The 250,784-nt window shown below is 41.1% G+C and overlaps 7 protein-coding genes, 2 long non-coding RNA genes and 2 pseudogenes across 33 annotated transcripts; 8 read left to right on the top strand and 3 right to left on the bottom strand.

Annotated features, from left to right (window-relative positions):
• Positions 1-11,479: 11,479 nt before the first annotated feature.
• On the bottom strand, positions 11,480-59,978 carry LOC120093141 (uncharacterized). 3 transcript variants are annotated; one of them, XR_005499579.2, is made up of 5 exons: positions 57,854-59,978; positions 42,974-43,091; positions 41,109-41,240; positions 37,920-38,063; positions 11,480-11,970 (listed from the first exon to the last, which is right to left on the bottom strand). It is a non-coding gene; the product is annotated as an uncharacterized LOC120093141 (long non-coding RNA). The 3 variants fall into 3 exon arrangements; XR_005499580.2 differs by lacking the exon at positions 11,480-11,970 and adding an exon at positions 36,036-36,125; XR_010061204.1 differs by lacking the exons at positions 11,480-11,970; positions 42,974-43,091; positions 57,854-59,978 and having other exon boundaries at positions 37,911-38,063; positions 41,109-42,785.
• On the top strand, positions 11,547-19,396 carry Ms4a5 (membrane spanning 4-domains A5). Of its 2 annotated transcripts, none has more exons than XM_039101345.2 (5): positions 11,547-11,840; positions 13,370-13,498; positions 14,828-14,884; positions 17,000-17,067; positions 19,256-19,396. In XM_039101345.2, the coding sequence occupies exons 1-5, from the start codon at positions 11,688-11,690 to the stop codon at positions 19,263-19,265; spliced, it is 417 nt and encodes a 138-aa protein (XP_038957273.1). In that variant the 5' UTR covers positions 11,547-11,687; the 3' UTR covers positions 19,266-19,396. The 2 variants fall into 2 exon arrangements, with proteins under 2 accessions (XP_038957273.1, NP_001395710.1); NM_001408781.1 differs by having other exon boundaries at positions 11,612-11,840; positions 16,915-17,067; positions 19,256-19,391.
• On the top strand, positions 19,416-40,076 carry Ms4a1 (membrane spanning 4-domains A1). Of its 2 annotated transcripts, none has more exons than XM_039079860.2 (7): positions 19,416-19,815; positions 32,777-32,950; positions 33,339-33,458; positions 34,969-35,028; positions 36,655-36,891; positions 37,947-38,048; positions 39,304-40,076. In XM_039079860.2, exons 2-7 carry the CDS (start codon positions 32,792-32,794, stop codon positions 39,520-39,522), a joined length of 897 nt encoding a protein of 298 aa, XP_038935788.1. In that variant the 5' UTR covers positions 19,416-19,815; positions 32,777-32,791; the 3' UTR covers positions 39,523-40,076. The 2 variants fall into 2 exon arrangements, with proteins under 2 accessions (XP_038935788.1, NP_001386381.1); NM_001399452.1 differs by lacking the exon at positions 19,416-19,815 and adding an exon at positions 27,903-27,996.
• Ms4a12 (membrane spanning 4-domains A12) lies at positions 52,565-64,112 on the top strand. Its single transcript, NM_001427651.1, has 7 exons — positions 52,565-52,655; positions 56,438-56,709; positions 59,973-60,110; positions 60,637-60,693; positions 62,596-62,712; positions 63,428-63,538; positions 63,720-64,112. The coding sequence occupies exons 1-7, from the start codon at positions 52,652-52,654 to the stop codon at positions 63,825-63,827; spliced, it is 807 nt and encodes a 268-aa protein (NP_001414580.1). The 5' UTR covers positions 52,565-52,651; the 3' UTR covers positions 63,828-64,112.
• Positions 52,650-56,444, bottom strand: LOC103691292 (60S ribosomal protein L6 pseudogene; annotated as a pseudogene).
• A 10,191-nt stretch (positions 64,113-74,303) lies between the features above and the next one.
• On the top strand, positions 74,304-102,995 carry Ms4a13-ps1 (membrane spanning 4-domains A13, pseudogene 1). 11 transcript variants are annotated; one of them, XM_063280085.1, is made up of 8 exons: positions 74,306-74,564; positions 77,240-77,355; positions 79,462-79,602; positions 86,131-86,187; positions 87,539-87,658; positions 97,043-97,138; positions 102,412-102,514; positions 102,645-102,995. In XM_063280085.1, exons 2-7 carry the CDS (start codon positions 77,305-77,307, stop codon positions 102,469-102,471), a joined length of 525 nt encoding a protein of 174 aa, XP_063136155.1. In that variant the 5' UTR covers positions 74,306-74,564; positions 77,240-77,304; the 3' UTR covers positions 102,472-102,514; positions 102,645-102,995. The 11 variants fall into 11 exon arrangements, with proteins under 11 accessions (XP_006231166.1, XP_063136177.1, XP_063136155.1 ...); XM_039101340.2 differs by having other exon boundaries at positions 74,307-74,504; XM_006231104.5 differs by having other exon boundaries at positions 74,304-74,504; positions 102,412-102,995.
• Positions 102,996-106,641: 3,646 nt separating this feature from the next.
• Ms4a19 (membrane-spanning 4-domains, subfamily A, member 19) lies at positions 106,642-139,069 on the top strand. 5 transcript variants are annotated; one of them, XM_006231098.5, is made up of 7 exons: positions 106,642-107,591; positions 108,665-108,756; positions 111,631-111,780; positions 121,229-121,285; positions 133,685-133,801; positions 137,349-137,456; positions 138,893-139,069. In XM_006231098.5, exons 2-6 carry the CDS (start codon positions 108,703-108,705, stop codon positions 137,454-137,456), a joined length of 486 nt encoding a protein of 161 aa, XP_006231160.1. In that variant the 5' UTR covers positions 106,642-107,591; positions 108,665-108,702; the 3' UTR covers positions 138,893-139,069. The 5 variants fall into 5 exon arrangements, with proteins under 5 accessions (XP_006231160.1, XP_063136194.1, XP_008758491.1 ...); XM_017590307.3 differs by having other exon boundaries at positions 107,140-107,288; XM_063280124.1 differs by lacking the exon at positions 137,349-137,456 and having other exon boundaries at positions 106,729-107,288.
• An 8,399-nt stretch (positions 139,070-147,468) lies between these two features.
• Ms4a20 (membrane-spanning 4-domains, subfamily A, member 20) lies at positions 147,469-194,860 on the top strand. 6 transcript variants are annotated; one of them, XM_017590305.3, is made up of 7 exons: positions 147,481-147,869; positions 152,759-152,868; positions 156,115-156,258; positions 158,130-158,183; positions 161,882-162,001; positions 189,404-189,524; positions 194,674-194,860. In XM_017590305.3, exons 2-7 carry the CDS (start codon positions 152,809-152,811, stop codon positions 194,742-194,744), a joined length of 570 nt encoding a protein of 189 aa, XP_017445794.1. In that variant the 5' UTR covers positions 147,481-147,869; positions 152,759-152,808; the 3' UTR covers positions 194,745-194,860. The 6 variants fall into 6 exon arrangements, with proteins under 6 accessions (XP_038957265.1, XP_038957266.1, XP_017445794.1 ...); XM_017590306.3 differs by having other exon boundaries at positions 147,485-147,696; XM_039101337.2 differs by lacking the exon at positions 161,882-162,001 and having other exon boundaries at positions 147,469-147,869.
• Positions 194,861-202,198: 7,338 nt separating this feature from the next.
• Ms4a8 (membrane spanning 4-domains A8) lies at positions 202,199-215,793 on the top strand. The gene is made up of 7 exons (NM_001108519.1): positions 202,199-202,248; positions 203,536-203,755; positions 206,844-206,966; positions 211,262-211,321; positions 212,124-212,258; positions 214,622-214,735; positions 215,315-215,793. The coding sequence occupies exons 2-7, from the start codon at positions 203,537-203,539 to the stop codon at positions 215,417-215,419; spliced, it is 756 nt and encodes a 251-aa protein (NP_001101989.1). The 5' UTR covers positions 202,199-202,248; position 203,536; the 3' UTR covers positions 215,420-215,793.
• Positions 215,794-231,700: 15,907 nt separating this feature from the next.
• Snx5-ps1 (sorting nexin 5, pseudogene 1) lies at positions 231,701-235,921 on the bottom strand (annotated as a pseudogene).
• A 2,181-nt stretch (positions 235,922-238,102) lies between these two features.
• Positions 238,103-241,011, top strand: LOC100910973 (uncharacterized). Of its 2 annotated transcripts, none has more exons than NR_102352.1 (3): positions 238,103-238,146; positions 240,107-240,214; positions 240,385-241,011. It is a non-coding gene; the product is annotated as an uncharacterized LOC100910973 (long non-coding RNA). The 2 variants fall into 2 exon arrangements; NR_102351.1 differs by lacking the exon at positions 238,103-238,146 and adding an exon at positions 239,465-239,679.
• Positions 241,012-250,784: the final 9,773 nt, after the last annotated feature.

Here is a 250,784-nt window from a genome sequence, read left to right as displayed (position 1 = left end):
GTAGAAGCCTACAGAGAGGAATCGCAAAAATCCCTGAAAGAATTCCAGGAAAACACAATCAAACAGTTGAAGGAATTAAAAATGGAAATAGAAGCAATCAAGAAAGAACACGTGGAAACAACCCTGGATATAGAAAACCAAAAGAAGAGACAAGGAGCTGTAGATACAAGCTTCACCAACAGAATACAAGAGATGGAAGAGAGAATCTCAGGAGCAGAAGATTCCATAGAAATCATTGACTCAACTGTCAAAGATAATGTAAAGCGGAAAAAGCTACTGGTCCAAAACATACAGGAAATCCAGGACTCAATGAGAAGATCAAACCTAAGGATAATAGGTATAGAAGAGAGTGAAGACTCCCAGCTCAAAGGACCAGTAAATATCTTCAACAAAATCATAGAAGAAAACTTCCCTAACCTAAAAAAAGAGATACCCATAGACATACAAGAAGCCTACAGAACTCCAAATAGATTGGACCAGAAAAGAAACACCTCCCGTCACATAATTGTCAAAACACCAAACGCACAAAATAAAGAAAGAATATTAAAAGCAGTAAGGGAAAAAGGTCAAGTAACATATAAAGGGAGACCTATCAGAATCACACCAGACTTCTCGCCAGAAACTATGAAGGCCAGAAGATCCTGGACTGATGTCATACAGACCCTAAGAGAACACAAATGCCAGCCCAGGTTACTGTATCCAGCAAAACTCTCAATTAACATTGATGGAGAAACCAAGATATTCCATGACAAAACCAAATTTACACAATATCTTTCTACAAATCCAGCACTACAAAGGATAATAAATGGTAAAGCCCAACATAAGGAGGCAAGCTATACCCTAGAAGAAGCAAGAAACTAATCGTCTTGGCAACAAAACAAAGAGAATGAAAGCACACAAACATAACCTCACATCCAAATATGAATATAACAGGAAGCAATAATCACTATTCCTTAATATCTCTCAATATCAATGGCCTCAACTCCCCAATAAAAAGACATAGATTAACAAACCGGATACGCAACGAGGACCCTGCATTCTGCTGCCTACAGGAAACACACCTCAGACACAAAGACAGACACTACCTCAGAGTGAAAGGCTGGAAAACAACTTTCCAAGCAAATGGTCAGAAGAAGCAAGCTGGAGTAGCCATTCTAATATCAAATAAAATCAATTTCCAACTAAAAGTCATCAAAAAAGATAAGGAAGGACACTTCATATTCATCAAAGGAAAAATCCACCAAGATGAACTCTCAATCCTAAATATCTATGCCCCAAATACAAGGGCACCTATATACGTAAAAAAAACCTTACTAAAGCTCAAAACACACATTGCACCTCACACAATAATAGTGGGAGATTTCAACACCCCACTCTCATCAATGGACAGATCATGGAAACAGAAATTAAACAGTGATGTCGACAGACTAAGAGAAGTCATGAGCCAAATGGACTTAACGGATATTTATAGAACATTCTATCCTAAAGCAAAAGGATATACCTTCTTCTCAGCTCCTCATGGTACTTTCTCCAAAATTGACCATATAATTGGTCAAAAAACGGGCCTCAACAGGTACAGAAAGATAGAAATAATCCCATGCGTGCTATCAGACCACCACGGCCTAAAACTGGTCTTCAATAACAATAAGGGAAGAATGCCCACATATACGTGGAAATTGAACAATGCTCTACTCAATGATAACCTGGTCAAGGAAGAAATAAAGAAAGAAATTAAAAACTTTTTAGAATTTAATGAAAATGAAGATACAACATACCCAAACTTATGGGACACAATGAAAGCTGTGCTAAGAGGAAAACTCATAGTGCTGAGTGCCTGCAGAAAGAAACAGGAAAGAGCATATGTCAGCAGCTTGACAGCACACCTAAAAGCTCTAGAACAAAAAGAAGCAAATACACCCAGGAGGAGTAGAAGGCAGGAAATAATCAAACTCAGAGCTGAAATCAACCAAGTAGAAACAAAAAGGACCATAGAAAGAATCAACAGAACCAAAAGTTGGTTCTTTGAGAAAATCAACAAGATAGATAAACCCTTAGCCAGACTAACGAGAGGACACAGAGAGTGCGTCCAAATTAACAAAATCAGAAATGAAAAGGGAGACATAACTACAGATTCAGAGGAAATTCAAAAAATCATCAGATCTTAGTATAAAAACCTATATTCAACAAAACTTGAAAATCTTCAGGAAATGGACAATTTCCTAGACAGATACCAGGTATCGAAGTTAAATCAGGAACAGATAAACCAGTTAAACAACCCCATAACTCCTAAGGAAATAGAAGCAGTCATTAAAGGTCTCCCAACCAAAAAGAGCCCAGGTCCAGACGGGTTTAGTGCAGAATTCTATCAAACCTTCATAGAAGACCTCATACCAATATTATCCAAACTATTCCACAAAATTGAAACAGATGGAGCACTACCGAATTCCTTCTACGAAGCCACAATTACTCTTATACCTAAACCACACAAAGACACAACAAAGAAAGAGAACTTCAGACCAATTTCCCTTATGAATATCGATGCAAAAATACTCAATAAAATTCTGGCAAACCGAATTCAAGAGCACATCAAAACAATCATCCACCATGATCAAGTAGGCTTCATCCCAGGCATGCAGGGATGGTTTAATATACGGAAAACCATCAACGTGATCCATTATATAAACAAACTGAAAGAACAGAACCACATGATTATTTCATTAGATGCTGAGAAAGCATTTGACAAAATTCAACACCCCTTCATGATAAAAGTCCTGGAAAGAATAGGAATTCAAGGCCCATACCTAAACATAGTAAAAGCCATATACAGCAAACCAGTTGCTAACATTAAACTAAATGGAGAGAAACTTGAAGCAATCCCACTAAGATCAGGGACTAGACAAGGCTGCCCACTCTCTCCCTACTTATTCAATATAGTTCTTGAAGTTCTAGCCAGAGCAATCAGACAACAAAAGGAGATCAAGGGGATACAGATCGAAAAGAAGAGGTCAAAATATCACTATTTGCAGATGACATGATAGTATATTTAAGTGATCCCAAAAGTTCCACCAGAGAACTACTAAAGCTGATAAACAGCTTCAGCAAAGTGGCTGGGTATAAAATTAACTCAAATAAATCAGTTGCCTTCCTCTATACAAAAGAGAAACAAGCCGAGAAAGAAATTAGGGAAACGACACCCTTCATAATAGACCCAAATAATATAAAGTACCTCGGTGTGACTTTAACCAAGCAAGTAAAAGATCTGTACAATAAGAACTTCAAGACACTGAGGAAAGAAATTGAAGAAGACCTCAGAAGATGGAAAGATCTCCCATGCTCATGGATTGGCAGGATTAATTTAGTAAAAATGGCCATTTTACCAAAAGCAATCTACAGATTCAATGCAATCCCCATCAAAATACCAATCCAATTCTTCAAAGACTGAGACAGAACAATTTGCAAATTCATCTGGAATAACAAAAAACCCAGGATAGCTAAAGCTATCCTCAACAATAAAAGGACTTCAGGGGGGAATCACTATCCCTGAACTCAAGCAGTATTACAGAGCAATAGTGATAAAAACTGCATGGTATTGGTACAGAGACAGACAGATAGACCAATGGAATAGAATTGAAGACCCAGAAATGAACCCACACACCTATGGTCACTTGATTTTTGACAAAGGAGCCAAAATCATCCAATGGAAAAAAGATAGCATTTTCAGCAAATGGTGCTGGTTCAACTGGAGGGCAACATGTAGAAGAATGCAGATCGATCCATCCTTATCACCCTGTACAAAGCTTAAGTCCAAGTGGATCAAGGACCTCCACATCAATCCAGACACACTCAAACTAATAGAAGAAAAACTAGGGAAGCATCTGGAACACATGGGCACTGGAAAAAAATTCCTGAACAAAACACCAATGGCTTATGCTCTAAGATCAAGAATCGACAAATGGGATCTCATAAAACTGCAAAGCTTCTGTAAGGCAAAGGACACTGTGGTTAGGACAAAACGGCAACCAACAGATTGGGAAAAGATCTTTACCAATCCTACAACAGATAGAGGCCTTATATCCAAAATATACAAAGAACTCAAGAAGTTAGACCGCAGGGAAACAAATAACCCTATTAAAAAATGGGGTTCAGAGCTAAACAAAGAATTCACAGCTGAGGAATGCCGAATGGCTGAGAAACACCTAAAGAAATGTTCAACATCTTTAGTCATAAGGGAAATGCAAATCAAAACAACCCTGAGATTTCACCTCACACCAGTGAGAATGGCTAAGATCAAAAACTCAGGTGACAGCAGATGCTGGCGAGGATGTGGAGAAAGAGGAACACTCCTCCATTGTTGGTGGGATTGCAGACTGGTAAAACCATTCTGGAAATCAGTCTGGAGGTTCCTCAGAAAATTGGACATTGAACTGCCTGAGGATCCAGCTATACCTCTCTTGGGCATATACCCAAAAGATGCCTCAACATATAAAAGAGACACGTGCTCCACTATGTTCATCGCAGCCTTATTTATAATAGCCAGAAACTGGAAAGAACCCAGATGCCCTTCAACAGAGGAATGGATACAGAAAATGTGGTACATCTACACAATGGAATATTACTCAGCTATCAAAAACAATGACTTTATGAAATTCGTAGGCAAATGGTTGGAACTGGAAAATATCATCCTGAGTGAGCTAACCCAATCACAGAAAGACATACATGGTATGCACTCATTGATAAGTGGCTATTAGCCCAAATGCTTGAATTACCCTAGATCCCTAGAACAAACGAAACTCAAGACGGATGATCAAAATGTGAATGCTTCACTCCTTCTTTAAATGAGGAAAAAGAATACCCTTGGCAGGGAAGGGAGAGGTAAAGATTAAAACAGAGACTGCAGGAACACCCATTCAGAGCCTGCCCCACATGTGGCCCATACATATACAGCCACCCAATTAGACAAGATGGATGAAGCAAAGAAGTGCAGACCGACAGGAGCCGGATGTAGATCGCTCCTGAGAGACACAGCCAGAATACAGCAAATACAGAGGCGAATGCCAGCAGCAAACCACTGAACTGAGAATAGGACCCCCGTTGAAGGAATCAGAGAAAGAACTGGAAGAGCTTGAAGGGGCTCGAGACCCCATATGTACAACAATGTCAAGCAACCAGAGCTTCCAGGGACTAAGCCACTACCTAAATACTATACATGGACTGACCCTGGACTCTGACCCCATAGGTAGCAATGAATATCCTAGTAAGAGCACCAGTGGAAGGGGAAGCCCTGGCTCCTGCTAAGACTGAACCCCCAGTGAACTAGACTATGGGGGGAGGGCGGCAATGGGGGGAGGGTTGGGAAGGGAACACCCATAAGGAAGGGGAGGGGGGAGGGGGATGTTTGCCCGGAAACCGGGAAAGGGAATAACACTTGAAATGTATATAAGAAATACTCAAGTTAATAAAAAAATATTAAAAACATAAAAAAAGAAAAACGTATCCTTAGAAAAGAAAACATTAAAAGAAGATAATATTATAGAGTATTATCTTTCATGAGAAGAAATGTGGTATCCTTTAAAGAATAAAAGTCAGCAATATATAAAATGAACAACGTGGCACGTCTAAGTAAATTGATGCAAGATTAGTTTAACACAAAACAAACAAAAACAAATAAAAAAAAGAAGAGTGGATAGATGATAGGTAGATAAATTAGATAGATAGATAGATAGATAGATGATAGATAGATAGATAGATAGATGATAGATAGATAGATAGATAGATAGATAGATAGATAGATAGATAGATAGATAGATAGAGAGATAGAGATAGGTGATAGATTTAAGAGAGATGGTAGATATTGCATCATAGCATTCATCAAGTTAATTATCTCATTGCTTTGGACTAAAATATCCCACCTCTAAATTTTAATGCAGAAGTCCTAACTCCTAATGTTATAACACTGAAAATAGAGCTTTGAAGATACTAGGTTCAGATGAAAATACAAGAGTGGGGCCCTCACTGTGGCAGTAGTGTCCTCCTACAGTGACACATGCCTATAATCCCAATACTCTAGAATCTGAAGAATTGTGAGTTCAAAGGCAGCATGAACCAGTAAGCTTTCAGTTAACTTGGACTACACTTTGTCATACGCACACACACATACACAGAGAGAGGGGAAGTGGAAGGAGAGGAGGGAAGGAGAGGAGAGGGGAGGGGAGAAGGCAGGGGACAAGAGGAGAGGAGGGGAGGGGAGGGGAAGGGAGGGGAGGGGAGAGGAGAGGAGAGGAGAGGAGAGGAGAGGAGAGGAGAGGAGAGGAGAGGAGAGGAGAGGAGAGGAGAGGGACTATGCATAAAAACACCAGAGAGCTGAGGAAATGTCATATAAAGGGATCAGAAATTGGCCAAAAAGAGAACTACCATGAAAACCTACGTTTGCATGTATAAGAACAATTATTTATAGATTGTTGTTAAGGATTATGCTAGTTTAGTAAATTAGAGGTTGTACATTATCTCCCAGTCTTCAGTCTGAAAACTTGATTTCTAGTACCAAGAGTGTTTTCCCTCTTGCTGAATTGGTCTTATATATAATTAGCTTTTAGCTTTTGGTTTCCACCAAGATTTGTGTACTACTACTGTACTTTTAGGATTACTGTGTCACACTGATTGTTGATGTGGTTCATTGGCATCATAGCTTGCTAGGACTGTTGATTGCTTGCCTCATTTGGAAATTTACACGGTACCTTCTGGCACCATGAAAGCTAGTCCTCAGGGAAGGGCTATTCAAGTCAGTTCCAGCTTACAGACAAGTATAGTCTTCACATCAAGGAAACATCTTTTTATAGCAGACAGGCTCTACAGAAAACAACAATGGCTCAAAATGCAGATTTAGGAAGCAGAGTCACAGGGGAAACATACACAACACAAAACCATACAAGGCTCGGAGAATACTGTGGGAGAGTATGTAGAAAGGTTGTAAAAAGCCACATAGTCAAGGAGTTTGCTGTGAGCTTGTGTCATGTAGTAACATCAGAAGTCATATTCACAAAGTCTTACTAATAGAATTGCCCAAACATGAACTGAATGAGGTAAAGTTATGATTCCTCAACCTTAAACAAAGAACTATAGGCAATTGAAGGAAGCTGGGAATAGAGAAAGGTCTTTCCCAGAGAAAGGGCACACCAAATGGTTGTCCAGTGTGAATGGTCAGCCCTGAAAACATACATACAAGTAACATTATACAGAATGAACAGGTTATATTTAGAAATATACTCACAATTAGTGAAAAAGAGGCCATGAATTTGAAGGAGAGCAAGGACAGATATAAAGGAGAGACTGCAGGGAGCAAAGAGGAGGGGGGCATGTTGTAATTGTATTATCTAAAAAAATTAAAAATATAAGTTTGCTGGCACCCATATGTTGTATTTTCCATTGTCTAAAATTACAAATAAAATTGTGTTGTTTAAATCACCCAATCTCAGGTATTTAGTTATGGTGGCCCAAACATACTAACACAAATACTTTTTTGGATAGTAGAAAGCTCAAGGGCTTAAAAAACATACTAATCTGTCCTCATAAATCAAATACCAAGTTGTCTTTGATGGCAAAATCCCAGGTAGTCACAAAAGGAGTACTATACAGAGAGCACTTATATGGATATACTGACCAATCAGTGACTAGGGATTAGAAAGTGCTTGTCAGAAGACACAGCCAGTGGGGAATCCCTAGTGCTTGCTCTTTGAGGTTCTATAAAATACATTGCCATTTTTATATTTAAAATACTCTATACGGCATGAAATGCTGCAGCATTACATTGAAGGTGGTAAGGCTTCAGTGCAGTGAGCAGCAGAATGGCACACTGTGAAGAGGTAGTCCCAGGATAAACAGAAATCCCAGCCACTTTCTTCGTCTCACGTCTCCTTGCAGTTCTCCCGACGTAGCTGAACACATTGGGAGAATGAATGCATTTTTCACAGTCCTTTGTACAATAAGATCTAGACTCAGTTTGCGATTTAAAGGAACAATGACACCCAGAGGATCTGGAGACCTCCAGGCACAGGACACTTGCCACTGTCCTATTCTCTAGGGATTGGATATAGGTTTTTGGAAGGAGTGCATTCTTGGTAGAAAGACAGGAAATGTAAAAACAAAGAAAAGTAAGCTTCATCTATAGTATGACCTAAATGAAAGAACATGGGAATCTTTCTTAGAACAACCCAGTAAGGAAATCAGAGATGAAGTCTTGCACCCAGTCTGACTACTTGGATTATTATAACTTCCCAAGACAAGCTAAAGATTTGATTTAGGAACATTAAGACCTAAAAAATAGTATCAATCATTCATAAACCACTTTAAGATTAGAGGGCCTCTTGTGAAAGGAGATTTTGTGATGTTAGAAAAGAAGATCCATAAAGGTATATGAAGCTTTCTAAAGTTGAGCTCAGACACACCATCCATGTGTGAACACACCTGAGACACCTATCAGCAAGCAGCTACCTGCAATAGAGAACCACAGGACAGTAACATTTGCAGTAACTCATTGTGAGACGGCCTAGTTCATATGATATATATATATATCTTAAGCTGATAAAGAAATAGCTTATATGAACTAGGTAAATAAATCGAGATAAAATAGTTGACCAAAATATAACAGAAATATTACAAGAAGTAATGCTGACTAATATAGCATTTTCTATTGTTACTAACATTGACTTACAGACCAAGAGCATTATAAGCCACTTTAAATGTCCATATGTCAACCGTACAAAGAAGGCATGACATGTTTCAATAAATATATGAACTAACATGAACAGAGAAGTTAATAGACAACTTTATCTTAAAGCTAGAACTACTAAATACACAAATTTGAGAATGAGACATAGAAATGGTCATTGGATACATGTATGAAATTCTCAAAGAATGAGTTTATTAACATTACAAAATCGGTTTAGAATTAATTCTGGATTTTCATGCTCCAAGGATCATGAGAAGTAGCTTGAATGAACTATAACATAAACAATTAAGTTATTTCTCCATTTATCAGATAGTCTTGAGAATGTTACCATGCTTGGGGAAAAAATAAAATTGAAAAGGCCCTCGACAAAGTTAAAACATGGGTAATAAAGGTCATTCGGGGCCTTACAAAATACATTGGCCCAAATATTACTTAAATCAAAGGAAATGAAACAAACACCCAATGATTACATTTTTTTCCTTTTTTTCTTTATTAACTTGAGTATTTCTTATTTACATTTTGAATGTTATTCCCTTTCCCGGTTTCCGGGCCAACATCCCCCAAACTCCTCCCCCTCCCGTTCTACCTGGGATTCCCCTCCCCATCCTCCCCTCATTACCACCCTCCCCCCAACAGTCACGTTCACTGGCGTTTCAGTCTTAGCAGGACCAAGGGCTTCCCCTTCCACTGGTGCTCTTACTAGGCTATTCATTGCTACCTATGAAGTTAGAGTCCAGGGTCAGTCCATGTATAGTCTTTGGGTAGTGGCTTTGTCCCTGGAAGCTCTGGTTTGTTGGCATTGTTGTTCATATCTGGTCTCGAACCCCTTCAAGCTCTTCCAGTCCTTTCTCTGATTCCTTCAACGGGGGTCCCGTTCTCAGTTCAGTGGTTTGCTGCTGGCATTCGCCTCTGTATTTGCTGTATTCTGGCTATGTCTCTCAGGAGAGATCTACATCCGGTTCCTGTGGGCCTGCACTTCTTTGCTTCATCCATCTTGTCTAATTGGATGGCTGTATATGTATGGGCCACATGTGGGGGGCAGGCTCTGAATGGGTGTTCCTTCTGCCTCTGTTTTAATCTTTGCCTCCCTATTCCCTGCCAAGGGTATTCTTGCTCCCCTTTTAAAGGAGTGAAACATTCGCATTTTGACCATCCGTATTGAGCTTCATGTGTTCTAGGGATCTAGGGTAATTCAAACATTTGGGCTAATAGCCACTTATCAATGAGTGCATACCATGTGTGTTTTTCTGTGATTGGGTTAGCTCACTCAGGATGATATTTTCCAGTTCCAACCATTTGCCTACGAATTTCATAAAGTCATTGTTTTTGATAGCTGAGTAATATTCCATTGTGTAGATGTACCACATTTTCTGTATCCATTCCTCTATTGAAGGGCATCTGGGTTCTTTCCAGCTTCTAGCTATTATAAATAAGGCTGCTATGAACATAGTGGAGCATGTGTCTTTTTGATATGTTGGGGCATCTTTTGGGTATATGCCCAAGAGAGGTATAGCTGGATCCTCAGGTAGTTCAATGTCCAATTTTCTGAGGAAACTCCAGACTGATTTCCAGAATGGTTGTAACAGTCTGCAATCCCACCAACAATGGAGGAGTGTTCCTCTTTCTCCACATCCTTGCCAGAATTTGCTGTCACCTGAGTTTTTGATCTTAGCCATTCTCACTGGTGTGAGGTGAAATCTCAGGGTTGTTTTGATTTGCATTTCCCTTATGACTAAAGATGTTGAACATTTCTTTAGGTGTTTCTCAGCCATTCGGCATTCCTCAGCTGAGAATGTTTTGTTTAGCTCTGAGCCCCATTTTTAATAGGATTATTTGTCTCCCTGCGGTCTAACTCCTTGAGTTCTTTGTATATTTTGGATATAAGCCCTCTATCTGTTGTAGGATTGGTAAAGATCTTTTCCCAATCTGTTGGTTGCCGTTTTGTCCTAACCACAGTGTCCTTTGCCTTACAGAAGCTTTGTAATTTTATGAGATCCCATTTGTCGATTCTTGATCTTAGAGCATAAGCCACTGGTGTTTTGTTCAGGAAATTTTCTCCAGTGCCCATGTGTTCGAGATGCTTTCCCACTTTTTCTTCTATTAGTTTGAGTGTATCTGGTTTGATGTGGAGGTTCTTGATCCACTTGGACTTAAGCTTTGTACAGACACCCAATGATTTCAATGAAAACAAAAACATCGGCATGCATGCGTGCGCACACACACACTTAAAAATAATAATAAACAAATTCTTTCTTCTGCTCATCTGTGTCCTTGCAATTTGGCAGATCCACTGATGAAGATGCATGACTGAGGCTATCCTCATCTATCTAATTCTGCACCATTCACTAGTGGACCACAGTGTGTGAGAAAACTTGGCAGGGGCTAATAGAACAGTACTAGTCAGAAAAACTAACAGTGTAACTGGCAGAGTGCCCACCAAAACAAAATTGTAGTTCTTTGAAGCCACTCTGCTTTAGGGTGATATATAACATAAATCTGCTAAAATGAGGTTGACAACAAAAGAACAAAAAAACCTTTGAAGTGACAGGCAACACAAATAATATGACTGATTAGTTCTAAAGCCTGAGAGGTTTTTTCTTCTCTACATCTGAAATGGAAAAATTAAAAACTTGGGAATGTGTGTGTGTGTGTGTGTGTGTGTGTGTGTGTGTGTGTGTGTGTGTGTGTGTGTGGTAGTTGTAAGAACAGAGGAATATGTGAGAGAGGACACAGTATTTTCTGATCAAACCAATACACAGGGATGGGCACTTTAATTCTTATCTTTAGGCTCTTGGCCATTCCTAAAATTCTATGACTCTGTGACTTTATGGTTCTATAATTCTAAGCCAGAGTACAACAATGCCAGTGCTCTAGACAGCTTCAGTACAGGAAACGAAGATGATTTAAATGGGAGTACCAGCTACATCCTTTTCTTCCACTTGAAAAAACCAACTATACCATCATGGATTCAAAAAATGTGCATAGTCCCGTTTTCCTGGTGTTTCCTCCAGAGATCATCACTTCAGAGTACCGAACAGCAGAATTTACAGCCACAGCCTACGATTCCCAAAACCAAGTGCAGAAAATCCTTATCAGAAAATTGAAGATCTTAGGGGTAAGTAAAATGTGTCCCTGTGTATAATATGTGGTGGCACACAATACCCAATAGGAATCAATTCCAGATGTCATCGCCAATCAAGTCAAGAAGTATGGACTGTGCTTCTACATAAATTACGAACAAGATTCTGTGAATAGAAAAATACAAAATGAATAAATTCAATGCTCCTGAACTTTTAAAAACCACAGCCCCCAAACTAATTATCTTTAAGGATTTTCTAGTCAAACTCTGAGAGCAAAAGGAAAAGGACAACCAAGTAGAAGTTAGGACAGATTCCTTCTCTTAGCAAACTACAACATACACTTTTACATCTTCCCAAGCAAAACTCAGGACTCAGAGTTTTACATAGTATTCAGATATATGTGTTTATTTATACATATAAATATAAAGACTTGCCACCAAATGTTAGTACAGTAACAAAAGAGCTCACCAAGTAAGTGTACTGAAAAGGACGTAACCCCCGGCTATAAGTCTTCTGCTCTTTTTGTCATTCTCGCCAGGCTTCCCTAGTGCCCATCAACCTTCTGCCTAGCCTCAAGAGCCTGTGGAGAATGGGCCTCACAAGCATAGCACAGGGAGAATAAAAAACAGCCCACGTGCCTGGCAATGAAGCACTGCTTCCAAAGGCTCAGAGGACCATTCACAGTCAAGAGTGTTGCGTGTAATTTTAAAAACACGCTACCTTCTTGCCAGGGGCTGCAGTGCACGCTCTGACCTCTCCTGGTTCCCCTTACTCCGACTCCATCACAACCATCCCCCAACCCGGGAAATCCAGGAGCTGCTGTCCACACTCTACAGGCCCCTCTCAGTTAGCTTCTCCAAACCGTCAGCAATCCCCTTATGTTCTCTCTTTTCGCTGCCCACCTTACCTCAGCAGAAGAAAAACACTAGACAGTTTTATTATTCTAAAACAAGGCAGATAACACAATTGCTAGGCTCTTAAAAACTAACTTATTTATAACAGGTGGCAGGGGCCGGTTCTGGTTGCCCTAAGACCTTACATGGCTACTATGTCCATCTCAGCCAAAGCCTCCTTCCCTGTGTATCTTCTCTTCCTCTCAGGATCCAGAAATCCCACCTTTCTCCCCAGTAATTGTCTTCTGCCTTCTTTATTGACACAATCAAGAACCAATTAAGGAATCAGATTTTGGTTATCAGCTCCTCCTCCTATACGAGAGGATTCCCCTGGGTGTCCAGTTGAGGCCAGGCTGATTTAGAAACTTAAAAGTCAGCATTCACACATATGAGCTGATGACTGGTGATTTTACTGAGACAAGAATAGGAGCTGGCAGCTTCCACTCATGGCACAGCTGACCCTGAGGTTAGGAGCACTGGGTGAGATTCAATTTTCCTCTTAGTAATTAGCAGACAGAAGTGGGAGTAAGAAACCATCAAGGGCTATCGTAAAGGAACATTCATTATCTTTCTTTTGGCTATAATGAGGGTAACTGCCAAATCTTTGAACTAACGACTTAAGTAGACTTAGCCCCGCCCCCACGAGTGCTGACTTTCCTCTCTATTTGCAGACCACCCAGATCCTGTTTGGAATCATGAACTTCTCATTTGGAGTTGTTTTCCTTTTCACCTTGGTAAACCCATACCCAAGGTTCCCTTTTATATTTCTCTCAGGATATCCTTTCTGGGGCTCTGCTTTGGTGAGTATAGAGTCTTTAGTCCAATTAACAGTATGTCAACCAGGCAAGGTGTTAGTGAATGAGCTCATAGTTATGAAACAAGACAGATTTGGGGTATGTGAATCTGCAGTAAATGCCACTAAGACATTAATGTCACGGCTATTAAAGCAAGCTCTCTGCTCTATTGAATCACCAGAGTCTATGATAGCCCATCTTTGGGTCTTGAAATTTGGAAGCAATAGCCCTCTGGGTTTTATGGTGGTTTCATAGTCCATTAATTTATACAAAATTACTTGCAGCATATGATAGGCTGTGTTCACAGAGCAAAACAATGAAGATCCAAATTTTAGTACGGTGATTGTCCTCCAATAGGCATTAGTCTAATAAGAAAGAAATCATGCAAGGAGATTAGCATACTCCTTACATCTGTGTGGTGCTGCTTCTGATGCTGGTAAGCACTTTACTCTGCAGAAAGTGGAGGAGCAGGGACAGAGCCCAAGTGTCTGAGCACAAAGAGATGCTTATTTACTTGTATGCAATCTCTATTAGTTTAGTCCCTACTCAGCATCAGAGAATGGGCAGGGTGTGAGGATTCAGTAGAAGCCACTCCCCAGTGGCAGTTCCTCATAGGGTGTGACAGAGGACGCAGATGCTGCTTCCAGAGTCATTTGCAGATGGACCATGTCTTAAAGAATGAGTTGTCTAATGAGGTGAAAAGCATCTGTAAAGGATGGGAACAGGGGGTGTTTGGGTAAAAATTGTCTGTCAGAAGGTCTGGGAGAGTATTCTCTACTAATGGGTCTGGGGGAAGGGGCAGGAAATTTAAACACAGTTGGGCTGAACTCAGATTTTTAAGCTTCTACTACACAATGAGGCTGCCATATCTGACCCACCTCCATGAACATTAGTGTGTGTGGTTTCTGTCTTCTTTCTTTTCTTCCAATTATCAGTCTGCTGGCTGCAACTGTGCCTTACGTTTCCACCCAACCGAATAAAGTGGTTGGGCTATGAGAACTATATGGCCTCAATGCTCATAAACTGATGACACTGAGCGTTTGAAGGCTGAGTCATGATACCATAGCAGATCACCAACAGGAAAGTGGCTACGGAATGAAAGCCCGGTAAGGCAGAAACACCCTTTTGTTCAAAGAAGTGGCTTAGACTAAAGGTCCAGACTTTTGTCCTCTGCTCTGTGGGGTGGTTCACCCTCCTCATTTCCCTGGAGTTTCTGTGAGCCTAGAAGGAAGGCACAGGAAGGAAGTGGTCGGAGGCCTGATCTGAGAAGCCCTCAGCATCATCTTATCATGCCCATCATTAGGACATTTATTCTTTACTTTTCTTTTTTTGTAGTTCATTAACTCTGGGGCCTTTCTGATTGCTCTGAAAAGAAAAACTACAGACACTCTGGTGAGTTCTATGTCTGCCTTATTAAAATTGTAATTGTTGAATAATTTTCCTGGCTTTGAAAATCATCACAGAATCAGAAGCCTTTTCATATTGGGACACTTTTCCAGATTCTCCTGTCAGAGTTTCATGTTGTACAGGAAATACTGAGGCACAGAAATGTTGAGTGACTCCGTCCTCGGTCCCTTGTTGTTAATGCAGAGTAGGTCTCAGTAATCTAGTCATTCATTCATTTGTTCTTTCGATGAGTAGTTTTGGTACTTACTGGGTGCCAAGTGCTTTAACAAGCTATTGTTTGACTCACAGGAAAAGCACAGGATACATAACCTAATTAAGTCACAAGCAGAAAAGTTTACAGCAGCGACTGAAGGAGCCATTCAGAGCCTGCCCCACATGTGGCCCATATATATACAGCCACCAAAACTAGATAAGATTGATGAAGTTAAAAACTGCATGCTGAAAGGGACCAGATATAGATCTCTCCTGAGAGACACATCCAGACCATGTCAAATACATAGGTCAATGCTAGCAGCAAACTACTGAACTGAGAACAGGACCCCCTTGGGGGGAATTAGAGGAAGTATTGAAAGAGTTGAAGGAGCTTGCAACCCCATAAGAACAACAATGCCAACCAGACAGAGTTTCCAGGGACTAAACCACTACCGAAAGACTATACATGGAATGACCCAGGACTCCAACTGCAAATGTAGCAGAGAAGAGCCTTGTTGGGGCACCAGTGGAAGGGGAAACCCTTGATCCTACCAAGGTTGGACGCCCCCCAGTGCAGAGGAATATGGGGGGCAGTAAGGTGGATGGATGGGGGGAACACCCGTATGGGGGAGGAGGAGGGGATGGGGACTTATGAACAGGAAACTGAGAAAGGGAATAACATTTGAAATGTAAGTAAAGAAATATATCTAATAAAAAAGTAAAATAAAAATAAAAAATATGCATTACAGGCAGGCAGAAGATGGCAAAAATAAATAAATAAATAAATAAATAAATAAATGAATAAATGAATGAATGAATAAATAATCACAAGCCTATTCCAGAGCTAAAGAATACATTGCTGATCTATGTATATTTGTAAGAGTAGAGCATTCTCAGAGAAAGGACTGGAAGAGCTTGAAGGGGCTCAAGACCCCATATGAACAACAATGCCAACCAACCAGAGCTTCCAGGGACAAAGCCACTACCCAAAGACTATACATGGACTGACCCAAGGCTCCAACTGCATAGGTAGCAATGAATAGCCTAGTAAGAGCACCAGTGGAAGGGGAAGCCCTTGGTCCTGCCAAGACTGAATCCCCAGTGAATGAGATTGTTGCGGGGAGGGTGGTAATGAAGGGAGGATGGGGAGGGGAAGCCTATATAGAAGGGGAGGGAGGAAGGATTAGGGGGATGTTGACCCGGAATGTAAATAAGAAATACTCAAGTTAATAAAGATAAAAACAAAAAAGAGTAGAGCATTCTATCTTGCTCAAAGAAATAAAGACATTAGATAGTAATACGTCAGTAAGTTATTTGCATCAAAAATCATAAAATTTTGTAATTTTAAAATGTGTTTGCCTTTATTTATTAGATATGTGTATGTTGGGGTAGGAATACGTTTCCATGCACAGTGTACCTGTGGAGATAAGAAGATAACTTTTAGGACTTGGTTCTCTCCTACCATGTGGATCCTAAGGCTAAAACACAGATTGTCAGGTGGTAGATGTCTTTATCTCTGAGCCACCTCACCAGCCCTAAAAGTTTATAATTTTTAGGGAGATGTAAAAGTGATGGAGAAATGCAGTGTTTAGTTAAACACAGTCTTTAAATGAACATTTAAATAAGTCATAGCTACCTCTAGTTGAATGGAAGTTAACCCAGGCACAGAATGAGTTGTATATATGGTAAATATATATGGTATATGTGTGTATATATGGTTTCTTGGCATTCTGAAAATCCAACTCCTCAGTCCTCCACCCCCACTGCTCTGTCTGTGAAACAAGGCAGGCCTAAGTTTTTTGTATTTTCTGGTTCTGTTGCAGATAAAAATGAGCCAGGCGATGAATTTACTTAGTGCCCTGGGAGCAGCAGCTGGAATCATTCTCCTCATATTTGCTTTCCTTCTAGATGGAGAATTCATCTGTGGCTATTCTCCAGATGGTATTCAGTGTGGTGCTATTACCACTCTATTTGTTGTAAGTATCTTGTGTCATTTCTAGAGAAGCAGATGATTTAAACAAAAAGGTTATCACCCAGTCAGTACCATCCAGATAGTATTATAGACACAAGTGTATTTCCTTTTGCTCATTCAGGAGCCCATTGTATTAGACCAGCATTATACCACACATTGTGGAATAGAACAATAAATGCTCAAAACTTAAAAAAGCTATAAAACATGCAAGTAACTAAGGATAATATAAATATAAAATGATTCTAAAAGACAGAGGCTAAGAAGTATCCTCATGGTTTATAATTCCCAGTATACATTATAATTGTCTATAGTTTTTATTTGGTTTTAATATTTAGGCTAGACTTCTGATAAAGTATGGTAGATTTGAAATAGACACTTCTGCTTGTCCAAAGTACTATAATTGGTGCAAAATAATGTAAACGGTGTGAATAAATCAATATATAAAAATGATAGTCAAATAGGCATATTAAAGTTTGATAACCTACAGATGCAGACTTTTACATCCAAGCATTGGACTGAAGTCAGGGACCCCTATGTAAGAGTTAAGGGAAAGATTTAAGGAGCTGAAGAGGATGGTAACCCTATAGGAAGACCAACAGTGTCAACTAACCTGGACTCTTGGGAACTCCCAGAGACTAAGCCATCAACCAAAGAGCATACATGGGCTGGTTTAAGGTCCCTGGAACATATGTAGCACAGGACTGCGTTGTCTGGCCTCAGTGGAAGAGGGTGTACCTAATCCTGTAGAGGCTTGATGCCCCAGAGAAGGGGAATGCCTGGGGTGGGGGCACCCTCTCAGAGGCAAATGGGTGAGGGGAGAGGGTAAGAATTCTGGGGACATTATTTGGGAATATAAATAAATTAATTAACTTTTAAAATGAGCTCATCATCCATTTAAAAAAAAAGCTTCAACTTGCTTTCTCTCTATCAAGAGTCTGGGAATTTAATAATCAATGAGACCAGCATCCACTAAGATTCAATCAGAAGCTTCCAGGCTACATTCAAGGATTAATGAGGAAGTTAGATGGCAGGCAGGGGCATGATGAAAATACATCATTACCTGAAAGGGCACAGCAATGAGACAACATCCACACACATAAAAGGCACACAGAGCTCTCAGCCTAGTATTTATCTCCAGTGCACTTAAGTCACCTGTAAACACATGTACTATGAGAACACTCCTGCAGTATTATTCAAAGCAAAACAAAAACAACAAGAAAGAAAACCACAGAAAAATGAAGGAAAGAAATCAGCTCCTGTGACAGAAGTGCAAAGTATCAAAATGCTTTACACCATGGCCATATCACTTTAACAGGTAATCTTGAATAGTTATTCCTATCATTAACACACAATAAGCAAATATAGCATAGAACAGACTTAACAACACGAACTTTTGCAATGGCAATAGAAGGATCTGTTCTTGGAAGAGGCCAGCTTTGACTGGCCAGGTGTGTACGGCTGGCTATGTGTGCTCTTAGCTACCATGGTGCAACCTGCTTTGAAAGTCTTCTGCACCAATTAGAAAGAAACAAGTGGTGCCTTTAGCCTCAGCTTCTCTCATGCCTCTTGTTCTCTGTGTGACTCTCTCTGGAGTAGCAATTTTCTCTCTTCCCTGCTTTTAGTTTCCTCTCCTACTTTTCTCTTTGCCATTTTCCTCTCTTGACTTTCTTCTTTGTCCTTCAAGAGAACACTTTCCTGGTATGCACTCCTACGTGCAGGCTATACCTGTGAAACGGAGAACTTCTTGCATATAACTTAGCAAATATGCTGTTTGACTTCCCTTAAACAGTTTGCTATGCTGTGCTGTGCTGTGCTGTGCTGTGCTGTGCTGTGCTGTGCTGTGCTGTGCTGTGCTGTGCTGTGCTATCCTATGCCATGCTATGCCATGTTATGCTGTGCGGTACTGTGCTGTGCTGTGCCATACTATGCTGTACTGTGCTGTGCTATGACATACTATCCTATGCTATGCTATGTTACCCTATGATATGATGTGCTATGCCATGCTGGTACTCCTTATATTCCCATTACCCTTCACTAATAGGAGAGGAAGGTTTATTGTGTGGTAATGGTGTGATGACTTTATGTGGTAATGGTGTGATGACTTTATGTGGTAATGGTGCGATGACTTCGTGGTGATCAGAGAACCCATCACTGTCCTAATAAAGTGACCCTGTTGTCTCTCTCTGTTGCAGGGGATTTTGATTATGTTGATGATCTTCAGCGTTGCTGAACTGTTCATTTCCCTCTTTTCCTCGATTTTGGGGTGCTACTCAGAAGAAAGTGGGGGATGCTGTTGAATAGCACTGTACAAGTAAAACTGCAAAATGATACAACTCAGAGGCCAGTCTTGATTGTGAGAAAGAGTCAACACATGTACACACTTAAAGTTCACAATTACTTGAAGCAAAATGGGTTGGGAGTCACTCATAGGGGACCATTTTGGCTGGTGAAACCCACTCTGCTACCTGATAATGGCATTTCCTCTTTCGATAGAATGATTACCTGGGTGTATTGGCATGGCCACTTTATAGGCAAAGATATGAACTGAAGCTCAGACTCAGGGGTGACCAAGTCATTTGTCTTTGCTACTTGTGACAATCTCTCAATGACTCCCCTAAGAGACTCCACACAGGGGCTCCTGCTCCATGACGTAGGAAGATGAATTGGAAAGAAGAACGGGTTGGTCAGCAAATTGTGCCTTGAAGTCACAAGATCATCAAATGTTTCGAGCCAGACATCTACAAAAGTACTGGTTAGTTTTTTTTTTAACTTGATACTAACTAGAGTTACCTGGGAAGAGGAAATGCCCATATAAAATGACCTGTGATCATGTTTGTGTGACACTGTGATCTTGATGTGGGTGGGCCCATGTAGCTAGCTGGTTATATGGATGACTCAGTTTGTGTTTCTATTGCTGTGTAGAGACACCATGACCAGGGCAACTCTTGTAAAGGAAAACATTTCATTGGGGCTGGTTTACGGTTATAGGGGTTAAATAGTCCATTATTGTGTGGGAAGCATGGCAGAATGAACCGAGAGTTTTACTTTTGGATCCATAGGCAGCAAGCAGGAGGATTGAGACACACTTCCTTCAAAAAGGCTACACATACTCCAACAAGGTCCCACCTCCTAACAGTGCCACTCCTTATGGGCCTATGGGGGCCATTTCAATTCAAATTACCACAGTGGGTAACAGACCAGAGTAAGCAGTATTCCTTCATGGTTTCTGCTCTAGATTCTTGCTTTGAGTCTCTGACCCGACCTCCCTTAGAGATGAACTGTTATCTGAAAGTATAAGCCAAATAACCCCTTTTGTCCCCTAAATTTCTTTGGGCTGTAGTATTTTTCCATAGCAACAGAGAACCAAACTAAATACTCAAATCAGTAATCAATGATGGCAAATATTGGTGGAGTGACTATGTCTCAGACTTTGTGCCAATTAATACAGCTGCTGCTTATTTGACCTCACAAAAGTCCTGAGGCTAATTTTATTCTTATATCCAAACAAGGAAGCTGATGTGCAAAAAGGATAAGATTTGGTCAGGGTCACAAGGCTTATAGTGATAGGTCCACAGCAACAGGTCATCTGGTTCCACAGCCTGAGAGGTCTCACTCCTTATCTAACAATGTCTACTTCCCAAGTCTTTGAACTAAGCCCTTTATACCCTTCAAAATTAAGAGTCATTACATGTTGACAGACTGTTTTCCCCAAAAACAACCTTTAAATTAATCATTCCATTTGTTTACATCTCAAATGATATCCCATTTCCTGGTTACTCCCTCCACCAACCCCATCACACATCTGCGCCCCCCTACCTTTTGCCTGTATGAGAGTGCTCCCCCACCCACCCACACTCCCCCACCCCACCACTCCAGCATCCCCTTATGCTGGGGTATCAAGCTTTCCCGGAACCAAGGGTCTCCCCTCCCACTGCTGTTAGGCAAGGCCATCCTCTGCTATGTATGTATAGTAGCATGGAGAACGGCACTGGTTTTATTTCCAAGACCACTTAATGAAATGGGTCACAGACTTGATTGCACACTCACTTCATCTGAGGAACTTCCAGAATCCCCAGTGCACAATGGGCACACATCAGTTACATCAGAGTGTGGTGGGAGCTGTGCACTTGATCAGTTTTCAAAGAGAGATTCATGGGCGGATTCCATTGCATAGGATGTCTGGGAGACATTGCTTTAAGACAGCATCGTGGGAAACGGGGGCAACTAGATACTTTGGAGGACTCTTGGCTGTAGTTGGTCTGTCACGTCTCATTCTCTGTATCCTGTGGAATGCACCAGTATGATCTAGGGAAAGAACTAAATAAGATTTTAATGTGGGAGCTGGCAAGATGGCTCAAGTTAAGATTGGTTCCCATTTTTCCATACTTTGGTTCCCAGCATTCACATTGGACAGAATACAACTACCTCTGACTTCAGTTTCAGAGTCTCTAACACCATCTTCAGGCTCCCATGAGCACCTGCATGGTTGTGGTGCACATATGCCCATGCAGACACACACACACACACACACACACACACACACACACACACACACACAGAGGGAGGGAGAGAGAGAGAGAGAGAGAGAGAGAGAGAGAGAGAGAATAACACTTAGGGTCCTTGTGTTGTACTGAAAACATTTCTGCACTCATGGATCCCAAAAGGGGTCTTGAGGACTTCAGAAGCTTGCCAGCCCTCACTCTGAGAACCACTACACTGTATGCATTGCGCTGGTTATTGCTAAGCACTGAGACACTTCCCGTGTCATTTCAATTGATATGGCTGCCCTAAGGGAAGTGTGCCTTTGGTCATAGACATGAAAGTGAAACTCAAGTCAGCCAACTTTTCTAAGAGCACAAAGGGTATCTCATTTAAAAACAGGATTTGAATTAAAATCACCACATGCAAGTCTCATAGTTTTCCGCTGCTTTGGATATATGGAGAAACATACCTTGTTCAAATGAATAAACTAACAGCTTTCTTAGATTTCTTCTCTAAACTGGAAGGAGCTGATGCACGCTCTAAGCTGAAGGTGTATGTATACGGGTGAAGGGCAAGAGAGGTAAGTTTTTATTTCCCATGGAGAGAGGTTCTGGTGGAAGAATATTTGGTACCTGAGCGAGCGATGTCCAGATATATGAGGCTTTAGATGTATTTAAAGTTGAAAACCTGACCCATGACAGTAAGGACTGGTAATTTAGACCGAATATTAAATGACATTTTATCATGCACAGTCACATGATTTGACCATATTTCAACACTACAGGCTTTAAATGCCTAGGCTAAAATTCAGCAACACCTACCTAGTTCTGTGAGCATTCAGCTCTTAGAATTTAAAGTCACTAGATAAATGGCATACGGGATTATAATCAGGATTTTCTTGCTTTTAAAACATTATTTTCTTGATTTCTAACAGTGCATTTGTGGACCAGTTTCTCCATTTCCAAAGCGTTGGTTTCTCTAATCATAAAACAATCAGTGCATACTGTGTATGTGTTATCAAACTTTCTACACAGGCAGTACTTGGCATATGAGTGGGCATTTGATGAATGTTATTTTCCTGTTAAAAATGTGAAGTATCCCCTCAGAGCACAAAGAACTAAAAAAACATTAAATGTTTAAACTTATATTATAGGTGCAACATTGTATCTTTAGGCCTGTAGCCAGATTCTATTATACTTTGAAACTGAGCTTCAGTTCTCCCTTGCCAATGCACTGAAACAAAATCCCTCTGGAAGCAGAGCGTCCTGGGTGTCAGAGCTTTGCTGAGGAATTGGGGACATGCCTTCACTTTACTTCCAAATTGTGGGCTGCCTGCTAGTGATCATCTTTATGGGAGAAAGAGCCAAGTGGAACATTTAGGTCCCATAACATTGCAAAAGCACAAGACCCAGAAAAGCCTAGCCCTGCTTTTCAAGAGCCTGGAGACCAAAGGCTGAGTAAAGGCAGACACAAATAATCATGATGTAGAATGTATTCTTCAGAAGCGGGAAACACGGTACTGAGAGATGGGGTGGGTGGGCATATGTGGATCTGCAAATGCTAAGTGGATAAAAGGACACTGTCAGACAACATCTTTTCAAAATTGGAGCCACAGAATAATGATGAATATACTTCAAAGGAAAACTGTTAAGTGTGTTATAGAATCAATAAAATGTCAAACATAAAACAGGAAAAAGTATAGAACCAAAGGCAGTGACAAGTCCTAATTGTGGTGGACATTTAAGCACACTCAGTCCAAATCAGCAAAGACAACTTAAGTTGGCCATATAAACTGAATTCAAGATAGTTTGAGAGGCATTTGTACTGAGCCAAAGTCAGCCCACTGGCTTGAAAGGCTGGAAGAACAAACAGCCTAAGACTGGAGGGAAATGGGACTTGGCTATGAAGATCAGGTTATGTAGCTCTGGGTCAGGACTCTCAAAGACCGTACATTTGCCAGACCTTACCCTGCTCCCACACGGAGTGCACCAAAAGGTACATCTCCAGCCCACCTGCCATGCCTGGATACGAGTCTCATCCACACTCTGGCTGGAGAGCTCTGGTTTGAATACATTCTTTTTTTTTTAATCTTTATTAAACTGGGTATTTCTTATTTACATTTCAAATGTTATTCCCTTTCCCGGTTTCCATGCCAACATCCTCCTAACCCCTCCCCCTCCCATTCTATATGAGTGTTCCCCTCTCAATCCTCCTCCCATTACCACCCTCCCCACAAGAATCCCGTTCACTGGGGGTCCAGCCTTGGCAGGACCCAGGGCTTCCCCTTCCACTGGTGCCCTTACTAGGCTATTCATTGCTACCTATGCAGTTGGATACATTCTTAAAGAGCTTAGATTAGAAAAGTTAATTCCCAGTGTGACAGTGCTGAAAAGTGGGTCTTAAGTGGTGATTGGTCATAAGACTCTGCCCTTAAAATGCTAACACTGTTACCATGACAACTAGATAACACCCATCCCCAATCCTGTCCATGGGTGTGTGTTCTCTTGCTCGTCTGCCTGAGATATTGGAACATGAAAACCCTGGACATTCCAAACTCCTAAACCTTACTTAATAAATAAGTCTCTGCTAGTTCTAAATTTATAAAAGTCCTAAGATATTCTACTGAGGAGCCAAAACAGACTCTGACATTATGTCACTATATCCAACACATTGCAATAGATACAAAGAGAATCACAACTAGGACGTTGAATGGATGGTGGACCTGCCCTTTTCACTCCCCTCCTCACTACAACATTCCTACAGGTGACCCTTAAGTCTGACCTGAGTTTTCTGAATGGCAGGAAGTTCTCTAACTAACTAGCAGCTTGTTCCACAGATAACTTCAGTAACTTGAGCATCTTTGTATATGTTCCACCAAAACCACCCTCCCCAGGAATACTACTGCTCAGTGGTCCTAATCATATGGCTCTGAACCATCTTAAATGATAGAGAGGAGAAAAGAGAGGAGGGAGAGGGGTGAAATAGCCTCATATTAGTATTGTTACTGTGTTTCAACATTTAGGTAAAATGGAGAAAGTGTCCATTTGAGTGAGGTACCTTAGACCCAAAAAGGACATGCATGGTATATACTCACTAATAAGTGGACATTAGCTAAAAACACACAGAATACCCAGGATACAATCCACAGAACTCAAGAAGGTTAACACGCCGAAGGGATGCTTGAATCCCACTTGGGAGAAGAAAGCAATCATGGGGGCTTGGGGGGGGTAGAGGGAGGGAGGGATCTGGGTGGGAGGAAGAGGGGAAAAAGGGAACATGATCAGGTATTGGGGGAGGAGGAAGAGAAGCCCTGAAGGCCAGTAGAATGAATGGAAATATGTAACCGAGGGGGAGAGGGACCCTCTAGAATGTACCAGAAATATGGGAGGTAAGAGACTCTCAGGATTCAAAGAGAGGGACCTTAGACAAAAGGGCCAAGAGTTGCATGAAGTCATTGTTTTAATAGCTGAGTAGTACTCCACTGTGTAAATGTACCACATTTTCTGCATCCATTCCTCTGTTGAAGGGTATCTGGGTTTTTTCCAGCTTCTGGCTATTATAAAGAAGGCTGCTATGAACACAGTGGAGCACGTGTCCTTGTTATATGTTGGAGCATCTTTTGGGTATATGCCCAGGAGTAGTATAGCTGAGCCCTTACGTAGCACTATGTCCAACTTTCTAAGAAACTGCCAGACTGCTTTCCAGAGTGGTGGTACCAGCTTGCAAACCCACCAACAGTGGAGGAGTGTTCCTCTTTCTCCACATCCTCCTCACCATTGGCTGTCACCTGAGCGGTTTTTTTCCGCTTTTTAAATTTTTTTAAATTTTACTTTTCTTGGATATTTTATATATTTACATTTCAAATGTTATTCCTCCCCCACTTCTCCCTTAACTCCTTTCCCTCCCCCTGCTTCTATGAGGATGCTCCCACTCCCACCCAAGGGTATCTCCTGAGAGGCCCTACCAGAGCCTACTGATACAGATGGGGATGCTTGCAGCCAACCATCAGATAACATGGTGACCCCAGTGAAGGAGTTAGAGAAAGGACTGTAGAAGCTGAAGAGGTTTGCAACCCCATAGGAAGAAGAACAATGTCAACCAACCAGACACCCCAGGAACTAAACCCACCAACCAAAGAGTACACATGAAGGGACCCATGGCTCCAGCTGTATATGCAGCAGAGGATGGCTTGTCTGGCATCAATAGAAGGAGAAGCCCTTGATCCTGTGAAGGCTCTTTTCCTCAGTGTAGGGGAATGCCAGGGTGTTGAGGTGGGTGTGGGTGGGTGGAAGGGGGAGCATCATCATAGAAGCAGGGAGGGGGAGCATGGGAAAAGGGGAAACTGGGAAAGGGGATAACATTTGAAATGTAAATACATAAAATATCCAATTAAAAAAAAACAAAAGGCCCAACAGTGGGTAGACGGAACTTGTAGAGTCCACTTCTAGTAGAAAGACAGGGCATCAAGTGGAGGGATAGGGTTGCCAACCCACAGGCAAAACTCTGATCCAGAATTGATCCTGTCTAAAAGAACTGCAGGGACAAATGTAGTTAGAGAAAGGACTGAAGGAGCTGAGGGGTTTGCAACCTCATAGGAAGAACAACAATATCAACCAACCGGACACCCCAGAGCTCCCAGGGACTAAACCACCAACCAACGAGTACACATGGACAGACCCATGGCTCCAGCTGCATATGTAGCAGAGGATGGCCTTGTCAGGCATCAATGGGAGGAGAGGCCCTTGGTCCTGTGAAAGCTCAATGCCCAAGTGTAGGGGAATGCCAGGGTGGGGAGGCCGGGGGAAATGGGTGGGTGGTTGGAAAATCACCCTCATAGAGGAAGGGGGTAGGGTGATGGGATAAGAGGTTTCCAGAGGGGAAACTGGGAAGGCGGATAACATTTGAAATGTAAATAAATAAAATATCCAATAAAAAATATTAAAAAAATAGAGAAGAGACTGAGGGAAAGGAGGTCCAGTGACAGGCCCAACTTAGCATACATCTCAAGGGAGGCTCCAAGGCCTGACACTATTATTGATGCTGCGGTGTGCATACAGACAGGCGCCTAGCTTGGCTGTCCTCCGAGAGGCCCAACAAGTAGCTGGATAAGACAGAAGCAGATACTTATATCTAACCAATGTACTGAAGTTGTGGCCCCTGTGGTTGAATTAAGGAAAGGCTGGAAGAAGCTGAGGAGGAGCGTGACCCCATAGGAAAACCAGCAGTCTCAAGTAACCCAGACCTCTGAGATCTCTCAGACACTGAACCACCAACCAGGCTGCATACACTAGCTAGTCCAAGGCCCCTGACGCATATACAGCAGAGGACTGCCTGGTCTGGCCTCAGCGAGAGAGAACTCACCTAGCCCTCCAGAGACTCAGGGTGCCTGGGAGTAGGGAGGCCTGGTGGGGGTGAGGCGTGGGATGGGGGAAACATACTCTTGGAGACAGGGAGTAGGAGGAATGGGATGTTGAACTGTGGGCGGGTGAAGAAGGAGGAGGTAATGACTGGAGTGTAAAAAAAAATAAAAACAAAAACAGCTTAAACCAAAATAAAATTAATTTTAAAAAGTCTAACATGAGGTTAAATAGGGAAGAGAGAATAATAGTCTTGAGAAAAATCTAATTTTTGCCTCCCAAATGTTTATAGACTTTCCCCATGTCACCAACTTCTGCCACTTCGCTACTTGACCTATCACTGAAGTCAGTCACAGAGCTCCAAGCAATACTGCAAAGGGAGGGGAGCAGGAAGGGGGAAGGGGGGCTCATATGTAAATGTGCTGTTTCAGGGCCTAGCACCCGAAATGGGAGCTGAGTCTTGCCTCACGCTTCTGAGTGCATGTTCTACAGAGACAAATTTGATTGCAGGCCATTTCTGCTAAATTTGACATAAGATTTACATGGCCCGCTAGAGCTTTGAGCATGAGCAAATTAGGGTATTGTTTAAAAACCAACAAATACTCCCAAGAGTACCTGATTACAGATTCTGAATCTTTGCCTGGGTGCCCCACACACACACCTACTCAGCCCCAAAAGTGAAGCATGAAGGTAAGGCCAGTCCCTACCAGCCCATCTCTGGAGAATTTCTAGCCCTCTTCCAGCCCTTGGGGACCCACCATCCACACCTGCTTACAGGGTGGAGGCTGCAGAAGTTCTTCTAATTAAGGTAGCATGAAGTGCTCCAGGCAGTCCCCAGGGTAATTTTTAAGAAGTGAAACCTCCTGGTAAGGCAGAAACTTTTTTGTATATCCTTTGTATCAAAGCAAAGTGATTGGAGCAAATCTCAAGGTAACAGAAGCTGCTAATTTCCTGTCACCTGGTGTCAATCAGAGGTACCACTCGGGGCCTGGTCTATCTCACTCATCTTCAAGAACTTGAGATAGAAGAGGCCAGCTGATCTCAGCAGTGAACAGCTAAATTGGTCCTTGAGCCTTCAAGCCTCGGAGACCCAGGTAAGGATTGAATTTGCTCTGTTTCAATAACTCTAATAGAAAGAAAGTCTGGATGAAAAGAGTGGTTTTAGAGAATAGAAAGTCAGCTTTCAGCCTGGGGTATCGCTGGTGAGACTTTCAAATGGCAGCATGATTTAGTGTGGCGATTTCAAGGCTGGATGTGCCACCCCTCTCCTAATGGCTTTCCCTCTCAAAAATGACTCTGGGCAGTAGCTGTCGAGCGGATTCAAACATGGAGACAAGGTCTCTAGAATGTTGTGCTCCACCTGGGGCTCTACCACATAGAAGCTGCATAACCTTGGGTGAGTTACTAAACTTCTCCATGCCTCAATTTCCTCATCCATGAAATGGGATCAATAACACGAGGTCCTCTGCATCATGAAGATAAAACCTAGAATACAGAATTGTTTTAGGACTACCTGAGACCAAATTAGAAAATAATACTGGCCATAAAAATCTAACTCCATTCCTCTCTGCTCAGCTGAGTTTGTCTCCAAAGAGAAAACTTCAGTGTAAGCATATGCAGATGATGTAAAACCTTACCATCTGGCATTGGAATACTGAGCACAAATCCTGTTTTCTGTCTATAATCTAAGAAGCCAAGGGTGCGAGTGGGCGCTAGAGACGGGGTAGAGAGATTGACTTTAAGCAGATTCTAATGCGCTCCCGAAAGTAAACAGTAAAGTAAGTGTGTCGGGGGTGGATGAGGTGGGCAAGGTGGGTGGAGAGACAGACAGAGACAGAGAGACTTTCCCTGTTTTCCTCATAATGGTTTTGTTTCACTGATGGTCAGGTGAAGTGGAGGTTATCACTTTGTGAATAGAAAGCATCCTGAGCATTTACCTGCCCAGAGAGGAAGCCAAGCTTGGTGGTCTGTTTAAGCCTGAACTCACAGAATCACAAGAGGCCGGTTTGGCATATAACCCCACACAGTTCCCTTGCTGGGTTGGCACCGTGTGCAGGAGTCACACTAAAATAAAGTAGCTGTAGAAAAGGAATAAACATGAACTGCTGTTGACTCTGAGGAAGTTCTTACCATCAGCCAAGAAGTAGCCTGAGGTAACATGATGGTCCTTCTTGGGGGGGGGGGGGGTATTGTCAGGACGTGGAGAGAGACCAGGAAGGACTAGCTTGAAGGTTTTGCAGATTCAGCAAAGAAGCAGGAGACAGGACAGGCATGACCTGGACACAGGCTCTGAAAGTCATCCAGAGCTGGACTGCAATGAGGAGTCAGAAGGATGTCTCAAGAAAGCCAACGAGAGTTAGAGACAGTGAGGTGGGTTGGTGAGAGCCCAGGAAGAGCACGACTTAGAGATTTAAGGTGATGTATGTGTCTTGGCTGCTTTGTGGGGCATATAGTAGAAAACATATTGAAGGAAAACGGTATCCAGAGCACTTCTAGCAACTCTTACATTTATTTGCTTATTTATTATTTAGTATGTTTGCACACATGTGTACCTATGTGGAAGTCAGAGGACAATCTGCAGAAGTCAGTTGTCTCCTATCATGTGAGTTCTGGGAATGGAGTGCTAAGCCATCTGGCTGGCCTGATCCGCAAGATTTTTTTTCTTATGCTATACCAGGAAAGTAAGTCAGAATCAATATGTAGATGACACTAGGTGTAGGGAAAAGGTCCATGTGTAAGAGGTATTACAGAGGAAATGGCATGATTTTGCTATTGCCTGAATATAAGGGAGCTGAAGGAGCAGGGGTAAAATCTCCCTCCAAGCCTCTGTTTGTGTGCATACACACACACACACACACACACACACACACACACACACACACACACACATGCAAACACATGTGGAAGATAGGTTAATATTAGAAATCTTCTTCAGTCACAAAACAGGTCTCTCACCCAACTTGAAACTTAAAAATTTGGCTAGACAGGCTGGCCAGCAAACCCAAGGGATCTATCCACCTATACTTCCTTCATTGAAGTTACAAGTGCATGCTACCACAGCCAGCATTTTATATAGAAGCTGAAATCCATACTCCAGTCTTCATGCTTGTAAGACTTGACCTGAACCATCTCATAAACCCCCTGGTTCCAATGTCTTAAGTCTGAGCAATTAGCAAAATAAAGTGACCTGAGGCACTGTACCCAGAAAAGGCCACAGGCTACAGCACAACCTTTGTACAGAGTTTCGGTTGAATGGCAGAATCTAGTTGAAGAGTATCAGGGACTGTGTCCGTGAGGAGGAAGTTAGGGGAAAAGGTAGAAAGCAAAAATTTTAAAAGCTGAAGGGAGGAAAGGGAAAACAGAGTGGTAATGGGGGACGTTGCCATATTTTAAAATGAGAGTTTGGGTTGGGAAACAAGGTAGCATAATAAAGGTCAGTAGTAATAATTATTCTTTGGATATGTATTATCATATCGATCACAGGACAACTATAACTTATCCTAATTTCACAGAGATCACAAATGTAGATGGCTCTTTCTACTACATACTGCCACACACAAGGAGTGAGAGTAGGTCCCAGGAAGAAGGGATTTCCGGAAGAAGTGAACACCTTGGTGGAAGCAAATGGACTGAAGGAAAGAATGTCAGATTCAACCGCAGCTCAAAGCATGGGACAGGAAGAATAAATGCAAAGCTACTTTGAGGGGCAAAGGGGGAAGTTAAGGTTGGGGGCGTGGCTCAAGTGTCTCAGAAGATGATGGAATTATTAGTCTTAAGAGTCATTCTTTAAGCCCAAACCAGAGAAGATACTGTGAGATCTTCCCGGGATACAGGGAAAAAAACGGCCATGCTTTTAGAAGTCAAAAGGGTTTGTGGGAGCTGCAGTGGGTGATAAAATAGAACAGTGTGTGAGCAAATTAAGTCATCATTTCAGTGTCAGTATTGATTTTAATATTTGTGAAATATGAAATGATTTCCTATTGTCATATTTGACCAATGTGACCAGTAACCCTACTAATATACCAATCTTTGCTATGAACTGAAGTCTATTGAAACAATTTGTATGATTTTTTTAATAAGGCAATGATGCAAAAACCTACATTTGTAGGAGTATGTGGACCAGCTCTAGCTTCATCTGTTTCCATTAAATGTAATTTTATTGCACCAACCTGTAGTGCCCTCATGTGTGTGAGAAAGGGAGGGAGGACAGGGAGATCATTAGCATAAGATGGCATATAAAAGTAATTATTTTGGCTATAAGATATTTTGTAATAATAGTTATTCAACACTTTGTAGAAATGTAGTTATTACAAAGATATTATTCTAACAGAAAGATGTTCTTCTCTCCATATTATTACTGCCAATAGGCCATACAGACACTCCCACTAGACTCTGCCTAAATAAAAAGTTCATCTCAGTAACAATACAAAGCCAATACTTAGTAAGCAGTTGGGAACTCTGGCAGAATTATAATAATGGTAGTCCAATCATTTCCTTCAACCTGAACAATTAATGAGCTTGCATTTGTTAAGTCACCATCACTAAAATTCGTTCCCTAGAATGGAGTGAAGTGACTTCTAACTCATTCTCTAGTTGCCAAATGATCTTGGGAAAATAACTGATGTGAACCTCTATTGACGTATCTACTAAAGGTGATACAATGGCTCCTAAGAGGGAGGTCTGAGAAAAACTGGAACTAGCACACTAATATCCCTGGGACATAGTGCATGCTCAAGTAAACAACTGTGGCACTGCAGTCCAACCTGCGGGTACACAGAATGAGGTATAAGGTCTTTGCCAAAGGATGCCCCATATCCAGGGGAAGCATCCTTACTTGTGACATGAGCAAACTGGCTTCTCAGATTTTTCTAGCTCCAGAGCAATATTCATTTGCATACTCTTAGGTGGGCTATGTAAATAATTTTTATGGTTAATGGTCTCGTGGGATGGTTTGTGGCATGAAACAGACTCCCCTGGGCCATGTGACAGCTGCTAATTTAGAACAGGAGGGAAATCAAGTAAGAAATGCTTCCCTAAAACCCATGTTGCAGAAAAGTCAAATTCTGTGTTGCTTTAAGTCATTAAGAGTGTGCATATTTTTGAAGGGAAAGGAAGAGAAATGAAACTGTTCCCCACAGGAGTCAGAGCAGTGAGACTGCACTGCAGTTGACAAGTTAGGGGCTTCTTTTCAGGTAATTAGTAATTATAGTTACCTAACATGTCTGTCCTGGTCCCCTCTTCTGTAAAACAGAGGCAGTGATTCATCCCTTGTCTCCTCTGCTGGGCTCAGAAAAGATCTCCCAAGAGGAATTTCTTTGTACTTATAAAACAGGACAAAGTGTAAGAGATTCACTTGCCCAGCCCCCCATGTACTTAATAAGATTCAGCAACCTGGGTAGACAGTCTTAATTCCACAGCTTACAATTAGCCAGATGTGTGGTCCTACAGAGGGATGTCCAGGGTACAGAAAATAGCAATGAAATTCAAGTACATGGTTGATGTAACCAATGGATGGATACTCCCAACACAAGACACATGAAGAAAGCTAAATAGTCAGAGCTGGAAGGAATGTGACTCATTGTCTCATCACTTTGCTACCCTCTTTCCTTGTCCTCGGCTCATATGTCCACTCACTTAATGATAATTCTATGGAAGGGCACTGTTCTGTTCTCATTTTATAGATGCATAAAGTAAAAACTACAAGATTCTTTCCTATAACATAGTAGTCGACCTTGTCTTACATCTGAAGATACTAGGAAGAGGACAGTCTCAGTGGCACCATCAAGGGAATACTAAAAGAAGTATTAGATGGTGTCAGAAGGTAAGATTGCCAAAGACTTTGTCTTTGATCTCACCTCACTGTTTTCTTTTCAGGGGTTTGAAAATAGAATGACAACACCCAGAAATTCAGTGAGTGGACCTTTCCCAACAGAGCCTACAAAAGGACCCCTCGCCATGCAACCTGCTCAAAAAGTAATCCCCAGAAGACCATCTTCACTGGTGGGCCCCACACAAAGCTTCTTCATGAGGGAATCAAAGGCTTTGGGGGTAAGACTGTTTTCCTCCATTCCACACTCTGGAGATACTCTGGCTGGCAAATATTGATGCTTCAGGCTGTAAATGGAATTCAGTTTGCCTCACACAGACAGGTTTAAGTGACCATGTTCTCAAAGTGGGCGATGCCAGAGGACACCAGTTAACACCTGGATCACTGCAGAATAATCTTACATCATTGCTTTTTTAGACATATCTGTTCCTTGAAAATGCGCTGTGTGGTGAGAGAGGTCGATATGAACAAGGAGGCAAAATTCTGGACAGCGCTACCACTCCTTTTAGGACCAATGCATGGTGTCTACTCAGGTCTCAGGTCTCCCATGTTGCCTTTGACCCCTACCAGTGAGTTCAATCCTCACCAGTGCCTTTCTTCTCTCCTCAGGCTGTCCAGATCATGAATGGCCTCTTCCACATTTCCCTGGGGGGACTGCTGATGATCCCCACAGGAGTTTTTGCACCCATCTGTTTGAGTGTATGGTACCCTCTGTGGGGAGGCATTATGGTAAGTTACAATAAACAGCAACAACTTTTGAGATGTTGAAGGAGGAAAAAAGCCAAAAAGGATCTAGGTTGTTTCTATGTTGAGGAAAGTAATATGGGCAGCAGAATCTTACGGGGTTGGCATAATTAAGTAGGAAGGAGGGTAGACTACACTACGAGGCTCCTGCGGTTGAAGGGGTCATATTCCATGTGGATTCACAGAAAGGAGCTGTGTCAGCTCTTCTCAGGCGATGAAGACTGTACAAAGCAGGGTCTCTGCATAGCTGGCTAGTGCAGGGTATGAGACACTGGATGTTTGGCACTTTGGAAGGAAAGGAGAAATGGAAACAACCCTAAGTCCTCCCATGTCTCTACAAGTCTATTAGTTACTATGGAACCTGATGAAATTATTTTCATCTCAAATAATCTTTTATACTTACAAGTTCAGCAACGCTCTTCTGGGCTACTTAATGTACATGTTTCCCAGCCTTATAAATTCTGTGGATGACATGAGGCTAGGTAGTGTTTATTTTGCCTGGACACTTTTCATGACTATGTCCCTCTAAGAGTGAGTCCAGAATTGAAGCTTCCACGAACCAAGGTAGATTAGTCGTAAGATTTCTGCACTTCATTGTTTGAACTTGGGAGAAATATTCACTCTTACTTCCTGTAGCAACCAATGATGTGATAAAGTGTATCATATTCAAGTCCTGCCTTCTACACATCAAGGCTATTAAGTCACTGTGAACACACACACACACACACACACACACACACACACACACACGAACATTTTCACTAATTTACAATGAGAGAGATGGGCTGGGGAGATGCCTCAGTGGTGAACACTAGCTGCTCTCCCAGAAGACCCAGGTTCAATCCTCAGCACCCACATGGCAGCTCACAGCCATCTGTAATGCCAGTTCCAGAGGAATTCAACATTTTCTCTTCTGGCCTCCTTGGCCAGGCATGCTCTTGGGGCACAAACATGCAGACGAAACAGCCACACACATAAAAAATATCATATTTTTATTGAAAAGAGGGAAAATGTTTTAATTCACACTTTCTCTCCCACCTGTGCTTGCCAGTCACCCACCGTAATTGTGTTTTTAAAGCTAGAGACAAAGTGTAATCGTAGCCTGTGTAGATAAGGAATAAATCATGTTACTAGAGGGGATTCCTTATGTCTCTATTTGATGGTATGGGCCCAGGGGGTTCTCATTGACAAGGAAAGGTGTGAATTCTCTCTCTCTTTTCTTATTCTATTCCTAGTTAGAGGTCCCAAAGGTTGAACAGCACAGCCTGCATGTATGAACCCGAATAACAAAGAAAGATGGCTTCCAAGAAATAATTTAATGTGATGAAATTTAATATACAGCTTAATGAAAGACACACAAAAGAATGTAGATGGTTCCTTCCCAAGCAGTTATCAGTGGCTAACAGTCACCTTTTGTCTCTCCCCTTCTGCTCCTCCGTCTTCCTGCTCCTCCCCCTTCTGCCCCTCCCCCCTTCCCACCCCTCTCTCTTTGTAGTACATCATTTCAGGATCACTCCTGGCAGCTGCAGCAGAGAAAACCTCCAGGAAGAGTTTGGCAAGTAATCATATGCCCTGTCCCACACACGAAATACACAGCTACTTTCTCAGTAGAAAACAAGCCCAGGGACCCTAAAAAGAGCATTGTAGTTACAGACTCTTCTCTGAGCAATGGAACCTATCCTGGTTGCGATGTGATTTTTTTTTCACAAGACACTCAAAAATGACATCTGCCTAAGTCTGTCGATGGTGAGGAATCAAAGGCAGGGTCAGAAGACCAGACTTGATAATTTTTCAATGCTAAGTTCCCTGTGGAGGTGACAGACCTAGAATATCTTGAAAGAATGTTACTTAGGAAATGATGCACCATTTAGGAAAATGATACTTGAGTTGGGTCCCAGCTTGATCATAGCCTTACAATGAGACTCAGAACCCCAAGCAAGTACAGGAGTGCCATGGAGTCCCCCAAAGCCCCTATGAACAGAAGTGCTAGTCTTGACACAGAAAATCAATATAAAGATGAGATGGGGCGATAAGGCCTACAAGAGCTTGTCCATAAAGATTTATTTATATCCTTTTAAAATAAGTAACCTATAGAATTCCTGAATCTGGGTGGCTGATCAGAGCTCACCACCAAATTTCACTCTAAAAAAATCCTCTAATAATACTTATACTTACTAAGTACATGTCACTTTTGGATTGAGGTGGTTCTTACTTATAGTCTATCTGAAAAATATCAATTTAAGGGAATTTACAAATATCAAATACAACCCAAACTACCAAATTGCCATTAATAAGTCACATAGCCAGGAGTGAAATATGTTAGTGAAACATATCAATAATGCCTCACCATATGGCATATGATATAGCAAGCTTTTATCACCCGCACAGGTCAGAGTAGTCAGAGCCATGTCCTCTAGACTGTGCTACCAAGAGAAATTTGCCCTAATGGATAACATCAGTAGGGAGCAGTGTTGTTATTATTATGGGTGATACATTTTATTTGATGGTTGTCTTAGTCAGGGTTTCTATTGCTGTGACAAAATGCCATGACCAAAAAGCAAGTTGGGGAGGAAAGGGTTTATTCAGCTTACACTTCCACATTGCTGTCTATCACCAAAGAAGTCGGAATAGGAGCTCAAACAGGGTAGAAACCTAGAGGCAGGAGATACAGAGGCCAAGGAGGAGTGCTGGTTACTGTCTTGCTTCACATGGCTTGCTTAGTCTGCTTTTTATAAAACCTAGTACTACTAGTCCAGGAATGGCATCACCCACAATGGGCTGGGCCCTCTCCCATCAATCAGTAATTAAGAAAATGCCTTATAGCCAGATCTTATGGAGGCATCTTCTCAATACCATTAATCCTCACTTGCTCATTCAGTGCATGTCTGGGAAGTCGGCAGCAATGAAAAAGTCCAGAGATGTGAGTAGATGTGAGTGAAGGATCATTGGAATTTTGGTAAATTGAATAGATGGTGATGGCTTAAGACAAGGAGACTGGAAAAGGGGGGGAGAAGGAGGCTAAACACAATAACAAAGAGGCTAAACCCCATAGCAAGCACTGATCTAGAACTCAGGTGTGGTGTCCTCATGAGTCAGGGGAATGATGGCTGAAATCCTATATCCTGCTTTATGTTTTCCAAACAGAAATCAAATCTAATGAACAAACCTGCCTCTGTTTCAGGTCAAAGCGAAAGTGATAATGAGCTCTCTAAGCCTCTTTGCTGCCATTTCTGGAATAATTCTTTCAATCATGGACATACTTAACATTACAGTTTCTCATTTTTTAAAAATGGAGAGACTGGAACTGATTAAAACTCCCAAGCTATATGTTGATATCTACAACTGTGAGCCATCCAATTCCTCAGAGAAAAACTCCCCATCTACACAGTACTGTAACAGCGTGCAGTCTGTGTTCTTGGTAAGTCTGAGAGCAGTGACTCCAGGGAGGGAATGCGCTATGCTCCATATGAACATCAACTCCACATCCAGGTACTCTGTGTCTGCTATTTTTTTTTGTATGTAGCTTTGGACCAGAACCCTCCTCATATACTGCCTCTGTTGACTTGAGAAACAAATTGGTTGCCATAGGCAACACACTTAGAACAGTGTCATTTGTAAAAGAGATTCTATCTGTAACTTTATCATTTCTTCTGAGGGATGCTCTTGTTGTGTGGTACTGGGTGGTCTAATACTGTCTATTTAGCCTAGACTAGCTTCACATTCACAACAATCCCGCTCCTATTTCCTGAATGCTGGACTTACTGGCACAGGCCACTACACCAAGCGTTATGAGTTCATCATTCTTAATATCATTGATGATATTAATAATTACCATTATTAATAAAACATAGAGGAAATTCCTAAAATGTTATTGACATATTAGTCATCATTGAAGTTTGAATGCAGAGTTTAAAGGGGAAAAGAAGTGTATCTCTCAAATGTTGTGGAGTTTCCTCAATATGATATCACATCCCCCTAAAGATGATACTATTTCTTTGGAGACAGGGTCTCATGTAGTCCAGTCTGGTCTTCACTATACTGTAACTATTCTATACTAAACTTCTGATCTTCCTAACTCTACATCTCCTAGTGCTGAGATTTTACAGGGATGTGCCGATATGCCTAGTTTACATAGTGGGACTAGAACCTAAGACTTCAAGTATGCTAGCGGTGTATCCTACCAATTGAGCTATGGTATCAGGCCAAACTAAAAGAATTTTATATGAGTCTTTCTTTAGAAGAATTTTTTTAAAAAAGAGTTGATCTTTCAGTTTCCTATTCCCACCTTACCTTCTCGTGCCTGCCTAAAAGATGCTATCTCTTAGCAACTGCTTCCCATAGCAATTCGGCTTACTCGCCTAAAGAACTGAGCTCAATTTTTGCGCCTTGAGCTCCAGTCATTTGTCACTCCTGTGCACTGTGCATGTCCAGCTGCTGTTCTCTCACCTGTGCCTCCATGCTGTTGATTTCCAGGGCATTCTGTCGGTGATGCTGATCTCTGCCTTCTTCCAGAAGCTCGTGACAGCCGGTGTTGTAGAGAATGAGTGGAAAAGAGTGTGCTCCAGGCCCAAATCTGTAAGTTGGAGTTACCTGTCCACAACAAGCTAGAAAATTAATATCTACAAAGAATTGTTTACATAGAATATGATCTGGTGAAATTTTGGAATTGGGAGTTTCATTGGGAAAAAATAAAGTTTTGTTGTAATTTTTGGAACCCAGAAAACACCAGTAGTGACAGCCAATATTTTGAAGAGTAACGGAGTCTACAGTTAGACAGATGCTACACAGTTCCACAGGTACACAAGTGTGCCTGCCACCCAGCCTTTCCCTCTACTTGACTTCAGACTCCCACTCCCACTTTGTCTTACTGTTCTACTGAAATGCAGTAATGAGATGGCCTGGTCAACGTGACTTATAAAAGAAAGCACTTATTTGGGGTTCACAATCCCAGAGGATAAGTTAGAGTCCATGACCATCATGGGGAGGATCGTGGCAGTGGGCAGTCAACCATGGCTCTGGAGAAGTAGCTGAGAGCTGACTTCTGATCCACAAGCATGAGACAGGGAGAACTAACTAGAAATGGCTTTGACTTTTATAACCCCAAAGCCTACCACTGGTGATATATCTCCTCCCACAAGGCCACACTTCTGATCACTCCCAGTTCTGCCAACCGCAGAACAAGTATTGAAAAGTTTAAGCCTGTGGTGGACATTGGTATTCACACCTGGATGGCGTGCCCTCTCCCATTGTAGTGTGGTGAAGGCTAAAGGCTGATGAAGTCACTGGTTCGTGGATTTTTTCAGTGTTCCCTTCCACTCCCTTCACCTCATTCCACTTCCAAAACAATAGTATTTCAAAGAGTCTCCAAAACTAGGAAATATGAATGTTTCAATAGTACCTCTATTATAAACTATTTCAAAGTGGCAGACTATAAGATTTAGCTTATAACCTAATAGTCGTTACTGATTCCTTCATTACAAATATGGGAGGAAGGCAGGATGAGAATAACTTCCCCAGGTTATAATCACTAAAAGCAAATCAGTTCTAGAATCTAAACTCCTCTATTTTTGATATTTTTCTTTTTTTCATGTTGTATGATTATTCCAGGCAAAATGGCAAATGCCTGGAGCACTTAACAATTTACTCAGAATTGGGGTTTAATAAGTAGATGATTTGACAAGAATATGAGCATCCATGCAGCCAATCCTTGTATCTATAGTATAAGGTTAACTAAACAAAAAACCTGAGAATAATTTGGCATTTGGATATACATAGATTGTTGGAAGGTGTGTCGAGGATAAAAGTCAAGAGGCATTTGTTTATTTTCTAGAATGTGGTTCTGCTGTCAGCTGGAGAAAAAAAAGAGCAGACAATTAAAATGAAAGAAGAAATCATTGAGCTAAGTGGAGTATCTTCCCAACCAAAGAATGAAGAGGAAATTGAAATTATTCCAGTGCAGGAGGAAGAAGAAGAAGAAGCAGAAATAAACTTCCCAGCACCTCCCCAAGAGCAGGAATCCTTGCCAGTGGAAAATGAGATCTCTCCTTAAGCTCTTTTTTAATAAGCATTATTGTTTAGAGAGCTTCCAAGACACATAGTTACACTCATCTCTTGTGGCCTTCCACAATCTGTTCTCCATATTTCCACAGCTTACCCTTGCATAGAGAAGCCACATCTAGCTCTCGTTCACATTTGAAGAATGCAGTGATTATAAAGGACTGCCTTGTTTCTTGCTTAGGGAACTTTACATTGGCAGAAATGCTGAAGAATTCTCATTCACCTTTTCCTTGGATGGGTGTCTCAGTAGTGGTAATGCTTTTTCTCCATTTCCTCCATCAGCAGTTACAGCAGAGGGAAAAGACACACGACTCTTCCGTTCATCTCTGAACTCTCTGACTCCTTCTAAATTTTTAGTGGAGTCCCTTTTGCATTATTGTTTTAAGGAAAATAACAATAATAATAATGAGAGGAAATGAGCTGCCTATATGCCTGTGGGGAAGGCACAAAATGTGACCTGTTCTTCAAGCTTCTGTATCCCACTTGGGAAGCTGCAAAAGGCTTATTCCTAAGCCTGTCTGTACAAAAAGCATAGCTTACACATAAGCAAGTCTCTGTGTCTTAACTTTGTCCAGCTCCAGTTTCTTGGCCTCTGGTCACACAGTTTATGTACTTGTATTCTTTAGTCAGGAGAAGAAAGAAGGGTGGGACAGAAATGTCATCAATGGGTACCCAGATGTCAAATCATAAGCAATAGCTGTGCTTACATGTGCTTTCCACGTGACAGAGTAGTTTATGGAATAGTTTCATTTGGTCTTTCATGACCACAAAAGAATCCCTATCACTATTTTGCAATTAAGTTGAAAGTAAGAAGCAAGCCAAGGTATTCTATGACAGTTGTAGGGACTTGAGTCAGAGCTTGACCCAGCTCTTCAAATTCTAGTGATGTTTGAAATAACCAAATTATCTATGCTCATATGTCTGCATAAGCTATGTCAAAGAACATACTCTATGAGCAATGCACTGAGTCACAAAAGTTAGAATTGGATTTGACACCATATGAATAAAGACACCTAGAATCTTACAACATTTGGAAAACTAGTCATGGCATTAATGTGCAATTAGCTGGTAAGTTATTAAGACTCACTATAAATGCATCTTATATGCACTATAAATGACCACAAAAAGAAGATCACACTTAGAAACAACACAATTAAAAATACCAAATCTCGGGCCACCATACTTTCCCACCCCTGTTTGTGTGCGGAGATGCTAGCTAGCACCTGACCTAGAAATACTGTTAGCCTAAGATCTCGCCATAACCTATCATCCAGATACCATGACCAGTCTAGGCATGAACAACTTGAGTCACACTCCTTGGAATATTTCTACTTTATTGGAGGCTACTGGTGGGAAATATTTCTTGTAATTACAAAGAAAATGGAAGTAAAATTTTTACCCTTGTGGTCTTCAAAACAAGCTCTAAGTAAACAAAACTTTGTGTCTGTGCCTGCACTGGATAACTCCACCTTGGGTGTTTCTTCTTCGTAACATCAAACAAGGGAATGCTTCTGAGGCTAACACTAATCTATGTTTGAACAGTGGCACATCCAGTCATATTGAGGTATTCCTACATACCTGACACGGGCTCCCAAGGAAATTATTCATCCAGTAGGTCATCACTCATTACTGCTCACTCTTGCAAGCCATAACTTGATTCACCATATCCAGCACATGGAAGATACCCTACACTAAAGATCATGGCAGTGCCTGGAGAAGGTGAGAAGGTAGGAAGGGGAGTGTCGAACTGAAAATTTTTTGAATGCAGTATTCAATCTGAAAATATTCCCCTCTCTGAAACTCATTTCCTTAAGGATTTTACTTTAGCCATTATTAGATTCTCAAATAATTAATCTTTGCCAATTTCTTGTAACTCTGCATTAGATAACTTCAGTGTCTATTTAAAAAGAATAAAAATTCTCATGAGCCTCCCCCGCCAAACCTCCATTGATGTAGAATGAAATTGCATTACCCAATGGCAGATATGTTTATCAAAGCAGAAGGCATTTCTCTAGCTTTAAGTTAGATTTTCCTCACAATTTTTATTTTTATAGAAACAATTTTGTAATCATAAAGAACAAAAGCTTTGAAAAAATAAGACCAGTTGCACCCATGGGCTAGACATCCATGTAGCATGTGGTGGCACAAAGCTACCCACGTGTGACAGCTCGGGAGCAAAAGACAGCTACAAAGGTTTGGGTCCCAACAGCTCTTCAAAAAACTAACTCAAAATGGATCAAAAGCATAAATGTACAAGGTACCATTAAAAAATACCTAAACGAAAAATACAGACTTCAAATTTGTGACCCTAAATTAGACAATAGTTTCTTAAATATAGCAAATGATAAGCAACTAATGAAGATTAAATGCTATCAAAATTTTAAAATTTTATGATATTTTAAAGATTTTAAAAACTGTTTTGTTTATGTGTGCTTATATGAGTCTGTGTGAGTTTATTTGTACCACATGTGTGCTGGGACCTGCAGAGGCCAGAGGGAGGGGTGCTAAATCCCCTGGAACTAGAGATAAAAGTGGCTTTTGAGCTGCTATGTGGTGCTAGGAAATGAACCCAGGTTCTCTGCAAGAACAGCAAACAGTCTTAACTATTGAGCCATCTCTTTAGGCCCTGAAAATTTATGACTTAAAGGACACAAATTTTAAAAATGTAAATACAACTCACATAAGAGGGAAACATTTACAAATCCTGAATCTGACAAAGGGGCTGTCCCCAGAATTCAGAGAGAAAGCTTAAATTAATTTTTTGGGGGGAAGGTAGTATAGACTTTTAAGTTAGCAAATGATTTGAACATATACTTCTCCCAGCCACAAAGAGCCAATAAGCAAATAAACTGTTCACAGTCATTATACACTGGGAAAATATGGATAAAAACTTCAGTGTGAGACAGCTTCACATTCATGAGCTTGGCTACGAACAGCAAGAAACAAGAAAGTGTTACTAAGGATCTGTGGAATCAAAGTGCTCATTATTAAAATGTTAAATGTAAAGTTTCCGTTTGACCCATGAAGTTCACTAGCAGGCAGACCCCAAGGAGGATAGAAATGTTAACATACAAACTTGAGAACGATAGTCCATAGACAAATAACTAAAAATTGGAAAGAACTCAAATAGCTACCAACTAATGGGTAAACAGGGAAAACTATGAAAAACTACTCATCTACCAAAGGAAAAGAAGGCACATCTCATTAACTTAAAAAACATCATGCTAAGGAACAAGTAGCCAGTTTTATTTTTCTTCTTATTATTATTTTTTTATTATTAACTTGAGTATTTCTTATATACATTTCGAGTATTATTCCCTTTCCCGGTTTCCGGGCAAACATCCCCCTCTCCCCTCCCCTTCTTTATGGGTGTTCCCCTCCCCATCCTTCCCCCCTTGCCGCCCTCCCCCCAACAATCTAGTTCACTGGGGGTTCAGTCTTACCAGGACCCAGGGCTTCCCCTTCCACTGGTGCTCTTACTAGGATATTCATTGAAGTAGCCAGTTTTAAAAGTTCACATGTTGTTTGATTCCATTTACGTGACATGCCCACAGTGGTTTCCTGAGACCAAAGGTAGAGGAAAATCATGAATTGATACTAATTGTTTGAGGAATTATAGAGTGCTGATGTTTCCCTCAATCTCTTGAATCAGTTTTGGTGTTTGTTTGGGGTGTTTTTTGTTTGTTTGTTTTGTTTGTTTGTTTGTTTTGTTTGTTTGTTTGTTTGTTTTGGTACTAGATTCCAAGATTGGATTCTATATATTTTATTCTTTTTTTGACATTTTTCTACTGGATTTTTTAATTTACATTTCAAATGTTATCCCCTTTCCCAGTTTCTAGTCCATAAACCCATCCCATCCCCCCTGCCCCTTCATCTTTGAGGATGTTCCCCCTCCCCATGCATCCACTCCTTCCTGCCCCCCACCATCACATTCCCCTACACTAGGGGGGTCCAGCTTTGGCAGGATCAAGGGCTTCTCCCATTAATGCCCAACAAGGCCATCCTCTGCTACACATGGAGCTAGAGCCATGGGTCTGTCCATGTGTACTCTTTGGATGGTGGGATCTAGCTGGGAGCTCTGGTTGATTGGTGTTGTTGTTCTTATGGGGTTGCAAATGCCTTCAGCTCCTTCAATCCTTTCTCTAACTCCTCCAAGGTGGACCCCATTCTCAGTTCAATGGTTTGCTGCGAGCATCTGCCTCTGTATTTATCATGCTCTGGCTGAGCCTCTCAGGAGACAGTTGTATCAGGCTCCTGTCAGCATACACTTCTTGGCATCAGCAATATTGTCTGGGTTTGGTGGCTGTATGTCTATGGGCTGGATCCTCAGGTGGGGAAGTCTCTGAATGTCCATTCCTTCAGTTTCTGCTCCAAACTTTGTCTCCATATCTCCTCCTATGAATATTTTTGTTCCCCCTTCTAAGGAGGACTTTATCACACAGTGTGGCTTTGTCCTTAGGCCCAACCTAGAATGAATGTTTTTCCTTGATTACAAATTTGTCCCAAGCCTAGTCTTCTGTTTAGTGTAATTTATGAAAGTTCATTGTATTCCTTATTATGCAGCATTTACCTAATGTTCTATCAGGAGGGGTCACATTCTATTCTTGATTCTAACTTTATTAGGTCTTTCTGGCAAAACATCTAAAACAATCTCCTTAAACTTTTTTCCTAAAATTATTGGAATCAAATCAAGGATGCTATAAAGTCATCAATTCATCTAAACATCATTTCATGAAAGTTCATCTTCATGTTGACCTTCAGGATATTTGCCCAATAGAGTGGGTTGACACCCAAGAATCAGTAGGCTATGTATTAATAGCAGAAAAGGCAGATCATCAATGAGAAGCAGTCCTGGGATGAAGTCTCTAGGGCTATGCCTCTCCAGGGTGTATCCATCGCAGTGAAAAATGGTGGGCTATCTCCAGGAGACTCACATGCTTGCCATAGCCTTTCATACACTGCTTCCATTCAGTTCAAATGTGAATTGAGTCTTAGCAAATAGGTGCAAATACATGGAAAGAGAAAAACAGAAAAGACTCTCATATATAAAAGGGAAATGAAAGTGCATGAAATAGTCACTTGATATGATGGGATGGATGAGAGTCCCCCAAGGTACAGTGACACTTCATTAGGAACACCTACATTTACCTGTCAACAAAAGGGCAACTTATGAAGGCACAGCTGAGGCCACCTAAGAAAGTAAGGCAAGGACTTGGAAGTGTCTTAGTCATTTTTCTCTTTATGATGGTGAACTGAAGGTAGGGCAGCAGGAAGTTAGAGCACCAGCTGATAGTTCACACCTCATCTACAAGCAGGAGGTGGAGAGCACATTGGGAGTGGCTAGGGTCTTTTGACACTTCCAAGTCTGATTCCAGTGAGGCCACCAAAGCCATGCCTCCTAATTCTTCCCAAAGAATTCCACTAACTTTGTTGCCAGTATTCAAAGATATGAGCCTATGGTAGCCATTCTATTCAAACCAGCACAAGAAGCTGAGGGAAAAAAGCCTCAAGGGGCAAGGAAAAATCAGAATACTGCTGCAGAGAGACTGTCAAGAATGAGATCTGAGCAGAGGCCATTGGATCCAGGGTTAGGGGAAGCAAGTTTGAGAAAACATTAATAAAAAAAGACAAAGTACAGTTTGTGGAAAGTAATGTGCTATGGAAAATTCACACCAAGAGCTGACTCTGCCTTTGAGATATCTTTACTCTAAAGGAGTGATGGGCAAGAAATTGGAATGGATAGGTACAAGGCCACCTCTTCTAGCAAAATCAATAAAATATATTGCCTGCTACTATGTGGTATCATTCTGAGGGCAGAGACCAGATGTGAATAGTGCCAACAGATTCCATTGGGTCTACAGAATTCAGATGTGTTAGTCTGCATCTTCCTCACAGTGGTTCAAGCAAGGAATGTCATGCATTCCTGGCTCTAAAGATCAGTCATGTCACTCCTGATTTATTGATCATCCCAGAAGCATGCTGACAGTAGCGTGTGGCATTCACCATGTGCTTGATCCTCAGCTTTGATAGGAATAACCACTATGGCTAGACAGTCAGCAAGGACACAGCTCCAGGGAGCAGCTGAGAGGTGAATGAATGCAAAAGGTTCAAAAGCTTTGGTCACGGAACAGCTCTGACACGGAACAGCTCTGACACGGAACAGCTCAGACACGGAACAGCTCTGACACGGAACAGCTCAGACACGGAACAGCTCTGACACGGAACAGCTCAGACACGGAACAGCTCTGACACGGAACAGCTCAGACACGGAACAGCTCTGACACGGAACAGCTCAGACACGGAACAGCTCAGACACGGAACAGCTCAGACACGGAACAGCTCAGACATGACTCCTCGTTAGCTCCCACAATAAGGGCCCACCCACAGCTGGAGCCAGCACAGCTCTGCCCTCATCTTTGGAGGAAATGAAACTTGTTAAAAGTTGGGTTTTGCATCTTACAGGAAACAGCTGCAGTGAATCTCAGCATGACAGGAAGAGTGTGTGTGCTGCAATATGTTACAAGACTTTATTAAAACTTCTTAAACCAGCCAACACAGAAGTTTCTTTTAAATAAATCCGATTCTGGTGCTTGTAGAAAACAGTAATTAAACTCGCTCTAGGATATATTTGTAGGCCCTTCACTACAAAGAATTGAAAGAGTAATTTGAACATCTTTTTCCTAGATGCACTATATTGCATTAATTCCTTATTTTTCTCACATTGTAACATGTTTAAAATTCTATTATATCGTAGATGAAATTTTTCTATCTTAGAGTTAAGCAAAATAATGGCATGTCTTAACAAACCTATTTTAAAGATTCAATGAAGTATTTAGGTACATGATTAACACTTGGGAAAAGGTGCTAGAAAAGATATTTAAATGATGTTCTTAATGATAATAATAATAACTTAGAGATAGATATTAACTTTGCTGAAAGGCCATAACGGAAAATGTTCCAAAGAGGGGACTGAACCATCTTCACCTCTTCGGCAGAGAACAATGCATTGTAGGGGGAAGTGAAAAGGGTATTTGATGAAGCAGGTCAAGGATGCCCTGAGTCTAATCCCTCACTTCTATTCTCTGACAGAAAGATAGGATAGGGCTCCATTCCTTTCCTGCCAATCCCAAAGATGAATAAGAAAAATGACTACCAAGACTCTGGGCTCTCATTCTTTTTAATAAGTGGGGCTCAGAACTGGAGAAGAATCAATGAGTATGGAGGTTCGAATGAGAAGGATCCCCAATGGTTTATATACTTGAATGCTTGGTTAACAGTTGGTAGAACTGTTTGGAAAAGATTAGGAGATATGGCCTTCTTGGAAGATTCTGGAAATTTTGAACAGTTTCTATGGGAGAAGGCTAAAGTCAATGGAAAACTGGAAATCTTGGGAATGTTGTCCACATTGAACACCTGAAGAATAAAACCACAGTTGTTTCTGAGAAACAGTTCTCAAAAAGGTATTTGAAGTATCTTACCAAGAAATACCTTAAGAAGAATAATCTCCGTGATTGACTTCATGTGTGGTTGAATCTGACAAGGAGACTTACGAACTTCGTTATTTCCAGAATAGTCAAGATGAAGATGGTTCAGACTCTGAGGACTAATTGGTCTTTGCTTTTCATAAAATGGAACTATTCTAAAGAAACCTAAAATCAGACTTTATGAGCAAATAAAAGTCATTTTACTCTAAAAAAAAAAAACCCACTATTTTTAATCCTCCCATGTATGACCTCACATCTGTCTAGATTTTCCATTATTTTATTTATTTTATTTTATGGAAATAAATTTAGAGTCATGCATTGCAGTTTTAAAACACTATAAGAAGTTCCTGGACACCCTTCTGCTTTCCCCAGGTTCAGGGAAGCAGTGTTGATAGGAACAGAGTTAGAGTTTAGCGTAGGTGTTCATCAGCAGATAAATGGGATCCAGAAAGATAAACATTGTCTTTTTCTCATTTGTAAACCCTATATTTTACATAGGTACACAAAATCATTCATACACACACATATGCAGAGAGAGAGCGAGAGCGAGAGCGAGAGCGAGAGCGAGAGCGAGAGCGAGAGCGAGAGCGAGAGCGAGAGAGAGAGAGAGAGAGAGAGAGTCTAGTAGGAAGTAGTGGTGGAGGGAAAAAGAATTAGGAATAGGGGTGTATATGGTCTAAGTAAGTGATTTGCTTAAAGGAAATTATCCTTAGGAAACCCAATACTATGTACAATGAGGACGCAGAAGTGTATGACTAACATGCATTACTCTTTGTTATTTCAGTAGCTCTATTGAATAGCTCTGGAATTTGCCTTGATGCTACTCACTGAGTTCTACTCTCCTGTGCTTCATCTGTCAGAGTAATCTAGTGATTCTGAAGATGCAAGATGCTTTTCTTCAACTAGCAGTGAAATGTAAAACTCATAATTCTGGATCTCGTTTTGTATCCACTTACTCTGAACACATACATGAAGATTGGTGCTGAGAATGTTTGCGATCGAAGTGCTTAAATGTACACAGTGCTGATGCTAAATACTTTCTGACCAGCTGCCATCGTGATCAGGAATGGAGATGGGGAAACAATTGGTACTGAGCAGTATCAGACGCCTTTGTACTTAAAATAATAGCTGTCGGACTTTTTTTTGAAACTCAACCATATTGCAAGTAAAATGAAAGTTATTTCCGTGTTAGAAATATTCCCTATCCTAATATAAACACAACACACACAAAAGCATATGTCACTGTTACCCTTCCATACAGATCACCAGTGAAGTGGAAGGACTCTGATGATGAGATCCTAAGGCTGAAGATGTAGGTTTTATGGACAGACAGAAAAGAGGGGGAGGGGAAGGACCTAAAGAAATCAGCCTTGAAGGGTAGCAGGCAAGTCCTCCAATGTTCATTCAATTACCATACTTTGACCTCCATAAAGCTGGGCCTCAGCATTTAGTGAGTGTGCAAATATGCTCTGCTCTTTAATATCTCCCCAGTGCTAGACACATGAGCAACTAATCCTTAATTGTTGGGAATTTATGCTCTTCAGCAGGCTCATACTTTAAGGCCAAAATTTTTGTCCTAAAGAGACACACTAGACAAGTATTAATATGGAGTTCTCAACTGCCTGTCACATTCTGAAGTTACATGGTTTCAGAGAGGAGACATTTCCTTGTGTTGCAAATATTAAAAAAGGTACACCATCTCATGCCAGTGCCGTCACCATCAGGCCACGTGGCATCTGTGGGATATTTTCATCTCAATCAACAAAGCATCTCAACCACTAAGCTCGCAATCTCCATCCCAGGCTGCTTCCAGCTCCTCTCTGAGCCCAGCAGCAGCTGCCCTCTTGCAACTCTCTTCCTGCGGACTCTTCTCACATTCCCAGCATCTGGGCCTGTGGTTATAGTCGCAACTCCCAGTAATCTATTAAAATAAAAACTCAGTAAGCTTGTAATTTAGCAATGAGATTTACATCAGTAAATCCTCACCCCACAAAACGCCCACACAATAAATTCTAAACCAATTAATATTAGTGTAAACTGCCCACCTAGGTAAGACAAATTGTCCTATAAAAGTCCATCCCTGAGGAAATATTCATAACTACGTGTGGCCCTTTCAGGCCACACAGATCTGGGTCATCTTTCTTCTTCCTCCATCTTGGTTCTCCCTTTTCCTTTCTCCTCTCTCCTGCCTTAAGAAAACTCTGTCCCCGCCTTCCTTTTTCACTGCCCAATCACAAGCCTTGCCTTATCTTGTGCCTGTCCTCGCCTGCATATAGACATCAACCACATCCCTGCCTCTCCACAGTTCCAAGTTATCTTTCCTGGATGCAAAAGGAAAGAAATCAATCTCAGTATAACTATCCAAAGCAAGTGGGGTTGGGTGGAAGGAGGGACAGAGATTACGCATGAAGAGCAATATCTGGTGGCAGAATCGCCAGTAGAACATTGTTTCTGCGCATGGCAGGGTCTTGGCACAGAAGGCCCTCACAGCGGCTGTGACGACCTGCATATGTGTGCAAGAACAAGCCAGCTAAAAGGGTTCCATGATGGACTGGGAGGACTCACAAGCCCCCACCCCTAGCTAAGGAGTTATTGGTAACTGCAGAAAAGGAAGAGTCAGGTTTCTTCAGGTCTGCAGCCCCTGAGAGGCTGCCCCCACGCCAACAGATTAGTACTGGCTATACTAAGTGGGCTCAGTGGGTTTTGAAAAAGAGTTCATGGACTTGGGAAGGGACAGCTGTAGGAGAAAGGGCAGGAGGAAACAGAGTAGATTTAATCAAAACACATTATTTGCATGTATGAATCAGGAAATTGTATTAGTTTCCTTATTTAACTCAGTAAGTTATGAGCCTCATTAAGAGATGGCCATCCGTATGTTATTTTATTGCTGTAATAAAACACTAACCGAACAAGCTAGCAGAGGAAGGTTTGTAGGTTACAGTCCACTACTGAGGGATAGTGCTTCCCATTGTGGGCTGAGCCCTTGTATATCAATTAGCAAATCAAAAAACGCACCACAGGTTAAGAGCACTGGCTGTTCTTACAGAGGACATGGCTTCAATTCCCAGCACCCACAATACAACTCAAAACCATCTGTAACTCAAACCCTAGGTGATATGATGCCCTCTTCTGACCCCTGCAAGCACTCACACACACATAATGCGCAAGCACATGCATGCAAAACACCCATACAGCTAAAATTAAAAATTAAGAAATAAAATAAAGGAATTGCCCATAGACATGGCTATAGGCCAATGTGATCAAGGCGATTCTCCAGCTGAGATTCTCTCTTCCCAGGTTACTACAGGTGTGTGTCAAAATACCAAAAGTGTATGCATGCTTACGGGCTAGCGTCTTGCTTTTCCACAAAAATCACTCCAGTCAGAAAGCAGCCCACGTAAGGAATGCAAGTTCTCACCACATATGCGGAGGAAGTATCCTGAGATCTCATTCCTCAGCACTTACTAGCTATAGTCCCTGAGAAAGTTAACTTCCTGTAACTCGATTCTCAAAAGTAAACCTGTAATAGTCTCCCATTACATCTTGTCTGCTCCTCTGCTCCTACTGATATTAGCCAGGGGCAGCATTCGTGCATGCTAATAGCAACAGGACACTGACCGCCACCAGTGTAACTTTTCTAAGCTAGTTAGTGATACTATTTTAATGTAGAAAAAACATTTCCTAGAACCCCGATTGACCTAAGGTCTGTCCTTCCAGAATTCTGTATGGTGAGCTATGCCACAGTTTGCCAAAAAAAAAAAAAAAAAAAAGCTTCCTCTGTGTGTTTTTACAGAAAGGAAATACACATTTTATGTCAAAACTTGATGTTTATTGACACCAGTCACTTTAATGCTTCACTCTGTTATACACAGATGTTCCTACACCTGGCCGCTGAGTCTTATGCTGAGACTCTGGCTAGAGGTAAGTCTATGAGACCAGCAGAGGGGGACAGGAGACTTAAACGCACTGCCCATTGTCTGCTTCACTCCCTTACTGCCAAGCTGACATGAATCAAGCTGACCACAGGGTCCTTCTCAGACAGCCACCACGAGTCCTTTGTCTTTCTAAAACAATTCTGATCTCTTGTTCCTTTAACGACGCCCATCCTTTGAGCAAGACCATTGACTCAACCTATCTCGTTCTAAGGTCCATAACATCACAAACGCTCCAGCATCCTGTTGTCTACTTTAGAAAAATACAAATACAAATCCACAGAGAAAGGAAACTACCATGAATACACACAGATAATTTAAAAGCAAACACTTTAAAAAGTCCGACTCCTAGCAAGGAAGCTACCCATGATTGATGCTGCTGGGAGAAGGGAAATACGCTTTCCTCAACAGAGTGGCCCTGGGTACATCAACCACACTCCAGGGCAGGCCCCCATGCTCGGAGTAGTTGACCTGCTCAGGCTCCACAGTTGGTTGGTTGGTTGTCCATTTTTAGGGAGAGAAAGAACATGAAGTCAAGTGGTTGGGGAGGTGATGGGGATCTGGAAGGAGTTGAGAAAAGAACAAGAATAAAATATTCTTTTCCATATATATTGTGTGAGCATATATTTTATGACATTCTCAAAGAATAAATAAAAACATTATTTTCAAAAACCATTCTTTTCTAAGAAAAATGGTGGTGGTGGTGGTGGTGGTGGTGGTGGTGGTGGTGGTGTGTGCACACGGTGGTGGTGGTGGTGGTGGTGGTGGTGGTGGTGGTGGTGGTGGTGGTGGTGGTGGTGGTGGTGGCGGCGGTGTGCACACAGTGGTGGTGTGTCCATGCACAAGTGAGCAAGCATATGTGGGGGTGGGGTGGGGTGTAAGTGAAAAGAATTGACACTGACCCCACTTGCTTATTCGAAAAACACTCAGTGGCTCTCACCATATGTGAAACTTGCCAGCCATGGGGCTTTTGGAGGCAAGAGCACACACTGGATCTCTGATCTTAGGATACTTGTTTGCACCTCTGAGACACAACTGGACATTAATAGTTAGAATGCCTCCAAAATTATAACATGCCTATATTGAGAATTATAAGGGTTGATTGACATGTAAAGGTGTTAATGAAACGGTAAGTTAAAAGGGTTTATTATAGAAAATCTACTCAATCTGACCTTGATTTAGTGAGTTTTTATAAAACCATATGCATCTGTATGTAAAATGAAACCCGATGAATTATCCTCAGTAGCAGCATCCAGGTGTCTGGAGCGTGGGCACTTTTGCTCCTCTTCTTTCTGCTCTTCACTGTTTGAGATTTGCAGTTGTGCTTGTCTGATTTAAAAGGCACGAGAATGTGGGGTGGCACTGCTTTGGCGAGGGTGAGAACGCAAAGGGGCTGGAGAAAGGAAGAGGAAGTGACTGGAAGCATCAGAACTCACGTCCCAGCACGAATGAGTCAGAACACATTTCCCAGCACGAAATGCAAACAGCACATTCTCAGATTTACAAATGGGGTGAAAGTGAGCAGCGAAAGGACTTTGGAACTATGTAGAGATGGGATAGGCTCATTTGAAGCAAGGAAGTAAAGGTGCTTAAAATCTCCAGGTAAATGTCCAAGAGCAGATCAGAAACTGTAGCTGAGAGAGAGAGAGAGCCCTGCGGTGTTGGGAAGCTGCGTAAGTCCACCGAGACCACCCCGCCTTTCTCAATGGGTATGAAGCCGGGCTGATGTGTCTGGGTGGGTTTGCTGACATTCTTCTCTCTGGGTTGGACAAGTGAAGCCAATTCTTGAATCTGTATTGAGACGGTTGGTGAAGGAGAGAGAAACCCAGAGAGAAAGAATACAATTACTACACTTGTTATCAAAGGCACTTCAAGTGTGTCTATAGACAAACACCCATATCTGTAAATCTGGTGCTAAGAATAATGGATGCAGATGTGTGAAATTCCATGCGTAGTAACCGCCATCAGGAACCCTTGCTGATAATGTGGTGACCAAGGATCCACACATAACAGAGACATTGAAACACTTGGTTTCTGAATATGACTCACTAAAGAGGCCTCTTTGTGGAAAATAAGGGCGGGAAATCACCCTGCACTAGGTCACCTTTTTAAATATTTTCTGAAAGATGATGTTTTTAGGCATGTGTCCTGCATGATTCTGTTGGAAGTGTCTATGAGTCACTGTGAGGTTTCATTATATTCTACATAATACATTCTAAACAACAGTACCGTGTTTGTTCTGTTCTGACGAAGGAGGAAAGGGAGTAGAAAGAAATTACAGTCGTATTTTTCCCCATCTTTATTTGAGATTAGCTCACCGGCTGGTTCTTCTATTGCGAAGGTCCCTGTGCTTTATAATTCATCAGAACTTTGGTGTTTTTAGGTGTTCATGCACTTTAAAATAGTTGTGGTAGTTCTTATTTTTTAGAAAAATAAAAACAACTGGTTGCAAGTAGCTTATTAATTGCTAAGAGGAAAAAATGTGCTAACTCCTTTTTAAAAAAGAAACTATGAAAATAGACTCAGCACTGAGCTGACTGTCTTCCTTTCTATGGATCCTCATTTTGATTGGAGGATCAATTAAGCCTGTTTCCCTGGCATCACTCCCACATCTACATACTACTAGGTCATTTTGATAGGAACCAAAAAATGTTGAACTGGGTCATTTCCTAATCATTTTCTAAAATTTCAGCAAATTGGACACAATCCATCCTAAGGTGGATTTATAGAGTCAGGTGTTAGTAGTCCGTGTTCGGTGTTCAAAGATGGATAGCAGATAAGAAATCACAAATCGAAAAGTCTTAAAATTTCCTAACAAAATGATCAGAGGCAAAAAAAAAAAAAAATACAGTGTGTGTACGCATGCATGTGTGCGTGCATATGTATCCCTTCCTCTCCTTCCCCTCTTATAGGACAATCATTTAATTCTATACTTTCTTTTTAAACTTATGAGGCTGTTTAATTAGGTTGTTAACAATTAGAACACCAGGTTGTGAGGATACATGCCGTTTGTCAGGGAGAACTGAGACCGCAGGAACTGAGCTGAGGAACAGCATTGATTTTTGGCAAAATCTGCGAGTCCAAAGCTTTCTGATCAGCCTTTTGCTGCTCTGAAATTTCTTATTTCTCCTTCTCCGCATCGAAGATCTTGCCCTCTTGATGCCTGGGCTTGTGAAGTGGCTTCTTCTTGAAGTAAGCATCAGTCAGGTGTTTGGGGATTTTAACCTCGCTGATATCAACTTGTGTAGAGGTGGTGATGACAAACTTCTGGCGTGTCCTGCGCAGAGGAACTCTGTTGAGGGCAAGAGGTCCAGTCACAAGTAGCAAGCCACTGCCCAGCTGCTTCAGGAAAACCACTCTCTTGCCTCTGTGTCGCGCCAGTGAGGATGATCAGGGCAGTCCCGGAAGTGATGCTGGAGCGCAGCCTCCTCAGGTGCTGACTGAAGGGCTTCTGGCCATGGCTCAGCAGCTTTCAAGGCACATCTCAGTAGGATAATACCAGGTGCCTCCGTTCTTGGCCCCACCAATTGTTTTTGTGACAGTAGCAAGGACCTTCTCCTTTTTCTTCTTCTTCTCAACCTTTGTCTTGGCAGCTGAGTATTTCCTTTTGTAAAGGCCTTTCTGGAATACGTGGCAGATCGGGAGTACCTGCCAATTCCTCTAACCAGGACAGGATTTCGGCTGCAATGGGGCTGGCCCTTCTTGGGCTTTTTTTTTTTTTTTTTTTTTTTTTTGGTTCTTTTTTTTTTCGGAGCTGGGGACCGAACCCAGGGCCTTGCGCTTCCTAGGTAAGCGCTCTACCACTGAGCTAAATCCCCAGCCCTTCTTGGGCTTTTTAACCTTCGGGCTACCCCTTTTGACTGCACCATCGGGCCGGGCACGAGAGGCAGCAGCATCACCGCCAGCCTTCTTGGCCGCAGGTTTCTTCCTCCTCTGTATCAGGCTTCTCCGCCTTTTCGCCCGCCATCTTGCAAGACAGGAAAGAGCAATTCTGTACTTTTTAAAGCCCAGGAAAATCCTTGTTCTGACTTATTACTCTACACCCATCTTCTGTCTCCTTGCTCTTGGCATTGACCTTTTGAAGTTCAACCCATTTTACCAAATGGACACACATCCTCTACTTGAAATACGATAGATGGTTTTGGGTTCTAATAATGCAATAGTCACGCCATTCACAGGGCTCTTGACCTGTGCTGGGAACTCTTACAATGGCTTTATGAAAATCGTCATCATTCAACCTTTATTCGGGCCATTTAAATGGCAACCTCTGTCCTTTTACAGCTTAGATACAGGAACTAACGGAAATTTGATTGAGAAAGCTGCTCAAGGTACCACAGTTGGTGAAGTACCAGGTTGGAGACTAAAAAGAGCTGGAATAAAATTTAGTCTCAGAAACGGGGTCTACAGAATGCATGGCTCCTGTTTCAGCAGTTCTTTGCATGTCACGGGATCGCCCCTCATAGCTCTGGGGGAAAGCTACTCTTTTATCGTTTTTAACACTGTGTTGCAAACACAATAGCAAAGAAAGTTCAACAAACTTGCTAAACACACAGCTGGTATCAGAACCAGAATTCTAAGCCCAAATTGATATTTGCAATTAAACACAGTACACAGCCCCTGTGCTATTTAACGACTGTTATTCTAAAGAGCTCACTTGAAGCTGAGGAAAGGCATTACAATCTCACTCTTAGTCTGTTGCCGAGGAACAGAAAACTATACTGGTGTCTGTCAGGCAATAAGATGGCAAGGAATGTGGTCCAAGATTAAAATTATTTATTAGGGAAAGTTGCTAACTCACACATGGTCATTCATGTTAGGTCTCCCTACTTCTATTTAAAATAAATCACTCTTGAGGATTCTTATTCGATCAGCATCTCAGGTCCAATGTGGCCAAGGGAATTTTGTTGGAAGTAAATCTCCATGATTAAATATGGACAAAAATCATTAGTAATCCTTTAAGAAGGAAGGCAAAAACTCCTCACCAAAGCCTACTGTGTTCAGTACCCTTAGATTCACTTTTGACATCTTCCCTGCAAACCATCTTCTTGTACTTCACAGGGGTCATAAGAGCCCAGGAGCAGGGATGTCTTCACCCTTTGTCTAAAGCATGAATTAAATAAACAGCCTACTGGTGCATCAAACCATTGGCATTTTAATGGCGGCACTCACTCAGACCACGCATTCATAGACTCCTGACATTTCAGTCACCATCTGCCTCCTGCTGCCTTTCAGAAGCAATGAACTCAGGAAACACACACACACACACACACACACACACACACACACACACACACACACACTTGTGCAAAACTAAATATGAAAAACTGAGAACTAAATGCCTTCCCATCGTTTCCTCCTTTACTTTTGAACCTCGGGATATATAAGATTACAATATATAGGTCAATCGAGAATCATATTCCTACGGATGACAAGATGTCCTTTAATTTCTCTTCCTGATAATTGCGTTACTTCTGTTTGTTTTACTGCTTAGGGGACATAAGGACATCTTTCCAGACTACCTACCCTGGAATGCGTGGCACCATTCCGAATCCTTACCCACCAACAAGTTCCATGGGTCTTCATCCTCAACAACCTCTGGGTTTTTCAAATGTAGGAAACCAAGTACGGACTGGGCAAGTTTCCTTCATTACATCTCCAGGAATCTTCCCTAACAATCAGCTGGGTCGAGAAAATGTGCCAAGGGTAAATCCAGCTCCAGGAGCAGCAACCAGCAATGTTAAAGATGCTGCGGTAGCACTTGGGGTGAGTGGATTTGCCACTAGAATTTTAATGTTGCATTTGCAAGGCTTGTATTCATCTGCCGGTTATAAATAGTATATCATCCAATGAGCAAACACATGTAAGGACTATTCTGCTAACTGTGTCTCTCTCAGAAAGAAATGATCAATATGTGTATGAATCACCCTGGGTTCATTTATTTTATATTCAGACACAAGTCTAAGAGTTGACAGAAGGCTCTCCCTAGCAGGAAGATCCAGGAATGGTGACATGACAGGAGCCCAATATACTTCTTGCTTGATTTCACTGTCTCTGAAAGTCTTTTTAGACAACCTTACTTTTGTCTTTGGATTGGTTATTAACCTATACTTCTATAAAGATGAATTAACTTTAGAGTGATCATTGATAACTGTTTTAAAGAGAATTGAGATACTGGCAAACAGTCTGAGGGAAGCAACGTTTTTGGTTTTTTTTTTTTTTAAACTCTTGGAAATTCTGTCTTTGTTGCTTTGCTTACAAAAGTTGATTTGACTGGACACACACAGTCTTTTTTCTCTAAGCACACATGACTTAAAGACTCAACATGCTTAGACAGAACTGACCGTCATTTGTTAAGCTTTCCCCATGCCTTCACACACTCCCACCAAATCGTGCCATGCCTCTTCCTGTATCCAGCTCCAAAATCTTGGCTACAAGAGTCAGTAGACAATAGATGCCCATCTTAGCAGCTACTGCTTTGGGTAGTCTAGTTAAGTCACAGTGTTTCAGGCAAATAAAAATGAACAGTACCCAACGCTCCACTCAAGCAGCCAATCTACGCTGGAAAGGTGGCTCCTTGGATCTTCCCCTTCCAAGTGAAGTACAATTCCTGTAAACTCACAGCTCACAAAGCCAACCCCATACAATTGCTGGAAATATCTTGAAGCCCAAGCCAGGCACACTCTCTGCCTGCAGGTAGTCTATGACCCAGCTATGTACACATAATAAGGATGCAAACTAGAGAATATGTTGCAAGGTGATACTGAGTGAGGAGACCCAGACTTAGAAAGGTCTTCAGATGAAATGTGTATGGTATACTTGATGAACAGGAGAAGGTCAATAAAGGGCAACAGAATGCTTAAAGCAAGGACCAGTGGGAAGGTGGCCAGAGGGGAGGAGGAAAGCATACCTGGAGTAGACAGCTTTGGATTTTACTGTATGGAACAGGATCCAATTGGAGCATTCTGCCTTATAGAAAAGACATAAACAATCAAAATATATTTAAAGAAAATATAATGTTCTGCTTTAAAAAAACATGATTAGACCATTCTGGGTCCTTTCTATGAAGATTGTGAAGCTACACCCCTAGTTGTCACAATACTCCAGGGACCACGGCTGGTTAGGGTAAAATATCTGTCCCCTCCACTCGAAGTCACTGGAATGGTCAGTTTTAATTGTCAATCTGGCACAACCTAGAATCGCCTGAGAAGAGAGACTCAATGAAGGACTGTCTGCATCATGTTTCCCTTTGAGGGATTATCTTAATTAAGTTAATTGATATGGGGGGATCCAACCCACCATGGGTAACACCATTCCCTAGGCAGGGAGTTCTGGGCAGTATGAGAGTGGATAAATCAAGCTGAGCATGAGTAAGTGAGTAGGTTGGCATACACCCCTATCTCATGTGATATGAATAGTTCTTGGAAGTTTCTGCCTTGACTTCTCTACAGTGATGGACTATAAACTGAGATTGTGAGCCAAAAATAAACACTCCACCCCCAAGGTTGCTTTTACAAGGTTCAGTGTATTTCAACAATACATTATTGTTTTAGAGTATTTATGAAATTGTTATTTTTCCTTTAATTCAATTTAATTTTACGTGGTACCTATCCACTGAGGAAATAAACACAGAAGTTTCTGTGACTACAGTCTTCCTGGATAAATAAGATATAATCATAAACTTGGGACAAAATGAACTATGGATATGTTTCTGAGCTTTGGACCAATATAGCAACTGTTGCTTCTCAGAAATTCATGTGTACTCTACAACGAAAGTTGTGATAAGAGTTACAAAGTAAAAGATTTATCCCTTAGCACTGGTAAAATATCTCTTACTTGGTATGAGAACGGTTGTATACCAGCATTTAAAAAAAGCAAGCAACACAAGGACTGGAGAGACCGTGTTGTGGTTGAGAGCATTCACTGCTCTTGCAGAGGACATTACCATTCTCAGCACCCACATGGTGTCTCATAATTGCTTGTAACTTCAGTTTCAGGGTATCTGACCCCAAACCCCTTTGGACATCCTTGAACACCACCAGGCACACTTGTGATGCACAGACATTCATATAGGCAAAATACCCAGGTGCAGAAAATAAAATAATAGTTTTTGAAATAAAAAAAAATATGAGATATAAAAGCAAGTAATGCCATGGATTTTACATCTTAAAATGTGAGAGGAATTCACAGAGGAAAAAGCAAATCCATTTGACAAGTATAACAGTCAGAGCAACTCAGAATGGATGGAACCAAGCTGAGCCAGAAAGGACAGGTTGTAAATGAGTTTTGGAGTCAGTCCCGGGTCATGCATTCTGGGCGTGCCTTGGGCACTTGATTTCTTATGGCTTTGTGTCTCCATGTAGTTGTTGGCACAGTGACATGTTGAAATAATACGTGCAGGATGTTTAAAGTGTTATCCGGCATGTGCTTAATATTCTAGGAGTGACTTGGTTTCTACTGATTCCTTTTCTCATGACTAGCATTGCCTGGACAGAGAACTGCTTTACTTATACAAGACAGTCGCTGTCACTCAGGTCACAGCAGTCTATGAACAAATATACTCATCAAGGATACTAGGAGGTACTTAAGTAGTCACACTTCCTAAAGACCTCTTTGTAGGTCATGCAGAAATCAAACAAAATTTATTAAAAACGTTTATTACATACGTGCGTGTATGTGTACAAGTGCGGGTGTGCATGCATGCACATATACATAGAGGTCAGAGGGTAATTTGAAAGACTCAGTTCTCTCCACTACACGGGGTCTGAGTATCACACATTGGTCATCAGACAAGACAACAAATGTCCTTACCCACTGAACCAGCTCACTGGCCCCTCAAACAAAGGTTTTACCTGAAGCCCTTCCTCCCCTGATGTTTCAGTATACATCAAAATATTAACTGTTTAGGTGAATTCTCATGGATCCTGGTTACATGGACAGTGAATAAAAAGGAATGACTTTGGTTGTAACATTTCACAGGCTACTAATAAAAAGGTTATTTTAAAATGTCTCTCTGGTTTCTTTTTCAGGGAGTGCAAATCACAATTGGATTGATGCACATTGGCTTCGGAGTTGTTCTTGGGTTACTGAGCACCTCTTACTCTATGACTTGGGCATTTTACTCTACTGCTTTTATTGGTGGATATCCATTTTGGGGTGGAGTCTTTGTGAGTAGATTGCTAGGACAACTCTCCCTGTGCAGGAGTAGGTGTCCCCAGCCTGTTCAAAGCAAGTTCTTGGAAAGTTCTGTGTCTAATGGCTAGAGAGTTTTTAGAAATAACAGCTCTGATTGATCAGAAAGGGGGGGCTGCCACTCCCCACTTCAGACTTAACTCTACTGCAGCTTAAACTCATTCCTAATACAAAGCCAAGGTATAGGATGGAGGGTCTTGAAAGGGGATGATCCAAAACATGTGGAAGGTAGAGCGTTCACAAGATGAGACTGAGAATGAGATGAAGTTGAGTAGGAGGCTGTCATGCACAGTCGAGTCATCTGTTATCAAGTCCTTTACATGCAAGAAAATGAGGGTGGGGAATTAGAGTGTATCCCCAAGAGTTAATCTAAAGAAAAAAAGTATGCTGTGTGTGAGGGAAACAAGCAAACAAACATAACTGGACCAATCTCTAGTACAAAGAGACATTCCCAGGTGCAAGCAGAGAACCTACGATTCACGGATTTCTCTATGTCTACAGTTCATTGTTTCTGGCTCACTCTCCGTATCAGCATTCAAGAAGTTCTCTGACTGTCTGGTAAGTTAGAAAACTTATTTCAATTTCTCAAATTCCTTTAAAGATTGGTTTGATTTACTTTCAAGGAAAACCTGAGATGATAGATTAGAAGAGTATGGATGAAAAGAAGTTCTTTCTCAAAATATCTGCCAGCCGCTGGGCAGTGCCTGTGCTGGAGCAGGGGAACAGAGCACTCAGTTTGCTACTGGGAAAGGCAGAGCACCATATTCATGCTCTTGAAAGCACAAGAGAGGGAATCAGTAAAGGCAAGTGTTATTTAAGCTTTCACGTGCTGGCACACTGGTTCTGTTGGGTCACATGGCATTCAGGGAAAACCAAGGAAGAATCTAGGAGCCAAAACCAACCACCTATAAGCCACTTGAACAACAAAGTTCTGGTGTTCACTGCCATTCCTCAGCTCCATCTTGTATTTTCACTTTTCACTGGTGTGTAACTCCTATTGTTACTCAGACTGTCTCTGTTGTCAGTTCTTTAAATCGCCACGAGAGCAACCAGTTCAGAGGAAAGGAAGAGCACATAGAAATGACCACAGAGACTGGACTTCGGTTCTCCCAGCCTCAGCATGCCCCATGTTATAATTTCCTACTTTAGTAGCAAACCAGGAGAAAGATATCTTTTGCATAAACCTAGACCAGAAATGGTCTCAATATTATATGAGATCATGCACAAGAACAAAGGAGGGAGATAGGAACATGGAATCATATTTTTCATGCTCTCAAGATAAAACAGTGAGTTATGCTAGAATTAAAATCAGCCTAGTCTGATTAGTTGCATCTATTGTAATCCAAAACAAAACAGAGCATCCTTCTCTATATAGGTCACATCCCTCACAGGCTGTGTAGAAAGAGACTCTACCTCTTGGGATTGTACAACTAGATAGGAATGTATAAAGTCAGATACTAGGACCATCCCATGTGTAGTGGCTGTAAGAGTTAAAAATTACATCATTTTAAATATTTAACAAAATATCTATCACAGAATGCCAATTAAAAGTTTGTTCTTGCAGCTGTAGATCATTAGTTAAGAGCAGACTTAAGTTCTCTTCTAGAGGACCAGGGTTTCATTCCCAGCACTCACACAGTGACTTGTATTCTGTATAATTCATAGGGGAGAGGATTCGATCTCTCTCCTGGCTTCCGTGAGCACAGCATGCTCATGCTACAAAGATATGCATGCAGGCAAAACACCCAGATAAAAAATAAAATTAAATCAATTTTTAAAAAAAGCCCTTAAGTTTGTTTTTTTTAAAGTAGAGTTTTTTTTCAGTTCTTTACAGTTTTCATAAAATATATTTTGAATATTTTCTCTTCATTCTGCCAACTCCTCCCAGATCTTCCCAACCTCCCTACCCACCCAACTTTGTGTTCTTTCTGTCTTGAGAGAGAGAAGGGTGGATAACAAGATCTTCCCCATAGACCCTGAGCCTTAAGAGGTTGATGAAGATGTTCCATGCAGAAATGAGTGCTCCCAAGTCTTTCACTCCCTACACATTTTCCAGTTATGTCATGGAGATGTTATTGTAAACAAATGCCATTACATAAATGTGTTGGACGGCATTCTACTTCAAATTACATTTATATTGTCTCATATTTCTGTTACTTAAAATATTTACAGCTTCTTGGGGGGTGGGGACTGATAGCTGGAATACAGTGTAATTTTCACAACTATTCAGAAGGGCAGAAGAAAGATGTTATATCAATTTCGAATATTGTTTCATGGTAAGGATATAGGTCGGTGGTAAAGGACTTGCCTAGGATGCATCAAACCTTGAGTTCAATCCTCAGTACAGTCAAAACTAAAACAAGATGCCAACAATTAAGAAACATTAACTTGGAAAGACTCCCACTCCCTTTACATTCATTTGCCTTTTGCATGGATTACTGTTCTTGTTACCTCTATTAGGTGAAGAGTACCCTGATAATAAACATTTTTAGCATCATTTCTGCCTTTGTTGGAGTGGTTCTGTTTCTGTGTGATCTGAACAATAATGGCCACTATTATCAAGACTACTGGATGGTGGTAAGTGTCCTTCCATTGGCCACATGACGGTTCCTTTTTCACTACTAGAGTATATCCATTGCTGTCTCCTATTCATTAAACAGTGGTTCTGTTGAGAAAGTTCCATTTCTAACCCTACTCCTAGGGATGTGATTGTTAATACAAAGTGAAAAATTATATTTGCAGATAGATGAAGTCAGAACAACCACCCCATCACCATCACAGGCTCAATAGATACAGAGAAGAATTTCTTTTTTCTGCATTTGAAATTCTGCATAAATACAATAGCCATGTCTTACGTGGCTTTTTTACCATGAAAACAGGAAGACTGTCTGCGTGTGCAATCACCCCCTGATTATTTCTCTATTGTCATCAAATGCTTATTTAGGAGAGATACAAATGTCTTTTGATTTTTTAAATAGCAGAAGACTTTTTCTTTCAGCAAATAAACTACTTAGGAATAATGGAATATAAATGATTTTTTTTTCTCGGGAACAGTCTCACTGCTGTTATAAAAAAAAAGAAAGTTGGGTTGGGGATTTAGCTCAGTGGTAGAGCACTTGCCTAGCAAGCACAAAGCCCTGGGTTCGGTCCCCAGCTCCAAAAAAAAAAAAAAAAAAAAAGAAAGTCACTCACAGAGTGAGTTGAACATTAGCAAGATAGCACTTTCGATGAATCAGGGTGTTTCTGAAGAGCCTCCTGTTCAGCCTAACAGTCTATTTGTTTATGATTTCAGCTTTCTGGGAGAGGAATTGCAGGTGTGCTGGCAATATTTTCCTTGTTGGAATTCAGCATAGCGTGGGCCACGGCCTACTTTGCATACCAAACTATCCTCCATGGCAACAGAGTGAGTTGATTCTCTTCTTTGTAAAAAGAATCTGAATACTTGCTGGAGAAGTGTGGACTTGAGTGTCTGCCAAGCCCCACTGGGAGCTGACTACCGAGCTCTCTGTTCTCCACTCTGCTGGAACAGAGGAGAGTGATTGAACTGTGTAACGACTCTGCTTGTTTTCTCTTACCCTTTCTAGTCTGTCCTGGTTGCTCCAACTGTGTATGCGGCCAACCACTTGATGCAAGAGTCGTCCCCAGCTTCTCCTATATATGACAACGTTCCAGATTATGCTGTTAGGCAGTAACAGGCATGAAGAATCACTGGTACAATTTCATGTAGTAAACCTTCTCTGAAAATAAGCTGTTATTTTGCTGCCCATGGTGCAAATCTAATTAGTGCCTGTATTTGGAATTTGTTCCTAGGCTCATGGCTAACAGTCACTGGGTTTTTAATCAGTGCCTCTTTCTGCTTACCATTACCCCACCACAGAGGAAAGACAAGAGGGCCGAAACCTAACTGCAGTGTTCTCAGCATCACAAACATTCTTTTCTCGTTATCTTTTTCACAATAAAATGTCATGGGGAACACAGCCTCTGGGTATCTTTCTGCATGTGCTATGCTCTGATAAAGTAAATCTGACAGAACTGGCAAGGTTGATATTTCTTAAAGATTTTTACAGTGTCCAATCACTGGAATTCGGGGTCATCTTCCCCCATGTTCTGTTCAGAAACCACAGATCCAATCATGCTTGTTTGGACCCATATTATTTTATACATCAATATTGTTACCAACCAGTTGACTAATTTATTATTTATTATTAATTTTTTAATTTTATAAATTACCATATACAGTATTAAGTATCTTAAAAGTAACTTCTATTCACCCATTATACTTGTCGTCTCAGAGGCCTACTACTGAATAAGCTCACCCTTTCTAGTTCTTTCTAAACTTTAGCTGATTGGTTCAACTCAGCTAGTTGTTCTGGCCCAAACTCCTCTCCAAGCTGACCATTCAAACTGGTTTCTCACAACTTCTCACTCAATTGCTGTGTTTGGCCTCAAACTAACTCTGGGAATCTATTCTAATCTTCTGGCTTCTGTTTTCGCCTACAACCTGTCTCTGTAAAACTGTTTCAGTAAAACTGCCTCTGCTGATCTTCATGGACTGCACAAACTCACAAAGGAGCAGATCTCCACTGCACTGACTGAATGGAACTCAACTAGTCTCTTCTCTGAACTGTACCATACCTAACCCATACCTAACCACATTCAACTGAACTGCCGCTCTCCCTCTCTCTAGGAAGTTCTCTTAAGTCACCTCTCCTTCCTATGCTGCTCTCATGAGAGCTGGGTATAGCCTATCTCTGACTAACTGAGTCAAATCTTCCTCTGATTTGTCACTTTGTCTTTCCCTCAATTAGATGTCACTTTCAAACCAAACTGGCTGCTTCCTTCTATAAACTAACCTTACTTTCATTGTTTAGGATTAAAGGTGTGTATTAAGCGCATATCTGTATTCCAGCCAGATCATATTGTAATCCGTGGTATGCCTGCATTCTAGCCAGACTATACAGACCTAGAAGGTATTTTGGATGAAATCCCTGACAGAGCAGCCATGTTGCTGGATTAAACTTCTTCTACAAATATCACTATGGAATTAAGAGAATTGCTTTTAATACATCTTTAAAATATAATTACATCTCTTTCCCTTTCCTTACTACAGCCCGTCCTAGGTCCCCTCCATCTAACTTTTCCCATGTCCCCTCCGACTCTCAAATAGATAGCCTTTTTTCTATTACTGTTGTTACATATATGATGTATATGAATTTGTGTGTACAAATACATAACAATAACCTGCTTAGTCGTATTTGGGTTTTTGTGTGTATGTGTGTGTGTATATATATTTATGGTTTCAGGACTGATCACTTTGTATGGCTAATCAATCATGAGGTCCATCCATGAGAAAAGCTAATTCTTTGTCTAGGAATAGGACCTCAAGAGAGTTCCCCACTTCCATATTAACATGTCCATTAATCCTTCTACTGTTCCCATCTTGTTTATGTAACCATGGTATCAGAAATCACTGCATAAGGTGCTAAAAGAGGGAAGCATTTAACAGTCCTACCCAACTGTGACAATTATGAACCATAACAATGGCATGATACCCATACAGGTGAAGCAAATGGCACTGACTCTTGGTCGTAACCCACAGCTGCCTAACTGGATTTCATCCCACTCAACATAGGAGAAATCATGCTTCGTATTAGAAACCCAGTCAACTTCCCAGGAATGTTAAGGTCATGGATCTTAGAAGAGAATTGACTACTATCACTTTACAAGGCTAGCATAATTCCTTAACATATTCTGAATCATATGCTTATACTCACCAAGTAGCTACCATCCCTCATCAAAGAAAATTATCTTGACAGCAAGTGGAGACCATAGTAAAGAACCACACCTGAGCACAATGCAGAGAGCAATGGATCCTGGGTATTCTCAAGCCCAGTAGGTACACCTTTATCACAGCGTGACTCGGGGAACAAGATAGAAGAGGGGGTAATTAGATTGTTAAGAGTCACAATACCAAGAAGTCTGCTGTGAAACAGTCTCTCAATGTGGTAATAGAGTCACCTTCTCCCTCTCCTTCTCCTCCCATTACCCTTGACTCCTTGTGAGTGATTCAGTCTCTTTGCCTCTTTGTGTCTGTCCCATGTGCCCCTTTGCCTACATCCATCCTGCCTCATCTCTTTTCTCTCCCCTATTTTGGTCTCTACTGGTCTGCCCAAATCCTGAGCTTCCCTTACCCTATGCAGCCATGGAAAAGCAAAGGGTGGCTTCTTCAGCACAGGAAATTCTGGGTCTTTGAATGCCAAGAGGCGATGAACTGGACGAATTGATCCAGAGACTTATCTCTTTTAGTCCCAAAAAATAGAGGAATATGGATCCAAGGGAATGGACTTATAGTATAGGTACCCATACCAGGGGCTTATGGCTCTGGGTCTCCATTGTCAGTAACCCCATACTAAGTGACCAGCAATCAATAGCTCTCAGCAGCCACTAATATTGACACTAATGGGCAAAGAACCAGCGTCTTGGCTTTCAGATACTGAGGCTCCTAATAGCATCTATCATTATATCTCTTGGGCCTTGGAGATCAGAACCTTGGCCCTTTATGGCTTGCTACCTCCCTGGACCTCTTCCAGCAACTGGGGCCCACAGTCTCTCATAATCTTTAACTTTTCACAGCCTTCCATAGTCTTGGTTGCTGAGTACTTTTTGCTTTCTTCCACCATCCTATATCATCTCAGCTGCCTCAGTTCCCTCCTGATTCTGTCTCTGGTTATTTCCTGTAGCTCTTTAACTGTGTTCTCTACTATGGCCCCTCCTCTTTGTGTTAAGAACTTAGCATGCTCACCCATAATAAAGATCACAAGTGGATAAGAAAAGATCATTCTAACAGAAACTGAAATGAGGTTTACTGTTTCAAAACAAGGGTATGGCACAAGCGGGTACCCTTGGGCTGACTTGAAAAGTGAACCAAATATCTTAGTATTACATCCAGAAAAGTAGTGTGGCATGCAAATGAAGCAATGTAATTTCCACCAATCACCGCTCAGCTTCCATTTTCATGAGTCACAAGACTGGAGGCATCAATTAAACCCTCCCATCATGCCTAGGGAAGAACAGCTGCTGGGAGTGCAGAATGATCAGGGCTACCAAAAGGGTCCTCTTGTCTTTTCTTGAGTGATGTTTGCTTCATGACTGGAGCCAGAAAAACAAGGGTTGTGGCTTCAATACAATGTTCCTTGCAGATGGAGTAGTGTGTCCTCAACATGTTATTAGAGCATTCAAGTGCAAGAGGAGTCCCTCACATTTAGGGCACTCATCATCAGAAGAGAGGCTGTTGATTGACAGCTCTCTGCCAGGGGTAGCTGAACACAAGAGAAGAGTCTGACAAAGGTCAGACCCTTAGTCAATTCCAGACCAGCTGGAACCAGTGACTTCACTCCTTTAAAGAAAAATGTGTGCCAGCAGCTGTTTAAAAGGACCTGTATTTTAACTTAATTCTTTGAGAGTATAGTATGCTTTGACCATATTCATTGTCCCTCCCCCATACCTCCTTCCCTTCTCACCCTACTTCACACCCTACTTGGTGCACTTTTGTTCCTATCCAGGCCAACTTGTGCTGCCCAAATATTCCTGGATGTGGGGTCATCCACTGGAGCACCAGGGCCTACACTCTTACAGAAAACTGACTCTTCCTCTCCCACCAGCTAGGAATTGCCGGTTGCTCATAGATTAAGACATCTCTTCAGAGAAGCTTCTGTTTGCAGTAAATGGTGACCTACAACTAGCTAAGGTGCATGGAATAAGAGATTGCAGAATGTTCAGCCGTAAGTGGAACATGTATGCTACACCCTCTCCAAAGGTTCAGTAATCACGATGGAAGGGAAGGCAGAAAGAGTGTAGAGCCAGAGGTGGTGAATGACTACAAAGGTAGGTTCTCAATACCTCAGAATGAAAGGTTGATGCAGTTGCTTCAGAGAGTCATATGGTGGCAGTAGGGAGGCTTCCAATATGATGGCTTCTGTCATCCTTGTCAGAAAAATAAAGTCATCCCCAAGATGGACAGCATCAAGATGGAGGACGTGGATAGAACCAGAATGTTGAACTGTTTTTGCTTTCCACTGAGATGAGGTAAGGTTTAAAAGCCATGAAAGTGAAAAATAAATTGGTATATATACCAAGGGAGAATTGTTAGTTCCACTGAGGGCATATTTGAGGGGAAAGGATGAGTGTACAGTTTCACAGTTCAAACAGCTGGGCTTCGGTGCTAAGGTGAGGGTACTGAGAACATCTCTATTTGATGTCATCTAATAATGTCTACTAATAAGAGCTTGTCTATATAGTATGATAAAATAGCAGAGAACTCAGTGGGAAGCAAAACATTTATACACCCCCTTCTGTAAGAATAAGCCTATCAAAAGCCAACCATGGATGGGAGAGGGGCTCAGTGGTCCCTGCCCTCCCTCCTCTCACTGAACTAGTGACCACTTATGAATATTTGGAAATGGGGAGTCTCTGCCACCAGTCAAGTAAATACTGGTAAGCATACCAGGCTCTACTGGAGAGTTCCAAACCCACAATCACACAGGGGGGCCCAGTTAAAAGACTTCCTGGTTAAAAGACTCTCAAAACAAAACAAAGACACATAGAAGATATGGAAACTGACTTGTGGGAAGGATATAGGGTTGATGGAGGTGGAAAAGAGGCAAGAGAGTAAGGGGGTGGAGTAGTCTGAATACTGTTGTATACGTGTATGACTATGTCAAATAACAACTTTAATAATAAATAAATACAATAACCAAGGACCAAGAAAGCTGAAGGGAATGTCAAAAATTATTTGAATAATGGAATCTGGGATCTGAGCTGTATAAGGATTGAGGGGTGAATTCTGTGAAGAGCAAATAATTGTTTGTTGAAAACAGCCAAGAGTTGCTCATATTTGAAGTATAAAATTTTTTAAAGTCACATGAGGAAAAACACACATATACTATGAAAATATATGTGTGAGGAAAGAACAGACAGAAAAAATTATATTGTGAAGAAGTAGATAAGAAGAGGAATTAATATCACAAAAAGATGCATTGCATCAGGTAAGACTTGCATGATTCCAAGGCTGGTAGCCTGCCTGGGTGCCAGCCATTTAACAACACAGGTAATCAGGAATACTGTGCCCATTATGAAGACATTCATCAACCCAGCAAAAGGGAAAATGTGTGTAAAAGCTTGATGATCTAGTAATTAAATGGGTGGACTTCACGTATCTAGAGAATGATATATGTCTAGATATATAAAATAACTACAAAAGTAGCACTTCCCTCAAAGAACAAAATTTTCAGCATGACTGACTTTCAAAACAAGCATGTGATATATTTTATTTTCATGTTTCTTTAATAGTTGTAACAATAGTAATAGCAAATATTTAGCTCTCTGTATATACTGGTCACATTCTGAACACATATCTATGTCAGTTTGCTTGGTACAGCAACACAGCAATGTGGGTCCTATGATTAACATGTCTTTAAGATGACAGAACTCTGGTGAAGAGGTTTGTGACCTTCTCCTAACACATGTAGCAAACAAAAGTTGAAGAGCAAATGAAATAATGTTAGATGGAAATAGTTTGAATAAACATGAGGCTTACCTGTTTGGGAAGTTTTAAAATGTAAAACATCAGGAAATAGACCTGAATAGATATAAATGTAGTTATATAGATTTATATAGGTAAAACTAGGTTAGATTAGAGAGATATAAATACAGATACATGATGGATGGACAGACAGACAATCAGAGTAGAGAAATAAAAGTGATGGAAGAAGCAGATGAGAAATTTTGCACCTGAGAAGTAAGATGCATTATTTCAAGGGAGAATTACTTTGTACCCAATAGGATTTGAACACAAGCAGTCTGGCACCCACATACATCCATTTCTCCAGACCTTTAATTTTTTATTTAGAAATAATCAGTTTTACAGCTAGGAAACAAGTAAGTGGGCAAAGACTGTTTCCCTGGAGCAGACTTGTAGTAGCTATGGAAGGTCTCGCTCCCACTCCTTTGGGGCAGTTATATTGAGTAACATGTTACTACTTCCACATTTGTTTTCTGAAAGCTACCATCACCTGTGAATCACTCCTGAGCATCTCCAGCCTAAATACCTTAAGCAGTGGTTCTCAACCTGTGAGTTATGACCCCTTGAGGATTGAATTACCCTTTCATAGAGGTCACCTAAGACCATCAGAAAACACAGATATTTACATTATGATTCCTAACAATACAAAAATTACAGTTATGAAGTAGCAGCAAAAATAAGTTTATGGTTAGAGGTCACCACCACATGAGGAACTGTATTGCAGCATTAGGAAGGTTGAGAATTACTGCCTTAGAATGTCGAATGACCTCTCAGTCCTCAACTTACCAACTTCTCTTTGTTCTGGATCATCAAAAGATGCTAATAAAGTTGGGTCTCAAACACCTAAGATTTGCATTTGCTATTTTTCAGATAAACAAGGCTACCTAGTCTAGCAAATTAAACCATGGTGGAGGATAAAGCGCTTAGACAGCCTTCCATCCACTCTGAGTAGTTATTGAGCCCCTACTCCAGAGGGAAGTGTTTCTTGTGCTTGAGAAAAACACTTTCCTATCATCGGAAGCTTATATCATGCAAATGTTATGCTAGAAGTGGAAAAGTAAAGGCAGGAAAATCTAAATATACAAACAATCTTTTAAAATAAATAACCACATGTAAAATTTCATGTAATATTATATAAAGCAATATTAAACAAGTAGTGTATAAACTTATAAGCAATAAGACCAGGTTAAACATGCAAAGGTGTTTAAGTCTTCTAAACTTTTGCCTTCTGATACCTGAGAAGTTGACTGGAAAAGAAATATCTCCCAACATAGAGGTTATGTAATTGCTGCTACTTTCATTCTGTCATATTTTAAGAAAGCATTCTTAAATTCACATAAGTGCCTATATAGATGCATACAATAATTTGAGTTTTCTTGTCATATCTACATCATTTAAATACATCACTTAAATACTATTCTGTAATGAAATACTAACTACTTGCTTACATTTTTTCCTCCTTTTTGGCATCTACAATGTTAGGGAAATATGTTGAGTACTGCGAGCTGTTTATATTTCTGCTTTTTGGTATCCTTGTGATGCACACATCATTCACTTTTTTCTATGTTTGAAGGTGAGAGATTTGAGAGAATTAAGGGTCTTTCCCACCCTCATCCAGTTTATCGTTAGTGGAGTTGAGAATCTTACTCCAGCAATCTTAATGGAGCTCCAGAATTCACACTCTCACCCCCTATATCCCCCACGCTATCCCTAGGAAAGGCTCTGGCTCATGACAGTCCTGGGATTGTGTAAAGAATGCTATGGAGAAATCACAAGGTCCAGGGATGGTTCTCTGCACCAGTTTTGGCTGTGTCTATTCCACTGGGCTACTCTCCAGCCTAGCTTTCTCGTCTGTGAAAATGGGACTTTAACCTAGATGTGGGAGCACGGAGCACTGACTAACTACGAACTAACACTCAGCTTAGAAGTCCACATCAGATGCTGAAGTGCTGCTGAATGCTTGGAGGAGCCAAAGGAATATGAGAAACTATAGGTGTGGTGATCACCTCAGAACACGTATTGTAGCGAAAGAGTTTACGTGGAGCACGGCTGAGCTGGTAGAGTTCAATAAAAAGAAAGTGAGGAATGAAACCACGTGGGGTGCAGAGATACAGCTCCGCAGTTCGTACAGAGTATCCTGGTTGGATTCCGAGCACCTACACGGTGGTTCACAACCTTCGACAACTGGTTTCCGGGAATCAGAGACCCTCTTCCGGTTTATGCAAGCACAGCACACATATGGCACAATACCCAGTCTAGACAGGCTAATTTCTGCTTTCTTAAGGAGAGATTCCCAGTTTTTACACAGACAAAATATATGGCTTGTCTCTTGTGTATCTGTGAGACAAAATTCCTCATAGCAACTTGGACAGGTTTTATTTTATCAGGGCTGACATTCAACAGGATCCTGATGGTAGACACCTACACACAATGATAGAAAGGACACTACAGAGGGCATGGTGATTCCAACACATTCTTGCTTATGTATCCTGGGAACCAATTCAAGATAAGTTAAAATGAAGAAATCCTTAAAATCACAAAGGTTAAAGGTAAGTCGGGCTGCTGGGCAGACTAGGCTGCTTGGCTCCTTTGCGTTAAAGAAGGGAAACCCAAAGGATAACAATTACAAAGACGTGAGCTACAAACTTCCAAACTGGTGCCAGGCAGAGACAAATCGAGGTTCTTTTACCGACCTGGATCATGACCACATGGATTTAGAAGTACTGATGTATACTTAGTGTTTCTGTTGCTTTAGTTCCTTTCTTCTTGCCAACACCCATATCGAATACCCATTTGGGCCCATGTAACAAAATGATCAAATCCAAGGTAATTTCCAAATAGTATTGGCTACACTTTAGAGGAAAAGAAAAGAGACACCAATCTTGGCAGTGTGCGACAAGAAAGGTGCATCTTTTTCAGAACTGACTATTTGAGAGTCCTACTAAGTCCATAACTCTCAAGTTGAAGATGCACTCAATTTTGTTGCTTTCTCTGGAGCACAGAGTGTACCTAACACTGTTCATTCTCACCCATAAGATATAGAGGAGCACTAATGCTCCTGTGAAAATGCTCATGTACTATATTACTCAAGGTACATCCAAACCAGGGCCTGTGAGATGACTCAGCAGGGAAAGACACCTGCCCCCAAGCCTGAGTTGGCTCCTCCATGGTAAAAGGAGAAAACTAACTAGCAAGTGGTCCTCTAAACTCAACACACACCTATGGCACACACACTGAAGCAAAAATGATAAAACTAATAGCTCTTAAATGACATACCAACCAATACATAAATCAAACAGTAAGAGAACCTTGGCATTTTGTTTTCTCTTACTTGAAAGGTCTTCAGAATTTCAAGGTAAAGAAGTTAGCTATGAAGTTAAAAAACGAAGCTATTCAATTTCTAGTCCATTCTTTTAATGCTATAAAAAGCATGGAAAATGTCTCAGTAACTTTAACCCTCATTGACTCTTTTGAGTAATTAAGTTTTAGGAGTGTTAGAAATACTTAGGAAAAAAACCTTTATAAAAGGATTATCCTTTTATATTTTTATATATAATACATTATATGCTATTACATTATACAATGCTATATAGTATATTAATTTTTAAAGCTCCATATAAATATAATATACATATACTTATATATTATATATATTTATAATATAATATATATTTATATACATATAAATACATATATAATATATATAAACATACATTATAATTAAATATATTTATTATATATTTATAATTTATATGATTCATATAATTTTATAATTTATGTTTATAACTTATAATAAATATGAATAGATATAAATAAATAATTTTAAATATCTTCATGTATACCTATCTATCTATTTTACGTATACGATGTAAGTATATAATGTAATATAAATAATATAAAAATATATTATAAAAAGATTATCCTTTATAAAAGGATTAGCATTCACTAAATATTTGCAATGTAAGTCAGAATTTTAAATCTTCCAGGAAATGAAAGCTCACAGCACGCTATGGTTGAAGGAGCCTCTACAGCCCAGTGTCTTTAAGCTCTCAGGAAGTCCTCAGTGCTCGGCAGGTAGCCTGTGCTCACCACAGAAGACTAGTTTTCCTCGGTCTCCCCATTTGCCCTCCAGGATCAGAGTCTTCCTTATCTTCTCACAGCTAACTATGCTTCTATACACTTCTCTTCACAACGTTGAACTACTGCCCCATGTCAAATACAAAGCCAATACAGTGCACACCATGCAAAGTAAAACGTTCCCAACGAGTGGGTCAAAGCAGTCATTTTGGTTGTTTCCCAAACACTCTTTTCGTTAATTTCTTTAGCCATTTATATTTGGAGGAGAGTGGAGAAGGAGTGAACTATTAACTCAGATACTTGCCTTTTTACAGCTTGAAACCTTCTGAAGCGTGTGGTAAACGATCAGGTATCTGCAACCATTCTATCTTGGGAGAAACATCCCTGAAGAGGCAGCGTTTGAGCCATGTCCAGGGAAGCCATTACTAGAAATTCAAGATTGAGGTGTTGGACCAGGGCGTGGCCCGCAGGCCCCAGTGAGTCTGCGCACTGGTTCTCATCCCCCTACTCTGAGGGAGGGCTGTTGCCCTTGACAACCCGGAAGGCTTGAGGAGCTTGACAACCACCTGGGAGCTAGACTGGGTGCTGCTGCCTCTGATGGCAATGCAGCCAGGTCTAGCGCTGAGAACACCATCCACCGTGATCCTTCTCTTCAGCCTAGACCTGGGCCTGATAGGGTGAACCTGGATCCTTGGGACTGGTGAAATGCGAGGTGACAGCGTGCCTCTTTACTTTTGCTAAGCAAAGAAATGGACACTCTTTGGAGAAAGGGGTATGAGGAGAGAGAGGGTGGGCACATCTCCATCTCCATCGTTTATACCCTCTTGTTTGATCTAAAAAAAAAAAAAACAACTTTATTTTTATTTACTTTTAGAGATGTGAGTGGGGTCTCACTATGTTGCCAAGATTGCTCTTGAATTCCTGGGCTGAGCAATCCCCCTGCCTTGACCTCACAAGTAGTTGCTAGCAGCTATTCATTCTTACCTGCTCCTTCTAGATTTCATCTAGTACTGACTGCTGGTTTATGGGTGTATCATGAAGTAAGGTGGAAAGTAAAGCATTTAACATGACTATAGTCATGCTATAACAGCAAGGTTCCCCAGCAGTCGCCTTAAGTAAAGTATTCACTTAAAATATCAGTCAGAAAGGGGGGAGGAGAGAGGGGAATAGCTGAATGCGTATGGCCAGGGAATTAAGCAGGACTGGCCACAAACACGTGGAAATGAACATTTTAGTTTCTGGGGACTCAAAGTGATTTGAAGTCAGTCGTGAAAATCAAAAGTTGGAACACACTGTGGCAGGAATTATGGGCAAAATGCTAAGATAAACATCTGAGTATTTCATATATATGCATATATATACATATATATATATATATATGGTTGGTGATATGGTTCAGTGGTCATGAGTCTTGCTGCTTTTGCAGAGAACCAGAGTTTAATTCCAGGCATCTTAGGACCACCTTTAACTCTAGGGGATGTGACATCCTTTTTCATAGGTATCCAAACACACATTCAGAAACACAATTATTTTAAAGTAAAATTTAAGATGGTTTAAATTATTTTTCTGGGACACACATACATGCACGCGCGCACACACACACACACACACACACACACACACACACACACACACCAAAGCTCAGGGAACATTATAGAAGAGAGGATAGGAAGATTTAAAGTCAGAAGTTGTAGAAAGGGCTGTGCAACATTGTCCTCTGAATGTAACATGGGTGATGCACTCATGAACTCACTACAGATGTGGTCACCTACCCAAGACTAGAGTCATCAACTTCTTCATCAGAGAGGGGAAGGGCTCTGGAGGGTTCACCCCACCCTGAGGGATTATTAACAGTTAATAGTGTCTGAGGGAAGAGATATCACTTTCTTCAATGGTATAACCTAGGACTCAGGAAATAACATACCCCCCATGTTCATAAGGGCAACCCTATTAAGAGACAGGAAAACAATGAAGGGACTTGTAAAGAAAAAGAGTTTTAGCAAAAGAAGGTGAGCAGATAAAACAGAATAATAGAGGAAGATAACTGAAATTCATTATACATATAAAAGAAACTACCGGGGTTGGGGATTTAGCTCAGTGGTAGAGCGCTTACCTAGGAAGCGCAAGGCCCTGGGTTCGGTCCCCAGCTCCAAAAAAAAAGAACCAAAAAAAAAAAAAAAACTACCTAAAATTAAAAATTAATTACGCTTTAAAAATCATTTTTCAATTACTTTACCTTTATATGATGGGTTTTTATCTCTGCTAAAGATGCTCAGGATAAATAATAGACATTATTCCAGAATATCTGTGCAAGTTTTAGCATGTGACAGTTGGGCTAGGTATAATAACTAAGTGACTTGTCTTTCACCCACTTCTAGATTAACAATGGGATCACTAGAAAATAAAAACAAGTAATGGTTATTTATTTATTTATACAAAATTAGGATCCTTAATTAGATTGTTGAGTAGTCAAATATAGTTTTTTTAAGGAAAGAATTCTAACTAGTTATTTCTTTATTTTTTCTTCCAGCAATTAAACTGAGCATCTTAAGCAATTAAGCAATGCACACATACTTTTTATGATTAGCATTTTTATGAATTTTTCATTTGGATGACTTTACTATGGACCTCAGAGAGATTGCAGAGATTACAGAGACATTAAATATTTTACTCCCCAAATTAGTAGTGCTTCTACTGGTATGCTACCAATGTGAATAAATCTATCCATAAACACAACATGACTTATGTTTCTGTCTTCTGAAAGAGGAATGTTCTTAATATAGCATTTCAGCATTTCTCTATACAATTTCTATGATTCTGTGGATATCTGATCATGGCAGAGAAATTAAACTTAGCTGCCTTTACGTCTCAACTCTTGATTGCTTCTTAGAGATGGTGTCTGAAAGCACAACATTTACTTTAGGAGCATATGTGTATGTATATATATGCATATATACATACCACCATTAAGAATAGAAGAAGAGGTCATGAATTCAAGAGGGTATGAGGACACAAGAGGAGTGGAAGGGAAAAAGAGATAGAAATTATAAAATATATTTTACCCATATGTGAAATTCTCAAATTTTAAAAGGAAATGCAAAGTATGATTAGCATTAAGTTGATTGTGAATTTAAATAAATCATTGAAACTTTACTGAAATTCTCTAATACTATTCTCTAGTTGACCTTTATTCCTTATCATCTAGAAACAGTTAAGTAGGAAGAGATGACATGTACAATATATCAGTACTTCCTAGTCATTGAAAGAGACATTTTTTTAATTCTGGAGGTTTAGACATGCAGCACTTAAGACAGCGATAAGTAAATGTATACTTTTTAAAAATGCTGTGGCCTCTGAGTTTGTGAAGGTTGTTGTCAAACACCAAGAATCAAATTATGAGTTTTCCCTGAAAAAGAGCATGCATGTGTGTTTTGTGTTCTTTTGTAGAAGTTTGGTAATAAAGATATCACCGAAGATTAGAAACAAAATCAACCAGAGGAAATTCTGAAAGTATGGGATGTAGAAATTCAAAAATATCTTCAGCAAACACCGCTGTTTTAGGGGTGAGTGTTGTGCTCTCTTGTTACTGAGATAAAGTTCCTTCAAAGTAACTGAGCGGAAGGGGGTTTGTTTTGGCAGATCATCCTTGAAGGAATTTAGTCCATTGTGGTGGAGAGGATATGACAGTGGTCAGGGGAAGCATGGGCAGTGGGGAAAGGAGGCTTTGGACTTGCTGGTTACATTGCATCTGCATTCAGAAATCAGAGCATAAACAGGAAGTAGGGGCTGGGCTACAAAGCCTCAATGCCCACCTCCAACAGTTAACTTGCTCCAGTGAGTCTCCACCTCTTAAAGATTCAACAGTCTTCTCAAACAGCACCACCAGCTAGGGCAAGCAAACATGGGATCAATCCTGTGGAAGGTTCCACTCTCAAATCATAGCAGTGAAATTCCTGCTCTGATCGACTAAAATTCAATGTTTCAATGATGTCAGTTTCTTAAAGGGTGATCTTATATCTAGAAAGGGGTGGATCTGAATAGCTAAGAGGCAAAATGTTTTTTGTTTTGTTTTGTTTTTTGCTTTTAAATCATGCTGATTGTGTTGTGTAGTTTTTGCCTGGTCTCCCAACCCTTCACAAAGAAGCATGTGACAAGATATGAGCATATCAACTGAATTGCCACACCCAAGGAAATCCAGCAATCTGAATGAATTGTCAAATTTAAAAGCATCCATGTATTTGTTAGTTTAAAAGAGGTCTATCAGCAATCTCTCTTAATCCCTGTACTAATGAGTAGGATGAACACACAGTTCTGTTTAGTTATGAATCTGAGATTAAAGCTTTCCTAGTGCTATTAACAAACACCAAGAAGTTAGGAAAACCACAGGATTTCATAGCTAGCAGGGAAAAAAACCATTTCAAGGATCCCAACTTTTCCTTTGAATTTTTAGGCCATGCAGACCAGCTGTTCAAGCTGCTGCACAGGAACTCTTAGCTCTATAGTGACAAACTACTCTGGAAACAGAATGAAATATCTTAATCTGCTCTCCCCGAACACATGCATACCCCATCCTTTGCAATCTGGTTGGTTGGTTGGTTGGTTGGTAGTTGGTTGGTGAGCAGGAGGGTATGAGTGAGACTTTCTAGAATCCAGTGACAAGCTCTGGATTAAGAATTGCTTTTCTCAGTGCCCATGTGTTCGAGACTCTTCCCCACTTTTTCTTCTATTAGTTTTGAGTGTATCTGGTTTGATGTGGAGGTCCTTGATCCACTTGGACTTCAGCTTTGTACAGGGTGATAAGAATGGATCAATTTGCATTCTTCTACATGCTGACTGCCAGTTGAACCAGCACCATTTATTGAAAATGTTATCTTTCTTCCATTGGGTGGTTTTAGCTCCTTTGTCAAAGATAAATGGCTATGGGTGTATGGGTTCATTTCTGGGTCTTCAGTTCTGTTTCACTTCTCTCCTGTGAGACACATTCAGAGCATGTCCAATACAGAGGTCAATGATAGCAGCAAACCTCCCAACTGAGAATATGACCCCCTTGGAGGGAATTAGAGGAAGTATTGAAAGAGTTGAAGGAGCTTGCAACCCCATAAAAACAACAATGCCAACCAACCAGAGCTTCCAGGGACTAAACCACTACTCAAAGACTATACATGGACTGACCCAGGTCTCCAAATGCATATGTAGCAGAGAATAGCCTTGTTAGGGCACCAGTGGAAGGGGAAGCCCTTGGTCCTGCCAAGGTTGGACCCCCGATGCAGGGGTATATGGGGGGCAATAAGGGAGATGTATAGGGGGAATACCCGTATGGGGGAGTGAGAGAGGAGGGAATGGGGGCTTATGGACAGGAAACCAGGAAGGGGAATAACCTTTGAAATGTAAGTAAAGAAATATATCTAATAAAAAATTATAAAACAAAAACAAAAACAAAAAAAACAAGAATTGCTTTTCCATAAGAAAACTTGAGCTTGTCCCTCATACACCAGAAAACTTCTTCACAAACCTTGACTTAATCCTGTTTGGTACAACCAATGAGAACTCCATAGTTAATGCATGACCAGTTCACGTCCACCTTTTATAAACATGTGCTTCTTATGTTTATTGAAGCTGTGTTTTCCATTACATCATTTCAATACTAACGGCTCTCTCTCTTCTCACAGGTTATCCAGATTATGATTGGTATCTATCATGTACTCATGTGGTATTTCCTATTGCTGTTGTATATGGGACAAATTAAAGGAGTATTTGGAACTTACGAACCTTTAACTTACAAAATGGGAACTTCTTTATGGGGACTTACTGTGAGTAGAATACATTTGCGTTGGTTTTATTAATTCAGTAAACAATATTGATTCATATAGTGGATGGTAGGGGCTCATTTCTAAACAAGGTTTTCAGAAGAATCACATAGCTAAATGCCATTTGCTGACTTATTCAAAATCCAGTTTCTTCTTTCAACAAATATGTATGAAGAACCCTTCATCTACAAGTATTATCTAAAAAATGTAGATGAGAGAATAAATGGCAACCACAATGTAGACTATATCCCTAGATGTGTCAAAGACAAAGACTTTTAGCCACCATGTCTATTAGCATGGTTAGTTTCCAGGTTTCCGTTGTCTATACTCCAGTGTAGTGACTAGGCAGCAACTGGGCAGAAGGAAAATTTGGAATGTGGGATCCCTCTAGGGGTCAAGGGAAGAATGTATCACAAGACATAAAGATCAGCTCTATTGTCTTCTGTTTATTTGCCAATAAGAAAAAGTTTGAAAAGGTTATAAATGTGACAACTTATTTTAGTAAAATGATGATGTGAAACCTAAATGGACTTAAGGAACATGGAATGAGAGCTGATGAAATTTTTCTATTTATTTTTTCACTTGCTTTATGATAATTCCAAACATATGTACAGTATATTTTGATCATTTCTACCTGACTCCCTCCCTCCAACTCCTTTTGGATCTCCTAACACATCTCCCTTCCAACTTCATGTCCTTTTTTTATATCATCTCTTTTGCTGGTGTGTGTGTCGGGGCAGGGGTACCAGAATTAAAAGCAATAAATGACATGAGATAATAATAAGGGAAATGTTGCAATCATGTATTTATGTTGGCAGAAAATAGCAAATTTTAGTGAACAAATAGCTATTATCATGTTGTCCCGTGATAGTTCTCAATCAGTATTAATTTTGCTCCCTTGGAAAACATGTCATAGTATCTGGAGATGTTCTTCATTTTTTTATCTAGTGAGCAAAAGCTGAGGATGCTATGAAGCACCTTATGATGCATAGAACATCAATTGCAAAGAATTATAACCACTAATATAAACAGTGCTGAGGCAAGGCAACAAGGAGAGAACAACTCACTGGACTTTGGAAGCTTGTGGAAGATTTTCTACAAATGCTTCAAGTATCTCAATGTATAAGGAAGATGTGGGCTGAAAGTGAGGGTAGTCATGTGGACCAGCTAGTAGAGGAGAAGAGAGAGTGTGAAGTGACCATCTAGGAAAAGGGAGAGGGTATGTGGCTTATGGAAAAGCAATTTGATTCTTACACAGCATTAAGGACACAAGGTTAAAGAACATGACTTCTTAGTGAGAGAAGTCTTTACTCAAGCCCTGTTCATCTGCATGGATACGTGCATGAAGCAGGAGTAAAACTACATTTCACTAAGGTTGTGGTTAAAAGATTCTATTTTATACGAGTTTGCAGTCCTGTCACCAGTGGAGGGTTGGTCCCCTTGATCCACGTCCTCACCAGTGTGTGCTGTCCCTTGATCTTAGCCTTCTAATGGAATCTCAGGGTCATTTTGACTTGCATTTCTCTTATGACTAAGGACATTGAACATTTCTTTCAGTACTTCTCAGCCACTCAAGAATTCCACTGTTAAAAATTCTCTGTTTAGGAAATAAAGTGTGGAGCAGAGACTGAAGGAAAAGCCATCCAGAAACTGCCACATCTTAACGTCCATCCCACATACAGTCACCAAACCCAGACACCATTGTGGATGCCAAGAAGTGCTTGCTGATAGGAGCCTGATATAGATGTCTCCTGAGAGGCTCTGTCAGAGCCTAGCAAATACAGAGGAGGATGTTCGCAGCCAACCATTGAACTTAGAACGGGGTCCTCAATGGAGGAGTTAGAGAAAGGACTGAAGTAGCTGAAGGGATTTTCAACCCCATAGGAAGAACAACAATATCAACCAACCAGACATCCCAGAGTTCCCAAGGACTAAACCACCAACCAAAGAGTCCATGTGGAGTGACCCAGGGCTCTAGCCACATATGTAGCAGAGGATGGCCTTGTAGGGCATCAATGGGAGGAGAGGCCCTTGGTCCTGTGAAGGCTTGATGACCCAGTGTAGGGGAATGCTAGGGTGGGGAGGCAGTAGGGAGCAGGTGAATGGGGGAGCACCCTTATAGAACCAGGGGGAGGGGGATGAGATAGGGGGTTTCTGGAGTAGAAACCAGGAAAGGGAATAACATTTGAAGTGTAAATAAGAAATATCCAATAAAAAAATCTGTGAATTAAAAAACTGATTCTTTGTGGCCTCAAGAGTGGGGATTGCAGGTTTGCAAATGGCAGAATTAGAAACACTTGTCTCAAATCTAGGGAAAAAATATTGGTGGAAACAGATAATTGGAGGAAGATACTTTCCTTGAACAAAGATGGTCTGCTGTCTGTCACAGACGGGATGGAGAGGTCACTGGAAGAAATATCAACCTCTAAGACATCTATCTGCCTTTATCTGTATGCTAACCCAGAGTGTCTGCGAGCAAAAATCTAAGAAGGCCACGCTGATAAACGGTCCATTGCCTCATCAGTAAGAAACGGTGCATTTAGCTCATAAATCAAAAGCACATGGAAGAAAGAAGAAAATAAAAGGATAAGAGAAAAAAAACAATTTCAGAGAAACGAGTTGTGCCTCTTTGTGTTTTAGTTCATGCTAAAAAAATAAATTCAGGGGGAAACTTGAGAGGCAGCTTGGTCAGCAGAGTGTTTACTGCACAAGCATGAAAACCTGGGTTCCACCCACCGTACCCTTAAAAAAACAAGCATGATGTACACTTGCCATCTCAGCTCCAGGGAGGCAGAGACAGGAGAACACTGGCATTCGCTGATCAGCCAGTCAAGTCTAACCAACAATCCTAGATCCCAGGAAGGAAGGAAGGGAGGGAGGAAGGGACTGCTCCTGAGGAATGACACCCAAGTTAACCTCTGCCCCCCCACACACACACACACATTCACGTACACAGCACAACTAACATTTTCAGTAAAATACCTAAATTTTTAAAATGTCATCCAATGCAGAAATTGTCATTTAGATGATAACCTTTGAAAGACATTTTCTAAAGCTAATATTTGCTAATAAGTTGGAAAACACTCTAATAAAAATATCCTACAATGGGGTTGGGGATTTGGCTCAGTGGGCCCTGGGTTCGATCCCCAGCTCCGAAAAAAAAAAATCCTACAAGATACATTCAATTTGTGTATTAACTTTTCAAAGAATAAATAAAACACTTTAAAAATAATAATATAAATTTTCATCTTTTCCACATATTTTCTGTATATTTGAGTTTTGCCTGCATGTCTGTGAATCTTATACACGCAAGGCCTGAAGAAGCCAGAAGAAGGCATTGGATTGCCCGGAACGGGAGTCGGCGATGGTTGTGAACTTTCATGTGGGTGCTGGGAATCAGGCCCAGGTCTTCTAGGAGAGCAGTCAGTGCTCCTAACCACTGAATCATCTCTCTAGCCTCCAGTTCAAGATTTTAAATAAAAGTCAATGTCTAACTTTGGATCTGAGATGATAGGAAGATACCTTCACACTGTGGTCCTGAGACGATTCTTATCCTCCGTGTACACATCCTTAGCAGTCCTATCTCTTCTGTCAAGAAAGAGAGCAAACTGTACAGGATCAACTTCCTGGTAGAACTGTGCGAGCCTCAAAGTTTGGCCTTCCCGGATCAAGTGTGGAGCAGGAGAGGAATCTCTGCAGAAGAGGCGGTAGAAGGAACGGAAGAGCCGGAAGTGGTTGGCGACTCCAAGGAAACAGCACCCCTAGACACAACAAAGATACTGTACATGCGAACCCACAGAGACTGTGGCAGCATGCACAAGATCTGCACAAGCTCAAGCCAGACTTGTCATTCTTGATCCCAGCATCGAGAAGGGGAAGTAAACACCATGCCCTACCCTCGCCAAGAAGCTGTTTGTGATCAAGGCCTGCCGAGAAAAATCAATTTTCTTCAACAGAGTATATCAGTTACTAAGTATATCAAACACACTCCTAGACGAGCCTCATACTTGGGAACAGCAGGACAACGCAGAACAGACTCCATGCTTTTATTGTGGTGCTTTGGTTTGTTGCTCTCTTTTGTTTGCCTTTTTGTTTTACGGTGGTATTTTCATTTGTTTGTTTGCTTTCTTGCTTGCTTGCTTGCTTGATTGATTGAGGAAGAAATAACATCAAATTGGATGGAGAACTTGGGGAGGGAGAAGAATATGATCAATATATTATATGAAAAATTAATGTTAATTTTTAAAAGTATGGAACATGTCTGCTACTTTTCAAAAAAAAAAAAAAGTAACCTTTGCCAAAATCACTAAAACAGAAAAGCTTGAGAGACGGTTCTGTGATTTAGGGTACTTTGAGCTCTTGCTGAGGACCAAGGTCTGGTTCCCAACACCCATTCCATGGAATTCAAAACTTCTTACAACTTCAGTTCCAGGGGATCTGATGCCCACTTCTGACCTCTGCACCGATTGATGACTTCAGGGACTGATGCCCGCACACACATAGATGCACTTCAACAAAATTAAAACTTTAAAAAGACAAAGAATATTTCAGGGAAATTGTGTAGCCTGCTTTTTTTTTTTAAGAAAACATGACAGGGGTTGGGGATTTAGCTCAGCGATAGAGCGCTTGCCTAGCAGCTGCAAGGCCCTGGGTTCGATCCCCAGCTCCGAAAAAAAAAAGAAAAAAGAAGAAAAAGAAAAAGAAAAAAAAGAAAACATGACAAAATTTGATTACATGTTTTTATTAGAAAACAAATCTTTAAATACAGAGAAAGAGCAGGATTGGGGGACGACTGAGGGAGAGGGCACACAGAATACAAAGATGTACTCAGCCATGGCAGCCTGAATTGAGGAGTTACGAATACCTCTTAAATTGGATGTCATGTACAGATTTTAACTTTCCAATTACATGTATGAACATATGTTTATAATTTAAAAAGAATTATTTTAAAATTCTAATGTGTTTACGCATTTCTGTCCCATGGATAAGTGCCTCCTGAAAACCCAAGTGGTGATGGCATGGTTGACCACTAGCCTGGTGCTTTCAAATACTCTATAGCCTTTAAGAATGAGGATCCAATGAGAGGCATTAGGGGGGGGTGGATGTCCTTTAGAGGAGGCAGTGAAACCTTGGTCCCCTTTTTCATCCTTTTGCTTTTAGACCATGGAATGTTTTTATTTTCACTCCCACTGTGGGCTGCTGCCTTTTCTCAGAGAAGGGGAAGCAGGGGAGGGGTGACACACACACACAGACACACACACACACACACACACACACACACACACACACACAATGGGTTAAATGTCCCAAATTGTGAGCTAAAATAAATATTCTCTCTTTATAAATCGAGTATCTCAGGATTTTAAAAAAGTCATAAAAACTAGAGGCAGGAGTGAATAGTTGGCATTTCTGGTCAGTTGTGTATTTAAATAATTTTCCTCATATTAGAAGACAAAGGTTTCAGTGGGTTCCATTTTGTAAAAACTAAAATGTGAAAGAAATCAAGGTTTATTCTTCATTAGAGATAACATCAATATTATTCGTGTAGCCTGCTTTTAAATAACATAGCAGTGTTTTGTACTTCTTGAAAAATAGAAATCCCGAAAGGAAATAATGGAATATCTTTTAAAATAATTTTCATAAAAGGCAAGGTGGCTGGGAAGATGACTCAGTGAATAAGAGTACTTACTTGGTGTGCAATCATGACGACCTGAGTTCAAATCCCCAGCACCCACATAAAAAGCCAGGCATGACTGCACATACCAGTAACAGCAGCAGCGTGGGGCGGAGACAGGCAAATCCCAAGCGCTCAGTGGTCAGCCAGCCCAGCTGCAGCAGCAACCTTCCAGTTCCCTGAGAAACCCTGTCTCAAGGCAAAAGGTGAGGGGCAAGAAAGACAATCCACTCTGCCTTATACCGTGTATGATCAAAGGCATGAGCCTGCACACCCATGTGCATAAACTACACACAGACACACACACACACACACACACACACACACACACGACACGCGTGCATGCACAAATGGATAAATAAATAAAGCAAAAATGGGCACCCTGTGGCCTTCATGATGACTATAGACTCTCAATGAAGAGGCTATTTGTACAGTCATGGTGTCCAATGGGTTTATGGGCCACCTTTCCCACATCTCGATGTGTACACAGTCATTGCTTGGAGTAGAAATTGGAAGAGCACCTAAATGAGTTATACAAGAGGAATCATATAACCAAACTTGACCGTGGGTCCCGGGGGGCTTAAAGACCCATTGCCATATACGGCAACCTAAATCCTGCCCTCTGTCCCCTGTTTACACCTGTTGTGACCCTCCTGTTTCTTTCAATACCTGTCACCTTTTGAAAACATCATTACCTTATAATGGATGCTCATCCCAACCCCTTCTACTTAAACTTCTCTCTTTGTTACTATTAGAATTCTGAAAATCATTGACCTGGAATATAGAGTTGTTTCAAAGTATGCTTAAACTGCTGAACACCATCAATGAGTATTGACCAATATATGTTTTGTGTCTAGTTTGTCCTTTCAGGAGCCTTCACAATAAAAGCAGCAAAATATCGAAGTAGATTTATGGTAAGTTGAAATTTTGGGGGTTATCTCTAGTATGTACTTTTACAAAACAGAACAAGAGATTTGAGTGAAAAGATAGTGTTGGGGCCAGAGAGACAGCTCAGCAGCTAAGAGTACTTGCTACTCTTACAAAATACCTGAGTTCAGTTCCCAGTACCCATGTTGGCTCAGAACTTCCAGTAACTCCAAATCCAAAGGATGTCGGATGTCTCTCTCTAAAGGTAGCTGCTCCCACATGTACATACAAACACACACAAACACACACACACACACACACACACACACACACACACACATCTTTACAATAAAGAAAAATAGTCTCAACAATAAAGGAATCTACAATCTCTACAAAAACTAATGAGGGAAACAAAAACCTGAGATCAGATTACTTAATGTACAATGGATCCCCTAGTTAACAATCACACTGACCTGCAAAAACATCTAAATTTAAGTAATAATTATGTTTGAATTTCTACCCTTAAACATTGCCTGAGCAGTGTTATTAAATTTGTTTACAGGATCTAAAGCCTTTCTTCTATGTGGACATTACTATGTTTTAATAGTTCATTTTCTGGTTTATCCACTTTGGGTATAGGATTTTACTTTGTATCAAAGTAAGGAATTTTCCAAAAAAAAAAAATCTGTCCATGGTGTAAGTAGGAAATGTTTAGAAATAAAAATATTAGAATTTTAGGCCTGAAAGATACCTTAGAAATCAATTGGTCTTAAATTTTTGCACATTAAGAACTCTGGGAATGGATAGATGGCTCAGGAGTTAGAAGCAATGACTGCTCCTACAGAAGACTTGGGTTTATCCCCCAGCACCAACATGGTGGCTCATAGCCATCTGTAACTCAGCTCCAAGGGGATCTGATGTCCTCTTCTATTCTCCATGAGCACTTCATGTATGTGATACACTGAGAAGCATCCAGGCAAAACATCCATAAACATAGATAAGTAAAATCTCAAATCTTAAAAATAAAGAGTTCTGGTGTCTGTCATATTGACAGATGATCCCAGATAATAAAAACCAAGGATTCAAACATATTAACTCCTGTTTGACTTTATTTCTACAAGCAGTCTTACAGCTGACTCACATGATTATAAAATACAAAGGTCTTTTTAGAACTGATGGAATTCAAAAATTGGCAGTCTGATAATAGATTCATGATACATGTAAGACTTCATGCAAGCCAGAAAAACCATGGCAAGCATAGGCACATTTTGAAAGCTTCACATACTACAAGTCTGAACTGGATTTTTCAAAGTAAAACAAACACAGATAAACAAAAATGAAAACGTATCCAAAGTGCTTCATCTGAATGTTGTATGTTTACTCCATGTCTCCTTTCAGCTTCTCTGTACTATGTCCCTGAACATTCTCTGCATAATTGTTACGATCATTGCAGCCAGCCTAACAATAGTGGAATTGTCTCATTTCCGTTCTGTGTCATATAGAAATTATGGACAAGCAGTAAGTAACCAATTCTACAGAAAAATCTTTTTTACATTTGTAATGATACTTTATCCTTTGAAAGCTTCATACAATATAGTTTGATCATATTTACCACCCACTTTTCCCCAACTCCATTCAGATACACCCCCATCTCCCTATTCCAACTTCATTTTTGTGTTCTGTTTATTTCAAAAACCCGTGGAGACTATTCTGTGCTGCCCTCATGCTTACAGGTGTAAGGCCACCCCCTGGAGTTGATCGACCTCCCTAGGGCTATGCTCTTAAAGCAAACAGATTCTCCTTGCCCTGAGGCAGTCAGCTGTCAACAGACTCTCAGTTCGGGATAGAGACTCCTGAGCTGCCTCTCCCCAACCTCTTCCATGCTAGAATATTGATCGGTTTGCTCTTGTGTGCATCTTGTTCAGGAAAACACAGATGCTGGGAGTTTAGCATCCCCAGCATATCCAGAAGACCCAAAGATGTTGGTCCTCTGTGATCGCTACCTCTTAACAAGCTGTTTGTCTCCTCTTCCAAGATAGTCCCTGAGTGTGTGTGTGTGTGTGTCTCTCTCTCATGTGTGTTCTCTCTCTCTCTCTCCTCTCTCTCTCTCTCTCTCTCTCTCTCTCTCTCTCTCTCTCTCTGTGTGTGTGTGTGTGTGTGTGTGTGTGTGTGTGTGTGTGTGTGTGTGTGCGCGCATGCGCACGTGTCATTTCTCAGGCACTGTCCATTTTTGATTTTTGAGATAGGGCCATTAGCCTCAAACTCCCCAAATAGGCAAGTCTATCTGACTAAGTAAGCCACAGGCACTAACCTGTCTCTGTCTCCTCAACATAGAGTATGCACTCTCACTACCCCTACACACACACACACACACACACACACACACACACACACACCACCTGTCTCTCTCTCTCCTCTCTCTCTCTCTCTCTCTCTCTCTCTCTCTGTGTATGTGTGTGTGTGTGTGTGTGTGTGTGCGCGCGCACACGTGTCATTTCTCAGGCACTGTCTATTTTTGATTTTTGAGATAGGGCCATTAGCCTCAAACTCCCCAAATAGGCAAGTCTATCTGACTAAGTAAGCCACAGGCACTAACCTGTCTCTGTCTCCTCAACATAGAGTATGCACTCTCACTACCCCTACACACACACACACACACACACACACACACACACACACACACACCACCTCTCTCTCTCTCTTCTCTCTCTCTCTCTCTCTCTCTCTCTCTCTCTCTCTCTCTCTCTCTCTCTCTCTCAATCCTCTCTTCTCTGTCTAGCCTGCAAGGCAAGTACCTTACTGAGTGAAACTCTCAGTCTCTCAATGCAAAAAACATACATTTCTGGACCACTAAGCCATTCAGCAAACCAGGAAGAGAGCTCTACTGTTAGCACATGTGTATAAACCCTGATTGCGTAGGCATCTCTAATGACCTGCGTTTGCATGTTATGTGGATTTAGTACCTCACTACTAAATGTATATCAGTCTTATTTTTTTGTACTCCAGTCATAACTATATAGAAATGTAATGTATCACACTATGGTCAATGTGAATAGTCTTGTTGACAACACAAGAGATTTACTTGAGTTATATTGGCTTAGAATTCAGAATTATCCAAAAATGCAAAGATCTCTCGTGCTTATTGATCAGTAGGATTAACATAGTAAAAGTGTTCATCCTACACAACGCCATCTATAAATACAGTTCCATCCCTGTCAAAATTCCAACACAATTCTTTGCAGACCTTGAAAGGATAATTCTCAACTTCATATAGGAAGATAACACACCTGGGAGAGCTAAAGTAATCCCTGATCTCAAGCTCCATTACAAATCTACAGTAATAAAAACACAAAGTACTCACATAAATAAACATGTCGACCAAGGGAATCAAACTGAAGAAGACACAGACATAAATCTACACAACTATGAGCACCTGATTTTTGATAAAGAAACCAGAAACATACATTGGAAAAAAGAAAGCATTTTTAACAAATGGTGCTGGTCAAACAGGTGCATGTAGAAGAATACAAATAGACCCATATTTATGACCCTGTACAAAACTCAAGTCCAAGTAAACTTAAGACCTCAACATAAAACTAGATACACAGAATCTGATAGAAAAGAAAGTGGAGACTAGCTTCGAATGCTTTGGCACAGGAGACAATTATCTGAACAAAATGCTGGTCGCAGATCACTAAGTTTAACTGTAGGAACTTAGGAAACTTCAAAGCTTTTATATAGCAAAAGACAACATCAATATGACGAAGAGGCAGCCTGCTGAATGGGAAAAGATTTTTACCAACTCCACATCTGATAGATGTCTAGTATCCAAAATAAAGAACTCCAGAAACTAAACATCAACAAATCAAATAATCCAATGAAAAACTACAGTACAGATCTAAAAAGAGAATTCTCAGTAGAAGAAACTCAAATGGCTGAGAAACACTTAAAGAATTATTCAATATTCTTAACCATTAGGAAATAAAAATCAAAACAACTCTGAGATTTCCTCGTTAACTGTCAAAAATAGATAAGATCAATGACATAAGTGACAGATCATGCTGACAAGGATGTAGAGCAAGGGGAACACTCCTTCATTGCTGGTGGGGGGGTCAAACTTGTACAGCCATACATAGTGGCTACTATGGAAATTAATATGGGAATTGATCCACCTCAATACCACTCTTGGGCATATACCTAACATTCTACCCTATCACAAGGACACTTACTCAAGTACTGTGGTTTTATTCATAATAGCCAGAAACTGGAAACAACTTAGATGCTTCTCAGCTGAGGGATAAATAAAGAAAACGTAGCACATTCACAAAATGGAGTATTACTCAGCTGTTAAAAGAATATCATGAAACTTGCAAGCAAATGGATACAACTCGAAAAAAACCATCGTGAGGTGACCCAGACCCAGAAAAACAATGTGGTAGGTGTTCACTTATAAGTAGATATTAGGAGTTAAATAAATAGTAATCAAGCTATAATCCAGAGAGATTAGATAAAGAGAAGAGATCTAGTGAGGGGTTGGAGGGTGCATGGATCTCCCTGGGAAGGGGGATAAAATAGGTTTGTGGTCCAGAAATGTATGTTTTTTGCATTGAGAGACTGAGAGGTTCACTCAGTAAAGTACTTGCCTTGCAGGCAAGACAGAGAAGAGAGGAGAGAGAGAGAGAGAGAGAGAGAGAGAGAGAGAGAGAGAGAGAGAGAGAGAGGGAGAGGTGGTGTGTGTGTGTGTGTGTGTGTGTGTGTGTGTGTGTGTGTGTGTGTAGGGGTAGTGAGAGTGCATACTCTATGTTGAGGAGACAGAGACAGGTTAGTGCCTGTGGCTTACTTAGTCAGATAGACTTGCCTATTTGGGGAGTTTGAGGCTAATGGCCCTATCTCAAAAATCAAAAATGGACAGTGCCTGAGGGTGACCATAGTGAGGACTCCTAGGAACAGAGATATGGAGTCTGAGCTGGACATCGTTTCGTAGCCAGTCAAGGCTTCCGGTGTTGGGACTGGGTTGTATTTGGTTGAGTTGTTGGCAGAGGTGGTCCCATCGAGATTCCTAAACAACCTAGACTGATGCTAGGACAAAGGGTCACTACATAAACTGACAGTGGGGAGCTATTGCCAAGGACAACATCCACAAAGCTCATTGAACATAGAGAGGTAGAGCTGGTATCTTCCCGGAGCCCGCATCCCTACACTATAGTCTGTTTGGTAGAGGAAGCTAGGTATTCTGAAGATTATGAAAAGAGAAACAATAGACATCAACCCAGTCACAAAACCACTGATCTACAGTCTAATATGCCTGCAAGATGTGCTGGGACAATGAAGGCACAAATCTTGTCTCTTGGGGGCATGTTCTTTTTTAAATGGATATAGAAGGGGAGTGGATCTGGGAGAGAGGGGAATTAGAGAGGAGTTGGAAGGAGTGGAGGGAGGGGAAACTGTGGCCAGAATGTATTATATGAGAGAAGAATCTATTTCAATAAAAAAAAACTATTAACACCTAGAAAAATAATTAATATATGCTAATAAAAACATTGTTTTATAGTAAAAAGAAAAAGAGACAACACCAAATTTAATTGCACCCAATGATCACTACATTTGTCACAAAATTACCATAGCAACCTCTTTTCTCTGGGCTCCTAGTTTCTTTCTCCTAACTGACCGATTTGCTTTCTCACACTTATATTAAATAGAAAAATTAAAGTCTAAAAACTAATTTTTCATAATGTCCCAGTCCATTTGTGTAGAGTCTCTAAAATTCACTTTCTCCCAAGCTTCCAGGGAGCTAATCATTCTTCCACTCAGCAACTTCTAAGGCACTTCTGGTCCTATGTTTAAAACAGAAACTGACTCCATTTGATAAGGAAGAGAAAGAGTTGCCACAACTTTCCTGAGATAACATGAAAACATTTATCTATGCAAAAGAACTGTGCAATTCAGTCTTTGCAAATCCCCCCAGATCCTGAAATAATGTGTACTGGAGCATAGGCACATGGTCACTCTGTGTGCCTATCTAATTCCCAAGTTTCTCATTTAGGAATCAATGTCGACACATTGCAGATATGCAAATTCAATTACTTTTGAGCCACAGAATGATAGTGATGCCTTGGGGTGTATGAGTATACCCTCATGGAGCGGACTTCTCCCCTGGGTCGCCTTGCCACCTGTTGAACTAATTTGCCCTCATCCCTAGATATCCTCCATGGTCCACCCATGACAGGGGCAGAATGACTTAACCTGTTGAGAATAAATCGTGAAGTCACAAGATAGAGTCGGATCTGAGGAGAATACCACAGAGAAAAGGCAAGAGCTAAGAGCTAGAATAAATGTTTAGCCAGACAATCACTAGATATCCTACAACAGCACACCTTGGCAAACAAGGACCATTTAAATGAAACATTTCATTTCTGGGCCCTGGTGGATCTGTACAACACAGAAACAGCTCTTAAGTGCATGGTGCTTACTGTGGTAGACCGCAGGATGTCAATTCTTTGCTATTCTTTTTAAATATTTCTGAAGCACAAGTTAGTCCTGTTGTTATGGTTCCAAAAGAAAAAAATCCATTTGTTCTTCATTTAATTTTAAACTATTCACAGAGAAAAACAAATTGTGCCGCACTTCCTCATTCCTTCAACTTACTCAGAATCTAACTTATAAATATTAACTCTGAATGAGGTTAATATTTATAAGTATAGATGGTAGCTACATAATATATAGATGATGACAAATAGTATAAAGATACACATAGCATGTATTCACATACAGGATAAATATATATGTATACATATATATATAGAGAGAGATAAATTTATATGCATATTAAAACAAGTAAAAGTGAAAGAAAAGTAAGTAGGTATGAAAATAAACACTATATTAGATAGATAGATAGATAGATAGATAGATAGATAGATAGATAGATAGATAATAGTAAACCGAAATATGATTGCTAGATAATAGAACATAGATATATAAAGCATATATATTAATGAATAGATGATAGATACATAGAGAAATGATAAAAGATGGATATATAAAAATCTGATAGGTAGAAGATACATAGATAATATATAGACATAATGTTTACATACAATACTAGTGCTTTACACACTGAACCATCTCCTCATCAGGAGATAAGCTACCTAAAGCTACCTTTTAATTGTCCTGAGCCTTTTTTGAAGCTATACTTTACTCATAGAGAAGACAGTGCACATGTTAACCTATGTATCCATTAAAGCAAAGTTTTTATATGCCCTTGATATCTCTCATGTGCACTCCTTAACAATGATGATACCTGGTGGAAGCCCAATGGTGGAAATAGAGGCAGAAGTTAGGAGGTTTAGCTACTTGGAAAGAAATAGAAAAAAATTAAGTGATGAAAATAGACAATGCAAAAGAGCAGTCCAGTACTAAAGAGACTGGTATAACTGCCTAATTGAAAAACACTAAAGGAGCTGTGCCCGGAGCTGAACCTGTGCCACAGCTCTCTGGACCCAGAACCCATGAAGGGAGAGCTGGATTCCCAGAAGTGCAAAAAATCCTGAGATAAAAGGGGAAACCACCACTTCTGCTCACATTCCTGACCCAAGAGAAAACCCAGAGCCCTCTGGACACAGGAACTGAGGAGCAGTCCAGGACAGGATCCTTCCAGTTTCTGCCTGCACCCAGAGCTGACACAGGGCCACAGCTCTCCTTCCCCAGATCCCGCTGGGAAAAGGCTGGTCTCCAGGAGTGCTGACACACAGGCTTACATGAGGGTCAGGCCACTGTCAGAGACAGCAAGACCAGCTAACACCAGAGACTAGATGGCGAGAGGCAAAAGTAAGAACCTAAGCAACAGAAATCAAGCACTTGGCATCATCAGAACCCAGTTCCCCCAACACAGCAAGCCCTGGAAACCCAAACACACAGGAAAAGAAGATTTTTATTTAAAATCACAACATATGATGAGGTTAGAGGAATTTAAGAAGGATAGAAATAACACCCTTAAAGAAATACAAAACAATACAGGTAAACACATGGAACCACTTAAAGAGAAAAGACAAAAATCCCTTAAAGAATTACAAAAAAACACAACCAAACAGGTGAAGCAATTGAGAAAAACCATCCAGGATCAAAAAATGGAAATACAAACAATAAAGAAATCACAATCCACCCAGGAGTGCAGACATCTTGAGACCACAGGACAGACTGGCACCTATGCACCCCTCAGCCCACATCCCTGATCCAAGGGGAAACTTCATAGTGCCTCTGGACACAGGGATATAGGAACAGACAGCCACCAGTACCCACAGTTCTGGTCTGTGCCCAGGACCAAACTGAACCAGCCAAACAGCTCCCTGCAGCCAAATCCCATGGGGAAGAGAGCTGGACCCTCAGAAGTGTGGATACTCCTGAGAAGTCAGAGGAGACTACCCTCTGCCCACAGTCCAGACCCAAGAGGGAATCACATAGTGCCAACTGTGACCGCTGGGTGCAAGGACCTACACGAGCAATCAGGGGCAGGACCGTTTGATCCCTACCCGCTCCTAGAGCTGGAAGACAGTCTCAAGGAGCGCCACCACAGCTGAGAGCAGAGCACCTGTTCTCAGGAAAGGCTGAAAGAAAACAGGAAAACAGTTCTACAGGAGTGCTGACACAGAGGCCAACAGCAGGGTCAAGTCACTCTCAGAAACAGCAAAACAAGCAAACACCAGAGACAACTTGATGGCGAGAGGCAAGCGCAGGAACCTAAGGAACAGAAACCAAGACTACTTGACATCATCAGAGCCCAGTTCTCCCACCAAAGAAAATAATGGATATCCAAACACATCAGAAAAGCAAGATTTAGATTTAAAATCACATTTTTTGATAAGGATGGAGGACTTTAAGAAGGACATAAAGAACTCCCTTAGAGAAATGCAGGAAAACACAAGTAAACAAGTAGAAGCCCTTAGAGAGGAAACACAAAAATCCCTGAAAGAATTACAGGAAAACACAACCAAACAAGTGAAGGAATTGAAAATGGAAATAGGAACAATAAAGAAAGCACAAAGGGAGACAACCCTTGATATAGAAAAGCAGAGGAAGAGACAAGGAGCCGTAGATACAAGCATCACCAACAGAATACAAGAGATAGAAGAGAGAATCTCAGGAGCAGAAGATTCCATAGAAATCATCGACTCAACTATCAAAGATAATGTAAAACGCAAAAAGCGAAACCAGGAAAGGGAATAACACTCGAAATGTAAATAAGAAATACTCAAGTTAATAAAAAAGAAAAAGAAAAAGAAAAAAAAAACGCAAAAAGCTCCTAGCCCAAAACTTACAGGAAATCCAGGACTCAATGAGAAGATCAAACCTAAGGATAATAGGTATAGAAGAGAGAGAAGACTCCCAGCTCAAAGGACCAGTAAATATATTCAACAAAATTATAGAAGAAAATTTCTCTAACCTAAAGAAAGAGATACCCATAAACATACAAGAAGCCTACAGAACTCCAAATAGATTGGACCAGAAAAGAAACTCCTCCCCCCATCACATAATAGTTAAAACACCAAATGCACAAAACAAAGAAAGAATATTAAAAGCAGTAAGGGAAAAAGGTCAAGTGACATATAAAGGCAGACCTATCAGAATCACACCGGACTTCTCACCAGTAACTATGAAAGCCAGAAAATCCTGAACAGATGTCATACAGACCCTAAGAGAACACAAATGCCAGCCCAAGTTACTTCTGGGGGAATCACCATCCCTGACCTCAAACTCTATTACAGAGCAATAGTGATTTAAAAAAAAAAGAAACTATGGTATTGGTACAGAGACAGGCAGGTAGATAAATGAAATAGAATTGAAGACCCAGAAATGAACCCACACACCTGTGGTCACTTGATCTTTGAGAAAGGAGATAAAACTCAATTTCAGCCTTCAAAGGCAGAGACAAGGAATCTTAAGAGCAAACCGGCTAGCAAGATCAGCCTCATCAGAAAGTTCTGGGTTTGATTGAGAGGCCCTACCTCACTTAATAAGGTGGAAACGATTATAATCGAGGATGACTCCTAACATCATTCTTGGAGGGGATTCTATAAGCACACACATCCATGTACACATACAACCACACATTTGCACAGTTACATACATACAAACATGCATAAAATACACACACAAGAAAATGAAACAAAAATTAGCAATAACTTTTTAAACTGGGCCAACTAGGTGGCTCAGCAGGTGAAAACACTTGCCTTTCCTCACAAACCTGACGGCCTAAGTTCAGTTCTGGAACCCACAGTGGAAGGGAGGAAAACAACTCCTGGTAGTTGCCCTTAGACCTCCAGATGAGCACGAGGACACAGATGTACACAGACACCACCACCACCATCATCACCTTCTTCTTCTTCTTCTTCTTCTTCTTCTTCTTCTTCTTCTTCTTCTTCTTCTTCTTCTTCTTCTTCTTCTTCTTCTTCTTCTTCTTCTTCTTCCTCCTCCTCCTCCTCCTCCTCCTCCTCTTCTTCCTCCTCCTCCTCTTCTTCTTCTTCTTCTTCCTCCTCCTCCTCCTCTTCCTCTTCTTCTTCTTCCTCTTCTTCTTCTTCTTCTTCCTCTTCTTCTTCATAATAACAGCCAGATTAGCTGAAAAGTTTAGATAGTGAATACATTCATGAGCCTAAAAATGGTCAAGAAGTGTGACAGAAAAGCTAAGTGGTGACGATGAAGTACAGAAGCCCCAGAAGGTGCACTGGGAAGAATAAAAGTATGACAAATGAAGATAAAAATAAACAACTGAAAACTCTCAGGGAAATCAAACAGAAGAAGGTCTCCTGCCCCTGCATTCCTTCCTCTCTTTGAATCTTATTTTAGGGTCCTCTTGGGTGGGCACACACTGAAACTGATGATACATCATGTCTCCCTGTTTCCCGGTTTCAGAAGCTGGGAAGGGAAGTCTCCCGCATTTTGCTGTGCTCTTACCCCCTGGAATTTGTGGTCGCCCTCACATATTCCATCTCTGGTTGTGCATATTTGGTAAGTGTTTTCTCCAACAATTCAAGGGCTTTTGGTTCCTAGTACCTAAGCTTGAGGACATATGTGGCAAGCTACAATTGTCTAGAACGAATAACAATGGAATATATAATGTTTCCTTTACATTTTGTTTTCTTTTGCCATAAATATGTGTTTAAAACAGGATGACAAGAGTAACATATGAAACTGTAAATTTTAAAATTAAAAGCACATATATAAAAGGTGAATCTTTCCTTAATATTGTTCTCATTGCCTCCACACGTTTGGATGAAACACACCCATACGCAATAAACACACGTACACAAAAAGCCACAAAACACACATTCATGCACACTTTGTAAGCAGAGAGGGAGATGCTGCTGCCCTGCTTGCCTGCTTCCTTTTACACAGTCCAGAGTCAGCCTACAGTATGATGCCATCTACATTGGGCATGGATCTTCCCTCAGCTAACCCTCTCTGAAAACATTAATTAAAAAAAAATATCCAGTAGTGTATCTCCTCGTTGGTTCTAAATTAGGATTGTCACAAATTAGGATTAACCATTGTACATAATTCCTCCAGCCCTTAAGTTGAATTGTAAAGTAATTAGTGAGGAAGACTTAGAGAATCCACAGCCTTGCTGCTTGAGGCAGATGGTTTTGCTTGAGGCATAAATAACATAGAAAGTTTCTTTCTTGGGTTGGGGTTGGGGATGGAAGAGTGTTACTGAAATGGCAAAGAGTTCAGTGGCCAACAGGCAAGTAAGACCAAAACACTCAGTCCAGCTAAGATCATAGGATATCATATTACTGTTGGGACAAAAAAAATATCAGAAACTCAACAGAGACATTCAGACCACTGTGGACTGCTGATAGCTGGTCATCCCTGTGTCTGAAAAAAAAATATACACATGTTCATATCTCTGTATGCACTAAGGAAACTAGAGAAAGTCCCACTGAGTTTCCCGCCTTGGTTCATAAAAGACCACCAAAAAAAAAAAAGGAGTATATATAAACAGCCCAAACTTTACAAACATTTCCCTGAATCTTTATTGATTGAAGATATGTTTTCTTCCTCTAGTTCTGCCACAGCAAAGCACCATAGATAATGTGGCTTAAACAAGAAAATTTTCTCCAAATTCTTGTTTAGAAGCTCAAGCCCAAAGTGCTGCGGGATTAGTTTCCTCTAAAGGCCCTTTCCTTGGCTTTCAGTATTTTCACAAGGTCTTTCCTTGCCTTTTGTATATACCAGTCACATTGGACTACAGCCCAGAAAAATGGCATTATTATAATCCTGTTGACCCTTTTAAGATCTTATCCCTGAGCATGTTCACATTCCAAGATGCCAATGGTTCGGATTTTGATGTATGTCTTTTGAAGACTGTAATTTGGGCCACAACAAGATGTGTTTAGTATTACCAATGTCTAATTACTGGCTGAGCAATTATGCTTAGCCCTGGGGGGTAGACTAAGAAATGGACCTTAAGGAGAGCTAGGAACCAGAAAACAATGGAAATGTGTAGATACATCAGAGGCATGCTCTAAGGGAAACAGACTCCACATAATTAGTATAAACAAGTCTCCAGAGAGAAAGTAGCATCCACCACTCCCAGGGAAAGATGAAACTATTTAAATCAGTGGTTCTCAACACATGGGACACAACCCTTTTGAAGGGTCAAATGACCCTTTCACAGGGATGACCTAAGACAATTAAAAAACACGGATATTCATATTACAATTCGTAACAGTAACAAAATTGAAAACCACTGGTTTAAATTATCTAATATTTACCTAAAGTATCTAACAATTACCTAAGATGTCCAGTTTCAAACAATAGCTGAAATAAAAGGAGCAAAAATTAATGACATGTGTGGTGGTTTCAATGAAAATATCCCCCATAGATTCACAGGGAGTGGCACTATTGGTGCGGCCTTATTGCAGTAGGTGTAGCCTTGGTGGGAGAAGTGTGTCACTGGGGGGTGAGCTTGGAGATTTCAGATGCTCTAGGGAGGCCAGTGGATCTCTCTCTCTCTCTCTCTCTCTCTCTCTCTCTCTCTCTCTCTCTCTCTCTCTCTCTCTCCCTGCTGCCTGTCGATCCAGATATAGAACCCTTGGCTCCTTCTCCAGCACCATGTCTGCCCGCATCCCACCATGTTTCCCATCATGACCACAGTGGACTAAATTCTGAAGTGTCTAAGCCAACCCCAATTAAATGTTTTCCTCTTCACTGCAATAGAAACGCTAAACCAACATGTGACTTGGGAACTGTAGTCTTGGTGTCAGGAGAAAACAAAGGTGATGTTTCAGAAAGAGAGTGCTGCCCCATGGGTACCAGCCTGCCCTGGCACATCAAGTCGCAGCAGGACTAACATGAATAAATAAAATACATTGGTTTAAAGAAAGGAAAAAAGTACTTGGGGTCAGTCCCAGTAGTTGACAGGTCCCTAAGAGGAAGTAAGGACTTAGTCATTGAAGGAGGAATGAGTCAGGAATGGTAGTCAGGAGAATCTTGTAGCCCTGAATAACTAGTAGTCAAACTATACAGATTTCATAAAACAAAAACAGACTCATGATTTTCCAAGAAATACAGGTCATATATCATTTTGTCTCTGGACATGAGTTTGATTTCTCATTACATGTCTGAGTTTACAAGTTTAATTACAGTTAGCAAGTACAGATAAGAACAGATTTTTATTTTTATTATTGGCCCTATAACCCCATTTTGAAGAATCTATTGAATATCTTTAGTAAAGCAAGCACAGTTAATATATGACAGCCTGTTCCTAGACTGGCAGTAGTTGTGATTTCAAAGTGCTAGGCAAATAGAAAATATCTGAGCCAGCCATTTTATGAATAGCAAATCCTGAGACCTAACTCCTTTTTCATATGTCCTTCCTTGTTTATACATGCTATAATGCAGGCAAAAGGTCATTCTAACCAATCTAACTTTATTACTGAGTTCTTTTTACTACAGGGGTGTGTACCCTGTATGACCTCTCCAATCTTATAAACTACATTTTCAGAAAGCTCTGAGTATATAGTAGAAGGAGGCCTCTGATCTGATGTCAATTCTCCTGGTCAGTAGGAGCTTGCCACTTCTAAGTTTCTACTGATGTCATTATTCTGTTTCTGAGTTTGCTTAGGGGCAGACATACCAAGAAGATCCTGGAGTCATGTCCTCATAAAGAAATTTCTAATATCTCTTGGCTTGTCACAATCTCCAGGGCACAAAGACTTCCAAATAGGGAAAAATAAGGTTATTTCCCTGAGAGCAGAAGGGGTAGTGTGTTTAGAACTGCCCTAAACAGACTCAGACATAATTTTCAAGGGAAAGACATAAAATGAGTCATAATGCAGAAAGCTCCCCAAGAATGCAACAAGAATAGACCAAAACCAAAAGTGAGAGGCGACTGCAGCATTGGGTTTAGCTTTGCAGGAACTGTGTCAAAAAGCTATGCTTGCTTCATGACTCTCACTGTTTCCATTGGCTACGGCTGTGCCAAGAAAGTTTTCAAAAAATCGAAGGACTTATGTTTAAAGAGCAACAACAATGACTCATTAAATAAGATGACTGGACAAAAATAGAATTTAGATAAAAGGAAGTTGGATCCTAGGGTTTAAGTGAAGTTGGATCCTAGGGTTTGAGTGCAAGCTCACTGTATCAGAAACATAGATGAACACACTGTCCAAAATGTCCTGTCCAAAATGTCCTGTCCAAAATGTATCTGTCCAAAATGTCAGAATTTATTCAATGGCAATAAGTTTACAAAGAATGGTAATTTCATTGACAGGAAATAGTTTCCTTGACATCCCACTGAGGCAAACGCAAGTTCATGTGATCCAATCTTAACTACTAATTTTAATTCTTGGATCAGGCATTACATATCTTACTATGAATATTTATATTATGTGTGTGTGTATGCTTGGCACGTTACAAAATTGCCACAAAAGAGTTGAAGATGTTTCAAAGAAGCCTAACAGAGGCAGAAATAACAGGTTGACAGGGACGCATAGGATCTCTGTAGGATCAGATAAGTGACCCTGTTCTTCTACAGGAGACACTACTGCTACAGAGTCAGGACTCTGGGTCAGAGTTGGGCAGAGCTACAGAGTTGAGTCAAACTTCAGAAGCAAGTAATTGGACGAGGAGCCTGTAAAAGAGAACAGGACCAAGTCTAGATAGATGAATGGGCAGACAAGTGGACAGCAGATCCAGACAGATGAATGGTGGACCAATGAATGGCAACTGAAAAGACCATGTCAAGAATGGAGACCAAACCAACACAAAGCTCCTGGGATAACCACAAATTATCTTCCTGTCCTTCCCTTGGCACACACTCAGGCAAACAGAGTACAGGTTGGTAGAAGTCTCCACAATCACAGCGTTAGGTGATGTCAACACAGGGTCCCAGTAAGGGCTCATGCCCTTTCCGCCTCTGGTGTGTTTTATAAGTTCTTGAGTCTGGTGTTACTTATTTGATTTTAATAAGCTCCCATGCACCTGTAGTCCCAATGTACTTTGATAAATTTGTATGTGGCACCTTAATAATTTTAAAAAATAAAATTATAGCAAACTGTGTCTTGAAGGTGGTGCTAGACAAGTGGCAGTGTTTATGTTCCGACTGTGGTCCAGACTCTCCCAAAATGCATACCTTTTAATTTATTCATATGAAGTTTCAAACCAACAAAAACTAAAATATTTTTTAAGCATTTCTGGATGCAAGCTTAACTAGAAAACTTAGAAAGAAAAAAAGAATTGATTACTTAAAAGTCAGAATAACTCTGGAAAAGGAAAGAATGGCCAATCATTGGGAAATATCATATAAAGCTAGGATTAATCTGGGAGTGGTTGAATATATATAGAGTTCAAAAAGTACATGAAATTTTTAAAAATCAGGAAGGAGATTGATTTGGTGGTTAAGAGCACTGGTTGCTTTTCCAGAGGACCTAGGCTCAAGTTCCATTCCCAACACCCAAAGGACAGCTCACAACAACTCCGGCTGCAGGGACCTAAGACCCACTTCTGGCCCCGTCAGGTATCAGGCATGCAAGTGGTGCCCACACATGCAGACAAAACAGCCACGCACATATAAATATCAGAAACCATATCACAAGGCATGCAGTAGAGACATAAAAATAAGGTAGACTGGATTGAGAATGAAAACAGAAGAGAGTACATGGCTCTATGGACCGTAATCCATAAGTACCAATGTGGCCTATATTCTTTTTAATTTGCCATCACTCTGATGACTTGAAACACTGGTTGTCATCTGTAAATGACTGCGTTTTCTTTTCCAGATGGAAACACAAGATGAAAATTCAGAAAGTGTTACTGAAGTAGTAGAGGACAACTTCTGAAAACAGAAGACGTGAGCAAGTTTCATGACCACTAACACCTGATGTAGGTGCCCATGATATTCCCATATAACAGGGCTACTGCACACCCCATACATTTTGTGCAAAAGGAAATTCACAGCAAGGTGAAAGTTACCCCTTGGTATTTAAGAAGTGTCTATGCACATATATTCTAGGTTCCAGAGGAGAAAGCTCATCCCTATGTAAGTATGAGGCCATCGCAAGAAAGCATTTGCTAGCTAGCCACTCCGAAGAGCTGTCAACTCTCCCCAGCAGATCATCTGCAGTTGACCAGAAAAACCACTTGAAACCTGTAGAGTGCAGGCTATGAGATTTGGGGTACAATGTGCAATTCAGAGGAAAACTAATTTCTTTCCCTGTGAGTGAAAAGCACATTCCATGTTCTGCATTCTTCTGCTCAAGCTAGCTTCTACCTCCACAAAGCAAGGCTCAAAGGGTCACCAATTTAATGCCTTTATTGTCCCAAGGCATTCTCTGTCCTCATTAAAGTTCCTTTCTGCCCTGCATGTCTCTGCTGTCTTTTTCTCCCTCTTGTACCCCTGCTTTCTACTTCTCGTTAAGTTGATGTTCGCTCCCATCGGAAAGCAAACTGTTTTCCCCCATTGAGGAGCGCTTCCCAGGAAGCTGTTCTGCATGCAGCTTACCTGCTCATCCAATGTGGACTGTGATGCCAGAGAAGTTTCCTCAGCAATGCCAGCAATGCTAAGGAACACTGATCCATGGATTTACATCCACTGTGGATTGTTTGTTTTCTTCTCTGTCTCTCAAGTTGTATTTAAAAAAAAAATGAGAGTATCCCAGAAGAGAGAATGCTCCTTCTGGTGTAAAGATGATAATATTTTGTGAAAACTCCAGACAGGAGATTAGAAGTTTGGAGACTTGAAAGGTAGGAGGATATTTCAAATGGAAGAATTAGGGTGGCTATTCCTCTACAGAGAAAGAGGAGGAGAAGAAAGGAATGGAAAGGGGGAGGAGGAAGGAGATGTAAAAGAAGCAAGAGAAGGAAGGTGAAGAAAAGGAAGAGAGGGAGGAAAGAAGAGAGAAGAGGAGGGAGAAGAGGGGGGAAGAAGAAGAAAAGAAGAAGAAGAAGAAGGAGAAGAAGAAGAAGAAGAAGAAGAAGAAGAAGAAGAAGAAGGAAGAAGAAGAAGAAGAAGAAGAAGAAGAAGAAGAAGAAGAAGAAGAAGAAGAAGAAGAAGAAGAAGAAGAAGAAGAAGAAGAAGAAGAAGAAGAAGAAGAAGAAGGGGAAAAAGGAGAACGCAGATTGTGAATGTCATACTTGGCTACAGTACATTACAGTTGTACTGCCTCTTGTTAGTTTCTGACTCCAGGGCTCTCTCCCTACATCTTTCTCTCAAATTCACATCTTCTATTTTTTTAAAAACATATAACCTGCTGAGTTCAGTTAGTGTTACCTGGATGTACTTGAGTGAATGGAGGGCTGACCACTAGAACCTGGGCATGTTCCAGTGGCTCCTGTACCTTAACAAAATCGCCATTCGGTCCACAAAAAGCTGTTGGATACCTGTTTCTCATCAAGTAGGAGTGGAGCCTTGTGAGCCCTTCAGCCATGCATGCTGAAATGTTGGTGGGTTTGGCCTTGTGAGCATCTTGTGCAGGTCAGGATAGATGTTGAGAGCTCACAAACACAGCACAAGGAATCTTGTGTCTAAAAGCCACTGTTTTCCCAACAATCCTCCTAGTCCTCTGACTCTGATAGCCTTTCAGTCCCCTTCTTCCACAATGTTCCTTTGTGGGATTGGGAGTGTATTACATATCCCATTGGGGAATGGGTAGTTCACAGTCATTCTCTATTCTGGTTCTCTGTAATAATGTCCATCCACTGTAAAGCTTTTCTGATGAGGAGTGAGACAACTTTAACTCGTCATGATTTTATGTAAATATAGAAAAGCACTTAAAAGAAACCATTAAAAAAAACTACAACTAATCAAAATGCAGAGTTATGGGTCCCAGTTATAGTGGATACACCTACGAAACAACTCCCACCTAATGCTCAAGGAACATTGTAGAAGAGGGACACAAAGATTCTAAGAGCCAGATCAGGAAGTTGGCTGTGAGATTCTGACTCTTAATGATGTCAGAAGATACACCCATAAAGTCTCACCAACCTGACTGCCCAAATAGGAGCTGAACAAGGCTGACACCAATGGACATGCCAAAGTGGACAAGAGAAAACCCAGGAGACCTCAGCCCTACACAAAGAACTTCAGGCAACTAAGGAATGCAGACAATGAAGAGGAATAGCCTTCCCCAGTGAAGAGCACACCAACTGCTTGTCTAATACTGGATGGTCAGCCATGAAAACATACAAGCAACAGAGTACACACTGAGCAAGCAGGGTGTGTTTAGGAACACACACACACACACACACACACACACACACACACACACACACACACATATATATATATATATATATATATATATATATATATATATATATACACACATATAACAATTAATGACAAAAGAGACCATGAATTTGAAAGACAGCAAGGACGTTTTGAGCAAGGAAAGGGAATGGGAAAGAAAACATAGTTTTAAAAAAAATAAAGTGAAGAAATTAAGGCCAAAAAAAAATCAGAAGGTGAGAAACTTGAAAGGAAGGAGTGATTTCCAAGACAGTGGAAGATACAAAGCAGTGTTATCTCCTGGTGAAGTAAGAAACGCCACATGTAGGTTTTTAAATTGTCTTAGTAGCCACACAAAGAAAGCAAATAGAAACATATGTGTTTAATTTTGACAACATAGTTAATAGGTCAAAAACATCTAAATGATGCAGGTAAAAATTATTAGCAATATACTTTATAATCTATGGAGTCATATGATCTACAGATCATATGGAGTCTTCAGAATTGTGTATTTTATACCTAAAACACATGTCAACTTAAGCTAACCAAGTGACAAAAGCTCTCTAGCCATGTATAGCTCCTCATTAAGTTGTGTGGAACTAGAAGCTCGCATAGAATTCACAGAACCTGTACCCTACAATCTCCTGCCCAAGAGCTCCTGCTTGCAGAGAGTGAGCAAGTTAACAGAGGCAAGCTGGGTGATAGGCCAAGAAGGTGAAGTGTCCAGTGAAAAAGCTGAGCCTGCCTGAGGTCTGCGCATGACAGAAGGCAGATTCTAGAGATCGCGGTCCATCTCTAATTGTACAGTTGTTGCCTCAACTGGCTTTGGCTTTCCAGCCCTTCACAGTCAACCACCAGCATTGAGTCACAGTATTAGTGTCATCTTAAAACAACTCCCCTGTTCTATTCCCTCTGCATACAACTACCTTTCCTTTCCTTTAAACCAGAGCTCCAGAGGTTAATACATATCACCTCCACATGATTACCTCTTGTTTTCCCTTTCACTCTACTCTTGGTCCAGTCTGACCTCCATTTGTCCTCTGAGGCCACTTTTTTCAGTGACAGCAGTCACCTTCACATTTCAAAAATACAGCAACCAAATGCACAATCCTCGAGAGATTTAGGCATCGTTTTACATTTTTCCTAGAGCTCGGGTTCTGCAAGGGCGTCCTTACCTTTCTTTCTCCTCCTTACCACCTAAGCCGCGTCTGATTTTTTTGTTTGGCTGACATAACACTGAAATGGACCATCCCTCCTTCCACCCTTCCCACAAGGTAAACCCGAGGGTAAAGGGTATTCCATATTTTTTTTAATTTCTTACTCCTAATACATAAACAATGCAATTCATATTTATCCTCAACAACAGGAGATATAGGTATTAGAGAACTCTAATTCCTAGATAATCAGATATTCAGCAAATTACATAGTACATGGGATAGCTGGTACTGGAAGCTTCAACAAATTGCCTATGAGGAACTGTCCCTTGGTTAGCAGCCAAGCAATTCGCCTTTGCTTTTGAGACTCAATATAATCTAAGTTGGAACAGATGGCCTTCTGTTTATTTACTCACTTCTTCCAGGTGCCAGAAATAGCACCCTTACACTTTAGTGGGTTCAGTGTTTACGTGTTTAGCTGGCGGGGACCCATCTCATAAATGACATTCGACCTCATAGACACGATTGTCAAGTTCGGGTTCTTTAATACCTATTATTTAGGACTAGATTACATAAAGCAGCAGCCTTCTGCCGTGGTTAACGTATTTGTTGTTTGTTTGACAGTTTCATACATTTATATAATGAATTTTAGTTGTCTTTCACCCCCACAACTCCTCTCATCTTCCTCTGGATCCCTTCTCCACAAGTCCACCTCCAGCCTCCAACGCTTCGAGTTTCCTGTCCCACTGTGATGACAGACTTGCGCAATCTAATTTCTGAAAATGGAAAGTACACAGAGCAAATGTGACCTCGATTTTGCAGAAAGATGAACAGAAGATACATCTTGCCCAAATACCACCAGATCCTAGGTTCCAACAACATTCTTCCCTCTAGAGTTTAGAACTTTGATTTTTGAGGAGACTCGCAGTAGAAAGACTTGCTTCTATCTGTCTACTGGAAAACAGTGGGTGGTATTTGCTTGATGAGGAAGTCTATGGAGCAGGAAATCAGACATAGTTGGGCTCAGGGGCTTTGCAGATTAATAGCTAATGTCCAACACTAGTCAGAAAACGCGGTCTGCACTAGAGCTCCTCCTGGTGGCCCCATCTCCTAACTGCATCTGCATCTCGCGGGCTTGAAGACTGGATGGAACCTCCAAGGGCCAGCGGAACTAGCTTCTGCGCGCCCCACTGGCTTCTGCGCGGCCCTCCTCACGTGGCGCTCTTCACCACGGTTGCTCTGAGACACAACCGCAGCTGCGTTGGATTACCAAGAGGTAATGAGGGACATATGGAGGTGGCAGCTGCCTGCCTGCAGGAATACCAGGGCAGGAAGATCTGGACCTAAAAGCAACCCCTTCAGGATTGCCCTATTCTAACCTTGGGGTCGTGACAGAGTATGTATCCATGACCCTTGAACAGACCACATTAAGGACAAGCGTTGGACACTACTTCCTGGGAAGTTTCAATTGTATCCTAGCTTCTTTTTTCTCCCCAATACAACCCTACGGTGATTCTTGTCACTGAGAAGAGCCTTTGAAGGAGATTATTACATTTTTATAAAAGTCACCTCATAACGGGTAAGTTTTAAATTCTCATAATGGGCAATTTTTAACTCCAAGAGTCTTCTAAAGTGTGTTTCTCTGTGCCTTTGTGCATTTTCTCCTTGCCAGATATCAACGGGCCATTATGGCAACTGACACCTTCAAAGTTTGTGGCTTGTATGAGAAGGAAAAGGTTGTTTTGAAAGGATCTAAAGACAATATCCTGAATTTTAAATACAACTGCACATAGTGATTAAAGAGAAATGGAAAAGATTAGTAAGACAGTAGAGACTAGGCAGGGTTGGGGCTGTTCGTAGCAGATGGGGGTTGGGGGAGATTGTCAAAGCCAAATCTAATCAGAAAGTCACTCAAAACAAAAGTATTAACCTTTGACTGAAAAAAGAAATCATCTCTTATTTGTTTTAATAAGATATATATACATATATATGTATATATATAATGGTTTTGGATAGCCACCTTCGTTCAGAGCAGCTAGAATAAAGAGCAGTTTTCATGAGCATTAAATACAGAAGCTGAGGGGGAGTTATGGCTCATACAAAACAGGAAGCAACAACCTCCTATCGATGCTAGAAATGATGCGTTATCCCCTCTGGTTATCTTGTTCACTAACTTAAGAAGCCGGCCTATATTCTGTAGTATTCTATTTCCCAGCCTCCTCTGCATCTAATGCAAGCATGTCGCACAGATCCTTCCAGTCATGCACCCCCACACACTTGAACTTTGACAATGCTGACGATGGGTAAATCAAACCCACCAAGGGTCTAAATTTCCTAATGCAACAATGTGGGTCTATGAGCAGGTGCTCGAGAAATGTGATATAATTGGGGCAGCTATCACTTGGTACTTAGCATAGTCTAACTTAAATCCGATCCGTGAGCAAAGCTTTTTGAGAGGTAAATACTAGCTTTGTCAAGATACTACTAGTCTCTGGTGCAAAAGAACCTGTCAGGGGGCAATCAGGTATCTTTTAAAAAATGAACGACAGCTGTAGAGTAGGATCCCCCTCAGGCTTAGGGATCTTATGCAAGAGAATAACAATAATCACTAGCTAGTTTCATTTATGCTATTTTTCTCCCTGTTTTTCACAGGAGAGGAACTTATCCTCACATTCCTCTGAAACATCTTGATGAATATGCCACAGAATCGTCTGTGGATAAAAAAGGAGCTGAGATTATTGGGGGTAAGAACAAAATGCTGTTCAAGTAAGTCCACAGTGAGAGGGTTGCCACTCCTCAGGTAGGAGATGTGAACCATCTCTGTTTCCACTATCAACTCCTCAAATGGAAGGTAAATCAATTACAGTGGCTTGTAATGGTGACATGGAATCAAAATATACACAAAGCCAGAATATATCCAGAAATGGGCGAGGGAGAGTAGTCTCTCTTTTACCATCTCTCCATATTTTCAACCCTAAGACAATGACATGTTCTAAAAGAGGTGAGCAAATTGTCAGTACATCCAGAAGAATTTGCAGACTCCAGAGCTCTATGAGCAATGGCTGGCTCCTATCACAGACACACTACTGTTTGCCCTGGCAATCTCATCCACCACACCCTTTAGTGTATGATTTTGCATCATCCACTCATACTGCTGAAGGATAGAGCCAGATTAAGAGTTAAACACAAGGGCTGGAGAGATGGCTCAGCCGTTAAAGGCTAGGCTCACAACCAAAAATGTAAGAGTTAAACACAAGAGATTAAAAATTAGGTGAGAAAAATCCTAACGGTTAACACACACATGCACGTTCATGGGCGCACACACACACACACACACACACACACACACATGCATATGCACACACAACCACAGGATGCCTAGAAATAAGTAAGTTAAGCAAAGTCACAAGAATCTAGATGAATTGTGTTTCTATAAGATAATAATGAACATGAAGGTGTCAGTCCCTAAAGGGAAAAATTACATATATTGAAGAAACCACATATAGGACTTGTAGTTTGAAAATGACTAAATACTAATGAAAAATTCAAGTTAGGTTACATCAATGAAAAGACATGTTTATAGATTGCAAAACTCAACAGAGTAAAGATGTTAGTACTCCCTACATTGGCACATGGGTTTGACAAAATTCCTATTAAAATGTTAGCAATAACTTGTATTTAGCTATCAATCACCAAAGATTATGTGGGAAGGAGAAGGAATAAAAACAGCTATATCAAAGTGGGACAAAGCACACTACTTGATTTTTTAAGACACTGTCTGCATTCAGTCATCAAGATTATGTGATATTGTTTAAATAAGAAAGACACAAATAGAGAAGAACACACCACCCAGAAACTGGACTCCACAGATACAACCAACTGATTTAGGGAATAGAAATTGTCTCTGTTTTTGAGAAGGGGGTCTATGTACTGGGGTGGGGGGCTCAAAGTACTAATCCTGCTTCTTCAGTCCACCGAGGACCATTGTAGGTATGAACCATGGTTCAGTCAGTTGATTTCTTTTTCCTAAAAAGAGCTCAATGAGCAGGTTCACAAAGGAATAACAAATAGAAACCAAGTATAAATAAAAACAATAAGCCTTATAGACTCCCAACCTTTTGAGAAATTAGATGGATGTTTAAGAAGCTACTGCTCCCCCATTAAAAACAATGCCAAAATGAAAACTAAGGCAGAGTGAACAGCAGTGATTCAGAGCAGGCAGAAGTTGTAGCATTTGCCAAAGAACAAAAGCCCCAAGGCAGGCGAACCTTCCCATGGAGCTGAGCAGGCAATGATTCCCACTTGCCGAAACTGAAAGAGGCTTGGCCTAGTTTCATCTCTGTGCTATTATAAAATGTCCTGGGAAAAAACAAACCTCAAGGGCTATGGGGTTTAGTCAGCTAACAATTCTAAGTCACAGTTAAGGCAGGAACTTAAAATGACTAATCACATCCCCAGTGAAGAGCAGAAAGAAAACAAATGCACGCATGTCCAACTCTTCTACATCAGGGGATGAGTGCTATCCACCTCAACCAATGTGATCAAAACAGTGTCCCACAGACATGCCCACAAGCCCACCTGATCCACCCAGTCCCCCTTGAGGCTCTCTCCCCAGGTGATTCCAGGATGTGTCCGGCTGACAAAACTAACACAAGGCAAGTATAAATATGACCATGCTGCCAAGACCAAATAAGATCTGTTGTAATAGATGATTAAAAGCCATTTCTCTTTGTTTCCAAAGTCAGCAAAAAAATATAAAGAGACATTTCATGGAATAAGATAGACAGCAAACGAGCATATAGAAAGATAACTGACATCGTTAGCAGTTGTCACTGGAGACTGAGAATGGGATTATGAGCTAGCACGCATGAACTAAAACAAACAGTAGCAGAGTCAAATGCTGGCAATGATGCAGATACTCCAATCCTCCCTTCACACTGACAGACAGAATATTTTTAAAAGGTACTGATATTATGAATTGTATTCTTAGCAACCTCTTTAATAATAAAAAAAATCCAGCTACTATCAGACCCAAAAACACTATGCTCCTGGACATTTCTCCTGGAGAACTGAAACTAGTCTACATAGCAACTTACAATTGCTTACTCATAGTCTCCATTTCCAAACACCAATCAGGTGAATATTTGAGCCAGCTAGAATCACGGATACCATACACTGCTATAAAAAAGAGGAATAAATCATACAAAGATCCGACAGCTTGTTGAGTCTCCATGTTGTTACCCTGAAAAGGTCAGCTTCAAAGGGTATATCTTAAGCCATGTCCTTTGTCAAACACTCTGGAAATGGTACAAGTATGAGAAACAGATGAGTGATTACCAGGGGTTAAGAATGTCAGTGGGAAACTTACAAGAAAAGGTAGAACTTGGGACATCTCTGTAGCGACAGATTCGCCTTGATTGTGCTTGATAAAGCATAACAAAATGGCCCAGGACTATACCAGCATTATATCCCAGCCAGTGCCCCCATTCTAAAGTTCTGTAAGCTGTCACTACTGTGGTAAACCATCACTTTTCTTCATTCCAGTGTTTGTCTTGAAGTGTGTTCCTTCTTAAGAGTTAGCTGGAACTACAACAAAGAATGATTTCTTTTCCTTTCAGGTCATACAACTAATAACAAGCCTGATTGTACAGAGCCTGGGATACTTCTGGACATACCTGTTCTTTTCTCAAACTATTGTATTTGGACTGGGAAGTAATTATCCTCCTATCACAGGAAGTTCAGGATACCCACTTTGGGCCTCCTTGCTTGTGAGTAACTTCATATCTGATAGTAACTACTACATGTATTCCTTAGTTCATAGATTTTGATCCAAGGAATGTGGCAGAGAGAGTACATAATCCTTGTTTGCTCGGAGGCCATTCCCACATCTACCTGAAAAAGGACAATAGCAATATGGTTTTTTTTTTGAAACATTTAGTTTATTACCTGCACTGTTCATAATAATATTATATATTTGTTAACTGTTTAGCCAGTCTGTGTAGATTTTGTCTGCTGGATCTGGAATCTGACAGCCTGAAAGAATGGCGTGGACTACAGCCAGACTCTATAGACTACTTTACTTTGGTTTCAGTGGACTCTTATACACAGGTAAAACAAGGAAAGCAGTGGTCCTAGGAAGGTTGAGTAAATAAACATCAGTAAGCACATACTAAATATTAACCCTTTCCCAGAACTTTCCCAGGGCAGACCAATTTAAATGTAATTGTCTGGCTGTACTATATATTTGGGAAAGCAACAAAAAAGAAAAAAGAAAAACAAGGAAAAGGCCCTATCCAGGTTCAGGATACACTAACCAAATTGGGTTCTATAACTATGTTCTGACATCCAACAAGAATAAATACATCTTGTAAATTGAATGTAAATATTTGTCAGCACAAAGTTATGTCAGAACAATCCAAGAAACAAAATACACCTGCGGTAAAAAGCCCTATGCCTTTTTTTCTCACCGCTACCCAAGGCATTGTTCACCATGTATAGTTCTCTGGACAAAGTTCCAACATATCCCTTGTTTTGATTGTTTAAATTCTAGGGCATTGGTTTTTGTTTGGAGCTATCAATATCCTAAGAGAAGCACAAAAAGATGTAAGTACAACACTGGATGCAAGGTTATGCATAGACCGGATTGTCACCAGGACGAAGGATCCATGCCTTGTGCAGCATCACTAGTCCCTTCCACTATTCCTTGTCCTCAAACTCCAGGCAATTGCTCAGAAAATGTCTGAAATTTTTCATCCTTGTAGCCAGTTGTCTATTTCTTTATATTAAATGAGATAAGAAAATGGCCACGTGTAGATCTGGGCATCCTGAAAATTCTGGAAGCTCAAATAATACGTTCCAGCTTAATGGTAAACTTAAAAACTTTAAAGTAGATAGGATAAAAGCAAAAGTGTCTTGAGGAGTAGTTCCTCGCTTTATTTTTTTTAAGTTATTTCTTAAGGGTAGAATATGAACATTCTACAAATGTTTGACCTGGTGGGTTGTAAGGGATTTTAGTATGATGTTGAATTTGCCATTTATAACAGAATTTCTTAAAATTTCTACTAGTAAAAGCAGGACAATTAATTATGTTATTTAACTGCATGGGAATACCCATAACAGCAAATTCTGCAGTAAGGTGGAAGGAAATAAGAGCTTTGGAGAGGGTAATTTATCTAACTTTTGAACGTTGGATAGTTAATACTTTATCATGTTTTACAGTTTGATCATTCATGCTTAAACTGTTATGTGGCCATCCTTGCTTGGGGAACAATGATTAGCAACAAGGGTACCAAAGAGCTCAGAGTCATTGACATAAACAAGAATGTTTTCTTTTCCCATTTAACCAAGTGAAGCACAGGACGACTGAGGACATAAGCCCAGTGTATCTCAGCAGCAATAGATCCCTTCTACAATGACAGCACCGCAACAGCAGTTCTGCAGCCACATGCTCTGCCCAAGATGTTGTCCGCTCTTTTCCCTCAGTCACGGATTCCTTCACCTGAGTCTTGTTGGTAGGAAGGATCTGTCCTTTCGGTTCAATATCTCTGTTGCTCCATCTTCTTTCTGTCCTTCAGGTATAGCCTCTACAGATGCTTTGGAACCTCTTAGTCCATCTTCTACAGATTGGGTGGGTCTTTCAGGTATCCACACCAGCTTTTCAGCACCCTGAGGACAAAAGACAAGCACAGCCTCAGCTCCATTGAATTAATGGAGCAGGGCCATCCAATTGGTCAGATTGTAACATCTCTCTAAAGAACCATGGCCCTATCTTATTGGGGCGAGGGGGGTGCCAAAATGTTCTGCAGCAGTAGGGCCATCCTTGCCCAATTTTTTTTATTAACTTGAGTATTTCTTATTTACATTTCGAGTGTTATTCCCTTTCCCGGTTTCCGGGCAAACATCCCCCTCCCCTCTTCCCCTCCCCTTCCTTATGGGTGTTCCCCTCCCCATCCTCCCCCCATTGTCGCCCTCCCCCCAACAATCTGGTTCACTGGGGGTTCAGTCTTAGCAGGACCCAGGGCTTCCCCTTCCACTGGTGCTCTTACTAGGCTATTCATTGATACCTATGAGGTCAGAGTCCAGGGTCAGTCCATGTATAGTCTTTAGGTAGTGGCTTAGTCCCTGGAAGCTCTGGTTTCTTGGCATTGTTGTACATATGGGGTCTCGAGCCCCTACAAGCTCTTCCAGTTCTTTCTCTGATTCTTTCAACGGGGGTCCTATTCTCAGTTCAGTGGTTTGCTGCTCTTGCCCAATTTTTTAAAAAACTTTAACTATACCTTCTGGTTTCCATCTGCACCCCGGAGCTAACCCTGTGCCACAGTTCTCTATATCCAAATCACCCAGAGACAGCTTATCTCCCAGAAGTGCTGTCACACATAAGATCACAAGTGAGACCACCACTATTGTCCCAATACCAGCCCAAAAGGGACCCACCAGGAGCCCACAGGGCACAGGAACTACAGATAAGTGAGGGGCAGGATCCTTCCAGTCTCTCTGTATCTGGGAGCTAACCCTGTGCCACAGTTCTCCATACATACCCACATCCCACCCTAAGAGAGCTGGTCTCCCAGGAGTGCTGACACACCCAAGATCATAGGCTCACAGGCTTACAGAAGGGACAAGCTCCAGTCAGAAACTGCAAGAACAGCTAACACCAAAAATAGCCAGATGGCAAGAGGCAAGCACAAGAACAAAAGCAACAGAAACCAAGGCTACTTGGTGTCATCAGAACCCATTTCACCCACCACAGCAAGCTCTAGATACCCCAGCACACCAGAAAAGCAAGATTCTGATTTAAAATCATATCTCATGATGATGATAGAAGATGCTAAGAAGGACATAAATTACTTCCTTAAAGAAATACAGGACCACACAGGTAAACATGTAGTACCTCTTAAAGAGGAAACATATAAATCCCTCAAAGAAATACAGGAAAACACAACTTAACAGGTAAAGGAATTGAACAAAACCATCCAGAATCTAAAAATGGAAATAGAAACAATAAAGAAATTCCAAAGAGTGACAACCCTGTACTTAAACAACCTAGGAAAGAGATCAGGAGTCATACATGCAAGCATCACCAACAGAATACAAAACATAGAAGAGAGAATCTCAGGGGCAGAAGATACCATAGAAAACATTGACACAATAGTCAAAGAAAATGCAAAAAGTTCCTAACCCCAAACATCCAGGAAATCCAGGACACAATGAGAAGACCAACCCTAAGGATAATAGGTATAGAAGAGAGTGAAGAATCCCAACTCAAAGGATGAGTAAATACTTTCAACAAAATCATAGAAGAAAACTTCCCTAACCTAAAGAAAGAGATGCCCGTAAACATACAAGAAGCCTACAGAACTCCAAATAGATTGGACCAGAAGAGAAACTACTTCTGTCACAAATAATCAAAGCCCAAATTCAGAAAACAAAGAAAGAAAATAAAAGCAGTAAGGGAAAGAGGTCAAGTAACATATAAAGGCAGACCTATCAGAATTACACCAGACTTCTCAACAGAGACTCTAAAAGTCAGAAGATCCTGGGCAGATATCATACCTACCCTAAGAGAACACAAATGCCAGCCATGCTACTATATCCAGCAAAACTCTCAATTTCCATAGATGGTGAAACCAAGATAATCCATGACGAAACCAAATTTAAACAATATCTTCCCACAAATACAGCCCTATAAAGGATAACAGGTGGAAAACTCCAACACAAGGAGGGAAGCTACACTCTAGAAAAAGCAAGAAATTAATCTTCATTCAACAAATTCAAAAGAAGATAAACACTAAAACATAATTCCACCTCTAACAACAAAAATAACAGGAAGCAACAATCACTATCAATATCTCTAAATATCAATGGACTCAACTCCCTAATAAAAAGATACAGACTAACAGGCTAGATACAGAAACAGGACCAAGCATTTTGCTGCATACAGGAAATGCGCCTCAGTGACAAAGACAGACACTACCTCAGAGTAAAGGGCTGGAAAACAATTTTCCAAGCAAATGGTCCCAAAAAACAAGCTGGAGTATCCATTCTAATATCAAATAAAATCAACTTTCAACCAGAAGTTATCAAAAAAGATAAGCAAGGACACTTCATGCTCATCAAAGAAAAAATTACCAAGATGAACTCTCAATTCTGAACATCTATGCTCCAAATGTAAGGGCACCCACATTCATAAACGGAACTTTACCCAAGCCCAAAGCACACAATGCCCTTCACACAATAACAGTGGAAGACTTCAACACCCCACTCTAATCAAAGGTCAGATCATGGAAAAAGAAACTAAACAGAGACACAGAAACTAACACAAGATTATGAACCAAATGGATTTAACATTTCATCCTAAAACAAAAGAATATATCTTCTTCTCAGCACCTCATGGTACCTTCTCCAAAACTGACCATATAATTGGTCACGAAACAGGCCTCAAAAGATACAAGAAGATTGAAATAATCCCATGCGTCCTATCAGATCACCATGGATGAAGGCTGGTCTTCAATAACAACAAAAACAGAAAACCCACATACACTTAGAAGCTGAATAATACTCTACTCAATGATAACTTGGTAAAGAAAGAAATTAAAGACTTTTAGAATTTAATAAAACTAAAGGCACAGCATGCCCAAACTTACGAGGCACAATGAAAACAGTGCTAAGAGGAAAACTCATAGCTCTGAGTGCCTCCAAAAAGTAGCTGGAGAGAGCATACACTATAGCTTAGCAGAAGAGCATCCGAAGGCTCTAGGACAAAAAGAAGCAAACACACCCAAGAGGTGTAGATGGCAGGAAATAATCAAACTCAGGGCTGAAATCAACCACGGAGAAACAAAAGAACTATACAAAGAATCAACAAAACCAGGAGCTGGTTCTTTGAGAAAATCAATAAGATAGATAAACCCTTAGCCAGACTAATCATAGGGTACAGAGATAGTACCCAAATTTCCAAAATTAGAAATGAAAAGGAAGACATAACAACAAAAACCGAGGAAATTCAAAAACTCATCAGATCGTACTACAAAAGCCTATACTCAACAAAACTGGAAAATCTGGATGAAATGGACAATTTTCTAAACAGATATCAGGTACCAAAGTTAAATCAGGATCAGATAAACTATACAGTCCCATAACCCCTAAAGAAATAGAAGCAGTCATTAAAAGTCTCCCAACCAAAAATTCCCAGGACCAAATGGTTTTAGTACAGAATTCTATCAGACCTTCAGAGAAGACCTAATACCAATACTCTTAAACTATTCTTTAGCTCTTTTTTAAAGCAGCAGAGTAAACTTTGACATGCTGTGCTGTTTACTTGAGCATGCAAAGGCCCAATATCAGCACGGAGGCAGATGTAATCACCAACATCTCCTTTCTTTTGAACGGGATGGAAGGCAGTCTGGCATGCAGCCTTAGCGTTCTCACATGTCAGTTGATTAGCAATAAGAATTTCTGCCTTTGCATCAATTGTAGGACAACTAACCACCTGTAAAAGATGAGAGAAAAAATTCTTGATACGGCTTATCAGAATCTTGTTAAGTTTTAGAAAGTTCCTGTATTTTTTCCAGAATTGGTAACTTACACCAAGTGTCCTCAGCCCCAGAAACAAAGGAACTCCTCTTGGGAATGGCAGCACATCTCCCTTCCCTCATTTGTTCCAATCATCATTACAGTCCTCAGGTATAAGAGGATGAAATATTTCAGGTGAGGCAGCAGACAGCCAGAAGCACTGATCCTCAATGAGAGCTTACATTTTTATTTCAATTTTATTCTTTTTGGTCCCTTCTGGCCTTGTACTGGAACCTTTTTAGCTTGTAAAATAAAAAAAAAAAAGTCTTGTGGCTCATTATCTAGCTCATACCCGTGTAAATAACACCATAGTCTTTTTCTAAATCCTTTAGCTCATCACCATTTACTGTTTGTACAATACAGACCAATAACCAAATAACCCAGAATTACATTGGAATACTCTCTCCTTGTCTATAGACTTTCACTATATTTTCTCTTTAATTTGACCCCATACTCTGAGATCTAAAGTTCCCTTTTCAGAAAACCAAGGACTATGTTGTTATTAAATCCCAACATTCTTGTAGCTTGGCTTGAAACATTGTAGCATTCTTTTTTCTTTAAAAAAAAAGATGTTAAAAAATGATGTATCTACCCTATATGATGTTGATTTCCCTATTTTTAGCCCCATGTTAATCCCTGCTTACCTCCTCCTGCAGGATTCCTTGTGTCCTCTGGTAGCTTTTCACTCAGGTCCTGTTCAAGTATCACTTAATCGACTTTTTAGCCAACCTTTGTAAATCTTGTCTGTGGACCCAGGATCTGAGGACATGAAAAAATAGAGCACCTACAGTCTACATTGGTTTTTTTGTTTTGTTTTGTTTTGTTTTGTTTTGTTTTGTTTTGTTTTGTTTTGTTTTTTTGGTCTCCATCTTTATTAACTTGGGTATTTCTTATTTGCATTACAATTGTTATTCCCTTTCCCGGTTTCCAGGCCAACATCCCCCTAACCCCTCCCCTTCCCCTCTATACAGGTGGTCCCCTCCCCATCCTCCCCCATTACCACCCTCCCCCCAACAATCCCGTTCACTGGAGGTTCAGTCTTGGCAGGACCAAGGGCTTCCCCTTCCTACAGTCTACACTTTTTTTTTGTTAGATCTAATTTTTTTTTTATTAACTTGAGTATTTCTTATTTACATTTCGAGTGTTATTCCCTTTCCCGGTTTCCGGGCAAACATCCCCCTAATCCCTCCCCATCCCCTCCTTTATGGGTGTTCCCCTCCCCATCCTCCCCCCATTGCCGCCCTCCCCCCAACAATCTAGTTCACTGGGGGTTCAGTCTTAGCAGGACCCAGGGCTTCCCCTTCCACTGGTGCTCTTACTAGGATATTCACTGCTACCTATGAGGTCAGAGTCCAGGGTCAGTCCATGTATAGTCTTTAGGTAGTGGCTTAGTCCCTGGAAGCTCTGGTTGCTTGGCATTGTTGTACATATGGGGTCTCGAGCCCCTTCCAGCTCTTCCAGTTCTTTCTCTGATTCCTTCAACGGGGGTCCTATTCTCAGTTCAGTGGTTTGCTGCTGGCATTCGCCTCTGTATTTGCTGTATTCTGGCTGTGTCTCTCAGGAGCGATCTACATCCGGCTCCTGTCGGCCTGCACTTCTTTGCTTCATCCATCTTGTCTAATTGGATGGCTGTATATGTATGGGCCACATGTGGGGCAGGCTCTGAATGGGTGTTCCTTCAGTCTCTGTTTTAATCTTTGCCTCTCTCTTCCCTGCCAAGGGTATTCTTGTTCCCCTTTTAAAGAAGGAGTGAAGCATTCACATTTTGATCATCCGTCTTGAGTTTCATTTGTTCTAGGCATCTAGGGTAATTCAAGCATTTGGGCTAATAGCCACTTATCAATGAGTGCATACCATGTATGTCTTTCTGTGATTGGGTTAGCTCACTCAGGATGATATTTTCCAGTTCCAACCATTTGCCTACGAATTTCATAAAGTCATTGTTTTTGATAGCTGAGTAATATTCCATTGTGTAGATGTACCACATTTTCTGTATCCAGTCCTCTGTTGAAGGGCATCTGGGTTCTTTCCAGCTTCTGGCTATTATAAATAAGGCTGCGATGAACATAGTGGAGCACGTGTCTTTTTTATATGTTGGGGTATCTTTTGGGTATATGCCCAAGAGAGGTATAGCTGGATCCTCAGGCAGTTCAATGTCCAATTTTCTGAGGAACCTCCAGACTGATTTCCAGAATGGTTTTACCAGTCTGCAATCCCACCAACAATGGAGGAGTGTTCCTCTTTCTCCACATCCTCGCCAGCATCTGCTGTTGCCTGAGTCTTTGATCTTAGCCATTCTCACTGGTGTGAGGTGAAATCTCAGGGTTGTTTTGATTTGCATTTCCCTTATGACTAAAGATGTTGAACATTTCTTTAGGTGTTTCTCAGCCATTCGGCATTCCTCAGCTGTGAATTCTTTGTTTAGCTCTGAACCCCATTTTTTAATAGGGTTATTTGTCTCCCTGTGGTCTAACTTCTTGAGTTCTTTGTATATTTTGGATAAAAGACCTCTATCTGTTGTAGGATTGGTAAAGATCTTTTCCCAATCTGTTGGTTGCCATTTTGTCCTAACCACAGTGTCCTTTGCCTTACAGAAGCTTTGCAGTTTTATGAGATCCCATTTGTCGATTCTTGATCTTAGAGCATAAGCCATTGGGGTTTTGTTCAGGAAATTTTTTCCAGTGCCCATGTGTTCCAGATGCTTCCCTAGTTTTTCTTCTATTAGTTTGAGTGTATCTGGTTTGATGTGGAGGTCCTTGATCCACTTGGACTTAAGCTTTGTACAGGGTGATAAGCATGGATCGATCTGCATTCTTCTACATGTTGACCTCCAGTTAACCAGCACCATTTGCTGAAAATGCTATCTTTTTTCCATTTGATGGTTTTGGCTCCTTTGTCAAAAATCAAGTGCCCATAGGTGTGTGGGTTCATTTCTGGGTCTTCAATTCTGTTGCATTGGTCTATCTGTCTGTCTCTGTACCAATACCATGCAGTTTTTATCACTATTGCTCTGTAATACTACTTGAGTTCAGGGATAGTGATTCCCCCTGAAGTCCTTTTATTGTTGAGGATAGTTTTAGCTATCCTGGGTTTTTTGTTATTCCAGATGAATTTGCAAATTGTTCTGTCTAACTCTTTGAAGAATTGGATTGGTATTTTGATGGGGATTGCATTGAATCTGTAGATCACTTTTGGTAGAATGGCCATTTTTTACAGTCTACATTTTTAAAGGGACATTTGATTCTATATTTTTTCCACCCATAATATTGTTTCATAATAAGAGTCTACAATGTAAAGGGGCTATTTGATACATTTTCAGCCATGATAAGAAACCCCAGAAGCATTTATGGAAGACAATCTGTTTGATGCAAATCAGTTATGCAAGTGAGATGCTAAAGTCATTTCAAGGTTCCCCTGAATTCCGTTCCTACTACAATTGTAACATTAGTGTCTAGAAACTTTATAGCTCTTAACTTCATAAATATAAATCTTGAATTACTTCTTGGGTTGTTTTCTCTGTAGTCTCACTAAGGTACTAAGATAATATCCCTATAATATCCCTCATGTTATAGCATTCTAAAATTATCTTAAATTTATGTATAGACATAATGACTGGGCAATAACAATTGTGGTCTTTGTTTCCAGTTTAGCCTATCAGGAAGTTTTTCAATAATACTACAGAAGAGGCCTTCAAATCATATGGTAAGTCACAAGACTTAGAGCAGCTCTAGAAAGTTTTGTCAGTGAAAGAATGAAATTTTTAAAGAATAAATAATAATTTTTAAGAAAAGTCAGTGAGGAATTAGCATAAACTCTGAGTCATTAGATATTTTCCCAGAAGCCACTGGGCAGGGAGAATTTAAAGTATGAGAAGCCTAACATTGCCTAAAGAAAGATAATGTAATTGTGTCATCTCAGACAATGAAAATACAGAAACAGTATTGCCATATATAAATATTCAAACAAGTTTCATGATGATAAAAACCACTATTTCTTCTTTAATAACAATAATTTGCTATAATTCTTAGAATAAAGATCACTGCCAAGTAGGGCTACCTTGTCTGGCTGCAGTGAGAAAGGAAGACCACAATTTCTTAAGACTTTATAAACCCTAAACTTCAAACTGTAAGAAACAAGGACCAGAGATATGGCTCACTTTCTGTTCAAGCTGAAGGACCTGAATTCAGATCCCCACATCTGTGGTGTATTGTCTTGATTACTAATTGATGTAAAAGGATCTAGCCTACTGTGGGTGGCGTCATGCCTAGGCAAGTATATCTGAGCTGTATAAGAAAACTAGCTGACAGCTGAGGAATGTCGAATGACTAAGAAGCACCTAAAGAAATGTTCAACATCTTTAGTCATAAGGGAAATGCAAATCAAAACAATCCTGAGTTTCCACCTCACACCAGTCAGAATGGCTAAGATCAAAAACTCCGGCAACAGCAAATGCTGTCGAGGATGTGGAGAAAGAGGAACACTCCTCCATTGTTCGTGGGATTGCACACTGGTACAGCCATTCTGGAAATCAGTCTGGAGGTTCCTCAGAAAATTGGACATTGCACTACCTGAGGACCCAGCTATACCTCTCTTGGGCATATACCCAAAAGATGCCCCAACATATAACAAAGACACATGCTCCACTATGTTCATAGCAGCCTTATTTATAATAGCCAGAAGCTGGAAAGAACCCAGATGCCCTTCAACAGAGGAATGGATACAGAAAATGTGGTACATCTACACAATGGAATATTACTCAGCTATCAAAAGCAATGACTTTATGAAATTCATAGGCAAATGGATGGAACTGGGAAATATCAACCTGAGTGAGGTAACCCAATTACAGAAAAGCACACATGGTAGCACTCATTGATAACTGGATATCAGCCCAAATGCTCGAATTACCCTAGATGCACAGATCACAAGAAACTCAAGAAGGATGACCAAAATGCAGATGCTTCACTCCTTCTTTAAAAGGGGAACAGGAATACTCTTGGGAGGGGATAGGGAGCAAAGTTTAGAACAGAGGCTGAAGGAATGCCCATTCAGAGCCTGCCCCACATGTGGCCCATACATATACAGCCACCAAACTAGATAAGATGGATGAAGCAAAGAAGTGCAGGCTGACAGGAACCAGATGTAGATCTCTCCTGAGAGACACAGCCAGAATCTGGCAATTACATAAGCGAATGCCAGCAGCAAACCACTGAACTGAGAACGGGGCCCCTGTTGAAGGAATCAGAGAAAGAACTGGAAGAGCTTGAAGGGGCTCGAGACCCCAAAAGTACAACAATGCCAAGCAACCAGAGCTTCCAGGGACTAAGCCACTACCCAAAGACTATACATGGACTGACCCTGGACTCTGACCTCATAGGTAGCAATGAATATCCTAGTAAGAGCACCAGTGGAAGGGGAAGCCCTTGGTCCTGCCAAGGCTGGACCCCCAGTAAACGGGATTCTTGAGAGGAGGGCAGTAATGGGGGGGAGGGTGGGAAGGGGAACACTCATATAGAAGGGAAAGGGGAGAGGTTAGGGGGATGTTGGCCTGGAAACTGGGAAAGGGAATAATATCTGGAATGTAAATAAGAAATACCCAATTTAATAAAGATGTAAAAAAAAAGAAAAGAAAAGAAAGAAAGCTAGCTGAGCAAGCCAGAGGGAGCAAGGCAGTAAGCAGTGTTCCTCCATGGTTCCTGCCTCAATGTTTCTGCTTCGAGTTCCTATCTCTAGTTTCCTCTATAATGGACTGTAAGATGATATAAACCCTTTCTTTCCCTAAATTGCTTTTGGTCATGGTGTTTATCACAGCAACAGAAAGCAAACTGAAACAGTCAGTAACAGTGTAAATGTGTACTATGCCAACAAATTCATTCAACAGGACATCAGAGTTGTTATATAAAGTAGTGAGTCAAGAGGGGAAAAGACACAAAGAGCTTTGAGATTAGAGAGTCAGACTATGTGCTTCATCCGCAGACATCAGAAACATAAGACACCCTACAACATCCAAAGAAGTCTAGATCCATCCAAAAGATCTAGAATAAATCAGTAATATCATTTATCAGTGTTACAGAATATAAGTTGTCTGTAAGGAAAAAATCAACTGGGTGTCTACTAAGGGAATTCATTGTTTTGAATCCTGAACCCTTCAAATAAAGCTGCTATGAATACTGTACCAATAAGCCTTGATACATACATATTCCTTGTTCCTCTTATACATGGATGCTTATCTTTTTCTAAAGAAACTACCCAACTGTTTCCCAAAGTACTATTGCCTATTACATTTCTGTATCACCCCCACCTCCACCAGACTAGAAGTCAAGCAAGTGTTCTTATCTGTTGAATTCAGATAACTTTGCCCAGCAAAACTTGTTCTCTAAACACCCCTTCTCCAAGTGGCCTTACAATACAGTTGCTGATTAAAGCTCCTTTTAAAAAAATGTTGACCCTGGAGCCATAACTTTTCCATGTAACTAAAGCTTCAGCAAGTGTTTCAACTTCTGCTTACAAAGAACCATACAATAATGTTGGGCTTTTACAGCATAAAAATAATGAATGTTTTCATTTGGTTGTCTTTTCTTTAGTCTTGTGATATTTTTGTTTATGATTCAGAACTTTCACACACATATACAATATATTTGCATCATACCTGCTCTCTCTGACTCCTCCTGGGACACTCTTCTCAATCCCTCTCCCTCCCAAATTCATGTTGTTAGTTTGTTTGTTTGTTTGTTGTTGTTTATCCTGAATCCAATTAGTGCTGACCATATGTATATAGGTGTGTACAACCTGCCAGAGGTCACATCCCCAAAGGAAAGTGACTCTCATTCTCTCAGCATCCTCCTCAGATAGGGGTAAAGCCTTGGGATCCCTACTCCAAGTTTTGGAGTTCTGACTGGCTTGATCTACTGGCAACCACAGAAGCTATTAGTTGGTAAACACAACATCCATGTCACATCTAGAAGGCAACAGTTCTCATCTCTCCTTATCCTCTAACTCCTACATTCTTTCTGTCCTCTTTTTCAAGATGTCTCCTATGTGCCCTAAGTAGGAAGAAATTGATAGAGGCAACCCATCAATGGCTGAGAACTCAGAGTCATTTATTCTCGACATTTTTACCACGTTTGAGTCTCTGCATTAACAACTACTGACTACAAAAAGCTTCTCTAACCAAGGTTGCAATCAGCACTAATCTATGTGTATAAACATAAATACTTAAAGGGCAACTTGCCAACGTAACTATTTAATAAAAGAAAACACCAATAGATTCTTCTCTACGGTCAATGATATCCCCAGCTGTGAGCTTCAGATGAGGTTTACAATACCAGACATGAAATCTATCATTAGGAGCAGCTCTCTGCTCCCAGACCCGGTGAGAGAGAGACCCAACCGCCTGGTCAGGTGGGCACTCCTGAGGCTGCAGAGCGGAAGAGACCACCAACACTGCTCACCCCTGCCCACATCCCTGGCCCAAGAGGAAACTGTATAAGGCCTCTGGGCTCCCGTGGGGGAGGGCCCAGGAGCAGCAGGACACCTGCCAGAGACACCACCGGACCCTGAAGGAAACTGACCGGATAAACAGTTCTCTGCACCCAAATCCCGTGGGAGGGAGAGCTAAACCTTCAGAGAGGCAGACAAGCCTGGGAAACCAGAAGAGACTGCTCCCTGCACACACATCTCGGACGCCAGAGGAAAAAGCCACAGACCATCTGGAACCCTGGTGCACTGAAGCTCCCGGAAGGGGCGGCACAGGTCTTCTTGGTTGCTGCCGCTGCAGAGAGCCCCTGGGCAGCACCCCACGAGCGAACCTGAGCCTCGGGACCACAGGTAAGACCAAATTTTCTGCTGCAAGAAAGCTGCCTGGTGAACTCAAGACACAGGCCCACAGGAACAGCTGAAGACCTGTAGAGAGGAGAAACTACACACCCGAAAGCAGAACACTCTGTCCCCATAACTGACTGAAAGAGAGGAAAACAGGTCTACAGCACTCCTGACACACAGGCTTATAGGACAGTCTAGCCACTGTCAGAAATAGCAGAACAAAGTAACACTAGAGATAATCTGATGGCGAGAGGCAAGCGCAGGAATCCAAGCAACAGAAACCAAGACTACATGCCATCATCGGAGCCCAATTCTCCCACCAAAACAAACATGGAATATCCAAACACACCAGAAAAGCAAGATCTAGTTTCAAAATCATATTTGATCATGATGCTGGAGGACTTCAAGAAAGACATGAACACACTTAGGGAAGCACAGGAAAACATTAATAAACAAGTAAAAGCCTACAGAGAGGAATCGCAAAAATCCCTGAAAGAATTCCAGGAAAACACAATCAAACAGTTGAAGGAATTAAAAATGGAAATAGAAGCAATCAAGAAAGAACACATGGAAACAACCCTGGATATAGAAAACCAAAAGAAGAGACAAGGAGCTGTAGATACAAGCTTCACCAACAGAATACAAGAGATGGAAGAGAGAATCTCAGGAGCAGAAGATTCCATAGAAATCATTGACTCAACTGTCAAAGATAATGTAAAGCGGAAAAAGCTACTGGTCCAAAACATACAGGAAATCCAGGACTCAATGAGAAGATCAAACCTAAGGATAATAGGTATAGAAGAGAGTGAAGACTACCAGCTCAAAGGACCAGTAAATATCTTCAACAAAATCATAGAAGAAAACTTCCCTAACCTAAAAAAAGAGATACCCATAGACATACAAGAAGCCTACAGAACTCCAAACAGATTGGACCAGAAAAGAAACACCTCCCGTCACATAATTGTCAAAACACCAAACGCACAAAATACAGAAAGAATATTAAAAGCAGTAAGGGAAAAAGGTCAAGTAACATATAAAGGGAGACCTATCAGAATCACACCAGACTTCTCGCCAGAAACTATGAAGGCCAGAAGATCCTGGACTGATGTTATACAGACCCTAAGAGAACACAAATGCCAGCCCAGGTTACTGTATCCAGCAAAACTCTCAATTAACATTGATGGAGAAACCAAGATATTCCATGACAAAACCAAATTTACACAATATCTTTCTACAAATCCAGCACTACAAAGGATAATAAATGGTAAAGCCCAACATAAGGAGGCAAGCTATACCCTAGAAGAAGCAAGAAACTAATCGTCTTGGCAACAAAACAAAGAGAATGAAAGCACACAAACATAACCTCACATCCAAATATGAATATAAAGGGAAACAATAATCACTATTCCTTAATATCTCTCAATATCAATGGCCTCAACTCCCCAATAAAAAGACATAGATTAACAAACTGGATACGCAACGAGGACCCTGCATTCTGCTGCCTACAGGAAACACACCTCAGAGACAAAGACAGACACTACCTCAGAGTGAAAGGCTGGAAAACAACTTTCCAAGCAAATGGTCAGAAGAAGCAAGCTGGAGTAGCCATTCTAATATCAAATAAAATCAATTTCCAACTAAAAGTCATCAAAAAAGATAAGGAAGGACACTTCATATTCATCAAAGGAAAAATCCACCAAGATGAACTCTCAATCCTAAATATCTATGCCCCAAATACAAGGGCACCTACATACGTAAAAGAAACCATACTAAAGCTCAAAACACACATTGCACCTCACACAATAATAGTGGGAGATTTCAACACCCCACTCTCATCAATGGACAGATCATGGAAACAGAAATTAAACAGTGATGTAGACAGACTAAGAGAAGTCATGAGCCAAATGGACTTAACGGATATTTATAGAACATTCTATCCTAAAGCAAAAGGATATACCTTCTTCTCAGCTCCTCATGGTACTTTCTCCAAAATTGACCATATAATTGGTCAAAAAACGGGCCTCAACAGGTACAGAAAGATAGAAATAATCCCATGCGTGCTATCGGACCACCACGGCCTAAAACTGGTCTTCAATAACAATAAGGGAAGAATGCCCACATATACGTGGAAATTGAACAATGCTCTACTCAATGATAACCTGGTCAAGGAAGAAATAAAGAAAGAAATTAAAAACTTTTTAGAATTTAATGAAAATGAAGATACAACATACTCAAACTTATGGGACACAATGAAAGCTGTGCTAAGAGGAAAACTCATAGCGCTGAGTGCCTGCAGAAAGAAACAGGAAAGAGCATATGTCAGCAGCTTGACAGCACACCTAAAAGCTCTAGAACAAAAAGAAGCAAATACACCCAGGAGGAGTAGAAGGCAGGAAATAATCAAACTCAGAGCTGAAATCAACCAAGTAGAAACAAAAAGGACCATAGAAAGAATCAACAGAACCAAAAGTTGGTTCTTTGAGAAAATCAACAAGATAGATAAACCCTTAGCCAGACTAACGAGAGGACACAGAGAGTGTGTCCAAATTAACAAAATCAGAAATGAAAAGGGAGACATAACTACAGATTCGGAGGAAATTCAAAAAATCATCAGATCTTACTATAAAAACCTATATTCAACAAAATTTGAAAATCTTCAGGAAATGGACAATTTCCTAGACAGATACCAGGTATCGAGGTTAAATCAGGAACAGATAAACCAGTTAAACAACCCCATAACTCCTAAGGAAATAGAAGCAGTCATTAAAGGTCTCCCAACCAAAAAGAGCCCAGGTCCAGACGGGTTTAGTGCAGAATTCTATCAAACCTTCATAGAAGACCTCATACCAATATTATCCAAACTATTCCACAAAATTGAAACAGATGGAGCCCTACCGAATTCCTTCTACGAAGCCACAATTACTCTTATACCTAAACCACACAAAGACACAACAAAGAAAGAGAACTTCAGACCAATTTCCCTTATGAATATCGACGCAAAAATACTCAATAAAATTCTGGCAAACCGAATTCAAGAGCACATCAAAACAATCATCCACCATGATCAAGTAGGCTTCATCCCAGGCATGCAGGGATGGTTTAATATACGGAAAACCATCAATGTGATCCATCATATAAACAAACTGAAAGAACAGAACCACATGATCATTTCATTAGATGCTGAGAAAGCATTTGACAAAATTCAACACCCCTTCATGATAAAAGTCCTGGAAAGAATAGGAATTCAAGGCCCATACCTAAACATAGTAAAAGCCATATACAGCAAACCAGTTGCTAACATTAAACTAAATGGAGAGAAACTTGAAGCAATCCCACTAAAATCAGGTACTAGACAAGGCTGCCCACTCTCTCCCTACTTATTCAATATAGTTCTTGAAGTTCTAGCCAGAGCAATCAGGCAACAAAAGGAGATCACAGGGATACAGATCGGAAAAGAAGAGGTCAAAATATCACTATTTGCAGATGACATGATAGTATATTTAAGTGATCCCAAAAGTTCCACCAGAGAACTACTAAAGCTGATAAACAACTTCAGCAAAGTGGCTGGGTATAAAATTAACTCAAATAAATCAGTAGCCTTCCTCTATACAAAAGAGAAACAAGCCGAGAAAGAAATTAGGGAAACGACACCCTTCATAATAGACCCAAATAATATAAAGTACCTCGGTGTGACTTTAACCAAGCAAGTAAAAGATCTGTACAATAAGAACTTCAAGACACTGAGGAAAGAAATTGAAGAAGACCTCAGAAGATGGAAAGATCTCCCATGCTCATGGATTGGCAGGATTAATATAGTAAAAATGGCCATTTTACCAAAAGCAATCTACAGATTCAATGCAATCCCCATCAAAATACCAATCCAATTCTTCAAAGAGTTAGACAGAACAATTTGCAAATTCATCTGGAATAACAAAAAACCCAGGATAGCTAAAGCTATCCTCAACAATAAAAGAACTTCAGGGGGAATCACTATCCCTGAACTCAAGCAGTATTACAGAGCAATAGTGATAAAAACTGCATGGTATTGGTACAGAGACAGACAGATAGACCAATGGAATAGAATTGAAGACCCAGAAATGAACCCACACACCTATGGTCACTTGATCTTTGACAAAGGAGCCAAAACCATCCAATGGAAAAAAGATAGCATTTTCAGCAAATGGTGCTGGTTCAACTGGAGGGCAACATGTAGAAGAATGCAGATCGATCCATGCTTATCACCCTGTACAAAGCTTAAGTCCAAGTGGATCAAGGACCTCCACATCAAACCAGATACACTCAAACTAATAGAAGAAAAACTAGGGAAGCATCTGGAACACATGGGCACTGGAAAAAATTTCCTGAACAAAACACCAATGGCTCATGCTCTAAGATCAAGAATCGACAAATGGGATCTCATAAAACTGCAAAGCTTCTGTAAGGCAAAGGACACTGTGGTTAGGACAAAACGGCAACCAACAGATTGGGAAAAGATCTTTACCAATCCTACAACAGATAGAGGCCTTATATCCAAAATATACAAAGAACTCAAGAAGTTAGACCGCAGGGAAACAAATAACCCTATTAAAAAATGGGGTTCAGAGCTAAACAAAGAATTCACAGCTGAGGAATGCCGAATGGCTGAGAAACACCTAAAGAAATGTTCAACATCTTTAGTCATAAGGGAAATGCAAATCAAAACAACCCTGAGATTTCACCTCACACCAGTGCGATTGGCTAAGATCAAAAACTCAGGTGACAGCAGATGCTGGCGAGGATGTGGAGAAAGAGGAACACTCCTCCATTGTTGGTGGGATTGCAGACTGGTAAAACCATTCTGGAAATCAGTCTGGAGGTTCCTCAGAAAATTGGACATTGAACTGCCTGAGGATCCAGCTATACCTCTCTTGGGCATATACCCAAAAGATGCCTCAACATATAAAAGAGACACGTGCTCCACTATGTTCATCGCAGCCTTATTTATAATAGCCAGAAGCTGGAAAGAACTCAGATGCCCTTCAACAGAGGACTGGATACAGAAAATGTGGTACATCTACACAATGGAATATTACTCAGCTATCAAAAACAACGAGTTTATGAAATTCGTAGGCAAATGGTTGGAACTGGAAAATATCATCCTGAGTGAGCTAACCCAATCACAGAAAGACATACATGGTATGCACTCATTGATAAGTGGCTATTAGCCCAAATGCTTGAATTACCCTAGATCCCTAGAACAAACGAAACTCAAGACGGATGATCAAAATGTGAATGCTTCACTCCTTCTTTAAATGAGGAAAAAGAATACCCTTGGCAGGGAAGGGAGAGGCAAAGATTAAAACAGAGACTGAAGGAACACCCATTCAGAGCCTGCCCCACAGGTGGCCCATACATATACAGCCACCCAATTAGACAAGATGGATGAAGCAAAGAAGTGCAGACCGACAGGAGCCGGATGTAGATCGCTCCTGAGAGACACAGCCAGAATACAGCAAATATAGAGACGAATGCCAGCAGCAAACCACTGAACTGAGAATAGGTCCCCTATTGAAGGAATCAGAGAAAGAACTGGAAGAGCTTGAAGGGGCTCGAGACCCCAAAAGTACAACAATGCCAAGCAACCAGAGCTTCCAGGGACTAAGCCACTACCTAAAGACTATACATGGACTGACCCTGGACTCTGACCCCATAGGTAGCAATGAATATCCTAGTAAGAGCACCAGTGGAAGGGGAAGCCCTGGGTCCTGCTAAGACTGAACCCCCAGTGAACTAGTCTATGGGGGGAGGGCGGCAATGGGGGGAGGGTTGGGAGGGGAACACCCATAAGGAAGGGGAGGGGGGAGGGGGATGTTTGCCCGGAAACCGGGAAAGGGAATAACACTCGAAATGTATATAAGAAATACTCAAGTTAATAAAAAAAAAAAAAGAAATCTATCATTAGAATCTATCTCAGAATTAATCAGAAATCAGGTGGCTACCCCCTCAACAGTCATACCACTATTGTACCAATGAGCATAACTTACCTGGCAGGTTGGTATTATAGCACACAAAGTCCAGTGTTAGGTAAGACCACTGATATCTTTTTTTTAAATATTTATTTATTTATTTGTTTATTCATACTGTAGCTGTCTTCAGACAGACCAGAAGAGGCCATCAGATCTTATTAAAGATGGCCGTGGGCCACCATGCAGTTGCTGGGATTTGAACTCAGGACCTCTAGAAGAGCAGTCAGTGCTCTTAACCACTGAGCCATCTCCCCAGCCCCGACCGCTGATATCTTTAATCCATTGATAGACATAGAGTAACACCATCCAGCACTGTAAAAGCTAGCCTGTAAGGAGACAGTTTTCTGGGCAGTTTGAGATAGAATTCTCCATAGTCTTCACTGGTTGTCTTTCTATAAAGGGAGACTTTTACAAAAGAATAAAAGAAATGATATCAATAAGCACCATATAACGGTTTACATTAAGATGGTTCTTTGAATGCCCCAACATATAAAAAGTCACGTGCTCCACTATGTTCATCACAGCCTTATTTATAATAGCCAGAAGCTGGAAAGAACCCAGATGCCCTTCAACAGAGGAATGGATACAGAAAATGTGGTACATCTACACAATGGAATATTACTCAGCTATCAAAAACAATGACTTTATGAAATTCGTAGGCAAATGGTTGGAACTGGAAAATATCATCCTGAGTGAGCTAACCCAATCACAGAAAAACACACATGGTATTCACTCATTGATAAGTGGCTATCAGCCCAAATGCTTGAATTACCCTAGATGCCTAGAACACATGAAACTCAAGACGGATGATCAAAATGTGAATGCTTCACTCCTTCTTTAAAAGGGGAACAAGAATACCCTTGGCAGGGAATAGAGAGGCAAAGATTAAAACAGACACAGAAGGAACACCATTCAGAGCCTGCCCCACATGTGGCCCATACATATACAGCCATCCAATTAGACAAGATGGATGAAGCAAAGAAGTGCAGGCTGACAGGAGCCGGATGTAGATCGCTCCTGAGAGACACAGCCAGAATACAGCAAATACAGAGGCGAATGCCAGCAGCAAACCACTGAACTGAGAATAGGACCCCCGTTGAAGGGATCAGAGAACTGGAAGAGCTTGAAGGGGCTCGAGACCCCATATGTACAACAATGCCAAGCAACCAGAGCTTCCAGGGACTAAGCCACTACCTAAAGACTATACATGGACTGACCCTGGACTCTGACCTCATAGGTAGCAGTGAATATCCTAGTAAGAGCACCAGTGGAAGGGGAAGCCCTGGATCCTGCTAAGACTGAACCCCCAGTGAACTAGATTGTTGGGGGGAGGGCGGCAATGGGGGGAGGATGGGGAGGGGAACACCCATAAAGAAGGGGACGGGGAGGGATTAGGGGGATGTTTGCCCGGAAACCGGGAAAGGGAATAACACTCGAAATGTATATAATAAATACTCAAGTTAATAAAAAAAAAATGGTTCTTTGAGATAAGTTTCAGAATCTAGTGATTTAAATTAACATATTTGTTTTCTAGTTATATTAACTAGGAAGAAAATACTGTGAATATGGGCAGGGAAATACATATTCTTCTCAATAGTGAAATTAAATTAAATGATAAATCACATCTCTAGCATAAGTGGATAAAGTGCAATTGATGAGCAGTGTTATAACGCATGCATTGTCTGGAGTATGTAGCCTGACAAGCATGTGGGCTGGAGAATGACCTCCAACGGTGTGTAGTTCCCTCACATCATCAAAAAATCTAGCTAGATAGCACCTGTATTCCCAAGAAAATTCCCTAAATCTTGTCTTCCTGCTGTCCAACAACCCTAGAATTTATTGTAACATTAGCTTTCTGGTATTATAAAGCTATGTAACATGGTAAATTTCTCCACATCACGGATGCATCTTCATGTTCCATTTGCATTTAACATGCATTCCACTTTTCCCAACAATCTAAAGATTATCTAGTGGGGAGACCATTTCTTTTCTGTCCCTTTATCTGCTGACTCAGCACAAAATAGGCATTCAATTAGTTACCTGTAGAGATAGAAAAATACATGCATGTCATAGCAAAAGTTTTATTATCCCCCCACCCCCCACAAAACAAATTGTTTGGTCCTACTAGAAGCCTCACTCCTCTGCAGTTCTGATAACCTTTTGCTGATATCACTAATCCAGAAAGATTAGAATTTCTCTAGTCCTACAAGAATACACTTGCCAGAAATAAATATGGAATAGTTGCAATTACTGGACAATACTTTTTAATATGTTCTAGCTGATTTGGACCTTGACAATGAACGTCCTAAGCATCTTCGCAACACTAATTGGTGTGTTTTTAGCAACATTCGAACTGATAATTACCTCGCGTTTAGACTCTTCCCTGTGGCAACATGTAAGTATGGAGTTTCTGAGAGAATTGCATCATGATTTTAGAATTGTGCCTTTAGTTCCTCTTTGAGGATCATCGTATTTAAGTATTAGTCAAACCAACAAGATTCTTCTCATCAGTTTAATCTGGGACATTCCTACCAAATATTAGTATAGCAAGGTCCGTGCTATATTCCAAAGCCTTGGGTAATCGAGTAAAATCTTACATATATATCAATACAGATATTTTATTGATGAAGCATTATAGTCAACCCTGGCTATTCCTTGTTGCTATGATATTTTTATGATTGACAGTTCATTTCTTCCTAGGGAATCTACAACTCTAAGGCCAATTTTCCCAAGGCTTTAAAAGATCAAATTTACTAGAGTAAGACATTGCTTTTCCACAATGGCATCCATATGGACTTATATTAGCTATAAACTTATGGTCAATGCAAGTGCTCTAGTCTGCATAGTAAAGCTATGCAGTCCACGCAAAACTGTCTAAGGCTGTTTGTGTTTGTGTGTCTGTTGTCCTGTACAGATGGGACTATGAAGAGAGGCACACTTAGCCACTTAGATTTGTTAGGTGTGAAAAGAAAGAATGAAGAGGACAAAGAAAAGGAAGGGTGCTGAGCAAATTATGTAGCAATTTGAAGCCATGGTATTGAGTCTAGTCTATGGACTAGTTTTCTTCTATGTGTGGGTCTTTACAGAGGCCAAAACATCTGGACTTTTAACCAAGACCTAGAAACTACGATTTTTTAAGTTGATGCAAGGTAGTTGTGTCTATCTTGCTAACCTAATTAAGAAAGCTCTCCTAACTTCAACATATAAGAGTTATGGTTAGTGAACTAGTTCCAAAATATATTGGTTTGTAATTCACCATTACGTTTTTCTTATTTCTTTGTATCTTCAGAGAAACCTCACAATAAATAAATGTGAATATAAACACAAATCTGTTTATTTCTGACTCAATACAGAAGCAAACTTCAAATGTTTAGCTACTTCTTAAAGTCATGGGTCTAGTCACCTGAAGAGCATTTATGCAAATCAAGGTTAAATTCCAAGTCATCTCACCACACTGAATAGAGCCTTAACAAAAATCAATACAGACAAATAAGATGACCAATTTTTGACATAGGAAATGCAGTTTCCCTTTAGTATCATTTACTAAATAACTAAGGAAATTGTCATTGTATATATTTCTGAACCATGAAATAAGCCCAATTATGTCAAACTTCAAAATAAAATGTACTTCCACTGTATCTAGAGTTTAAAAAGTAAGAGTTGAGAAAATGTTCTCGTTTGCTTTCCGTTGCTGTAAAATCAATTATGAGAGAAAACAACTTTAACTTCCGGGTCACAGTTTATTACTAAGGAGAGAGGGAAGGAACTCAAGCAGGAACTGATACAGAAACTATTGGGAGGGGCTGACTACTGGCTTACTCTCAGGCTCTGTCTTGCTTCATGCTAGCTTTCCTATGACCCTAACTCAACAGATTAAGGCTAATGGCATCCACAGTGTTTTGGAACCTGCAGTATCAATCATCCATCAAAACAATTCCTCATAGACATGGCCAGAAGCCAGTCTGACTGAGGCAATCCTTCAGCTGAGAGTCCCCCTTGGCAAGTATCTCTCGGCTGTGTCAAGTTGACAATAAAAGCTGACAAGTACAAGAACCTTCTTTCCTCTCCTATTTCACAGAATTGATTTGAGTAGCATCAATGCTTATTCTTATTTCCAGGTCCAGTAGGATTTTGTGGTATTTCTTAGGGGACTTTATTACCTTTTCCACCTTATTTCTAGTCATGGAGATGTTTCAACTACTTCTTAGGTTTTGTTTGATATGTTGACATGTTGATATGTTGACATGTTGATATGTTGACATGTTGATATGTTGACATGTTGATATGTTGACATGTTGATATGTTGACATGCTGATATGTTGACATGTTGAATGCATCTAGGCGTTCTTCCATCTCCTTTAGGTCTTACCATCTTATGAAATACAGACTTTAAAGTATGTCTTTATGGTTTCTGAATTTTGTTGGAAGCTGTTAAAATGTCTCTCTTTTCATTTCTATTTGATTAATTTAGGTCTTCTCTATCTTTCTTCTTACTTAATATGCCTAATAGTTTGTCAATCTTCTTATTTTATTTTTAAAAACCAATTCTTCATTTTATTGATTCCTTACTTTTGTTTGGTTTTATTTCCTTAATTTCAGTCCTGATTTTAGTTGTTTCTTCCTATCTACTATGTTGAAATGTTTTGTTCTTGTTTCTGCAAAGGGCCTAAGGTGCATCACTGAATTGTTAATTTGAGATAACTTCTTTGATCTGGGCAACAAGTACTATAAGCTTTCCTCTTTGTATTGTCTTCATTGTGTCCTGTCAGTTTGGGAATGTTATGTTTTTATTTTCTTTCAATTGTAGGAATTGCTTTTTTTTCTTCTTTCTTGATTTCTTCTTGACCCAGTTATTCAACAGTATATGGTTTAATCTCAATGAGTTGATACAGTGCCTGTAATTTAACTTATAATTTATTTATTTTTATTGGTTATTTTATTTATTTACATTTCAAATGTTATCCCCTTTCCTGGTTTCCCCTCCAGAAACACCCTATCCAATCCCCTTCCCCTTATTTCTGGGAAGGTACTCCCACACCCACCCACTCCAGCCTTACACCCTAGCATTCCCCCTACACTGGGACACTAAGTCTCCACAGGACCAAGGGCCTCCCCTTCTATTGATGCCAGATAAGGCCATCCTCTGCTACATATGCAGATGAAGCCATGGGTCCTACTGTGTGTTCTCTTTGGTTAGTGATTTAGTCCCTGGGAGCTCTGGGAGGTCCGGTTAGTTGATACAGTTTTTCTTGTTTTTACATCTGTTGATATCTAGCTTTATTCCATTGTGGTCAGATGAATACAGGATTTTATTTCAAATTTTCTTTTCTTTGTGTCTTAATATGTGTTCTATGGGCTACTTAGAAAAAGAATGCCTATTGTTTAGTGGTTTAACGAACTGTTCTGTAGATATTAGGTACATTTGACATCTCTATGAACCTCACCACTTACCAAGGCTCAAGAAACATTTCAGAAAAGTTAGAATATAAGAGCTGAAGGATGAGGAGAAACGCTATGAAATGCTATCTTCTGGACATGGTATGGCTATCATTATAAAGAACTCAAAGCATCTGTGATTACCTGCACAAGATCTATACAAGATTAAGCCAACTAAAATTCAAGCATAGACAGTGTAGATGAACACCAGGCCCTAAGCCTTCTAAAGAGCTATTGGGAGCAGATAATTGCTGTGTGAAGAATAATCATACTTTTGTAATAACATGGTCACTAGTCCAGTGGATGGCTCTAAATATATGCATCTATGGGCAGTCCTAGTTGGACTTAGTGGGCTACAAAAAAAAATCATGATGTTGGGATGGGAATTTTCGGGTTGACACAAGGGGAGCTGGAGGGAGAAATGGGTATTTCATTATATACATACGAGAAACTCTTAAAAATCAGGCAAAATATTAAGTAAAGACTTTTTTTCTTTTTGAATACAGAAAAGTGGTAGGTTGCTTACAGAATATCTGTTACTGTTCACCATGTTGGAGTTCTCCATGGCAGTCATGGTAACTGAGTGGACCTATAGAGCAAGACAAACAGAATAAGTGAGTCTATCATTCTTCCTTTGGTGAACAGAAGCTACTAACTTCTGTGGTATACCTTGTTCAGATAAGTTAGAATTAATCATTGGTAGTGTCATCTCTAAAGTGTGACTAGAAGTAAGTGGAAACATTTTACAATACTGTTCATGTACTAAACAGCTTTTTGCATAATCAAAACTAAATAAGTCTCCATATATGATGGGAGTTGAGGCTGAGGATATAGCTTAGCAATAGAGGACTTATGTAGAATTAGTGTGTTTCTCAATTTGATAACCAGAAGAAACACATAAGAAGTTGGGGATAGAGTGCAGTGGGAGGTTTTAGACTCAGCGCTACGACAGGCCCTAGTTCCCACTATGCACCTCCACAAACACTTTACCCCAGCTTCACCGCTTGCCTCTTCCTCCATAAATACACCTTGTTTAGTTTACCACCTAAATTCATAGAGGGAGTTCCTTAAGTAACCTCTGTCTGTAATTAATGTGATAAAAAATTAAGAAGAGAGAAGACATTATCAGATAAAAATTTTCCTTAGATTTCACACTTTCCCTTGCCTCAGTGGTTGCCTCTGCATTTGCACAAGAAGCTTCATTTCCTCTTAACAACATGTGGGTGACATGTGCCACACCAAAGAAATGACGGTACTTATATGCAGCTCACTATTTGCCTTTCAATAAAATTTCCTTAGCTGAAGTAGCGAAATAGGGAGTTGAAAATTCATGTAACAGTCTAATACTCATAAACTTCAAACATATACAGCTGGGACTAGAGAGATGGCTCAGTGGTTAAGAGCACCTGTTGCTCTTCCAGAGGACCCAAGTTTGAGTCCCAGAACCCACACAGTGGCTCACAACCATCCATAACTCCAGTTCCAGGGAATCCAACAACTATCCTATAGCTTCTGTAGGCACCAGGAACATGCACGGTGCATAGATATGCATTCAAGCAAAGCATTCGTGCACAAATAGAAGTCTTTTTAAAGTCTGTATGTCTCTACTTAAACACAAAGCCAAAAACTTGTAATCCTTTGAACAAAGGAACAAGAGAAAGAATGGAATTTTTTTTTTACTTATACCAAATAAAATATAAATGTTGAGGAGCCAAGAGAGGAAAAGAGAGGATGGGGAAAAGAGAGGGAAGGGAAATAAATAGCAGAAGAAAATGATAAAATAACTTAAAAACAAAACAAAACAAGACATGGTTTGATCTGGGAAGTATATCTCAGATGAAGCCCTTGCTAGATTGTATAAGACCATGGGTTTCAGGAACAACACAAAAGAAGGAAAAAAATCAGCTCATAATTTTATGTAACACTCTTAATAATAAGGCTATTCTCGTTAGACTTCTTACTACTTCTTACTTAAATGCTACTAAAATTATATAGTTTTTAACTTATATCACATTAATCAGCAATTTCCTATCATCTGACTTACCCTCAGGTTGATCATTATCACCAATGATGCCCTTTTCCTGTGTATTAAGAAGAGTGTCACGGTCTCAGTCAAGGAGGAAGGTCTGATGATGGTGAAGAACTTTGTTCAAGAAACAGCTTTTTATTAAGTCTTCCTTAGCATTTCCTCACCTCCATTTCATTAATAAAAACTGGTAACAGTGAACATGTTGGTTTTTCCATGTGGGAAATTTACCATGAATTTATTGCATTATCATAAATTAATCTGAGGCTCAATCTGGTCAGCCTAAATTAAAGGGCTCTTCTAAACCTGGGTCAGGTGAATGGGCACAGATTTTTCTAGCATGGGCTCTACACCTAATGTTGACCTAAAGCTGCCTCAAAATGATTTCATATTGAAAAGAAAGTAGCCACCTCATCATCAACGAGACTGACTGGCTGCAGACATTAGACATCTTTCTATCCAGCTATTGTTAAAGGGTATGTAAATCATCTATAGTGTGGAATGTAGTATCATTAGCTATATCTTTATGCACCTGAGACTACACAAAGGAATGTCCACAGAACTCTCTTACTAGAACATCCATCTTCTGCAATATTTTATCCTTTTTCCCACAACTTTTCTCTGTTATTCATTATACCTGGTGTTTTATAAATTTTAGCTAAACTATCTTTCCAGCAATATTCTGTTGTGTTAGTAAAAACCTTTTGTGTTCATCATCTTTCCATTTCTGTGACAAAAATGTGTGATATAAACAACTTTTACAAAAGGAAAGTTTCTTTGGGCTCCAGGTTTCAGAGGCTGCAGACCACATTGGTCTGGATCTATTCCTTTTGGAGATGTGGTCAAACAGAGCACTATGAGAAGGAGGAGGAGGAGGAAGAGGAGGAGGGGGAGGAGGAGGGGAGGAGAAGAGGAAAAGGAGGAGGAGGAAGGAGGAGGAGGGAGGAGGAGGGAGGAGGGAGGAGGGAGGAAGAGGAGGGAGGAGGAGGAAGAGGAGGAAGAGGAGGAGAGGCAGAGCAAGACTGCTTACCTCATAGAAGTCAAGGAGAGAAAAGGAGGAGAAAGGGAGGAAAGGGAGGGCCAAGGAATGGAGGGAAAAGAAGAAAGAGAATGACACAACAACCATGGTGTCACCACCTCACAGTCACTACAGCAAGGAACCATATGGATTATTGGAGAGCACTTAAAACCTAAACCAAAACCCCTTCTCTCCTCTTACTTTTTTCAGACTCCAAATCTTAGTCTCACTTCCCTGTCTTCATAAACAATTGACCCATGGTACAAAACATATCTATTTTATATGTGAGTGTCCCAGAAAAGGTCTGTGGCATTTTATTTGTCATATCTGTAAATCGTGTAGATCATACATGCACACGCACACAAACCTTTCTCCTCCCACTAGAACAATTTATTTTATTTTATTTTTTATTAGATATATTTATTTACATTTCAAATGTTATTCCCTTTCCCAGTTTCCTGTCCATAAGCCCCCATTCCTTCCCTCCCCCTCCCCCTCCCCTCCCGCTCCCCCTCCCCCATATAATTCATTCATGCTGCTATTCATATATAAGCTGATTTCAAAGGCTGACTTTTAATCTGTGGCATCTATGTCAGCACATTTATGCATCCCTTCTTCCAACAAATTGCCTTGGGTCATGCATTCTTCAGCAGAATATCTGATATATATGTATACATCACACACACACACACACACACACACACACACACACATTTGCTAAAGAAAAACATGAAGTCCCACCATTCCTTTGTTGCAGGCTACATGGTGTTACATACTTTTTTCTACAATGTACTCTATGTTCTCTTGGTCTCTCAAAAGTCTCACAGATTCTGATAAGCAACAGCATATCCAGTGTGGCAAAAAAGTTTTTATTTTTGCTATTTTTTAGAACTGGAGTTCACACAAGCAGTCAGTAGCATTAGAACTAGTTGGTTCCTTGTGAACTGGAAAGCACAGTCCTGAGAGAGTGGAATACACAGATAGAGCAAGAAGAAATCGAGAATGAACAAGATTTGAAAATGTGAAGGGTAAAGGAATGATAACGTTCATAACCCATAGAAGAAAATGAGGTTGATAACAGAAATGCAGACACTTGAAACCAGAACACTTAATTCTTAGCAAGCAAGGAATTAGTGAATGATTTCTAGCTCCATACACTGGGGAGAGATGATGGAAGGGTGCGAAGGCCTTTTATTTGTCTCTCAAATAAATAGAAAGCCATCTAAAGATAGGGTTATGTGGGCTGAGAAGACGGTTGAGTAAATAAAGTGCTTGCTGAGTAAGTGTAGTTTGAATTCCCAGTACCCACGAAAATCCAGACACGGTCACCACATCTGTCATCCCAGCTCTCCTACAAGAAGTTTGGGTGACAGAACTGAGAGCATCCCCAGGATCTACCTGCTATTCAGTTGTTTCCATTGAGGTTCTATTGTGGTCTTAATGTAAAATGTCCCCATAGGCTCTTGTGTCTCAATGCTGCATTCCAAGTGGTGGCACTGTTTGAGAAGTTGTCAGACCTTTAGGAGTCAGTGCCTTGCTAGAGGGAGTATGTCCCTGGGGGTGAATGTCGAGATGTTACAGCCTTGCCACATTTCTTACTCTCCTTTTGCTTCCTTACTTCCAGACCAACCTCAGGTTCCTATTACTGTGCCTCCCCCACCAGAAAGGACTCTATCCCTCTGGAATCATAAGCCAAAATAAACACTTTCTCCCCTAAGTTACTTCTTGTCTGGGCGCTCTTTCATAGCAAACAAACAGAAACGGAAACAGGCTGTTGTGATAATGTAACTATATTTATGGACAAGTTTTAAATGGAGTTATGTTTTGAAATTTATGTGAATATATGCCAAAGAAATAAACACCGATGATACAAAGAAAACATGGCAACCCTGGAAAGAATGTCATCTACTATCTCAAGTCCACATATTCAAAAGTATCTGCACAATTTATTAACAAAGTGTATGGGTTCCAGGAGCTCAGTATACTCACCAACACTTGTTACAGTCTGTCTTTCTCCACTATGCTCTCCCTGGTGAGTATAAAGTGGTAACTTGATGTGCTGTACTAGTGTAGCTTGGGTTTCCATTTAGCTAATCAATAACGGAGTTCAGCGTATGTGTTTACTGACAGTTGTAAATGTCTGGAGATGTAGACTCTCTTGTCAATGTTTAATAATGTTACATTACTATCCTCATTATGGGTTGTAAAGGGTATTTATAGATTCTCAACTGAAATCCCTTCTGAAATGTATGGAGACTGGGATTTCAGTCCCAACTCTTGCAAATATTTGCTTCCATTCTAAGAGTCATCATTTCGTTTTTTAACATTTTTAAATTAATTTTAATGTACAAAATAATGGATTTTACTGTAACACTTTCTTTTTTCTCAAAAACCTGTGGCTGGGGAAATCAAAGACCTCAATAGAGGAGCTGTTGCTATTCTTTTTTTCTTGGATATTTTACGTATTTACATTTCAAATGTTATCCCCTTTCCCCTCTCCCAAACCCTCTCCCCTCTCCCCCTGCTTCTATGAGGATGCTCCCACTCCCACTCACTCCAACCCCAATGCCCTGGCATTACCCTACATCGGAGGGTTCACAGGACCAAGGGTTTTTCCTCCTTTTGATGCTGGACAATGACATCCTCCACTACATATGTGGCTGGAGTCATGGGCCCCTCCATGTGAACCCATTGGTTGGTGGTTTAGTCCCTGGGAGTTCTCGTGGAGTCTGGTTGGTTGATATTGCTGTTTTTCCTATGGTATTGCAAATCCCCTCAGCTCCTTCAGTCTTTTCTCTAACTCCTCCATTGGAGTCCTCTTGTTCAGTCCAACGATTAGCTGCAAACATCCTTATCTGTATCAGTAGGACTCTGGCAGAGCCTCTCAGGAGACACCCATATCTGGCTCCTGTCAGCAAACACTTCTTGGAATTAACATTAATAACTGGGTTTGATGGCTGCATATGGGATGGATTCCCAGGTGTGGCAGTCTCTGGCTGATCTTTTCTTCAGTCCCTGCTCCACTCTTTGTCCCTATATTTCCTTCTGTGAGTATTTTGCTCTCCCTTCTAAGAGGAAATGAAGCATCCACATTTTGGTCTTCCTTCTTCATGGACTTCATATGATCTGTGAATTTTTTCTTAGATATTCCAAGCTTTGGGGCTAATATCCATTTATCAGTGAGTGCATACCATGTGTGTTCTATACCACGTTCATACATGCATTTCACTGTGATTTGTTCATGCTCATTGTCAAATTACCCTCCCTTGAAACATCACTGAAGTCAGATTGTATGCATTTTATTTTAAGAGTTGCCTCTGTGCTTACTTAAGAAGTCAGTTTATAGCCTGGGGGCTCTAATATGTTTGGATCTGTATGTTTAGGTTGTAGCAGGGAGGAACTTGCGGCAATATTCCTGCTTTAGCCTCCTAAGTGCTAAGATTACTGGTGTGAACTGGAAGGGGAAGCCCTTGGTCCTGCTAAGACTGAACCCCCAGTGAACGTGATTGTTAGGGGGAGGGCGGCAATGGGGGGAGGATGGGGAGGGGAACACCCATAAAGGAGGGGAGGGGGAGGGGTTAGGGGGATGTTGGCCCGGAAACTGGGAAAGGGAATAACACTCGAAATGTAAATAAAAAATACTCAAGTTAATATAAATAAATAAATAAATAAATAAATAAATAAATAAATAAATGATTACTGGTGTGAGTTACACACCCAGATCTCATCTAACTTTGTTATCAAGGGAATAACCTTCTAGACTAGTTTAATAGTTCTTTCTGAAACAGTGGAGTGGGTAAAAACTGTCTCCTGTCTCCAAATGAGTTCTTACCTTCCCTTTTCCAAAAACGGAGTGGGCAGACAATAAGGGAGAAACATAGGTAAGAAGAGAATAGCATCTTTAAAAGAAAAAAGTCCAAGACCCTCGGCGGCAAGAGATGATAACCAAGAGGCAGTGTTCTAGCTCTAAGTTTACAGTAGGCTTGAGGTGAGAGCTTGCATGTGTTACTATACTCTCCAAAGGCTTGGGAGTGCCAGCCTAAGGCAGTCTCTTACAAATCAAGTCTGCGTATGACAAAGTTCTCCAAGAACTTTCTGCCCTGGGCAGAAGCATCAGGCATGAGAACCCATTGAGTCCATCTCCATCTCCTGTTTCCATATTTCTCAAGTCTTGAGCATCCAGTGTAAGATCCATAGCCAAAGGCAGCATCTGGCAGCTGAAGTCTGATGTCTTCCTCCTCCATCAAGTTCCATGACTAATGTGTTTCTTGAAGCTTCGAGCATGCCAGAATCTATTGAGGAAACCAGCTGGGTCCCAATCGTCTGAATATGGACACACGAGCAAGGTAAGATTTGGGACTTGTCGGGGGAAAGCTATCAAACTCTTAAAACTTCCTGATGTTCCCAGTGCCTATAGCACATCTTTGGCAGCTTCTGCCTGCTCTTTCTGGCTTGTCTGTACTCGACTCAGGCTGTCAACCCCCAGCTTTCATGCGGCTGCTACTACACTGACAGCTGTCCACTCTTGCTGCCGGAGCTTGGCTTGCTTGTCAGAGAGCCCTGCAAGCATATGGGAAGCTCCCCGACTGGGGCCCTTTCGACCTTTATCTCTTCTCGGTTGCTGCTTTCCTTTAGTTTATGAGTTCTTTGAGAACTTTGTGTGACGTGTGCTGGTCGTATTTACCCCATTCACCAGCTCTTCCCCAACTTATTCCACTTTCCTGCCCATTCAACTTCATGTCCTTTTTGTTTTTAATCCTTCAAGACCAGTTGGTGTGGCCCAAATACTCTTTGATGCGTAGTCTTCCCCTGGAGAGTGGTCAGTTCACTAAGGGCCACACTCTCGGAGAAAACTGCCTCTGGCTCTGTCAGCAGCTAACCATTGCCAAAAGCTCCAGGACTAGGTGTGGGATGGCTCCTCTGCGGGCTGGGATTTGGTCTGGTTTGAGATTACACAAGTTTTGCACATGCTGTAAAAAAAAATGTTGTGAGTTCATGTGCACAGCTGCCCTGGCATGTCCAGAAGATAATGTGTCTTTGTGGTCACCCATCTCTCCTGGTTTTTACACTCTGTCTGTCCCCATTATCAATGATCCCTTCTTTTACCTGTTAAAAGAATGTTCTGCCTGGTCCACAGGAAACTTAGTGGGGGACAAGGATATTTGATGAAAAAATTTTAAATTATAATTTGGACGTTGGGTGATAGCTACATGGAATTCATCATATGTGTTTCTGTGCATTCACAAGATCTCAGTAAAGCCAAATTCCAACAAGACTTCAAAGCTACGTCGTCATTTCCCTGGCTCCCTGTCCTTACTCCTCGCATGGACCTCCTTCTGTAATACCTTAGGAGTCTGGCCTCCTGCCAGATGAGATGCCTTCCTTCTGCTTACCCCAGGTATCCCCAAGATTCTCTCCTTCAGCTTCTTTGTGCTTCTGATCACACATCCTCCTTTTGGTGAGGTCATTGTTTACACCTCCTATTCCCATTCACCCTACTAAACTTTTTTTTTCTCCTTAGTTTTTACTAGTTCTGACATAGTTTCACTAGTTCTTGTAGGTCTTAATTATTACTGATATCACTCTAATACAAGTCCCTAAAAAAGGTATTCTCCCTGTGTTTCTTCACTGTTTCTTGAAACCAGTGCCTGACACATACATGAAAAGGTATTGACTTGTTGGCCGTGAAAGGGAGCATACTGTTGTTATTTTGCTAAATGATCATGTTATTTTGCTAAATGACATCGAACTGCTGTCTCCATACTTCTATTCATTCCCATAGGTCTGCTCTCAACCTTGGTCAGAGAAGCTTCTGTTGCAGTAAGTAGATGTTAGTACAGAGATTCATAACTGACTGAAGTGGAAGAATCAAGGGTTGTGAGTGCCAGATGGATATGGTTCATCCATATCAATCTCCCCCATCCAAGGCTCAGCAAACACAACAGAAGAGAGGACATAAAAAATGTTACGGCCCAGGGTCTAGGGGTAAAAACTTCAAAATATTACCTTCTGGACATAACAGTGCTGTTAAACACAAACTCAGAGCAGCTTCAGTAACCTACCTGTCTAAGATGGCTTCACCTTATACAGCGTGGGAGGCTCTCCCAGGGCCCCTGCCCCTAGGTTAGGAGATATTGGCAGTTGATGGTGGCTGGAGAAAGGACACAGGTAGATTGTTCATGTCCTAATGAGTGGCCCTATACTTATGAACATAGACAGATTGTACTCTGTGAGTCATATAGGAGGAGGGGAAATGAAGCTTGCAGGAAGATATGCAGGGACTCTCAAATGAGTTGGAGAGAGGAGAAAGAATGAATACAATCAAGATACATTGCATACATGTGTAAATTTCTCAAACAGTATTATTCAAAAATTCATCAAATGTATCAACCGCCAAAAAAACGCCAAAAGCATTATTCCCAACTACTACTCATAATTCATCATCTGTTAGAAATAAGAATCATTTTTCACTACCATATAGGACTCAACACTAAACATGAAGCTGCCCATGAAGGACATAGGTAGTGTGTGAATGTGTTTGTAAAATAATTTTGATCTTCAAATTGCTGTAGCACAAATTTGTGAAGTACCCACTCTGCCAAAGAAGAAACTGCTTAGACAAAAGTTTAGTAGAGAACACATCCAGAAGATTCTGGGTGTCTGGGGGCTTTCTAAAATTGTCTTTACTCAAATCAATTATAATTACATGATTTCTCTACCTGTCTCATGTCCTTCCCACTCCCTCCCCCCCAAAAAACCTTCCATATAAATGAATATACATATAAATAGGCCTGCTGAGCCCCTTCAGGGTTGCTTGCATGTGTATGGTTGTGGGGTAAACCACTTGGTGTTGGGTAACTAATCAGGGGGCTCATCCCTAGGAAAGACTAATCTCCCAGTCTTAGCAATTATTAATTCTATTAATTGCATTTCTTCTGTCCCTGTGCTTCTTTTTCTTTTTTTTTATTTTCATACACTATCCTTTCATTCACATCCTATCCACTCCCCCAAGTCCTACCAGATCTTCCCCACCCCCCTACCCAACTTGATGTTCTTTCTCATTCTCAAAAGGAAAAAAAAAATTCCAAGACAAAAAACACCAAGCCATAACAACACACACACACACACACACACACACACACACACACACACACACACACACACACACCAGAAAACACTGAGTGCGTTTTCTGCTAGTCAACTAAAGCATGCACAAATTCAAGTCAGACAAAATCCCAGCGCAGAAGAAGGGAAGTGGCCACAAAGGCCTATCCCTAAGCAAGAAGTTATTTATAATTGATCCCTGCGGAAAACAGGAAATCAGTTTTCTCCCATGTAGAAATAAGGTGTGTGCTCCTTCTAAGAGGTGGGTCTTAGACCGGCGCTGGGCCATCACCACTCAGTAGTAGAGGCTAGCACGGCAGTTCCCAAACCCCATCTTGGTTGTGCACAAGAACAAAGACAGATAAGATGCTCACACTGTCAGGAAAGCTGTGCCTCTAGCAGCTGCTCCCTTTATCTTCAGATGAATCGTGGGAGCAGCAGGGCTGCAGCGTACCATTATCCCCTGTGCCCACGCGGCCTCTCACGTAGTGCCCTTGGTAACCACGTTCTTGACCATAACCGCATCTTTAGATCCTCATGAGTGGGGAATGAAGGGGTACCAACCAGGAGGCAGCTCCCACCGGGCTCAGCTGGCTGCCAGAATTCCCACCAGACCACATCAATCTGGCCCTGGGCTCAGGGCATGATGTGAAAGTGAGAGCCTTGGCCCGGTTGCAATTAAGACTGAAACCGGGTCACATTAAGGGTAAGAATCACCAGGCCCTGGCCACCGGATTCTCTCATGCTGAGCTCTTCCATCACTAGGAATGTTTTTCATGTAACTGTAGCTGAATTGAGACATCCAAGGTCATCTATGCATTTGGACGAGATTCAGACATCTAGGCGGCTTGTTCGGCTTTACCCGGGAGAGTCTTCTAAGTAAGTAAACACCAGTGGGAAGACTGTTCATATTAGATGCACAACATCACCAACTAAGACCTGCAGGTTATGTGATCCACCAGACTTGAGTTCTTGAAAGAAAATGTTGTCTATCCTTATGCCTAATACTTTGAACTACCCTAGAGTGTCGTTTGAACCATAGTATACATTACCAGGGCGCCTTAAGTAATAACTCTCCTCTGTCTCTGTTCCCTCCCTCTCCCCTCTCTGTGTCTCTGTCTCTCCGTGATTCTGTCTCTCTCTGTCTCTCTGTCCCCCGCCCCCATCTCAAATACATATATTCATACAGCCTAGACTTTAAAAATTACCATTCAACACGTACGATCTGAATTTGATGAAAGTTACTTCCCCAGTTTGTTCTTAGGGGCAATAGCAAACAGCACAGTGTGTCTACCTAACCCACGTTCTCGGTAATTCCTCTTTGTTAATACTAAACCTCTACGTGGCATGAGCCCATATGAGAGATAACGCCTGTCACCTCAGATACCCGGAACCAAAAGCCAGTCTCCCTGAGTTGTTACAAACACCAAGAGCCCACAGAAGCTTAGACTTCATCTGCCATTGAGCTCCAGGGATGTGTCACACAGAATGCATTTAAATTCTGCAGTGTTGAGGGTGAATATCACACAACACATAAAAAATGTGACATCTCGGTGGACCAGAAACTGGTCAGAAACAGCTAGAATATGATTTAGCAATTTTATAAGCCCTTGTTTCTGTAGAACCTTCCCTCTTAGAAGTATTTTTACTGCACTTGGAAATGATTAATTTTCTCTGTCATTTGTCTTGAAATACCTTTTATTTTTAACTTTTTTAAATTGTTATTTATTAATGTAGCATGGATTTGCAATAATTTAAGTTTCCTTATTTTACTGAGTTCCTTCTGATAGTGGCCGGTGGCAAGGTTGTCAGTATCATTTCAATACTAATTCTTCTTATTTTGCTGTTTGATTTATTTCTCCATTAATTTATTCACTCATTTTACATCCTGATCGATGCTCCTTCACAGGTTGTCTCCTTCAACCCCTCCACTTATCCTCTGATAGGGTGTCCCCTGACCCCCTATCATTCCCCTCCACACCCCACCCCACACCCCACACCCCCACCCTGGCCCATCAAGTCTCTGAAAGATTAGTGGAATCCTCTCCCACTGAGGCCAGACGAGGCAGCCCAGTTGTTGTCCACAGACAAACCACAGCTTTAGGGACAGCCCTGGGTCCAGCTGTTGGACAACCCACATTGAGATTGAGCTGCACATCTGCCACATCTGAGCTAGAGGCCTCAGTCCAGCCTATGCATGGTCTTCGGTTGGTGACTCTTTCTCTGTGAGCTCCTAAGGGTCCAGGTCAGTTTACACTGTTGGTCTTCCTGTAGAGTTCATATCCCCTTCAGGGACTTCAAGTCTTCCTTCTACGCTTCTGTAAGAGTCCCTGAGCTCTGTTGAATGTTTGGCTGTAGGTATCTGCATCTGTTTCGGTCAGCTGATTGGTGGAGTCTCTCAGAGGACAGTTACGCTAGGCCCTGTCTGCAAGCATAACAGCGTATCAGTAATAGTGTCAGGGATTGGTGCTTGCCCATGGGATGGGTCTCAAGTTGGGCCCATCATGGGCTGGCCATTCCCTTAGGCCCTGCTCCATCTTTGTTCCTGCATTTCTTTTAGTTAGGAAACATTTGGGATCTACAGTTTTGTGGGTTGGTGTCCTTATCCCACCACTGAGTTTCACTTGCTTGGTTAAAGTCACAGCGAGGTATTTTATATTATTTGGGACTATTGTGAACGGTGTCATTTCCCTAATTTCTTTCTCAGCCTGTTTATCCTTTGAGTAGAGGAAGACTACTGATTTATTTGAGTTAATTTTATACCCTGACACTTTGCTGAAGTTGTTTATTAGGCCTAGTAGTTCTCTGGTGAAACTTTTGGTGTCACTTAAGTATACTATCATCTGCAAATAGTGATATTTTAACATCTTTCTTTCCAAATTGTATCCCTTTGACCTCCCTTTGTTGTCTGATTGATCTGGCTAAGACTTTGAGCACTATATTGACTATGTAGGGAGAGAGTGGGCAGCCTTGTCTAGTTCCTGCTTTCAGAAGGATTGCTTTAAGCTTCTCTCCAGTTGATGTTGACTGCTGGTTTGCTGTATATTGCTTTTACTATATTTAGGTATGGGCTTTGAATTCCTGATCTCTGAAACTTCTATCATGTAGGATGTTGAATTTTGTCAAATGCTTTCTCAGCATCTAATGAGATGATCTTTGAATTTGTTTATATTGGATTACATTAAAGTGGATTACATTGATAGATTTCTGTATATTGAATCACCCTTGCATCCCTGGGATCAAGCCTACCTGATCGTGATAAATGATCATTTTGATATATTCTTAGATTACTTCTAACTTGCCTTCAGTGCCTGAGATTTTCTCTTTGATCTCTTGTATCCTATTTGTGAGGCTTTTCTATTAGGATTTTTTTCAAGTTCTTAAATATTTTATTTCCAGTTTGGAATATTTTATCTTTCAGTTTGAATTTTCTTTATTGAATCTATTTCTGCTTTTAAGTCTTGAACTATTTTCTTCATTTCTTTCCACTATTTGTATTGTCATAAATTCCCTTAATTGATTTATTCCCTCTTTAAAGACCTCTAATCTATTCATAAGCGCTATTTTGAAGTCCTTGTCTTTTGTTTCCACTCTGTTCCATTTCTCAGGGTCGATTATAGTAGGGTTGCCAGGCTCTAATGGAAATGTATCATCTTGGCTGTTGTTGGTTATATTTTTATGTTGTCACCTAGTTTGGGATGATCATAATTCTATGTGCTGTTAGTCTTGTCTTTATTCAGTTGATGTATTGTTTCCTGGTTTCTGATGCCCTTTCTGGTTCTTAAAAGAGTGTGGGTTACCTGATAGGAAGTGCTTCTGAGATCCTGCCAATCAGACATTCCAGGTAGAATGTGTTTCTAGGTATTGATATCTGACATTAGGGATAGAGTTGCACTAGGGGTGCTAAAGGAGTCAACAAGGGGGAAGAAAACAGAGTATGCCACAAGGATCTGCTTAGTCCTCTGGGACTATGGCAGAAAGGGGGACGGGTTCACAACAGGTGTTCTGCTACAGAGCTGGAGATGAAATTGGGGAATTGGGTTTGGAGATGAGGACAGAGAGTGAAAATCTGAAGCTTGGCTACCTGCTTCCCTGGACTGACCCTGTGGTAGTTGGCTGCTGAGATAAAAGGATGGGGCAGTGAGGGAGGTTGTAGGAGAAGACCTACATGATCTTCAGGAGATAGGAGGAGAAAGGAAGGCAGGTCACAGCAGATGTTCTTCTGCAGAGTAAGGCATGAGACTTGGGGATTGGCTTTGGAGGAGAGAGAGTGAAGATGATTTGTCATCTACCTACTTCCCCAGCCATGTAGTGGGTTTGCTATTTTTGTATTATGTAAAGGTACCCCTATTTTCTAAGTGTTAGTCTTCTGCTTTCCACCTTCTCCTGTCAATGTGTTCCCCTGTATATCATCCTTCCATATGACCTAGAATGTTAGTACCAGAGTGTTAGTGAGTGTTGCTATTTCAGTGTCAGAAAAACAATCATCCCTTGTCCCACTTACTGGAGTTTTACTCAATGCTGGTGGTAGACTAGGGGCTATCTCACTATTTCCTCTTTCTGGTATCCACATCAAAACAAAAACAAACAAAAAAAACAGAAAAATTCCAAGATATAGTATCCTCACAGCAAAGAAATATGAGAAAAACAGGTAACAGAAACTTCTAATGTTTAAAAAAAAAAGTCAAAGCTTTTTTACATGAATAACATGTCATTCTCAGTCAAAGCATGTCACACAATCCACATTATTGGTGAATTAGAGAGAGATGCTCCTCCCACGTAGTGAAGAGATGTTCTACAAGTCACATGGTATAAAGTCCCCTGGCATGAAATTGAGATAGACTAGCTGGGTATAGTAATGAAGTTGATTGGAAACCAGGAAGGGGAATAACATTTGAAATGTAAGTAAAGAAATAAATCTAATAAAAAATTTTTTTTAAAATTAAGTTGTTTTCAGCTACCCTCTGAACCATCACCTACTAATTAGCTCTTCAAAAGCTACTAGCCTTATCCTTAGCATTATCATTAATGAAAATACAACACTGCCTTCCTTTTGTTCTTCTTTCATAAGGCAGCATGGCAGCTCTGCTACTTCTTGTTCAAGAGGCAAGTCAAGAAAGAGAATGTGTTATCTTAATATGAAATATACTTGACTGTAAATGGAACACCAACTGGCTTAATTAGAATTGGCTGTCTATTTGTTGTATGGTAGTCATGGCATGTTCTTAAGATACAGAAAAAAAATCAGTCAAGAACCCAGGACCCCAGTGGACTTATCAGAGCAGGCAATGCCTACAAAAATAAAGACCATGAGAATGGAATAACTATATTAAAAATATCTGGTGTGGGCTGACAGTTAAGTAGCTAAGAATACTTGCTGTTCTTAGGTAAGACCTAAATTTAGTTCTCAGCACCCACATCCAGGAATTCTAACACCCTATTCTCACCTATGAAGTTACACACACACACACACACACACACACACACACACACACGCACACACGCACACGTACTCACTTTTTGTTTTCTTAATTTTCAAAACAACTCTATCTCAGTAAAGGCCATAGTGAAGGAATAATCTGAAAGGTAGCTCTTGGTTTTATCCAGAAAATAATTAAACGCATAATATAAATCAATGTGTCACTTGATTTGTTTTAAAAAAATAAAGCTATTTTCAAGTAATTATGTGGTAGTCAAACGAGAACTTCCATTTTAAATGCCTTCCTCAAAAATAATTAGTATTACTTTTTTCCTGTATGTCTTTACAGAAAAGGAGCCCATTCATCCTCTATTATTTTGATCCCATATCTAAGTCAAAATGCTAACAAATAAAAATACAACAACCTATCGCTTAAAAGAAGAGACAAATGCAATGGGGGTAAGCACTAAGCATTACACTGATTAACAAATAGTGTTACTTTTTACTAATAAAAATGTAGAAGTATTGACAGTATTTTCAATGAGCTCCTTGGGGATAATTGGATAAATGTGGATAAATGTGTTTTGAAGTGAAGAAAATTAGACCAGAGCTAATTGGTCACACAAAACATGTATTCATATACCATTCCTGAATTCTTCAACATTATTCCAATCAATCCTGGTCTTAGGAAACATACATAGGTTAGAGGTGTTGACGATATTTATTTTCTGCCTTTGCTGGTAACCCTTGTTTGAAATGGTTTGAAGCAGTGTTTCTAGATAATAAAAGAAGAAGGCAGATGGTCATCTCAAATACAAAGCCAGAAGAGGCTGTTTAAACTCTGAGGTCTTATGTGGTTCCCTACACTCAACCCTGGGTGAATCATATAACACACTAATGCTGTCCCTCTCAGCAATCTCCAAATTTAGAATGCTATACTTTATACATAATACTCATCCATGTTTATGGGTCCTTGAACATTTCAGTCCAAGCCAACAGCATTAAAACTTACATCAATATCCAACCTCTCTACTAAGCCAGATCTTTCACATCTTTCTCCAGAATCCAGCCCTGTGCCTCTACCCCTCACTCCCTATCCACATACCTTCCTCAATCCACCAGATATAGCTTGAGTCTCACATCTGACACCCTGGCTGAGTCCCTGCCCATGTGGCAGCCAATCTCTACTGCTCTGCCAGAGCTTACTTCACCTAACCCCTTAATCCACAGATCTCTCCTACACACCACATCCAAATTTTGCATATAGATTCACACCTACACTCAAGGCTTAGACCAGAAGGCACATCCTGTATACCAGCCCAGTCTCCTAATCCACCTGACTCCATTCTCCCCAAGCCATTTCCAACCTCGGGACCCAACCCACCCACACATCCTCTCTTCTGTCCCAATCCGCTTTGCCAGTATCAGACTTAGAACTAACAAAAGAAGCTCTCATGCCCAGATCTCATCACAAGCATACAGATACGAAAGACTAATCCACAGCTTCTCTTCAAAATCTATTAGACCTGTAGACATGTGTGACACCATGAAAAGCATCAACGTTTCAAATTATAGACATAGATGCAGGGAAAGAATCCCAAGTCAATGACACAGACCAGAGAAGGAGGGGAAAGGAGGAGGAACACGATGCAATTATCATCTCAAAAAGAAAAGAAATGGAGAGGGGAAAGGGTGTCAAAAATTTGGAAGGAGTGGATTCTGAAACAATGAACTGGCAGTGTTTGGCAGTGTTTATCATGCCTTTTTGAAAAGCTATCCAAAAGGCCGATAGGAGCATGTGTGTGTACTGTAACAGGTGGAGACTGCTTTAAATCCAGGCTAATGTGCAAGTTGCATCATCCCTGTACTAGTGGATCCAACCATTCCAATAGTATTTGAAATGTGGTTGGCTGATGTGGGGTGGTTTTACTTCCTGAAGCCTCTGCCAGATACCTACTAATTTATTGCGGCATTTTATGGAGCAAAATCTTTCCATTCTTTGAATATAACTGCTGTCCTTTTAAGGAACAGTTGGCCTTCTACTGCACCTAAATACAAACTGAACATTTAAGCATGGTCTACCAATTTGCCACACAACCTGAGTTGTTCATTGTGTTGTAGATGTTACTTGACCCACCAAGCCACATTTCCTTTTTTTTCTTTATAAAGATTTTATCTATTTTATACATATACACTATATATCCCATTACAGATGGTTGTGAGCCACCATGTAGTTGCTGGGAATTGAACTCAGGACCTCTGGAAGAGCAGTTAATGCTCTTAACCACTAAGCCATCTCTCCAGCCACACATTTCTTTACACAGTAACAGAAAAAAGTAATTAAGACACTAGGAAAGCATTATTATTTAAAAATAAGCAAAAGAAAATTGAAAATGTTTGCATCTCATGTCAGTACTCAGCAAAAGCCATTGTGACTCAGTACAAGAGGATTTTAGCAATCAAGTGAATAGGATACGTACTTGGGCTGTGCATACCTACCTCAGCTTTCTTTCTTTCTATACCACTGCTGTGGGGGGGGGGGAAACACCATAATAAAAAGCAATTTGGGGAGGCAAGGGTTTGTTTGGTTTGTAGGCTACAGTTAAGTAGAAGGCAAGGAAAGGAATCTTGAGGCAGGAACTGAAGCAGAGGCCATAGAGGAATGCTGCCTGCTAGCTTGTTCTTCACAGCTTACTCAACCAACTTATACACCCTAGGACCAACTTCTCAGAGGTGGTACCTCCGTATCAGTCACAAAGGAAGAAAATGTCCCACAAACTGCCATACATGCCTACATGTTGGAAACATTTTCTCAGCTGAAGGTACCTCTTCTCAGATGACCTCAGCTTCTATCAAGTTGACAAAAAACTAATCAGCGCAATAACCAATCCACACTTTCCTCCATCTTTGTCATAGGTCAAGAGGTCCTTAGCTAGGTTTTGGACTTCACAAATACTACCTTTTTCTTTTAAATAAGGCTAAGACTTGTTCATTCTCCAGTGGCAAAGATCAACACTGGATAAGGTAATAAGGCAAAATTGAAGTTCAAATTCCAGATAAGAGGGTAAGAGGGAAAGAAGGAAAGGTCAAAAGTTCCTCGTTGGTTCAGGGAAGGACAAGAGATAAGCCTTCTGCTGACTACAGTCTGCCTTTTTAAAAAAATTAGAAAGGATATCAGGGTTCAGAGAGACACTTCCAGGTCCCCACGGCCACAGCTGTCTCTTAGCCAGGCCATCCTTCTGAGAAAGACAGATCAATAGGCCTCTGCTATTCAATCAACTAGAAGCACCTAAAAAAAAATCAAAATAATTGTCCCTCAAGACTGTTGTTAAATAAAAACATTCTTGTTCAAGCAAAGATGACCTACACCAGTCTGCCACATCTGTCTCAACCGTGGTTCCTCCCTGACATGTAACTCTTTTGATACTCAGAGACAGTGAACACTCACCATCCTGAAGCAAAAGTTTTAGCAGGACAGTGGAATAGGGTGGAATGGTGTCCGGAGACTCCATGATTATATCATTATCCTGAAGAGACTAGAACTAGCATCTTGTTTCTTGTTGATTATTCTTTTCTAGAGAGCCTTGATGAATACACTAATATTCAGAGCAAACAGAATATGTTCAAGACTTCTCAGATGCCCAGACTGAAACCATCCTTAGTAGAGTGACCTTGAATAATAACACTGGCTCTCTCTTCTCGCAGGCTGCTCAAATAATGCTTGGCCTAATCCACAATGCTCTGGCGACTCTCTGGATCTCTTTGTACCATGTAGAAGACAAGAAATACAGTATTGGTTCTAAACTTATGCTGGTTAGCATCTGTTACCTGCTTGTGTCTGGAGCATTGGTGAGTAAACTGTGGCATTACTGATTTTTATTTATTTGATTCAAATTGATCAAGTAGAGTATTCTATGGTCAACAGTTTACTAGATTCAATCGCTGATTCACAGTGCTCATTTGAGCATTTTTTGTGTTTATTGCCTGTTTCGATAAGGACTTCAAGAGGCTGGGATGTGCAGGTAGAAAAGACTTCAAAGGAGTTGTATTAAGAAGACTATTAAAGAGCATGGTTGTGTATATAACAGCTATAAAGCCTTTCTTTTCAGGATGAAAATCCAAAAGCAAGAGTTTAGTGTCTAGGGAAATAGAGGCAATTTTTGGAGAAGTTACAAAAAGAAAAAGAAGAGAAGAACCTTGGGGGCAGGGAGCAAGAGGAATGGGGAGAGATTAAACAGAGATTCCTAATACTTTCATAGGTATATTTATCAAAGTGTCCACCAGGAGCATGCCCAATTAAAAGTAATTATACTTGAGGAAGCCCAAAGCCATGACTTCCCCCTAGCTAGTTTAGTCCACAGAGGCACTCAATCCAAAAGAAATTTGTTAATCAGGGGTCATTTATGCAGAAGTCATGTGACCTGGGACACAACTGACTTCCCTTTGATAACAAGTCTCGAGAAGCAGAAAGCTTAATATAAGGGTGAATTTTTTTTTGCAGAGAACAGGTTTCAATAAATACTCCTCTACTTTCTTGCTCTCCACCACCAAGATGGAGCTTTAAAAGAGTAGAGGTCTGAGTGGAACCCAGTCCCTGAGCTTTATGAAAAGGCTTCTGAGACATAGTAGTCATTTCACTAAGCCAGTGGTCTGGCATTCACTTCTTTGATTGTCAGACATTTCTTTAGAGGATTTACCTCTGAAGGCACTGCAAAACTGACAACTTTCTGGAAAGAAGTGTGTGGAGGAAAGAGCAATTACTTAAACTGGAATGATACAATGACTCTCCAATTGCAAAGTGTCTAGAAAGAGCCCTAGGCCCAAGACATAAACAGGATGCTTAAGGAAGAAATTAACCACGAATCTGATTCAATGGCGTGTCCATCCCTGCATCATGCATAGCCCAGTGGTACTTTAAGCTCATTTTACCTCATCAACACAATGTTGCCACAAGGATCAAATGCAGTAGCCTTTCACTCCCTGCTTTATGTCTGTAGAGTTTAAATAACTCTGACAGAATGCCCCACAGTAAAACAGCAGGGTTTTCTTTAAACCAAGGTAAGGTGTCTCTGCTTTCACAGCAGACTGCATCCTCATGGGCTGAGAGGCTCTTGATCTTCTTCTTAGGATATTTAGATCATCTTCCGGGAGTTCTGCAGCTGGAAGACATACCACAGGAAGTAAAGTCAATGTAAAATAACCACAAAGAACCACACTTCTAGCTAGTTCCCAGTAGGTCACAGACATCACAGCGATTGAGGAAACCACCATAAATAAAATAAAATAAAAATAAAGCCATTTGATTTTCAGATCAAATGCTTTCTAAAACCATTTTGTAGTGATCTTTTCCCCCTTTAATATTTTGAGTGGAAAGAGTATTCTTGTAGCTGAGACCTGCCACGGTAGCCATCTCATTGTTTTAATACTTCTGGTCATTAACTTGCTAACTGAGCAGCAATTACTGAGAAGTTCCTGAGTCCCATCACCGACGTGTTGATCGAAGGAATGATCAACAACTTTTAGACATCTTTTCATCTCTATAACAGAAAAAAGTAGAACCACTTTTTTTAGGGAATCCCTTAGAACCAAGACAGTTTTTTTTTTCATTTCAATGCCACTTTCTTCATAAAACTCGGGAATAGTCTAGACGTCTGAAGGGCACTAGAGTTAGGGGATGGGCCAAACAGTATGGGTGTTTCAATACAGATTTCTTCCCACAGTTCATCAACTCGGGAGCCAGCAGTATAACCCAGGGTAGTTCTTCAATATATCAGGTATGTGGGAAAGCTGGACATAACCCCACAGACAAAAATGTTTCATTACACAAAGAAGAAGAGCTACTGATGATTCTGAGACTTTTGAGGGGGGGAAAAAACTTCTTCCAAATGCTCAGATGAAAAAAAGCACTGAATTTTTCTTTAAAACACACACACACACACACACACACACACACACACACACACCAGTGTGTCTTTTTTGGGGGGAGTGTGGGAAAAGTGCTTAATGGGCAAATAAGGAGACAGATGTAACAGTTTCCATGGAATGAATGCCTGCATGGTGGCTAAGCATTTAAAGGGGGATGTTAATCACAAAAAAAAAAAAGCCTCAGAGCTGAGAAAGAAAGTTATGGAAGTTCGAAGGTATTTAGTCGGTGCCTTAGGTGAGTTTCTATTGCTGTGCTGAAACATCATGACCAAAAGCAGCATAGAGAGAAAATGGTTTACTTCATCTTATAATACTTAGGTCACATTCTATCCTTGAAAGAACTCAAGACGAGAACCTAGAGGCAGGAACTGAAGCAGAGGCCACAGAGGAATGCTGCTAACTGGCTTGTCTCTTGTGGTTTTCTCCAACTATTTCCTTATACAACCCAGGACCACTTACTCGGGGGTGGCATCACCTGTCCTTTAGTGAGCTGGCCCTACCACATCAATCATTAATCAAGGAAACACTCTAAACACTTGCCTACAGAAAATCTGTTGGAGGCAGTTTTTTCACTCGAAGTTATTTCCCCTGGATAACTCTAGCTGGTGTCAAGTTAACAAAGAAAAGTGAGGAGGAGAGAGGACTCAACATATGACTGTTAAGAAAGAGGATAAAAAAATAACCTGTAGAAAAACAGCTATCTTCTGCAGGTCTATAGAATGTCACCAGAATACAGATAGATAGATAGATAGATAGATAGATAGATAGATAGATAGATAGATAGATAGATAGATAGAGGCAATCAGAACACCCCCAGTGAGGTACAGTACCCTTCCCACTTAGAACTTCCCCACCCACTTCTGCCCACCCCTTTTGGTTAGCCACAACTCTGGGAGCTCACACGCATGGATTCTGGTTCTGAAGGCTCCTGTGTTAGCTATGCAACCCTGAGCAAAGTACTTTACTGTGCTTCATGCTAATCTGAGAAAACATGGAGAACACTAGCAAGCTAAAAAGCTTTGCTAACATGCCTGTGATGCCAGCACTTGGGAGGCAATGGTGGGCAGATCTCTGTGAGTTCAAGGCCACCCTAGTCTACAGATAAAGTTCCAAAACAGCCAGAGCTTCACAGAGAAACTCTAAAAACCCTTTGCTCTCTATTTCAGCTAGAGATTTATATTTTTCCCCTAAGAACAGTAGCATATAAAGGCTACTTTGCTGAGAAGGAGCTTGGCAACTATGACTGTGAGGAATCAGAGTTTGGCTTCCTTGCCTTTTTAACTTTTACCATCACCTAAGCAGCCACTGTTAACATTATATTCCTTCCTAGTCCTTGTTCTAAGCTTGTAACCCCAAAGTATCAGCAATCAAGTGTACACAGAATTCACATCTGGCATTGCTCTTCCACAGCAACAGCAGAGGTGACCTCAAGACCTAGGCATCCCTCTTGAGATTTTCCTAGTTCCTGACTCAGTGCCAGCTCATAGTCAGTTTCTGTCTCTGTGTGAAGTCTTGTTTTGTTGTGCTGTAGCCATGGTAGCAGATAGGAGTAAATATGGCCCCTTGGCTGGTTTTCAAAGAATTCACCAAGCATGTTGTTTCTTTCTCCTGAAGCATGGTGGTGTGGAGAGTCTAACTGTGGACTGTAATTTCCAAGCCACAGTCTGCAGCCTTTGGTAAACCTAAACATCTCTGCCGCCCCTCCCCCCTTCCATACTACCTAAGGAAGCAAAGCCTTCTATACAAAGACAGCCTGGTCCCTTCTCTGGAAGCAGCTGGCATCATTCCAGTATTTTTATATACAGATAAGCTTACTACTTTTTATAAATGATCTTCTTAGTTGAGGAAATAAAGAAATATAACAGATGCCCCTTCTCAGGATTTAGGGGTGGCTTGGTTTGGCTTTTCGAGATGACTTCTCTGTATACCTCTGGCTGCCCTGAAACTCTCTTTGTAGACCAGGCTGGCCTCATACTCAGAGATCCGCCTGCCTCTGCCTCCCCACTGCTGGGGTTAAAGGCGTGCACTGGCACACCTGATCAGACTTAGATTCTTAATCCTTAGGATTGAGTGGGCCATGGAAAGTTTCCATGGATTGAACAGAGAGGGATTTCCTCCTGGTTTTCATAGCAGAAGCTTAAAAGAATTTCCTTTACTAAAAATTAAATTGATGAAGAGGGCACTAAGGAGATGACTTGGTGGTGGTTTGTTAAAGCCCTTTGCTAAACTAATATGAGACTAGAGTTCAAATATCCAAAACAAAGAAGCATCACCTACTATTACATCCCCGGAAGGCAGTGGATCCCCAAAACAAGCTGGATAGTAAGACTAACCATGTCAGTGGATTCCAAGTTTGATTGGGATACTCTGCCTCAGTGAATAAGATGAACTTCAGGCCTTCTCATGCACGTGTACATGTACACACACACACACACACACACACACACACACACACACTTCTTTATGCGAGCATGAAAATGGGAGAAGAAATAAACTAATGAAGTAAGTCTTTAAAGTAGGAAGAGAACTTTCTGCTGGATAACTTGAAATTCCTGTGTCCCCTTCAGTCCTTTGCTTTGGTTTGCTGTTGTTAAGTCACCCCTCTTCCCATTACCACAAGCACATCCTCCTGGATAGCATGCGACTGTCTCTCACACACGTATATACAATACATGCAACTCTTTACGCTCCTCCTCAGTGGTACGCCTTTCTTCATAGCTGATATAGTGTCCTTCAGGCCACTTAAAAGAGTTGGTGCTGTTTCAAGGGAAGTTGGAAACCACTAAAAGGATGAAATACTGAAGTGGCACAAATAAGTCTGACAATTCCTGAACTTGAAACCCGTTGATAGGATATTTATTAAATTTCATTACATAACAATCAGAATATCACTTTTCTCCCCCATTATCATTACTCTCAGCTTCTCCTTTGTCTCTCATTTTATTTTGTGGGTGTGGAGGTGTTTTGTCCACATGTATGTTTATGCATTATGTGTGTGCAGTGTCCTCAGAAGAGGGCACCAGATCCCCCAGCACTGGAGTTACAGACAGTTGTGAGCTGCTGTGTGGGTGCTGAGAATTGATCCTGGATCCTCTGGCATAGCAGCCAATGCTTTTAATCACTGAGCCATTCCTCCAATTCCTGTTGTAACCTTCCAGTGCTTAGCACATTGCAAACACTGTATAGTGAGGAGCTCATGTACTTTGAAATATGTTGTGAAATAAAACCTTTATGCTACTAACTTCTAGACAAGTTTGAAGTGAAGTCTTTGTAGCAACCACTCTTAATACACTTGCAAAAAGTCAGATTTTACAGGTTGTTTTTAGGACAAGAGAGGTAGGAAGATGGCTAAATGGGTAGAATGGTCATTGCACTAGCATGAACACCTGAACTGAAATTTCCAGAACTAATGTAAGCCAGACACACCTGCAATCCCACTATGTCTAGGGTGAGATGAAAGACAGAGAATCCCCATATGTACACACACAGTAAATAGTGCTCTAAACATGTTTATTCTACCTATGACTTTTTTTTAAAACTATTGCAGCGTATAATAGCAATTATAGCAAACACCTTAAGTATCTTCGCGGCTCTCTTTGGTGCAGCGCTATTTGGATATGAATTTCCACTTTTTGAATCAATGGGAATTGAATACATTTGGTCAAATGTAAGTACCAATTTTAATAATAACTCAACAATAGAACTGTTAGAACTAAAAAATTATTATAAATGGCACACAATAAAACTGCCCTAAAATACACATGGATAGAAGATAACTAGTTTAGAAATTGCCCCTGGGTTCGGTCCCCAGCTCCGAAAAAACAGAAAAGAAAGAAAGAAATTGCCACGAAATCTGAGAAGTCCTATAATGTTGGGAAAGGCCAGAGAATTTGATGAAGTAGATATCAAAGTTGTCATTATGGTATTATATTAAAATTACATAGTATTTACACAAAGAAAAATTCACCATCTCATAGCAGAAAGAGTTGAGATAGAGAAAATCTGGTGCACACATCCAGACCCCCAATTAGTTTTTGAGAATTTTGAGCATGAGTATAGTATATTTACCTCATTCTATCCCCACCTCTCATTATAGTGCCTCTCTTCCTCTCCTTGCTCTTGGCTTCATGACCTCTTCTGCAGTCATTATTATTTATATAATCTATTGAGTCCATTCAGTGTTGCCCATACATATATGTGTTTAAGGCTGACCACTTGACACTGGGTAACCTAGGGGTTATATCCCCAAGAAAACTGATTTTCCCTCCCTCAGAAGCCATTGGTCACCTGTTGGAAGATGGACTTGTGAAATTTTCTCCGTCTGCACTGGCATGTCAGCTGGCATTGTTATTTTATTGGTCTGTTTAGGCAACCATGTTGAGATTTCATGGGTGCAGCTTCTCAGTCATTTCTAGGAGACACTGTCTCACAGCAGGGCTCTGCTTCCCTGGTTCCTAAAACATTATTTATAGGATGAGGTCATATTAGGCAGTTTGGGGAAAATGAAACTTGAGTAGTATCAACTCACTAGGATATCTATTTCAAAGAAAATTAAATAGCCAAATATTTTGTTTTATAGAAAAGTAAGTCAGCAATAAATGCATAAGCATAAAATTATGAAAACCACCATTTAAAAGTTACATATTAACTACATAAAGAAGACTAGGAAACTAGGAAATGAAGAGAAGGAAGCTTACACATTTCGAGTTGTAAAATATTTTCATTTTTGATGCAGTGTAGGCTGAGATAACAACAGCTTCCCAGAAGATTGGGAGGGTGGGATCACTGTTGCAGAGGGCAAAGAAGTTCTCCAGAGAAAAGGCACTGAGAAGGACTGTTTTCATTCCTTTAAATCTACCAAAATGTAGCTCAACTGGGTTGTGGATGTAAATAGGCCCTGGGAGCTTTTCCTCCATTTTTTTAATAATATTGTAGTATTGCTCCACTCTTTTTTTTAATTAGATATATCTCTTTATTTACATTTCAAATGTTATTCCCTTTCCCGGTCTCCTGTCCATAAGCCTCCATCCGCAACCCCTCCCCCATAAGGGTGTCCCCCGCCCTATCCACCCCCTTACCACCCCTGCTCCGACATTCCCCTGCACTGGGGGTCCAGCTTTGGCAGGACCAAGGGCTTCTCCTTCCCCTGGTGCCCCAACAAGGCTATTCTCTGCTACATATGCTTTTGGAGCCCTGGGTCAGTCCATGTATAGTCTTTGTGTAGTGGTTTAGTCCCTGGAAGCTCTAGTTGGTTGGCATTGTTGCTCTTATGGGGTTGGAAGCCCCTTCAACTCTTTCAGTCCTTCCTCTAATTCCCCCAAAGGGGGTCCTGTTTTCAGTTCAATGGTTTGCTGCTAGCATTGACCTCTGGATTTGACATGCTCTGGATGTGTCCCTGAGAAGAGATCTATATCTGGTCCCTTTCAGCATGCACTTTTTAGCTTCATCAATCTTATCTAGTTTTCGTGGCTGTGTATGTATATATATGGGCCACATGTCGGGCAGCTCTGAGTGGCCATTCCTTCAGTCTCTGCTCTAATCTTTGCTTCCATATCCCATCCTATGGATATTTTTGTTCCCCCTTTTAAGAAGGGGTGGGAGCATCTGCATTTTGGTCATCCTTCTTTTTCAGCTTCCTGTGGTCTGTGGTTTGCACCTTGGGTAATTTGAGCATTTTGTCTAATATCCACTTATTAATGAGTGAATACCAAGTGTGTTTTTTGGTGATTGGATTACCTCACTCAGGATGATATTTTCCAGTTCATTCCATTTGCCTATGAATTTCATGAAGTCATTGTTTCTGATAGCTGAGTAGTATTCCATTGTGTAAATGGATGAAATTTTTGGGATCCGTTCCTCTGTTGGAGGGTATCTGGGTACTTTCCAGCTTCTGGCTATTATAAATAAGGCTGCTATGAACATAGTGGAGCACGTGTCTTTGTTGTATGTTGGAGCATCTTTTGGGTATATGCCAAGGAGGGGTACAGTTGTGTCCTCAGGTAGTTCAATGTCCAATTTTCTGAGGAAACTCCAGACTGATTTCCAGAGTGGTTATACCAGTCTACAATCCCACCAACACTGGAGGAGTGTTCCTCTTTCTCCACATCCTCACCAGCATCTGCTGTCACCTGAGTTTTTTATCTTAGCCATTCTGACTGGTGTGAGGTAGAATCTCAGTGTTGTTTTGATTTGCATTTCCCTGATGACTAAGGATGTTGAACATTTCTTTAGGTGCTTTTTGTCCATTTGATATTCCTCAGCTAAAAATGTTTTGTTTAGCTCTGTACCCCATTTTTAATAGGGTTATTTGTCTCTCTAATGTCTAATTTCTTGAGTTCGTTGTATATTTTGGATATTAGCCCTCTATCAGATGTAGGATTGGTAAAGATCTGTTTCCAATCTGTTGATTGCCATTTTGTCCTAATGATATTGTCCTTTGCCTTACAGAAGCTTTGCAGTTTTAGGAGGTCCCATTTGTCGATTCTTGTTCTTAGAGCATAAGCCATTGTTGTTCTGTTTAGGAAATTTTCCCCAATGCCCATGTGATCGAGACTCTTCCCTCCTTCTTTTCATTAGATTGAGTGTATCTGGTTTGATGTGAAGGTCCTTGATCCACTTGGACTTAAGTTTTGTACAGGATGATAAGAATGAATCGATTTGCATTCTTCTACATGCTGACCCCCAGTTGAACCAGCACCATTTGTTGAAAATGGATGGTTTTTGTCAAAGATCAAGTGACCATAGGTGTATGGGTTCATTTCTGGGTCTTCAATTCTGTTCAACTGATCTATCTGCCTGTCTATGTAACAATACCATAAAGTTTTTATGACTATTGCTCTGTAATACTGCTTGAGATCAGGAATGGTGATTCCCCCAGAAGTTCTTTTATTGTTGAGTATAGTTTTCACTATCCTGGGTTTTTTATTATTAAAAATGAATTTTCAAATTGCACTTTCTATCTCTATAAAGAATTGAGTAGGAATTTTGATGGGGATTACATTGAATCTGTACATTGCTTTTGGCAAAATGGCCATATTTACTATATTAATCCTGCCAATCCATGAACATGGGAGATCTTTCCATCTTCTGAGATCTTCTTCGATTTCATTCTTCCTTCTTGAAGTTCTTGTCATACAGATCTTTCACTTGCTTGTTGAGAATCACACCAAGATATTTTATATTAATTGTGACTATTCTGAAAGGTGTCATTTCCCTAATTTCTTTCTAAGCCTGTTTATCCTTTGAGTAGAGGAAGGGTACTGATGTGTTTGAGTTAATTTTATACCCTGACACTCTGCTGAAGTGGTTCATCAGGTTAAGTAGTTCTCTGGTGGAACTTTTGGGATCACTTAAGTATAATATCATATCATCTACAAATAGTGATATTTTGACTTCATTCCTTCCAATTTGTATCCCTTTGACCTCCTTTTGTTGTCCGATTGCTCTGGCTAGAACTTCGAGTACTATATTGAATAAGTATGGAGAGAGTAGGCAGCCTTGTCTATTCCCTGATTTTACTGGGATTGCTTCAAGTTTCTCTCCATTTAGTTTGATATTAGCTACTGGTTTGCTGTATATGGCTTTTACTATGTTTAGGTATGGGCCTTGAATTCCTATTCTTTCCAGGACTTTTATCATGAAGGGGTTGAATTTTGTCAAATGCTTTCTCAGCATCTAATGAAATGGTCATGTTCTCTTTCAGTTTGTTTATATAATGGATTATGTTGATGGATTTCCATATATTGAACCATCCCTGCATCCCTGGGATGAAGCCTACTTGATCATGATGGACGATCATTTTGATGTGTCCTTGGATTCGGTTTGCAAGAATTTTATTGAATATTTTTGTGTCAATAATCATAGGGGTAATTGGTCTGAAGTTCTCTTTCTTTGTTGGGTCTTTGTGTGGTTTCGGCATGAGAGTAATTGTGTCTTCGTAGAAGGAATTTTGTAGTGCTAGGTCTGTTCCTATTTTGTGGAATAGTTTGGACAGTATTGGTATGAGGTCTTCTATAAAGGTATGATAGAATTCTGCCCTAAACCCCTCTGGTCTTGGGCTCTTTTTGGTTTCGAGACTTTTAATAACTGCTTCTATTTCTTTAGGAGTTATGGGGTTGTTTAGATGGTTTATTTGTTCCTGATTTAAATTTCGTACCTGGTATCTGTCTAGATTATTGTCCATTTCCTCCAGATTTTCCAGTTTTGTTAAATATAGGCTTTTGTTGCAGTATCTGATGATTGTCTAATTTCCTCAGATTTTGTTTTTATGTCTCCCTTTTCATTTCTGATTTTGTTAATTTGGATAAACTCTCTGTGACCTCTCATTAGTCTGACTAACCGTTTACCTATCTTGTTGATTTTCTCAAGGAACCAGCTTCTGGTTTTCTCTATTCTTTGTATAATCCTTTTCGTTTCTACTTGGTTGATTTCAGCCCTGAATTTGATTATTTCCTGCCTTCTACTCCTCTTGGGTTTATTTATTTCTTTTTGTTCTAGAGCTTTTAGATGTGCTGTCAAACTGCTGCCATATGCTCTCTCCTGTGTCTTTTTGCAGGTACTCAGAGCTATGAGTTTTCCTCTTAGCACTGCTTTCATTGTGTCCCATAAGTTTGGGTATGCTGTATCTTTGTTTTCATTAAATTCTAAGAAGTCTTTAATTTCTTACTTTATTTCTTCCTTGACCAAGTTGTCATTGAGTAGAGCATTGTACAACTTCCATGTATATGTGAACTTTCTGTCATTATTGTTGTTATTGAAGACCAGCCTTAGTCCATGGTGATTTGTTAGGATGCATGGGATTATTTCTATTTTCCTGTATCTGTTGAGGCCTGTTTTGTGACTGATTATATGGCCAATTTTGGAGAAGGTACCATGAGGTGGTGGGAAGAAGGTATATCCTTTTGTTTTAGGATGGAGTATTCTATAAATATCTGTTAAATCCATTTGATTCAAAACTTCTGTTAGTTTCTCCATGTCTCTGTTTAATTTCTGTTTCCATGGTAATGAGAGTGGGGTATTGAAATCTCCTACAATTATTGTGTGAGGAGCAATGTGTGGTTTGAGCTTTAGTAAGGTTTCTTTTATGAATGTAGGTGCCTTTGTATTTGGAGTATAAATATTAAGGATTGAGAGTTCATCTTGGTGGATTTTTTCCTTTGATGAATATGAAGTGTCCTTCCTTATCTTTTTTGATGACTTTTGGTTTAAAGTCAATTTTATTTGATATTAGAATGGCAACTCCAGCTTGTTTCTTCAGGCCATTTGCTTAGAAACTTGTTTTCCAACCATTTACTCTGAGATAGTGTCTGTCTTTGTCTCTAAGGTGTGTTTCCTGCATGTAGCAAAATGCTGGGTCCTCTTTACGTATCCAGACTGTTAGTCTATGTCTTTTTACTGGGTAATTTTGTCCGTTGATGTTGAGAGATATTAAGGAATAGTAATTGTCGCTTCCTGTTGTTCTCATTTTTAGAGGTGGAATTATGTTTGTGTGGCTATCTTTTTGTTTCATTGCAAGGAGATTATATTCTCGCTTTCTGTATGGCATAGTTTCTCTCCTAGTGTTGGAGTTTTCCATCTATTATCATTTGTAGGGCTGGATTTATAGAAAGATATTGTGTAAATTTGGTTTTGTTGGTTTCTCCATCTATGGTAACAGAAAGTTTTGCTGGATATAGTGTTCTCTTAAGGTCTGTATGACATCTGTCCAGCATCTTCTAGCTTTCATAGTCTCTGGTGAGAAGTCTGGTGTAATTCTTATAGGTCTGCCTTTATATGTCACTTGACCTTTTTCCCTTACAACTTTTAATATTCTTTCTTTGTTTTGTGCATTTGGTGTTTTAACTATTATGTGACGGGAGGAATTTCTCTTCCAGTCCAATCTATTTGGAGTTCTGTAGGCTTCTTGTATGTTTATGGGCATCTCTTTCTTTAGGTTAGGGAAGTTTTCTTCTTTAACTTTGTTGGTGATATTTACTGGTCCTTTAAGTTGGGAGTCCTCACTCTCTTCTATAAGTATTATCCTTCGGATTCATTTATTCATTGTGTCCTGGATTTCCTGGATGTTTTGGGCTAGGAGATTTTTCCATTTTGCATTATCTTTGACCATTGTGTCGATGTTTTCTATGGTATCTTCTGCCCCTCAGATTCTTTCTTCTATCTCTTGTATCCTGTTGGTGATGCCCATATCTATGACTCCTTGTCTCTTCCTTAAGTTTTCTATATCCAGGGTTGTCTCCTTTTGTGCTTTCTTTATTGTTTCTATTTCCATTTTTAAATCCTGTATGGTTTTGTTTAATTCCTTCACCTGTTTGGTTGTGTTTTCCTACAATTTTTTCAGGGATTTTTATGTTTCTTCTTTTTTTTTTCTTTTTTTTTAATCTTTATTAACTTGAGTATTTCTTATTTACATTTCAATTATTATTCCCCTTCCCGGTTTCCAGGTCAGCATCCCCCTAACCCCTCCCCCTCCTCTTCTATGTGAGTTTTCCCCTCCCCATCCTCCCACCATTACCGCCCTCCCCCCCAACAATCCCGTTCACTGGGGGTTCAGTCTTGGCAGGAACAAGGGCTTCCCCTTCCACTGGTGCTCTTACTAGGCTATTCATTGCTACCTATGAGGTTGGAGCCCAGGGTCAGTCCATGTACAGTCTTTGGGTAGTGGCTTAGTCCCTGGAAGCTCTGGTTGGTTGGCATTGTTTTTCATATGAGGTCTCAAGCACCTTCAAGCTCTTCCAGACCTTTCTCTGATTCCTGCAACAGGGGGCCCAATCTCAGTTCAGTGGATCGCTGCTGGCATTCGCCTACATATTGGCTGTATTCTGGCTGTGTCTCTCAGGAGCGATCTACATCTGGTTCCTGTCAGCCTGCACTTCTTTGCTTCATCTATCTTGTCTAATTGGGTGCCTGTATATGTATGGGCCTCATGTGAAGCAGGCTCTGAATGGGTGTTCCTTCTGCCTCTGTTCTAAACATTGCCTCCCTATTCCGTGCCAAGGGTTTTCTTGTTCCCTTTTTAAAGAAGGAGTGAAGCATTCGCATTTTGATCATCCTTCTTGAGTTTCATGTGTTCTGTGCACCTAGGTAATTGAAGCATTTGGGCTAATAGCCACTTATCAATGAGTGCATACCATGTGTGTTTTTCTGTGATTGGGTTACCTCACTCAGGATGATATTTTCCAGTTCATTCCATTTGCCAATGAATTTCATAAGGTCATTGTTTTTGATAGCTGAATAATATTCCATTGTGTATATGTACCACATTTTCTGTATCCATTCCCCTGTTGAAGGGCATCTGGGTTCTTTCCAGCTTCTGGCTATTATAAATAAGGCTGCTATGAACAAAGTGGAGCATGTGTCTTTGTTATATGTTGGGGCATCTTTTGGGTATATGCCCAAGAGAGGTATAGCTGGGTCCTCAGGTAGTTCAATGTCCAATTTTCTGAGGAACCTCCAGACTGATTTCCAGATGGTTGTACCAGTTTGCAGTCCCACCAGCAATGGAGGAGTGTTCCTCTTTCTCCACATCCTCGCCAGCATTTGCTGTCACCTGAGTTTTTGATCTTAGCCATTCTCACTGCTGTGAGGTGAAATCTCAGGGTTCTTTTGATTTGCATTTCCCTTATGACTAAAGATGTTGAACATTTCTTTAGGTGTTTCTTAGCCATATGACATTCATCAGCTGTGAATTCTTTGTTTAGCTCTGAACCCCATTTTTAATAGGGTTGTCTCCCTGTGGTCTAACTTCTTGAGTTCTTTGTATATTTTGGATAAAAGACCTCTATCTGTTGTAGGATTGGTAAAGATCTTTTCCCAATCTGTTGGTTGCCATTTTGTCCTAAAAACAGTATCCATTGCCTTACAGAAGCTTTGCAGTTTTATGAGATCCCATTTGTCGATTCTTGATCTTAGAGCATAGGCCATTGGTGTTTTGTTCAGGAAATTTTCTCCAGTGCCCATGTGTTTGAGATGCTTCCCCACCTTTTCTTCTGTTAGTTTGAGTGTATCTGGTTTGATGTGGAGATCCTTGATCCACTTGGACTTAAGCTTTGTACAGGGTGATAAGCATTGATTGATCTCCATTCTTCTACATGCTGAGCTCCAGTTGAACCAGCACCATTTGCTGAAAATGCTATCTTTTTTTCCATTGGATGGTTTTGGCTCCTTTGTCAAAAATCAAGTGCCCATAAGTATATGGGTTCATTTCTGCGTCTTCAATTCTATTCCACTGGTCTATCTGTCTGTCTCTGTACCAATACCATGCAGTTTTTATCACTATTGCTCTGTAATACTGCTTGAGTTCAGGGATAGTGATTCCACCAGAAGTCCTTTTATTGGTTTTTTTTTTTTTTATGTTTTTAATCAGTTGAAAATTTAATTGAAATGGGATTACCCATCCCCAACCAAGGGATTCCCCATGCTTTAACCTTCAGCTGTGCTGTGTGCTGTGTTATATCTGTCATGCCTTCTCTGTGGGTCCAGAACAGTCAGGGGTGCCCACCCTCAGGGCTCCGAAATGGACAGCATGCACACATGTTCATGCGTCAGGTCTTTGTCTTGAATGCTCCAAGACTGCACGGGCAAACACAACATGTTATGTCTTCGTCTTGATCTGTATGCACAGGCAGCCTACATACAGCCTTCTGCATCCTGCTGTTCGCTGTACTGGGCTCACCGGTTGGGTACGTGGGCCTCTGGACCAACTACTCAGTGCTATGCAACAGCCACTGTCCGTTTTCTCGCCTGTGTCTGGTGCGGCTTTCCAACAGTGCTGCAATTGGCTGCCTCTCTCCTTGTACACACTGGCCACTCTGTGTATCTCTGCAGACTTGATGGGATCCTCCTTCTGAACCCTCTGGGTTTACTCAAAAGCCTACTCCTCATCTTGAGCAGTCCCCAAGCTTTGCCTACAGGGCATCCTGGGAAGTTTGGGGATGAATCTCCAGGTTGCCACGGCTGCCTTCAGCTGCAGCTCGAATGGGCGATCAAGTCAACGGCTCTGCAGCCCGGGGCACCAGGCAGGAGGGTCACTGGGTGACCATAACTTCTGTATCTGTGACAGTCTCAATATTTATATACCCCAACTGGTGTGTTTATACACTGACCCCAGTGCAGCTGTGTTTGGAAAGGTTTCTAAGGAAGTAACCAAGGGTAAATGAGGTTACAAGGGCAGTCCCCGCCATCCAGTAGGTCTGGTGTCCTCATAAGAGACAGAAGTTGGCTCTTTCTCAGTGTGCACAGTAAGGAGAGCCCATGAGGGCATGGTGAGAAGACTGTCCTCCACAAGCCAGTATCCTGAAGCTCAACTGTCTCGGAACCTCGAACTTGTTCTTCCAGAACTGAGAAAATACATTTCTGTTGTTTAGTCTGTTCACTCTGTTATGAGAGTCTAAGCAGGCCAAGAGCAGGAAGAATACAATCAACAAGGAATGTGGAACGGACAGTTTTCCACCCTTCTTCTCTCCTAACATCTGAAGGCTATTATCTGTAATACCTTCATACCATTCACTCCACACAGTAAACAATGGCATGACCTTAATTTGTTGTGCAATTTAAAACACGTTGTGATTAACACACGTGTGTTGTGATTTTAAAACACGTTCATCATCTCAAAGACACCCTGCAGCTTCATACCCACTTCCTACCTCATGCCCACGTCCTACGCAGCCACTAACCCACTTTCTGTCCACGGGGACTTCCTTGTCTGCCAGTCTTCACCCAGCGATGGACACCTGGGCTTCCGCGTTTTTGCTGCTGTGGATAACGGTACTGTACACAAGTTTCTGTGTGGATGTTTGTTCTGTTTTCTTCAGTCTAAACCTAGGAGTGGCAGCTATAATATCACATTGGACTTGGCAAGATGTCTCACCAGCAGTTGATGAGGACTCCAATTCCTCCCCATATTCACAAACACTTGGTATTGCCCGACTTGTGAAGCCATCGCTCCAGTGGAGGAGAAGTAGAATCGAGCTGTGGCTCTCCCTCCTGAATGGTGGTGTTGAGTATTTCTGTTTTCTGGCCATTTTTCCCATCTTTGAAGTATTCAAGAATATTCTCAATGTCTGTTATGTGCCAGGTGATCAGGGGCGCAGATTTAAAACAAAACACTAGATCTTATACCACTAGGATGCCATTTTATTTACTTTTAGCTTTTTTGAGAGCCGTGGGCTCCAGTTGCCCCTGCCTCTATCTCTTGAGGGCCATGATCACACCTATGTGCCACGATGCCCAAGTTTCTACTGTGTTTTATATGATTTATGTTTAGTTAGAAACCGTTCCCCATCCACCTTTCCACTTTGAAGTGTCTGGAGAACAGCTATGGCTAACTATGGTAATTTGGTTTCTAGAAGTAAATCAACTTGTCTCTCTAGATTCTTGACTGCCCTGCCCTGGGGGGCCCCAGTAATGGTCAGCCAGGAAAGATGTATATTGATAACCTGATATCTTTTTAATGATGCGCTAATCCAATGAGTTAGTAATGAACTAATTTTATGGCTGGGTGTCCCCACATCTTGAAGAAGAACTGTATTAAAGGGTCACAGCATTAGGAAGGTTGAGAGCCACTGCTCTAACCCCTAGCAATGGTCAACTGTGGCTAAAAAGGGGAACTCTTCACCCTGTGGGTGGGGCCCTGCCTTTCTGGACTGTAACTTTCCAAGCCCTGTGGACTCTGAGTCTCACAGAGACTCCACTCTGCAGGGGTTTACCCCTGGTAAAAGTAAAGACCGTACAGTTGCTGACCTTTCTGTGAGCACTTGGTAGCTGTTGGACTCCATTCAGTGGCTGACCAGTGGGAGCTGCAGTCCAGCCCTAAGCGGCTGGCACTCCAGTCTTCAGTAAGGCTCTGCCAGACAGGCAGGAAGGGCACCTGAACACTCAGACCAGTCTGTCACCCTCTCCTGAGCAGCAGCGAACTCAGGCACTAGCACAGGCCATTCATCCTGAAATTCCTCCTTGGTCACAGCCTTCTCAGTGGCAGCTTCTTCTTCCTTCTTCCTTCTCTTCTGGATCTCTGCAGACATCAGGCACGGCTTCCCACGTTGCTCACCGGCCCACAGTCAATAGACCCATCGAGGGAGCTCGAACGAAAATGGCACTGTCTAGGAGCGGCAGGACCCCTGCCACAGACACCGCCGGACCCTGAAGGAAACAGACCGGATAAACAGTTCTCTGCACCCAAATCCCGTGGGAGGGAGAGCTAAACCTTCAGAGAGGCAGACAGGCCTGGGAAACCAGAAGAGACTGCTCCCTGCACACACATCTCGGACGCCAGAGGAAAAAGCCAAAGACCATCTGGAACCCTGGTGCACTGAAGCTCCCGGAAGGGGCGGCACAGGTCTTCCTGGTTGCTGCCGATGCAGAGAGCCCCTGGGCAGCACCCCACGAGCGAACTTGAGCCTCGGGATCACAGGTAAGACCAAATTTTCTGCTGCAAGAAAGCTGCCTGGTGAGCTTGGGACACACGGAAACAGAATTTCTCTAGAACCGGGCACGTTCTGTGTTTACCGGAAGTCCCACACCCGCGGATCCCGGCCCGCAGCAGCTCTCTGCTCCCAGACCCGGTGAGAGAGAGACCCAACCGCCTGGTCAGGTGGGCACTCCTGAGGCTGCAGAGCGGAAGAGACCACCAACACTGCTCACCCCTGCCCACATCCCTGGCCCAAGAGGAAACTGTATAAGGCCTCTGGGCTCCCGTGGGGGAGGGCCCAGGAGCGGCAGGACCCCAGCCAGAGACACCGCCGGACCCTGAAGGAAACAGACCGGATAAACAGTTCTCTGCACCCAAATCCCGTGGGAGGGAGAGCTAAACCTTCAGAGAGGCAGACAGGCCTGGGAAACCAGAAGAGACTGCTCCCTGCACACACAACTCGGACGCCAGAGGAAAAAGCCAAAGACCATCTGGAACCCTGGTGCACTGAAGCTCCCGGAAGGGGCGGCACAGGTCTTCCTGGTTGCTGCCGCTGCAGAGAGCCCCTGGACAGCACCCCACGAGCAAACCTGAGCCTCGGGACCACAGGTAAGACCAAATTTTCTGCTGCAAGAAAGCTGCCTGGTGAACTCAAGACACAGGCCCACAGGAACAGCTGAAGACCTGTAGAGAGGAAAAACTACACGCCCGAAAGCAGAACACTCTGTCCCCATAACTGACTGAAAGAGAGGAAAACAGGTCTACAGCACTCCTGACACACAGGCTTATAGGACAGTCTAGCCACTGTCAGAAATAGCAGAACAAAGTAACACTAGAGATAATCTGATGGCGAGAGGCAAGCGCAGGAACCCAAGCAACAGAAACCAAGACTACATGCCATCATCGGAGCCCAATTCTCCCACCAAAACAAACATGGAATATCCAAACACACCAGAAAAGCAAGATCTAGTTTCAAAATCATATTTGATCATGATGCTGGAGGACTTCAGGAAAGACCTGAACACACTTAGGGAAGCACAGGAAAACATTAATAAACAAGTAAAAGCCTACAGAGAGGAATCGCAAAAATCCCTGAAAGAATTCCAGGAAAACACAATCAAACAGTTGAAGGAATTAAAAATGGAAATAGAAGCAATCAAGAAAGAACACATGGAAACAACCCTGGATATAGAAAACCAAAAGAAGAGACAAGGAGCTGTAGATACAAGCTTCACCAACAGAATACAAGAGATGGAAGAGAGAATCTCAGGAGCAGAAGATTCCATAGAAATCATTGACTCAACTGTCAAAGATAATGTAAAGCGGAAAAAGCTACTGGTCAAAAACATACAGGAAATCCAGGACTCAATGAGAAGATCAAACCTAAGGATAATAGGTATAGAAGAGAGTGAAGACTCCCAGCTCAAAGGACCAGTAAATATCTTCAACAAAATCATAGAAGAAAATTTCCCTAACCTAAAAAAAGAGATACCCATAGACATACAGGAAGCCTACAGAACTCCAAATAGATTGGACCAGAAAAGAAACACCTCCCGTCACATGATTGTCAAAACACCAAACGCACAAAATAAAGAAAGAATATTAAAAGCAGTAAGGGGAAAAAGGTCAAGTAACATATAAAGGGAGACCTATCAGAATCACACCAGACTTCTCGCCAGAAACTATGAAGGCCAGAAGATCCTGGACTGATGTTATACAGACCCTAAGAGAACACAAATGCCAGCCCAGATTACTGTATCCAGCAAAACTCTCAATTAACATTGATGGAGAAACCAAGATATTCCATGACAAAACCAAATTTACACAATATCTTTCTACAAATCCAGCACTACAAAGGATAATAAATGGTAAAGCCCAACATAAGGAGGCAAGCTATACCCTAGAAGAAGCAAGAAACTAATCGTCTTGGCAACAAAACAAAGAGAATGAAAGCACACAAACATAACCTCACATCAAATATGAATATAACGGGAAGCAATAATCACTATTCCTTAATATCTCTCAATATCAATGGCCTCAACTCCCCAATAAAAAGACATAGATTAACAAACTGGATACGCAACGAGGACCCTGCATTCTGCTGCCTACAGGAAACACACCTCAGAGACAAAGACAGACACTATCTCAGAGTGAAAGGCTGGAAAACAACTTTCCAAGCAAATGGTCAGAAGAAGCAAGCTGGAGTAGCCATTCTAATATCAAATAAAATCAATTTCCAACTAAAAGTCATCAAAAAAGATAAGGAAGGACACTTCATATTCATCAAAGGAAAAATCAACCAAGATGAACTCTCAATCCTAAATATCTATGCCCCAAATACAAGGGCACCTACATATGTAAAAGAAACCTTACTAAAGCTCAAAACACACATTGCACCTCACACAATAATAGTGGGAGATTTCAACACCCCACTCTCATCAATGGACAGATCATGGAAACAGAAATTAAACAGTGATGTAGACAGACTAAGAGAAGTCATGAGCCAAATGGATTTAAAGGATATTTATAGAACATTCTATCCTAAAGCAAAAGGATATACCTTCTTCTCAGCTCCTCATGGTACTTTCTCCAAAATTGACCATATAATTGGTCAAAAAACGGGCCTCAACAGGTACAGAAAGATAGAAATAATCCCATGCGTGCTATCGGACCACCACGGCCTAAAACTGGTCTTCAATAACAATAAGGGAAGAATGCCCACATATACGTGGAAATTGAACAATGCTCTACTCAATGATAACCTGGTCAAGGAAGAAATAAAGAAAGAAATTAAAAACTTTTTAGAATTTAATGAAAATGAAGATACAACATACTCAAACTTATGGGACACAATGAAAGCTGTGCTAAGAGGAAAACTCATAGCGCTGAGTGCCTGCAGAAAGAAACAGGAAAGAGCATATGTCAGCAGCTTGACAGCACACCTAAAAGCTCTGGAACAAAAAGAAGCAAATACACCCAGGAGGAGTAGAAGGCAGGAAATAATCAAACTCAGAGCTGAAATCAACCAAGTAGAAACAAAAAGGACCATAGAAAGAATCAACAGAACCAAAAGTTGGTTCTTTGAGAAAATCAACAAGATAGATAAACCCTTAGCCAGACTAACGAGAGGACACAGAGAGTGTGTCCAAATTAACAAAATCAGAAATGAAAAGGGAGACATAACTACAGATTCGGAGGAAATTCAAAAAATCATCAGATCTTACTATAAAAACCTATATTCAACAAAATTTGAAAATCTTCAGGAAATGGACAATTTCCTAGACAGATACCAGGTATCGAAGTTAAATCAGGAACAGATAAACCAGTTAAACAACCCCATAACTCCTAAGGAAATAGAAGCAGTCATTAAAGGTCTCCCAACCAAAAAGAGCCCAGGTCCAGACGGGTTTAGTGCAGAATTCTATCAAACCTTCATAGAAGACCTCATACCAATATTATCCAAACTATTCCACAAAATTGAAACAGATGGAGCCCTACCGAATTCCTTCTATGAAGCCACAATTACTCTTATACCTAAACCACACAAAGACACAACAAAGAAAGAGAACTTCAGACCAATTTCCCTTATGAATATCGACGCAAAAATACTCAATAAAATTCTGGCAAACCGAATTCAAGAGCACATCAAAACAATCATCCACCATGATCAAGTAGGCTTCATCCCAGGCATGCAGGGATGGTTTAATATACGGAAAACCATCAACGTGATCCATTATATAAACAAACTGAAAGAACAAAACCACATGATCATTTCATTAGATGCTGAGAAAGCATTTGACAAAATTCAACACCCCTTCATGATAAAAGTCCTGGAAAGAATAGGAATTCAAGGCCCATACCTAAACATAGTAAAAGCCATATACAGCAAACCAGTTGCTAACATTAAACTAAATGGAGAGAAACTTGAAGCAATCCCACTAAAATCAGGGACTAGACAAGGCTGCCCACTCTCTCCCTACTTATTCAATATAGTTCTTGAAGTTCTAGCCAGAGCAATCAGACAACAAAAGGAGATCAAGGGGATACAGATCGGAAAAGAAGAGGTCAAAATATCACTATTTGCAGATGACATGATAGTATATTTAAGTGATCCCAAAAGTTCCACCAGAGAACTACTAAAGCTGATAAACAACTTCAGCAAAGTGGCTGGGTATAAAATTAACTCAAATAAATCAGTTGCCTTCCTCTATACAAAAGAGAAACAAGCCGAGAAAGAAATTAGGGAAACGACACCCTTCATAATAGACCCAAATAATATAAAGTACCTCGGTGTGACTTTAACCAAGCAAGTAAAAGATCTGTACAATAAGAACTTCAAGACACTGAGGAAAGAAATTGAAGAAGACCTCAGAAGATGGAAAGATCTCCCATGCTCATGGATTGGCAGGATTAATATGGTAAAAATGGCCATTTTACCAAAAGCAATCTACAGATTCAATGCAATCCCCATCAAAATACCAATCCAATTCTTCAAAGAGTTAGACAGAACAATTTGCAAATTCATCTGGAATAACAAAAAACCCAGGATAGCTAAAGCTATCCTCAACAATAAAAGGACTTCAGGGGGAATCACTATCCCTGAACTCAAGCAGTATTACAGAGCAATAGTGATAAAAACTGCATGGTATTGGTACAGAGACAGACAGATAGACCAATGGAATAGAATTGAAGACCCAGAAATGAACCCACACACCTATGGTCACTTGATTTTTGACAAAGGAGCCAAAACCATCCAATGGAAAAAAGATAGCATTTTCAGCAAATGGTGCTGGTTCAACTGGAGGGCAACATGTAGAAGAATGCAGATCGATCCATGCTTATCACCCTGTACAAAGCTTAAGTCCAAGTGGATCAAGGACCTCCACATCAAACCAGACACACTCAAACTAATAGAAGAAAAACTAGGGAAGCATCTGGAACACATGGGCACTGGAAAAAATTTCCTGAACAAAACACCAATGGCTTATGCTCTAAGATCAAGAATCGACAAATGGGATCTCATAAAACTGCAAAGCTTCTGTAAGGCAAAGGACACTGTGGTTAGGACAAAACGGCAACCAACAGATTGGGAAAAGATCTTTACCAATCCTACAACAGATAGAGGCCTTATTTCCAAAATATACAAAGAACTCAAGAAGTTAGACCGCAGGGAAACAAATAACCCTATTAAAAAATGGGGTTCAGAGCTAAACAAAGAATTCACAGCTGAGGAATGCCGAATGGCTGAGAAACACCTAAAGAAATGTTCAACATCTTTAGTCATAAGGGAAATGCAAATCAAAACAACCCTGAGATTTCACCTCACACCAGTGCGATTGGCTAAGATCAAAAACTCAGGTGACAGCAGATGCTGGCGAGGATGTGGAGAAAGAGGAACACTCCTCCATTGTTGGTGGGATTGCAGACTGGTAAAACCATTCTGGAAATCAGTCTGGAGGTTCCTCAGAAAATTGGACATTGAACTGCCTGAGGATCCAGCTATACCTCTCTTGGGCATATACCCAAAAGATGCCTCAACATATAAAAGAGACACGTGCTCCACTATGTTCATCGCAGCCTTATTTATAATAGCCAGAAAATGGAAAGAACCCAGATGCCCTTCAACAGAGGAATGGATACAGAAAATGTGGTACATCTACACAATGGAATATTACTCAGCTATCAAAAACAACGAGTTTATGAAATTCGTAGGCAAATGGTTGGAACTGGAAAATATCATCCTGAGTGAGCTAACCCAATCACAGAAAGACATACATGGTATGCACTCATTGATAAGTGGCTATTAGCCCAAATGCTTGAATTACCCTAGATCCCTAGAACAAACGAAACTCAAGACGGATGATCAAAATGTGAATGCTTCACTCCTTCTTTAAATGAGGAAAAAGAATACCCTTGGCAGGGAAGGGAGAGGCAAAGATTAAAACAGAGACTGAAGGAACACCCATTCAGAGCCTGCCCCACATGTGGCCCATACATATACAGCCACCCAATTAGACAAGATGGATGAAGCAAAGAAGTGCAGACCGACAGGAGCCGGATGTAGATCGCTCCTGAGAGACACAGCCAGAATACAGCAAATATAGAGGCGAATGCCAGCAGCAAACCACTGAACTGAGAATAGGTCCCCTATTGAAGGAATCAGAGAAAGAACTGGAAGAGCTTGAAGGGGCTCGAGACCCCAAAAGTACAACAATGCCAAGCAACCAGAGCTTCCAGGGACTAAGCCACTACCTAAAGACTATACATGGACTGACCCTGGACTCTGACCCCATAGGTAGCAATGAATATCCTAGTAAGAGCACCAGTGGAAGGGGAAGCCCTGGGTCCTGCTAAGACTGAACCCCCAGTGAACTAGTCTATGGGGGGAGGGCGGCAATGGGGGGAGGGTTGGGAGGGGAACACCCATAAGGAAGGGGAGGGGGGAGGGGGATGTTTGCCCGGAAACCGGGAAAGGGAATAACACCCGAAATGTATATAAGAAATACTCAAGTAAATAAAAAAAAAAAAAAGAAAATGGCACTGTCTACATAGTGCAGAGGAGAATCTGTTACCTAGAGCATTGGTAGGCAGGTTGACAGGAAACACCTCTGGGAAGAGGGTGGCGGTCAGCCCTGGTATCCATCACCAAAGGTCCCTGGAAAGCTCCTTGGATCTAGTTAGTGAAGGTCCCAGGAGTGAAGTTGTTCAATGGCAGCGCAAACCTCAGCATAGGCTACAGTGATAACAGCAGTGACTTAAAGCTGACTCGGTTCTAAGGCGTTTCCCATGTGGTGGTTTGAATATGCGTGGCCCATGGGAAGTGGCACAGTTAGTAAGTGTGGCCTTGTTACCCCTTTTATTGTTGAGGATAGTTTTAGCTCTCCTGAATTTTTTGTTATTCCAGATGAATTTGCAAACTGTTCTGTCTAACTCTTTGAAGAATTGGATTGGTATTTTGATAGGGATTGCATTGAATCTGTAGATCGCTTTTGGTAAAATTGCCATTTTTACTATGTTAATCCTGCCAATCCATGAGCATGGGAGATCTTTCCATCTTCTGAGGTCTTCTTCAATTTCTTTCTTCAGGGGCTTGAAGTTCTTATCATACAGATCTTTACTTGCTTGGTTAACGTCACACTGAGGTATTTTATATTATTTGGTACTATTATGAAGGGTGTCGTTTCCCTAATATCTTGCTCGGCTTGCTTCTCTTTTGTGTAATGGAAGGCTACTGATTTATTTGAGTTAATTTTATTCCCAGCCACTTTGCTGAAGTTCTTTATCAGGTTTAGTAGTTCTCTGGTGGAACTTTTGGGATCACTTAAATATACTATCATATCATCTGCAAATAATGATATTTTGACTTCTTTTCCATTCTGTATCCCCTTGACCTCCTTTTGTTGTCTGATTGCTCTGGCTAGAACTTCAAGAACTATATTGAATAAGTAGGGAGAGAGTGGGCAGCCTTGTCTAGTCCCTGATTTTAGTGGGATGGCTTCAAGCTTCTCTCCATTTAGTTTAATGTTAGCAACTGGTTTGCTGTATATGGCTTTTACTGTGTTTAGGTATGGGCCTTGAATTCCTATTCTTTCCAGGACTTTTATCATGAAGGGGTGTTGAATTTTGTCAAATGCTTTCTCTGCATCTAATGAAATGATCAAGTGGTTTTATTCTTTCAGTTTGTTTATATAATGGATTACATTGATGTTTTTCCCTATATTAAACCATCCCTGCATGCCTGGGATGAAGCCTACTTGATCTGGTGGATGATTATTTTGATGTGCTCTTGGATTCAGTTTGCCAGAATTTTATTGAGTATTTTTGCGTCAATATTCATAAGGGAAATTGGTCTGAAGTTCTCTTTCTTTGTTAGGTCTTTGTGTGGTTTAGGTATAAGAGTAATTGTGGCTTCATAGAAGGAATTCGGTAGCTCTCCATCTGTTTCAATTTTGTGGAATAGTTTGGATAGTATTGGTATGAGGTCTTCTATGAAGGTTTGATAGAATTCTGCACTGAACCCGTCCGGACCTGGGCTCTTTTTGGTTGGGAGACCTTTAATGACTGCTTCTATTTCGTTAGGAGTTATGGGGTTGTTTAAATGGTTTATCTGTTCCTGATTTAACTTTGATACTTGGTATCTGTCTAGGAAATTGTCCATTTCCTGCAGATTTTCAAGTTTTGTTGAACATAGGCTTTTGTAGTAGGCTCCGATGATTTTTTTAATTTCCTCTGATTCTGTAGTTATGTCTCCCTTTTCACTTCTGATTTTGTTAATTTGGACACACTCTCTGGGTCCTCTCGTTAGTTTGGCTAAGGGTTTATCTATCTTGTTGACTCTCTCAAAGAACCAACTTTTGGTTCTATTGATTCTTTCTATGGTCCTTTTTGTTTCTACTTGGTTGATTTCAGCTCTGAGTTTGATTATTTCCTGCCTTCTACTCCTCCTGGGTGTATTTGCTTCTTTTTGTTCTAGAACTTTTAGGTGTGCTGTCAAGCTGCTGACATATGCTCTCTCCTGTTGCTTTCTGCAGCCACTCAGAGCTATGAGTTTTCCTCTTAGCACAGCTTTCATTGTGTCCCATAATTTTGGGTATGTTGTACCTTCATTTTCATTAAATTCTAAGAAGTCTTTAATTTCTTTCTTTATTTCTTCCTTGACCAGGTTATCATTGAGTAGAGCATTGTTCAACTTCCATGTATATGTGGGCATTCTTCCCTTATTGTTATTGAAGACCAGCTTTAGCCCTTGGTGGTCTGATAGGATGCATGGGATTATTTCTATCTTTCTGTATCTGTTGAGGCCTGTTTTTTGACCAATTATATGGTCAATTTTGGAGAAAGTACCATGAGGTGCTGAGAAGAATGTATATCCTTTTGCTTTAGGATAGTATGTTCTATAAATATCTGTTAAGTCCATTTGGTTCATGACTTCTCTTAGTCTGTCTACGTCTCTGTTTAATTTCTCTTTCCATGACCTGTCCATTGATGAGAGTGGGGTGTTGAAATCTCCTACTATTATTGTGTGAGGTGCAATGTGTGTTTTGAGCTTTAGTAAGGTTTCTTTTATGTATGTAGGTGCCCTTGTATTTGGAGCATAGATATTTAGGATTGAGAGTTCATCTTGGTGGATTTTTCCTTTGATGAATATGAAGTGTCCTTCCTTATCTTTTTTGATGACTTTTAGTTGAAAATTGATTTTATTTGATGTTAGAATGGCTATTCCAGCTTGCTTCTTCCGACCATTTGCTTGGAAAGTTGTTTTCCAGCCTTTCACTCTGAGGTAGTGTCTGTCTTTGTCTCTGAGGTGTATTTCCTGTAGGCAGCAGAAAGCAGGGTCCTCAATGCGTATCCAGTTTGTTAATCTATGTCTTTTTATTGAAGAGTTGAGACCATTGGTGTTGAGAGATATTAAGGAATAGTGATTATTGCTTCCTGTTATATTCATATTTGGATATGAGATTATGTTTGTGTGCTTTTCTTCTCTGTGTTTTGTTGCCAAGACAATTAGTTTCTTGCTTTTTCTAGAGTGTAGCTTGCCTCCTTATGTTGGGCTTTACAACTTATTATCCTTTGTAGGGCTGGATTTGTAGAAAGATATTGTGTAAATTTGGTTTTGTCATGGAATATCTTGGTTTCTCCATCTATGTTAATTGAGAGTTTTGCAAGATACAGTAACCTGGGCTGGCATTTGTGTTCTCTTAGGGTCTGTATGTTATCTGTCCAGGATCTTCTGGCTTTCATAGCCTCTGGTGAGAAATCTTGTGTGATTCTGATAGGTCTGCCTTTATATGTTACTTGACCTTTTTCCCTTACTGCTTTTAATATTCTTTCTTTATTTTGTGCATTTGGTGTTTTGATTATTATGTGACGGGAGGAGTTTCTTTTCTGGTCCAATCTATTTGGAGTTCTGTAGGCTTCTTGTATGTTTATGGGTATCTCTTTTTTTAGGTTAGGGAAGTTTTCTTCTATGATTTTGTTGAAGATATTTACTGGTCCTTTGAGCTGGGAGTCTTCACTCTCTTCTATACCTATTATCCTTAGGTTTGATCTTCTCATTGAGTCCTGGATTTCCTGTATGTTTTGGACCAGTAGCTTTTTCCGTTTTACACTTTCTTTGATCGTTGTGTCGATGATTTCTATGGAGTCTTCTGCTCCTGAGATTCTTTCTTCTATCTCTTGTATTCTGTTTGTGATGCTTGTATCTACAGCTCCTTGTCTCTTCCTTTGGTTTTCTATATCCAGGGTTGTTTCTCTTTGTGCTTTCTTTATTGCTTCTATTTCCATTTTTAATTCCTTCAACTGTTTGATTGTGTTTTCCTGGAATTCTTTCATGGATTTTTGTGATTCCTCTCTATAGGCTTCTACTTGTTTATGTTTTCCTGTGTTTCTCTAAGGGAGTTCTTCATGTCTTTCTTGAAGTCCTCCAGCATCATGATCAAATATGATTTTAAATCTAGATCATGCTTTTCTGGTGTGATTGGATATTCAGTGTTTGCTTTGGTGGGAGAATTGGGCTCCGATGATGCCATGTAGTCTTGGTTTCTGTTGCTTGGGCTCCTGTGCTTGCCTCTCGCCATCAGGTTTTCTCTGGTGTTACCTTATTCTGCTATTTCTGACAGTGGCTAATCCGTCCTATAGGCCTGTGTGTCAGGAGTGCTGTACACCTGTGTTCCTGTTTTCTTTCAGCCAGTTATGGGAACACAGTGTTCTGCTTTTGGGCGTGTAGTCTTTCCTGTCTACTGGTCTTCAGCTGTTTCTGTGGGCCTGTATCCTGAGTCCACCAGGCAGGTTGCTTGGAGCAGAAAAGTTGGTCTTATCTGTGGTCCCGTGGCTCAAGTTGCTCGTGGGGGGATGCTTTTGAGCTCTCAGTGAGGGCAGCAACCAGAAGGGTCTGTGCCACCTTTTCCCGGAGCCCCGGTGCACCAGGGTCCCAGGCGGCATTAGGTGTTTTCCTCTGGAGTCAGAAATGTGGGCAGAGTGTAGTCTCTTCTGGCTTCTCAGGCATGTCTGTCCCTCTGAAGGTTTAGCTCTCCCTCCCACGGGATTTGGGTGCAGAGAACTGCTGACCGATTCCCTTCAGGTCCGGCCGGGTGGTGTCTGGACTGCGGGGGGGGGGGGGGGGTCTGCCGTTCGTGTCTTGTGTTTCTTCTTTAAGGGCTTCTATTTGTTTACTTGTGTTATCCTGCATTTATTTAAGGTAGTTATTTAGGTCCTTCTTAAAGTCCTCTATCATTATCATAAAATGTGATTTTTTTTTCATTCAAGAACACATGGTATATTTGGCATATAGAACTTCAATCGTGTGTGAATATTAGATCATTGTGTAACAATAGATTACAAATACTCACATAACTTATATCTTGCCAGTGCTTTAGTATTCTGACTGGAATTTGACTGCTTTACATGGCTTTGTAGGCTTCATGTATCTTTCTGATTCCTATTCTTTCTAGGATTGATGATGTCACTGGCTTTGAGACACAAGCTTAGCAATAAAAGTTATAATGTGATTTTTTTATATAAACAATTGTATTACTAACCATAGACCAAGTCATCTGCCAGCAAACTTTTACAATATCAATGCTACATGGTAGCATATCAGGTCATAAATATTTTTTTTATTAACTTGAGTATTTCTTATATACATTTCAAGTGTTATTCCCTTTCCCGGTTTCCGGACAAACATCACCCTCCCCCCTCCCCTTCCTTATGGGTGTTCCCCTCCCAAACCTCCCCCCATTGCCACCCTCCCCGCATAGTCTAGTTCACTGGGGGTTCAGTCTTAGCAGGACCCAGGGCTTCCCCTTCCACTGGTGCTCTTACTAGGATATTCATTGCTACCTATGGGGACAGAGTCCAGGGTCAGTCCATGTATAGTCTTTAGGTAGTGGCTTAGTCCCTGGAAGCTCTGGTTGCTTGACATTGTTGTACTTTTGGGGTCTCGAGCACCTTCAAGCTCTTCCAGTTCTTTCTCTGATTCCTTCAACGGGGGACCTATTCTCAGTTCAGTGGTTTGCTGCTGGCATTCGCCTCTGTATTTTCTGTATTCTGGCTGTGTCTCTCAGGAGCGATCTACATCCGGCTCCTGTCGGTCTGCACTTCTTTGCTTCATCCATCTTGTCTAATTGGGTGGCTGTATATGATAAAATGTGATTTTTAAATCTAAATCTTGCTTTTCCAGTGTGTTTGGCTATCCAGTATTTTCTTTGGTGGGAGAACTGGGTTCTGATGATGCTTGGTTTCTGTTGCTTAGGTTCCTGCACTTGCCTCTAACCACTGGGTTGTCTCTGGGGTTTGCTTGTCTTGCTGTTTCTGAGAGTGCCTTGACCCTCCTGTAGGCCTCTGTGTCAGCACTCCTGTAGAACTGTTTTCCTGTTTTCTTTCAGCCTTTCCTAAGAACAGGTGCTCTGCTCTCAGGTGTATAGGTGCTCCTGGTAACTGCCTTTCAGCTCTAGGCGTGGGCAAGAGTCAGAAGGGTCCTGCCCCTGATTGCTCCTAGGTCCTTGCACCCAGGGGCTCAGTTGGCACTATGCCATTCCCTCTTGGGTCTGGAATGTGGGCAGAGGGCAGTCTCCTCTGATTTCTTAGGAGTATCCACACTTCTGAGGGTCCAGCTCTCTCCCCCACAGGATTTGGGTACAGGGAGTTGTTTGGTCGGTTCTGTACAGTCCTGGGCACAGACCGGAACTGCAGGTACTGGTGGCTTACTGTTCCTATGTTCCTGTGTCCAGAGGCATTATGCAGTTTCCCCTTGGGCCAGGGATGTGGGCAGAGGTGTGCAGAAGTGGTCGTCTGTTCTGCGGTTTCAGGATGTCTGCCCTTCTGGGTGTTCAGCTCTCTTCCCCATGGGATTCAGGTGCAGGGAACTGCGGGATGGTATCAGTTCAGTTCCAGGGAGAGCTAGAAAGGGGAAGTGCCCTGACCCAGAGGACTTCTGCCTCTGTGTGTCCTGAATCCACCAGGCAGATCACTTCGAGCATAAAAGTGGGTCTTACCTCTGCTCTCAGGTATGTATGCGCTCCTGGCGACTGTCCTTCAGCTCTAGGCATCTAGGAATCAGAAGGGTCCTGCCCCTGATTGCTCCTAGGTCCTTGTGCCCAGGGGGTACAGTTGGCACTAGGCAATTCCCTCTTGGGTCTGGAATGTGGGTAGAGGGTAGTCTCCTCTGATTTCTCAGGAGTGTCAGCACTTCTGAGGGTCCAGCTCTCTCTCCTATGGGATTTGGGTGCAGGGAGCTTTTTTCCTTCCTTTTAAATTTCCCACTTTGGGATGTATCTCTACTCCAGCTTGGATCTTGACCGTGAACTACTTCTTTCTGGCTTCGTGAGTACATGGGGACGAGAAATTTTGGTCCCTACTAAACCACAGTATAAATCTTTCCTCCAATTGATTTCAAGAAGAATTTAAAGTTTGACTGTATGGTATTTAGGGAGATTTTAGACTTAGAATTAGTGCTGTAATAACTTACAATTGGAGAAGATGTTGAGATGAGGTGAATATGTTTTGCACATTGGAAAGGACATCAATTTGGAGGATCTAGAAGCAAAATTATAGGTTGAATTGTGGGGTTTTTTTAATATGCGCAAATGTTAGTTAAGCTAAACTAAGGTAACTCTGGAGAAGGGCAGACCATATTACTGGTACTCTTATAAGAAGGTGTTTGAGGAAGGTGGCTATGTGAATATAAAGACACATGGGAATAGTGCTTCCCAAATCCAAAGAGGGAAGTGCCCTCCTTAGAGCAACTAGGAAAGCATGGTCCTACCAACACATTGATCTGTAACTATGAGACAGTTAATTTCTGGTTGAAAAATCATTCATGTTATGTTACTTATCACAGTGTCCTTGGAGAACAAGTAGAGGAGGCCAATAAATTGCTGTCTGCTTCTCCAGTCTTTTATTCCAATTGAGATTAGACACAAGAATGAAAACAACCGAGAAAACACACACACACACACACACACACACACACACACACACACACACACATATATATATATATATATATATATATATATATATATATATATATATATATACAGGGCTGTCAGCTTTGTTGTTGATTATCACCTTTGAAATCCTTGTTAATGAATTTGGCAACACTAATCATTGGGGTTAGTATGGTTGTAATGAAACACCATAGCCAAAGCAACTAGGGAAGAAAAGATTTTATTTGGCTTTTCCACATCATAGTTCATAATCAAAGGAAATCAGAACAGGAACTCAATGATGGCAGGAACCTTGAAACAGAAGCTGATGCAGAGACCATGGAGGAGTGCTGCTTATTGGCTTCTTTCCCATGGCTTGCTCAGACTGCTTTCTTATAGGACCTGGACTGCCTACCCAAGGGTGGCTCACCCACAATGGGCTCCCACACCAATCACCAGTTAAGAACATGTCACACAGACTTGCTTACAACCCAATCCTATAAAAAGTATTTTCTCAATTGAGGCTTCCTTTTCTCTAGTAACTCAAGCTTGTGTCAAGTTGACATAAACTAGCCAGCACACTGATGTTTTGGATTAAGTCCATCTACCTAATTAAAATATACAATAAACTAAATGCTTCCCTATTGGAAACCAGACAAGTATCAGCTATTGAAAAAAGGAGTTGGATGTTCTAAACACAATTCATTCTGGGGAAAAAACAAGGGAACCCAAAAGAATCTGTCTCTATCAGAATGACCTATTCCACTGGTAAGGTCTCACTCTTCCCATAAGAAAGAATGACTTCACTTCATGAAGGCTGTAATAAAAAAAAACAGAACATACAATTCCAAATATACTTAGAATAATAGCATAAAACATAATCATATTATCAACCCCATTAAAAGGGACTGAGAATCATAGATAGGCATCTAACCCAACTGTCATTAGAGAGGCTTCACCCAGCAACTGATGGAAACAGCAAGACCCACAGCCAAACATCAGTCAGAGTTTGGGGAATCCCTTGAAAAAGGGGAAGAACGGATTGTAGGAGCCATAGGGGTCAAGAACAACTAACATGAGCCCAGAGGGGCTCACAGAGACTGAACTAACAACCAGGGAGCCTGCATGCCCTCTCCACATATATTGTGTAGCTTGGTCTTATGGGACTCCTAACAGTAGTAGCAGGGGCTGTCTCTGACTCTGTTGCCTGTCTCTGGGACCCTTTCCCCCTACTGGGCTGCCTTGTCCAATCTTAATAAAAGAGGATGCACCTAGTCTTACTACAACTTGATATGCCAAGGCTGGTTGTTATCCACAGAGGTCAGCCCTTTTCTGAAAAGAAATGGAGGAGGAATAAAGGTGGGTGAGAGAGTGGGGAGGGACTGGGGAGGAGAGAGGGAGGAGAAACAGCAGTCAAGATGTAAAATAAAGAAATTTTTTAAAAATGTTTTAAAGGTGGGGGACTGAGAAAAATGAAGTAAACTATGTACTGCTTTGCTTTCTCTCCTTTCCAGCCCCATCATGTGTAAAACAGAAGTAAAAGTTGGGAAGCTGTTAACATAATTAAAGTGTTTAGCAAGAGATTCACCTCATAAATAAGAAAGCCACTACCTTGAAATAATCATAGTTGTTTGGAACTATAAAGGATAAATGGTGCATTCTGACCCAAAAAAAAAACGCTTTTCTTGCACTGCTTTCAAATGACTTGTTCCACATGTGGAATGTTTCTTTTCTCATTCAGATGGCTGGCATGATGCTTCTACAAATTTCTGTCTTGTGTACCATCTCAGAGTTGATTATTGCAATCACAGTGCTCCACTGGTTCATGTCATCGCGTAAAAATAAAGTACCCTCAAACGAAAGTGAGTAACAGAGACCAGGTTGATGGGTTAGAGGGCAAGGCACCTGCTACACAAACATGGTGACCTTAATTCCAGTCCCAACACACATGTGGAAAGAGGTGGATATGTTAGTAGGTGTCTGTGACCCTTCCTGGGAGACAGAGATAGCTAGTCAGCCAGTCTAGCAGAAACATCAAGTGTCAACTTCAATGAAAAACACTGTAAAATAGACCAATAAAGTGTAGAACAACACTCCAACATCAACCTCTGGCCATCACAGGAGCCTGAAACGAAAGAAAACCCCTCAACAAAGGCTAGGAATTTTATTAGATCAAGGCAATTAAAGAAATCTATACCCAATCACTAGCCCACTTTGCCATATTACCTTAAATATGGAGCTTTGAGCCAAAACATTCTGAGATATGGAAATGAATAGCAAAGAATGTTCTTCACAAATGGAGAAAAATAAGTCAATTAATTTTTTTCTAAGTAAGTCTAGACCTTAGACTTAAACATGAAATGTTTTATTCAGCTAAAATAAGTAGGTGTTAAAGTAGATTGATTCTCAATTTGTTTGAAGAACCACCATAATGATTTCCATAGTGGCTGTACAGGTTTCCAATCCCACCAGCAGTGGAGGAGTGTTTCCCTTGCTCCTCATCCTCACCAGCTGAGCTGTCACTTGAGCATGTAGCTTGGTTTTCTTGTGGAACTCCTAACAGTAGGAGCAGGGGCTGTCTCCGACTCCATTGCCTGACTCTGGGACCCTTTCCTCCTACTGGGCTGCCTTGTCCAACCTTAATAGAAGAGGATGCACCTAGTCTTACTACAACTTGATATCAAGGCTGGTTGATATCCAAGATATATCTTGGAGAACTGCTTTTTTCTGAAGAGAAATAGAGAGGGAGTAGATCTGGGAGAGAGAGAAATAGGGGGAATAGGAGGAGTGGAAGGAGGGGAAACTCTGATTGGAGTGTATTGTATACAAGAAGAATGTATTTTTAACTTAAAAAAAATAAAAACAACCTTTAAAAAACACTAAAATTATAGCAGCACCTAACCTAAAATAAAATAAACTGAAACTCTTTTTTAAAAAAAAGTCAGAATCCCAGAGCAGAAAACTACAACAGTAAAATTAGAATTTTTAGTACAATAATTTAAAGAAGTCATGAGGTGGAAGAAGAAGCAGCAACTTGAAGATAGGCAATTTCAATCATCAGTAGCACAGAGCAAGGACAAATGCAGAAAACGAACAGTGTATTAGACACTGGGAAAGACAATGGGGTGCCAAAACGTGCATATGGGAGTCACGGAAGGAGTAGAGAGAGGGAAAGAAAGGGGAAAGGGGAAGAAGAGATTTTAGAGAACTTTTAGGACATTTGTAGGTATAAATCGTATATTTTTTAAATCTCAAAGCAAAACTCAACTTTTTGCTGTTGAAAAATTAGAAAATGACTTTTAAAACTAAGCTTAAAGTGAAAAATGAAAATAATAGCCCGAAATAAAAATAAATGCATATGCCTCATGCAATACATGCATATCAATAAGAAAAAGAGAACAAAGAAAAACAAAAGTGTATTCTCTTTTTTAAAAAAATAACAAACCAACAAACCTGTAGCTATATGGACAAAAGGAAAAGGAAGATCAAATTTCATTTGTCAAATTATGAATGAACAGAACAATATTAAAGAAATAAAAATATTGAAGTGGCTATTAGGAACAATGACATGCCAACAAATGGGATAGATGCTCTCGTTTGCCTCCGTTGCTGGATAACACACTGACCAATTCGATGACTAAGTAATCTTTTCAAATGGTACAGGGACAACTAAAAAGTGAAACTAATAGATCACTACCCCACACAAGCTCCACAAGTTAATTCAAAATGCACAAAGACCTCAGCTTAAGAGTCAACATTGTGAAACTCTTAGAAGAAACTCTAGGCATAATGCTTTTTAACTTAGGTTAGGTAATGATGGATGCTCCATCAAAAACACAAAACAAATTTCATGCATAAATTGATTGGCCAAGGAAAGAATACAACAGAGAAATCTACGGAATATAGTTGGAAGAGCCCTCACTACCAGCAGCAAAAATATCTACCAAAGCAAAAGACAGAGGGGTGGCTCAGCAGTTAAGAGGCAGAGGTGTTACATAAAAATGTCACACTTCTCTCTATCTAGAGTTGACATTAATCCCTTACCCTTATCCATTTAAATATCAAAACAGAGGAAGCCGAGTAGGGTGACTGGAGTGAGTTCATTGAGGCTGTGTCAATTGATTTTCTTGTCTTTAAATGAAAAGAGAAGTCATTTCCTGTGAAATAGACAATGTTTACAACACCAGAACTAAACACCTCGGAAGTGAATAGACAATTATTAACTATATGTCTACGTAATTTTTATAATTCATTCTTCTTCTATTTGTCATCTCAGGATAAACATAGGACTGTGTACAAAGAGAAGGCAAAATTTCAAGCTTGTTGCTTAAGCATAATTTTTTGATTGACTTACATTCCTTTTATACCTATATTCATCACTAAGATAATAAAAATATTTTAAAATCAAAAAAAAAGAGGCAGTCAGTTTTGAAGACACAGTTTACTTCCCACTGGTCACATACAACATCTCCCAACCACCTTTAACTCTCCAACATCCTATTCTGGCCTCTCTGAGCAATGTATACACATGGTGCATATACAGTCAAGCAGGCACACACACTTACATGCAAATAAAAATAAACTTTTGAAGGCTTTCATTACCAAATCAATCTAGTACCATTTTAAAAGTGTATACACCATGGCTAATTAGGCATTATCCTAAGAACTCAAAGTTAGTCAGCATATAAAAATTAATCAATAAACACTACATTATTAGGTAAAGAATAGAGACATACTGGGATGGAGAGATGGCTCAGCCGTTAAAGGCTAGGCTCACAACCAAAAATATAAGACTAGAGACATAATCACTAAAATTATTAATTGTGTACACAGGTTGCAATAATGATAGTTTTCATATATGTTCAGCTTACCTAATATTTTTTAAAATAAATCAAAATAAATAAAAATAACTGTATTCTTGTATCAGCCTAAAATTCTGCCTGGGAGTAGAGGGATAACAGGCCTTGATGGCTACTATATGAAAACAAATTGCTGAGATGAAGCGCAGCAATAAACGGAGACCAGGTCCTGAGAGCATTTAACCAAGTTATTAAAGAACGCCTACTTTAGACTTGGGTACGAGGGGCCCTTGAAGGATTTAAACAGCAATGTATCTCAGTCATACTTTGTTCCTACTATAATTACATTCATTAGAATATTTTCTATAGCAACTTATAGGTGCTCACCCCTAACTCAATTATTCAACCAGTCAGGAGAAGATGCATCTGTTAAAACAACAGTTCCAAAGTTAGGAAGACCTTAGGCGTGATGGGTACAGGACTTCTTTCTGCCCCACCTCCACCCCCACCCCACCCCCGTATCTGCATCTGTATCCTAAGACTGTTTCAGTTCGTGCTCCCAAGATGGCTCAGACCACATAACTCCTGGTCACATGCTTCAGAAATTGGTTCTTCTTCCTCTGAAAGAATAGGAAACCCCTCTCTCCCTCTCACAGACACAAATGCCTCCAGCTCTGAACTAAATAATAGCAAAGAGGACTGGATTGGCATAAGACAAAGTGTGGTGGCAGGGTGATTTTGAGGGAACCCACCTGCCTCTGGGCCATTCAAGAAGGAGAAATCAGAAAAGAAGACAAGGCATTAGACAAGGATAAGTAATCGAGCAATCCAAGTTATGCATATCTAAATGTAAATAATGCAGCATAGGAAAGGAACAGGAGTTTGAAAGTCAAAATATACATTGTGTATATTAGTTTTATAATCAAGTTTCTCAGGCAACAGGACTGACTATAGATGGTTCAGCCTTCATTAATAGTTCCCCTATCACTCAAGAGTTGTAGTTTTGAATACTTAAACTTAATTCCAGTAGATTAAGAGATGATTTAAGTACTCATCTTCTCAGGGGGATTTTTGTGTGCTTAGCAAAAGATTCTTTAATACATGTAAAGGATACATGGGGGAAAAAAAGCTTTAAAGTGTTGCTCAGGAAAACAATAATACCATGTCCCTTAAGATGTGTTCTAGTCCCAATTTCTGTTTCTTTGAAAAACTTCCCAGGGTTGGGGATTTAGCTCAGTGGTAGAGCGCTTGCCTAGGAAGCGCAAGGCCCTGGGTTCGGTCCCCAGCTCCGAAAAAAAAAACAAAAAAAAAAAGAAAAGAAAAACTTCCCTGTCCCAAAGAAACTTAAGGGAGAAAAGGGTTTATTTGGCTTATAATTACAGGATACAGTCTATTGTTGCAGGGAAGGCAAGGCAGGAACTTAAAACACCATGTCCACAGTCAAAAACAGAGGAAAAAAAAAATAAAAGCATGGACCCTTGTGTTCTTGTTTATCTCAACCAGCTTGCTTAACTCTTATACAGTCCAGGGCCTGGCCCATGAAATGCTGCCACCCACATTCATGGTGGGTAGTCCCACCGCAATTAGTAATCAAGACAATTCCCCACAGACATGCCTTCGAGTCAGTCTGATCTAGATCATTTCTCAGCTGAAAGTCTCTTCCAGGTGAGGCTAGGTTGTGTCAAGTTAACAGTTAAGACTAGTCAGCATAGCATGACTTCCTGCATGGCATACAAGACCCCCAAATCTGATACAACCACCAGAATATAGCAGAAGGTTAAAGTCCCTTTGAAAAGTGTAATACTTGAAGGTATTGGGTTTGCTACAATGCATAGAAACCTGTGGGGTAGAAATGATGCACACATGTATACTCCCAGCACTCAGGATGCTAACCGAGAAGGATCGTCCATTCCAGGGCAACTTGAGATACATAGTGAGATTCTATTCGAAAAGAAAAAAGAAAAGAAAAAAAAAAGAAAAACCAAACCAATCAAGTAAATAATTAAGCAGTACCTCTTAGGTCATAGATCCATGGGTATGGCCTCAAGACACAGAGAGTGCCGTCTTCCTAGAGTTTCAGCTCGCCCATGCTCTAGGCTTTTACATTTAAGTGGTTGTTATTTAGTCTAGTTTTGACTTGATGACTAAGGGCAAACCTTTTATCCTCAAGACGATACTAATAACCAATTTGCTATCTCTCAACTTTTCCTAGTTTTCTCAGAACCACCACCTTCAAAACCACCATCTCTACTCGACTTGGAAAATGTCTCTGAAGACTCCTAACCAAAGAAAATAGAAGATGAAATTGATGTGACTTAACTGAAGAGCCCTTCAGTCACATCCTTGCCACTTCTCACTTTCTCCTAGTTCAGTAATAAATGATGCAATTTGATCACAAATTGGCTTAGTCAGTGTTCTATTGCTGTGAGGAGACACCATGTCCTCAGCAACTCTCATAAAGGAAAGCATTTAATTGGGGCTGGCTTACAATTTCAGCAGTTTTGTCCATTGTCATCGTAATGGGAAACATGGCAGCGTGCAGGCAGACAAGGTGTTAGAGAAGGAGCTGAGAATTCTACATTCAGAGCCAAAGGCGGCAGGAAGAAAGCCAGCAGGGCCTTGCTTCAGCTTTTGAAACCTCAAGCTTACCCCCTACCCCCCCAGTGACACACTTCCTCCAACAAGACCACACCTCCTAATCCTTTCAAATAGTGCCACTCCCTAAGAATCTAAATATGTGAACCTATGGGGGCTGTTCTTATTCAAACCTCCACACCCACTGTAGATTACCAGCCTTCTCTACCCTTAAGATTTGGGGCATGACAGGAAGTAAAGGTGACTGCTCAGTTTTATCTCCATTTGTGGAAAACATTATAAACAAAGGAACCCTTTTATCACAAAGAAGAAAATACCAGTTTTGGAAGAGGCATGGTGCTGCTGTAGTGAAAGCAAGACTCTAAGTTGGTCTACACTACTGCTAACTTGCAGAGTGATCCCCAGCCCATGGAGTAGAAAAGAGGGCTACATGATACTTGTCACTAAAAGAGCTACGCATAGCTCCTACATAACTCATAGCAATTCATCAGCAGGCTGTTATCAGTTATTAGCTCATTATTGTAAACCATGGTGATTCGGGAGGCCAAAAGGAATAGTTCCTATTTCCCAATACTGGTGACAAGAGCCCACCTCTAAAAGCTAAAAGTGAGATCACTTTTAATACATTTTTTTCTTAAGCCATAAAAAAGTCCATGAAAGCTTTCTATAAGATGTTGTGATGCATTTGTGTCCCCCAATAAAAAGAAAACAGATGTTGACATTTTAGTGCCCAGTACCTCAAAATAAGACTTTATTTAGAAATAAAATCTGGGGACAGTAAGCTAGCCAGCAGATTAAGGTGTCTGATACCAAGTCTAGCTGAGTTTGATCCTTGAGACCCACGTGGCAGAATGAGAGAACTCCTACAGGTTGTCCTCTGACCTCTCCATGTGTAGAGTAGCATGCACATTAAAGTATAAACAGAATAAGTAATTTTTGTTTTGGTTTTGAGGCGAAGTCACACTGTGTAGTGGTACCTGGCCTAGAACTTAGTAGCACAGGGCGACCTTATATTCACAGTGATCCACCTGCTTCCACCTTTCCAGCACTAAGATATTAGAGGTGTGTGCCATTGTGCCCAGCAAATAAATAATTTTAATAGAAATATCATCTTTACAGAGGGAATGAAGTAAAATTGATGTAAGGATGGGGCCTAATCCAGTACAGCTGATTCTCTTAGAAAACTAAGGATTTGGACAGAGTCAGGCAAGCAGAGAAGGGAGGTGACAGAGAGAGGAAGGGAGAGGACCTGTGGAGATAGAAGAAGTGGAGTGAAGCATCTCTTAGTCAAATGCCAAGAGCAGCAGAAAACCACCAGAGTTGTATAAAGGGATCTTCTCGGGGTATCCAACTTTTGAAAATTGCAACCCAACATTGTCATCTACATTGGGCCAAATTCACAGCTCTCCTGGGAGACATGTGGCCTGCAGGACACAGTGACAAGTCTGACTGATAACATTTTGATCTAGAACAGTGAGAGAGTATATTGCCACTGTTGTTAGTAGCTCAGCCTTTTGTGGAAGCTAGTCACATACCTTTCCACCCTCTAACCTGGACATCCCACAGTGGGAAAGTGACATTTGAATGACCCCAGTCTCTAAAGTTGGATGAGAGGAGAGTCTGTAAAGGGTTTGGGTGCTGCAGGAGAATGTCATTTCCCGTTGTTAGGCTTTGAGACAGAGGTGAGGTTTGCTGGCCAGCTCTGGAACAGTCATGACAAGATCCATGGATTTCAAGGCATCATTGTCCAGTCATTCAGGGAGGCCCATGGACCAGCTTGAGATCCAGAGTTTACAAGAGGTAAAAGGACTCCATCCTACCTTCAGGTGCCAGTACAGAGCACTGGTGGGAGATGGGCCCAGAAGCCTTGGGTTTCCTGAGAGTCATGGCATGTGGAACAAATCATGCCAAAGCATTTCGTCAAAATGCTGCAGTGGTGGATCAGTACCAAGAGGTAACAAGTTGCTAAAAATGCCACCAGTGCCCCTAGAAACCTCCCAAATCCTGTCTAGATTGAGGTATATAGTCTACAGAAAGAAGACCATACTCTAACCTAAGAGTTCATATATGTGTACATATGTGTATATGTGCTCTTGTGCACTTACACATACATATGTGCATATATGTGCAGGCCAAAGCACAGAATCAGGTGTCATTCCTAAGATGCTATCCACCTTGTTTTTTGATACAGGCTCTCTTACTGGCCTGGACCTGCTAAGCTCACTGGCTGGTGAGATCTCCCTGCCTCTCCCTTCACACAGCTGAGATTACAAGCACATGCCACCATGCACAACTCTTTTTCAGCATGGGTCCTAAGATTCGAATTCAAGCTTACAAAGCACCTCACCAACTGAACTAGCTCTCCAACCCAACAGGAGCTCATTTATCTCACTTAACCCTTTAAAAAGACAACCAGGGTTGTTTTTAAAATATTTGTGTTTTATTTAATATTTTATAAAAACAAAAGCTCTCTTGAATACTACATACATACGTTATGTGATTGGAACTTGCCTTGTTATTTCTCAGTTTTACTGTGAAACAATCTCCAGGATCCATCACTCCTCCAAAGACTCTATCACGTACATAGTCAGCAAATTCTCTATCCCCGAAAACGTTCAGCAGAAATGTGTCGATCCATTTGAGACTTCTATCACCTCAAGGTTTCTGTCCCTTCAAGACAATTAGAAGCATTTCCAAGAAGTTAATAAAAGAGAGAAAATCCCAACCAGAATGATAACTGGTTACATCTGGTCTCATGAAACCCACATGACCTAAGGCCCAGTTTTTACACTTAGTATTACTTCCCTCAATACAAGTGGTTGATGTCATTCGTCATTTTTTTTTGTATTGGATTTTTTTAATTTACATTTCAAATGTTATCCCCTTTCCCAGTTTCCCATCCATAAATGCCCTATCTCATCCACTGTCCTCCTTCTGCTATGAGGGTGTTAACCCACCCAACCATCCAACCCTAACTGCCTTCCGGCTCTGATATTCCCCTACACTGGGGGGGGGGAGGGTCCAATCTTGACAAGACCAAGAACTTCTCCTCCCATTGGTGCCCAACAAGGTCATCCTCTGCTATGTATGCAGCTGGAGCCAGGGATTTGTTCATGTGTACTCTTTGGATGGTGGTTTACTCCCTGGGAGCTCTTATTAATTGATATTGTTCTTATGGGGTAACAAGCCCCTACAGCTCCTTCAATCCTTTCTCTAACTCCTCCAAGGGGGACCCCATTCTCAGTTCAATGGTTGGCTGTGAGCATTCACCTCTGTATTTGTCATGCTCTGGCAGAGCCTTCCAGGAGACAGCTATATCAGGCTCCTATCAGCATGCACTTCTTGGCATCAGCAATGTTGTCTGGGTTTGGTGGCTGTAGGTATATGGGCTGAATCTCCAGGTGGGGCAAGCTCTGAATGGTCATCCTTCAGGCTCTACTCCAAACTTTTTCTCCATATCTCCTCCTATGAATATTTTTGTTCCCCCTTCTAAGAAGGACTGAAGCATCCACACTTTGGTCGTCCTTGTTGTATCTTGGGTAATTCGAGCTTTTGGGCTAATAGCCACTTATCAGTGAGTGCACACCATGTGTGTGTGTTTTGTGATTCTGTTTTCTCACTCAGGATGGTATTTTCTATTTCCATCCATTTGCCTATGAATTTGATTTTTAAGTCATTGTTTTTGATAGCTGAGTAGTACTCCATTGTGTAGATGTACCACATTTTCTGTATCCATTCCTCTGTTGAAGGACATCTGGGTTCTTTCCAGCTTCCGGTTATTATAAATAAGATGCTATGAACATAGTGGAGTATGCGTCCTTGTTATATGTTGGAGCATCTTTTGGGTATATGCCCAGGAGTGGTATAGCTGGGTTCTCAGGCAACTACTATGTCCAATTTTCTGAGGAAACTTCAAAGTGATTTACTGAGTGGTTGTACCACCTTGCAGTCCCACCAACAATGGAGGAGTATTCCTCTTTCTCCACATCCCTGCCAGCATCTGTTGTCCCCTGAGTTTTTGATCTTAGCCATTCTGACTGGTGTGAGGTAGAATCTCAGGGTTGGTTTGATTTGCATTTCCCTGGTGACTAGGGGTATTGAACATTCCTTTAAGTACTTCTCAGCCATTCAATAATTCTCAGCTGAGAATTCTTTATTTGGATCTGTTCTCCATTTTTTAATGGGGTTATTTGATTCTCTGGAGTCTAACTTCTTGAGTTCATTGCATATAATGGATATTAGCCCTCTATAGGATGTGTGATTTTCCCAATTCGTTGGTTCCCATTTTGTCCTAATGACAGTGTCCTTTGCCCTACAGAAGCTTTGCAATTTTATGAAGTCCCATTTGTTGATTCTTGATCTTAGAGCATAAGCCACTGGTATGTACTTACTTATAAGTAGATATTAGCCATAAACTACAGGCTATCCAGGCTACACTCCACAGACTCAAAGAAGCTAAACAAAAAGAAAACCCAAGTGAGGATGCTCAAATCTCACTTAGAAAGAGGAATAAAATACTCTTATGACTGGAGAGAGGTAACTAGGAGAGAGATGGGATGGGAAGGGAATGGGGACATCAGGGTATAAGTATCTGCCTCTGTCTCAGTCAGCTGCTAATTGGACCTCTCAGAGGAAGTCTGTAAGTTCATCATAGCATCAGTAATAGTGTCAGGCCTTGAAGCCTCCCTCTTGAGATGGGTCCCAATTTAGACCATTCACTGGACCTCCTTTCCCTCAGCCTCTTTTCTGGTTTTGTCCCTGCAGTTCTTTTAGGCAGGAACAATTCTGGGTCAGAGTTTTTGACTATGGGATGGCAACCCCATTCCTCCACTTGATGCCCTGTCTTTCACTGGAGGTGGACTCTACAAGATCCCTGTCCCCACTGTTGGGTATTTTACTTAAGGTCCCTCCCTTTGAGTCCTAAGAGTCTCTTACCTCCCAGGTCTCTGGTACTTTCTAGAGGGTCCCCTACCAACCCCCCCCCACCACAGGTTGCATATTTCCATTCATTCTCCTGCTCCCACCAATACCTGATCATACTCCCCCCCCCCCGCCCCTCACTTTCCCCTCTCCTTCCCAGTTCCCTCCCTCCCTCTTCTCCTTGCTTTGGATTAAGGTTTTTTTAATAAACCAAAATACAATCCCCAAAGCCAGGGAAATGGATCCAAGAGCTAAATGTCTGCTGAGAAAGTGTAAGGACCTGTGTTTGGTCCCCAGCCCCTACATGAATAAAAGGCAGGTGAAACAACATGCTTCTGTGACTGCAAGGGTGGATGCCTAGAGCTTACTAACCAGTCAGTGTAGTGGGATCTGTAAGCTTCCAATTCAGTGTGAGACCCCAAAAACAAATCCTAAAATCTCTAAAAAAAAAAAAAAAGCAAAGGGGCAGGAGGAGCTCATAAAGCCATACCACTCCTGGGGATCTGCGAACAGTTTATTAATGGTTGCTGAGGGAAGGAGAGACATTTCCTTCATCAGCATAGCCATATGCAAGCCACCCATGCATTTGTAAGTGAATCCTCAAAAGGTTTCCATAAGTGATCTTTATTAAACTAAAAATAAAAAAAGAAATATAAAAGAATGGGGGTGCTGGTTGGTTAAAGGAAGGAGATCAATGGGAGTGAGAGGAATACAAAAATACTGAGGGGTGACCGAACAAAATGCCATATATACATGTATAAAATGTCAGAGTGATGCTCATCATTACATACAACTAACATATGCCACATGTAACTTTTTGGAAAATGAAAAATAAGGCAGGGTATATGGTTATACAATTGCATAAAACAGAGTGAACTTCAGCATTGCATACAAATAATATATGCTAAAAGTGACTTTTTGAAAAATGAAAAGATAAGGAAGCAAAAAACATGACATAGACTCTGACTATACTATAGACAGACAGACAGACACACCACATTCACATACACACCACGTGGGCATGTACACACAATAAAACAATACCAAATTTTAAGACATTATGCCACATATAAATAAGATCTTATAAAAATGCTGCCTTTAAAAACTTGGGGGCAAATCTGAAAAGGGGATTGGCGAGCTTTGACTGCATCAGAATTTTTCATCCTTTTTGCTTTCAATGTCCTTTGTGTGTACCTACCCAAAACTCGTCCTGAGTTTTCTTCTCTCCTTGGCTTTGTCCCTTTCAATAGCCTCTGCCTATAATGTTCTTTCGACTGTTAACTTGCAAAGTTCCAGCTATCCTCTCATCTCAATGTGCTCAGTCAGGAAGAGTCTACTGAGTGTCTTTCATATGCCAATTGGAATTTTTTTTCTTCTTTTCTTTTTTTTCCCAGAACTGGGGGACCGAACCCAGGGCTTTGCGCTTGCTAGGCAAGTGCTCTACCACTGAGCCATATCCCCGGAATTTTTTTAAAAGTCAGTTTGTCACATCTAATTCCTAAGACCTCACTGCCCCAGTGTAACAGTTCTTATACACGGTAGTCATTTGTCAGGTGAGATAAAGATAAATGGAAGGGAATAGGGAAATGGCTCCATGGTTAAAAGCCATCTTCTCTTGCAGATGACCCAAGCTCTATTCTCAGCAACCACATGGTGGTTCACAAGCATCTGTGATAGCAGTCACTGCACACACAAAGCAAACAGGCATACACAGAGGCAAAATATTCATACACGTAAAATAAAAGTAAATGACTCTTTAAACCTATGGATGAGAGTTGGAGTGTAACTTTCATTTTACCCATTGGGTCCATCATTTTGCTTCACAGATTTCAAATATCTAAGCACTCCAGCTCCAATCATTTCTTTCTGTGTTCTCCTGAGATTATTTATCTCTTTGCTGTGAAACTGAGTCAACCTGTCCTCTATTTTAGCTCAGTACATCCAGCCCCAAACGTCCAAGTCATTCTTTTGTCTCCTAGAGTACCCAGCACAACCTCATCTCTCCATTCAGGCACCTTAAAACCCTTGACAAATTGAACTGTATTTAATTGGTTTCGTGACTAAAACAGGAAGCAAATGTGGGTGTGGAAGCTCTGAGCAGCTTCTGACCCAAGGCCTTACCCAGGAAAGAAGTGGAGAGGACTTTGGATCATTCTAAATGAACCACCCTACTGCACAGGGCGCAGTCATTCTCTCTCAGAAAATAAATCTTCTACAGCAGAGACTGGGAACAGGAGCAAGAGAGACTTATTTGGCAACCAGGCACAGTAAGGTGAGTGTACATGATCAAGTGTTTGTATGAATTGCTGAGAAATGGAGATAATGGGTTTGTGTCAAATGAGACGTGGGGAATGTAAGTGGATGAAAGAAGGTAGAAAGGTGTGCCGGATGAAAAACATTGGAAGGGTGTATTGTGCTCATATTACTGTGTTTGTTCCAAAAACAGAGTGGAACTTTTAAAGGCATACAAACTCACTGGGTATGGGTTAATGCTGGGACCCACAGGATGGAAGGATAAAATCAACTTCCACCAGCTATCCTCTGACCTCCAAGTCTGTGACATGAAAGACACACACATGCACACACACACGCACGCACAATACTGACAATAGAGTTCCCTTGAATGCAATGACCTCCATTTTTCTAATATATATATATATATGACACTAGTATGAAATATGTAGTCAACACTACTCTCACACTGTTTCCTTTTCCAAAATCTAAGAGAATTGAGCTCAATGTTTCCCAAGAGTCTTTTTACTTGTGGTACTCTGGAATCAGATAATTTCAATGTTATGCAAAACAGGATCAAAACAGGAGACATGCAAAGAAGGAAAAAGCACAACCTGTCTTCCGGTAGTACCTAACCTCTCTGGGCTTTACTTTTTTCATCAATGGGACAGGTTAAAACTGAAAGAAAGGCATTTGTAAAGCATTGGTTGCCTGACATTCTCAACAAGCCCTGTAATGGAAGGTTAACATTGTCTCTAAGATGGGGTTAACAAGTATATGGGGTTGAATTGCCCAGACAAATGTCCTGAGCGTGTGTGTGTGTGTGTGTGTGTGTGTGTGTGTGTGTGTGTGTGTGCATGCATGTGTACATACATGTATATGGAGACCACAGGTCTTCCTCCCCCCATCTCTCCTGCCCCACAGGTGCACTTGGCAATAAAGACAATAACAATAGACTTGTTTGTATTATTATTGATTATTGTTAATGTATTTTATTTACTTAATGTGTATGGCTACACAAGTGCCATTAAATGTTCTTGGATATTAGAGAACAAATTTTGTGAATTGGTTCTCTCTTTCCACCATGTGAGTTTCAGGGTCCAAACTCAAGTCACCAGGCAGAAGTGATTTTACCTGCTGAGTCGTCTCACTGGCCCTACACTTGGCCTTTTACAAAAGGTGCTGGGGATCCAAAGTCATATCCTAATGTTTGTTGAGCAAGTGGCTACTGACTGAGTTATCTCCCCAGCCTTTTGAAGTTTTTTTTAAAATGTAAACACAAGTATATAAATGATGAGTGATTCCATTATGTTTTTTTTTTCATCAGCATGAATACAGTTACTTCACAGGGCCCCGTGGCCAATTCTGTATATGTGGTGGCACCCCACAACAGTTATCCTGTGGTCCCAGGAACCATGCCTCAGGTGCCTCTTTATCCCAGCAACCAGCCTCAAGTCCATGTGATTCCTGGTAACCTACCTGGTTTGGTGCCAGCCATGACTGAACCACCTGCCCAGAGAGTCTTGAAAAAGGGCCAAGTCCTAGGGGTAAGTAAGAATCCACTGCGTGAGCCAGAGACCACATGCTGCAGACAGAGGGAAACAGGGGCTCGAGGCAGACTACTAGAAATTCCAAATAAGGGGCCAGGGAATAGAATGGTTCTGTGAGTAAAGTGTTTAGTTCACTGCTAGCAAGCTGAGTGCCCTCCCCAGGGCCCACCTTACATAAACTGTGGCAATGCAAACTTGTAATCCCAGACCCAGGAAGTTAAAGACAGGTAGATTCTACAGCTCTCTGCCTGCCCAGCCTAGCTTACTTGGGAAGTTCCAGGCTGGTGGGAGACCCTGACTCAAAAAAAAAATTTAAAGGGTTCCTGGAGAATGATAACCAAGGTAGATGTTGGCCTCATCATACATGTACACATACACACACACACACACACACACATACACACACACACACACACACACACACACAAGATACACAGTGCCTAAGGAACCACACACCCATACCTGTGCACGAACATACACACATTTATAAATACATATACATGTACACATACATACGTACATACATTTTAAAAAGAAAGAAAAGAAATTTCAAACGAAACAGGTGGGGCTGGCTTAGTCAAACCCAAGTCTGTTGAAAATCTCTTCCTTACAAGGAGCCTCAGTGTATGGCCTTATAGCTTCTGATTTGGGAATTTAGGGACAAAGAGTAATTTTTTCAAAAAGCAGCCAAAAAAGTATTTTTGGATGCAGTACCTTTTGCTTCTAAGCATTTGCTTCCTATGTCTTAGGAAGAAAGAAAGTCCAACAAAGACAAAGTTTCCGAAAGGTGTCAAGAAGTCCAGGATTACTGAATCAAAGCAAAAACGGAGGGAAGCAGCTAGACAATCAGCAATGCCTGAAAAGCTGACCTGAAGGGCACAAAGGACCCCATTTCATTGCACAGCCCATGAATGACAGGCAGTGATTCTAATCCAGACTGCCTATGTTCTCATGCTCTAATCTTGCTTGTGGGGAGTCTAAAAAGAGGATATAGGTAGGTAGGTAGGTAGGTAGGTAGGTAGATAGATAGATAGATAGATAGATAGATAGATAGATAGATAGATAGATAGAGATATATGTACCCAATGGTTTGTTTCTGAGACTTTATCCTCCAAATATACCAGTATGCACAGGAAATGTGGGGCCTATATTTATTGGTGCAGCATGACTTGTAGACACTGAAGGATGGAGGAAACTGATCTACTGTAGTTTTGTTTCTGTTGCTGTGGAAAATACTCTGAGGAAAAGCAACAGGTGGAAGGAAGAAGTTGGTTTTACTTAAAGTTCCAGGTTAGCAAGAAAGTCAAAACAGGAATTTGTAGCAAGTTACATCACATTCTCGGTCAAGAGCAGAGGAAAACAAACACATATACAGGGTCTTCTTGCTCTCATCTGGCTTTCTTCTATCTTATATAGTTCAGGATTGCTGTCTAGGTAATAATGATGCCCACAATGATCTAGGTCTTCCTACAGGAATCAGTGATGGAGACAATCCCCCTCAGGCATTCCCACCATCTAACCTAATCCAGACACTTCCTTATTAATACTGTCTTCCCACATGATTATAGGCTGTGTCAAGGTGACAGCACATTGGTCAAGCCACTGTGTTATACTTATAACAAACAGAATGTTGTGGAAATGGTTGTGTGATGATTGGGTCTTACTCCAAGGTAGTTATTAATATACTTTTAGAATGAACTTAAGAAAATAATATATGCTTTTTATACCATGTCTGCAGGAAACACACACACACATATACAGAGAGAGAGAGAGAGAGAGAGAGAGAGAGAGAGAGCTGTATCTATATTAGCTTCATACGGCTGCTAAAACAAAGTTCCATGAACTGATGGTCAAGAGCAACAGAAACGCATTGCCTCTCAGTTATGGGTAATAGATAACTAAGTTCAAAGTCTGTCAAGGTCATACTCCCTCTGAAGGCCTGAAAGAATGATCTCTTCCAGATCTTTCTCCCAATTTCTAGCAATGCCTTGGCTTGCTGCAATACCACTATAGTTCTCCGATGGCTGTTATGTTTTATGATGGTTTTTGAGATAGACCTTAGATTCAGAATCCTGGATTTTCATGACTTTTTTTGTAATGATATTGGTAATATTGGATTGCGGATCACCCTATCTAACACAATATGAGTCATCTTGACTCCTGACATCAGCAATATACCTATATTCATATAAGGTCATATTCAGAGAGACTAGAACATTGAATTTCTAAAGAGTGAAGAAAGATAAAATTGAATCTATGAGGCAAGGAAAAGATGCAGGCAAAATAATTACATACAAGGATGCTGAACACAAGGCTGTGTATAATTTAAAAACCTAGAGGTCACCTTACCTGTCCAACATCAGTGTTTTAACTTTCCCCAGAGCCTTTAGGAAACCCTTAGAGAATATTTTAAAAGACAGCTAGTGAGTAGGGAAGTGGGTAAGGTAGCAACGTACTTGCCATGTTGATGTAAGGACCTGAATTCAGATCCCAGATAATCATGTAAAAGCCAGGTACAACAGTGCGAGCCTATAATACCTCGGGAGGCAGAGACAAGAGGACCCTTGAAGATTGCTGCCCACCCATGTTAGTCAATTGGTGAACTGCAGGTTTGGTGAGAGTGCCTGTCTCAGAAAAAGATAAGATGGAGAATGACTGATAAAGACGCAAGCTCTCTCACAGGCTCACAATTTAACATCCCAAGAATATGCTAATGTGCAGAGATACCATTTCTTTGTTACCAAAAATACATGTTAGAAAAATAATAGGGGTTGGGGATTTAGCTCAGTGGTAGAGCGCTTGCCTAGGAAGCGCAAGGCCCTGGGTTCGGTCCCCAGCTCCGAAAAAAAGAACCAAAAAAAAAAAAAAAAAAAAAAAGAAAAAAAAAAGAAAAATAATAGAAGGTTATGCCAAAATGAATGCTTTCTGTTGGGGAGTGAGGATGACTTAAATTTTAGTTTTATTGTTTCTCACATTATCTTTTAGACAGGGAAACCAAATGGGTATTAGAATATAAAGGAGATACAAAGAAAAGGCAAGATCAGGGCTCAGAGGTAAAGATTTCAGCTTGTGGCTCTCCTGACAGGCCATCCAGATCCTGATTGGCCTGGTGCACATCGGCCTGGGCTCCATCATGATCACCAACCTCTTCAGCCTCTATACACCTGTCTCCCTCTATGGAGGTTTCCCCTTCTGGGGAGGCATCTGGGTGAGTATCTCCAGTCTGACGCTCTGAGCAACTTTGCCAAACTGCTTGGGAATCTGGAGGTGCTTGCCCAAATGGCTTAGTTGGAGAATGGGGTTGGGACGGACAAAGTGTTATAGGATGGACAGCTCCCGACTGTGGAAATGTGCTATCTCCCAGTTCTGAAGGCTAGAAGTCCAAGACCAGCAGGGCAACTGGTAGTCACCACTGAGGTCTCTCTTACCTCTCAGCCAGCCATCTTCCCCTGGTATCTTCCCTTTGTATTTGTGCCTACCTCATGTCTCAATCTTGTTGTTGTTGTTGTTGTTGTTGTTGTTGTTGTTGTTGTTGTTTTAAGTTAGCATACAAAATAATGGGTTTATTGTTGCACTTTCAGTCTTTTTTGTTCTTATGTGCCTTCTCTCTTCCCTTGTTCTCCAGCTTCCCTCCCATTTTGACGCCTTCCTTCCCTCAGTACCTCACTGTTTTAGTTTTATCTCTGTTGCTGTAATAAAATACTCTGCCAAAAGAACAAAAGAGAAAAAGGGATTTGTTTTGGTTTACAATTGCAGGCTTCAGCCCTTTATTGCAGAGAAGTCAAGGTAGTGGGAACTTGGAATGGCTCGTCATGTCATAGCCATCGTCAAGAGCAGAGAGAAATGAATGCGTGTGTGCTCACTTGCTTGTGCTCAACTCAATTTCTCAGCTCTTCCACAGTCAGGATTCCCTGTGTAAGGAATGGTGCTGCCCCACAGTGACTTTTTGCTCCCCATATCAATTAACTTAGTTAAGATAATCCTCCCCCAGGACAAACAAATGTAAATAATCCCTCATTGAGACTGTCTTCCCACATGGTCTAGGCAATGTCAGGTTTACAACCCATCACACTTCTGCTTTCGTGTCGCATGTATTCTGCCACTCTCATTTATCATCAACCTTATGATCTCTTCTCATGACTCACAACACACACACACACACACACACACACACACGCACGCACACACACACACGCACACACACACACATGCACTTACACACACCACAATCTACCTCTGAGAGAAATCATGTGGTATTCACCTTTTAGGTTTTGAGTTACTTCATTTAACATGATAATTTCTAGTCAAGTCATGTTTATTGCTAACCTCCACTCATAAGAATGCTAATGAGGGGTTGGGGATTTAACTCAGTGGTAGAGCGCCTAACAAGCGCAAGGCCCTAGGTTGGGTCCCCAGCTCCAAAAAAAAAAAAAAAGAACGCTAATGATTGGGCATAATAGAACACACAACTCCAGCACTCTGGAGGCAGAAGCAGGACCTCTATGAGTTCAAGACCAGGCTGTTCTATATAGTGATCTCCATGCTAACCAGAGCTACATAATAAAACCCTGTCTACAGTTACACTCCGAGGTTCTGGGGTTAGATCTTTGAAAATATGAAACCGATGATGACAGATCAAGCTATAGCCCTACAAGGCTGAAGCCACCAAAGACCAAGGTATTTCTTCTAGGTTCAACACAGAAACATTTCACTCACAAAGAAAACTATACCAGCCATGCAGTGGTGGCTTGAGAGTTTGAGGCCAGCCTGGTCTCCAGAGCCGGTTCCATGGTAACAAAGAGAAACCCTAACTCAAAAAAAAAAAAAAAACCAGAAAGAAAGAAAGAAAGGACAGAAGGAAAGGAAGGAAGGAAGGAAAGAAAGAGAGGGAGGGAGGAATGAAGGAAGAAAGAAAGGAAGGGGAGAGAGAGAGAGAGAGAAAGAACAATACTGAGGCTAGGCTTTCAGGCATTGTACAACAGAAACATGGAAGACTGAGCTCCAAAAACATTTTTCCTCAATAGTCAGTAGAGTTTGTGGCTCAAGAGTAAGAGGCCATTTTGGTGGAATATCTAGCACGATAGCTAAGCATTAGTTTTCTGAAAAGGTCCATGGCTTTCTTTAGATTCTCAAGGTGATCTGTGACTCTACAAAAATCCTACAGTTCTTCCACCATGCTGGTTTATTGCCTTTGGACTCTCTCATCCTTTTCCTGGTACCTCCCCAACACACACACACACACACACACACACACACACACACACACACACACACACCCTGCTCTGACCCCCTCCAACCAACTTCCTCTCTTTTTTTGTTTTTCCCTCACCTCCCTGTGATTCAAATACAAGGTTTCCCATAATTATCCAAACTCCAGGATAACCTAAGAAGTCAAGCAATGCCAGCCTCTCCCATACAGTAATAATAAAATGGACTAGCACACTGCCATACTGCAGCCTCACCAGCATGCAGTATCATAAGGATGTATCCTTCAAATAACTTGTTCTGACCCATGACTCATAGTCCCAGGCTACAATTTCCTTAGACTCTGAACTGCCCTAGACTTGGAACTCAATCCCCCTCCACCCCCACAACTCTCTAGAGATTAGACCTGTGTTGAAACATCTCATAATGTCATTCCCTTCTCACTAGTTTACTGTGTCACCTTAGATTCCTCTTAGAGTTTGCTAGAACCAGGAAGTGCCTGACATTTCAAGTGCCCTGGGGGGGGTGGGGGGGCCTTTAGCTCACAACCTTCTCCATTATGACTTCTGGTCTCTTGTTTTTGTTTGCTGTTGGTCTTTGTCACTTTCTTAACTCCATCTTTCCAATTCCTAACAATTACAAATGCCCTCCTTCAGAACAAAGGTGCACCTTCTTTGACACCTCCAGGGGACTAACAAAAAAAAACATGAAAATTCAACTTTCTTCCCTTCCTTCCTCCCTAGCACATCTCTATAAAGGAATATCTGTGAAACTGGAACTTGTTTCTCCACTGACAAAAAAAAAAAAGAAAGACATTTTTCTTGGAAGGGAAGCAACTCAGATAAGTTCACATTGTAGATAGTAATGCATCTGCCCCAAGGAGGAAGACAGGGAAGCTAAGACATTGAGCCTGAAGCTAAGTTACCTGGGTTTGACCTCAAGAGCTTTGACCCTTGCTTGGTGATCTTGAGTGAGTTATTTAAAACCCATAAGCCTCATCCTGTCCATATTTTTAAATTGACTTCATTTTTAAATTTTTACATATGTTATGATCACACTTACCTCCATTGCCCTCTTTTATTCCTCTTCTCACTCCTCCTGACCCTCCTTTCCCCCAGTAGTTCATCTCTTACTTTCATGGTAGTTATTTTTTGACCCACTTAGTTTAATAATGGCTTCTTGTATGAGCATGGATGAGGAGGTATTTGCTGGAGCATGGCATCTTACTAGGGGCTACATGGCTGAAGAAAATGGCATACAGATTTTCTCCATCTTTATAAAGCAAATTACAGTATTATTAGGTGGACCATTACTCAAAGTTTAAGAAAAATACTTCTTGTGGATGAAGGAAAGAAAATTATTACTGGGGATAAGATGATGAAAATGTTCTCAACTGGGCTAGAGAGATGGCTCAGACATTAAAGGCTGGGAAAATGTTCTCAACTTAGATTGTACAACTCTATTAATATACTGGAAATACTAAGATTGTGTGCTTTAAATCAATGAATGGTAAGCAAATGTATGAATGTTTCCCCCAACAGAACCATTTCTTAAAGCACCTCAAGTAGAACCCAACATCTTAGCTGATGCTCTCTCAGACCACCACTGCTAGGACACTGGGCAAACAAGGGCAAGTGATCCCTCAGCCACATTGCCTACAGATCACCAGTATTGGCAAGAAATTCTCCTCTCACATGATGCTGGGTATCAGAGATTTGCGTTCATTATCTAAGTGATGGAACAGAACCCATGCAGCCGTGCAGCAGGCAAGGACCAATGCTGAGCTTTCCTCTGAACACAGCAGTGGAATCAGCACTCCTTCCCTCTTCCCTCCAGAGCCCCACACCTCACAAAGGCTGAGATAAAACCTGGAAAGCAACAGATGGTGAGCATGTGTAAACAAACAGCAGGAAATGAGCTAACGTCAATTGACTACTATGAACAAGGCCCAGTAAATGTGAGGCATAAGCTTTAACAATGATGTCTAAAAAGATATAAATGTTCACTTTTCTCATCTGAGGAAATAAAGCTTAGACGAGTTCATAACTCACCAAATATCACTTACGTCTCAAACCAAAATTTCAAACCTGTTCTGGTGAATTCTAAAATCCTGATTATCCCACCCCTGCCCTGTCCCTTAGCAAATGAGCACATACATTCTCTGCCATTATAGATCTGGGGTCTCCATAAGTCACTCTATGTGTGAGAGAATAGATGTACTCTCAGAACCAGATTCCTAAGGAAGGAAGGGTACCCTGCTGCCTAACCCTTGGTAAGTTCCCAATCTTGTCCCACAAGTTTATCATTTCAGGATCTCTCTCAGTGGCGGCAGAAACTCAGCCCAATTCACCTTGCCTGGTAAGTCACATTCTGAGGCTGTGTGTCACAGCCAGGGACCCATAGTGTCAGAGTGGGGAAAAGGATTGACAAACAATCCTCCTGTTACTTCTGCACCACTAACACCTAGGACACTTTCATGCATGCTAACTCTTGCATACAGGACACACACACACACACACACACACACACACACACACACACACCTCGTATAGGGAAAGAACAAGGCTGCTGCCACTCTTAAGGTGCCAGAATGGGAGGAAAGAGAGAGAGGACTGACCAGCTTGCATAGGAGGCCCTCACAGGAGCAGAAACTAAGCTCCACAGAGCCCAGGACCGACCACACAAAACAAGGAACTGAATATGTCCATAGCTTGTAGAGCAATCAGGCTTCCAGTCATTCCTGGGATGCCAGTATAGGCCCCAGCAGCCCCTTCATTAAGAAATCCAGAATCTGAACTCTGAAGACTGACAAGGACAGAGTACTTTGTGCTTCCCTAGATATGGACCAATATAATAGCTCTGCTTTCTTGATGAGCAGGTTACCCAGTGTAACTGTCTCCTAGTGATCAAGGTTCCTACAATTAGATGAGCTCTGTTGGAAAATACCCAGAAAGGGAAGATTAATATATCTTGACATAGCTCTGTGTACATAAAGTGTTGCACACTACTGAACTACAACTTTTATAAATGGTTCCAGTGGTAAAGACTGTGTGTGGTCTATTTTAACACAGTACAAATGGGAAAAGAATGCTTGCTGAACCTGCAGGTCTCAGCTCAACTCATCTTCCCCTACCATCATGACCCTGTGTGTCTCCTCCAGCTGAACGGCAGTGTGGGCTTGAACATCTTCAGTGCCATCTGTTCTGCAGTGGGCATCATTCTCTTCATCACAGACATCAGTATCTCAGGAGGATATGTCTACCCTGACTACTACCCTTATCATGACTACGGCGTGGTGAGTGTCCTTAAACAAAGGCTCTGCCTTTATTGAGCTATGTTCAGATCATGCTAGAAAGGGCCTGGCAACCAAGCCTTCCCACTTAGCACTGGAAGAAAAGGAAGTGCTCTTGGGACCAGAGCAGGGTTTAAAGTCCTCAGTGGTGTCCTTTCCTTAGCTTTTACTGCCTTTATAAAATAGCTCCGTGCCTTGTAGCACTGGAAAACTCAAACATGATGATGCAGAAATACCAGTTGCCAATTCACTGGCAGCCGTCCACCATCTCAGCTTTCCTGACAGCTATGTAGACCAGGGTTCAAAAACCACTTTTCCCCTCCTTTGAAAGCTCTCTTGTTTATATTTTTAGGTTACTGTACAAAGTTTTATCATGACACATACCTGTCATCCTCTGTTCTCAACTGCTCCCTTCACCTCCAATTGCTTCCCTTTCTTCCCCCCAAATTAGTCCCAGCTTCTGCTTGCTTTTTTTTATTTTTAATTATTTATTTATTTATTTATTTATTTATTTTATTCTGTGTATACAAGTGTTTGTGTACATGTACATCTGTGTACTCCACATGTATACCTGGTTCCCATGGAGGTCAAAGAAACCTATGAATGCCCTGGAACTGGAGTTACAGATAGTTATGAGCTGGAGAGATGGCTCAGTGGTTAAGAACACTGACTTCTCTTCCAGAGGTCCTGAGTTCAATTCCCAGCAACCACATGTGGCTCACAACCATCTGTAATGGGATCCGGTGCCCTCTTCTGGTGTGTCTGAAGAGAGTGACAGTGGACTCATATAAACATATGTACTCATATATATAGAATAAGTAAATCTTTAAAAACAGATAGTTATGAGCCACCATGTGGGTGCTGGGACCTGAAGCCAGGCCTTCAGCAAAAGCAGCCAGTGATATCAACCACAGAAACATCTCTCCATCCCCCACCTCCTTTGAGACATTTCCCTCCTTTCTCATGATTTCTCTTTTAGTGTTGTGACTTACAAAATACACACACACACACACACACACACACACACACAAATCAAGGTTCCACATAAGAGAGAAAACATGCACCACTCATCTTTCTGAATCCTGCATATTTCTCTTAACATAATGGCTTCTACTTGCATTCATTTTCTTGCAAATGTCAGGATGTACACAAGATCAGGCTCTGCAACAAGCCCTCAACAGGGGAGGCTAGGATTGCCAGGCCCTAACAAGTTTTTTCTGCAGAGCCAGATGGACTTTCAGGCTTCACTGGATATACAGTTCCTGTCGCACACAGCAGATATTTAGCATCCACAGAAAACAGTAACTAAATGAACACAGCTGTCCCTGCGCCCTGTACTACAACCAGCACCTTGGAAGAGAAATAGAGCATGGGGTGCATATAGGATTTCAAATTCTCCTCCTGTCACATTGAAAAATGCAACTAATTTTGATTTTGATTTTTTAATTAGCATACACTATTAAAAGACATGATGACTGAGGGAGAGAGGTCTGTTCTATAGAGACAGGCTCTGCACCAGGTTCTTTGTTGACTTCAACCACTAAAGTGGAGATCAGCTCTAGGTCTCAGGGGATGAGGGCGTCTTGGAAGAGTTATTACTACACAGACAGACAGGCAGGCAGGCAGACAGACAGACAGACAGACAAACAGAAGCATGGAAGAGAGTTTTGGGATAATGCAGGCTCATGTAGCAGAATAGACAGCAGGTCTTAAGGTTTTGGAGGAAGGAAGGAGGCTGCAACCCACCGCATAGGCCTGTGACAAAAGGAGGGGAAATGTGTACACTGCTACCAAGGGAGGAAGGATTCTTGCTAATGTAGGACTTAGAAGATGTGAGAGAGATGAGAGGTAGAGCCACATTTGGTTCAGACATAGTAAGGTCAGGAATATTTTCATTTGACACACAGGTGTATTTTACACTAACAAAACACACCAGTTTAGGCCTCAGCACTAATCTTGTACTCATCAACTACAGTGATCCTGAGATAAATAGGCAGCTTTGGACCATGGACCACATCCTCACCCCACAAACTCTCCTCGCCTCCTTCACCTGCCCCAGCCCCTGTCAGCCTCCTCAAACAACTCTTCATCATGACATCCAACCTAATTTCGTTGATATGCAAGGTCAGGTGTATTCTCCACACAACCCATTTAACCTGTGAACATCCTTCCCATAAAGTGTGTTGCAATGGATGATAAAATAACCATTTTCCACCCATACTTTAGCCTCACAAAAACCTGGGAAACATTTGCCCCATAAGGTTCATGGAGGGAGACTTTGCCATGGCCACACAGATGGTCCATTGCAGAGTCTCATCAAACTCCTAGCCCAGCACTGATGCCCTCCAGATTTCTTCTGATTTCAGAGTACAGGTGTGGCTATTTCTTGTGTACTGCTCATCTTCTGCCTCTTGGAGCTCAGCATTGCAAGTGTGTCCTCCCACTTTGGCTGCCAGGTGGCCTGCTGTCGATATAACAATGTGAGTCCTGGGGCTCCTTTGTGGGTAGTAATATACTCCAAGTTGATGGAAAACTAACAGGGTCTCTGTGGATTTCATTTCAGCTACAGAGGAGAAAGTGGGACAATATCTATTGGTCTCAGTGTTTGTCTTTAATGAGTCTTTATTACTGGGGTACCTCAGTCTACTTTCTGTTGTTATCACTAGGCTGGGAAACTTATAAAATAAAGAGGTTTACCTGCCTCTCAGCTCCAGTGACTGGAGTACCTAAACATTGCCCCAGGGTCTGAGCAGTGGCTTTCTCTGCCTGAGTTATAACACAGAGGAGAAGGAAGGGAACAGAGCTCTGGTTTTGAAAGGTTGAGACATGTGGGATGGCCTTGCTTTGTTACAATATCCTCTTACCTAGCCCTCTCCCTGAGTCAAGCATAAATCCACTTATGAAAGTGGTACCCAAAGCCTGTTCGCCATCTACCAGACCTCACCTCCTACAGGTTCCATCACCTCAGCAGCACCATGCTGGAGTGTAGGTTTCCAGCAACCAACCTCTAGAGGACATATCTACCCTTAGTATTCCTGCTGTGTGCTCTTGTTTTTCAGGTAGATGTGGTCATTCCTAATGTCTATGCAACAAACACGGTGGTCTTCCCAGAACCACCCAACCCAATACCAAGTTATTCCGATGCAATTCGAGACTCCAGATAAGTGAAGCTGAAGATTGTAGAAGAATCCTTTGTTGAGACCAAGTGACATCCTCTCTTACCTAGACTTCTGTGAGCCAGGGTCTTCTTTTCCTGACAAACTTGGGGAAATGTCTTTCTTATGGCCTAAATTGTGGACTCTTGCTTCAACTCACCCTGGAAAAATCTCTATTAAAAGAAGATTGGAGATTGAAATGGATTTAAACAAAGATGTCCTACCAGGACACATGCATCTGTATGGTGTACAGCAGCCTTGGTGTACAGACATTTATGTGACCCCTGCCTACAGGAGCTTTGGGGATAGAGAAATGGCTATTTCATCATCCGAACTTCCCTGTCAGTCATTCAGTCATTTAATAAATACATATTGAGCATCAGAAATGCCCAAGGCTCTATTTGTGGTATATGTAAATATGACATAGATCCTGACCTCACAGATAAGCAAACTACTGGCCTCAGAAGGAGGAGGAGGAGGAGAAGAAAGAGGAAGGAAAACCTTTATTTTTGCTAATTCAGGACAGAATGCAGAGGAAGAAAACACAGGAGAAACACAAAGATGGATATGATTGAGTCTGTCATATTCATGTTGCACTCTATGCAACAAGAGGTAATGAAGACAAAGCATGAGACTAGCTGAGGAGGCGGCATTTGAGTAGGGCTGTTAAAGGGCAGTGGGGGCTTCTGGCTATAGTAAGGAATCATAGAATTTGGAAGACCCTAGAGAGGGTCAACCCCTAAAATTGCTGGTATCTTTGTTCAATGGCACCATTGAGTTTGGTAAGCTGAGTTTTAATATATGACTTTTAGGGATATATAAATAATTCAGCCTATAAGACAGACCATGTAAAGTCTGTTGGTATGGCTTCAGGTGTCATGTATAAGGAAGCAAATATAAGTTAGGGGGTTCAGTTTTCAACAAGGAGGGATGGATCAGCAATATTGAGATATCAGTTGTCAAAATTTCTAGTGGAGCTGTTTTTCCAACATCATCCCTTCTCCATCTCCATACCCTCTGGCCCACAACTCCAGCAGAAGCCTACTGCTCTTTTGAACACTATGCTGGTACTTGAAATCCCAGATATGACACCACCCATAGCCCAACAACACTCTTTAGAGCCCACCCAGTCTCCCTTATAATATGCCCTCCCTCATCTCCATGCCCCAGTCCATAACTCTGGAAGAAATCCACTACTCTATGGGAGACCATGCCAGTACCCAGAACCCAGAACCCATGCAGGTACCTGGAACCCCAGAAGCCACACTGGTATCCAGAACCCCAGAAGCTACACTAGTACCCAGAATCCTAGACAGTCTCTGCTCAACCAGAGGCCATGCCAGTACCTGGAACTCCATAGGCCTCACTACTTCTCAAAACCCCCAAATCCCAATGCAATGGTAGCACCCAAAATCTCAGAGATCATGCAGGCCATCAAAACCCCAGTGTTGACACCCTGCTGAACCTGAGGACATGACAGTAATCATAACCACAGTTGTCTCAGGCAAGAAGATCATAAAGGAAACAGGAACCAAGAGAAAAAATCCATCTAACAAAAATAAACCCAGAAATTGACACCTAAACCTATAATTACCCCAAACCCAGATGCCTAGAGGACAGCATAAGAACACAGTCAACAACAGGCAAGACAATATATGGGACCACCAGAGCCCAGCTATCCTACTACAGCAAGCCCTAGATATTCCAACACAACTGAAGCACAAGAAAATAACCTAAAAACCAATTTTATGGAGATGATAGAAGTCTTTAAAAAGGAAATGAATAAATCCCTCAAAGAAATCCAGGAAAGAGAGGCTCTGTCAAAGCCTGACCAATACAGATGTGGATGCTCACAGCCAAACATTGGATTGAGTGCGGGGACCCCAATGGAGGAGTTAGGGTAAGGACTGAAGGAGCTGAAGGGGTTTGCAACCCCATAGGAAGAACAACAATATCAATCAACCAGACCTCCCAAAGCCCCCAAGTACTGAAAGACCAACCAAAGAGAATACATGGAGGGACCCATGGCTCCAGCTGGATATGTAGCAGAAGAATGCCTTTTCTGGCATCAATGGGAGGGAAGCCTCTTGGTCCTTTGGAGGCTCAATGACCCAGTATAGGGGAATGCTAGGACACTGAGGTGGAGTGCTAGGACACTGTGGATGAGTGGAGGAGCACCTTCATAGAAGCAAGGGGAGAGGAGGGAAAAGGGAGGTTGTGGAGGGGAAAGTGAAAAGGGGAGTAACATTTGAAAGGTAAATAAGTAAAATAGCCAATTAAAAAAATATGGGAAAAAAAGAAATCCAGGAAAACATTACTAAACAATGGGAGAAAATTAATAAAACCCTTAAACCAAGAGAGCTGAGAAAAATAAACAAAGAGGTGAAGGAAATGAACAAAACTGTTCAAGATCTGAAAACAAAAGCAAAAGGAATAGAAAACACAAACTGAGAAAACCCTGAAGATGGCAAATCTAGATAAGCAAACAGGAGCTATACATGCAGCAGCATCAACAGAATATAAGAGATGGAAGAGAGAATCTCAAGCATGAAAGATATGATAGAAAAAATGATACATCTGTCAAAGAAAAAGTTAAATCGAAAAGATTCCTGACACAAAACATTCAGAAAATATGAGTCATGAAAAAAAAAACAAAACAAAACCTAAGAATAATGGGAAAAGGAGGAAGAAGACGAAAAGAAGGAGGAGGAGAAAGATTCCCAGGTCAAGGACCCAAAAAATATTTTTAAAAAGTCATAGAAAGAGCTAAACCTTCAGAGAGGCAGACAAGCCTGGGAAACCAGAAGAGACTGCTCCCTGCACACACATCTCAGACGCCAGAGGAAAAAGCCAAAGACCATCTGGAACCCTGGTGCACTGAAACTCCCGGAAGGGGCGGCACAGGTCTTCCTGGTTGCTGCCGCTGCAGAGAGCCCCTGGGCAGCACCCCACGAGCGAACCTGAGCCTCGGGACCACAGGTAAGACCAAATTTTCTGCTGCAAGAAAGCTGCCTGGTGAACTCAAGACACAGGCCCACAGGAACAGCTGAAGACCTGTAGAGAGGAAAAACTACATGCCCGAAAGCAGAACACTCTGTCCCCATAACTGACTGAAAGAGAGGAAAACAGGTCTACAGCACTCCTGACACACAGGCTTATAGGACAGTCTAGCCACTGTCAGAAATAGCAGAACAAAGTAACACTAGAGATAATCTGATGGCGAGAGGCAAGCGCAGGAACCCAAGCAACAGAAACCAAGACTACAATGCATCATCGGAGCACAATTCTCTCACCAAAACAAACATGGAATATCCAAACACACCAGAAAAGCAAGATCTAGTTTCAAAATCATATTTGATCATGATGCTGGAGGACTTCAAGAAAGACATGAACACACTTAGGGAAACACAGGAAAACATTAATAAACAAGTAGAAGCCTACAGAGAGGAATCGCAAAAATCCCTGAAAGAATTCCAGGAAAACACAATCAAACAGTTGAAGGAATTAAAAATGGAAATAGAAGCAATCAAGAAAGAACACATGGAAACAACCCTGGATATAGAAAACCAAAAGAAGAGACAAGGAGCTGTAGATACAAGCTTCACCAACAGAATACAAGAGATGGAAGAGAGAATCTCAGGAGCAGAAGATTCCATAGAAATCATTGACTCAACTGTCAAAGATAATGTAAAGTGGAAAAAGCTACTGGTCCAAAACATACAGGAAATCCAGGACTCAATGAGAAGATCAAACATAAGGATAATAGGTATAGAAGAGAGTGAAGACTCCCAGCTCAAAGGACCAGTAAATATCTTCAACAAAATCATAGAAGAAAACTTCCCTAACCTAAAAAAAGAGATACCCAAAGACATACAAGAAGCCTACAGAACTCCAAATAGATTGGACCAGAAAAGAAACACCTCCCGTCACATAATTGTCAAAACACCAAACGCACAAAATAAAGAAAGAATATTAAAAGCAGTAAGGGAAAAAGGTCAAGTAACATATAAAGGGAGACCTATCAGAATCACACCAGACTTCTCGCCAGAAACTATGAAGGCCAGAAGATCCTGGACTGATGTCATACAGACCCTAAGAGAACACAAATGCCAGCCCAGGTTACTGTATCCAGCAAAACTCTCAATTAACATTGATGGAGAAACCAAGATATTCCATGACAAAACCAAATTTACACAATATCTTTCTACAAATCCAGCACTACAAAGGATAATAAATGGTAAAGCCCAACATAAGGAGGCAAGCTATACCCTAGAAGAAGCAAGAAACTAATCGTCTTGGCAACAAAACAAAGAGAATGAAAGCACACAAACATAACCTCACATCCAAATATGAATATAAAGGGAAACAATAATCACTATTCCTTAATATCTCTCAATATCAATGGCCTCAACTCCCCAATAAAAAGACATAGATTAACAAACTGGATACGCAACGAGGACCCTGCATTCTGCTGCCTACAGGAAACACACCTCAGAGACAAAGACAGACACTACCTCAGAGTGAAAGGCTGGAAAACAACTTTCCAAGCAAATGGTCAGAAGAAGCAAGCTGGAGTAGCCATTCTAATATCAAATAAAATCAATTTCCAACTAAAAGTCATCAAAAAAGATAAGGAAGGACACTTCATATTCATCAAAGGAAAAATCCACCAAGATGAACTCTCAATCCTAAATATCTATGCCCCAAATACAAGGGCACCTACATACGTAAAAGAAACCTTACTAAAGCTCAAAGCACACATTGCACCTCACACAATAATAGTGGGAGATTTCAACACACCATTCTCATCAATGGACAGATCATGGAAACAGAAAGTAAACAGTGATGTCGACAGACTAAGAGAAGTCATGAGCCAAATGGACTTAACGGATATTTATAGAACATTCTATCCTAAAGCAAAAGGATATACCTTCTTCTCAGCTCCTCATGGTACTTTCTCCAAAATTGACCATATAATTGGTCAAAAAACGGGCCTCAACAGGTACAGAAAGATAGAAATAATCCCATGCGTGCTATCGGACCACCACAGCCTAAAACTGGTCTTCAATAACAATAAGGGAAGAATGCCCACCTATACGTGGAAATTGAACAATGCTCTACTCAATGATAACCTGGTCAAGGAAGAAATAAAGAAAGAAATTAAAAACTTTTTAGAATTTAATGAAAATGAAGATACAACATACCCAAACTTATGGGACACAATGAAAGCTGTGCTAAGAGGAAAACTCATAGCGCTGAGTGCCTGCAGAAAGAAACAGGAAAGAGCATATGTCAGCAGCTTGACAGCACACCTAAAAGCTCTAGAACAAAAAGAAGCAAATACACCCAGGAGGAGTAGAAGGCAGGAAATAATCAAACTCAGAGCGGAAATCAACCAAGTAGAAACAAAAAGGACCATAGAAAGAATCAACAGAACCAAAAGTTGGTTCTTTGAGAAAATCAACAAGATAGATAAACCCTTAGCCAGACTAACGAGAGGACACAGAGAGTGCGTCCAAATTAACAAAATCAGAAATGAAAAGGGAGACATAACTACAGATTCAGAGGAAATTCAAAAAATCATCGGATCTTACTATAAAAACCTATATTCAACAAAATTTGAAAATCTTCAGGAAATGGACAATTTCCTAGACAGATACCAGGTATCGAAGTTAAATCAGGAACAGATAAACCAGTTAAACAACCCCATAACTCCTAAGGAAATAGAAGCAGTCATTAAAGGTCTCCCAACCAAAAAGAGCCCAGGTCCAGACGGGTTTAGTGCAGAATTCTATCAAACCTTCATAGAAGACCTTATACCAATATTATCCAAACTATTCCACAAAATTGAAACAGATGGAGCCCTACCGAATTCCTTCTACGAAGCCACAATTACTCTTATACCTAAACCACAGAAAGACACAACAAAGAAAGAGAACTTCAGACCAATTTCCCTTATGAATATCGACGCAAAAATACTCAATAAAATTCTGGCAAACCAAATTCAAGAGCACATCAAAACAATCATCCACCATGATCAAGTAGGCTTCATCCCAGGCATGCAGGGATGGTTTAATATACGGAAAACCATCAACGTGATCCATTATATAAACAAACTGAAAGAACAGAACCACATGATCATTTCATTAGATGCTGAGAAAGCATTTGACAAAATTCAACACCCCTTCATGATAAAAGTCCTGGAAAGAATAGGAATTCAAGGCCCATACCTAAACATAGTAAAAGCCATATACAGCAAACCAGTTGCTAACATTAAACTAAATGGAGAGAAACTTGAAGCAATCCCACTAAAATCAGGGACTAGACAAGGCTGCCCACTCTCTCCCTACTTATTCAATATAGTTCTTGAAGTTCTAGCCAGAGCAATCAGACAACAAAAGGAGATCAAGGGGATACAGATCGGAAAAGAAGAGGTCAAAATATCACTATTTGCAGATGACATGATAGTATATTTAAGTGATCCCAAAAGTTCCACCAGAGAACTACTAAAGCTGATAAACAACTTCAGCAAAGTGGCTGGGTATAAAATTAACTCAAATAAATCAGTTGCCTTCCTCTATATAAAAGGGAAACAAGCCGAGAAAGAAATTAGGGAAACGACACCCTTCATAATAGACCCAAATAATATAAAGTACCTCGGTGTGACTTTAACCAAGCAAGTAAAAGATCTGTACAATAAGAACTTCAAGACACTGAGGAAAGAAATTGAAGAAGACCTCAGAAGATGGAAAGATCTCCCATGCTCATGGATTGGCAGGATTAATATAGTAAAAATGGCCATTTTACCAAAAGCAATCTACAGATTCAATGCAATCCCCATCAAAATACCAATCCAATTCTTCAAAGAGTTAGACAGAACAATTTGCAAATTCATCTGGAATAACAAAAAACCCAGGATAGCTAAAGCTATCCTCAACAATAAAAGGACTTCAGGGGGAATCACTATCCCTGAACTCAAGCAGTATTACAGAGCAATAGTGATAAAAACTGCATGGTATTGGTACAGGGACAGACAGATAGACCAATGGAATAGAATTGAAGACCCAGAAATGAACCCACACACCTATGGTCACTTGATTTTTGACAAAAAAGCCAAAACCATCCAATGGAAAAAAGATAGCATTTTCAGCAAATGGTGCTGGTTCAACTGGAGGGCAACATGTAGAAGAATGCAGATCGATCCATGCTTATCACCCTGTACAAAGCTTAAATCCAAGTGGATCAAGGACCTCCACATCAAACCAGACACACTCAAACTAATAGAAGAAAAACTAGGGAAACATCTGGAACACATGGGCACTGGAAAAAATTTCCTGAACAAAACACCAATGGCTTATGCTCTAAGATCAAGAATCGACAAATGGGATCTCATAAAACTGCAAAGCTTCTGTAAGGCAAAGGACACTGTGGTTAGGACAAAACGGCAACCAACAGATTGGGAAAAGATCTTTACCAATCCTACAACAGATAGAGGTCTTATATCCAAAATATACAAAGAACTCAAGAAGTTAGACCGCAGGGAAACAAATAACCCTATTAAAAAATGGGGTTCAGAGCTAAACAAAGAATTCACAGCTGAGGAATGCCGAATGGCTGAGAAACACCTAAAGAAATGTTCAACATCTTTAGTCATAAGGGAAATGCAATTCAAAACAACCCTGAGATTTCACCTCACACCAGTGAGAATGGCTAAGATCAAAAATTCAGGTGACAGCAGATGCTGGCGAGGATGTGGAGAAAGAGGAACACTCCTCCATTGTTGGTGGGATTGCAGACTGGTAAAACCATTCTGGAAATCAGTCTGGAGGTTCCTCAGAAAATTGGACATTGAACTGCCTGAGGATCCAGCTATACCTCTCTTGGGCATATACCCAAAAGATGCCTCAACATATAAAAGAGACACGTGCTCCACTATGTTCATCGCAGCCTTATTTATAATAGCCAGAAAATGGAAAGAACCCAGATGCCCTTCAACAGAGGAATGGATACAGAAAATGTGGTACATCTACACAATGGAATATTACTCAGCTATCAAAAACAACGACTTTATGAAATTCGTAGGCAAATGGTTGGAACTGGAAAATATCATCCTGAGTGAGCTAACCCACTCACAGAAAGACATACATGGTATGCACTCATTGATAAGTGGCTATTAGCCCAAATGCTTGAATTACCCTAGATCCCTAGAACAAAGGAAACTCAAGACGGATGATCAAAATGTGAATGCTTCACTCCTTCTTTAAATGAGGAAAAAGAATACCCTTGGCAGGGAAGGGAGAGGCAAAGATTAAAACAGAGACTGAAGGAACACCCATTTAGAGCCTGCCCCACATGTGGCCCATACATATACAGCCACCCAATTAGACAAGATGGATGAAGCAAAGAAGTGCAGACCGACAGGAGCCGGATGTAGATCTCTCCTGAGAGACACAGCCAGAATACAGCAAATACAGAGGCGAATGCCAGCAGCAAACCACTGAACTGAGAATAGGTCCCCTATTGAAGGAATCAGAGAAAGAACTGGAAGAGCTTGAAGGGGCTCGAGACCCCAAAAGTACTACAATGCCAAGCAACCAGAGCTTCCAGTGACTCAGCCACTACCTAAAGACTATACATGGACTGACCCTGGACTCTGACCCCATAGGTAGCAATGAATATCCTAGTAAGAGCACCAGTGGAAGGGGAAGCCCTGGGTCCTGCTAAGACTGAACCCCCAGTGAACTAGTCTATGGGGGGAGGGCGGCAATGGGGGGAGGGTTGGGAGGGGAACACCCATACGGAAGGGGAGGGGGGAGGGGGATGTTTGCCCGGAAACCGGGAAAGGGAATAACACTCAAAATGTATATAAGAAATACTCAAGTTAATTAAAAAAAAAAAAAGTCATAGAAGAAATAATTTACCTAACCTTAAGAAGGCCATGTCTATCCTGAGTGAGGTAACCCAATCACAGAAAAACACACATGGTATGCACTCATTGATAAGTGGCTATTAGCCCTAATGCTTGAATTGCCCTAGATGCACAGAACACATGAAACTCAAAAGGGATGACCAAAATGTGAATGCTTCACTTCTTCTTTTAAAGGGGAACAAAAATACCCTTGGCAGGGAATAGGGAGGCAAAGTTTAAAACAGAGGCAGAAGGAACACCCATTCAGAGCCTGCCCCACATATGGCCCATACTTATACAGCCACCAAACTAGATAAGATGGATGAAGCAAAGAAGTGCAGGCTGACAGGAACTGGATGTAGATCTCTCTTGAGAGACACAGCCAGAATACAGCAAATACATAGGCGAAGGCCAGCAGCAATCCACTGAACTGAGAATGGGACTCCCGTTGAAGGAATCAGAGAAAGGACTGGAAGAGCTTGAAGGGGCTCGAGACCCCCATATGAACAACAATGCCAACCAACCAGAGCTTCCAGGGACTAAGCCACTACCCAAAGACTATATGGACTTACCCTGGGCTACAACCTCATAGGTAGCAATGAATAGCCTAGTAAGAGCACCAGTGGAAGGGGAAGCCCTTGGTCCTGCCAAGACTGAACCTCCAGTGAACATGATTGTTGGGGGGGAGGGCAGCAATGGGGGGAGGATGGGGAGGGGAACACCAACATAGAAGGGGAGGGGAAGGGGCTAGGGGGATGTTGGCTGGAATAACAATCGAAATGTAAATAAGAAATACTCAAGTTAATAAAGATAAAAAAAAGAAGGCCATGTCTATAAATGTACAAGAAATTTAGAAAATATCAAAAATATTGGACCACAAAAAAGCCCCCCTGTCACAAAATAATCAAAACATAAACATACAGAACAAAGAAAGATTATTAAAATCTACAGGGGAAAAGGACAAGTAACATATAAAGGCAGACCTGTTAGAATTATACTAACTTCTCAATAGAAAGTCTGAGAGCCAGAGGGGCCTGGACAGATGTCTTGTAGAAGCGAAGAGACCACAGATGCCAGCCAAAACTACTATACCCAGCAAAATTTTCAATCACCATAGAGAGAGAAATCAAGGTATTCCATGACAAAGTCAAATTTAAACAATATCTATTCATGAATCCAGTCCAACAGAAAATACTGGAAGGAAAAGACCATCCCAAGAAGCCTAACTGCACCCAAGGAAACACATAATATAAATAATATCACATCAAAAAGAAAAAAAGAGAGAGGAAGCCTCAGTGCATGTGTACACACACACACACACACACACACACACACACACACACACACACAAAACCACCATCACCACTAATAAAAGCAAAATAAGGAAAACTCACAATCATTGATAATATCTCTCAATATCGATGAGCTCAATTCCCCAATTAAAAAAATACAGGCTAACAGAATGGATGTGAAAACAGGATCCATCAATCTGCTGCTAAAAAAAAAAAAAACTGAAAATCACAGACAGACATTACCTCATATTAATGTGTTGGAAAAGATTTTCAGAGCAAATGATGGGCCAAGAAGGAAACTGGTATAGTCATTCTAGTATCTAAGAAAATAGACTTCACATGAAACTTAATCAAAATAGAGATGAAGATAGAGAAGGATGAGTCATACTAATCAAAAGAAGAATACGCTGGGACAGGAACCTTCCAGTCTCCATCTGCACCCAAAAGTAAGGCTGTCCCACAACACTTTGTACCCAAATCCTGCCCTCATATTCCTAAGCCCACAGGTGAGACCTCACTTTCACTCCAAAAACTGACCAAAGAGAGAACCGCAAGAAGTACACAGGGCACAGGAACTGTGGGGTAGCCTGGAACAGGATTCTTCTGGTCTCCATCTGTGCCCAGAGCCAAGACTGTCCCAAAACGCTCTGTACCCAAATTCTTTCCAGAGAAAGCTGGTCTCCCAGGCTTGCTCTCACTTCTAAGGCAAAAAGGTGAGACCACCACTTTTACTCTAATAACTGTCCAAAGAGGGACCTGCCAGAATCACAGAGCACAGAAAGTTTGGAGCAGCATGGGAAAGGATCCTTACAGTATCCATCTGTACCCAGAGCAAAGGCTGTCCCACAGCTCTCCATACCAAAATCCCACCCAGAAAGAGCTGGTTGCCCAGAAATGTTCTCACTGCTCAGATCACTGGGTCATAGGCCGACAGGAGGGACAAGCTCCAATCAGAGACAACAAAACCAACTAACACCAGAAATAACCAGATAGTGAGAGGCAAGTGAAATAACATAAGTAGCAGAAACCAAGGATACTTGGCATCAACAGAACCCAGTTCTCCCACCACAGAAAATACTTGATACCCCAACACATGAGAAAAGCAAGATTTATATTTAAAATCACATCTCATGATGATGATAGAGGACTTTAAGAATGACATAAATAACTCCCTTAAAGAAATACAGAAGAACACAGGTAAACAAGTAAAAGCCCTTAAAAAGGAAACACATAAATCACTTAACAACAGTAAAACACAACCAAATATGTGAAGGAATTGAACAAAACCATCCTGAATCTGAAAAATGGAAACAGAAAAAATAAAGAAATCACAAAAGGAGAAAAGCCTGAAGAAAGAAAACCTATGAAAGCAATCAGGAGTCATAGACACAAGCATCACCAACAGAATACAAGAGATAGAAGAGAGAATCTCAGAGGCAGAAGATACCAGAGAAAACATTGACACAACAGAGAAAGAAAATACAAAATGCAAAATGCTCCTAATCCAAAACATCCAGGAAATCCAGTACACAATGAGAAGACCAAAACTAAGGATAATAGATATAGAAGAGAGCAAAGATTCATATATTAAAGGGTCAGTGAATATCTTCAATAAAATCATAGAAGAAAACTCTCCTAACCTAAAGAAAGAGATGCCCATAAACATACAAGGAGCCTACAGAACACCAAAGAGATTGGACTAGAAAAGAAACTCCTCCAGTCATACAATAGTCAAAACACCAAATGCATAAAACAAAGAAAGAATATTAAAAGCAGTAAGGGGGAAAGGTCAAGAAACATTTAAAGGCAGACCTATCAGAATCAGACCAGACTTCTCAACAGAGACTATAAAAGCTAAAATATACTGAGCAGATATTATACAGACCCTAAGAGAACGCAAATGCTAGCCCAGGCTACTACATCCAACAAAACTCTCAATTAACATAGATGGAAAAAATGATATTCCATGACATAACCAATTTTACACAATATCTTTCCACAAATTCAGCCCTACAAAGGCTAATATAAGGAAAACTCCACAAGGAGGGAAACTACATCCTAGAAAAAGCAAGAAAGTAATCTAATGTCAACTAACCCAAAAGAAGATAGCCACACAAACATAATTCTACCTCTAACAACAAAAATAACAGGAAACAATAATCACTGGTCCCTAATATCTCTCAACATCAATGAACTCAATTCCCTAATAAAAAGACATAGACTAACAGAGGATTTGTAAAGAGGACCCAGCATTTTGCTGCATACAGGAAACACACCTCAGTGACAAAGACAGATACTATTTCAGAGTGAAAGGCTGGAAAACAATTTTCCAAGCAAATGGTCCCAAGAAAAAAGCTGGAGTAGCCATTCCAATATCAAATAAAATTGACTTTCAACCAAAAGTTGTCAAAAACGATAAGGAAGGACACTTCATATTCATCAAAGGAAAAATCCACAAAGATGAACTCTCAATCATGAATATCTATGCTCCAAATGTAGGTGTAAGGACACCTACATTCATAAAAGAAACCTTACTAAAGCTCAAAGTACATATTGCACCTCACACAATAACAGTGGGAGGCTACACACCACACTCTCATCAATGGACAGATCATGGAGATGAAGGGGCTCACAACCCCATAAAAACAACAATACCAAGCAACCAGAACTCCCAGGGAATAAAACACCATCCAAAGAGTACACATGGACAAACCCATGGCTCCAGCTGCGTATGTAGCAGAGGATGGCCTTGTTGGGCACCAATGGGAGGAGAAGCCCTTGGTCCTGCCAAGGCTGGACACCCCCCCCCCAACCCAGTGCAGGGGAATGTCAGGGCGGAGAGATGGGAAGGGGTGGGTGGTTGGGTGGGTAGACAACCTCATAGAAGAAGGGGGAGGGGATGTGATAGGGGGGTTTATGGATGGGAAATCAGGAAAGGGGATAACATTTGAAAAGTAGGGGTTGGGGATTTAGCTCAGTGGTAGAGCACTTGCCTAGGAAGCGCAAGGCCCTGGGTGTTCGATCCCCAGCTCTGAAAAAAAGAACCAAAAAAAAAAAAAAGTAAATAAAAAATCCAATAAAAAAGGCAAGCTTTTTTTTTTTTTTTAAAAAAAGCGCAAATAAAGATAAACCCCTGTGATGATGTCCTCCAGTGAGGCTTTTCTCCCTGAGTGCTTGAGACCTTCCCACAACAGCATAAGCATCCTTGAGCCTAAGAAGCACCCAAGTTCAGTCCACAACCCTCCTTTAGCTTTGCAGTTAAAGGGTTTTGAATGTACCAAAGTAGCTCTCATCCCTCCCTTAGGTTGTGATAGACCAGCCTGATTTTTAACTCCACATAATCCTGTACACACATGTGCTGCTGTTCCCATATATGGGCATAAAAAATACCATTTTAAAACATAATAAAGGTGATAACTGTCTCCTCCCCCTCTTTAATCCTACGTTCTGTTCGTATACTTCCATATATACTATAGTCGATGAATGAGTGAAGTGGCTTTGAATCCCGAAGCTGAGAATGTACCTTTGGATTAGAGAGTACAGACCTGCAGCCAGCCCTGGTCCTAAAGACTTTCTGAAAAGTTTTCACAGCAACCTCACATTTTGTATGGAACAGGTTTTTCTTGTTTGCTAATGTCTTAAGTGCTGTAGTCCTTCTTACACATGCAGTTAGTTCTAACATTTAATATTTCTAAATTAGTGCTCATTTTTGGGCTCATCTAGTAATTTAGTGTTGTATTTATTTTATTAATACATGTTGATTGTACAGTGTGACGTTCTCATGCATGTATGTGATGCACTTTGATCATTTTAAACTTTATCAATGTTTCCCAATTATCTGTATCTGCTCTGATACCTCTAAGTATTTGTGAAGAAACTGAGGGCTGCAGAGCCTTCCAGACTCTGGCTGGCTGTTTACCTATAATGGTATAGTTGCAAACTGTTTATTCCTTCCAAATATCAAATGTTTTATTCACTAAAATAATGAGATGACATTGAGAAAAAATATCCAATTAAAAAAAAAAGAAATAAGGAACTGCCTGAAGCAGCCTGCATGGCGACATCTCAGAAGCCAACAAGCAGTTTGGTTTTTTGTTTTGTTTTGTTTTGTTTTGTTTTGTTTTGTTTTGTTTTGTTTTGCTTTGCTTTGCTTTGCTTTTTAAAAAGTTGTTCCTATTTCTTCTAGCCTTAGCCCTGGACAACAGCTGTGCAGATTTCATTTGTGCGTGACTGCTTTCCAGTTGGCCTTGGTGTGCATAATTATTATATAATAATTATATATAATTATATAATTCTATTATATCTGACTCTCCTATTTCTTTCTCCTGCTCTGGTGAGTTCTGTGAAATTAGATGTTCCTGGATGTAATGATTCTTAAACAATTAAAAATTGAGGCTTAGGGACATGCACAGCACAGTCCTAATGGCCCAGGTGCACGCTGTGGGCTCTCGTTTTTGAAACAATGAAATAACTACACAAAGGTCGTTTCAGATTAATGTTTGATTTGCAAAGGAAGTTTGAAGAGATTTTTAGAAAATGAAACAGAACCACATACTGCTAGAGTCATACAGGGTCCATCACCAAAAAGTGAAGGAGTTTACTGGAACTATGAAAATTATTAGTATAAGAGACACAATCATGGGATGAGGTGAAATGGAACAAGAGAACACAAATGTGGGATCCTTTAGTCCAGAAAGGAAAAACCTATTGAGTCATTGTATGCAACGTGCAGAAGCAGTAGCTAGTGGAACTGCAAAGTTAAGGGTTAACCTGTTTCTTTCTAACCACTGCCTGACACCTCTGCGCACGTCATTCATTTTTAGAGCTTCACAGGAAAACCACAGGAAGCTGGCCTCGGAACTTTGAGCTCTGAAGTATAATAACTCAAAAGTTAAAGTTTAATTTTTTTATGAAGAACTATAAACTCCTTTATTTAGAGGTCCCCAACATGAAAAGTAATAAGAATTTAGGATTTGGAAATACTAATTATTATCCTGGCTTAACCATCATCTATTGCATATACATAATAGAGTTGTATTATTATATTCTTTTTTTAATGTTTTACTTACTTTTACACTCCAGATTTTATTCCCCTCCCAGTCCACCCTCCAACTGTTCCACATCCCATACCTCCTCCCCGACACCCAAGCCCACTCCACCCCCATCTCCATGAGGATGTCCCCACCCCACACCCCACCAGTCTTCTAAACTTCCTGGGGCCTCCAGTCTCTTGAGGGTTAGGTACATCTTCTCTGACTGAACCCAGACCCGGGAGTCCTCTACTGTATATGTGTTGGAGGCCTCATCTCAGCTGATGTATGCTGCCTGGTTGGTGATCCAGTGTCTGAGAGACCTCAGAAGTCCAGGTTAATTGAGACAGCTGGTCTTTCTACAGGGTCGCCCTCCTCCTCAGCTTCCTCCAGCTTTTCCCTAATTCATCAGAGGGGTCAGCAGCTTCTGTTCATTGGTTGGGTGCACATATCTGCATCTGACTCTTTCAGCTGCTTGTTGGGTCTTTTGGAGAGCAGTCCTGATAGGTCCCTTTTTGTGAGTGCTCCATAGCCTCAGTAATGGTGTCAGGCCGTGGGGCCTCCACTTGAGCTGGAACCCATTTTGAGCCTGTCGCTGGACCTTCTTTTCCTCAGGATCTTCTCCCTTTCCATCCTGCATTTCTTCCGTATAGGAAGAATTAAGGGTCAAAGTTTTGACTGTCAGATAGCAACCCCATCCCTCCACTTGATGCCCTGTCTTTCTGCTGGAGGTGGAGTTTACAAGTTCCCTCTCCCCACTGTAGGGCATTTAATCTAAGGTCCCCTCTTTAAGTCCTGAGGATCTCTCACTTCCCAGGTCTCTGATATATTCTGGAGGGTCCTCCCAACCTCCTTTCTCCTGAGGTTTCCTGTTTCCATTCTTTCTGCTGACCCTCAGGACTTCAGTCCTTTTCCCCGACCCAATACCAGATCATGTTCTCCTCTTCCCACCCCCATCCCCTTTCCTTCTCCTGTCCCTCCTTCCCTCCCCCATTGTGGTTGCTTTCTTCTCCCTCCCAAGTGGAACTGAGGCATCCTCACTTGGGCCCTTCAACTTGTTGACATTTTGAGTTCTGTGGACTGTATCTTGGGTATTCTGTACTTTTTTTTTTTTGGCTAATATTAACTTATTAGTGAGAACATACCATGCATGTTCTTTTGGGTCTGAGTTACCTCACTCAGGATGATATTTTCTAGTTCCATCCATTTGCCTGCAAAACTCGGGATATCCTGTTCTTAATAGCTGAGCAGTATTCCATTGTGTAAATGAACCACATTTTCTGTATCCATTCTTCTGTCATGGGACATCTGGATTGTTTCCAGCTTCTGACTACCAAAAATAAGGCTGCTATATGATAAGTTTGCAATTATTATTTTGGCCACGAGCCTGGGAATAGGGAAAGCTTGAAAATTTGAGGAACAATTATAATTCTTAATTCTTTCTTTAACATGGATTATTTTTATTGTATACTTTATAAAAAACATCCAAAGCACAAACACACATGCCCCACCATCGGGGAGTGTCGAGAACCCTAGATTCTCCTTTTCTCTCAAGTATTTCTATCCCAGTTACAAAAATGGAGCTGCAAAGGATGTATAAAGACATGAGATCTCGCTTGTTACTGTACAAGCATCTGAAGCGATCTTGACAAGAGGGAGCAAAATCTTCCTAATTAAAGAAGAGAGTGTCTGCCACTGGCCCACAAACAGTTCCCACGTGTTGTAATTCTAACCTGAGACATCTGTAGGCACAGGAAATGTTGAGACAGACACAGGTCAGGCTATTGCTTCTCATTCCCAGAAGGCACACATCTCCATACCAGTTATTAGTTATTCCTGACATCTATAGGAGAATCTGTTAGATTCTACCTACTTTGAGGTATTAAATGCACAAAAGGATTAGTTATGCCCAAGTAACATGCAATGAAAATATTTTTAAACCAGCATGGTTAAGTGTTAAGATTTTTAGAAATCAAAATATTTATTCACATAATTTGATTTTAAACTAATCAAAGCTATTTCTTTTGCAGTAATGATTTAAGTGCAAGTGATGCTGGCCTTCACATTGGCGTCCTTCAGAGCAAAGACAGGTCAGTTGCTCTTGAATAAGTCGGTGCAGTCCTGCAACAGGGAGATATTGTCTCTGGTATGCTTGACTCCCAGTTCAGACATTTCAATGAGGTTCTTTCGAAATGCTGCCACTCTCTTCCGTTTTGAAGTTTATCAGCTCTTCGTTTGCAGACTCAGAGAGCTGTTCAAACTTCTGGCAGCATTCCTGCTGATGAGTCTCTGCCAACTTGACATCTTTGCTTTTTAACTGGGCCTCGTGCAAAGCTGTGTTTGAATTCTCCGAGTCAATTAGGGCCTTTGTGCGTCTGTATAGGAGATCCTTTGCAGCCTCTATGTTGAGCATGTAGTATCGGAGGAGCTCTGTCAGTTTTCGATCTTCATCTGATGAGACTCGACCTTCCACTTTCCTACGGTCTTCAAATAGCTCTGCAGCTTTCAATGGGTACTTTTCGATGACTGTGGGTTCTTCTGAGGCCAGGCTATGCAAGCAGGCGGTAGTGTGGATGTCGTTATCAGAAACATTTTTTCGTGAGATCTGGTCATCTTGTCCGCTTTAGGACAGGAGTCCTTGATTCTGATGTAATAGTTAATAAGGAAGTTCTTCTCTTGCTCAAAGAAGTCATCTACCTCCTTAACTCCAGAAAAAAAAAAAAAAAAAAAAAAAAAGGACTTCATCAGCGCTCTTCACAACACTTTTTAAAAAAGCCTCCAAACACCTCCTTGGTATTTTTCCGCCTAACACTTAGATCCTGATCATATTCCAAGAAAACATGAAAGTTTACTAAGAACAGGGTGAGAAGAAAGCCACTGAAGAAAGACTTCGTGCGAGGACACAGTCTTCTTAAAGACAGCAAGATACTCAACTTCCAGTTTTTGCTTCATCTTGACAAACTCTTCTTTTGTCGTAGATCCTTCACCTTCGCCCAGTTTCTGCGTCTTTTCTCGCGGGCCATCAAAGTCTGGCTTTGCAGGAGTAGGAGGGCTGGTAAGCCCGGCATAATCTGTTGTGTCAGAAAGAGTGTCACGCAGCCACACAAAGTCTTCATGTTGCCTTGTAACAGAAAACTCTGGGCTCTGAAATGTGGGCAGTTTGGTCTTGGTGTGCCCTGTAAACTGGACCTTTTCTCTCTCACTGAGTGCATCAGGTACGTCAATCTGAAGCGATGGGTCAACATTCAGGTCCCCAGACACAGATCTCAACTTGCTGCTATCCTCCTGCTGCTCCAGTAACTCCGGAACCTTGGCTGTGGCATGTGGGCCTGGAGCAGGGGCCGTCTGGCTGTGAGAGGAAAGAAGAGGATGGGACGCTGCCCCCAGACGCCTTTCAGGGTGGGCAGCAGCCCCGCTTCCGCAGGCCTCCAGGAGGCCGCTGGACTCCGCCACCGTAATTCTTAATTCTTTGTGAGATGTGATCATTCTTTTGAACTTGGCACATCCGGTAATGATTATGCAATGTCTCTCTACCTGCTTTTTGGAGTAACAATAAAAGCCTGGGGCAAGTTAGATGTGTTAGGTGTGTGGGAGTCTAGAGAGTGCAGTGTGCACACAGCCTCAAGCTGTGTGCTTGAGAGAAAGTGCAACCTCAGGCCTTGAGACTTGCCTGTCAGCTTGTACCTGAAAAGGCTGCCTGTGTGTTCATTATGTGCCTTCCAGATATCCCTGCTTCCGTGTGTCAAGGCTAGACCCCAGCAGGTTATGAGCTAGGAATTGAACCTAGGAGCCAGTGCCTTTATCCACTGAGCCATCTCTCCATCCTGCAGATCATCATTGTTTTTTTTAAATCCAGTTCATGGCTATTTACACTTTCACTAAACCAAGTGCAGAAATATCCACATTTACTCACATGAGGGAGTAACAATTATAAAAGATAGGATCTTGAACCTGGGAGGGGGTGTGGGAGACTTGAAAGGAGTTGGAGGGCAGAAGGTAGAACTACAACAAATATAGTATTCATGTATGAAAAATAAAAATAATTTAAAACTGAATGTAATGTTCTTCTGTAAGGCTCGTAATAATGTCTTTTAATCAAGGTACTTCTGAAAGACCCCCGGAGCGGGGAAACCCTCACTCAACCCTCAGGATGATGCAACCCCCCAGGAACTCACGTGAGACTGCCTTGCTGTAATAAACATGAGGTTTATTGATAGGAACCAGTGCACTGGGGTCGAGACTCATATCCCACGAAGGGGCAGTGGAGTTCGACCCTGAGAGGCTGGGAGAAAGGGTATTTAAAGGGAGAAACCACAACCCAAAGGGGCAGGGGTGGCGTCATTGGAAAGTGTCGAGAATACCAGTGAAATATCAAAAGGAGGAGCTTCCTGTTTCTCAGGAAGAAACCTTTCTCAAGATTGTTCTCTAAGGGCCTTATCTTAAGTCCTTTTTTTAGTTCCTGGGAGAGCAGGCTCAAGAAATGTGACCTTTTACTTACAGGGCAGGGTCTGGAATTTGAGGTATTTAGGGCTTTTTTAAACTTTTAAACTTCTGATTTCTTAGCTGCATTTTTTTATTCTTTCACTTCCAAAATTTTTTCTTTTAAGTAAAAGAGAAGGAATGGGGAGATCATAGTGTATACATATGCATACTTTTGACTTGTTCTGTCTTTCTTTACGGAAGCTTCACTTGAGAACCTAGTGTTGGGAAATGCAAAGATATTTCACCTCCCCCCCAACTGCTAAAAACTAATTAATTCTCTTCTTACTAAATTTTTATTTTGGAAAGTAGGGTTTTTTTCTTCCACTAAAGATGCTTATCTATGCTGGCATGAAATGTATAGTTTTAATCTAACACCTAACAAATACATCTTAGTCGTCTCTGCTTTCTTTTTTTTTTTTTTTTCTGCTTTCATTTATTAAGTGGTACATATCAGGAAATGGAATCCTTGTAAGGTCTTTCAGAGTCTTTAATTGATTTCCTACAACTGCAAACATGTCCTGAGTTCCTTAAGTTAGAATCCACTCCTCTGTTGTACTGTTCCATCTCAGAGCCCTATGACAGTCCCCAGGAAACCAAGAATGGGTCTCCATTCTGGAGCCCCACAACCCAGTCTAAAAGCCCTTCACTCCTCCTCCTCGCAGGGTGCAGCCTTGGTCCTCCAGGCAGACTCAGCAGCTCTAGCATAAAGCCCATCAGACTTAGCCACCTGATCAGTCATTACACTGTCAGCAAATATCTGACCGTGAAGATAGCAACCAGGTACCACGTCTATGTGCTCAGAAGCTTATGAGAAGGAATAACATGTATGGTAACTGTGGTTCGAGGACATAAAACAGATCACAGGCAATGCTGTGGGCTCTCAGGACAGAACATGCGGAGGCAACAAGATTATGAGATGTGCATGCACCCTCTCTAATCCCAGTGACTGGTCACAGTGTAGAGGGGCAAAATGAAAGCAAACTGCTCTCTCTGATCATGTGGGAAGAGCATGGGAAGCAGCTCTACAGAGGCACCACTAAGACCTGAAATGGGAAGAAAAGGGAAGTCAAAAGAAAAGGGAAGTCGTAAGCATGCAAGGTACCTAGAAGAAAGTCCTTGAGCCAGTTCCCTGACACAACCAGGCAAAGGACCAAGATCAATGTTAAGTAACAGCTCTCTTGATCTGCCACCTGTCAACTTGATAACCTCCACCTGTTTTCATTTTTGTGTTTTGTTTTTAATTGCTCTGAAGAGACACATGACGAAGGCAGCTTATTTTAATTTGATTAACTAACTAATTAATTTGGAGGCCCACAGTTTCAGAGAGTTACAGTCTACAATCATCATAACAGGAAGCATAGCAGCAAGCAGGCAGACATGGCACTGGAGCAGTAGTTAAGAGTGTACTTCCTTGCAGACCGACAGGAGCCGGATGTAGATCGCTCCTGAGAGACACACCCAGAATACAGCAAATACAGAGGCGAAGGCCAGCAGCAAACCACTGAACTGAGAACGGGACACCCGTTGAAGGAATCAGAGAAAGGACTGGAAGAGCTTGAAGGGGCTCGAGACCCCATATGTACAACAATGCCAAGCAACCAGAGCTTCCAGGGACTAAGCCACTACCTAAAGACTATACATGGACCGACCCTGGACTCTGACCTCATAGGTAGCAATGAATATCCTAGTAAGAGCACCAGTGGAAGGGGAAGCCCTGGGTCCTGCTAAGACTGAACCCCCAGTGAATGGGATTGTTGGGGGGGAGGGTGGTAGTGGGGGGAGGGTAGGGAGGGGAAGCCCATATAGAAGGGGAGGGGGAGAGGTTAGGGGGATGTTGACCTGGAACCCGGGAAGGGGAATAACAATCAAAATGTAAATAAGAATTACTCAAGTTAATAAAGATTTAAAAAAAAAAAAAAGAGTGTACTTCCTGAGGAGGCAGAGAGAAGAGAGAGGGGAAGAGGGGAAAGGAGAGAAGGAATAAGAGAGACCATACACAGTGGGACACACCTCCTTTATCTCCTAATTCTTCCACAATACTTCCCAACCAGGGACCAAGCATTTAAATTTATGAGCCTGGACTGGAGAGATGGCTCAGCCATTAAAGGCTAGGCTCACAACCAAATATATAAATTTATGAGCCTATAAGGAGGTGTTCTCACTCACACCACACCCCATGCACAGCAGGGCCCTCTGCCTCTGCTGAGGATTTCCTCCTCTTCCTTTTATTTCCATGTCACCTCCATTAATCCCAATCTAACAAGTCAGCTGGATGTGCCAGCAATGACTGCTTCCCTGTCACTACATGACAAGAGTTTTTTTTCACAGACACTTTATGAGCTTTCTAGGGCTATGATAACAAGGTGGCACAAACAGGTTAGCTTATTAAACGTATTGTCCCTTGGTTCGGGAGGCAGGAAGTCTGAGTTCGGGGTGTCATCAAGGCTCCGTCCTTCTGAGGACTGGAAGAAGAGTCTCCTGCAGGCTTCTCCTAGCCTCTGGCTTCTGGCAGTACAACAGTGTACTCTCCTTGTGTTCACATCCACTAGTTCTTTAGCCTACAACCCAAAATGAAAACACAAATGCAAGAGATGCACACTTGAGTGTAATCCTGTGTCCAGCCTGAAGCCACAATCTAGAAAGCCCAGAAGAATATCCACTGATCCATGTACTCATGTTACTTTTACAGTAAATCAGCATTTGCTTTAAGGAGTTGAAATACCACATCTTCGTATTTCCATAGCCAAAGATAAAGCTGTTGTCCCGGGCAACATTGCGTTCCAAGCAAGGAATTTCCCAAGTGGGAAAAAGCTGCTTGGGGCTTTGTTCGCAGTCCTTCCTGTTTGTTTGTGGGATGGGCCAACTGTTTGCACAAGCTTCTCTCAGACTGGGGGTTTTTTTGGTCTGCTCCTACCAAAGCAGTTCATATTGAAAGTGAAACTGACATTCTCAAACTTTATATATAAACCCAAAGAGAAGATCAGCAGAAGCCGAGCAGACAACCAGAGCTGCAAGATGTCTGTGGTAAGTACCTTTTGATCTATAAGGGAAAATCTATGGTGACTGACCCATAGAAGGACTCATCCCAGCTTACAGGGGAAGATTGAAAAGAAAATTATACGAATTCTAGGTTTAGAAATATAAAAATTAAAAGAATAAACCCCAAAAGGCCACAGACCCAGGGCTAAGCCCTGCAGCCAGGACTAGCAGGCCATAAAGATAAAGGAGCACAGGAAACACTGTCCAGGCAGGACTGACAAGCCATAAAGAAAAGGAATGCAGGAACCAGCCTGAGTTAATGGGACTGATTCATAGGATGTCTGGCAGAAAGACATCTCCCCCCAGCTCACTCAGAGCCATCCTCCAGACCCTGATAAGCCCCTGACTTCTAACACGTACTCTTTCTGCTTTGTTCTCACTGCTATGTTTGAATGAGCCAATTGTATGTAACCACGCCAAAACCCCCTAGCCTTCTCTATATAACCCTCTGACTTTTGAGTTTCGGGGCCGACACCTCTGTCTCCTGTGCAGGATACATGTCGGCCCGGAGATCTCTGTAATAGGTCTCCGTAATAAACCTCGCCTTTGCTTATTACATCCAAAATGGTCTCTCTGTGTCTGGGGTCCGCGATTTCCCAAGACTTGAGTAAGGGTCTCTCTGCGTGGAATTTTTCAAGATGAGTTTCACCTTCCATTTTTGAAAGCTTGCATTTAGTTTGTTATTATTTCTGAGTCTGTTTTGCCAGGAAGATAGAGTTCTTGTGGGGTGGGTATCTCCTATCTGACACCACAGAGCTCAATTCTAAGCCTGGGATGCGGAGAGGAGACAGCACTAGGTAGGCATATAAAGGACCTGCCAGGTACTGTGGGAAACCCACACACACGCCCATGGGAATATCTGGAGAGAATTGAGCAAAGGGCTTAGGCATAAGTTCCTCCTGGCTCCTCCTGCGTTAAGTGCCTCCTGATTTTCTCCTCATTGAGGGATCACTTCACTGACTCTTTTTCTCAATGCAAAGAGAGGACTCAATTCCTTCCTTTCTTAAAACAGCTCTGCCCCATCCCAGCAGACTTTTTAGCTTTCTCTAGATGCTCAGAGCAATGGCAGAAGTTTATATTCGAGTCAGAAAACGACCCTCTGGTGAACATAGGGCACCCTGTATGTAGTTGGAATCTTCCTCTGCCTTGAAAGATATTTGGTACAGGTTCTGCCCTCTCCATGTAAGCTTTGCTTTCCCCCTTTTTCCTTTAACCATCTCACTTTTCTGTCTGTTCTTGTCCATGACCTCACATCCTCCTCACTCTTATCCAGAGAAGCCTCTCTGTTTCACTCCAGACTGCAACTAGAGTGGTCAGGGTTAGAGTCCAGGTTCGAACAATCCAGATTCATCTACCAGTCCTTAATGGACCAACTAAACACATAAGTAAGAACGGAAGGTAGAAAAGATGAATCAATTTGTGATATCACTGAGAAGTTGAGCAAAGGGGTCCAGTGACTTGGCCCCACCCAGGCCTATGACTCAGTTCCTAACATGAAGTTTAAATAAAAAGCCAGAGGTATGCAGAGCTAAGAATTTCTAATCAAGTTGTGACCCTACCCACCTTCACTGTCTCACTCAGCTCCAGACCCTTCTGCAAAGTATTCTGACAGGTTGTCAGACTCTGGGCAATCTTACAGGCCCCCAGGCTTTTCTTTCTCCTAGTACAGAAAACACACCCTTAGGGCTTCCTGCCTCTATCTGAGCAGCCTACCAAGGTGCTTGCCTTAGCAATGCTTCTTCTTTACAGAGGCAATGGCTGTAAGGGAGTAAAGTAACCATTCTTTTTCATCTACCCTGAAGACTCCCAAAGGCTTTTTACCTATGGACTTGAGAAAGCATGGGAGTATTCCCCAAGCCATAGAGGTGGCCCACTGCAAAGCCACCGTTGAAATGCAGACATTTCACATCAGCATTCATGTCCTTTTCATTTGACCTGCTTCCAGCTCCCTGGAATAATTGTCCTTGGTGGGACGATCCTCATGTGCCTGGTGTGCCTGCTTGCTAGTAGGAGGAATAATACCTGTTCATTCTCCTACCGGAACACCAATAATGTAAGTCCTGGGGCTCTCTGGTGGGTGGAATGATGTCCCCAAGAGGGTAGTTCTCTAGAAGGGACTTCCTGCCCAGAGTAAGAAGGAGCCACACAGTGTCTGAGTCCTACAGGTGTGCATATCCTTCTTGGATCTTTATTACTAAGCTTCACTGTCCCTCTGTTTCCTAGGTATATGTGCATCGGCCCCAAGTCATCATTGAAAACACAGTGTTCTCAAGTGGACAAGACCTTCCACTGGATTGTTCAAGAGAGATCCAGCCTTACAAGAAGGAAAACTAGAGACCAAAATAAATCCTCTTCCTTCTCGATGGGTATCATCTGCTTCTTCCTTTCCTAAAAGACTGGGGGAGCTATCTCTCATAGTGAGTACATTCAGTGGTGCAAGTGGCTCTCAGAAGTAGACTCATGCCTTGCTTGTATTAGGACTTTACTGAACCCAAATACCACAAAATTCTTTAGCTCAGCCCTGCTAGCCTTAACTGAGAAAGTGGAAATTTAAGATGGGATCCGTGCATTGTATGGTGTCAACACCCATGGCATGGTTTAGTATCATACCATATGCTTGTTTTTCTGCCTGTGAACTTGTGAGATAGAAAAACAGCTACCTAGTCATCCAATTTTACTGTTTTTATTTTTATTGGATGTTTTGTGTACTTACATTTCAAATGTTATCCACTTTCTCCCCTCTCCCAACCCCTTCCCCTGCTTCTCTGAAGATGTTCCCACTCCCACCCATCCACTCTCAATGTTACTTGTTATCATTCATTCACATAATAAATTTGGACTGTGCAGTTGATATGTGTGAAGCTCTATTCATAGAAGAGAAGAAGGGGACAGTGGGTGTTGTGATGCAGTCCTTGACTTCCAGACACTTGTGGCTTCCACAGAGATAACATATAGGCAGTTTCCCTATATACACAACAGCATGAGTGAGGGAAAGAAAAAACAGTGATGCTTGTGGCTTGTTCTGTCTGGTGTTGGTACAAGTAAGGGATGAGGAAGATAAAGAACCAAGCTGCTTAGGGAAGCAACATTTCAATGGGTCATTTAAGGCCAGGAATGGGATCTAGGGAGAGAAAGGATCAGAAGGAGCAGTTAAATGTTGTTCTTGTAAAGTTTATGAGTGGCAGGACCACTGGAGCAGCACTGAAGCTAAAGAACAATGCTTTATTAAAGTGTGATATCTCCCAGAGAAGGAAGAGAAGCCGCACTAAAAGATAATTGATGGGGTTGTTTTGTTTGGTGACGGGTTTCTCTGTGTAACAGCCCTGACTGCCTTGTAACTTGCTTTGTAGACCAGGCTGACTTCTCTCTCACTCTGAGATCCTACTGCCTCTGCCTCCAGACTTAGAGGTGTGCTCTGTCATACTGGGCTTGAGAGTTTAGATTTTTATAGGATAGTTTAAGTTGGGTGGGAGCATAGCGGCAAAGGGGAACTGCTGTAAACAAAAGAACAAAAGGAACTGTCTTTTTTATTGGATTTTTTATTTACATTTCAAATGTTATTCTTTTTCCTGGTTTCCCAGATATAAGCCCCTTATCCCATCCCCCTCCCCTTCTGGTCATTAAGATAACAGGAAGTAACCACAGCCAGGGAAGCAAGCAGATCTTCACCTCTCCCTCAGCTCCTCCAAAATCAATTCCCAAGTCTTATCAAAAATCCTGTAGCAGACCACCTGCTAATAATAGGGACAGGAAACCTGAATGTTCATCTTCTGTAGCCAGGCCAGGCTTTCAGCAAAGGGATTGGGACACAAACCCAGCCACAAAACTCTCAACCTGCAATCTGTCCTGCCTGCAAGATGTGCTGGGGCAATGGTGGCCCAGAATTTGTGAAAGTGACCAACTAATAATAATTGGTCTACCTCGAGGCCCACACCATGCGAGAGAGCCCATACTTAACACTGCCTTGATGAGCAGGAACCTGAGGCTGGACAGCCCAGAGACCTAGGGTAGAACCAAACACAACTGGCAAAACAATTAAATTAAACGATTCCTAATGATGTTCCCTGTATTTATACATCGATGCCTGAAGTAGCAATGGAGTCTGCACTAGGTCCCCTGGATATATGTTATGGCTTGTTGACTTTGTGTTTTTGCGGGACTCCTGACAGTGGGAGTAGGAGTGTCTCTCTTTTTGCCTGCTCTTGGGACAGCTTTCCTCCTACTGAGTTCCCTCACCTAGCCTAGATGTAAGGGTTTAAGCTTTGCCTGATTGCATCTTGTTTGCCAAATTCAAAGCTGGTTAAAAAAAAAAAAAAAAAAAGCAGGGTCATTTCCTTTAAGTGCTTGTTAGAGGAAAACAAAACTGAACCTCAGAGCCAAAAGTAAGTTAGAGGTTAACTGAAATGGATTGGTCAGAAAAGGCAACAAAGCAAGTTCATACCCCTAGGAGGCCTGGTCATTTATGGGGGAACTTGGGGGGAAGTAGATTTGGGAGTAGAAGAGAAGTGGAGGGAACTAGGAAGAGTGAAAGGAGGAGATGCTGGGGTCAGGATTATTGTATGAGAAAAGAATAAATTTAAAAATAATTGATGACATTTCATACCAGCAACTTAACACCAGAAGGGGTATGCAGCTGGGACTGGAAAGGTGGCTTCAGAGTTAAGAGAACTAGCTGCTCTTCCAGAGGACCCAGGTTTGATTTCCAGTATCTACATGGCAACTCACAACAGCCTGTAACTCCAGTCCCGGGAAGGTCAATGCCTTCTTCTGGCCTCCAAGAACGCTGTCCATGATGCACAGACATACAATTGGGCAAATGGTTCTACACATAAAGTAAATATAAATAAATTTTTCATAAATAAATAAACAAATGATGTTTATTCATGTGTTTTCTGTGTATGCACATGTACATTTCATTTACTTATTTTTCACACTCAGAGGGCATTTGCCATGCCACATGTACAAATGTCAAAAGATCACTTTTGAGAGTCAGTTATCTCCTCTCCAGGCAGATCTCAGGGTTCAAATTCAGGTTGTCAGTCCTTGCTGGGAGTATTTATACCCACTGAGTCATCTTAGGGGAGGCAAAAATTGCCACGAGTAAACAAAACCAATGAGATCAGTAGCTCTGGTAAAAACAGGAAAAGAAAGAAGAAAAAAAAAAGCTGGTAAAAAAACAAGCAGGGTCATTTCCTTTAAGTGCTTCTGTTAGAGGAAAACAAAACTAAACCTCAGAGCCAAAAGTAAGTTAGAGGTTAACTGAAATGGATTGGTCAGAAAACGCAACAAAGCAAGTTGTTTCACTTTGTCCTGAGGTTCATTATATAAAGAAGTCCCCTTGAACTTTCTATCTCCTTTAGTTTGGTGTTCTGTGATGTGGGAATTGCTTCCTACTCAGCTAAACTTCTCAAAAATCCTGCTTTATCCTAAACTCTCAAATTTGCAAACGGGCCAAGCAGGGGATCAGAGGGTGCCAACTTCAGGATGCCTTCCATAAATGTAAGTCTCTTGATTTATGAGAGAAAATCTCAGTAAGTTGACTGCCCTTGGGAGGGATTTAGTCCAGTTTGCTGGCCTTAGGAAGGGTGCATGCATGCATCTGATTTGAAAACTTGTAGGAAAATTCAGCTACTGTGAAGAGGTAAGATTCCCATGGGAAACAATGATTTCTTTGCAGGGTAGAATCTCCCTGTGTCCACAGGGCTGGATTATGATCTGAGTGTAGGAAGGGAGAGAGACTGATGACTTGAAGGGAGCTGGGTCTTGTTCTAGAAGTTGTACCTGTACATAAACTCTTTGTGTTCCCTGTAATTGAAATCCTTCCACCTGCACAACCAGCCACAGCCCCTCCCTCCACACAGAAACATACTCACCACACATACTAATCCTCCCCATGCATGTAAGAACACACATTCACACACACACACACACACACACACACACACACACACACACACACACACACCTTTAAAACAGATTCAAAAGAGAACTCTGGAGAGTCAAGAGAAATTTACTAACATTTGAAAGAAAAAAACCAACAAGGCAGGATGGCAAGCCACGTGGATCTTGGTAGCTGCTAAGAGGGTAAGAAAAAGAGAAAGAGACATTATACACTTAATAAAGTACACAACAGGCACGCCAGGAAAATAGAAGCAGGTACCTGGGGCCTTTGGCTCTTATATCTTATTTTGAAGGGTAAAAATGTGGTCCCCTCTCAGGTTTAGTTACAGTTTTAGGATACGTGCCTGGGTCCAATTAAAGAGACAATCATGAAAATAAGATTTGTTCAACATGGCTACACTGAGAAGAAGAACAAATAAAAGGCTCCATTGGCTGCCCCCACCACGGCCACACCACCACCAAGTTCATCTTTTTGTTTTAGAGTAAGATTTGGATTTAAGATCCGTTTAAGATCCATGCCTTCCAGACATTTGCCTTAGGTGCATAAGTGACACTTCACCTTTTCAAACCAACCAAAAAGGAAATAAAAAAAAAACCTTACTGTTTTCTTAACTTGTAATCAGCTAAAAGTTTCATTGCCTAGCCTAGAATTCAAAATTGTGTTTAAGACAGAATAATTATTACTTGTCACAATCAGTTCACCTTTCAGTTTTATTAGCTTCAGAGGGAATAAGTAAACAGCATCAATTAATATCGAACTTTGTTAACCTCTGTCATTGAAAAATCCCACGCAGAGAGACCCTTACTCAAGTCTTGGGAAATCGCGGACCCCAGACACAGAGAGACCATTTTGGATGTAATAAACAAAGGCGAGGTTTATTACAGAGACCTATTACAGAGATCTCTGGGCCGACACGTATCCCGCGCAGGAGACAGAGGTGTCGGCCCCGAGAGGCTGGGAAAAAGAGTATTTAAAGGCAGAGGCTGTGAGCACCAGGGGATGGGGGATGTCAAAGGGGAATGTACCACAAGTTATAAGATTGTTTTATGGCTCCAGGAGATAAGGGGACCCCAGAAGGTTTTATGGCCCCCTGGTTCCTGGAACAGAGCTACTAAATCAGGAGAAGGGTAGGGTCTTTAGGTCCTCATTATTTTTAAAAGTTTTTCAAAATTGATGAAGCATCTGTATTTGAAATGCCTCTGGTTAGGCTTGGGCTGCCCGGTTTCCTGGAATGCTCTCTGCAGGACACAATGGCTGAAAAGCACAAGTAGGGGCTTATCAGGGTCTGGAGGACATCTGGTTAAAGTATGACTCTGAGTAAGCTGGGGGGACGTCTTTGGATGGTTTATGGGTCAGTCCTCGATAGCCTGAGCTGGTTTTTGTATTCCTTTTCTTTTTTTTTGTATTTGAATAAAGTTTTTTTTTTCTTTTTTTTTTTTTTTTTTTATTAACTTGAGTATTTCTTATATACATTTCGAGTGTTATTCCCTTTCCCGGTTTCCGGGCAAACATCCCCCTCCCCCCTCCCCTTCCTTATGGGTGTTCCCCTCCCAACCCTCCCACCATTGCCGCCCTCCCCCCATAGACTAGGTCACTGGGGGTTCAGTCTTAGCAGGACCCAGGGCTTCCCCTTCCACTGGTGCTCTTACTAGGATATTCATTGCTACCTATGGGGTCAGAGTCCAGGGTCAGTCCATGTATAGTCTTTAGGTAGTGGCTTAGTCCCTGGAAGCTCTGGTTGCTTGGCATTGTTGTACTTTTGGGGTCTCGAGCCCCTTTAAGCTCTTCCAGTTCTTTCTCTGATTCCTTCAGTAGGGGACCTATTCTCGGTTCAGTGGTTTGCTGCTGGCATTCGCCTCTGTATTTGCTGTATTCTGGCTGTGTCTCTCAGGAGCGATCTACATCCGGCTCCTGTCGGTCTGCACTTCTTTGCTTCATCCATCTAGTCCAATTGGGTGGCTGTATATGTATGGGCCAAATGTGGGACAGGCTCTGAATGGGTGTTCCTTCAGTCTCTGTTTTAATCTTTGCCTCTCCCTTCCCTGCCAAGGGTATTCTTTTTCCTCATTTAAAGAAGGAGTGAAGCATTCACATTTTGATCATCCGTCTTGAGTTTCGTTTGTTCAAGGGATCTAGGGTAATTCAAGCATTTGGGCTAATAGCCACTTATCAATGAGTGCATACCATGTATGTCTTTCTGTGATTGGGTTAGTTCACTCAGGATGATATTTTCCAGTTCCAACCATTTGCCTACGAATTTCATAAACTCGTTGTTTTTGATAGCTGAGTAGTATTCCATTGTGTAGATGTACCACATTTTCTGTATCCATTCCTCTGTTGAAGGGCATCTGGGTTCTTTCCATTTTCTGGCTATTATAAATAAGGCTGCGATGAACATAGTGGAGCACGTGTCTCTTTTATATGTTGAGGCATCTTTTGGGTATATGCCCAAGAGAGGTATAGCTGGATCCTCAGGCAGTTCAATGTCCAATTTTCTGAGGAACCTCCAGACTGATTTCCAGAATGGTTTTACCAGTCTGCAATCCCACCAACAATGGAGGAGTGTTCCTCTTTCTCCACAACCTCGCCAGCATCTGCTGTCACCTGAGTTTTTGATCTTAGCCAATCGCACTGGTGTGAGGTGAAATCTCAGGGTTGTTTTGATTTGCATTTCCCTTATGACTAAAGATGTTGAACATTTCTTTAGGTGTTTCTCAGCCATTCGGCATTCCTCAGCTGTGAATTCTTTGTTTAGCTCTGAACCCCATTTTTTAATAGGGTTATTTGTTTCCCTGCGGTCTAACTTCTTGAGTTCTTTGTATATTTTGGATATAAGGCCTCTATCTGTTGTAGGGTTGGTAAAGATCTTTTCCCAATCTGTTGGTTGCCGTTTTGTCCTAACCACAGTGTCCTTTGCCTTACAGAAGCTTTACAGTTTTATGAGATCCCATTTGTCAATTCTTGATCTTAGAGCATAAGCCATTGGTGTTTTGTTCAGGAAATTTTTTCCAGTGCCCATGTGTTCCAGATGCTTCCCTAGTTTTTCTTCTATTAGTTTGAGTGTGTCTGGTTTGATGTGGAGGTCCTTGATCCACTTGGATTTAAGCTTTGTACAGGGTGATAGGCATGGATCGATCTGCATTCTTCTACATGTTGCCCTCCAGTTGAACCAGCACCATTTGCTGAAAATGCTATCTTTTTTCCATTGGATGGTTTTGGCTCCTTTGTCAAAAATCAAGTGACCATAGGTGTGTGGGTTCATTTCTGGGTCTTCAATTCTATTCCATTGGTCTATCTGTCTGTCCCTGTACCAATACCATGCAGTTTTTATCACTATTGCTCTGTAATACTGCTTGAGTTCAGGGATAGTGATTCCCCCTGAAGTCCTTTTATTGTTGAGGATAGCTTTAGCTATCCTGGGTTTTTTGTTATTCCAGATGAATTTGCAAATTGTTCTGTCTAACTCTTTGAAGAATTGGATTGGTATTTTGATGGGGATTGCATTGAACCTGTAGATTGCTTTTGGTAAAATGGCCATTTTTACTATATTAATCCTGCCAATCCATGAGCATGGGAGATCTTTCCATCTTCTGAGGTCTTCTTCAATTTCTTTCTTCAGTGACTTGAAGTTCTTATTGTACAGATCTTTTACTTGCTTGGTTAAAGTCACACCGAGGTACTTTATATTATTTGGGTCTATTATGAAGGGTGTCGTTTCCCTAATTTCTTTCTCGGCTTGTTTCTCTTTTGTATAGAGGAAGGCAACTGATTTATTTGAGTTAATTTTATACCCAGCCACTTTGCTGAAGTTGTTTATCAGCTTTAGTAGTTCTCTGGTGGAACTTTTGGGATCACTTAAATATACTATCATATCATCTGCAAATAGTGATATTTTGACCTCTTCTTTTCCGATCTGTATCCCTTTGATCTCCTTTTGTTGTCTGATTGCTCTGGCTAGAACTTCAAGAACTATATTGAATAAGTAGGGAGAGAGTGGGCAGCCTTGTCTAGTCCCTGATTTTAGTGGGATTGCTTCAAGTTTCTCTCCATTTAGTTTAATGTTAGCAACTGGTTTGCTGTATATGGCTTTTACTATGTTTAGGTATGGGCCTTGAATTCCTATTCTTTCCAGGACTTTTATCATGAAGGGGTGTTGAATTTTGTCAAATGCTTTCTCAGCATCTAATGAAATGATCATGTGGTTCTGTTCTTTCAGTTTGTTTATATAATGGATCACGTTGATGGTTTTCCGTATATTAAACCATCCCTGCATGCCTGGGATGAAGCCTACTTGATCATGGTGGATGATTGTTTTGATGTGCTCTTGAATTCGGTTTGCCAGAATTTTATTGAGTATTTTTGCGTCGATATTCATAAGGGAAATTGGTCTGAAGTTCTCTTTCTTTGTTGTGTCTTTGTGTGGTTTAGGTATAAGAGTAATTGTAGATTCGTAGAAGGAATTCGGTAGGGCTCCATCTGTTTCAATTTTGTGGAATAGTTTGGATAATATTGGTATGAGGTCTTCTATGAAGGTTTGATAGAATTCTGCACTAAACCCATCTGGACCTGGGCTCTTTTTGGTTGGGAGACCTTTAATGACTGCTTCTATTTCCTTAGGAGTTATGGGGTTGTTTAACTGGTTTATCTGTTCCTGATTTAACTTTGATACCTGGTATCTGTCTAGGAAATAGTCCATTTCCTGAAGATTTTCAAATTTTGTTGAATATAGGTTTTTATAGTAAGATCTGATGATTTTTTGAATTTCCTCTGAATCTGTAGTTGTGTCTCCCTTTTCATTTCTGATTTTGTTAATTTGGACGCACTCTCTGTGTCCTCTCGTTAGTCTGGCTAAGGGTTTATCTATCTTGTTGATTTTCTCAAAGAACCAACTTTTGGTCCTGTTGATTCTTTCTATGGTCCTTTTTGTTTCTACTTGGTTGATTTCAGCTCTGAGTTTGATTATTTCCTGCCTTCTACTCCTCCTGGGTGTATTTGCTTCTTTTTGTTCTAGAGCTTTTAGGTGTGCTGTCAAGCTGCTGACATATGCTCTTTCCTGTTTCTTTCTGCAGGCACTCAGCGCTATGAGTTTTCCTCTTAGCACAGCTTTCATTGTGTCCCATAAGTTTGGGTATGTTGTACCTTCATTTTCATTAAATTCTAAAAAGTTTTTAATTTCTTTCTTTATTTCTTCCTTGACCAGGTTATCATTGAGTAGAGCATTGTTCAATTTCCACGTATATGTGGGCATTCTTCCCTTATTGTTATTGAAGACCAGTTTTAGGCCGTGGTGGTCCGATAGCACGCATGGGATTATTTCTATCTTTCTGTACCTGTTGAGGCCCGTTTTTTGACCAATTATATGGTCAATTTTGGAGAAAGTACCATGAGGAGCTGAGAAGAAGGTATATCCTTTTGCTTTAGGATAGAATGTTCTATAAATATCCGTTAAGTCCATTTGGCTCATGACTTCTCTTAGTCTGTCGACATCACTGTTTAATTTCTGTTTCCATGATCTGTCCATTGATGAGAGTGGGGTGTTGAAATCTCCCACTATTATTGTGTGAGGTGCAATGTGTGTTTTGAGCTTTAGTAAGGTTTCTTTTACGTATGTAGGTGCCCTTGTATTTGGGGCATAGATATTTAGGATTGAGAGTTCATCTTGGTGGATTTTTCCTTTGGTGAATATGAAGTGTCCTTCCTTATCTTTTTTGATGACTTTTAGTTGGAAATTGATTTTATTTGATATTAGAATGGCTACTCCAGCTTGCTTCTTCTGACCATTTGCTTGGAAAGTTGTTTTCCAGCCTTTCACTCTGAGGTAGTGTCTGTCTTTGTCTCTGAGGTGTGTTTCCTGTAGGCAGCAGAATGCAGGGTCCTCGTTGCGTATCCAGTTTGTTAATCTATGTCTTTTTATTGGGGAGTTGAGGCCATTGATATTGAGAGATATTAAGGAATAGTGATTATTGTTTCCCTTTATATTCATATTTGGATGTGAGGTTATGTTTGTGTGCTTTCATTCTCTTTGTTTTGTTGCCAAGACGATTAGTTTCTTGCTTCTTCTAGGGTATAGCTTGCCTCCTTATGGTGGGCTTTACCATTTATTATCCTTTGTAGTGCTGGATTTGTAGAAAGATATTGTGTAAATTTGGTTTTGTCATGGAATATCTTGGTTTCTCCATCAATGTTAATTGAGAGTTTTGCTGGATACAGTAACCTGGGCTGGCATTTGTGTTCTCTTAGGGTCTGTATGACATCAGTCCAGGATCTTCTGGCCTTCATAGTTTCTGGCGAGAAGTCTGGTGTGATTCTGATAGGTCTCCCTTTATATGTTACTTGACCTTTTTCCCTTACTGCTTTTAATATTCTTTCTTTATTTTGTGCGTTTGGTGTTTTGACAATTATGTGACGGGAGGTGTTTCTTTTCTGGTCCAATCTATTTGGAGTTCTGTAGGCTTCTTGTATGCCTATGGGTATCTCTTTTTTTAGGTTAGGGAAGTTTTCTTCTATGATTTTGTTGAAGATATTTACTGGTCCTTTGAGCTGGGAGTCTTCACTCTCTTCTATACCTATTATCCTTAGGTTTGATCTTCTCATTGAGTCCTGGATTTCCTGTATGTTTTGGACCAGTAGCTTTTTCCGCTTTACATTATCTTTGACAGTTGAGTCAATGATTTCTATGGAATCTTCCGCTCCTGAGATTCTCTCTTCCATCTCTTGTATT

The sequence above is a fragment of the Rattus norvegicus genome, chromosome 1, assembly GCF_036323735.1.
Source record: "Rattus norvegicus strain BN/NHsdMcwi chromosome 1, GRCr8, whole genome shotgun sequence".
NCBI classification, from domain to species: Eukaryota; Metazoa; Chordata; class Mammalia; order Rodentia; family Muridae; genus Rattus; species Rattus norvegicus.
Note: the sequence above shows the minus strand (reverse complement) of the source record. Positions and strands in the feature narration are given on the sequence as shown.

Coding starts and splice junctions, on each gene's coding strand:
- Ms4a13-ps1 (XM_006231104.5), top strand. CDS start 77,305: ATGGGATGTAGAAATTCAAAAATATCTTCAGCAAACACCGCTGTTTTA. Junction 79,603..86,130: donor CTTCTTTATGGGGACTTACT/GTGAGTAGAATA, acceptor TTTTGTGTCTAG/TTTGTCCTTTCAGGAGCCTT. Junction 87,659..97,042: donor ATAGAAATTATGGACAAGCA/GTAAGTAACCAA, acceptor TCCCGGTTTCAG/AAGCTGGGAAGGGAAGTCTC.
- Ms4a8 (NM_001108519.1), top strand. CDS start 203,537: ATGAATACAGTTACTTCACAGGGCCCCGTGGCCAATTCTGTATATGTG. Junction 211,322..212,123: donor AGCCCAATTCACCTTGCCTG/GTAAGTCACATT, acceptor TGTCTCCTCCAG/CTGAACGGCAGTGTGGGCTT. Junction 212,259..214,621: donor CTTATCATGACTACGGCGTG/GTGAGTGTCCTT, acceptor TTCTGATTTCAG/AGTACAGGTGTGGCTATTTC.
- Ms4a5 (NM_001408781.1), top strand. CDS start 11,688: ATGGATTCAAAAAATGTGCATAGTCCCGTTTTCCTGGTGTTTCCTCCA. Junction 11,841..13,369: donor GAAAATTGAAGATCTTAGGG/GTAAGTAAAATG, acceptor CTCTATTTGCAG/ACCACCCAGATCCTGTTTGG. Junction 17,068..19,255: donor CTATTACCACTCTATTTGTT/GTAAGTATCTTG, acceptor TCTCTGTTGCAG/GGGATTTTGATTATGTTGAT.
- Ms4a20 (XM_017590305.3), top strand. CDS start 152,809: ATGCTAACAAATAAAAATACAACAACCTATCGCTTAAAAGAAGAGACA. Junction 158,184..161,881: donor GTAGTTCTTCAATATATCAG/GTATGTGGGAAA, acceptor AAACTATTGCAG/CGTATAATAGCAATTATAGC. Junction 162,002..189,403: donor TTGAATACATTTGGTCAAAT/GTAAGTACCAAT, acceptor TTTCTCATTCAG/ATGGCTGGCATGATGCTTCT.
- Ms4a19 (XM_006231098.5), top strand. CDS start 108,703: ATGAATATGCCACAGAATCGTCTGTGGATAAAAAAGGAGCTGAGATTA. Junction 111,781..121,228: donor CACTTTGGGCCTCCTTGCTT/GTGAGTAACTTC, acceptor CTTTGTTTCCAG/TTTAGCCTATCAGGAAGTTT. Junction 133,802..137,348: donor ACTCTTCCCTGTGGCAACAT/GTAAGTATGGAG, acceptor TTTTGAATACAG/AAAAGTGGTAGGTTGCTTAC.
- Ms4a1 (XM_039079860.2), top strand. CDS start 32,792: ATGACAACACCCAGAAATTCAGTGAGTGGACCTTTCCCAACAGAGCCT. Junction 32,951..33,338: donor GGGAATCAAAGGCTTTGGGG/GTAAGACTGTTT, acceptor TTCTCTCCTCAG/GCTGTCCAGATCATGAATGG. Junction 36,892..37,946: donor GCGTGCAGTCTGTGTTCTTG/GTAAGTCTGAGA, acceptor GTTGATTTCCAG/GGCATTCTGTCGGTGATGCT.
- Ms4a12 (NM_001427651.1), top strand. Junction 56,710..59,972: donor ATGCTGCGGTAGCACTTGGG/GTGAGTGGATTT, acceptor TTTCTTTTTCAG/GGAGTGCAAATCACAATTGG. Junction 63,539..63,719: donor CTATCCTCCATGGCAACAGA/GTGAGTTGATTC, acceptor TACCCTTTCTAG/TCTGTCCTGGTTGCTCCAAC.